The 288,358-nt window shown below is 42.4% G+C and overlaps 1 protein-coding gene across 5 annotated transcripts; it reads left to right on the top strand.

Annotated features, from left to right (window-relative positions):
- The first annotated feature begins 50,066 nt into the window (after positions 1 to 50,066).
- On the top strand, positions 50,067 to 280,452 carry LDLRAD3 (low density lipoprotein receptor class A domain containing 3). Of its 5 annotated transcripts, none has more exons than XM_054971891.1 (6): positions 50,067 to 50,253; positions 113,307 to 113,453; positions 151,158 to 151,283; positions 155,988 to 156,119; positions 274,997 to 275,342; positions 277,418 to 280,452. In XM_054971891.1, the coding sequence occupies exons 1-6, from the start codon at positions 50,220 to 50,222 to the stop codon at positions 277,674 to 277,676; spliced, it is 1,044 nt and encodes a 347-aa protein (XP_054827866.1). In that variant the 5' UTR covers positions 50,067 to 50,219; the 3' UTR covers positions 277,677 to 280,452. The 5 variants fall into 5 exon arrangements, with proteins under 5 accessions (XP_054827866.1, XP_054827865.1, XP_054827864.1 ...); XM_054971890.1 differs by having other exon boundaries at positions 277,415 to 280,452; XM_054971889.1 differs by having other exon boundaries at positions 155,985 to 156,119.
- The last annotated feature ends 7,906 nt before the right edge of the window (positions 280,453 to 288,358 follow it).

The following is a 288,358-nucleotide window of genomic DNA, read 5'->3' as shown; positions in this document are numbered from 1 at the left end:
GCAGTTTTCTTTAATAAATTCCTTTTCTTAATTTGGTGTGGAGTTATTGAGTGTTCAATCCAAATCCAGTTCTTTGGCCATTTTGTCACATGTTACCCTGTTAGTTTGTTTCTGGATTCAACCTACTAAGTGCTACCTTGCAGGGCTGACCTGTTTAAAACAACACTTCCAACTACTTTGTCAGATTGCACAGGGAAGCCATAGAAATTCATAAGCATAAACACAATTTCAATAGGGGAGGGCTGTGGTTATCGAAGGCTTGTGCTGCAGTGGAATTGTATGGTCTTGGCAGATTGGGCCCGTTGTGGGCGCCTGCAACATTTTGCCTCTAACTTTCAGTTAGGTCACAAGGTCTACAGGAAACCAACTCACACGGATCAGTACTTACACAAAAACTCCAATCACCACCCTCGACAGAAAAGAGGCATAATAAAAACATTAGTAGACGGTGCAAGACGGATAGGTGAACTGCACTTTCTCAACGAGAAAATTAATCATCTAAACCACGCACTTCAAGCAAATGGCTACCCCAGAAATGAAATCAGAAGAGCGATTAAACCAAGGACAAATCAAACAACTAAGGGAAAACAGTCTCCCACAGGAAAAGTGTTTTTGCCATATATCAAAGGAATCACTGATCAGATGGGAAAGCTTATGAAAAAACACAGCCTACAAACAGTATTCACACCCACCAGAAAAATATAACAGATGCTACGTTCAGCAAAAAACAGTAGAGACCCCCTCACCTCTGCAGGAGTATACCGTATACCCTGCAGCTGTGGACAAGTTTACATCAGGACCACAAAGCGTAGCATCCAGACAAGAATAAAAGAACATGAAAGACACTGCAGACTTGGCCATCCTGAAAAATCAGCAGTGGCTGAACATAGCCTAACTCAAACAGGACACGGTATCCTATTCCAGGATACTAAAATACTTGACAACACTTCCAACTACTTTGTCAGATTGCACAGGGAAGCCATTGAAATTCATAAGCATAAACACAATTTCAATAGGAAAGAAGAGACTGAATAGAGCATGGCTTCCAGCCCTGCAAAACACCAGGCTAATGAAATACTCCACATCCCACAATAGCCCTGCAGAGAAGATTAGCATATCAAGCACCAATCCATATGCAAAAGAACCTCCTCAGGATACAGTGACGCCTCCCTCCATTAGCATTCCACACCCTGGGAAACTCCTACAGGATGACTCAGCCCAAACCCACCTTCCTGAGTAGATATAAATTACCTGCCAACATCTTCTCCACACTGTGACACTGAGAGATCTCTGTCTTTTGGTGCTACACCTCTGAAGATGCCAGCCACAGCTGCTGGCGAAATGTCAGGAACTACAATGCCAAGACCACGGCTATACAACCCGGAAAATCCACAACAACCACTGCTTAAATTGGTTGAACTTCATTTCTAGAGTTTCTGGGCTCTTCCAAAATGTAGGATTGTTCATCCATATGTCATTGCTTACCTCAGTCACTTATAAACAAAAATGAAAACCATTGTTATAAGTTTGCATTCAGTTTTCCCTTTTGCACTGAGGTTTCAGTTTCCTAGCAACTACAATAAGAAGACCAAGCACAGAGATAAGCAAATCCAGCCGACAGATCCATGGAAAAACTTTCCCCACCACTAGTCTCATGGCAGTTGCCAGAGAAAGCTTAGGGGAAAGATTTGGCAAGTCTGATATGGCTTCTGAGCCCTTCATTGCATGCCTTTCTGTTCAAAGGATCTGACTGAATGATTGCTGCTCCCAGATTATGCAGCTTGAGATGCACCTCAATAAACAATGTTGTGCGCTCAGATACACAGTGTCAGATATGTGGCTCCATAAAACCTTCAAGATCTACTTAAGTCACTTCAGGGTCTACTTTGCCTAATGCTGTATTAGTGAAACTGTGATGATTCATACACTGTTAAGAGGGCTTGAAAAGAAAAGTTGATCTGTCCAACCACTTGTATTAAAGCTTATTATAGCAACTATTACTATGGATCAAAAACACATTCTTTTCTACGTTTCATAATAGCGGAAGAGTTCTCAAAAATAGAGGGGCTATGGCTATTTGCCCTCTTTTCTCTAGCACTTAGAGTTTCTTCCAGTGGTTCTGTGTAGTACCCTTAGTTACCTGGGAAATGTTTGTGTTACTTGGAAAGCTGATTGTCTTGGCAGTGAACCCCTTTCGGTGCTCACTGTGGACACAAAGGTTTTTTCCATAAACCACACTGAAGAGAGCTGAGGCCCGAAGACTGCTTCTTTTTCATATGGATAAAAGAAAAGACCTGGCTTTAGTCAGCTCTAAGCTTGGAAAAGACACCCCCAAAGTGGTGAGTCTGTGCAGTACAAGCAACTAGCAAATGCTCCAGATGGAGATCCAGAGAGATGTGACACTGAAGAGCGTGCTGACAGGATCTGAGTTCATACAGTGTTCATTCATACCATAGTGCACTCGAGCAGCTGGTATTGATATAGATAAGGAACAGACCAACCTATTTCATTTAGAAACAGAAGTCTGTATGGGCTTGTGCGCATTAGTAATTTTCCACATGTCGCTGCTGCTCTGACACACTTACACTTGTGCAGCTGATGTGCATTGACATCAGTTATTAGTTACCTGTGTTATTTCAAGTGCACTCTCTCCCTGTAAAAATGTGCATTTGTGCTATAGTCAGCAGAAGTTTTTTGTTTTTAGACACAGGGAAAGAATGAGCACCTAGGAGACAATGGTTAACAACATCACTCCCTCTAAATGAAATTCAGCTGCCGTGGAAAAATCTTACACATGGATACAGAATGTGTTTCTAATAAGGGAGCACTGAAGGATGCCAGTAACCATATTGCAAGCAATGCAAACCAGTGACATATCAGAGCAAATCAACTTTGCAGAGCAGAAAAAGACTAAGACATTAGAGTTTATTATCAAGCTTTAGTTCTCATACACATTATGGAGCACACAGGTTGACTCTGTGTTCTGTCTAACAGTCAGATGGGAGTTGTGGCCTGATTATCCTTGATTCCTAAATGCTTGGTGCCCAGTGCAGATCATGATTGTGACTTCAATGGGATAGCGAAGGAGTATCCTTACTGTGCCATTTTCTTAACCAGAAACAGTCTGGTGGCCACTATTTGGCTCACTGGGGAAACCCATCTGTATAGTCATGGATTTCAGGCCAGGCAAAAGGCCCAGGAGGGAAGTCTGAAGCCCCTTCTCCATGAGTGCCACAATCACAACCTAAACCAGGCACTGCACATGAAATGGGGGGTAGTATTCATATATAAGGTTGTGCCAATTTCCACCAATTTCCCCCTTGGGACTTGGCAGAGCGTTGAAAAAGGTGCTGGTAATCAATCTGGTGAGTACTATTGTAAATTGGTTTCTGGCCTGTACCACCTCAGACAGTAGGTGGGATCACCCATGAATTTTCCTTCATACCGCCCCCCCCCCCCGCCACACTCCTGGACATAAAAAACTAGCAAGCAATGCAAAGCTACAACCTTTCTCCATGACATCTAGCTTTCTGGGTGCAAGGATTTTTTTTTTTTTGGCATAGGAAATTGTAAGGTTGAATGATCAAGAATGGCAAAGCTCTCACACTTACATTAGAGAAAAGAGCACTGAATTCTCTTTTGTAAACGTATATGAGAATATGACAGAGTCAGATTTAGTCCCTTATTCAACTTGTTGAGTTCTTCCTTTTGATCATCACAATCTGGTGTTCAGACATGTGTTATAATGGATTTCCAACTGTGTAGTTCTACACTGAAGTGAAAGGTAGAATTTTCTTGTTAAAATAAACAGAGACCAGTTGGCAAAGTGCTGCATTACATGTTAATAGCAATCATCACATTGTCACGCTCTGCAGATAGAACTTGTGTGAATCTGGGAACTTATACATAAGAGAGACAGTGGGAAAACACCATTATTGCAGTCCTTCTGCTTACCATTGCTCAATTTCACTAACAGTTCTAACCACAAGTATTAACTTACTGGGAAGTTCCCAGTGGGCTGCTTCCCTAGAGGGCTGGTGGCAGGCAGGAGGAAACTGAGTGGCCATAGGGCCGCTGGCTTGGATGTGGACGAGGGACAACAAGGGTTATGGGCTTGCCTTTTATCACTATCACTGGCAGTGTCTGAGGGGAGTTGCTCCTGAGGTCCTGCTAGTGCTGCAAGAAATGCTCCACTCAGCTTCCTCCTCCTAGCTCATTTCAACCTCCCAATCTGTCCCTAATGAAGAAACTTTCGAGTCCCTGTAAAGCTGTGTTCAGATATTCAAACGAAAAATATTAAAGTCTGGTTTTTAAAAAAGAGAATTAATGTACTTAGCATAAAAGAAACAGAAAGATTGCACTTACCTGTAATTGTTGTTTATTGAGTTGTCTTCTGTGCAGGGGCACACATGGAAACTACGCACATGCAGGCCAGCCATGGAGAAGATTTCCAGAGCTTTCTAGAAGACTAGATTGTTGTGTGGTGCTTTCCTGCCAAAAACATCACATGACCAGTAGCAGGGCCCCTATTGCCTCAATATTCTCTCCATATTGTTGGAGATCCCCCAGAAACTAAGGTTCCAGAGAGTTCACAGCAGGGGCAGGAGGAAGGGATATGTACCTGCACAGAAGACCACTCAATGAACAACAGTTACAGGTAAGTGCAACCCTGTTTTAATTTTTTGTGCAGTCCTACATTAGATGAGTAGCAAACTCACTTACTGAAGGAGGTGGGCATGAAGCTCTCAAAGTAAGAGACTATAGAGAACCTCCTTTCCAACAGATGCTTAACGTCTTACTGACATTCACCCACAGATGCTTCTAAAGAAGCAGGGAGCTCTCTAAAAGTGTTCCTGCCAAAGTACAAGCAGGAATACAGCAAGGAAAAAACAGTTTTCAGTTGGGGAGAGCCATGCTAGGTAAAGGGAACTGAACAGTCATGCACTCAAGGGAGAGTGTGATAGCCTCTACCAACCCACAAAGAAAGGGCTACGTGAGGATACTGCCAGGTCTATCTTGGAACTGAAGAGGACCTATTGGTAATGGTATGTACAACTTGTGGCAGTGATTGTGTTCTGTTTACAAAAATTAATTAACAGACACTGATTTTGAAAAAGTTTTTGATTTATTGTATTCATTGTATATTTAATAGTTTTTTGTAGTTAGTACATCATGGTGCTATTTGCTTCCTTTTCTGTTCATATACTGTGACTCTCTCCATTTTTCTTTAGGTCTCTCTTGGAACCTGAATGACTAATACAATTGATAGCGTTGTGAGATATGAGGGTGGAAAGCCAACCCCTGGTAGGGAATCCTGGCTATGGCATTGGACACATTAATACTGTGAAACTATGTGAATAGAGAGACATAGGTTAGAAACCCACAGTGTCCTCATTCCACAGGTGGAAGTGCAGTACAGTCAAAACGAAGCACCAGGGAAGTGCAAAAAGTCAACTAGGGTTTACACCCCTACTTTAAAAGTCTTTGGAGATCTAATAAGGAAGAGGAAAGTTTAGAGTGTTTGAGTCCCAATTATAACCAATAGGACAAGAAGAAGGGTCCAAGTCCTCAGTAGAGACTTAGCCTCCGTAGAGACTTACCCACTTAGAGGTACAAGATATGGTAGTCAAGATAGCAGTAGTTGCCACTCAGAAAAAAACTGAGAGTACTGCTAAAAGTGCAGGGGGAAAAACTTACCAAAACTGCCAAAGCCATTAGCAGGAGTGAAAACAGCAGATCCACACCAGAATAATGAAAACTATGAAGCAGAGTTGATGGGGCCAAAGAAAGGACAGAGAGTATGCAGGAGTGCAAATATAGCAGATCCACACCAGAATAATGAAAACAGTGAAGCAGAGTTGATGGGGCCAAACAAAGAACAAGAGAGTATGTATCATCAATGAACCTTGTGCTGCTAGCTGAACCAATCTGAGCAGCAAAAAACAGCCAGCAGATAAAATATAAAAGCAGATTACCTTGCCAGTGGATTAGCAAGGGCATTCCCCAATGATGGGGGTCCTTGGCAGGAAAGGAGCAAACAAAAAGGCAAGCCATGGACCATCACAGTGTGCTGCAAGGCCAAATAGCCCACACCTCTAATCAGAGTATCTAGGAATTAGCTCCAGTTAGTTGAGGGAAGCATAATTGCAATGCACTGCAATGACATGGAGCAGTGAAACAAAAGTCAAAGAAAAGTAAGGTATGTCTAGTACTGTCAGTGAAAGTAGTAGTAGTATGTCAAAGTCATTTTGCAGAAGACCAGGAACCACCTGGAGGCACACACTCATAGTAGGGCCCCCACACTGAAGGAGCAGCCCCTGAGATGGCACTAAATCTCAAAGTCACAGCATCACAAGACTGCCCTGGGAAGAATCGAGCACTGAAAACATGAGAATGGTGCACATATGCTCTGTCTAGGAAAGAAGAAAACAAATTTGCATATCCCATGAAGTGTGAGTCTTAAACTGAAGACCACATTGTGCAACGTGACACAGACAGGTATATAAGAACACAGAACTGCAATTGTGAAAGTGAAAACACTGAACAATCTTAGTAAAATGTTGATCAACTAAGACTGAAAAAGCAAAAGAAACTCTTTTTCAACAAGTAGGACAAAAAAGAGGGTTTCCCTGGAAAGGGTCTGTAACCAACCATCAAATTACCAGAGGAAAAAACTATATTGCAGCCTCAAGTGGGACACCCCAGTTGTTGTGTATTTTATAAACATCAAAGGTGTTGGAATTCTGTCACTAGCAGTCTGCGCCTCAACAGCAGAAGCTCTCTCTGCAGGAAGAGTACAGATATGTGGAAATAAGCAGCCAAGCACAACAGTAAAGGCTGCAATACACAAAATCAGATGACCTGGACCTAAAATAGGCTTTTCCATTCTTCTCAACAAATAAGGAGCACTCAAAAATAACACCCTTTTTCAGTCTTAGGGAGTACTGAACTCAATAGTTCAATTAAATGAAGGACAGGGGATCTCCCCTGAGAGGAGAAGTGGGGAAGACCTTCGATCATTTGAGCCCAGAAAGCAACACAGATGTGAAAAAGGATTGTAGGGAAACTGTGAGTGGTGAACAAGGCAGCAGACTACTGAATTTGTACTTTCTTTTGTAGAGTAACTCATCACTGAGGAAAAACAAATGAATTTAAAGGATTCAACAGCAAACCAGTTCCTCCCCATGGAGTGTTATCTAGCTGCACTGAAGAATCACAGTAACAGCCATTACCTTTTTTTTAAAGTCCTAGCATGGACTAGGGCAGTCTAGCTCCAGATTCATCACATACACTACAATTACAGGTGGTGAAACTCACAGATATCTGAATGAGTAAACTGAACTCACAAAACCTCATAGCAAATTCTATCAAGATACAAACTGCTATTGGAGATGCTCAATGGCCTCAATTTATAGCACTCTGGCCAATACCCTTTATGCCCCAGAATATGGTTAAAACATGTTTCATGCTCCCTTCAAAGGGGATGGTAAAAGGATCACAATGACCTGTTAATTAGCATCTTAAAGGAAAAAATTGCAGCAGTGTGTGTGTGGGGGGGGGGGTTCTGCTTCCCACATATGCTAACACCTTAGAGCATTCACAGTTTACAGTGACTGAATTGGAGATGAAGTGGTATTTAATCTGATGATGATGACTACTAGAATGAAGTATAAATTTGCTAAAGGATTGAAGCAGGGGCCCTGACAGCAACCAATTTAATGAAAGCTTGTGTCAAGAACTTCTTGTCCTGGGACATCCTTTCTGAGAAAAAACATAACACGTCCTTTAAACAGATGGGTGTGGAGTTTATCTAAATCACTTGCTTCAGCTCCATTGGGGACTCATGGTAGCTATAACATTTTATCTTTCCATTCCATCCACATAACAACGCTGCAAAGCAGGATAGACTGATAGAATGCAACGTGCCCATGGTCACAGGCAAGCCTTTGAGGCAGAATGGCACTTTAATCTGGATTTCCAAGATCCTAGCCCAATGCTCTAAGCACTATTCAAAACTGGCTCTTGTTAGAAGTGGTGTCATACAGGAATGACCCCAGAGACAGGCTGAACACAATTACAACAAGAACTTTCTCCTATCCATGGCAAATGTAATGCTGTAAAGTCTGTTTCATGTTAGTCCCAGCATCCTAAAATCTGGAGCAGCTTTACTCATGTCTATATAAACTGGCTGAAGGACTGCTCGGGAAAATCTGAGCTAGGCCTTGGGTCCTTCCTTTGTTTTTGCTGAATAAAGTTAGTCTCTGCTCATGAAAAGAGACCCTCTGCATATTCCTCAATGACTGCTGAATCTTACAGCAAAGGGAACTGAGGACCCTGGGAATAGCCAGCACCATTCCCTGGTAGGAAAAAGAGAGTGTAGACATACATAGAAACAACAGGGAAAAAACTGCCTTCAGAAAGCATTGGTCTTAGAGGTGCAGGTTCATCATCTCTGTTAAAACAAAAGCATCTGAGGAGCCCCAATCTTTACACTGATGGTTCCAAGCTGCTCTATCACTGTATTAACTGTATAAACTCCTGCCTCCAGGGACTGTGCTTTGGAACTAAGGACAACTTGGCAGGAGGAGGGGTTCCTTGAGTCAGGCAGGCACATTCCCAAAGGCCTTGAGGAAAAGCCTCTCAGCCTCATATCCCAGGCCTCTGAACAGTTATATCTTCAGATTAGGGCTGTGCTATTCAGGTTTCGCTTCAGGTAAAGATACCCAAAGCGGACCCGATTCGGTTAGCTTTGGTATTCCCAAAGCGGGGTCAGCATGCTGGCCCCGTTTGGAATACCAAAGCAAAGAATGCTTTGGAAAGCTTCGGGGCTTGTTTAAAGTGCCCCGTCACTGCTTGCAAGTGGCCCTTTAAACATCAATCCCCCCACCTACCTTGCGGTGGCTCCAGGCCAGCTGCTCTGCAGCTGCGCCGCCGCCCAAACCTGCGGGGGTGGTGGGGAAGGCCAGATCCTTCTCCTCTGGCCCTTCCTGCCCATCAAATGGCTGCAGCGCACCAGTGCACCGGCGGCCATTTGAGGGGCAGGAAGGTCTTTCTCCACCTCCTCTGGACCTTCCTGCCCCTCAAATGGCCACCGTGCTGCTGGCGCACGGTGGCCATTTGAGGGGCAGGAAGGGCCGAAGGAGGTGGCTCCAGCCTTCCCCACCACCCCGCAGGCTCAGGTGGCGGCGCGACGGCAGAGGAGTCGGTTGCACAGCCTTGTGCTGCTGCTGCTGCTGCTGCCACCACGGTGGCGGCGGCCCACTGCCCAGCTGATAACCCTCCCACCACCAGGTAAGTGGGTGGGGGTTGGAGGGGTCTCCCCAGGATTGGGTGGGGGTGGAGGGGTCTCCCGAGGGGGGTGGGGGTAGAGGGGTTGCCCCAGGGAGGGTGGGTGGTGGTGGTGGAGAGTTCCCCCCTCGCTTCAGTATGCTCCGAATCTTCATGGAGCATACCGAAGCGATTTCCGGAACCCAAATCCGAAGTGGCTTGCCACTTTGGATTTGGGGGTATTCTGAATCAGTTCTCCCCACCCGTGCACAGCCCTGCTTCAGATGTCTTCTCTTAGAGCCCACCCAACCAAGAAGGATAGGGACCTTTATCCAGTCAAGCATGCAGGCAAAGCCTTTGGGAATGAGCCTTTGAACTGAGGTCTTTGTCAGACCATATTTCCAGGCATTTCCTCTAGGCACTGAGGGGGCAGATGCCTTTAATCAGGCTGGTATGCTCCTGCAGCCTTGAAGGAAAAGCCATTGTGAGGAGGCTCTGACAGGCTACACCTTTGGACTTAGTCCTTGGTTCTTAAGGGTGCCAAGGAAGTAATCAGGCTGGCAAGAAGCCACAGCCCGGGAGAAGAGCCATTGTAGGGAGGCTCTGACAGGCTACATTTCTGGATTTAGCCCTTGGTAATCAAGGATGCCAGGGACAGAGCAAGTGCCTTTAATCAGGCAGGCATTTTCTAGCATCTTGAAGAAGCCTTTCTTGAGCATAAGGATGAAGGGAAAGACAAACTTTTCTTCTTTAAATGTAAGTTGTATTCTTCACTAAAATGTCTACTGAGGGTTAAAAACTTTTAAAGGAAATAATTCTCCTCAGCCTCAAGAATGAGGTGAGGGAAAAGCAGAGAACAGCAACGGAAATCCTCTCTCAGTGGCGGCAAAAAGAGAACTGAGGGAATAGTGCCACTCTTTCTGGTCATGTGATGTTTTTTATAGGAAAGCACCAAAGGGAGGAGGGGTGCTCCTAGTCTTCTAGAAAGCTCTGGAAATCTTCTCTGTGGATAGCTTATGCATGCACAGTCCCAATGTGTGCCTGCATAGAAGCAACGAAAATGAACCTCAGGTTCCTATGTAATTATGTAAGCTTTTATATTGTGTTTTATGGCTAATAATAAGAATATGGAAAAGTTAATCATATGAAGCAAATCTTTTTTTTCCTTTGATGGTAGAACTGATTTAGTATTTAAGGACAAATCAGTGATTCCAACTTAACCTTTTTAGCAAGGCATTTGTCCCTTCCCATATGACTTTTTTCCTAAATGAACTAAGTAAATATTTTAAAAATGAAACCATGACAAATTGATGAAAATGGAGATCCTCTAGTTATGAGCTCTGATTCTGTTTATTTTTATTAATGACTTGGATAAGGGCATAATGAACGTGTTGATCAGATTTGAAAAAATGTGGAGAACTAGGGAGAGAAATACTTTGGACAATGATGAATATTAAAAGCAGGTGACCTCCAAGGACTTGAGGGTGCATCTAATTTCCCCCATTCCCACTATTAACACCTTCCCTTCCCTGAAAGTTCCCGTAGCCCATTTTCCTGCTTCCTTCTCATCTTCCCCATCAATAGGCAACCCACTTTTATCTGCCTCTCTGTCTTCAACTTTCTCTCCTTCTACCCCCTGATGGCCTCTACCTGAGGTAACTATGTCCCAGTTTTGCAGTGGCAGCAGCCAGGCCCAGTTCACCTACAAGGACTTGTGTGGGGTATCTCAATTTCCCCTGGATCCTTATCCTTACACTATTTCCTCTTTCCCTCCTCCTGTCAACCTCTTCATTTCCTCACCTTTTCCTGTTTACTCCACACCTTCCCTCCCACCAACCAGCCTTCCTTTTATCTGCATTCATCTCCAGCTATATTTATTACTTCATTTATATCCCACATTTCTCCATGGGGACCCAAAGCAGCTTCAATTTTATCATCACAACAACCCTGTGAGGTATATTAAGCTGAGAATGTATAAGTGGCCCAAGGTGCCCCAGTGAGTTTCCATGGCACAGTGACAATTCCAACCTTGGTCTTCCAGATACTAATCTGAAACTCTAACCACTATACAACATTGTTTTTGTGGTATGGCTGCCAAGGAATAGTAGCAAGCAGCCAAGCCTGGGTGAATCATGCAAGTCACATGGTAGTGAGTCTTCTGGTGGGCTTCAGGTCAAAATAGCCCTGGAAAGGGCTCTAACTTTCAATGGGCCTTCTGCTGACCAAGGCTTGAAGGCTAGCAATACTGTGGTGGCTGCCAGCAACAGCCACTCAGAAGACATTAATTTCTTAAAGTTATAGGTGCTGCTTCTATTATTTTGAGGGGATTTAATGCATTTTTTTTGCTTCAGATTTTTCTGCAAACATGGGACTCTTTCATGTTTGAAGAAAGATCTGTCTTCTGTTCATGTCTCATATCCATAGATTTGTACTTTGTTTCTGGTACTAATATTAGCCCTGTTTACAAGTTGGATTAAACAAATACACAATCTATGTGCAGTCTATACTTTTGTTCTTTGTATATGCATTCAGTAATTCTCATGTTACATCAATCACATGTACAGTTGAACATGTGATACAAAATGCAATTTGTCTAGTTACTGGACTGCAGTTTCATTCACAAAGTGAACACATGTTGGCTCTTTTTTACAAACAGATACATGCATGTAGATGCAAGGATATATGTGCATTCACTGTAACATGTGAACAAAGTACAAGATCAAAGGCATTATGCAATAGCGTTTAACTAAATGTAGATTCTGATTAATGTTAAAAGCTATTTGGTCAATGCAATAATCTGGCTATTAGGTTCTCTGTTGCTTTCTTGTGTCTTTTTTACAAGATGCTCTGAAGTCTACAGAATGCTGCATTAGGGCAGAGGACAGACATTGATGACCTGTTGTCCCTTTCAGCCCAAGATCTTATGAATCATTGATTCGGAAGATATGGCTAGGGTGTAACAAATCTTCTCTAAAGGCAGACAGCTCAACTAAGTGTATATTTGTGCTCTTTCTTATTCCTACAATTATTTCTGCCTGAAGTGTTTGTGTGAGCAACTCGAGCCCTTGATTCTCACAGTTTACTGCACAGTTTTTCTGTCCCATACTGTTCACATTATAGTATTGCAAAAGACTTCCCCTGCAGAGCTTGAAGTCTGAGAGTGCAGAAAAATGCCCTTGAAACTATTAATTGAAAAAGCATTGAAATAAAGGTTCTTTGTATTATTATTTCAACTCATAAAATTCCAGGAGAGATCCTGCTTATTTTTCTTAGTTTTTGTTTAATAGATTATTTGTATTTTAATAAAACGTTACCAAGACGTTAAAAAATGCATTTTAAAATGTCTTGCTTATTCATGTATAAAAACCAGACACAGTTTAGTAAATCTGAGAAACCTGTATATATTGACCCTGCTGCTTTGCGTAGTGGATGTAGCTTGTGACTCTGACCTCTGCTGAAGTACTCTTAAACAACATAATGTGATGGCAACCATCAATTGAGTTATACCAATAGACTGAAAGTTAGAGCACTGATGGGATTTAATTGTATCTTGTAACTGAACTAATACCCTGGATTCTCCAGAGTTAAACTTGATTAACTTGAGAGAGTTTCAGATTCCATTATGAACAGTGCTGGAACCAGTTTTCACTTGTCTCTTGACATGGCTTATATTTTAGAACAGTATTACAGTAACCCCACTGGAGTAGCCTCTTGGATTTTCATATCGGTCACAGACTTAAAAGTTCAAGTCCCAGTATTATTAAACCATTTTTTTGGTCAGAGTTCCTCACTCTTTTAAATAAAGAAAAAAGGTATTGAAGTGGTTTAGGTGTTCCTCATGGAGCTGCAACATCTAGGAAAGTTTTCTTAAGTTTGCAAGACCTACACAGTTAAGACACAGTTATTGTCAGGGAATCAAACTGTTATTTTGGTTTTCTGCAAGCACATTTATCGACAGAAAATTACTTCCCCTGACAAAATTCAGTGTTGTTTGGCATTTAGAATATAAGGCTATAATCTGAGAAACAATGGGTTTAAATCCCCATGCTGCAATGAATCTCTATGTGACCCTGGGGCATTTGCCCTCACTCAGCCTGACTTACCTCACAGGGTTGTTATGAGAAGAAAATGGAGAAAGAAGAACCATGTATACCACCATGAGCCACCTGGAGGAAAGACGAAAATGCACTAAATAATAAATATCAAATAATAATAAATATCAAATAATAATAATTACCTGTCATGGTCTACAATTCACTAATACTGGATATTGTATAACACATAATATTTTAAACAAGAAAGAGACTTGAAAGCTAACAGATTCATTGTAGATTATGCTTTTGAGGAAAGCTTACCAGTTACCACAATAAATGTGTTGGTCTTTGTGATGATACCAGCCTCTGTTGTTTTTATTACAATAGAATAACATGACTACCCCTCTGGAATGTGATGATTTAAATGCTGTGTCAATACAAAGCTCTAGTTGGCCTGATTTACTATAACAGAAACAAATTAACGTTGTGTGCAGATGCAAAGAATTGGAACTATGAAAACACACTACACCCTTACCAGTTATTAGTCTGGGTACCAACACTACAGCTGAATATATCTTTTTCAGTCTTCTGGGCTCTCTATTGTTTATCACAGTGGCTGTTAGGAGGAAGAGGATGAGATAGAAAAAAAACAAAGGGACCAAGAGATGAAAGGCGAATAATTGCATTGCACTGTGTAGCCAATCAAATCAAGGCAAATATTTCTGGTCCCTATTGCAAACACTAGAAACAGCCTAGGATAAAGAGACAGGCAAATGCAAGATCGTTGGCCTCACACTGAAAATGGTTGATCTCTTTGCAGAAAGTGAGAGTTAATGCTATCTTGATCAATGTCCTACTGTCAACCTTGGAATTTTGTTAATTGTCGTTTGCAATAAACAACCTAGAAAATCTGCTCAAGAACAAGACAGGTCAGAGAAAAGCAGCAGCAGTCAAAACTCAGTCAAACTGAAAGAGAAAGACCCCTGAAAATATATAAAAATTTATAGGTAAAATTAACATTTGAATATGTCACATTCAGAAAGTGTTCTTTCAGTTATATTATAATACTGATTATCCAAAATATAGATGTTTTAATTTGCAAAATGCTTTATTATGCTTGTCCTTAAAATACTAAGGTCGAAGACTCTTTTTAGTGATTCCCATGCTATTTCTTTTCTTAGCTTCCAATTAATTAGACTTTCCTGCATAAAATGTACAAGATCAGCATTCTTACTTGTTGGAATCCCTATTTTCTGACTGTTGCACAACTATAGAAAAGGAAGACATGGCTAAAGACTGACTATCCTACAGGATCAGCAATATGGATCCTTTGAAATCTTAAATATCTTTGTAGACCGATGATGCAATCCTGTTCAGAGTTACTCCTGTTAAAGCCTATTGAAATCAATGGACTTGTCTGGAATAATTGAACAGGATTTCAATCTGAGTCTGGGTCTCTAATGTGAGAGCTTTATTTGTGAATTTCTAATTCTACATATTTTGGTACTCTTTGGAATTTTGATTGGATTATAGTAAGATATAAATGATATTAATTAATGGGAAAGGGTCATATTAAAAGACACAGGGACTCTCTATAGGTCTGGCCTTTCATACAAGCGTACAAGATAGCCGTCTAAGACAATGCAATTCAAGGTTAGACTGCCTCGTAAGAAGCTGTGTCACAGGCTCTGCCCTTCTTCTAGCATGACTGGGTTATTGTGTGAACAGAGAATGCACAACAGAATTCCCCGTGCCATTGCAGGGGAACTGGGACGTTCATGAAAGTTTGCTTTTGTATATCTCAGATGCCAAAAACCCTTCAGTGATCCTTCACCACATTCTAGGCATCTACAAGTTTCTCCCACAAGCTCTACTACTTCTGTCAACATTTTGATACACAGATATACACAAAAGAATGCAAATCCCATCACTATCATGGTCTCCTCCCTTCTACGCATTCAGTCTTTGTTAAATCTTCCGCAGTATAGACTGTTCTCTTCATGGTGAAATGGAAAAGGAAGGGCTGCACCCAACAAAAAGGTGCAGCAACCAAATCCAGAGATGTAAAAAACAAATGTAATATGTTAAGTAAATGTGGGTATGTTTTAAGCTGTGGTTTTCTTTGAGGAGACTTGTATGGATAAAACAAATATTTAAACTGTCGTATGTATTCATTATAATGGCAAATCTAGCCTTCCCCCTTCTCTTGCTTCCTTTTTTCCTTCTCATTCACCTTTGTATGGCCTCCTGTCTTCACCTCCTTCACCGGCAGCCTCTCCCCTATGGCCCAGTTGCGTGGTGCTGATGAGCTGGGCCCAGATGCATGGTGGGGAACCTACAAAGACTTGCGAGGGGGGTACTTCATTTTTCCCTGTGTCCCCTTCTCTACATTATATCCCCTTTCCCTCGTCCTGGTAGCCTCTATATGCTCACCTTTCCCCTTTTCTCTTTCAAATCCACTGAACAACTTACCTCTTATCTGCCCATCTTCATCTATTTTTACTAATTTACTTCATTTATACATTTCTCCACAATGGGGAACCAAAGCAACTTACATCATTCTTGGCTCCATATTATCTTCACAACAACCCTGAGAGCTAGGTAAGGCTGGGAGTATAAGACTGGACCCAGTGAACTTCCACAGCAGAGTGATGATTCCAGCTTGGGTCTCCCACATCCTGCTCTGAAGCTCTAACCACTACACTACTCTGGCTTTTGAGGGGGTGTTGTTGAACAGTAGCAAGCAGCAAGGCCTAAGTGAGTCATGCAAGTCATGTGGTATTAAATCGCCCAGTGGTTGCTTCTGGGCCTGGCCCCAATGAGTCCTCCTTCAAAAGCCAAAATAGTATTATTCCTCTGGGAGGAAGGTGGGAGACCTGGCATTTACCTGAGGGCTGCCCTCACATGCACACAAAGCACATGCACATGCTCTCAGCCTGAATGATGATGTCATCATGCAGGCCACATGCCACCCCTGGGAGTGCTCCCAAGCTCTGCAGCAGGCTGAATCAGGCAGCTGCATAACATGGGAGCACTGCTGGGGCAGCGCAACAGGCATTAGAGTGCTCCTGCGCTCCGCAGTGGCCTGATTTGACCAAATCAGGCTGGATTCAGGCCAAATTGGGCCCAAATTGGGCCACTGCGGAGTTCGGGAGCCCTGCTGGGGTGGTGCAATGGGCACTGGAGTGCTTCTGTGCTCTGCAGTGGCCCAATTCAACTCGAATTGGGCTGGATTTGGGCAGAATCAAGCCAGGTTTGGGCTGAAATTGTCCTACTGTGGCATGCAGGAGTGTGATGCACTGCCCAGGAGTGTACCCTGAGAGGCATGTTCCCCCCTTTCCCCTGCCAGCCAGGTAAGCAGGGGAGAGGGGCGGGAGGTGGAAGTGGGGCATCCCCCACCCCCAACGTGGGACTAGCAACCCTTAGAATAAAAGATATTATAGTTGGTCTCTTAGTATTGAGGCATTTACCCTCTTTTTGGCACCACATGTAAACATCTGTAAAATGGATAACAACAGCTACGTAAAGAAAAAGTGTGCTGTTCTCACACTTTTTAACAACTGGGTTTCACATTCATATTGTTTACAACCAATGTATTTAATTACATAGGCAGCAGTTACGGATGCTTTACTATGGATCATGTGTTTTGCTTGTCAGACCTTGAATCCTTACAATGCAACTTGTACGGTGTTTCTTACAATATTAATTCTTCTTTACAACAAAAAATGACAAGTTATTAAAAAAAAAAGGTTCCAGGCATGTAGGATAAAATAAAACAGCCTAGCAAAAAAGAAAAAAAGATTTAAAAAGAAAGGTTAGTAAATAAGAAAGATTTGACATATGTAGGTAGAATTGGGAGTTTTACCAGAAATGCTCAGAGTACACAAGCAAACTCTATACATGCATATACTCCTACACTTTTGTCTTAGGGAATCTTTTGTCCATGCTTGAAATGAGTATGGACACTGGCAGAGACAATACTTAAATCTTAATTTTTATTAAACTTGTAAATTTAACAGAAGGAAAAGCAAGAAAAGCAGGTAGATTGAAAGAAAAACATAAAATACTAACAGCTCAATCCACCCTGTTCACAATATGCTGGGTTAGTCATTTTAAAACTCATTGGTAGGGAACTGTGGATATTCTGGAAAACTTATCAAAGGTTTCTGAATGGGAAGATCAATAATATTGAATGATAAAGATGGAAAAGTAAAGTTTTTTCTTAAAAAAAAACCCTGCTTGCTTATCTTATCCTACAATACACAGTACATAGACACAGAGGATGCTGAGTGCATCATAGCACACAGTTTGTAGAAGGCATTGATGAAGCTTGATGCTCCACTTGAATGGACAAGTGCACCCTACTTATCAACTTCTATGTGCTTCCCATCAGGAAAGTCACTGTGGAAGGAGTTTCCAAAGGAAAATTTGAAAGCCACTGTGAGAGATACCAAAACCGGGTGACTGCTTTTTCCAGACACACAAAAATATAGTTCACATCCTGTTCTTGCTCACTGGAAATAATATATGCAGCACCTGGATGGGCTGGATAAGAGCTATGAAACTTGATATCTTGTCAAGCACCTAAATGAAGGGTTTACTGGGATATTCCACTCCTGACAGCCACTGACAGCCAAGATAGACAAAGTTGATCTAGATATACAAATAGTCTTGTTCAGTTCAAGGCAGTTTCATACATTCTGCTTTTGAGTGCATGTACCAGTAAACTCACAAACTGATCATGTGGTCTGTAAATTCTTATACTATCCTCCCTGTAAGATGCCTGTTTATTTAAGAAAATTCCTCCTCAAAGTGCCTAGATATTTTGCTATAAGCCTCCCTGAGATGTTTGAAACTGCTGAAGCATTTTCTGTATTAAATAACACAACTCTAATATAGTTTTAACATCAAACATCCTTTGCAAACAATCGGGTATTTCACTATTTGCTAGGATAACATAAAGGAGTCCTGGGCCGTCGTCACATGGGCTTTTATTTAGCGCTAAAATGGCGCTATTTCCCGGCAAACACCCACCTTATTCCAACACTGTAGCGATTTTCTCTCTTCTGCTTTGTGCTTGATAGTCACGCTATTTTGTGCCTCAGTGTGAATGCCTCACATCGATGTATTTCGCCTTGCAACGTCCTATGCCCTCCCTTCAATCCCAGAATCCATTTCTTCCTGCGACTCCCCTTTTTTATTTTATGTCCTTATAATGCCATAACGACATAACACAATGCAAACTTTCTGCTGAAGTAAAAATGACTCAATCGCCATGGCAGAGTCTTCAGCGATGGGGATCACGTCAGACAGGGAGTTTTCTGCGGGCAAAGGGCTATTTATATAATTTCAAAGTTGGAAAAACAAAAGGGTCGTAATGTTTTGCTTTAACGGAATGTTTATATGCTGTTATTCCGTATAGTGGAATTAAACGCCAGAATAATTTAAAAAAAGGGGGAGGAGCTGCTTCTGCGCGGTTAGAGAGAACAGAACAGAGTGCTTCGGTGTGGACAGCTGGTGGCACGAAGAGCCGTTAGGTGACCCAAAGAAACGTTACTGTGCCGATAACAGGTAGGACGCTATACGCTGTAAATTTAACGGAAGAGATGCCCGTGTGACGACGGCCCTGGTGTTCTTAGACACATCACACCTGAATGTACATTAATAAACACTAATGAAGTCTTGGGGGACAGGCTTATCTGTTCCTAGCTTTTTCTCTAGAGCAGCCCGCTTGCCTACCACCTCAGTGGTGTGCTGGTGTTGCCAGTATTAATAAGCTGCCAGGAGCAGGCAAGATTCATAGAATGAGTTTTTATGGCTACAGGCCAAATCTCAGTGCCTGGTGTTTATCCCAGCTGGAGAGAATGGGAGTTACACCAGGGAAGATCTTTGGCTCATTGCTGCTTGTCATCAGTAGTTTACGTGCACATAAAAGATCTAAAATGGATTAAGGGGTTTTGAAGATATCTTTTGTAGTTTCTTTCATGTCTCTAGTGCTCAGGGATTATACAAATATTAACAGGACAAGGGGATTAAAACTATATTAAATGTGTGAGAAAAACAAGCATATTTTTTCCTGATGCCCAAACAATGCTCAATCTATTGTGTAGCAAGTCACCAATGCAAGCATAGATCATTTAAATGGGACACCAAGTTCTGTACGAGACAGACGCCAGTCAGTTTCAGGCCAGTTCAGAGCTGAATGTCACCATGAGTCAATCAAAGGTACGTCCAGTTTACATCAATCAACTCAAACAGCTGCTGAACAAGTTTGTAGCTGCCTGTTGGTCAAAAGTCAACTCACAGCTGAACAACTGAGAGTTGGTTTTCATCTCCAGGCACTTCTTTGCATCATATTCCTGTGCTACGATACAGCAAAGTTTGGGGGGAATCAGAAGCCAGTTTATGGGAGTCCGCTGGGAATGGGCTTCTGATCCTCCTCACGATAAGAGAAATAGCTAAAGAGTGAAGTTGGAGATCATCGACTTCTAATCTCCCCATTGTAAAAAAAGATCGGTTTCTCTTCCCTCTCTTCCAAGCTGCCAAGGAACAGAAGCAACATTTCTGATCTCCCCATTGTAAAAGGAAGTGGAGAGAGAGATTGTTTATTGCTTTTGTCTTCAGCCCAAGCCAACAGCCTAGAATGGGGGGAAGTGAATAGGCTTCTTCTTCCTCCTCTAGCCCAAACTGAGAGCTTGGGCTGTGGAGAACAGGAGCAGTTACCTTTTCTCTACTGCCCAAGCTAACAGATGGCTTGGGGTGGGGAAAATCAGCTGGGCTTCTTCACCCCCCCCCCCAAACCATATTTGCATCCCAGGAAGTTTGGAACACTACAACGTTTCCAGGATGATAGATCAGAACCTGACTACTAGTTGATCCCCATGATAATCTCTGAGTTGGCTCCTGATTCCCCTCCTTCTAAAAACCTTTACTACATAAAGAGCAAAATTTCCCCAGCAGGAGAGCAGAAGCCAATTCCTAGCCAATCCCTCATCAGCTGGGAGTCGGCTTCTGATGGCTGCAAGTAGCCTGTTCCTACAAACAGATGCAAATACACTGCGAACAGCAGAACAGCCTGTTGATTAATCAGCTGCCTGATAACTGCTGGCAAAGTGGATGGGAGCCAAACTGCCAGGTGTTTGAGCATCCTTAGTCACGACTCACAAGCAGGCAGGATCAGATTTCATGGCTAGTCAAATGATTTGTCTGATGCTGAGCTAGGAGCAACTGACCATGCCTGGGATTAGATTACATACACTGTCACTGCACCGTCTCTTTGCCCTGCCTCCCACTCTTTAGTGATTCTCTGCCTTTCCTGAAAACACCCCTGAGAACAGCAGTCTCCTTTCCCATTTCTAACCAATCTCCTGCTAATGCAGCCCATTTTGAAAGGCGTGCAGATTTGCAGAGCATAAAGCCTGCACTTTACTACTTGTCATCACTTTTTCCTGAGATCTCACTTTTGATAAAACTGTAAGAAATCAATCTGACACAAGGAGTGTCTCTCATGCAAAGTGGTGTTTGGCTGCACCAGTGAACACAAAAGTATCCTTTAGTATGCTGGGCAATGTGTCCATGCAAATGATAGCATTTACAACCTTACCTCCAGAATGAAACATTTTAGTGCTGGAGAAGTCTGAAGTATCTGAATGTTTTGCTCCTTTCCCATAATACTAGCCAAACTTCATACCTTTCTGCACATCATGCCTTGCTGTAAGAAGTGTTTTAAATGAGTGATTTAATTATGGGGTTATGGTTCGGATACCCTCAGTTGTTGACTGAATGTCTTTTCCTGCCTCATTTTAATCACTGATGAAATAGCAGAAATATCAATGTAAAAAAAATGCTGGTGTTTCTACAGATGTTTCCTAGGGAGGGTCTGAAAAATTGTATTAAGATTAGAGAACAGTTAAAGGCATCATCTGATAGAAAATGTTGGCCAGTGAAACCCCTCCCCTGTAGAAGTGCCAGTCCCAACTCAATTCCATTCCCACATAATGGGGAAGGTGATGCTCCTGTCTGGGGTTGAGCACCCCGAGCACCCCGGACTTAACACAGCCCCCTCACCTGAAAGCTGATGGAACATCAGCAGCAGGCACAGGAGGCCCCAGGGAGGGGGTGCAGCTCCAGACAGCAGCAAGGGAAGGGAAAAGGGAGCCAGAGAGAGAGACCAGCCAGGGGAGTGCCACCCAACCCCACCCCAAAGGGCAAGAGGTACCCACACCTGTCCAAGGTGCCAATGAGGGAATAGAGGTACTGGAAGCCCCTGCACAAGCCCTAGGGGGAACCAGCAACCCCAGACACCTAAGGGAGCCGGCTGAACTCCAGGAGACCAGCTCAGCGCTTGGTAAGCAAAGACAGAGGAGGCCATGGTGCATCACTTGGAAGGGCCCTGCCAGCCCTGTCCTGCAGGAAAGAATGAGGGAGAAGGGAAGAGGGAAAGGAGGCACACCTGAGGGAAGCCCCAGCTGGGATACATTCAGCCCCGCCCGGCAAGAGAAGAGAGAAATGCAAGGAGAAACTAGTGAAAGGGAAGAAACACTGAGGGGTGGACACAGCTGGGCAGCATCAGGAGAGGGAAGGAGCCTGGGAGGAAGAGCGGGGGGGGGGGGAGAAAACCCTATAAAAGCTGGCTTAGGAGCGAGCTTGTGGTGGGTTGTGAAGGAGGAGTGATGGAATGGAGTCAGTGTCAACAAAGGAGTAGGAGTATGCAAGGAGGAAAAGGAAGGGGGAAGGGGGAAGGGGGAAGGGGGAAGGGGGAAGGGGGAAGGGGGGAATGGAGAGTGATGGCTGGGTCAGGTTGAGAGGGCCAGTGAGTGGACTGAGAGGGAGTCAGGGTGATGTAGACCCCCCCTCCTACCACAGAGCCAGGTCCTGCAGTATCCCTGATGACCCACCAGAGTCAGAGTCAGCCAATGCAGCAGCGCCCAGGATGAGCCCTGACAGCTCCTTCCAATGTACTCACCCTCTTCTTCTCCCATAGAATTCAGCAGCTGCAATGGGGAAGACAGTTGATGGAAGCAACTCTTGTACTCTTGCTTCCTTGATCCCCATATACAATTTTTTTCCATACATTTTTCTGCTGCTTGTATTTCTTTTCAAGAGTCTTCACGGATTCAGTCCTTGCTGCCTTTTATCTCTGTTTTCTCACACTCCCTGGATTCTTCAAATGCAGATCTTCTTTCCAAACAGTATTTCTCAAACAAAATCTTTCCCCTCTTGCTCTTTTGCAATGCCCTTACTTGCATCTTTTCTTCATTTATTTAATAAACTGTTGAAAATATGTCCTTTTACTCTTTTGTCATAATCATTCCTGTTACTCTGATAATATTATCCCTCCTCCTTCCTCATCATTCCCTGTTGTGCATTGTGTTTTATTGAATCATAGGCCTTCAAGTAAAGTCCCAGACTAGTCTGATCCTCATATCTTGGAAACTAAGCCGGGTTGGATGGGAGAGACCACTGAAGGAGTCCAGGGTCACTAGGCATAAGCAGGCAACAGCAAACTAACTCTGAACGTTTCTTGCCTTGAAAACCCTGAATGGTTGCCATAAGTCAGCTGTTACTTGGCAGTATTTTCCATCACTACCAAGTAAGAGTAGTGTTTTTAATGTTTATATGGTGCCATTGTATAGCAATAGAAATTGTATAAGTAATATATGATGAAATGATGAGAAATCAATGGAAGACACTCACATTTATGGAAGAAGTAAATACAGCTCATCACACTGACAGACACTTGAGTAGTACATCAATAATAAAAAAACAAATATTTCAGGATACTCTCCGAACATCTTGATTCTTTTCTATATCAATCATATAAAGTACTATTTGCTAATAAAAAGTAATTGCTAGTAAAAGAATCACTGGAGAGAAATTCAGAGACAGACACTTCAACTGAATATAGCTATCTTGGATTGTAGTAACGATATGGATTCTGTAGCTCATCTCTGGTATGGTCAACAGGAACAAAAGGGAAAAAACTTACAATGTGGGAGAGTTCTAAAGGTCTTCCAACTGTCTCTAGACAATATAAAGCTGATCTAACTTCCTGCCAGTTCTAGTCATTTTCAGTTTGGCAAGTTTCATCTAAAGGAGAAGTTCTTCCAAGTCAATGAAAATTGGAAATCAATCCAGTTTTTCCCCTGAATTAAAAAAAAAATTAAATAGCAACATTGCAAAATGTGTGCCTTAAAGAAAAAAACACCTTACAACTGGGGTGAGGGGAGGGGGATGGATGCTAAGATACGGCTAACACAAGCATTCTACAGAGCAGCCTGAATCTCACGCGTTATTCTAAAGTTTTCACGTAAGCTTCCAGTCCTTTTTTGTCCATTCTTCTTTAGCATTTTTTAAAAAAATTTAAACAGCAACATTGCAACATTGCAACTTTGGTGCCATTAAAAAAGATTTTTAAAAAAACCTTGTAAGTTTTCTCAGCAATCAACTGAGGAAACTGCCAAGTCCTCAGCCAATCTGCTAACAAAACTAACGTGATCTCAGCTGATCAGCTAACAAAACTGGCCTGTCCTCAAAGCCCACAGCAGAAACAGGGCATTTATCTAGTGCAGAAATAAAAAACCAGACACCACTTTATTTTGACTCCCTCAAAGTATAGAATTAAAGAATAAAAGCTGCACAGGGCCAAAACCAATGAATAAAGCACTTAACACAGGATCTCATCTTTGGGAGAGGAACTTGAAGGAAGAACCACCATGCTGCAAGAGAAGTACTCTCCATATAAAGATGGCTTCTTTCTAGATCGATTGCCATTGTTCCAGGCAGTATAGGAAGTTATTCTGGGGATATGGTGATATAGGAGTAGCACAGGTGTGATGCAAGGGTAGTTGTCAGATTCCCTGAGGCTGGAAGGATTCAGAGTTGGAAGGTTCTCTGGAACAGCTGTCCTCACTAGGGAGCATATACTGCTCCCTAGCATATACTGGGGTTTGTGATGGGCTCATCATCCAAGAACGATGTACCTGATTCTAGTTGAAAGATGCTGATGTGGTGTGTGGAAATGAAACATGAGGTCTCGAAAGACATTGTGCTTCTCACTTTTGATGGGGTTCTCCTGACCGTTGCTGACTCCATCAAGAGCCTAGGGGTTATTCTGGATCTAGCATTACTGCCAGAGAAACAAATTAATACAGCCACCCAAAAACCCCCCACCTGGCCCTTCCTCGCATCTTTATTTAGCTGGGAAGATGGCCCCCTACTTTGATTTGCCTGATCTGGATACCTGGAACCATGTTACAATAACACTGAGACTAGGCTACTGTAATTCATTCCCTTCAAAATCATTAACAACTGCAGTTAATGCAGAACACCACAGAATCTGGAACTAGGCAGAGCACACACGTTACACCCATTCTGCAGCCATTTCATTGACTCTCCATTCATTACCTGGTTCAATGTAAGATACCAGCCATCACATACAAAACCCTTCATGGTGAATATGGGGTCCACTCTCATATTTGCAGGATTGCCTCTTCTCCTATGCCCCACCACAACAACTTAGCTAATCTATACGGGTGCTACCCTGCAAATGGGCAAGATTAACAACTGCCAGTACATGCATCTGATGAAGAGAACTGTGGTTCTTGAAAGCTTATGCTACAATAAAGTTGGTTTGTCTTAAAGGTGCTACTGGACTCTTTACTAACTGCCAGTACACAAGCATTCTCTGTAATGGCCTCCACCCTATAGAAAGGCCTGCCTGAGGAAGTCAGGCTCCCACACTTTTGGCCTTCAGCAAACTATGTAAAACAACTGTTCAGGAGGGAATTTTTAGAGAGGAATAGGGATGCATTCACAAAGATGTTTCAAGGGAGAAAATGGGACTGTACTATTGTTTTGTATTCTCTTTCGCGATATGTTCTTCTTGCTTTCACTGCATTGTTTCTACACAATACCATTTCTTGCATTGTTTAAAATGATGTTTAATACTTATGCTTTGTTTCTGCAAAGTATGTTCTACTAGTTATAGTCCTATTACAACGTTTATTAAATGTTTCCTTATCTTATTGATTTCACTGATGTACATTATATAATTTGCCTTGAGTTTCAATGAGGACAAAGTACATTTCCTACCATGTCTTATACTTATTAATAACCACTTTCATTGTTTGCTGCTATATATGTATGTCTCTGAAGGTTTTCAGAAACTAGAATAGAACTAATTATCCCTATGCTGAGCTTTCAGAGAAGGATTTTAATGACTGGTCATGCGCTTGGCCAAATGTATGTAGGTGACTATGTAAGAGCAGTGACTATTTATGATATTCCAGGCAACATGTAAAGAAAGGCAGAGAATGATACCCATATTTTATCCTCTACCCCTTTTCTGACCTTGTAAACACTTATCTTTAAATCCCAAGAGATCTCCTAGTTTTATCCTGAATGTCCAATTATTCTAATTATTGTGAATGAATTGTATTGTTTGTTTGGTCTATTTTTTTCTAGATATCTTGATGATGAAATTGAGCAAAAACTATTTGGGGCTTTTCTTGTCTTGAGACAGTTTATGATTCTGTGTTCAGGTGAAGAGTTCACATTCTAGTTCAGCAAGGAGTTATGAATAATGTGACACAAGTCACATCAAGGGTGTGTTACATCCAGGAAATCCTTTAAAGGATTTATCTTAAAAGAGAAGGGGATGTTCTAATGAAACTGCCATACTTCATTAACACATTTAATTGCTATGATTCATATGATCTGAAAATCTCTGATTGGTAGCTCTATTGACAAAACTTTCCAAAGCAGCTGAGATTTACATTTAGCAGCCATTGCCATGTGGATTTGATTCTGAGGCTGGAGCTAAAGAATGTCTCTAAAAAACCCTACAGAAGGCTGTAAAAGAAGGCACCTGGAAAATAACAAGGAGATATATTAATAATACAGAACACGCCCTTGACCTGAAACATGCATCCAAAAGAAGCAAGCAGAGGGATTTACATGATCATTGGCAAAGCAATCTCAAGCTATCTGCTGCCTCTGAAGAATAAATGGCATTGCTTCATATAAACCAGCCACAATCCTTAAAACTGTTCCATGCAAGTTCTACTAATTTCAATTGGCTTTGTGCCACCAGGATACTTTAGGCTCCCCCCCCCGCCCCCACCCGCCGCCCAGGATCTGGAATTCTAGAATGGCTTTGCAGTGGTATTTCATACCCATCAAAACAATAAGAAATCTTATTCCAGTACCGGTGTGGCTTATATATTTTAACTATGACATAAAGCTGGGCCTGATGGATGCCTTCATTATTTTTTCTCAAGGCTTGCTCATCTATTTTTATACTTTATACTTTATATTTTATACTCATATTGGTGAAATCTCAAACTAAACACAAAATATATTATTTGTATAGGCATTAGCATACAGGGGTTATTTGATTCTAATCAGTGACCCAGGTTGTGAATGTGATAGAATGCACCTTTCAAAGAGGTTAGGAAAGGTGAAATCTATGCCATCTCCTCTGGGTTCTTTTTAATATAAACAGCAGTGCAAAGGTCTTTTTGAATTACAGGCACACATACCCTGCTTTTGTAAGCCTTTGCCTTTTTGTAGAAAAAAAATCAAGAAGATCGTTTATAATATATTATTTCTTAAATTCTCTTGGCTTTATTATGTTCCCCTAACCATCAAACAAATATATTCTGTATGTGTTGCATGTACACACATGCAATGAGAAGAGCCCTAGGAAACCAAATGCTTGTTTGTACTGTTGATGATAAATAAATGTTCATCAATTTATTAATCTGTTTAATCAATTAACACATCAATCAGGTTAATAACCAGGTTTTCACTGACCAGTTTCACTTCTCTTCTCATTCCAGGCCACACTATTCTACCATCTCACTTCTGTTTCTACACTTCATCCATAAACATACAAGATGGTTCAGGGAACAGGATATCACAACATCTTGGGCTTTTTAACATGTGAGTAGGAAAATCTGTTCCTTCGAGATCAAAAAAATCTTGATCTGAGCATATTTTCATAACAACTAATCCTATAATCAAATGTGATGTTTGATCAGTTTCTGTCCAGCAGGAGTGAATTTTGCCATCTTCTGCTGATTGGAAATACAATTGCTGGAGCCACCCAGTAGACATGGAATCTGAAAGCAAAACTGAGAAGCAGGTAATGAGCAACAACATGAAGTAAACATAGAACAGAAGAGACTGGGAGCAAGAACATGGGTGGGAGATGAATGCTTGCTGTGGAGAAACAAGCAGAACATGTGGTAGTAAGGATGTGGCCAGGAAGCAGAAAATGGGGAAAGCAAATGCAGATGGTTATTTCATGAGGACTTGCTCAAGAGGGAGAAGAAGAAGCCTATTCACTTCCCCCCATTCTAGGCTGTTGGCTTGCGCTGAAGACAAAAGCAATAAACAATCTCTCTCTCCATTTCCTTTTACAATGGGGAGATCAGAAATGTTGCTTCTGTTCCTTGGCAGCTTGGAAGAGAGGGAAGAGAAACCGATCTTTTTTTACAATGGGGAGATTAGAAGTCGATGATCTCCAACTTCACTCTTTAGCTATTTCTCTTATCGTGAGGAGGATCAGAAGCCCATTCCCAGCTGACTCCCATAAACTGGCTTCTGATTCCCCCCAAACTTTGCTGTATCGTAGCACAGGACTATGATGCAAAGAAGTGCCTGGAGATGAAAACCAACTCTCAGTTGTTCAGCTGTGAGTTGACTTTTGACCAACAGGCAGCTACAAACTTGTTCAGCAGCTGTTTGAGTTGATTGATGTAAACTGGACGTACCTTTGATTGACTCATGGTGACATTCAGCTCTGAACTGGCCTGAAACTGACTGGCGTCTGTCTCGTACAGAACTTGGTGTCCCATTTAAATGATCTATGCTTGCATTGGTGACTTGCTACACAATAGATTGAGCATTGTTTGGGCATCAGGAAAAAATATGCTTGTTTTTCTCACACATTTAATATAGTTTTAATCCCCTTGTCCTGTTAATATTTGTACAATCCCTGAGCACTAGAGACATGAAAGAAACTACAAAAGATATCTTCAAAACCCCTTAATCCATTTTAGATCTTTTATGTGCACGTAAACTACTGATGACAAGCAGCAATGAGCCAAAGATCTTCCCTGGTGTAACTCCCATTCTCTCCAGCTGGGATAAACACCAGGCACTGAGATTTGGCCTGTAGCCATAAAAACTCATTCTATGAATCTTGCCTGCTCCTGGCAGCTTATTAATACTGGCAACACCAGCACACCACTGAGGTGGTAGGCAAGCGGGCTGCTCTAGAGAAAAAGCTAGGAACAGATAAGCCTGTCCCCCAAGACTTCATTAGTGTTTATTAATGTACATTCAGGTGTGATGTGTCTAAGAACACCAGGACTCCTTTATGTTATCCTAGCAAATAGTGAAATACCCGATTGTTTGCAAAGGATGTTTGATGTTAAAACTACATTAGAGTTGTGTTATTTAATACAGAAAATGCTTCAGCAGTTTCAAACATCTCAGGGAAGCTTATAGAAAAATATCTAGGTACTTTGAGGAGGAATTTTCTTAAATAAACAGGCATCTTACAGGGAGGACAGTACAAGAATTTACAGACCACATGATCAGTTTGTGAGTTTGCTGGTACCTGCACTCAAAAGCAGAATGTATGAAACTGCCTTGAACTGAACAAGACCAGGGCTCATTTCGAGGGGGCACGCACAGGAACGCAGTTCCGGCAGTTCCCCAAAGAGGTCACATATCAGGTGGCCCCTCTCATGGTCAGGTGGATCACTCTCCTGCTTATCAGCGGCCCGATCCTGACCATTTTGGGCCCCTTTTCAACCCCCTTTTGCCATTTTGGGCCCAATTTCGGCCATGAATGGCCAGGATTGGGTCCAAAACAGCCAGAATAGGTGATGCCAGGGGGTGTGGCATATGCAAATCAGTTATACTAATGACACTTTCAGTGATGGCAAGAGGTGCAGCATATGCTAATGAGTTCCTCCTGCTCTTTTTCTATGAATGACCCCTCAACAAGACTATTGGTATATCTAGATCAACTTTGTCTATCTTGACTGGCAGTGGCTGTCTTGTCTTCCCACACCTGCTACACAAGATCTTTTAACAGAAGATGCCAGAAACTGAATGTGGGATCTTGTGCATGCAAAGCAGATGCTCTGTGGCTGAGCCATGGCTTCTCTTCATGCTGAAACCATGTTGTTTGTAATAATGCAAAACAGGTATGATAATCCTCTTAGCTTCTGTAGGGCTGTAAAGTGCTTTTGAGTCACATAGGGAGCTAGATTCAGATCCACCCGCACCTTAAGGAACAATCTCATTTCCAGGGTATGAGTTTTTGAGAGTCAGAGCTCCCTTCATCAGATAGTTGAAGATGCTACTGGACACAAATCTTGCTCTTCTACTACAGAGCAACGCAATTACCAACCTGAAATTCTCTGCATAGGGAGGTGGTTATTATTGTGCTGTGGTGTTACATGCAGTTCTAAGGTAGTCAGGGTGTTTCACATATATTGATCATCCACACATAACCCTGTAGAGTTGGGAGCATAAATAGGTGGTAGGTGAGAGTTAGTTTTCCCCCACTGGGACCCAAAGCATCTTACATCACTTTTGTCTTCTCCATTTCATTCTCACAACTACCTTGTGAGGTGAGTTAGACTGAGACTGTGTGACTGGCCTATGTTTATCCAGCAAGCTTCCATGGCTGAATAGGGATTCAAACCTGCGTCTCCCAGATCCTACTTTGACATCCTATCCACTACACCACACTGGCTCTCTTTCTTATCCATACGAAATATTAAGGGACATTACTGCTGGTATAATTCCTATGAAGCCAATGGAACTACCTCCTAATGAATAATTTACTAAAGCTGAAATTCACACAAATGACTTACTCTGAAGAAATAGCCAGGCTGGAATCAGATGACATTGGCAGGATTGCTCTGTAGTAATTGTTATTGTTTTCTGTTCTCTCACAAATGCATACATAAGCACACACAACATCTCAAGACAATCATTATGGATTAATTTTTTATATTCTCATACTAGGAAGACCATCCTAATATTAGTTGGTGTATTAAAAATAGGGGCTTCAAGTGAGAATATAATAGCTAATTGGCAGTCAAAAATGTTTACTTAAGTTTCAATTTCAGTAACTCTTCTGGAAATCTCAATTCAGCAATCTCCAACGGAAAGTGATATAAACCTACAGGATTGCCAAGTCTCAAAACCAGTTTTTATCATTCAAAAGTATTGATTTGTCATATGCAATTTATATGTCACAATGTCTGGTAATGGACCTTTTGATGTAATCTTCTATATTCTCTAAAGGGGATATCTATTGATCTGGTCATTCATTCTATTGATTTTTCACTCTGCTGCCAGATGATCCTCTGTGATCACTTGTCTTCATTAGATTTGGGGCTGGGAAAAAGTTTCTCTTTTTACCTATTCCCATTACACTAATGGAAAGTATTGATATGGTAATTATCTAGGAAGTAAATTTTAGGAGTTTGCCAGTGATATAATCATCTTGCATTTTTTTGAGTTGAATATTATGATGATTCTGGAATAATTAGTAGTAAATATTGGTGTGTTGAGTAAAGGTGCACAATTAATGCAATTCATTTCAAAGGAACTAAAAGTGCTTACAGAACAATGCATTCTAAATGTTTTATATTTCTGATTAGTTCTTTAAACAATAAGAATACTTAGATACTTTAATAAGAATCATACTCAAGGGAGGATTATGCAAATCATTTGGATTTTGAAAATTTTAGTTAGAAGACTATAGAGCTGACACTGAGCTGTCATACCTACCCTCCAGACAAACAATGGCTTGGTTTATACTAGAGATGGGCATGAATCGGGAAAATTCCAAACTGTGTGGTTCGTGGTTCGTTGTGTTTCATGAACCACAAACTTTCACGAACTTGCCCCAGTTTGCAAACCAGTTTGTTCAGTTTGTGAAAACATCAGTTCCAGGTCTGCAGAAGATCTGCAGAGAGCCCATTCCCTCCCACCATTGCCTAGGAAACTGATTGATCGGCCTCAGGCTGTCTGCAGTGATGAACTGAAATACGAACCAAACAAACCTTGCTAAAATTTGTCATGGTTTGTGAGAAATGAGTTCCCATTAACTGCTGGTTTGCGAACCACGAACTGTCCTGGTTCATGACGAACTTTGGTTTGTATTTTGGTTCGTGCCCGCCTCTAGTTTATACATTTTCTGCAGTTCTAGGATGGATTGAAGAGCTGCCATTTCTACTAACATTATCAAGCTCTTTGTGACATGTGCAGTGTGGTGTCCCAAAGGATAACCAAGAACTCCATGGATACCAGTTACTGCAATGCTTTACCAAAGAGTGAGGGAGACCATGAGAAATAGATCTGAACCAGGCAGCTTCATAGAGGGCCCCATTACATGGTGTTATCTGCATGAGGGAAGAGGGCATGCTGACTGCAACATTATATGAAGATTTTTGTTAACCCCCACATTTGGGAATTAGAGCAACATAAAACCAAATTCTCAAAACCTCAGCTATCAGTAACATAAGAGCAGTATTGCTTCATGTCAAACAGGGTTTTTTAAACACTGCAAGTGAGTACATAGGTCACAGATAATTATTTATTTAGATATTTATACTCTTCAATATATGGATACAGAGACATAAGAAGTCATTAGGATTTCACTTAATCCCATAAAGCTCCAGATTCTAGCTTCTATCTACCTACCCCCATGGGCTTAGAAAAGCCAAGCTGCATCTACAGTTTTTAGCTGAACTATTTTAAAATTTTAGAGAACTGTTAAGCTAATACCAGTTAAGAGAAAGTTAAAAGAGGTCCATTAAAAACTGGTTATATACTAGCTTTAAAAATTCCATTTGAAAAGTTAATTGTAAAACAAAATATTATGAAATACAAGCAAAGAAATAAGCCGGCGTAAACACAGAGAAGCAAGGTTGTGATCTGTTGCTAGCTCTAACAATGCTTCCAGCTGGAATACAACACAACATCTTGCAGAATTACTTGAGAATTGAAATGTAACAGATTTATAGCTGATTTAAACATTATAGCCCCTATGTGGAGGTCACTTAAAGGCATTTACCCATGTCAGTGATCCATGTGGCAGGCATAACATTTCAAAACCTCCTAACCCAAGGATGGGTGGTGTGGTGTCTCCATGCTTGTTATGCATCAATGTAAGACAACTGATTTCAATTAGCTATGACTGATGGAAGCAATTAGGAAATTATCTTAGTAACACATTAGATGTATGATTGGCTAAACAAATTATCCATGTCAATGTATTTGATCATAAAATGAACTGTAATGGAGATGTTTGAATTTGGGATCATAATCTTCCGTTTTCCCCCATGAAAGCCAATTGGCCACTCTGATAAATATATAAACAAAAAACAGTCCCGTGGCACCTTAAAAGACTAATAAATCTATCATGACATAAGCTTCTGCAGATCACAGATCTTTTTCAAGATGAACCTTGTTTATTCTCAGATGTAGCTGCTTATCACTGCAAAGGGAAGATAAAAGATCCCAAAGTAAACAACACCAGTAAGAATCTAAGCCATGAGCCAAGAGAAAACAGAGAAGACCATGGTAGCTCCTGACAAGCAAGAGGATGTTTGTAGTGATTAGAGAGGAAATAAATGAAAAGATTGATCATTCCTTCCCTATAAACACATTTGTTTTTTTTCTTCTGGACCCCTGCACTTTCTCCTGAAAAGCCACTTCTTAAAGCCACCCTAGAAACTTAGTTTCAGGTGGGTAGCCGTGTTTGTCTGTAGTAGAAGTGCAAGATTTGGGTCTTTAAGGTGCTGCTGGACCCAAATCTTGTTCTTTAAAGTCAGTAAGGGTCTGTTTATAATATTTCTTGCAAGATTTCCACTCATTTTCATTTTCTACTGCAGAATTCCCTCCTTCATGCTATATTGTGAACTGTTCCTGAGGGTATCCAGAAGTGACTCTTCAGAGGCCCCTGGGTACTGTAGAAAGGCAGCAAAGATTACTTCTACGGACTCTGCTCCACTCACAGAAACATTGGCTCCAATCCAGTATTTCTCAATTTATTTACTTTTGATGACATCATAGCAAGTACAATCATGTTGAAAAATGAGAACAAGTAGTTCTTCTCTGTATTACTATAAACACTGTATCATAGATTCTCAGAAGAATCTATGTGGAAATTTAGTGTGTTTGATTTTTCCATTGGGGACAGAGTACATGAAAAGAAATTTCCTCATGTCTTTTCTTGCATAATTGAATTGATTATTGTTATGCTATCAACAAATAGACTCCATTGAATTTATTTATCACTATCAATACCTCAAATGTGCTGCTAAAAATTGCTTCACCTGCTATATCCTATGGACAAGATTTGGGATCTTGCTTGAAGTGATAACATACTTGTAGGAGAAAGTCTGTAAACTCAATATAATCATGTAGATACCTTCCTTTATTCCGCTTCAATATTCCCATCTCTCACTGCAGGACAGCTAAGGTGATTGCGTGTTGAATGTGAAGACAGTGCATGTAAGTGGCCTGTTCTTTCAATGATGATTCCATATTATGTGGATGTATTTTAACAAGCAGGGTCTTGAAAAACAGGGAGCATCTCATTTTCCTCTGTATCCCCTCCTCCATGATTTCCTTTTCCCTTTCCCTTGCAGCTAATTTCTCCCCTTTTTCTGCTTCTTTCTCTTCTTCCCACCCACTTCAACTTTCCCTACATCCCTTCCCCAGTTGCCTCTCCCTGGGAAAAAGTCTGGTCAAGTTATACAGTGGCCACTGCCAGGCTGGGCCCAATTTACATTAACCACTACCACCACTGGCTGGTGGTGTAGATAGTGAGTCTCTGGTGATTGTGCTGGGCCTTTCCTCCATTAAGCACAAGCAGGAGAGGGAGACGGGACTCTTTCAAAGGCTGTTGATTTCAAGTCCACTCCTGCCCACCCCCCTAGCTTTGCTTTACAAAAACCAAGGCTTGAAAGGCTCAGCAATACTGTTATCATTGCCTAGCAACTTGCAAAATAGCAACAGAGCTCAGTGGGCATTCTTTCTTAAAGCTAAAAGCATTATTTCTATTGTTTTGGAGAATTTTAATCCCCCAATGTATGTTTTTTAGATTTTTATGTAAACTTGGGACTTCAGGTTTGTAGAGAAAATTCCCGCTATTTGTCTCTAGCTACATTTTGCTGATCTATTATTCTACATTCTATGGTCCTGTTTAGAATAAGATATATGATATATGAATGAGTCCTGCTCCTGTTTCACACACTTCTGAACTAATGAGCACATGGAATCATCAATCACATTGTCTCCACCTTTCTCTAGAGAGCTCAGAATTGTGTATACCTGTCCTCTATTTTAGCTTCATAACAAGCCCGCGAGGTATATTGTTCAGAGAAAATGACTGGCCCAAGATCACTCTGTGAATTTCACTACTGAGTGGGGATTTGAACCTAGATCTCCTCAATCCCACTCCAACATACTAAGTTGTCTTTCATGTCAAATATGTTTATAAGAGGCTGAAGGTTTTTACTTAAGAAAATGCTGCAGTTAAGGAATGTTACCACTTCAACTACTAGTAAGAGAGTTAGTGGCGCCTTTCCTTCCTATAGCTTGTACAGGCAATTGACCCTTAATTCTGTATTATTCACATGGCATTGAAGAGGTATGAATTAACCTTTAAAACTGTTTTTTACATCCAATTTGGCTATCACAGAGATGGAACTATAAAATGTTTCTCCTTGTTCACCTTCCCATCAAAAGGTGTGAAGAGATGGAAGGCAGAATGCTTTTAAAGAGGAAGATTATTTTAAACAATAATTAGTAAGGGTGAATGTGATAATCATAAAGCTTCCATAATCAGTAGAGCTAAGCCTATAAGTCAACAGATCAGACCCCTTGTGGATTATCAGTCATATAAGCCACTCTGGGAGAAACATGAAGTAAGTAAGTAAGTAAGTAAGTAAGTAAGTAAGTAAGTAAGTAAGTAAGTAAGTAAATAAATAAAAATAAAGGATGACTTTGTATTACCAAGGAGGAAGGGCAAGTTATTTCGCTGGACTTGCAAAGCTGGATTTAATTAAAATATTTTTATTTCTGTATAAGAAGTATACAAAAGATGTTCAAGAAACACAGCAAGGCAAGCAGACCTGCTAACCCCATCATTCACATATCTGGAATAAAAAGACATTCTAGCTAATTATTTTATAAAAACACAAGAGTACAAAAATATCTATTCATTGTTGAATATATTTGCTTCACGGAGGCAACAGTGAGACTCTTGCATCTAATTTATTTTTTCCAAAAGGACAAAAAGAAATTCTGCTTCTACCCATCTGATTCTAAATCAGATGCCCAGGTTTGATATATTAATGCTTCCATAATACATCTGCATATAAATAGGATACAATATTACTCTTGTCATTAAAATGAAGCATTTATAAGTCCTCAAGAAAGTATCAGAGTAAAGGATTCTCACAAAGAAATGATAAGAACATTTCAAAAAGCAGAGTACATTATCACAATACTGTACAGCAACTGGTTTGGTACTGTAGCTTCAAAGTGTGTTGGAAATGCCTGCTGCAATCTCATAAAGAAGAGAGGTGGCTGAATGAATTTTCGAGTGGCTGGAGGTGGGTCTTCCGTGCCATGCATATTTCTTTGCCTTTTCCTATGACAAACATCAGAATAAATTGTGTAAAACAGAAAGTGATGAAAAATAAGATAAATTGTTTGAATGTTATATTAATTTATATAACTTTTACAGGTTTGGATCCTAAGTGTTCCTTGCATTAACAGGCGTTATCAGGGAAATTCTCTGATTTTGTCACACCTGTATTCTCCCCCCCTCCCCCCCACTGCTGCACATTTTTCTGCCTTCAGGAGCCACAATGGCAGGGGGAGGGGGGACAAAAAGCTGTTGCAGGAAAGAAAAGGGAAAGTCCTACTGCACAAGTGGAACTCTGCTAGCAATTCTCAAATCTGGACTATAGATTAAAATGTATCTCTTGTTTCTGCAGCATAGGGAATTCCTTAGATCAGAACTTTTAATGTGGATTGCATATACTGTAAAGCACTTTATCATGGATATAGCTAGAACTATAGGAGAAAAGTTGCTGGATTTGACCAAGAAAGTCACAGAAGATGCCTTTGCACAGAAATCCGGCTAGCCCAGCCCCATCGCTAGACATGCCATAAAGGCCGTCTAGAGGCCTATAGCAGAACAATCTTGAAGAGGAGTATGAAACAGAGGAGTAACAAAGTTGTATGGCCTTGTATAGATTAGAAGAACCACCTAATTCATATTAATATACACAACATATTAAAGCCCAAGTGCGGAGAGGGTCTGAGTATGACAGGAATGTCTAACTTCATAGAATTTGGAGATAGAACTCAAAGATGGCTGTATTGGTAGAAGGCCAAAAGGTAGTCATATGTATGAAACACTTGTAAACACTAATTTCACATAGACTTTGTTAAGATAAAAGCTAGCAAGAAGGAACAATTTCTGTACACTTTAAGACAACGTTTCAAATATGGATAACCTTGTCTGGCATTTGAAGCAGGACAGATAGTTGTTGTTAGGAGATGGTTCTGAACTATAGCTATGATGAGCTGAATTGATCGAGAGCTTCTTCCTAGAAGGGGCTTCTTGCCTGTGACCTGCTTATCTTTGGGTAAGATATTTTTTTGATCTCATGTAACTGCTCTTCTTTAATGATCTATGTAATTATAATGGATGGTATGATTTTCTATTGATTGAGCCAGTATTAAGAATGCTAAATAATCATGTTTTATTAATAAAGGCTTAGAATGGAAGTAGAGACTTTATAACAGTATTACTTCTTTACTACACTCATTAATGAACCTAAAATGTTATTTGTGGAGCACCTCCTGCCAGAAGCTAAATGATTTGACACAGGAAAGCTAACTAGATGCTCAGGGCTTCTTAAGTGTACACCTATTATCTCAATCAGGCCTGACCAGATTCATCCATAACAACTTTCCCATCCAGCCTCCCAGTGAGGCCCTCTTGGGGGAACTACAAGTGACAAGTGACAACTTGTAATTGACTACATATCAATTAAAAATGGAGTCAGCATACAGAGATTTAAAACTTGGGGAACCTGCCTCTTGTAGTTCCCCCCTCTGTCTCATCGCCATGCGACCCAGATGGAAGAGGTTGGAAAGTGTTTGCTTTTCCCCTCCAATGCCCCTGTGAGGCAGGACAGTGGAGTCTCTCTTCAGTCACTTGCCACCACACCTGGTGTCACCACCTTGTGGCAGACTGCACTTTTTAAAAGCTTAGAAGAGCTGTACAAGTCGCTGAAGGACTGTGAAGGGTTAATGCTTCACAGAAACAAAGAGCTTTGAGTTACAGGCTACTCCAAGATCCAGAGGAATTAGCCATGTTAGTCTGTAGTAGCAAAAGGGCAAAGAGTCCAGTAGCACCTTTAAGACGAACCAACTTTACTGTAGCATAAGCTTTCGAGAACCACAGTTCTCGAGAACTATGATTCTCAAAAGCTTATGCTGCAGTAAAATTGGTTCGTCTTAAAGGTGCTACTGGACTCTTTGCCCTTTTGCTACTCCAAGGAATCTGATAGAGTAGCATCAGCTGAACAGAGAAAGACTTCTGATCTGGATGCTGGAGAGTAGGGAGTCTGATTTCAGCCCTAGCTGAGAGAAGTTGAGTATGGAAAGTTTTGAGATTCAGCCTTAAGAGCAGTTTAATACAAACAGGAGAACTGGGAGAAAATTGACAAGGGAGTTTGGGAAGTAGATGCAGACTCCCATTCCAGGCCAAAGAAAGGGGATAGATCTTCAAGTGAGAGAAGAATTTCCCTACTCAGTCAAACAGGGAGTTAGCGCCAAAGAGTGAAGAGATCCCTGGTTTAGTGTGGTTAGAAATGGTTTTTGGAGACATTAAAAGTCAGTTAAAAACTCAAGATGAGTACCGTGTTTCAAGAGAAGGAGTTTGGGCATTGAAAAGAGGGTACCAGCCTTCTGGAAACCAAAACGAGTAAGAGAATACACAAAGAAAGTGTACTAGAATGATTGGGAAAACACTGGAACAAAAGCCTCTCTGCATAAAGATTGAAGTAACTGTGAAGTTCTTAACGAAACTCTCATTAGTCTGAAACAGACCTTAGGTCTGTGCATGTACTGATTTGACCTCAGAGTTATCTATATTGCATTACCTCAGAAATGTTCAACTGCTGATTGCACCTGACCTTTCCTCTCTATGTTAAATAAAATAGCTTGTTATTTTTCCATTTTAAAAGTGCCATTTAAGTTGTTTAAGTCAAAATGGGGGAATGTCATTACCCCCCCCCCCCGCTATGGATCTTCCCTTGTGCCAGAGCAGATGCCCATGGGGGGAACTAACCCCAAAGAATATTTAGTAGTGCTGGTGAGTGGTTGGAACATGCAAGAGGCACTAAGGCACTGCTTCACAACTAAAGTAACTTGTTTACTTCGAAGGCACAACTTTAGGGTAATACAGTACAGACTAGGGTGCAGGCTAAGGAAAATAAAAGTAATAAAGAAACGTTTCTAACTAAGAGGAACTTATTGTTGCTGGGCACCAGTCCCCACCCCCATATAAACTGGTATGCCTCTGCAGGTTCAAACAGTCAAACACACACTCGCATACAAAGGCATCCCCTTTTCAGGATCTCCCCCCATGTGTGTCCAGTATATGTTACCAATCTGAGTTTGGGTTTCAGAATCTCAACAGCCCCCCAAGCAAGGTTTCCCGTTAGCAAGGTGGCAGCATATCAAAGAGTCTGTTGTTTTCTCTTCTTGACTGTAATCCATAGAGAACAACAGGCGTATTCCAACCCAGGATTCAGCATATGTAACTCCATTTGGGCTCTTCATCACCATACATGTCAACTTCATCCTGCCCCCCCCCCACACACACTGATCGGCTTTGCCTTATTCACAACATACAGCTCATGGCTCTCTGTCACAATGGCTGATGACTGAGGAGGTATAAATTGTGCAAATCTGAATTGGTTAAGATATGATTAAGCTTTTTTTAATTCTCCCTCAATATTTCATTTGTTGTGCCAAAACTCTGATGGTGACTTCATGCACTGTTTACCATGCCTACGACATTTTTCTTCTGCTCTTTCTCTAAGGAGCTTATAATTCTTCTCTCCTCCATTTCCTTAATACTGCAATCTTGTAGTTAGGTTACACTGAGAGAGACTGACCGGCGGAAGAGCTTTATTGCTGATTTGAACATTTGAGCCATTATTCCACATTGCAGCAGCCACCTTCTCAAGCTGCTAATCCCGGTTGTCTGCTGAGTATCTGTGTGAAGAATAGATTTGCAAACATCTCTCCGTCACATGAATACATTACATTTTATGTGTCCCTATAAAACCATTTATGAGTATACCTTTAAAATGCAATGTATGAAAATAACTCTTAATGTCCTCTTAATTGGAGGAATGAATGCTTTCTTAGCCCATCAAAGTTCCCATTTGATCATCTTCATGCAGAATTTTGGATGACTAATTGAGAACATTTTTCTAAGAGGAGGACTCTAATATTACTGTTTGGAGCTGAATTTTACTGGAATGTTTGGATCAGCTTCTAACTGAAAGTGGTGGTAAAAGGTCAAAAACCTACGAAGTCATAATGAAGCTAAATTTTCACATGCAAATTATATACACCCATGGTTAATATGATAAATGTAAATGATAAGTCCATTTTATAGATGAACCACATTTATCATTTTTGGTGTGATACAATTAAACAAAGAATTATTATTTCAAATCCATCAATACCTCACAGCTAATCACTGTACCAATCTCAAAGTCTTGCCTAATGGCAGCCAGTCATTTATAATCAAAAAGAGTCCAGTAGCACCTTTAAGACTAACCAATTTTATTTTAGCATAAGCTTTCGAGAATCAAGTTCTCTTCGTCAGATGCCTGATACAGAGACTGGTCAAACACAGAAGAGCAAGAGAGGGAAGAGGCAATTAGGGGGGGAGGGGGAGGGAGCAACCAAAACATTCCTTTGCTAGTATATGTAAACATCTCCTTTGAAGCCAACTGATACACACACCAATAAAGTTTACCATCATTCCACTTAACTTAATTTCTCCATTTCCTTTTTGGTTTTTACATATTGCATTCTTTGCTGGGTTTTTTTCTCAGAAGTGGCAAAGGATAATACATATTTATATCAGCACATGCATATATATAAAGTACACCAAATTATCAGTAATAATAATCACCATTGTTCTTGCATTATTATATTGCATTCTGTGCTATAGGAATGTTTTGCCATTTAATAAAAAAGTAAAATATTTAATAAACAAAAAATATTAAAAATTTATCTGAGTTTTCTTCTATAGTTGAGGCAAGGTACCTATCAACACCCATTACTGGGGTTGGGGTGGGGCAATATCTGCTCTGTGCCACGCTTGTAGGCTTCCCAGATGCATTTAGTTGGCCTCTGTGGGCAACAAGAGTCCAGATAGGGTTGTTATTTCAAGGTTCAGAAATTCCTGAAGATCTGGGGGTGGAGCCTCAGGATGGCAGGGTTTCAGGAGGGTCCTCAGGGAGGTATAATGCTATACAGCCCACCCTCCAAAGCAGCCATTTTCTCTTGGGGAGCTGATCTCTGCAGTCTGGAGATCAGTTGTAATTCCAGCAGATCTCCAGGCCCCAGCTAGAGGTTGGCAACCCTAAGTGTCAGTTTGATTATACAGATTATACAGATTCTTGCTATGTTCTTAAAATGAGCAATCTCTAAAAACTGACGTGTTCTCATGGTGGCACTTTCTTTGTGGGGCACGTTATCTGTAGAGAGCTGCAACAGTCATTCTATTTAAGTTTTAGAGAAGATATTGTTTTTATTCCACCAAGTATTTGAATGTTAGAACTGCAGAGCTTTATTCACTGCTGCTTTTGTTGCAAAAAATTATTTTAGCTGTACTGTACTTTATGATGTTGACAAATTTGTATTTGTTACTTTCTTACATTGTTGCTCTAAATTGCGCACTGCCTAGGGGCTTTCAAGCCAAATAAGCAGAAGTCTGAAAATAAACAAATAAAATGAAACTGTAGACAAGAGGTTGATAAAAACAGTTTTGGCTGATGCATTTCAGCAGAGAATTTCCAATTATTGCATGAAAAAAGTATTACAACATTTCATGGGACTATATTATTAATCCAATGTGATTAACAATTTAATCCTTGGAGTATTTGCATGGGTAGAAATGAATATGTCTATACTGGCTGAACCTGAAGAGGCACTTTGCATATTAGCTGTGACTGAAGCAGGACTTGTTCCACACTGTGCTGTAAGTTCTAAAGTGTAAAAAGGGGAGTAGTGCATTTCACTTGCTGGAAGACAGGTGAGTTTTTCCAGCATCTGGAGCCCAATGGAAATATTCCCATTGTGCCCATTATAATTTGTGGTAGAAAATGAAAACATAATCCTGCCCATGCATTTGACCAAACTGTCACATGCAAAGCAACCTAAAATGATCTTTCAGAAATTGTACAGAAATTTAACAGAAATTCTGGGAACAAGGCTCAGTCCTTTCTGAGAGTTGCACAAGCAGAACGGGTTCTGTTCAAAAGGAAAGAGCAGTGGATTTTGCACAGACACAGTGAAGTCTTGTCTATATGAGGCACAAGGGCTTGTCCATAAAATAGATTGCTGCATTCCTGACTAGTCTTGTGTTAGGGTTTATGTTGCCTTGTATGTAATCTGTAATTGCTTCTGAAAAAATTGATTCCTATCTTTACTTAGTAGAGGACTGTTACATTTAAAAGAGCAGTCCACGAGCTTTGGCTTTTATACTGACAATGTCATGTTCAACTGTTAATCTGTTTATGGACTGTGCGCCAGTAATGACTTGGATCCTGCCTAGAATTTCCACAGGCACGAGGAAGGGGTGATTTTCACCCATTTCTCCCTTTTACAGCAACCCCAACTGACCCCTGAAATGTTGCTCTATAGGGTGGGGAATCCCTTCAGGAATAGATTGGGGGGATCCTTCAGTTATTTGGCTCCAGGTTGTGAAGGGCTTTAAGGTAAACACAAGCATCTTGAACTGGATTTTGAAACCAATAGGCAACCATCACAAGATATGCAAAATAGATCTAATATGACCCTGAAGTGCGCTCCTGATAACAGAAGAGCTGCCACATGAGCACCAACAAGGACTGCTCCATGGAGACTGCATCACAAGAGTCAGGTCTTGAGGTTACTGTTGCATGTATCAGCATGGCCACATCAGCAGTCTAAGGTAAAGCAGAACAGGTTCAGGTCAAATGTGGTTGGTAAAAAGTACTTTTGGCCACTGCAGAACCTATTTCTGCAATAAATGTGCTGAGTCCTAGAGTCCAAGCTATTTATGATATGTCCCAGAGAAATACAGGGTGTACAGCTCCCTCCAAAGCAGGTACTTGAGAAGTATCACTCCCATCCTGTCAGGATGCAATTTCAATGTATTCTCTGTTAGCCACTTGACCACAGACTGGCCCAAAGCAGAGACAGCAGCACTTGGTGGATTATTTAATTATATGTAAAGCTGGGTGTCATTAGCTTTACATATGTGTATGTATGTCAAAATATATAATTCTCAAATGTGGCCAAATCATAAAACCAGAGACTGGAGACATGAACAAACAGATCTTTCTACAAACCTGAAAAATTCCCCAGGTTTGTAGAAAAATTGAGGGGAAAACACAACAGGCTTAAAAAAAAATAGAGGCAGTATTTGTAGTTGTAAGAAACTAATGCCCTCAGTAATTGTTGCTAGGCAACCATAACAATATTGCCAGCCATGAAGCCTTGATTTCTGCCAGAAAAAGCAGCAGAGAGAGGTCAGGATTTTTTCCAGGGCTGCTTTGGCTACTGAGGGAGGACTCATTGGGGCCAGACCTTCAGCAAACACTGGGCAACTTTATGCCATACAACTTGCACAATTCATTCAGGCCTGGCTGGTTGCTACTGCTCAACAGCAGCACCCCATGAGAACACTGTGGTGTAGTGGTTAGAGAATTAGACTAAGATCTGCAAGATCCAGGTCTGAATCCCCACTGTGCTGCAGAAGCTCTAGTTACAGATTCTTAGCCTAGCCTAACACACAAGTTTGTTATGAGGATAAAATGGAGAGTGATGTAAGCTGCTTTGAGGTGTTGTTTGGACAAAGGCAGGATATAAATAAAGTAAATAAATAATATAGTAGCTTACGATAGGGGGCAGATTCTTTGCAGGTCCCTTGCCTGTGTGCGTGTGTATAATATACACTCGCAAGCACTTGAATATCAAAGACAGCATGGAACCCTCTGGCACTCCACATAGCTGATTCCTCATCTTCCACTACCACCTTCTGCATCCAGCTTATTTTTTTTTTAAAAAAGACAAACCACCTCAAGCCTCTATATCTGATCTCAAACACTTCTGCTTTAAAAGGCTGTTGCAAGGATTAATGAGATAATGAAGTGTTTTAACACTGGTAGGAGTTTTTCTTAATGCACTGTTGTGTATTTCTGCACACACACACAGAGCTAGGCAGGTAGCAAATCCAGTCAGCATCAGATTCCCAATGAAAGTTCTTATATTCCAAAGTGCTTCACTTTTGGCCAGCTCATAGTTCGCTGGCTCTTTCTTCCTTTCCTTCCTAACTAAAAGAACTTGCTTCAAGACTGTTTGTCTGCCCATTTCTGCTGGTTGGAGGTTTCTGCCTTCTCAAATTTTGAAAGGTACTACATGTCAAGACTGGAGTGGCCTTCCCAGCTAGGACAGAACAATTAACATTCTTTGGTTAAATTCCTATTCCTCATCAGGTGGAACTTTAAACCAGAATAGAGACTAACCTATTTGCAGTAACTGAGATAACTGAAGCACAGAACCTTTATTAGTACTATGTAGCAATGTATTTTAGTGAAAATATTTCTTCCTCTTCAAAGCAATGCAATTGGAATAGTTAGGGCAGTACATTATAACCTGTTTGGCAGAGAAAATACAGAGGAGAAAGACATGAAAATGACTCAGAAGATTCTTTTTAAAAATGCTATCATTAACATCTATTACATGAATGACCAGAAGGGGCCATGTTCGGTATCTTGTGGTATAGGACTCCTATTTCAGAATGCACTATGGCATATCATGGCATAGTATACTCCAGGGATCCCCAACCTTTTTGAGTATGCAGGCACTTTTGGAATTCTGCCACAGAATGGTAGGCACAACCACAAATTGGCTGCCACAAGAGGCAGAGCCAACCACAATACGTCAGGAATTGAGGTCATGCATAAATTGAAGTCTTCATAATTTCAGGCAGAAACTAAATAACAGGATGCTTTTAAAATTAATTGTATAAAATATTTTCTTGCATACACACAGCTTACCTTCAGTCATGCAGCGAAGATCCTAATGCTGTAGGAGCAGCTGTTGCTGAAGCAATTTTAAAAAATCTGCACAGTCAATTAGAAGCCTCCTGGGCAAAAGCCCCACTGGCCCCATCCATTTTCTAAAACTGCTTGTTGGGCATGAAGAAAGGAGTCAGCAGCAGCCACCATGGTGTCTATGGTATAACCCTACACCTGGGTATAGAAACCTTACTTTCTGATGCAAACATTTTACTACTTGTGCAGGTTAGCATTGTTTAATCACAGCGAATAGTATTAACTGTCATTTGTGGCCTAATGCCGAAGGCGTTGAGGAGGGCGGAGGCGCGACAAGGACACTCAGCACACTAAGTCACGTGGAGAGAAATTGGCCACAACTTTATTGAAAACAGAGAACAGGAGCATTGGCAGTCATGGGGATCGGATCCCCCCAAAAGCATCAGCTGACCCGCCTGCCAGCCGATGACCCCTCCCCCCCTCAGACCCGTGCTGAGGGGGGTGGACCAAGGAGTGGCATTCAAGGGGGGAGATCACATGGGTTTACACCCCTCCATGATCCCCCCTGCCACCTGGGAGTGAGTCCACCCTGACAGCCCCCGAGCTGGGCATGCACCTCCGTCCTCACTCCCAAGAACCCTTATGGGGATCCCCTTACTGGGAACCAGGGCAGGGCCCTGATTCCCCCAAAAGAGATCCGATCCAATGACCCGCTGCCAAAATCAGTTGTGACAACACAGCAAGCAATAAAACAAAGAGGGAGCGGAGGGTGGGATGTCACTGCCAAGACCCGAATGCGGAGGCGCAGGGCCGGTGGCTGTTTTTATGCTAAGCTGCCGGACCAAAGGGAAGACTTCCTTCCCCAGATCTGGCAGAAGCCCTGCCCTGCTGCGAGCCAGCCGGGCACCCTGATTGGCCGCTCGTCATTCAAACTCATTGGCTGCCGGCCCGCACGATGAATGCCGGGCCAGCCAACATGGCGGCTGCCGCGGCAGCCCTCCTCTCCTGCTCTGCGGCCGCAAACTGCTCGCCCGGTGAGTCAGGCGATCGCGCTTCATAAACAAAAATATATAATCATGACAACTATGGAACAAGATGAGGATGAAGCTGTTTTTTAAAGGGAAAAAAGTTTCCAGAGGAAACCATGTATCTTTCAGTATGGTGAAGGGACCCATTGGAAATCTGGAAAATGCCAAGTTACCACATAGGTACCCCCATGAGCTTCATTTGGTGTGATTTTTTTTCTTAAGTTGTACACAGGCATAACATAGCATTATGATGCTTCTGTTGAAGCTTTTAAAATAGATATAAGAATTAATAAAGAGTAAAAGCCCTCCCTTTTCAACTCTAGGCTTAATAAAATGATAGAGCTACCTGGTTCATAGGAGGAGGTTAGAAGGGAACTTTACCCCCAACTGACATCTATTACGAGGCCTCCTGATGGTTAAAATACCTTCATTATTTTTGGCACTAAGTCTCACTGGGAATAGCAATTTTCAGCTTCACACATTAATGGCATACACTTGGAAATTAATGACTGAGGGTTAAAGCTTCACGCCAGTTGTAACAAAAAAGCTAAGATATTAAAACAATAATGAAAACATTCATTCCTCCAAATTATATGAATTCCTTATCAATAAATCTCTAGAACACAAGCTTCTCAGTTGACTGTATTAAAAATGAGTTACAAGAACTCTGCTTGTACCCAGCAGTAGTTTTCTGAAGATTAGTTGATGACAGCTTTAAAAATCAGTTGGCAGCTTTAGGCTATTACACAAAGAATTGAATCTTGGCTGGAATGAAGCAACTCAATAGTTTCACGCTACATCTTATGAGGGCCCCACTGGGACCAAGGCTGTGTGCAGATGATAGCTTTTCAGAGAGTTTGTATGATGGAGCCATGTGTGGGACACACATTCATTTTGTACATCACATCAAAATGGGAGGAAAAAAGGTATTACCTGTTTAGTTAGACAAAATCAAAACAGGACAACACCCCACCACAACAAGATGAATAACTGTACCAGAGACAACAACAGTGCTGTAATTCTTCCTTAACATTTTTTAAAACCTATCATCTGCACACAGTATAAGAAACTATTATTCCTATGTCATGCTTTGGTTCACGAGTGATTATGTGGAAATACAGAATATATACACATTAGAGAAGGATTTGATTTCTAAGCATCTAATGTTAACAATCATGTGTCCAATAACAAAATACTAATCTATGAGATAAAAATAAGAATTGATAGGCACAAATATCAGTCTTGTAAGACCAAATTCAAAGATCTTAAATCAGATCTTTAATCCTTTATTTTTTCTTCTAAAATCTGGTGTAATCCAGGCCCGACTGAAACTGTAAGCTCAGAAGATCAGAATTTGGACCACAATATGCATATGCTGTGAAAATGGTGGTAGAGAGTGCTATCAAGTCATAGGTGACTTATGGCAAACCCTAGTCGGGTTTTCATGACTTTAAAAGGTGGTTTGCCATTGCCTGCCTCTGTAACCTTGGTCTTTGTTAGAGGTCTCCTGTCCAATTAAGAACCAAGGACAACCCTGCTTAGCTTCCGAGATCAAGGTTGCCTGGGCTATCCAAGCCAGGGCACTGTGAAAATACACGGCATGTATTAATAATAAGACTACTTTCAAATGCCTATAAATTCCCCAAGAGAATTTTGATTGATTAGCTATGATGAAAAATTCCACTACTGGTAGTCAACGCATGTTTCAGGAAGACAAATCAGAGATCAACAGATGAAAAACAAAAACAGATATCCTTTTCAAGATGTGGAAAAACTATAGGCCCTTTTGAAGTTTGAATATAGGGTGTGATTTGTACCATTATATGAATACCACCTAGTTCCTTCATATAATGTAGAAAGGTACAAAAACTAGGGAGTATTCTACATTCAGGTAAATTCCAAACTCAGAAGTCCTTCAGAATTCAGGGGGCTTTTTTCCCTACTAACCAAGTAGGCCTAGGATTGCAGCTTTGATATCTCCACAGGGAACAATCACAAACATCTCCTCAGATTATTATTCTGAACCAAAGAAAGTAGATGACTCTGCCGTGTGTCATCTCATGTTTGCCTATGCAAGAATTCTTATAACTCATGAAAAGGAACTCTGAAGTAAATACTGTTCCTAGAATTCAGCAATGTGTTTACTTACTGTATGTACGTGTGTGGTACACTCAAGTCATAGCTGATTTATGGCCACCCTTGGTGGGGTTTTCTTGGCAAGAGACTATCAGAGGTGGTTTGCCATTGCCTGCCTCTGCCCTGATCTTAGTTGGAGGTCTCCCATCCAATTGCTAACCAAGGCCGACCCTGCTTACTCTACACATCTGCATAATTCAGCACATTTTTCTGACCTAATCAAATGAGGTCACCCAGAAAACCTACCTATGTATAATGTATGTCTACACCATGTAATTAAATTGTCCTGTATAGGACGACCTGTACAGTGAGCCTGTACATACAAAAAGGTAATTTGGCCAGTAGAAGAGTCCTTGTATTGCCTCTAATGTGCTTGTATGGTAGAGGGCTGTTTAATCTTTAATTTGGAAATGTGTTTAATGAATATATTTAATTCAGAAAGGAATTTTCCCCAAGCCACACTGACGAGTGACTGCATAGCATCAGGATAGCAGAAAGGATGGGCAGACCTTGAGCTCTCTACCTTGCTAACTCTTTCATAGTTCCCCTCTGAAACCTGAGACTAGAAGACAGTGTAAAGTCCTAAAGCACAATCTCTTCCGTGTAGTTGTCTTGTTATTTGTTAGTACACAAATCTCTCTGCATCTCTTTCTTAGTGCACAAATCTCTCTGCTAATGCTTTCTACGTACCTCCACTATACTCTATCATAGGTTTCCCTTTATTTCTGATTCATCACCAAAGAAATCTCTGTCCTGACTTTTGCGTCTCTTCTCAATACCCATCCTGCAGATCTTTCTGTGCTCCCCCTTTTTTATGTTCTTGTTTTTCCGGTATCTGTTCTGTTCTGTTTCCTATGCTGCACTAACCATAGCATGCAGTAATTTCATCTTCACACACTTTCACAGAAGCAGGAAGTGTTGCATGGCTAGCTAGAAAAGAAAAAAACTGCTATCACCTCCATCTCATAACTTTGAATTCAAGTAAATAGAGAGCAATGTAGACAGTGATGCAGGCAATATTCTATCCAAAGCTTTACTTTTGACGAGCTTAGCCTGGACTTAGGCCTGGTTCAAAAAGAAAAGGTGGTGGAATGGACTGCCCCACTTCAGATTCAGGTGGTAAACCCGTTTGCATTTTTTTTAAAATCCATGCAACTAAAAAAATTGCACAGCAGTAAGAAAGCTTATCTTTGCTTTCAGTTTTCATTGGCAGGGAATCTGAACGTTCCAAATATTATTCTCCATGATCTTCTACCTGTATAAAATGGTGCAGTCCAACTCAGAATTCTACACCTCCATTCTGTGGTATATTTCAATCAGGCCCTTAAGGTTTCTATGATGAGACGCAGAAAGAGCTAATATAATGGATGTTTGAAAGTAAAGGGGCAAATGTATTGTCGGAGGCTTTCACGGCCGGAGAACGATGGCTGTTGTGGGTTTTCCGGGCTGTATTGCCATGGTCTTGGCATTGTAGTTCCTGACGTTTCGCCAGCAGCTGTGGCTGGCATCTTCAGAGGTGTAGCACCAAAAGACAGAGATCTCTCAGTGTCACCTAAAGGGGCAAATATTCATGGGACAATCAACCTCCTAACAAATTTGTCTGTTTTCTGAGGAATGCAATGAAACAGGCTAAATCTGTGCCTAGATTTCAAGGCCCACAATAACTCTGAAACATATGGTCTCTGAAAGCGGTATAACCCCTCTCCCCTCCGCTCCTATTAAAGTTTTTTTAGACGTCCCGTTAAGTTCCATGGAGCTCACTCCGAAGTAACTGTGCAAAATCTACTCTGATGCACGTTCGATTGACTTCAGTGAGATTAAAAGTCCAAATATGCATGCTTAGGATCACAGCCGGAGTCCTCTCCGACTTCAAAGGGGCACTTCCAAATAAGTGGCTATACCTTTCTAAAGGCAGCTTCCACACAAACTTGAACTCCTGCTCCTTCGCAACTGGACCCCTGTTGGAAGTGGGGTGTACTACAGACACGATGGCCCGGCTGGGCTTATGCTTGAAGAGGAGCAACGCTCAGAAAACTGAGGCGCCGCAGGTCAGGGCGGAGAATCAGCCGGAGATCAAGAACACCGCCGAGGCGGTGCAACTGCAACTCCGCTCACAGTGGTTGCCTTAGTCTGCGTGCGAAAGCCTGCAGACGGCTGGCTGGGCGTGAGGGTCCGGCTGGCTGGCTGGCTGGGAGGGAGCCTCCCCCTGCCCCTCCTCCTCCTCTGCCCGCCTGTTTCCCCGCACAGCAGCCTGGGCCTGGGCCGGGCTCAGGCCGAAACTCGCAGGCGGTCAGGAGAGCCCCCAAACTTTGCAGAGTGGCGGCGGCCGCGCTGGAGCAATGTGGCTGCTGTGGCTGCTCTTGGGCTCGGCGGGTGAGTGGGGGCGACGGGAGAAGAGGGAAGAGGGGAGCCACTCACGGCTGGAGAAGGGGAGGCGAGCGGGAGGACTCCTCTTGGCTGCCTGGGGGGAAGGGAAAGGACGCAGAACGCACGATGGGACGGACCTCTCGTGTTGTAGGGAGCTTCGGGAAGTGGCGGTACCTCGCGCCCCTTGTTTTGTATCCCCTCAGGCTGGGGGCGAGGCAGGGGGAGTGTTGCACAGACAGCGTATTTAGGTTACGAAGACTCAGGAGAAAGAGTCGTATGGGTTCGAAACACACGTGGGCTTCTCCAAAAAGGGACTGTTCTACCATAAGCGCATGGATGGACCCGAAGGGCATTTTCTTCTGTTCCTTTTGAGACCACCTTCGAATATTCCCCATATAAGTCTAAGAAGCGTAACACGAACGATTTCTTTTTGTGAGTGAGGGTGTTTCTCTTGCCTGGGAGGTGGGCTGGTTAGATGGCCATGCCAGCTCTGGTTGTGGGACTGTGTCTCGTGGTTTTGATACGTTATTAGATTCTTAATGGTTTCTATAGTCATTTTGAGAGATGGATTAAAATTCTCGTGCCCTCCAGCAGCTCAAGTTGTTTGCAAAACCTTCAGTCCGAGAAAGGAAGGAGAGGGTCAGCTTTGGTTTGTAATTTGATGGTGGAGTCCCATCTTTCTTGGACCGTTACTGTAATTTTAATTTCTGTTTTAATTTCATAAACTGGAAGGCTAGGCCAGCACCAGTTAATAAGAGTTTTATTTGGGATTTTTCTAAATTCCACTTTGCTCCTAATTCTGACATGAGAGAACATCCAGTTAGGCAGAACCCTTACTTAAACTTCAGTATGTCTTTGTTGATATATTAAAGATGTTTCTGATTAAAAGAAGTATATGGCATGTACCTGTCTATGAGAACTGCCCAACACCATTATAGCACAAAGTTGGAAGGACCTAAAATCTGCTAACATCACAATACAGGAACACTGTCTCCAAAATACTATCCAGACCTCAGAGTGCCGCAGATTTCTTGTACGGCATCTATCTCCAGATGACTCAAGTAAGCAAGTACAGTTTTTTAGAAAGGCGTCTTAATAGTGCTACAGGCCCCTGACATCTGAATAGATGGACTGTAGAAACCAGGATCAGTGCAGCTGGAATCTGGCTATAATCCAGGACCAAGTGCCATAGTACAATTCCTGTGGCAGGGAAAATTTTGAGTGCAAACTGACAGTGAACAAATTGCAAGAGAAATTATTCTAGTACAATTTTATTTAGAAAATACAAGTGGAGGACTTGTGGAGGGCATCTCATTTCCCCTTCCCCCACCATGTCTCTCTTCCCTATCCCCCCATAGCCTCTCCACTTTTCTTGCTTCTATCCTTCCCACCCACATTTGTTTGCCGCCTTACCTTTACCTTTCCCCCTCCCACCCAGTAGCCTCTCTCCTATGGCCCAGTTGTGCGGTGCCAGTTGAACCAGGACCATTTGTGTGGTGGGGAACCTGCAAGGACTTGACTTTTCCCTGTATCCACTTGCCCACATCATTTCCTCTTTCTCCCCTCCTGGCTGCCTCCATATGCTCACCTTTCCCTACATTCTTCTCTCCTTCAAACCTACTAAACAAGTTACCTTTATCTGCCCCTCAACTTCACATATATTTATTCATTTACTTCATTTCTATACTGCCTTTCTTCCCAGTGGGGACCCAAAGCAGCTTACATCATTCTCCTTGCCTCCATATTACTTTTACAGCAATCCTAACAGATAGGTTAGTCTAAGAGTGTGTGACTGGATCAAAGTCACCTGGTGAGCTTCACAGCTGAGTGGTGATTGGAGCCTGGGTCTCCCACTTTCTGTGCTGAAACTCTTAACTACTATACCATACTGGCTTTTGTGGGTGGCTGCTGTTGAATACCAGCAAGCAACCAGGCCTGGGTAAGTCATGTAAGTCATGTGGTATCACATCACCCAGTGATGTGGAATGATGATAGAAACGCCATTCCTGTCAAAGATGGAGTAAGAGCCCAAACCAGTAGCTTATTAATAAAGTTCCTTAATTCATGCAGTGAAGTCTTTTGAGAGTTATCTGGCAGATCCTTACATTACGTCTGGGCCTTGCCCCAGTGAATCCTCCCTCAAAGGCTAAAATAGCCCTGGAAAGGGTCCTGCCCCCTCATCCTGCCTTTTACCAATAGAAACTAAACCTGTAAACTGTTACGGTTGCCTAGCAACAGCCACTGAAGGCATCTGGTTAAAGCTACAGGAGATTTCCTTCCTTCCTTCCCTCCCTCCCTTTCATTTTTTCCTTCCTTCTTTCTTTCCATGTATTTGCTATTTTCAGTAAAATATTGGGGTTGCCAGTTCCAACTCAAAAAATACCTGGGGTCTTTGGGAGTGGAGCCAGAATACTTGGAGGTGGTGCCTTGCAAGGATGACATCACTTTTTGTGATGTCACTTCCAGGTCAAAGGTCAGGTGGTAGTCCTTCCCAAGCTCCACCCCTTCTGTGATGTCAGTTCCAGCATACTGTGCCAAAACCCCACCCCTTCCGGTGATGTCACTTTCAGGGCACCCCCAAACCTGCCTCTTCCTCTGAAGTCACTTCAATGCATCATGTCTTGTGGCTCTCAAACATCTCAGGTTTATTCTCTGTGGCTCTTACATTAAGCAAGTGTGGCCACCCCAGATATATAAGATAAAAGCATGAGGAATTGACTTTCCAAGTGTCTCAAATGATGATATGCAAGATTTGAGCCCAGTAGCACCTTAAAGATCAACAAGATTTTTAACTATAAGTTTTTGAGAGTCAAAGCTCCCCTTGTCAGATACAAGGAGGAATGGAGCTCCCTAAACCATTATATCTCAGCCAGAAGGTGGGATGGGTGTTTAATAAAGGATATCAGGATGCAAAAGGTTCGATGCATATTGATTAGATGGGAGGGGGTGTTGCAAAGAAGGGCATCAGGATGCAAAATTACAATTCAAAAGTAATGTTTGTCTTCCCAAACTCCACCCCATTTCACTGCCAGACTGAGTGTAAAAGCCATGAACAAACTATTTCAATGCAGTTTCTAAGTATTGGCTTATAAGAATGTTGGCAAAATTCTGTGTTCTTAGAATCTTCACCACACATCTATACTGCTTTTCACAAAAATCCAGCTTTTATTACAAATACAAGTTTCACAAATGCAAACCATTCTGCTTGCAGCTACATATACCACTTGTGGTTTCCCCTATGGGTACATTTAACAGCACTGAGCACTGATACTGGTGCTGGAAGTAAATTTCTTATCACTAGATACATCTTTTCCTCTTGGGTTTTCCATTTTCATTAAGGCTGACTGATTTGTCTCCAATCCATATTTGTACTTTATAACCCTGTAAGAGTGATACTTTACTACAGTAGATATTGGTGGAAGTTTCTGCAGGTGTACAAAGAATTTCATTGTATCAACTTTGCAACCAAAAACTTTGGTTGCAAAGCTCATCTGAAATTCATTCATATGTTGCACCATATAAGGAGTGCCTTTGCTTTACTTCAGTATCGTCTTTTGTTGCATTCTTTCAATGAACGGCATTAATAGAAATCTTTGTTTTCAGTTAACCTCATTGGTGCTGTACCTTTACAGAGGCCATATAATCTGGAAGCAGAATTGTAGTCAGGTAATTGTAGCCAGGTACTGGATGATAAAAAAATAATAATCATAACCTAGAGAAGTTTCTGCGGTTTAAATGTACCATAATCAAGAGATACTGCTCTTCTTTGGCTTAGAAGAAAATAAAGTTAAAAAACGTCATAAGAAGCAAAGTAAACAGTTGGAGACATGTATCATTTGAAACAGTCAGTATTGGAGTGCTTTGTGAAGTTCACATAGGCCATGAAATTGTGTAGCTGATGTGCAGAAATCTTCTGTTGTTTTTATGTTAGAAGTTCTTTTTAACATTTCAACTGCTCATCTAATGAAAACATGTATTTTCATTTATTTTTTCCCCAAATATGTAATGTCCTCGATGGGCAATGTAATCCTGAGGGCTAGTGTGGCTGGTCCATTGGACATTACCCATTGGGAAACAGCAGTGCTCACCCTCTGGAAGGCACATAGAAAGCATACAGGTGTCCATAGCAAACCCAGAAGAGTTAGCCGTGTTAGTCTCTAGTAGCAAAATAGAAAAGAGTCCAGTAGCACTCCGTGATGGGTTTGCATAGGATGCATAGGATGATGGGTTTGCATAGCAAACCCATTATCCATTGATCAGGCATCAGCAACCAATGACCCTCCTGCAAGTGGCACACACTGATGTAGCCGATCACCAGCTGCTGATCTGGCCACTGCCCCCCCCCAATGCCCCTCCCACCCCCCATGGAGAGTCAACAGATTGGGAAAGAAACCCAGGAAAAGTGCCACCCCAACAGAGGTAAGTAGTCTGAGAGGCCTCCTTCCCAGCCCATAGGGGTAGGGCACCCCTGAAGCAGACAGGATGTCCACTCCTTCCCTGACAAGGGCCCAACAGGCAGTAAAAATGTTGCCCTCAGGCAACCTTCCCTGCTCCAAAGCACACACATCCTTCCTCTGAAAAAGTTGAAACAGGAACATGATAAAGGGCAGTTGCATTGACCTCCCCCCCATACCAGTTTCCTAACCACTAGGTTAAGAGGGGACTTTCATTGGGGGCATGACAGAGGCACTAAATACCCCACCAAAGCCTGAACACCTGCATCTGCCACATGCGGCCAGGTCCTTGGAGTGCCAATTCCATGTTGGGAAATTCCTGGATATTTGGGGGGTATAGGTTGGGGAGGATGGGGTTTGGGGAGGGGAGGGACCTCAGTGGGATATAATGCTATAGAGTCCACCCTCCAAAGTGGCCATTTCTTCCAGGGGAACCTGTATCTGGAGATGAGATATCCTGGCTTGGAGGTTGGCAACCCTATGCTAGGCAGAGAGTATTGCACAGACAGACAAAGCTTAGTCCAGAGGTACTGGGATAGCATGGCCAGGGCTCCCAGTTTGGTTGCCACATGGGGAAAAGCTAGAGGCAGGCAAGAGCCCTGGAGTTGACATTTTGCTTCTGCAAATCTCGAAAGTGGGACATCCCATTTTGACTGGGATACTGCTCCATAACTCCTCTGCCCCCGCACCCATGGCAGCAGATCCCACACATCTGGCATGGATTTCCTGCCTCTCCACTGACAAGCTGCATGGCTTTTCAGATGACAGCAGTGCTGTGGAAGAGTATGGGACTCAGGGACCCCCCCATCTCACAGTAGCCAGACATTCCCTCTAGACCACCCACCAATTGATTTCTTGTGCATACTGCACACAGCAGCCAGCATAGTTTATGCATATGGGACGGAGGGGATCCCAGCTGTGTGTGGCAGCTGAACAAAAGAGAAATCCAGTAGCATCAGAAAGACCAACCACAGCCATCCTCCCATGGGCATCCCATGTGACAGAACCCACTCTCTTGGACATGTGAAGGGGCAGCTCAAGGGGAAGTCATAGATGGGGAGAGGAGGTTTGGCAGGGAGAGGAATGGAGCTACTTCCATCCAGTCACAAATAGCCTGAGACAGAGTTGTAAAACATCCCAGATCTTCTTAAACAGCAAATCATGAAGAGGCTTGATGAACTGGGTTGCCATCCATCTCCATCCAGTATGATACTTGTGCCTTTGCAAGCTGCTCTCAAGGGCCATGGCTGAGCCTTCCTTAATACAGCATGTGTCTGAGTGAGGCAGACTTCCAGGTCAAAAAACTGCCTGAGGCAGGATGTTTGTGTATTTTTTATGTTTTGTTTATGCCATATTCCCACCCTTGCATGGTTAGTGCATGGTTGTCCTTTTGGCTTGAGCCTCCAGACTTGGGGTACTTCTAAGGCAATGAGAAGCCAAATGGCAGGAGGAGGCTGAGTGGAGGTATCAAGAAAACAGCACTCAGAGCAGAGTGACTTCTTCTTGGCTCCCTTTGTCTGAGAGAAAGAAGCTGTTGAGCTGCTTCTGGGGCAAGGGTCAGGGAAAGCTGCTGTAGCCTCCATGACGTGACTGCAGGAGTTGCCAGGCAGCTGTACAGCCGTTGGGCTGCTGACAGACTCAGTGCTCTTATTGGTCCCCTTTGAGGTAGGGGGGCATAAGAAGTAGGGAATAGCAGTGACTGGGGGGGGGGGCGCTCTGACTCCCTGGAATCCACCCTCATGCGATTTTTGCCGAGGGCCCACTTCCGTTCATTAATGTAGAATTAACTCCAAAAGGAGATGCATTATTTTAGAAACTATTTGCTTAAATCATGCCGTTTCCGTATATCAGTAGGTGTTTGCTGGTGCTGCTGGTGCTGCAACAACATGTGTGTTTTATATTCACCATTCAAATTAATTAATTTCAGAATATGCTGGACATGATGGCACCTATTTCTATCATGCCACTCCCATATTCCCATCTCTCTGCTGTCTTCAGATTTGTCGTCAGTACTTGATCATAGGACAGCTCAGCGCTTGCCTGATAATTGTATGTATGATAATTATTTGTAGTTAGCATGATTTGTTTATGCAAACTTCTTCAGGTTTGAAGCTATGATTTGTAGATCACTATTGCCGTGACTTTAGGCTGCAAACATGGATGAGACTGGCTAAAAGTGCAGCTTCCATAATTCTATTCATTCAGCCATTTTTTAAAAGTAAAATGTTTAACATGGCCATATAATAAAGCCAGAAGTTTGCTGTTTTAATCACTACATCTGCTTTTCTGTTATGAAACACATTTTCCCTCATTTCATTCACATTGGGTTCATCTGGCATTCAATGCTTGTATCTTTTTAATTGGATCCCATCTGGCAGAAGGGACAATTTTCACTAATTTCCCCCCTTTTGCTGTAGACCCACACTTTGCTTTCTTGCTGTTCCTGAGGGTTTCCTTTGCTCCAAGACCAGTATCTTAGGGATTTCAGTGGGCTGCAATAGGAGGGGCATTGGCAAAACCAACAGAAAAACAATCTGTGGATTCAGTCCTTTCACATTATTTAGTAAACTTGTTTAAATTCATTCCTCTGAAGTCAAGTGACTTGCACTTGTTTTTTCATTATTATTATGGCTGACTTCTGAAGATAACAAGAACTGTAGAGCAGGATCAATAAAATGTTCTCAGAGTTACCTTCAAAATGCTTTTCTGCTGGGGAAGTGAAGAACTACTGGGAGCGTGTAGCTTCTCAGAAACCTTACATTTTCACTGTCAGTGATATCAGCTGTAATCCTGAGAACACTTGGCTGGAAGTAAACCCTACTGAATAAAACGGGACTTACTTTTGAATAGACCTGCTTGAGTTTGATCTATAACCAGTTCAACCCCTCAGATTCCTCATGGTATTGCTTGCCAATACATATCTTGATTCAAATATCTCCTGTCTCTGTGGCTTCCTGTCAAAAGGAGTGAGTAAATATAAGCAATGGTGTAAATTATTGTTATCAGTGATCAGTGTTAAAGCTAGTAAAATACATTTAGTGCTTGAGAAAAATTCTGTTGTTGGAAAAAGAGGATGAACATTTGCATCATTACATTCCATCATGATCTAGTGATTAATATGTTGTTTTCTGGCCGTGCTGATCTATGTGCAAGTAAGTTGAATGCTAAGACTATTGTAACGTGCTCTTTATAGGACTGCTGTTTCCAATTTTATCTTCTTTTCTTAACTACCTCACTTTACAAATCTCTGCCTATCAGCATAGCCCTTCATAAGATGCTGTTCTTTTTTCCAAAACTCCTACCCCCTTCTTCTCTCCTCAGCATCTCCAGTATATATCCCCTCTCAGTCACATTCTTTCATCCAGTCAGAACACTTCACTCCTCGCTCTTTCTCAGTCTGTCACTCAAATACACTCCACTGCTTACATACATACTCTCCTTCCAAAACAACCTCTTGTAATTGTAAATGTAAATTGGGTACATAGTTCTTGGTGGAGAGTTTACAGTACTCTCTGTCAAGAAGTATGCACCCAATTTACGTTTTTGCGCATTTTTTACATCTTATCTCATAAGTGCATTATAGGCCTGTTTTGAGAGCTCTACACTACTTGCCAGTTTGTTTTTGAGTTCAGGTTAAGGTGCTGGTTGTTTCCTTTATGGCCTAGCACCCACTTACTTATAGGACCATCTATCTCATTGTGTCAACCATTGGTAATGTAACCGGTAAGCCCCAGTTTTGTAGATCAGGGACTTGTTCTGTCCGTGTTCTACCAAAATCCCGTTTTTTTTAGAATTCGGGCTAACAGTGTCCATTATTATTTGTCCTTTGCTACAGTTTTAAGACTCTTTTTTTTTTACAGCAGAAAGTTTCCTCAAATATCTGCAGACTTTGTTGTAAAAATCTAGTCTTCTCAGACAAGGGCAATTGCTCCAAACATTATAATATGCCTGCTAGCCCTCCAGTTTTTCTTTGTAACAGTTTTGGAATGCCTGAATAATAATGATAACAGTGTGCTTATATACTGCTCTTCTAGAAGATTAGTGCCCCACTCTGAGTGATGATCTAAGTCAGCGTTGTTATTATCCTCACAATACAGCTGGGGAGCTGAGACTGGCTTACTCAAGGCCACCTTCTGAGCTCATGACAGTAGTGGGGTTCAAACTGGCAGTGTGCAAAGTGCTGATTTGCAGCCTAACCACTTAAACACTATGCTACAGCAACTCTTACTTTTTTCAAGATTTTTACTTGCCTGTTGCTGAAACATTCCTGCAGAGTTAGCAAAGTAGTTCTCATGACTAATAGCATCATGCTTTATGTAAACATCAGTTGCGATTATTCTATTATTTAGTCTTATTACTGTATGGATCATAACCATTTCACAGGCACATCTCCATTTTGTTATCAAAGTTACACTCACTAATTTAAACTTCCTTTTTGCTAACAAAGACTGTTAGCATGAGTGGGGAAACCGTTAATCTTAGGTGTTCTTCATCTGTGCTGTCCTTAAATTCACAATATGAAGTATTTCATACTTCGTCTTCAAGTATCCCAGTAATATAATTTTAATGACCTGGACTTTGTAAAGCACCTGTGCAAAATTTCTGGGTATTTCATTTTAAGTTTGAAGGAATATGCAAACATAATATGTGAAAATCAAAGATAGTGTATATATGTTTGAACACATTGTGTCAAATTGATCCTTTCTCTGTTTGCATATACATGTTTCATCATTTCATTGTTTCATATTTCACATATAAAAGCTTTTAAATCCTTTTTGTGAGACGATTGGTCCACAAAAAAAATTCTTCTAAATCCTGGGATGTGTCATTAGACCAAAGCTTGTATTTTTACAATTCTAGCCAACCAGTCTGGGTTCTTCTGTGGCTGCTCACATAGTGCTTAAGGATGAATCTTTGTCTATGCTACTTGTGAACTATATCATCTGCAGAGGCTTGGGTATATTGTCATATTATTGTTGATTAGATTTTATTACCTTTTCAGTTCTGTTCTCAGAAATGAACTTTCTCTTATTTTACCCAGAAATTTTACACAATGTGACACAGGCTGCTGCTCGGTTCATCATTTCAGAATCATTGTCAGAGCAGCAGACAGTAATTAGTTGCTAATATCAATTGTACCCCCTGCCCAATTAAGTGAGTAAATACAAAACAAATTATAGGTTTTTAAAGTTTACAGTTGGTTTTGACGTTATGTTATCCATATAGTCTTCCAAAGTAAACACCAAAGCAAACAACACAGAAATGTCTTGTTACTATTCTAGTATTCTATATGGCAAACCTTTTCTTATATATTTGTATGATTTTAATTAACACAAGTAATTTCTATAATTATAATTGTTCTGCAGGGAGGGGGAAGTATTGCAGATAGGGTTGCCAGCTCCAAGTTGGGAAATTCCTGGAGATTTGGGGGGTGAAGCCTGGAAAAGGCAGGATTTGGGGAGGAAAAGGACCTCAGCATGGTATAATTCCATAGAGTCACCCTCCAAAGCAGCCAATTTCTCCAGATTAATTGATCTCTGTGGCCTGGAGATTAGTTGTAATTCTGGGAGATCTCCAGCCACCACCTGGATACTGGCAACCCTAATTGCAGACCTTGATCTTAAGATCTCTTCTTTATATCCTTCGTAGAATACCATGTCGATCTGAACAGATAGTGGTGTTCTGCAGAGCTGGTATCAGGTTGTATCTTTCACCTTCTGGGAAGAAGAAAAGACAATTGCAGCCTTCTAATGAAAACATAGCATGTTCCAGTTGATCAGATGTCTGTGACATCAGATGAATTTAGATGTCCCTTGAAAGTCTGAGAGCAGAGGGAAAATGTGGAAGTATTAACAACACTGAAGATTAATTTTAGAAAAAGCATCAGATAGTGAGTCACTGGGGGTCAAATTGATGAGGACAAGAAATCGCATATGCAGTGTCTCTTCCTAGATCATTTTCCTGTAGTTGAATAATTCCTCTCTTTGTTGGATAAATTCAGCTATTTCTAAAATAGACAGACATTGCAGGTTGCTACTTTATTCCAAAACAAAACATGCAAAAAACCAAAAAGTGCCATGCCATATCATTTATTAGGCCCAACTAAAATAACAGAGTGCAAGCTTTTTCATCAGGCTAGAGGTTAAAAAAACAACAAAAAAGTGTCGTGTGGGAGGAGAGAAAACTGTACGCAATACAGTCAGTGGCGCAGACATGTATTGGAACATACTTATATTGGTGCAGATGCAGTCTAAAGAGGATCCTATCAGTTCAATTTTTTATTTAGTCAGAATCTACTTGTTAATGCCATCATTTTTTGGTTCCCAGGTCATCCTCAGGTTGCATCCTTCTGCTTGCTTTGTTTTAGGCTTATATATTCTTTACAGCTGCTGCACATAGTAGCTATTGAACCATTCTTGTGCAGTAGGTGGAAAACATTCTCTCCCCAGCATCTTTCAGAGTACAGTATTTGCTCAAGTGGACGTCGAGTTTTTTTCCACAGCTATGTTATCTGAAGGGGTGTGTGTCTTACATTGCATATAAGTTGCTGTTAAAACCACTTAATTTTTTAAGGTGGTAGTCTTACATTCAGGATTGTCTTCCTTTTGAGTAAATATGGTACCTCCCCCTCCCCCCCCCACCTCCCAATTGTAGTAGAAGGAATAAAGCTTCTTGTTTGTGTGGGAGTGTTTCACACAGAAGTCTTGATATAGTAAACAACTTATATTCCATCTCCTGATGGCAGTCAACATCTGTGTTGACCACCTTTACACACCAGTGAAGTAAATGCACAGTTGGTGCCAGTTATTATGTTTGATTTAGATACATATTGATATCTCATCATTCAAGATGAGGAGTTTCCAGGGCAGCTAACAAACAAAACGTCAGCCATAAAAGCAAAGAACTATCAATGAAATCTATCCAATAAATAGTAATAAAAGAGGAAGCAACAGTACAGAACAGATCAGACAAGAGCATAAAAAATTAACGTTTACTAGCATAGACCTTAGCCTGGTATCTAAAGGCCAGTAAGATAAGTGTCAGGTGACCATCTCCTAAGACACGTCTACAGAGAAGTCCATATGTATAGTGTGACACATCTCGTCTCTGAAGATGGGGAACCTGGAAAAATAACTCATTTGGAGATTGATGGTCCTTACTGTTGTTCGTTATTGCACTTTGCTCAGTGAATGTCCTAGCTGTTGATTATATTGTAATTCACTTGCACAGTGTAATCTGCCTTGGATCTCCATGGGAAAGGTGGACAATAAATGAATGAATGAATGAATGAATGAATGAAAGAAAGATCAAAACCAGCACTTTGAATTGTACCCAGAAAAATGGAAGTGTTTTTAATTTCAATATGGTATATGGTGAACAGTATTCCCCAGTTGGAAGTCTAGCTGTTTTCAATTAATTTTCAGAGGCCGGACCACTTACAACACACAGCAGCAGTCTAACCTGGATATTATCAAGGCATAACAGCCTTGCCTGGGTTATTCCAGGGAAGGCCTCGGTATCGCATATTGAATAAATCCTTGATGGGGTAAAAGCAGGCTTATATTGTAAACTTAACTTTTTCTATATGTCCCCTTTTTGTCTAGTTTCCCCAGATTTATCCTCTTATAAGTCAAATCCACAAATCATCAGTTCATTTTTTTCTGTTTCATGCAGAAAGTCAGTGAGGGCAAGATCACCAATGTCTTGATATTCTCATGGGTTTTAACATAGAGAACCAATTCAAATGCTTAGTTACTAGCATGACATGGATGTGTTTCTAATTTCATGTGAATACAAGTTGCTTGTTCGAAAGCTTTCCCTTCCACTTACACTTTCCACTTACACTTACACAGCACTTACACAATGCAGAATCTTACACATGAAAATAAAGGCTAGGCAAGCTTTGTTTCATATGGGGAGGATTTAGTGTGACAGGAGTTTTCAAACAAGTACCCCCCCCCCCATTATGAAACCTGAGAGTTCTTGGATATGTGTTTACCTAGTTTACATCTGAATATATGATTGGCTATGAATTTGTGATCCTAAGCATATTGATATGAAAGTTCTGTTGAAATCAAATGCCTTAAAATATGTATGCCCCCTTGGGGTGTTGTAGATCAGAGTTCAGACTTCTCCTTGTCCAGCAAAGAGACTAAAGACAGATAAGGAGGGGGCTGAACACCTGATACCACTACAGGCGGAGGCAGTTGAGACATCTTGAGGAAACCCCTTTCATGTGCAAAAGGAACTCTTAAGAATCCAAGTCAGCCCTCTCACCCTGGGATACAGCCCTGCCTTCTCATTTGGACCCCTGACACTCCCACCCCAGAGCCCACTGCAGCACCTGAGTGAAGCCTCTCTCTGACGAAACCAAGAACCACCCCAGCTCCATCAAAGTACTTGCCAATGCAGCACTTTTAAGAACATCTAGCCTGCTCCTGCAAGTGTGGGGCTTGCATCTGCACTTCCTTGGCAAGAGCATTTAAGGCCTCGGCTTACCCTCAGCCTTTGCTGGATCAATATCTAAGATATTACACTGTTAGCTCCAGCTCCAGTAACTTGGCTTCTTGATCTTCTCGAGCAGGACAGCTTGCTATTGGAACATAAATTTAGTTCATGAACCTGGTATCATGACAAGTATCATGACACTAAAAGGCCTTACATATCCTGCTGCATCTAGTAGCAAATTCACAAGAAGAAAATATTAGTCAGGATCAGGGATGGATGACGGTTGTATCTTGAGGAAAGAAGTAGGGTACTCTTCTCTGGATTTTGATCAGAAGACTGGAAGTGTATTTTACTGTGCAACCAGCCTATGTCAGCTTGGATCCATAATGGATCCATGGTTATGGTGATCATGTATTTGAATGTGGTAGAGGCTTAACAAAGCTTGGTTGTTTTTGCCAACTCTCCATCCCTGACAGGGAGGAGTGGGGCTCTTGATTATGATGTCACATCTTTGACCTCTTAAGGTGGGTTGAGGAGGGTTCATCATGCAATCTTTTCCAAAGTTGGCAAAATTGGAAGATGTCTCATTTTTCTCATCTTGAAAAAAACCCACTCTATTGTGTGAAGCTACAGATAGAAGTTTTACCACACTTTGATTAAAAATTAGGTAACATCAGGTGGAGGTATAATGCAAATAAAAATATTTTCTAGTCTAGATGTCAACTTTTGGATACTAGTGGCCTTCCCTGTAGTAGACTATAGTTTATCTGTACCTGCCTATTTTAAGCCAAGAGAATGGTCTGTCTCTTAATTCTGCTAATTCAAATGTTTTTTAATACTTGATATCCAGAGTGAGTATTAGTGTTCACAGACGTCCTACCTACTAAGACTGCCTGATTCCTGCCATTCATTTTGATTTTCCTCCAGGAATTAGCAGTGTACTGTTTTCACTTTTTATTTCCTTTTACCATCACAGGAAAATTCACCAAAGTTTTGTTAGTCACTGTTTCCTTGTACACTGAGAACAACAGAAGGGGATTTTACTCTGAAACAGCTTGTCCTGCAAAAGTTAAGCAAGTTCATAGCTTAAAAGAGTTTTGTCTGGAATTGTATCCACAACCTCATGTAGAGACAGGAGTAATGTTGTACATTTGCTCTTGCCTATAAATGAGATAGTGAAAAATGAGTAACACTTCCATTTAGCTTTTATAATGTAAGAAAAGAGAAGCATTAGTTGTAGATGAATAAGCATGTGCAGTGAGTCAGATATGGCTGCTGAAAATCTGTTTCTTTTAATGAGGTAACAATGGAGGTGTGTTCCATAGTAAACATAAAGCAGTATTAGGACATACTTGATTTATCTGCCTTGTTAAGGACAATGTTTTTTTCATGGTGGAAATTGCATACCTGAGCAGGTGTATCTGTGATAGCAGATAGAAAAGCTATGTGAAGACTTGAAATAATTAACTCCCACCCAAGCAGAACTGGATGTAGAGAGGTCTAAAACCCATGAAACAGTTTTCCCTGACTGCCACAAGACAGGGTTATGTATAAGGGGAGATGGAGGTAACCCACAGAAATGAGATATTTAGTTATCTAAGATAAAAAATTCAAAATATAGATCCCATGTCACAAAAGTATAATAATTAAATACCTTACAATTTGCTGACTTTTAATGGTCCCCAAAATTCAGTGGTTGAGACAGGACATCTCACACTACCTGATAAAAGGGCCTACACCTGCCTGAACTCTCAGGTGCCTATTGCTGATATATAGAATTAGCTTTATGAGGCAGGAATTCCAAATGAATTGATGTAATGGCGATACCAATTTGAAAAACGGAAACAAAAACTAAGGGAGAAAGAAAAAAGTTTACCTGCATGGGTCCTAAGTTGTGAGCCAGCATGAAACAATAAACTGTACAATGTATTACTCATGTGTCACAGAAGCAGATTTTGTTAGAACAGGAGGATTTAATGCTGTCCCTTTCCTCAGGTTTTAGAGGGGGACAAACCAGAAAGTTAGAAGGATAGAGAAGTCAGGACATCTGTTTAGTCCTTATTGCTCTGAACTATCCTTTGATGTATAGATTGCTCCTCTCAGGACTTCCTCTTTTTGACATCCTTCTCTTCTTCATTTCCTCACACAACTATCTCTTCTCTCCATTTTGCACCATGGATTCAGGACTTGTCCTGCAATCCATGTCCATCCTTAGACTAGATAGGTAGATAGGAATCTCTCTCTTTTCTAAACCTAAGCAAAGTGTAAGTTCATTATTTTCTCTCTCATACTCACACCAGCACTCTCTCTCTCTCTCTCTCTCTCTCTCTCTCTCTCTCTCTCACACACACACACACACACACACACACACACACACACACGCACACACATATACATATATACATACACATACACCTTTTAGTAGGTTCAGGATCTAGTTGTATTTTAATATTTTATTTTTATTTTATTTGCCACCGGTTTCTTAAATTAAGGAACTGCTTCTTCTTTTTTTTATTTCAGAAATATTTATAGGGGAGGGGAGGATGCACCGTAATGGCAAAAAGCACCTTAATGTTATTAGTATTATGATAAATTAAAGGAACAATCCTGAACATTTCTCAACATTTCTACCCACAAGTCCCATTTTATTCAATGATCCTTATTCTCAAGAAAGCATTATTAGGGTTACAGGCTTAAAAGTACTCATAATGTTCTGACACATATAAAGCATAGTTTTCATATGGCGTGTTCCTTATTTTGGAACTCTTGAGGTGGCAGCCTTAAGCTTATAATTTTAGTCTTTTTGAAGGATTAGTGAAGGGGTTTTTAAATTGTGTATTTTCTAAACTCAGTAAAATCTGGGTCTGCAGAATACATTTATTTAAAATGGCAAGGCCTTCCTTTGTGCCAGGTAAAATTAGTTTATTTAAAAATTTGTAGCTCTTTGATTTGTTGTCACTTAGGTACTCTGTTTCAATGGTGTCCTGTTTTCAGCTGAAGGAATGGTTTGTTAATAGGAAGTTGTGTGTTAAAGTTGAATTTGACAGCAGTTTAATCTCTGGTGAGAGACCTTCAGTTCCTATGAATTAAAAGTTTAGGATTACTAAATAAATAATATTTGCCTTGGCAAAATAGATGTGATAGTATATCTTGAATAGAGAAAGAAATATATTTCAATATATTGAAATGGGAGACAGGATTTTAAAATAGCTTATAAATGTTATAGCTCAGATGCCTACTGACCTTTTACTTAAATAGACCCTGGGAAACTTTACAGACTAGCATCATTTGTCATTTATACAAGTTGGATGGGCTATCGATCACGGTTGAAAAAAAGATACATACTTCTGCTATTCCTCCTTTCCAATGTAACAGGCTGTTCCTGTGGAATACTATTTTTTAATTGGCCCTGGATAAAACACTGTATATTAAGAGAGTTTTCCAAGCAGGTATTTTTGCTCAGTACACTTATGTGAGTCACTTTGAAATAGTTTATGTATCCAGCACAATCATTTGGGTAACTCTTCTGGTATTGTTCCACTTCATATGACATGTTGCATTGAATATGCTGCATTTCTGAATATTTCTCTCACGTTACCCCATGTTGAAAAGAACTATTCCATCAGGGTGAAATGTTCTAATCCAGAATGTTTTTCTGACAATGCTAAATTTCTGTGTAGAATGCTCAAAATGCAGCTACCCTTTTTACTTGTAGCTGGGAATAGCACAATTCAAGAAAAAAATCTTACGTTTTTGTGGAATGTGTAGGTCAGACCTTAAACATTTCATTACCTGTTTGAGATATTCTATTAAATCTGGAAAACAGATATAGGTGCATTCTTTCAGATGAGTTATAAATGCTGAATCCTTCAGATATTGCAACTAAAGATAACATTTCATTGCAAGGACAGCTTGCAGATGATGAGCTGACTTAACTGCCTATTACTGATCCAAAGAATGCACCACCAACAGCTGCCAGTTGACTAATAGAATCAGAGCTTGGATTACCATCCCTCGGTGCTACTGTATTAACCAGGTAGGCAACAGTAGCCATGTCTACATCAGGCAAGTGAGACTTCCAGACAAGAAGGCAACATCTGTAGTAAAAAAAGTAGAAGGGGAAGAAGGGAACTGTGATGATCTTTCCTCAAAGGCACAGCTTGGATTAATAATGTCTAATGTTGCATTGAAATTTAAAAGTCTTTACAAGAGAACATACCTTTACTTCAAATGTGTGTACTCCTCAGTTAAAAACTCCTCTTTGCTTACCTTTCCCCTTGCACATTCTTTACATGGTGTATACATGTATACTCCAGCACGAATATTATGCCAAAATGCTTTACACAATCCTGTAAAGTAGACCAGTATTATCTCCCTATTCTAGATGAATTGCTGAGGCTGATAAAGTAGCTATGTGAATTTTGTAACATAATGAATTAAGAACATAAGAATAGCTCTGCTGGATCAGAACAATGGTCCATCTAGTCCAGTATAGAGATGGGCACGAACAGGAAAAAATCTGAACATGATGTTCATTGTTCGTTGCCATCCACGAACAGGGACTCACGAACAACCAAGAACATGGCCCTGTTCATGAACATGTTCGTGGTTGGCTGTTCATGGGGGCCAGCAGGCTCTCCTCCAGCCATCATCCAAGTTTGGTCAAGATCCCTACTGCACCACTCCCAGAAACCTGACCTGAGCAGGTGCCAGGAAAGGTACCAATAATAAATAATAGCTTGGCTCCAGAGCCTGGCAGCAACCCTGGAACTTGAAGGGGTAGATCCCTATCCCAACACACACAAAGAAAATTCAAGCTCCAATGTACTCTCTCTATCAAAATGCCAACAGCAACTCTCTCCCTCTCCACTGTCTGCAAAGTCAGAGCTGGGAGCCCCCCTCCCCCCTGGTCTTTGCTCCCTTGTAACAAATTTGGAGCTCCACACTTGAAAGGAAGACATGCCTATCAAGCTAAATTGGGCTTAGATTGGGGTTTCCAGGGCAACAGCAGGAGTTCAGACAGAGTTCAGACAATCCCTGCCTAAGTTGCCAAGGAAATTGATTGCAGGTGCCAGACTGGCTTGATGAACAGCAACAAATGAGGCTTGCAACGACCACCTGTTTGTTTAGAATGGGGCCTCACAAACAGCTTGTTCTCGAACAGCAGATTGGGCTGTTCTGGCTTTTTTTTGTTCGTATTGCTGTTCATGCCCATCTCTGGTCCAGTATCTCACAGTGGCTCACTAGAAGGCTCACAGACACCAGGCTCAAGCTGTAATGCAGGGGGAAACTGCATTTGCCTCCCAGCCACTGGTGATCAGTTAGAGCCAGTGTAGTGTCATGTTGTGGAGTAATAGTTAAACTAGGATCTGGCAGACCCAGGCTACTATGGAAACTTGGCCTAACCTACTTTACAATTTCCCATTTCCAAACTGATTGTCAAAAGCATCTTACAGCCAGATATAACAGAGATGAAATAATTAGAAGTGAATTTACAGTAAAATATTCAGAAGCATGTTCTAAAAAGAGCACCCAATAATTAATGATATAAATAAAGACAATGTAACTATTGTTGGAGAGCAGAACAAATTTAACTAATGCCTGAAGAAAAAAAAGCAAAACATAAAGGCCTTTTCCCTAATGCCTAAAGAAGAACAGGGAAGGCACCAGGTGAGTCTCTGAAGAAGAGTGTCCTAGAGAAGACATGCCACCACTTAAAAGGCATTATTCCTAATCACCATCCACCTTCCCCTCAATTAGCAGAGAAAAACCTCTGAAGAGGATCTTAGTGCATGGGCAGGATTATATGAGAGAAGACTTCCCATCACGCGGTGTGTGTGATGACGTCATTTCTGATGTCATCACACAGGGAGGAACAGCAGAGAGAGCGGGTAGCTCTCTCTGTCTCTCTTGCCGCCGCGCCCCTTGTCCCTACAGGCATGGGCAGCACATGGGCAGCGGCAAGAGAGCTCTTGCGTGTGCCACGGCCACTGCTGCCCCTGTGCTGCCTGCGCCGGCAGGGACAAGGGGCACGGCGGTGGTTACGGCGAGAGGGAGAGCAGGCTGTGGCCACCGCAGCTCGCTCTCTTGCCGCCGCTGCCCCTGTGCTGCCCGCACTGGCAGGGACAAGGCGCGGTGGCGGTGGAGACGAGAAAGCAGGCCGTGGCCACCGCAGCTCGCTCTCTTGCTGCCGCTGCCACACCCCTTGACCCTGCTGGTGCCGGCTGCAGAGCGATGGTGGCTGTGGCGAGAAAGTGGGTGGTGGCAGCAGTGAGAGCAGCGTGCTCTTGCAACCGCCGCCTGCTTTCTCTATGCCACCGCCTGCTCTCATGGCGCGGGAGCTCGCCCTGCACCCAGGGGTGCGCCATGCCACCCGGGGAGGGGGGCCCCAGGGAGCACGCCCCCCCACCAGGTAAGCGGGCATGGGGGAGGGAGGGTAGGATCGGGAGATCCTCCGTCCCGAGCAGGGGGATGGGAACCCTAGTCTTGTACAGTATATATTTCATGAGGTATGTACCCTAAATATTAAATGGTAGTATTCCCTGAGAAATTTTGAACATCTTGAACTGTCTCCCCAGAGAGACTTGTTTGTCCCCTTCTGTTGCTGTCTTCTACTAATGGGTGAAGACTTGTTTCGTGTGGTGTTCCTCCTTCCTGCCCTATGTTTTAATTTTTGTATGGCTATTTTAGGTTAGGTTTTAATTGTTTTAGTGATGTGGGTTTTTTGGTTTTACTTGTTTTTAAGGTGTGGTTTTATTATGTATGTTTTGAATTTGTTAGCTGCCTTGGTAGCCCAGATGAGGGAAGAAAGGTAAGATTTAAGTTTTATAAATGAATCAATCAATAATTAGGATTGAATAATGTGGAACCAGTTGTAGGAGGAAAACTTGCTTATGATATCTAACGTTATTAAAGGAAACCAACAAATGATCTGCATTCAATTATTTCTGTTCACTGAAAATCAGTAACAGTCTTCTTAACCTAGCCCCTCCCAGCCTTTTAAATGGGCTTATACAGGGGATTAATGTGCCTGTAAAATTGGCATAATTGTGATGAGACTCCATCTGTTGTGGGGGGTGTCTTTCATCCATTAACACTGGAGTGTGTATTTTGCATGTGAGCAGTTTTGGTTAAAGCTGGTTTTGTATACTAAGATTTAAAAAATCACAAGAAAGAAAGGAACTATTGGTATGTGGCATGCTAATACTGTTTCTCTTGGAATGAAAAAATATGTGACACAAGCTACTCCAGAAGTGTTTCTTTGTGCTGCTTGTTACTTCCTGGAAATTTTGTAGTTTGTTTCTGTGAGAAATATGCATTATGAAGAAAAGGAAAAAAAATTAACATATACAGCTATCTCTTTTAAAACTCTGCTTGAACATAAAGTATTATTGCTTCAAAAAATGTATAAATGCAAGAAAGAAGTCACACCAGGATAAAAGCGGTGTAACCAGCGGGGGATTGTGGTCTTAAAAAGTCCTCAGATCATTGTTTGCTTAATTTACATTCCTCATGATTCCAGAGATCTCATGTTTGCTTTCTGTTGTTTTTCTGCAATGTTTGTTTATATAAGTTGTTGATTGATTTTTATCTCCCAGTGCAGAATTGTTTTCACCACCTTAAAAAAAAAGCAAACCTGCTTGATCATGATTCATAACTGTTAGCAAAGAGTTTTTGCTTAGAAGGTATTAGCTTTTAATCAGGATGTGTCGCTAGCAGTGTCTTCTGGAATTAGCATAGAATTTCATAGTTTGCTTAGTCTGAAGTTATTAAACTTGTACAGCTAGATAAGTAGAGCTCTTTTGAATAGTTTAGGAATCTGCTACCACAATACCCAAAAATAGTTATTAAAATCACTGTTTTCCAGTTTTAAAAAAACTATTCAGTTGCTGGAACAAGAAAAAAAATGTTAAGCAAAATTTCCTGAACAGGAAGTTCCATAACTGGGATACCATCACAGAGAAGACTCTAGATCTTGTAACTACCCACTACTAGACAGTTGGAAGTCTTCAATAGAGATGGGCACGAACTGCATTACGAACCTCAAAACCCCACGAAAATGGCGATCGTGCGATCATGGCCTGGTGGATCGTGATCGGCCACGGCCAACGAACCAGCGGTCAGGAGAGGTCCAGTTCGGGGCGTTTGGGCGCGGTTCGGGAAGCCAGACACTCAGGCGCCAGCAATCTATTCTCCTGGCAACGGAGCCAGGGGAATGCCTGAGCTCTGTCTGCCCTCCTTCTGTCGCCCTGGAAACCCAAATGGAAGCCCAGCTCTCCTTGATCAGCAGGGCTTCCTTCCAACCACGGAGCTGCAAAGCAGTTACAAGTTGGGAGAAGACACCCAGGGGAGGGAGGGGGAAGGGGGTGTTCTGTAGCCATGGGCACTCCAATCTCATCCCTGCAAACCCTGATAGGCAGCTCTGATGGCCAAACACAGACCTCCTGTGTTGCTGAATGGGACCCATGCTTATAAATAGGCATGGTCTTCCAAGCTGGGTTTCACTTTCTGAGAGCAGTGGAGTGGGACAGAGCTCTTGCTTGCCTCTTTGCTAGCCTTTGGAGAGACTGAGAGAGTACAATTGAGCTTGGCTTTGGTGGATAGGGATCTATCTCCTCTGGTTCCAGGGCTGCTCCGGGGCCAAGCTCAGTGGGCACCTCGGCTGAGGGCTCACATTAGTGCCTGATCTGTTCAGGTCTGTGGGAGTGGTGGGCTAGGGCTCTAGTCCCTTCTTCCCTCTGGTGCCAGGGCTGCTACAAACTTGCCTCCCTCTGTGACCCCCGCGTCAAGGCAGCATCGCCACGCAGGCGGGTCATATGAAGCACTGGAAAAAGGAGCTCCACAGAGCAGTGCTCCGTTTCCAGAGACAGAGGGCAGGAGAGAACGAACCGGGCCATGGCGAGGGGCAGGTGGTGGAGGAGGAGTGTGAGGGCAAGGTGCAGGAGGTGGGAAGAGAGCCATGCCAGGGAAGAGTCACCCCAACGGACACCTTCGATCTGTGGGCCTCATTGGTGGGCAGCGTGGTTGGCCGCAACACGACGGGCATGTCCCACTCAGTGGAGGACTCGGCGGGGTCCATGGTGCGCGAGTACCTTTCGGAGCCCACCGAGCCCCCCCATGCCAACCCGTTGCAGTATTGGGCGAGGAAATCGGACCGATGGCCGGAATTGTCCATCGTCGCCACCAACATCCTTTCCTGCCCTCCCACCAGTGTGCAGAGCGAGCGAGTTGTCTCCCACCTGGGAGACCTCCGTCCCCGCTGTGCACGTCTACACCTGGACCTGGTGGACATGTTGACGTTCATCAAGGTGAACCTCAACTTACTGGAGCACCCTCCCATGGACCTGGACCTACCCGAGGTCTAAGCCACCCTGGGGTGGTTGCCGGCCCAGCTCGTCCACAGCGGGCTCAAGCCTCCCTCAGTTCTCGGGGCTGCTTTCATGGCTGGTGACCCTTTTCCCTCCTCTCCCTGGCAAGTTCCCATTCCCTCTTCACACCTCTCCCTCTCTGGATCTGCTCAGATGCCTCCCAAGCCCTCTTTCCATCCCGTCCTTTCCGTGAAGGCAGGAAGGTGCCGTGCTGCCAGCTGATGCTGCTTCTGGCCAAGAGGAACAGCTCAGCTGCTGTTGCTGATGTGAGAGTGGCACTGTGCGGAACCCCCCCCCCCTTTCCATGGGCACCTGGTGTTCCCTCTGAGCAGGGGGGAGTGTGTCTCTCCCACCCTTTCCATGAGGGCAACGAGGTGGGTGTTGTCTTCTGCTGCCGCTTTGGACCACCAGGGGCGGCTCAGCAGCTCGCGCTGAGCTTGACAGGTTTGAGCTGCACAGTACCCCCCCCCCTTTGCATGGGCACCTGCTGTCCCCTCTGGGCAGGGGGGAATGGGTAATGCCACCACGACCCGTCACGTCCTTTCCGCAAAGGCAAGAAGGTGGTTGATGCTGGCTGCTGCCGAAGAGTTCCTCGGTGGGATGCTCGGAGGAGGACTCGCGGCTGTGGGTGGACCTTCACACTCCCCCTCCTAATGAAATGTCCTCTCCCTCCTGTCCTTTCCAGCAAGGCAGGAACGTTGGCGCTGTCAGCTGCTATCGGGTATGTCCTAAGCTGGAGCCTCAGGCGAGGACACCTAGTAGCTGGGGGATCAGGCTTCCCCCGTGCGAATGTCGCGTCCTCTCCCCCACCCCCGCTGGGAATACCAGTGCGTTCCACTATGGCGGGGTGGTTGCAGGGGACCTCCCCACTCCCCCCCCCGTGTGACACGTCCTCTCCCTCCCATCCTTTCTGGCGAGGCAGGAAGGTGTGTGCTGTCAGCTGCTGTTGGGTATGTCCTAAGCTGGAGCCTCAGGCGAGGACACCCAGTAGCTGGGGGATCGGGCTCCCCTGTATGAATGTTGCATCCTCTCCCCCCCCGCCGGGAATACCAGCGCATTCCACTTTGGCCTGGTGGGCGGGCACATGGGAGGTGCCGCCAGAGAGCAGCCAGACCCCCCGCCTCCTAAAGGGGAGGTGGCTCATCACTGCGTCCCCGTGCCCGCCAGGCTAGGTGGCCGCCAGCCTCAACCACATTCCTGCCCTCGCTGGGAATACCAAGGTGCTCCACTTTGGCCTGGTGGGCAGGCACATGGGGGGTGCCGCCAGCGAGCAGCCAGACCTCCCGCCTCCTCCCTGTGCCCACCAGGCCCGGCGGCCGCCAGCATCACCCATCGTTCCTGTATTGCTGGGAACAGTGGCGGGCCCCGCTTTGGCCTCCACAAACCACGGTTCAGTTCGGGAACAGGAGATGTTCGTTGCTGTTCGGGAATTCGTGATCGTGTTCTGCGCCGAACCACGATCCGCTGGTTCGTTAATTTTTTTTGGTTCGTGCCCATGTCTAGTCTTCAAGTCTCTTCAGACAATGAGTGTGCAGAGTAATAGCAGAATATATGAAAGGAAGTTTATTGCAAATATGTAAGATCCTCAGCCAAACAGGGTTTCTAGAGGCCCAAACCAGCACTTTGAACTGTGCCTAGAAACTAGCACAATCTTTTACAATACATATTAGTCTCTCCTAATTTAAATGGAAGCAATTGTGATATGGAGCTGTCAAGGAAGACTTCCAAAACTGCAATTGGTCCAGAACCGGAATCCAACACCATTCTGAATGAAAAGGAAATGGGTGCAGCTGGGGTTAAATGACTGGCTGGCTATTGGTGAAAAGCCACTGTGAGCAGAAGGAACAATTGGGCCCCAAGTGATATTGAAGTCTGTGAAGACTGCATAGACTTTAATAGTCACCACAGAAATTTCTGGTGCAGTTGTTCTTGGGGTAGATTTTGTTTGAGAACACCGTGGATCCTGGATTTTACTGGGATTCCTGAATATATCCAAAAAAATACTGATAGTATTTTTTGTGTACATTTTCATACTGGGTATACAGAATTGTACATCCTCAGCCAATACGTAAGAAATTATATCATGTTCCTGGGACATATTGCCAGTGAGAATGGACTGGAGCCCCAACCCCCCAAAATAGATGTGATTAAAAAAACTAGAAGATGCCAACAACAGTGGATGATGTGCAAAGATTCCTTAGGTTCCGCAGTTTCTACAGAAGATTTGTAAAAAATTTCTCAGACAAGCCATTGCCTCTGTACCAGCTAACAAAGGACAACTTTGTGTGAGAAGCAGAGCATCAGGCAGCATTTGAATCGCTGAAGGAGGATCTGCTCAATTATTAATTTTATTTATTTTGCCATTTTAATCCTAGTTTTAAATACTTTTTAAATATTCACATATTTTTATGGTTTTATGCTCACTGTCTTGGGAACCCTATTTGGAAGGAAAGGTGGCATAAAAACGTTTTAAAATAAATACTAATTAAATGGAAAAGTGAACTCTTCTTGTGATTCTCAGGATTGTTGGGTGTTGGGTTGCTTTAAGTAACTTTTGATATGTAGATTTCTGGATCCATAATTATTTATATAGAAGGATCCTAATGTTTCTTGAGGAATTATTTGTATAAAATAGGTGTATCAGTAAATCATAATCACATTCAAAGGTTTGCAAAAGTTAGGAAAAAGTGACTGAAGTCATCACATTCTGAAAATTATGTTTTTCAAAAACTTGTATTATTTTGGACAACTAGTGAGAAATGATAGAAAATCAGGTATGGGTTTACCCTTTCAAACATCAGGCTCATCCATATTCCTTTAGCAAGAACACTGCTTAGTTGAAGATTATAACAATAGCATCCTTCATCATTAAAAAGACTCTCTGTAAAAGCCATGTAGAGAGTCTGGTCAGATATTACTTCTCCAAAACCTTCATGTTGCACTTGCATTTTACTGATATGTTTGTAGCAGGAAAAAATATCCATGGAATGATTAATTCAGAGAGAAATTTTGTGGCACGTTTACTTCCTGAGTCAGAAATACCCATGTAGATTATTCAGTGTGAAGAATGTATAAGTCTGTCTCCACTGTGTATTATAAAGTATATCGCACCGGAACACAGGGAAATTAATTGCTTAAGAGGCTGGGAAGATGAGGGAAAAACCTATAATCGTTCATCACACTCTCTAGAGTTTGTGAGCATTATAAATCTAAGTTATACAAATTATATTTATTAAGTTCCACACATTCATCATGCTCCTTTTAAAAAAATAGGTCTCTGAATAATACAGATGGTCTCTAGTTTTTAAGCAGAGGTATATAAATCGAATGTTATGTTATTATTTACTGTACAGCATTCCTGGTAAGTGCTGCTGTATTCAATGGAAAATGCCAGGTATGGTTCTTACAACTCAGTCCTCATGAAGAATCCTCCAGTTACATTAATAGTTAAATTATTAATGTTGTGTCTTTAGCAGAGGAAGCATTTTGACTGTTGGATATCCTATTACCTTTGGCATGTTAATAGCCGGAATTATAGGAGACATGCTGTGTGAGGTGAGACCTCCTAATACGTACTGGTCTCTGATTCTTTGAGTATGTGGATATTCTTCGCCCTTGGTTCACTTATGGTTTATTTCCTGATGCCTAGATTTGTAGCTTATATTTTGGAAAAGAATAGAACAGATAGTAATATTGAGGTGATACAGTTCCTCAGTGTCCTGAAGTGAAAAATAGGGATGGTGCCCTGTGATTTTTCCTTCTAGAGACTGAGGTAAAGCATTGCCTTAACCTTAAAAGTAGGGTGCTTATATGTGTATCAAGATGTTGATCGCAACATCTATTTCCTGCTCTGTTAAGAAATAACCCTGACTGCTTCCATGTCCTCACCACAGCAACAAGTAAATAGCAAAAGGCAGGAATGATGTCTACATACCCTGTCCCCATACCATCTAAACCTGTTGCCACCCCTCCCCTGTCGCACTGGCACTTTGCACAGGGAACCTTTCACAGCTCAGACTCGTTGCTTAAAGTTCTTTACAGAGCTGGGAGGGGGGATGTGGAGCTTGGTTCTCCTTCACCGTGCTGATCACAGAGGAGCGTGCAGATGGACACCCCACCTGCAGCCACTCCAGTTTCCCCCATTTATTTTATTTATAATCCACTTTTCTTCCCAATGGAGACCCAAAGCAGTTTACAATACCAAAGTCTCCAACAAAAACAAACAGGAGCAAGAGGAGAAGGCTTCTCAGTGAAGAGCAAGGCTTCTTCTGCTTGAACAGCAAGTCTGATCCAGTAGACATTCTGTACTTGGACTTCCAAAAGGCTTTTCACAAGGTACCTCACTAAAGACTGCTGAATCTGTTTCGTGGTTATGGGATAAGAGGAGAGGTCCCCTTATGGATTAAAAATTGGTTCAAAGGGAAGCAGAGAGTAAGAATAAATGGACAGTTCTCATAGTGGAAGTAAGCAGTGAGGTCCCACAAGGATCAGTATTGGGACCTCTGATTTGGAATTGAGGGTGAGCAGTGCGGTTGCCAAGTTCACAGATGATACCAAGTTATTCAGGATGGTGAAGACCATAGTGGATTGGAGGATCTCTTTAAAGTGGGTGAGTAGGAATAACGTGGCATGAAGTTCAATGTTGTAAAAAATAAGGCACACAGACTGTCACAGGCTGCATGGAGTGCTAGGAGAGGGAGAGGGGGGGTTGGTTCCATTTACAGCCCCCCCCTTTGCTGCAAGCTGAGCCATTGCCTTCCTCTCGCTTGTCCTCTCTGACTTTGCTTACCTGCTTTCTCTTTGGGTTGATCATTGTGCCCAAGCTGCTGGAGCAGCCAGAAAGCAAGTGGTGGTGTGGCAGGGAGTGCCTCTTGATGCCCTGGAGCAGAGCCTGAGCAAAGAAGTGCAACTCCCTTCTACCACCCAAAAGTGCCTTGGACATGGCAGCATGTGCCTGCTTTGCTCCTGTGCCAGGCCAAGTGGGTGGCTGGGTGAGCCTCTTTTCAGGCTAGCTGCTCCGAGACTGTGACCCACCTCAAAGTGGTGCTCACTGCCAGCCAGCCTGGTGACTGGTTGGCCAAAGTGGTGTCATGGCTGCCTTCTGTACTCCACTTCTGGGTGCCTCTTTGGGGCTGGGCTGAGCCCTTTACCTGAAGCACACTGGTTACTGCAGCCATCTGTATCCCCTCATTATAGAATGTGTGCATCTGATAGAAGATGGCAGACTTGCAAGAGAGCATGACTTCTCATTTGCCAGATACTTTAAGGAATTTTAGGCCCTTTTGTACAAGACCTTTACAGATGAGCAGCTGTACTGATGCAGTTGTACCAATTCCATGCTAGTGGTGTACGGAAAGATAGACTACTGTAATGTTTTATCATGTAAATATCTTTGTGTTTTATTTCAGCTAATTAATGTGGGGTTCTGAATATATGTTTACTGTAGTTAAAAAACAATTAATTAAACAGGTCCGCCCCATCTCTCTCTTCAACTGGAAATGTATTAATTACCTTAAAAATTTTAATTCATTAAGCTGTTTTCCAGAAGGGGGGAAATGGAAACTTGTCTGTTTTGTAGACATGAATAAAATACAAATATACTTCAGGTTATAATATTATAACAATGTAAGGAATAGCTCAACACTTCTGCAGTTTCCTTAAACTCATAAATACTACATTATTTTTGTGTACATGTTGCTGATAGGAACTGAAATATAATAATGTTGGCACCGCACCATCTTTTTTTTTTTGCTCCCCCTCTAAAAATGGTTTCACTTTTGTTTGTGTCTTCATCTTAAAGATTATTACATAAGATGAAATGGCTACACTTACATCATGTTCTGCCTATGAACAAGCTGAAGAACAACCCTAACGATTAGGCTAGGATCAAAGCGGGGGGCGGGGGCATTTGGCCAGAGCCTCAAGCTCAAGCAGGGGTGTGGGCGCTCAGGGTTTGGCATTTGATAGCTTTTGCAAGTTGGTTTTTATGCATATCATGTGTTATCAACTTTTATTGTTGTTTTGGCTAGGAGCCTCAAAAGCTGGAAGTGGCCTAGGCCTCCCTGAACCTCGAGACAGCGTGGCAAGGATTGTTCAGTGTGTCATGGGAGAGCTGTAGTGAAGTGGTTGCATTTCATCATTTTCCTTAGGAGACTACTGAATTGTCTTACTAGTTTTCCTAGAGGCCTTTGTTCTGATTTGCAGCCTGAATCTATCTCTTTTGCACTTCGTTCCATTACTTCTTTCCTCTTCTAGCATTGCAAAATAGAGCTATCAGTTAAAATGACACAATTCAAGGCTCACTTTGTATATTGCAAACCATTACATTGCTTTCCTTCTAGTAGAAAGACAGTCTTAATATATTACATACTTGATTAGCATTTTGTTGTGGCCATATCTGTGAGTTGGAATTTGTCACTTGTGCCATACAATAAGATTGCCCCTCATTCCTTGCTAACTCTGCTGCAAGAAAATGCTGTGTATGACAGTACACATTTATTTCCCATCTGCATGGTATGAATATATGTTCTATTGTAATGGAGATATATATTTTCTTTCCACTAAGGTTTCTGTTGTGATGAATAAGTGGAGGAATAGATAAGGTGAAATTAAACTTCTGTGAAAAAATGTGGCTGACTTCAATATAATTCCTGCTGTGCATCTTCATAACAGTTTGCTTCCCATTGACAAAATGCAAATGCTGTTCATTGTTGTGTTATTGATTTGCTTTCAGAAAGCAGCTGATATCTAATCCAAGCAGGAAATAACTGAGTTGCCTTGTATTTTGCACATATTTTAAAATTTTATTGTTGAATAAAGCATATTAAAGAAACAAGGGAAATCTGCTGTTTTATAAAAGGTGACTGCAAATGCTGCTATTTTACGATATGTTGTTATGATTTAAAGTGATTATGCTATTATAGGATAAATAAAATATTACAAACTGTATTTTGCATCCATTTGAGTTGTTCTAAGGTATCCTTTAATGCTTGGGTCCGGGATAATTACCTGAATATAGTAATTAGGCCTGGGGTAGAGGGGATAACAACCTGATGTGGTTCTAATAGCTTATTCATTGTGTGTGCCATTAATAGTATCGATAAACATTATTCCTTTTGTGTTTTTCTCACTGTATTGGTGCCTAGTGGGCAGCCAGGCATTTAGCTACTGGGATGCTATGTTGCAGAGCTGGTAAGACTGTGCTGCTCTTTATTACAATGCTAGTCAAAATACGGAAAAGAAAAGGCAGTTTAGAACCCAGTGGGATGCATTTAGGATGCAGTAAATTCATTCTTTGTTGCAGTGTGGCAAAGCTAGCTGGGCTGCTGCTAAAGCACTCCTGTTACTTGTTGATTCCTTTGCCTCTTTTCCTTTTGTGAGTTGTGGACAAGTCCAGGTCTATCCAAATATAACCTCTGGTTATGGATGCATAGGATGTAGCCTTAAGCTAAGTTGCTGGGAATTGCGGAAGGGAATGAAAATGTTGTTAACTACCATCATCCAGTAGAGTTGCCAACAGGCCAGGAGAAAAGTCTCCTGATCCTTTAATAGAAAAATAATGCATAAGAATGGGCAGTTATGGCATGGAAGCATCATTTGCTAAATAACATCCCATTAAACCTCTATGAAAGGAACAGGGCATTTGTTCTCCAGTCAGTTGCAACCCTGGCATCGAAATCTAACCATCAGCATCAGGAAAGAAATGTTCATACATAGAAGCATGTCACAAGCTTGTTTACAAGTCTGTTGAAAAACCTCAGTATATGATTTGCAATGATGTTTTCAGTGTGGAGAGCGTGAAACTGAGGAAGTAAAGGGCAACTTAAGAATAAAATCACACAGAGTTCACAGGAAAAGAGAACCGAATTCTTTTTAAAAAGAGGCAGCGCTTTCTGAAATCTTGCCTTTTGGATTCAATGGGACACTGCTCAGACAAACAAGCTGTTCTTGAAGACTCCTGTCTCACTGATGTCCATATAGCTGAATGTAATGCACTTGTCTGGTAGAAGCAGCAAGGCTTGTCGTTGGGGAGGGCAAATAAGAAAGATAAACCTGATCTCAATTTCAAATGACACTGTCAGATGCTTAATCTTTGAGATGAATGAAGATGTTTTGCATGAAGTAGTTGTAGAAATGAAAGCATGCTCCTACTTTGTACTTTATTTGGATAAATCAATAGGCATTGCCTCTTGTGCACAATTGCTTGTGTAAGTTCAGTCACTGCGTGAATGAGGATTATTTTTTCTCTAAACTACTGCCCACAACTACCAATGGAGAAAATACATTTTGACACTGGAAAATTCATCACCCACAGGGAACTAGATAGCATGAAGTTAGCTGGCATGTGCACTGACAGGACATCATTTGATGGACCATTTGATGAATTCAGAATGTTCATAATGCGGGTTATCCTGCAACACAGTCACCCTCTGCATGCTTTTTAGTAGGCCTCAGCCATGAATACACTTCTGTCTGGTCTTACCTATGTATCTTCTGAGGTTGTTAAAGTTGTTAATCATATCCAACATGGTGCCAGTATGGAGACCCACTGTGGTGTAGTGGTTAGAGTGTTGGACTAGGGTTTGGAATACCTAGGTTCAAATTCCCACTCTATAAGAATAAGAAAAAGGAAGTGCTTTACATTTATACATTTGATTCACCACACACTGAAGTTCTCATCATATTGGACCCATGGTAGCCCCATGAACTCATTATATGCATTACTTAAAATATCCAGGTATTTAATCAAGGCTGAAGCCTTCCATGACTGCTCACACATAATCACCCCCATGCAGATGAGGTACCCCACTGACAAGGTGGTCCAGTTACAGTATATTTTCTTTCTCCGTTCCTTGACCCTTTTCCCATTCTTCTCCTCTTTATTTTCATCCTCTCTATGGCTGCTGTGGGGTGGACTCTATGTCATTCTCCCCTGATGATATCCCTCCTCTTCCTGCCTACCCAGCCTCCACTCCTAAATCTCCAGGAATTTCCCAACCTGCAGTTGGAAACATGAGACTTAGACACATATATTTACTTTGTTATATGGAACATGCTTCCAATTGTGGGGTTCTGCAGGGCGCAGTCTTATCTCCCATGTTATTCAACCTCTACGTAAAGTCTTTAGCAGAACTTATCCGCAGCTATGGAGTTAGATGTCATCAATATGCAGATGACATTCAACTCTATATCTCGCTATCCATGTCTCCACAAGATTCAGTAGAAATCTTGGATGGCTGCCTGACAGCTGTGGTGAAATGGCTGAAAATGAACAAATTGAAATTAAACCCAGACAAGATGGAAGTTATGCTTATTGGAAAGGCAGATATCTTAAAGGACATTGTACTCCCCACTTTCAATGGAGTTCGTATGACTTTTGCAGACTGGAGCCTAGGGATTATAGTGAATCCAGTGCTATTATTATAAAAAAAAAGTTAAGGCGGCTGCAAAAAATGCTTTCTACAACCTATCCCTAGCCTGGAAAATAGCTTCTTACCTCAACATGGCCAACCTGGCAACCTGGATCCATGCTATGGTAACATCAAGACTTGACTAATGTAATGCACTATGCATGTCAGATACACCCCAGTATATCTGCCATGTTTGGTTCTACACAGGGGTCATTTCGTAGAAAAAGAGCGACAGGAACTAATTAGCATAACTTATTAGCATATGCCATGCCCCTTGACAGCACTGGAAGTGTGTCATTAGCATAACTGATTTGCATATGCCACACCTCCTGACATCACCTATCCTGGCTGTTTTGGACCCAATCCTGGCTGTTCAGGGCTGAAATTGGGCCCAAAATGGCAAAAAGGGACTGAAAATGGCTGAAAAGGGGCCCAAAATGGTCAGAATTAGGCTGCTGCTGAGTGGGAGAGTGATCCATCACCTGTCAGAGGCCCAAAATGGCTGTTTTGGCCCCGATCCTGGCCATTTTGGGCCTGAATTGAGCCCCAAAGGGCTGAAAGGGGCCCAAAATGGCCAGGATCAGGCCTGAAATGGCCAGGATTTGGCTGCTGCCAGACGGGGGCAATCCAGGCCGAATCGGGCCCCAAATGACCGAAAATTGCCCTTTTGGCCCCATTTGGGCCTGGATCAGGACTGAAACAGCCGGGACCAGGTCGGTGCCGGGCAGGGGAGGCTTCTCCTGCCCGGCACTGACCCCATCCAGGCCATTTCAGCCCCAATCCATGCAAAAACGGGCCCAGAATGGCCAAAAATCAGGTGGGCAGGGCCACTTGACAAGTGACCTCTTTGGAGAATTGCTGGAATGGCATTCCGGTGTGCTCCCCCTCGAAATGAGCCCCGGTTCTATGCTTAATGCTCTGATCCTCTGAGAATGTGTAAAGGGAACTTAATTGCTACTTGGCTGTTAGCTACTTATCTTGCAGGTATTTTGCTTTCGATTTCCCAGCCCGCTTGAGAACGTGGCCTTGGAGCGCCAGCTGGAGCCAGTCCTCCCTGAGAACTGTGGTGAACTCATTCCTCCCCATTCTCTTCTCCCTCAGGCCTGGACCCTTCGCGCCAAAACCCTAACTGTCTCCCATTCCCAGGGGTGGGAACGTCCCCGTATATTTAACCCTGCTCACCCACCTTGCGTTACTTCTGCCAATGACCCTGTCTGAGTACCTTGATACTGACATATTTCTTCAATAAAGTAACTTTAAACTTTCACACCTGAGTGTCTGCAGTGAAATGCTGGAGGGATTTATCTGGCAAGACCTGACAATACATAGGTCTTGCATCTAAGCTAACTAGAAGACTCCACTTGGTGCATAATGCTGTGGTTCAGCTGTTATCTGGAGCTGTTACCAGAACTGCTCTTTTATTATAATGGGGAATTAGCTGTAGCAGTCTGTAACTATTAATATTAAGCGAGGATCATAACCTATGTTTACGGAGGTCCCGATCCCAGACACTCTAGTGAAAAAGAGGCAGACAACGAATAAGTTCCAAACACGTGTATTGAGTGTAGCGTAAGCCTAGCTTGCACAATCATACAAGGAACATACAAGGTCTAAGAAATACAGAGTAGGAAATACAGAGACGTTCGCATTAGCTGGTTCCCAACGATGATAGGGGGAATACTCACTTATCCTGGAGCGAAGCAGAGACGCAGCAGCGAGGGTGGCCCAATGCCAGCACTGGGACCACAGACGGACAGCAAGGAGGTCTGGATAGGGAATGGCCTGAGCACCGAGTGGTCTGAGAGACCAGCTTAAATACCCCAAAACGTACCCTGGGGCTGGTGCTGTACTTGGTGGTTCTCACAGTTTAAAACAAAGGGTCTAATGGGCTACTGAATGGCTTAGATGGGCCACTTTGGTAATCAGATTGTGATAAGTGACACCTCAGGAAGAGGGGACAAAAGAGGGAGGGGGAAATCCAAGTGGGCTGAAAGGATGTTCCAGCGGACAGGGCTGGTCCTGATGTCATCAGCTCTGGAATGCGGAGGCTTCTTTGAGATGCATTCTCTAAGTGCTTGGGATGGTCGGCACTTAGTTCCTTCTCCGGGGCGGCTCCTAAGATATGCAGAGCGGGGCGAGGGGCTCTCGCTGCGGACGTGGTGTGCCCGCTTCGCCGAAATGGCTTCCCAAAGCAGTCTTCTTCCCAGGGTCTTCTGGCTGCCTGAGAACATGGATGCCGGCTGGGCATGGCTGGGGCTGGATAGCAGGCTGCCCGATAGCGAGGGCAAGCTCGGGGACTGGCTCGCGGGAGGCTCCAGGCGGGAACTGACCAGGGAGCGCCTAGCCAGGCTCGCTGGAGGTTTCCCCGGCGGGCGCCCGGCTGCTAGCAGCGGCGTGGGCCCATATGAGGCAGGCTTCCATGAAGGCAGGGGGAACAACACTTTAAAACGCAGTCCAAAGCAGGGAACAGGCACGGTCCGTGGCAGATGGCAATGCAGGCACGGGGTACACTTGTAACACAGTCCAAACACACACTGGGAAATCCAGATACAGGTCTGGGCAGGGTTGCCCAGGAAAAGAGTCCTTTGTGCAGTTATCCAAACATGGAGTCAGTAAACTACACAGTCTATAACAGCAGCAAGGCAATTGACACGCAGGCAGGAAACTGACACGTGTATCAGAGCACACACGTGCAAAGCAGTCTTTGGTGCAGCAGTAAAACAGTAATGCAGGAAACTTTAACACAGTTCATGGCAGGCCTTAAAGCAGGGGAGGGGGCCTACTTGGCAACAATTCCCCCCCTCGGAGACCCCGTGACGTCAGGCGCGTGGGTCTCCGAACTTGACTTCAAAGGCGAGGTGGTCGGCAATGTCCGGTGGTCGAGCTTCGAGCGAAGAAGGAGTGGGAAGGGAAGGAGGGGGAGGCGTCACTCAAAAATTTAGTTTGGAGAACCACCTAACCGAATAAGTGCAATTTAGATCAGCCAATGGGCTGCAGGTCTCTGGGTTCACACCAGGGGGTGTGCTAAGTGCAATCGTCAGAATAAATAGCAGTAATTCATAGGTAATAGCAATTCATAGTGATACAGGCAGCAATGAGCAATTCATGCATATAAATAGCAATAATTCATAATTGTGTACATTGATTAATTCATGGATGAAGGTAATTCATACGGAATTCATGATGGGTTAAAAGCATTAAAAAAAAAAACCAGGAGCAATTAATATACATGGATCAATTCATGGATAGTTAAAATCATAAATAGATACATAGGATTAAAAGCAGGGACAATTAAAAGCAATTCATACAGGGTAAAGTGAAATGTGCAAGCATGGCATAATTCATCAAGGGTAGAGTAATTCATAAATGGCTAAAATCATAAATACATATATGTGATTAAAAGCAATAGTTCATGAAGTCAAAAGCAGCAAGAATAAAAGCAAGTGCGTGGAAACAATTCATGAGGGGTAGGCGGCGGAAGGGCTCATGGGGGCAGAAAAATACACTCTGCAATTAAAACCAAATCAATATGGCTGGATTAAAATCAAATTCATAGACTAGAACTGCCTCGGCGGAGGGAGTCAGGTTAAAAAGGCAATTCAAAAGGTTAAAATCAAATTCATAGGGATAAAGTTCATGGGCGCACTTGCAGTGGATAGAGGGAGGGACTAGTTCGGGGCTAAATTCATGGGAGTTTAAAATTCATAAAAGCAATGGAAAGAAATTCATAAAACCATAAAGTAACAAAGATCACAGACGGCTCAGTCCGCAGTACAGCTGCTGGACTGGGTTGCATATTTACAGAAACAAGCAAACTTAGTCCATGTGTTCCAAAACATACTTCCACCCCCCCTTGCTGTCTGCGTCAATCCGCAGAGCAGGGTCGGCGGGCGGCGAAAAGGGCTTCAGGCACACAGTTCTAGTCCTCATGGAGGTGGCGCTGCTGGCGGTCGTTTGGAGACGGGCCGTGGGCTGGGAGGCAGAGTAATATGTCCCCCCCTAGTCCACAAGAGGGCCTCGGAGCGGTGTCCGGCAGCAGAGCGTCCATGGGGCCGGTTCAGGATCCGTACATATAATAAAATCCAAGCATAGTTCATAATAACACAAGCAAACAAACAAGGGTTAAAGGAGAGCGCCAAGAACAACCCTTAAGGCAGAAGAAGGTCGGGGTTATAGTGATCCAAGCGGTAAGACAGCTGGAGTTGCTGGAGCTGTCGGCGGCTCCAACAGCCCAAATAAAGCAGTGAGGCACACAACAAAATTTGGAAGGCCAAAATAACGATGATCGGGTGCAAAGCCAAATTGTAAATTCCAGTGGCGGTGGGGCTCCAGCCAAAGAGGGTTTCCCACCACGAGTGCTCACCCGTGGTCTTGATTCGTTGGACCAGGTCCAGGATCTCCTTTCCGTTGTGGGACACAACCAAAGCAGTGGTGTCCCCGTCCCTCTGGATGCTCTGGAGGGTGCGGTGGAGCTGCGGGTGGGTCAGGAGCTCGTGGATTAGCTCCATACCGATGCCAAGGGGAATGGGCTTCACATAACGATAGATGGAGGGTGCCACCAGGATCTCTTCTTGGGTCCAGACCGGTACCGTGTAGGTGAAGTCGCAGGCTGCCACCGAAGACAGGTTGCAAAAGCAGCGATTGACTCCCGGGATCACGGGCTTCAGCTGGAACGAGTTCAGGACCACAAAATCGCAGGCCGTTCGCACGCAGGCACATCCTTTCCCAATGTAGACCACAGCGGAGCTGTTCTCCCGGACGACCTCAAAGGAGCACTCGTTGAGGGCGTCGACTTGCGGGGCTACACAGGGGTGATGAGGTGCAAAGGCTTGGTCCTGGCAAATGAAGCCGGTCTGGTCTCGATGCTGGCACCCTTGGAGGCTGACGAGCTGCCATCCGGTCGGGGTGAAGCGGGCCCAATGGTCGGGGTGTCTGGCGTAGAGGACTTCGGTGTCGCTGACTTGGAGTCCCAGAGGCACAACTGGATACACGTGGAATGACTCGTGCGCACTGGCCGTTAATAAAAATAATTTAAGCTCCTGGGTGGTCGGTGAGAATGAGGAATTTACGAGAGACCACCAGGATTCAAGCTCCAGTTCTATGGGTGACAATTTGGGCGTAATCAATCTTTTAATTTCCAGGGGCAAGTGCCCATCCGTGGCTTGCCGAATTAGCCCCATGGCCACAGCCTGATTTAATTGTTGGGCTTGCATACATGCCATGGCTATTGACATGTTGCGTTCCAAAGACTGTGTTCCTTTGAGCAGCAGAGAAAAATCTCTTTCAATTTGACTCTCCCAGTTAACTAAAATGGAGCTGATCTCGTGTTGCCCATTTGAAATGGAATTTAGGGACTGCACCACCGGTTTACCTAAGTCAGAGATGCTAGTCGTAACATGGGCAAACTTATTAGCGAGAGTCTCAATGTTGACCGAATCCATGATTGCTAAGCCTCCGGCTGCGGGAGCAGTCCAGTCGGCAATGCTTCGTCTGGCACGCGAGAGAGAGGGGGAGGGATCGATCCACAGTTGTAGCCATGCATTCCAACCCTTGCTACCGGCCTCCAGATAGGGAGCGCACTGCGGCAGCCTCTGGGTTACATTTAGCTCAGCTAAGTCTATGCGGATCTCTTTTAAAGACATTTGCGGGCGGACTAGAACTCTCTCTCGAATGTCAGTTTTCAAAACATGGGAGCCCACTATATGCGTGCCGCCTTGGCTTAATTGCTTATTGCTAACAATCAAAGGGTCAATTTGGATGGTGTGGGTCTCCTGGGTCCGGATCAGCAGGGAATAATTGCCTGGTTCGTGAGTCAAATTTACAAAGAGCAGCCCAAGCCGGTGAAATTTCTCTACTAGGGGCTTGGTTTGGCATTCGGGCGTCTGTTGAACCAGTATCCAATCGGGTGGGCCATGTTTGGCTAGGTCTTCCTCTTTTACAATCCAGGTCAGGTTCTCCCAGTGCTCTATAGCAAAGGAGAGAGCTGTGCCTGAAGGGGGCGTGATAGTGACTGATGCAGATTCAGTGGTAGTAGTGCCTAGTAGGATGGTCATTCTAAAGGGGTCTCCTGCCTTCCATACTGCGGCCGACACTAAAATAACTTCACAGTATGGTCCGAAAGCCTCAGTAACAAATGGCGAGGTTTCGAAGTTGACAGGGGTGGTATATCTGTCTACCACCGGGACTGCGGTGGGGGCTGGCCTTATACGGGGAAGAAACATACATGGAATCGGAGCAAGTAGTGACACTGTGTCAGTAGGTGAATAGCATACTAATTCTTGGGACATAGTTTTGACTCCCACACATAAAATAACAAGCTCTGGGGGTCGGATCCACTGCTCTTCACAGCTGCGGAAGTTTGTGCGATCCGTGGGGGTGGTCATATTGTTCTGCTGTACAACCTTGCAGACCATCATTTCATTTCCTGCCAGTGTATTGATACATCTCCAGTGGGGGTAGGGCATTAATTTGGACGGGCGTCCCTCTATTAGGGTGCCTGCCAGTACGAGCAAACACAGAGTAGCCAGGTGCCTCATCTCCTGGCCTTCTTTTTCCTTTTGTGGCGAAAATAGGCGAAAATATCCTGGGGAGACCTGCGGATATAAGTACAGGTCCCCTGAGTTTCTTGCAGCAAAATGAATGAAGTGAAGCAGGGAAAAAAAGAAAAGGGCGTTTTTCTGCCAGCACTGTTTATTAGGCGGGGTTCGAACGAGAAGTCCCGGAGCACTAAGCGAGCCTTCCAGCTTGTTGCTCTGGGGAACTCCTGTGCGGAGGCTTCTTTCTAAAGCGTGTATATTTCAGGGGGGACGTCTTTGCGTCGGGCAAGGGTCGGCTGTACGTCGGGCGGGATTATGCAAACTCGCCCCAGGGGTCCCTGGGTGCCTAGACTATGTGGCCTTCAGGTGCACCTTGCTCGGTGGCGGGCTGTTTCTATTTTGCGGGCTGAGAGCTATCGGTCCGGCTCGGCCTGGCCTTGCCGCTTTAAAAGGAAAAAAAACTAGAGAGCGGTATCCAGTAGCTATAAGGGTTGCTGCAGACGGGGGCCCTCGCTGTAATTTTCAAAAATAGGCCTTCGTCATATGTTTGCAGGACAAGCAATTTTTGGAGGGACTCCCTCGGGAGGCCCCGTTTTCTGGTTTAAAAAAGTACACCGGGCAAAAAGAAAAATATACTGAGCAAAAGAAAAATGCACTGAGCAAACAGAAAAACACACGGAGCAAGAAGCATACGGGTCTGGGGTGCTTTTAGGTTGCCCTTACTTGGGGTGTCTGGCAGGGCTTCATTATAACTTCAATATGTCTCCCCCCCTTCTTTTCCCTTGTACGGTACGGGCAAGGGAAAAGATTACGTGGGGCGGGCGGCTGCTGACGGAAAGGGCCGAAGTGGAGCCGAGGGCGCTCGGCGGCGTTTATCGAAAAGCGGCGGAGGCGGCCGAAATCTGCCGGCGCCACTGGGTCTGGGTTGTTCGGGGGTCATCTTGGCGCGGGGGATCCTGGCTATGTAAATGAGGCACGCTGCCCCTTGTGCGTGGCGAACGCACCTCAATAACACATTCCAGGGGTAACATATTTACAAAATACTGGCGGGTCTTTTACCTTTGCACTAAAGCGTACTGGATGGTGGCGCCGTATAGCAACTCACCATGACGAATATGAGCATTAGTAGAAGAGGGATGTTGGGCTATCTGGGGGTCCTTTTCCAGGGGAGGCACGGCCCTCAAAGCCAAAGCCGACCATCATGCGAAAGCGTGGGTCTGGCAGGTGAGACCCCGAATCTACGTAGATGCGGGATCTTCACCAGCACGGCGGGTGATATGTTTTCAAACAAAGAGATCACCTTTTTTGGTGGTCTCAACGTTGGAAGACTGCATTCACTTTTGGGCTAAAGCCTCTCCAAACACTTTCACACACAGCAAATCTCTTTTGCCTGTGCAATTTTTTCCGAACATGCGGCTTACAATCCAATTACGAATCACTCTCGGTGGTGGTCCTATTTGGCTTTGGTTGCCGTGTCTTCCCCAAGGGTCCCAACTGTGGGGCCCGCCTAATGAAGTTAAAGAATAGAACTGGAAAAACTTTTGACATTCACACCTATATCTACATATTCTACTGTTTCTTTTATACTAAGGCTAAAAAGGTCTGGTCTAAGGGGACACAGGGTATCTCTGGCCCAGGGTGAAGGGATATCTGGCGAATCACTGGGCAGAGGGGGGCTGGGCTGGTGGCGGCTCCCCCAGGGTCATACACAGGAGGGGCGGTTTGCAGCGGCTTCCCTTTCCATTCTTTTAACTGAGAGGCGTGAAAGTATTTTAACCAAGTGCCTCCTGTCTTTCTCTGGATAGCTACCTGATAGACGGCTGGGGAGACTCTTTTCGTGATGGGGACTGGGCCCTGCCATTTGGCTGCTAGTGAATGCGCCTTTTGTGAGAACTTCCTGTACAGAACGAGCTGTCCTTCCTCCCACTGCCTGGGGTTCCTGACCCATCCTAATTTGCGGTCCATATCTTTCTGAGCGGTGCCCAACTTCTGGGCCACTTGCATGTGGACAGCGTGTATGGATGAGAGCAGATCCTGGACCCAGGCGTCATTAATCACTACGGGCTGCATATCAGAAGGGAGCTGCGTATCCAGCCAGAAGGCTTCCGGGAGCTGCATTCTTCGCCCTGTCATTACCATATGGGGGGTGAGCCCGTGAACTGCGGTGGTGCCTCTGATGGCCATTAGGATTATGGGGAGTTTTTCATCCCAGTCTCTCCCGGAGGAGCGAACCATTTTGCGGAGAGCCTCCTTGAGGGTCCGGTTGGTTCTTTCTATGGCGCCCGAGGCTTGAGGGTGGCCGGCTATGTGGAAGCGCTGCTGGATGCCTAGCGCCTTGCAAAGCTCCTGGGTGACTTCTCCGATGAAGTGTGAGCCTAAATCAGAGTCCATGACTCTCACGATGCCCCATCTTGAAAAGACATTGTTGAACAATAGTTTGGCTGTGGTGGCTGCATTGTTGCGCTTGCACGGAAACGCTTCGACCCATTTGCTAAAGGGGTCTATGACAGTGAGACAGTAGCGATTGCCGCGTGGAGTGGGGGGAAGGGGGCCGATAAAGTCAATCTGTATGCGAGCCCAGGGTCCGTTAATTCTCTGATGCTGGAGGGGGGCTCTAGGTCCGGTGGGGTCTGCATTGACCATAGCGCAGGACAGACAGTTGTCTACCCATTGCGCTACTTCGGTGCGCATGCCAGGCCACCATCCAACCTCTTTCACCCTTTCCAGAGTCAGGTCCTTGCCTCGGTGTCCCTGCTCGTGGACAAACTGAATCAGGTCGGCCCTGACTTCCAGTGGCACTACCCAGTGGCGTTCGCCGGCTGCATCTACTGCCCAAACTATGCCTTCCTCCTCTCGGATCATTAGTCTTCCTGTCTGATCTCTTCCTGCGGTTAGGAGGTCAGCTACCTCTGGGTCAGATAGCTGTAGTTGCGCTAGGTCTAGTGTTCCCGTAGTTCCCTGAGCCTGGCTGCGGGCTTGTGCTCGAGTGGTGACAGGGTGTAAGGGGCAATCGGTAGCTGGTTCCAGTAGGGGAGCATTTTCAGTGGCGGCTGCCTTGGCTGCGAGGTCTGCCTGGTCATTCCAATAAGCGGTCTCTGAGTTTGTCTTCTGGTGTCCCTTGACATGGGTAACCTGCGTTGGGCCTGAGCGGGACTGAAGGAGTGCTGCTACTTGCTGCCATAGCTGTAGGTGGGCTACGGGTTTCCCATCACTAGCTCTCCACCCCTGATTCTGCCATACCGGGAGCCAGACCGTGGCGGCTTTGGCCGTCCAATCCGAGTCTGTGTAAATGGCCAGCGGGCTTTCTGGGGGCTCAAACTCAAGCACTGCCAGAAGCGCTTGCACCTCAGCCGCTTGGCTGGAATGGGGGCGGGCTGGACCTTTGAGAGTATGGGCGTCGCTCACTCGCACGGCGCCGTAGCCTGTCCGGGGGGAGCCTCCAACGTGGAAGGAGGAGCCGTCACAGAACCAGCATGTGAAGCCGTTCTGTCGGGCTTCCTCTAGCGGGACTCCCCAAGTGACTGGCCAAACAACCTGCGGTGGCGGGTCCAGGGGGCACTCGTGCTTGGTCCCAGTTACTAACAGGCCATAGGGGGCTGGTGGCTCGGTGGCTTCCTTTTTAAATTCTACTCCGCGGTTGACTAGGGCCAGGGTCCACTGCGCTATGCGGGCGTTTGAGACTTGCCCGTCTTGTATCTTTCCAGACAGAATATATTTGAGAGGCGTGTGAGTGGTTTGAACTATTGTGCGTGACCCTCCTATGATAAATTCCCAATGGGTCAGACTCCAAACTAGAGCGAGGCAAGTCTTTTCGCATGGGCTAAACTTGGTCTCTACTGAAGTTAGATTGCGAGAGGCATAGGCTACTACTCTAGCGGTTCCCGCTTGCTGCTGGGTGAGCGTGGCTCCTATGCTCTTGTCTGATACTGCTAACTGAATAAAGAATGGCTGGGTGACATCCGGATGGGCTAGGGCCGGGGCTGCGGCCAGACTGCGCTTCAGCTCGGCTAAGGCTGTCTGTTGCTCCGGTCCCCACTCCCAGGGGGTGTTCTTCTTGAGGAGAGCATAAAGGGGGCGAGCCTTGTCTGCAAAGGACTCGATGAAGTCTCGGGAAAAGTTAAAAGTTCCTAGAAGGGCTCTGAGGGAGGGGACATCGGTGGGTGCAGGCAGCTTGGAAATGACCTCCATTCGCTGGGCGTCCGGGGTGCGACCCTCGGGTCCCAGGGTCAGACCCAGGTACTTGACGCTGGTCTGAACCAATTGGGCCTTTTCCCTGCTTGCCTTGAACCCAGTCTCGCGGAGGAGTTCCAGGACTTCCCTGGTGATTTGGCGGGCTAATTCTTCCGTGGGGGCGTGGACTAAAATGTCATCCACGTAGCTCAGTACGTGAGGCCTCGAGGAGGGTTGGAGGCGTTCCCACATCTGAACTACATGGGCATGACAAATGCTGGGGCTGGAGTGGAATCCCTGGGGTGTCCGTTTGAATGCGTATTGCTGGCCGCGGAAAGTGAACGCGAACTTGTACCAGCAAGACTCATGCAACCGGATGGAGTGGAAAGCGTTGGCCAGGTCTATGACCGAGTAGAACTGGGACCCAGCGGCAATGGCCGTTAGGATCTCATTGTACTTGGCCACAACCGGGGCAACTGGAGGGGTGGTGGCATTCAGGGCACGGAAGTCGACCGTCATTCTCCAGGTCACTCCATCTGCTTTTAGAACTGGCCACAATGGGGCGTTGCAGATGGACTGCATCGGGAGTATGACGTCCCACTCAAGGAGTCCTTCTATAGTTTTGGCTATCCCTGCCTCAGCTTCCGCTGGGTACTTGTACTGTCGTTGGGGAGGGGGGTCCTTTCCTTCAATCAGGACGCAGGCGCCCTTCACTATCCCACACTCGGCCTTGTCTGTCACCCACACTTCGGGAAAGTCCTGAACCCAGGGATCTCCTGTGATGGGGGCGAGAGGAAGGGGGGCCTTAAGGGCTGCGCACCGATGGATTGCATTGACGAAGTCTGGGCCTCCTGGGATGCGCCACAGGAGCCCATTTGCTAGGTCAATGGTCAGTCCCTCGGCACGGAAAAATGGCATGCCCAAAAGTCCATCATCTTCCCCCCGGTTTGCGCATGCCGAAATCCTGGTGGCCAGGTTCCCAACGGAGAGGGGGATATCCTGCCAGACCTGGGATTCCTGCATGCCGCCTCCAAAAACGGCGAGTTGCATGGTTGTGGGGGTCTGGGTGCCCTTCGTGACTAAGGTGGGCCGGAGTATATTAAGTGAAGCTCCGGTATCTATGAGGAGAGTGGCAGGCTTCTTCTTTTCCCCGGGAGTCCCGATCCCTGCCTTCACTGTCGGTCTCCCCCATGTGTCCGGCTTTAGTTTGGCAACTATGCCCACGGAGGGAGACTGGGACTCGGGGCAACCCTATTCTGATCCTGCACACTGGTCGGTGGAAGCGGCGCTTCCTCTAAAGGGGTTGTTGGGGCTCGGTCGTTCCCGGACCGCAGCTATCGGGGGACTCGAGAAGGGAGGGTCTGGCGGTAAAGGGGGCGCTGACGGAGGTACTGGGGGCTGTTGCTGGTCTTCCCACTCCATGATCGCCTTCATTAGAACGGACGTGGGCTTCCCATCGAATAGCTTCATGTTCGCTCCAATGTTTTTGAGGCGCATCCATAGTTCCCAACGGAGGGAGTCCCTGGACTGGGGCGTGCTGCCGCGGTCCCGGTAGCCCTCGTGGTCGCCCTGCGATGCTCCCCAAGCGTTAGACTGATCTGGAGGCGGGTAGACCTGATGATTGTACGGGTGTGATGCTCGCGAGTGAGAAGGGGCTAGGGGCGCCTCCTGTAATCGGGGCTCGTGGGGTCCCTGCTGGGAGGAAGAGCCGTAACTCGGGGTGGGCGCAAAGGAAACTCCCGGGCGGTAGTCCCTTGGTCCTCTTCCCCGGTTAAAGCTACTGCTCCTTCCCCTCAGGATCCCTCCCCTTGCCTCCGGGTACGGGCTGCGTCCCTGCGGTCGGTATTGAGAGTGGGGGCCATGATTGGCATAGGTGACTGCACTTATCGGCTCGCTCTCCTTTCTACGAGAGGCCGGGGACTTCACATGGCGGATGGCGCCGGTCTCTCGCAACAGGCCAGCAATGCTCCTGATGCGGGATTCCAGCTCTCCCCATGTAATGCTCCCGGGCTCTACTCCTGCTAGGGCCAGGCGGGTGGTGCTGTTGAGTCCATCTATGACTGCCCTCCTAAATTCTAAGTCGTCGAAGTCCGGCATGTCGCTCAAGTCTAAATCCACCTCGTCTGCTAGTTCGGCTAGGAGCTGTTTCCTGGCTAAATATGCCTCTGGATCCTCTCCGGGTTTTTGAGACTCTGCAATATACAGGGCTTTTAAACTCTTGGTGGGCCACAGGAAGGCGCACAACTCTTTCATGGCACCATACTGACTGCGAGTGGCTAGTCTCCGGTTAGAAATATATGCGTTGAGAGAGGTGACTATTTCGGGGCTGGCACAATGGCGAGCCAGCTGAGCTACATCGGAGCCACTGGCGGAGGGTTGGGACATGGTCACGTGAGCAAACCATTGTATAGCTGAGTCTCGGTTCAGGGGTCCCATTCGATCCGCTATGGCTTGGAGCTCATCGGGCCTCCAATTGCGGGTCTCTTTAACTATTCGGTCTGTCTTCCTGCCATCCTCGTCTGTGGAGACAATTTCTTTGGTAGCTATCGGATGGAGGGGCTGTGGAGCTTCCTCGGGCTGGGACGAAGGAGGTGACCAACTGTCGGTACTACCTTCGGGGAGGGCCAAGAGGGCTGCGGGATGCACGGCGGAGATTACGGCCTGCTGCATCCCCAGGTGCTGCTTTAGGGCCTCTAGCTCCCTCTTACAGGCGGAGTGGTCCGCAGAAGCTACCTTGGAGTGATTGTGCTCTGCCATGAACTGGGCGGCATGGGTTAGCTTAGCGATTCTTTCCTGTCCCTCGATTACTGCATGCTCAGCCATATCGGCACGAGCGGAGGCCGCTTCAGCCTTGTGCTGGGCGTCCTGAAGGGCAGTGGTTAATCCTTGTTTTTCCAATATGAAATTGACGCATTCAGCGCGCCACTCAACTGCTTTCTCCTCATGGTCTCTCTCCTGCTCGGCTAGTTTGGCCCTGAGACTCTGGATTTCTAGGTGCAGGGCGTCCTGTTCTCGCTTTGCTTTTTCCTCTAGCTCCTTCCTTTCTTTGTCTTGGGTCAATCTGAGCCTCTCTATTTCCTGCTCACTATCTTCCTGCGCAATATGTAATTTATTTATCAGGGACACGCTGTCCTGTAAGGCAGTAAAAAGTGCCCAAGCTCCGTATCTGTCCTTCTTGCTCGACTTGGGCTTCTCTTTCTCACAAAAATCTTGGAAGGCACTTCTGACTATCTGGAGCGGGTCAGGTCCCTTGAAGGAACCGGCTTCCCAAGGGCAATCTCCCTTCTTAACTAGCCACTTCTCCAGGCGGGGCACGGTGGGGTTTGCCCGATACATTTTTACTTTCGTTTACGGCTGATCTCGGGGGAGGTTACAGAGTGGATCAGCGATACCAGGGGTGGGGCGATTAAAGCTGCTCAAGGGTTTTAACAACTTCTTCCTCTCTATGTCCCTTTTGGGAGGTTTATCCTTCCCTCAGGTCCTCAAGGATTTTTAACTGGGTTCTACACAGGTTTTTACCAGGGGTGGTTTTAAGATCCTACTTTTAGGGTTAAAGGGTATTTTAAGGGTCCTACACTCGGTTCTTCTCCACCGGGGGAGAAGGGAAAATTCCTATTCCCGTTTCAAGCTTGCTTACAAGCCACGGGACCAGGAAAAGTTTACTGGCTCAGAGGGTGCTCTCAAGCTCTCTAAGCCCAAGAATCAACACGCTCAGTGCTCCCAAGCCTCTGCTCAGAAGCCAAAGCTCAGGGGTTTTCCAAGCCTATGTGCTCAGAAAACCAAAAAAGTGTTCCCAAGCCTCTGCTCGGAAACTGCAACTAAGGGGTCTCCCAAGCCTCTGCTCAGGCAACCAGAAATGCTCCCAAGCCTCTGCTCAGAAGCCAAAATGCTCTCAAGCTCTCTGCCCAAGAACTATACTCAAAAGTGTCCCCAGGCCTCGTACTCAGAGACAAACGATTAAACTGTCTCCAAGCCTCGACCAAAAGACTAAATGTGCTCAAGGACTGCCTCTGCAAGTCCCCAAGCAAAAGTGCCCAGGAGTAAAGCTACAATACTCCCAAGCGGAAAAAGCGCTCAAGAGTTCTAACAACTCCCAAGCAAAAGTGTGCCCAAGAGTCCCACTGACTCCCAAGCGAGGTGCGCCTACGAGTCTGACCTAAAACTCGCAAGCGGAAAAGCGCCCAAGAGTCTACCTTAAAACTCTTAAGCACGGTGCGGCCGGCTGCCGCGGGGCTTCAGGAACATGGCTTTAGATTCCCAAAGCTAACTGACTGAACAACCAAACGGACTAACAATCCCTTCACGTTTCCTCCGGAGCGGGGATTGAAGCCTAAGTGCTGGCAGGAACGGGGTTTGGACGGGCTTAGGAGAGACGGGGGAGGGCGGAAAAGAATTTTATATGTGCTGCTTCAGGAAGTATATATGCGTATATATCTAGAGCCTACTTCTGGGATCCCACCCACATAGACGCGTTTAGGCGGCCCGGAAGGTGGCCAGGAACTTCACCAGTTCAGAGGTCCTCACCCACAGTACACCGGTTATAACGGCTGGAGGGCCTCGCGGTGCACCACAAAAGGCAAGTAGTCCAAAGCTGGCTGAAGGAGGAAATGGGGAAAAGCCAACCCACAAGATAGAAATGCTCGCTAGAGCCACACACAATCACACTTTTAATTCCCTGAGCTAAATTGCGCTCTTTACACTGAGGTCTGGAAAATTTTCCTCTAAGTCAGTTCGCTGAAGACACGCGTGTCGACTCACGTGTATTCACACGAACCGGGTTATGCCCGCATTCTCCACCAGTAAACTGTTACCAGAACTGCTCTTTTATTATAATGGGGAATTAGCTGTAGCAGTCTGTAACTATTAATATTAAGCGAGGATCATAACCTATGTTTACGGAGGTCCCGATCCCAGACACTCTAGTGAAAAAGAGGCAGACAACGAATAAGTTCCAAACACGTGTATTGAGTGTAGCGTAAGCCTAGCTTGCACAATCATACAAGGAACATACAAGGTCTAAGAAATACAGAGTAGGAAATACAGAGACGTTCGCATTAGCTGGTTCCCAACGATGATAGGGGGAATACTCACTTATCCTGGAGCGAAGCAGAGACGCAGCAGCGAGGGTGGCCCAATGCCAGCACTGGGACCACAGACGGACAGCAAGGAGGTCTGGATAGGGAATGGCCTGAGCACCGAGTGGTCTGAGAGACCAGCTTAAATACCCCAAAACGTACCCTGGGGCTGGTGCTGTACTTGGTGGTTCTCACAGTTTAAAACAAAGGGTCTAATGGGCTACTGAATGGCTTAGATGGGCCACTTTGGTAATCAGATTGTGATAAGTGACACCTCAGGAAGAGGGGACAAAAGAGGGAGGGGGAAATCCAAGTGGGCTGAAAGGATGTTCCAGCGGACAGGGCTGGTCCTGATGTCATCAGCTCTGGAATGCGGAGGCTTCTTTGAGATGCATTCTCTAAGTGCTTGGGATGGTCGGCACTTAGTTCCTTCTCCGGGGCGGCTCCTAAGATATGCAGAGCGGGGCGAGGGGCTCTCGCTGCGGACGTGGTGTGCCCGCTTCGCCGAAATGGCTTCCCAAAGCAGTCTTCTTCCCAGGGTCTTCTGGCTGCCTGAGAACATGGATGCCGGCTGGGCATGGCTGGGGCTGGATAGCAGGCTGCCCGATAGCGAGGGCAAGCTCGGGGACTGGCTCGCGGGAGGCTCCAGGCGGGAACTGACCAGGGAGCGCCTAGCCAGGCTCGCTGGAGGTTTCCCCGGCGGGCGCCCGGCTGCTAGCAGCGGCGTGGGCCCATATGAGGCAGGCTTCCATGGAGGCAGGGGGAACAACACTTTAAAACGCAGTCCAAAGCAGGGAACAGGCACGGTCCGTGGCAGATGGCAATGCAGGCACGGGGTACACTTGTAACACAGTCCAAACACACACTGGGAAATCCAGATACAGGTCTGGGCAGGGTTGCCCAGGAAAAGAGTCCTTTGTGCAGTTATCCAAACATGGAGTCAGTAAACTACACAGTCTATAACAGCAGCAAGGCAATTGACACGCAGGCAGGAAACTGACACGTGTATCAGAGCACACACGTGCAAAGCAGTCTTTGGTGCAGCAGTAAAACAGTAATGCAGGAAACTTTAACACAGTTCATGGCAGGCCTTAAAGCAGGGGAGGGGGCCTACTTGGCAACAGAGCGAGCAGCTCGCATCCTGCAGTCACTCCATTGGCTACCGATTAGTTACTGTGCTCAGTTCAAGGTATTGGTTATCACTTACAAAGCTCTTTATGGCCTTGGTCCAGCATACCTATGAGACCACCTCTCTCCATATGCTCTTCCATGGCAGCCTCGCTCTTCCGAACAAGGTCTCCTGCAGGTGCCACCCTGCACATCAGCGAAATTGACAGCAAACACACTTTCTCTGTGGTGGCCCCCACCATGTGGAATGTCCTGCTTGGAGAGCCCCCGCTCTCTTGGCTTTCTGCAAATGATGCAAAACCAAATTATTCAAAAAGGCTTTTTACTCAAATAGGAGGGGTGTATTGTAAGGAGGGGATCTTAGATGATCCACTAATGAATTAGCAACCAGAGATCTCACCAGTATGTTGTATTGGATTCCTACTAATGCTATGTCTTTGTGAACTTGTATCTATTTACTCTATGGCATTGTTTATGGAAGTGTTCCTGATATTGAATGTACTAACCTCATACTATGTAATCCGCCTTGAATCTCAGTGAGAAAGGCAGACTATAAATGACATAAAAAAATAAATAAAACAAATCTACATAACATGAGCTTGCAGATTCACAGTGTCATCCCAAACAGAGTTACACTTGTTTAAGTACATTGAAGAAAGCCCAACAGAAATCTGTTTTGAATTAAGCTCTATTTTTGTTGCAAATAATTGCTAAACCAGCTGATTAGTATGTAAGATTGTCAAGGAAATATATTCATTTAAAAATGGGAAAAAAAAGAAAAACCTTGACTGGAATCACCGCAATTCCTACAAATGCTTTCACATTTCTTTAATGAAATAGTAGCAATTTGTTAGTCTGTTCAACAGTAGTACAGAATAGTATATTTTTATGGATTCCATTAATGTAAGATCTCATTAATGAACTACTATAGAAAATTATATGCTAGAGACAATAATTTGGTGACACTTTAATTTTGATTGTTTCTTAACACGAGCTTTGATAGGTAAAAGTTCATTTCCAATCAGAAAGCAGTTTTTCTTGAACAAGCAGCAGAATAGAGTATAATTCAAGTGACCAAATATATTTTATTTGTGTAGTCTTCTAGTTAACACCTGTCACATTATAGCTCTGGGGTTTGATTTCAGCACAGTTCAATTTTAAGTAATTGCTACATCTGCCAGTGAAATCGATGGCTTTACACTAGAACTTGAGGGAATGAGTTCATAAAGAGTGTGCTTTGACAAAGTCACGGCCATAGATAGTCATTGCATTGTTCATGTATGTGGTATGATAAGTAAAAGATATATTTTCTCTCTACAGCTTATTTTTCTTACTCTTCAGGTAGCTGATTTGTACTGATTCCTTTATGGATCAGATGTGGATGCTTTAAAACAATGAAATTGCAGTCAGGAATAGAATATTAATAAGAATCTCATATTTTGAAGGGCTCTCAGTAGTTGTAATGGGTATTTCAGTGTCATTCAGAATTCAGTTTCTAATTTTGGATCGTTAATGGTATATTCTCTATTTAGGAGTCTTACAATGTTTCTTTCATTTATCACAAATAACTTCTTTAAAAACTCTTAAAGTTATTATGAAACAAATTTTCTTTCAGCATTGTACTTGCTGGATATTTAACTTCACAGGCTCCATATGTTTGCTTTTAGTGCTTTTATAGCTTGAAATTACAGCACTGCAATAATGTAGGCTCAACAGTGTTTAACCAATCCATTTCAATTTCAAGCTGTGTTTGCTAGGGAAACATGGGGCAAGTATCTCTTGTGTATAAATCGTATATCATATTTTCCTCTTAATCGGCCCAGACTGTTGTTGACATGTTGAAGCACTTACTATGTTCTGACATGTATGTTTATTTTAAAATGCAGAGTTCATAGATTTGCTAAAAATATCAGAAAAATAAAAAATGCTCTAAAATATTCCTCTTCCAGCCCTTCAGGAGTCAGGTGTATGATATCCTGGGTATAACCAAAATGGTGAGATGGTGTGACGGTTAGAGTAGGTTTTTTGTGTGTCATTCTGCCCTCAGAGCACTCAGATGGCAGCTTGCACATTGCAGCATTGGTTTGAAGAACATCTGCCATCCGCTCTCCAGTCATCTTTGGAGGCCCTGCCATTTGAGGCTATATGGCTGGTAGCCTGAGAAAGGGACTTCTTGGTCATGGTACCAAAATTTTGAAACACCCTCCACAGGAAAATGTATCTGTCATCCTCTTATTGTTACCTTCTGCCAGCTGGTGAAGGTTTTCTGATCTGTTTGGCATAATAACTGTTATCCTCCCTGATTTATGGTGTTTTTTGTGTGTGTCTATAAGTTTTTAATTTAATCATTGTTTTATTAAACTATTGTATTGTTTTATTGAATTATTGTATATATAATAAATAATTGTGCCATCAAGCTACAACTGACTTATGGCGACCCCTCTTAGTTTTCAAGGTAAGATATGAGCAGAGGAGGTTTGCAATTGCCTTCCTCAGTGTAGAAACCATGGTCTTTCTGGGTGGTCTCCCATTCAAGTACTAACCGTGGCTGCTGCTGCTTTGATTTTGATATTAAATTGATTGTGCTAGTATTTACTGTATTTTAAATGTTTTAATGGTTAACAAGCAGCAGAATAGAGTATAACTGATGATGTATGCAGCCTTGGGGACCTTATTGAAAGGCAGCATATGGAAGTTTTAAATAAAATAAATAAAACAATACCCCCCCTCCCATTTCACCATTTTGGGGTTGGTACATTCCATTAATGGCACTTTCTGCTTATGCAAAATGAAGCCAAGCTGACCATTGTTTCTTTTCCATTTGCTGAGAAGTAAGCCCCTTCCCGGCCAGATGAGCAGCGGCTTGGCCGGGGGCCGCAGTTGCCACCCCGGAAGAAGAGAAGGCAATTAGTGCCTCTCCCGGGTATCCGGGGATTGCTGGGGTAGGCGGAGCAAAGGGCATATAAGCCTGTTCTGCCCCCTCTCTTTTGCAGAGTCTGTGGGTTGCCCTCCTGCTGTACGGCGAGGTGCTGCAGGCTTTGAGGGGGAAGCACTTGCCTGGCCACTGGGTACAGCCATTCATTTGAATGGCTCACCTCTGGGGCAGTAGGGGCTCACCCAGACAGTCAAGGCAGAGGTCTGGAGTGACCCCAGGGCTTGACCTGTACCGCTAGTTAATTAGATCCCTTGCCGTAGTGACAGGTTATGTTTATTTATTTATTTATTTTATTCTATTTATATTCCACCCTCCCGGCATCAGCAGGCTCAGGTCAGATTACAATTTATACAATAATATAAAATATATGTACCTTTGAAAACCAATAAAACTCATTAAATATTTAAAATGCACAAACAAGCAATACAGCAGCAGATTTTAAAAAGACATGTTGCAGCAGATTTCTCCAGCAACCACCACCCAACCACCTCCAAGAATATATGGCAAAGGCTAGGTGGTAGATACCCTTTGTAGGGGCACAGCTATCTCTAAGTGGCCGGCAGGGAGACCCAGGGCATCACTCCTGTCTTACAGGCCTGGCGGAAGGATAGCAAATCTGGCTGGGCCCTGACCTCTTTAGACAGAGTGTTCCACCAGGTTGGAACCAGGACCAAGAAGGCCCTGGTTCTGGTCGATGCTAAACGGGCCTCCCTGGGACCAGGAGCCAGTAACAGCTGTTTATTGTGGGATCGAAGTGTCCTCCGGGGCTCATATGGGGAGAGGCGGTCCCATAGATACGCCGGTCCCAGTCTGCATAGGGCTTTATAGGTTAGTACCAGAACCTTGAATCCGATCTGGTACTCCACCAGTAACCAATGCAGCTGGCGCAGTACCAGTGTTGTGTGTGCAGTGCAAGGCACTCTGGTGTTGACCTGTGTTGCTGCATTTTGGACCAGTTGCAACTGCCAGATCAGGTTCAAGGGAAGCCCTGCGTAGAGTGCGTTACAGGAGTCTAGCCTAGAGGTGACCATTGCCTGGACCACTGTAGTTAAGTCGCGAGTCAAGAGATAGGGGGAGTGTTTCCTGGTCCGTTGAAGATGGAAGAATGATGACCTGGCAACCGCCATGATCTGGGCCTCCATTTTCAAGGAGGCACCCAGAATCACCCCCAGGCTCCTAACTCTCAGGGCTGGTGTAAGCACTGCCCCATCGAGTACAGGGAGCCGGAGTCCCAAATTCATGTTCCCACGACTCAAGTACAGAATCTCCGTCTTCGAAGGGTTTAACTTCAGCTGACTCTGCCACAGCCATCCAGCCACGGCTTCAAAGGCATGCTCCAGGGCATCTGGGGCCAATCCAGGCTGGCTGTCCATCAGCAGATATAGCTGGGTGTCATCAGCGTACTGATGACACCCAAGCCCAAAACTTCGCACCAGCTGGGCGAGGGGGCACATGTAGATGTTGAACAGTAGCGGAGAGAATATAGCCCCCTGCGGTACACCACATACTAGTGGATGGTGGGATGACAACCCAAGCACCACCCTCTGTCCCCGACCATGGAGAAAGGAGACAAGCCACTGTAGTGCCGTCCCCTGTTGTATTCAATAAAGTGGCCCAATTTTACTCCCAAGCCTGGTGTCTTCCTTTTATTTTGACTGGGGAGGGGGGGATGAGTTGGCTGTTCTAAACAGTTATCGTTTGTCTTCCTGCACCTGGCTGTGTCTTCATTAAAGTTGATATTAGTTTTTCCATTATTAAAACCACCTTGTAAAGTTTTTTGTTGTTTTTAACTTGTCTTGGACCTTTATTACAGCTCCTCTTGACATTATGTTAAATTTTTACCTCAGGAGGGCTCTGGTCACAACCAACACATTTTCTTCTCACACTCACAGCTTCAGATGTTCTGTTTTAACTCAAGCCTCTTACCTCAAGAACACCTTCCCTTTGGAGTTTGAATCCCACTGTTAACACCACATGGCTTTTTGCCCCTTTTGTGTGACATATATGTTGCTGCCTCTGTGATTCCCTCGGTGTTCCTGAAAGGTTTTTGCTGCCACCAAAGGCTTTTGTCTTAAATCGTTTCAGTTTAACTATATTAGGTGAAAGGCTTCGTTATAGATGTATAACAGAACAGAGTCAGCATGTGGAGGGTGGCTGTGAGGTAATAAAAGATCCTGTATTCCAGATGAAACTGGTGTGTTGCTTAGCCAGAAATATATTTATAAGCACATATGCATGATAGTTGCAGAGTATTTGTAAACATTGGTTTCAAAATAATTATATATCCTTAAAGGTATATTCACAAACGCAGTCACAAATACTCATTTTCCACACAGATCTCTATTAACAGAATTAACACTCTTCTAGTCCTCACAGACATAGATTCTCATAGGCTTTTCCACACAGATTGCCTGACCAAACTAGACAGAATCAGACTCAGTCTTCCCCATGGTTTGCCTAACCTAGACAGAATAACCTCTCTCTGAGATATAGTTTAGTTTATTAGGTGTTTAGTTTATTTTATTAGGTATTTAACCATAAGTGGGCTCATGACGGGATACAACAGTCATAAAATACAATTGCATAACAAATTTTACAATAAAATTCAGCAATTAAAATCATATATATACAGAAACCTCCGATGGTTGGCTACACATTCCTGCCCCCAGCATACAAAGAGGAGACAGACAGACACACGAGCTGTACTCGAATACTGGAGACCAGTGGGAGGCTCAATGATGGTCCTGACACTGGCCTCAACCGTAAGCCTGGTGGAACATCTCCGTCTTGCAGACCCGCCGAAATGATACAAGATCCTGGTGGGCCCGAGTGTCCTCAGACAGAGAGTTCCACCAGGTTGGAGCCAGGACTGAAAAGGCCCTGGCCCTGGTTGAGGCCAAACAAGACTCCCTAGAGCTAGGGATCACCAGTAAGTTCTTACCTGCTGAACGAAGCACTCTCCAGGGCACATACGGGGAGAGACAGTCCCTCAGGTATGCTGGTCCCAATCCATTTAGGGCTTTAAAGGGCTTTATACACAGACTGACTAAAAATTTTCTCTCAGTTGCCACTTAGGCTGTGTTCATTCAAAAAGTAGAACACTCAGACTTCCACACATAATAAGTGAACTAGACAGAGTCACTAAACTAGACAGAACAACTTCTCTCTGAGCACTCTGACTAAAATCTGCAATTCACTCTGCCCTTAGGGTACAGCCACCATCCAATCAAAGCACACTCCACTCACCCATCCACATCCCCTTCAGAAGCTTGTACTTCTAACCACTGTAACAAATATTCTAAAAACCCACATTAACCAGAAATAAAATGCCAACATGAAAAAACATTACAATCCTATATTCTTTTACAACCAAATAGATAGAAAAAGTTTTCCTCATTGTCCTTAGAAGAAAATTCACTAGATCCTTAGTCAAGTATGCTGCTGTTTGGACCTATAGGGAAAATGTTAAGGAGACTAAGAACCTTAAGTTTAGAAGAAGTATGTTAATGATAGGGTAATTTGGAGGTCATTAGTTCATAGAGTTGCCATTAAGTGGGACGTAACTTGACAGCATGTAACACACTGTACATAAATGTCAAACATAACCAATCAATGAAAGTCAACATCCACAGTTGATATGTATACACACCAAACACCTAAATAAGAGAGGTTTTTATCTGGCACCTAAAACTAGAAAGGCTGGGTACCTTATAAGCAGCTATGGATAGAATTTCAATTTGAGACTGCAGAAAAAAAGACTATTTCTCTGTTAACCACCCACCAGAATAGGCCTTCTATACAAGATGTTAGATGCCAGCAGGCTCATGGGAATAAGCAGACCTTTAAGTATTTGGTTTCAAATCCTTTAAGCCTTTAAAGTGAATAGCCAGAACTTTGAATTATCTCTCTAGTACTGAAAAAAAGCTACACCTGCTTCCTGTTCACTTCTAGATATAAGTTCCCGTTGCTGCATTTTGCACCAATTATGTTTCCAAATGGTGTTTAAAGGATTCCCCATATAAAATACTCAGCACAGTATATCCAGTTTGAATGTGATTAGAATATGAATGAATTGGCCAAATCACTTCTCTTAAGGAAAGGCTTCAGCTGGCGCTCTAACCAAAGTTTGCCAGGGGAGAAGAGAGGCGTTTCCATCTATAAGTATCAATCTACTAATGGGTTGGATCCAGACTAAGTTTTCAGTGTCGGTGGGACTTTCCTCTCTCTTCCTCTCCTGCTGCAGCCCCTTGATCTGTCTGAAATACTGTTCCTGGGTGTGGGACAGCAGGAAGGGGGAACCGGCAGAAATTACTCGACCTCTAAAGAAGTGATCTTTGGACTATCTCCTTCAACTCTTGGAACTGAGGAGCCATTATCTGTTCCTTGGAACCAAGTCGTTCAACTAGATATAATAGACCAAGCAAGGATTGAACATTGGTGGGGTAGGCTGTACTGCTCCCAGTAATTTTTTGTGACCTGAGGCTGTAGACATCAGATTCATCCCAGAAACTGCAGTTTACCTGCCAAACTAGTTGTGTGTAAGTCCTGGTGGATATGAGCTATTTCATCAATAAAATAACTGACAGATTAGTTATGGCAAGCCATAGAATTATCCAAAGTTACTGGGAATTGAACCTGGGGCTGTTGCATGCCTACCACTGATCCATGGATCACAGCAACTGGATAAGAGATTGAGAAACTTCTAGTTTTCAGTTGTTTTTCATACAAAACTTATTTTTCATAAATGTCTTAGCTACATGTCTTCACTTGTTTGTATTAATTTATAATGCTGGTTAGAAGAATTCTATTGCCAATAAAATGTTAGGGGCTATATTTGCTAAATGAACAAATAAACATAGTCAGATTTAACAGGAAAAAACAAACTGTGTAAAGATAATTTAGAGTATAAACACTTTTTTCCAGGCATTACAAGCATCACTTAACAACCAAACACCCATGAATGCCAGTGTTTACCCTGGTTTTGCGTGTCAGTGTACACATGAGTGATGGTTCATAGAGAAAATAATGCTTATCTCAATATCTTGTATGGGTATCGCATATTTGAATGTTCCCTGACTACCTGCATGTTAAAAGCTAAAACGTTTTTTTTTGCTATGATACTGAAAAATGCGGGACAGCTTGACCATGCTTTCCCCCCGTATATTAGGTCAAAGATGAGTAAAATGAAGAGCCACGATTCTGGACTACTCCAACATAGCAGTCTTAGCAGTAGAAAAGAGAAAGAGTCCAGTAGCACCTATAAGACTAATAAAATTTGTGGTAGGGTATGAGCTTTCGTGAGCCACAGCTCAGTTCTTCAGATACGGTATCTGCTACAGAGAAACTACTACGGCTACCCATCCTGAACAAGAGCAGTCTTAGGCAGGGTTACATCTTTAAGTCTGTTGAAGTCAATGAGCTTAGAAGTGTGTAACATCATGACTTGAAAAGATGTCAACTTTTTATTTCATTTTAGGCTACTTCCACAGGTTTCCCCCCTGCATGGAACAAAGAGCTCCCAAATTAAATTGGAGCATCCACATTATGTGCTACACGTTTTGAGGCATAGGCTTCCTGGGGTTTTCTGCTTTAAACTGGATCAAAGACCTAATTTGAAGAGGAAACTGCCAGGTAGTTGTGGCTGAAGCATCGATCTGGGTGATTCACCTTTTGCCACAAGGGTGTGGGGCTAAGCTTTGCTTCAAAATGGTGGAGCTATGCTCCCCATTTCCTTCTCACCTTTTTGGCCTTTATAAAGAGCCTCCCCCACACCTTTCCTGTGCTGGTTTACAGTGCAGCTCAGCTGGGAAAGAGGGGGAGGGGATTTCTGGGCCACACTGTGACATTCTGGTCACCGTAAAATCTGTGCTTTAGTACAGACACAACAGAAGTGGAAGAAAGGGTGGTGGCAGCAACAAGTGGCATGGGAATGGGTTGTGGGGACACCATTCCCACCAGTGTGCCATACCACTTGCTGCTGAGGTGAGAGCATTTTTTTCACCCTATGCAGATACAGCCTTGTTTATAAAAAATCTTGCATTTCTACATTTAGGGGTAATTTCAAAGGTACAAATCCCTTCTTTGCCAAAAGGGCTAAACATGCAAACTAGAATTAGAATAGCTTTGCATATATGCAGTCTGCTTATGCTGAGAAGCTACAAGCAGCTGTGTTGTTGTAGGAGTTGACCTGGATAGCCCAGGTAAGCTCAATCTCAAAGCTAAACTGGCTTGGCCTTGGTAAGTAATTGGATTGGAGACATCTGAAAAAGACCATGAGGCAGGCAATGGCAAACCACCTCTGTTAGTCTCTTGTCTTGAAAACTCGAGCACTGGTCACTGTAGATCAGCTATGACTTGATGGCACTTTCCACCCCAGAGAGAGGAGGGGGGAAGGGCTTTACAGTCAGACATCATGATTTACATGTCATAAAGCTCCATTACCTCTCATTTTAAGCACTGGGAGGCATACACTTGATTGGCAGTTTACATCCAACTTTTAATGCTCCAGCTTTAGCAGGAACAACCAGTTCCTTAAGCAGTTCTCACACAGGAAGAACCAGTGACTTGGGACGGGAGGTCATATTTGAATAAGGAACTAGGGCTTCATTTATCCTTGCTCCTGGGGAGATTATACTTTATGAGATGCTTTAGCATTGTATCCAGCTCATTTTGTGTTTTTGCACAAAATGTTCTGGAGTGTCATGTGTTTGTTTGAAATGTATTCTTCCTTGAAAATGCTATGAAACAAAGCCTTGGGATGGACATGATGCTAAGGCACCCTGAAGGCAGAGCTGTTTGAATTCCAGCGGTCTAACGCTTATTTTGGGGACCAGAAATGTGCAGATTTCAATTCTGTATTCAAGCTTCTTTTATACTTCTCTGTTGAATGAGGAACTGAGAATCAACATCATGAAATAAACTGCATGTGCAAGCTGTTTTTAATCCAGTCTCTGTCTCTTTAAACAAACACACATGGCTCATATTACTAACCTTTGCAGACTATGTCACACCCAACAATGACTCAAGCTGTAGAAAACACATAGGAGCAGATGGCGAAGCTAAGGCAATTATATGCTGATTCCACTATAGCGAGTTCATTTTAGGCGCCAAGGCAATGCAAATTAAGTTTAGGAGCAGAGTCTTTAGGAACAGGTATCATAGATTTCCAAAGGTAAATATGCTGACTGAACTGAATACTTGTCATGAAATTTGTGTATTTGAGTGGAGGGATGGGATACTTTCACTGATTTGTCTAACAAACCGCCGTGCCTGATCATAACCCAAGGGGCCTTTGCCTGACTTTGGTATACTCTTACCAAACCTGCAAATAAACTGTTATTTATTTATTATTTAAAGCATTTGTATGCTGCTTTTCTATCCAAATAGGATCCTCAAGACAATGAACATTAAAAAATTTAAAATGAACATTTTAAAACCATTTAAATTTCACTCTAAAACCACATTTAAACAGTATAAAAGCAATTCAATGAAAACACAAAGAACAGGGAGGAGGGTCAATAACAGTTGTAACCTCAGATAGCCCATTGGTGGCACAGGGGTTAGGGGAAATGGTGGTCGTGTGAGCCTGAAGCAAGAAAGGTTCGGGGGAGCTGCCATGGGGATGCTCTGTTGCTGTGAATGCCTCTTCATGGAGAATTGGCACTTTGTAGGAACAGCATCTAAATATTTTCCATAAAGATGTTCTGCTTTTTTCTTGTCAGAAATAGGTCGATAGGTGAAAGCTTACCCACCAATGCTCTGCTTGGTTGAGAGACATGGATGTATAGAGGATTGGTTTTTTCTGTGTGACTTAGTTGGATCCATTAATTTTTATTTTTTTTAAAAAAAAATGGGTTACATGTAACCCTTGTGGTTGGTTCTTTTAGTGTTAGTGACGAGTATTCTTTTTTGGAGAACTCCCGTTATACAAGCAAGAAATGTTTGGGCTTCCTGGTCCCCTTTGCCATTTTGGCTTTACTGGAAATTGATATTGGTTTGATGCCACCTACAGTCGTCATGCAAACTTTGTTTTGCAAATGGCATATGTTCCCTCTTTTCTCTTGGCCATTAAAGAGGTCCTGTGAGCTTTGGCTGTATTTATTTTTGTCTCTGTTGAAGCAGAAGCAACAGCTGCTGTGCAGAGAGCTAAAACTTGAGGCTGGGGATTTTACGAAGAATCTCCGTGAAGGCTATCCATGTTGTATTTGGTGGGATTGAGCCAGCACAGTACTTTGTGGATTGCTGATTCTTGTATCTTATCCAGATTTTATAAAGAGAGCTTGTTGGTATGTTGGAGCATACACTGTTCCATTCAGAAAGATACTGATTTGGTGTGTGGAATGTGTGCTTCAAATCCCTGGAGTAAACTCTGAAATGCAGCCATCTCAGAGGTGGGTTATGATAAACATTTAGCACTTTCTGACTGAGAGTTAAAAAATTATGTAAGGTACTATCCTGAAAAGGCTGCACAGTTAAATGTAGTTGAAATGGCCTGGAAGATAATTAACGCTCAGTCCCTGTGCGCTGCTGTAGGATTGCTCTGGCAGAACAATTGCCCCTGAACATGAGCAAAGACTTGACACTGAAAAAGTACAAGACCAGCCTGTATTATTGGGTTGGAATCTCAGGGTATGGTTAGAGGGCAAATCACACAGTGACTTTGGGGAAGCTGAGCAGGTTTGGATCTTGTTAGTGCCTGGATATGAGACCTGGGAACCCCAAGTAAGCCTCCTTCAGTTCCATAATGGGAAAAAAGGTGGGAGATAAAATGGAACGGATAAAGCTAAAGAACCGTGAATGAAAGCAAAATGTTTGCTAGTGCTGTCTGCAGTTGCTTGCTGGAGAGTCACACAATGTAGTTGCTAGTTTCTGCTTGTGCAAGCTATTGTGCAAACTCTCGGCACAAGTAGAAGTCTCGATTTAGTTTCACTTATTTGAGCAGCAGCATTGTGCTGTGAAGTGTAAGAGCACCTTTTGTACCTAATCCCTTCAAGCCTTTCTAGATAATCTTGCCTTCTGGATTAATCTAAATTTGTATGGAGGAGGAAGCCACACTGCAGTTTCTCTTCTCTTTCCCCCAACCTTTGATTTTATCTGAATTCTGTCACAGTGGATGTCACATGTTCTAGAGTATAAGTGGAATGTGCTTTATTATTTTAACTTCTGTCATGTTTCTCAACAAAAAAGTTCTGAAGTACCCCTAAAAGGAAAGTCAGTCATGCATTTTCTACATAAACAGACTGATACAAGTCAGTCACGAGTGCCCCATTTCTGGGGTTTGTTTGAAGAAGGGAGTTGCTTATCAAAGTAGGAATCCTTTCAGCATGATGATATATTTGATGCCTGGAAAGATCACAAGGAATGCTGTCCTGTCCCAAATGTCCATATACCCTGGTTTGGGAAGAGTCACAACACTGTCTGGAGACCTTCCAAACAAGTAGATGCATTCACGAAGGAGTGCTTTAATATCGGCCAGGGGGTTACCAGATGTGCCCCTCCTTCCACTGAAGAGGAACTGGGTAGTGCAAACATTCTCCTGTGGCTCATTTAAATAGAAATATTTATATGTAAGCATATTTAGGTTAGTTGAAGGTAATAGCATTAAATGTCCTTAAATCTAAGTCCTTAAGCAAAATTGTAATGTGAACTTTAAAAAAAAATTATTGGAAGCCACATAGGATTTTACAATGCATTCATGGAGAATATGCCAGGATGTGTAAAGATTCATGAAGAGTGGTATGAATATTGGTTGTATTCAATCTCAGCAAGGAAGTAGCCATTCATATTTTAAAGGTGGGGTAAAAATGTTTTAATAAATAATAAGTAAGAAGGAACTAAACAACAGCCTGATTATTCTATGTTCAAGTTTTATTACACTACCACATCATTGCTACAAAAAAGATGTCAAGAGTTTACATTTCTTTGAGTTTTATTGGCTCCAAAGCATATGTTACTTGGCGTATATTTTTCATTCTTTGTTTGTATGTCCCTTAAGATACTCAGGCCAAGGCTTTGTAGAAAGAAATTCAGTGGCTCTCCAGTTCAGACATCTATCATGCTTTTGTTGCATTAGGCTGGAACTGGAGCTATCAGTTCTATCAGAAAATGCAAATTATGTTGATTTCAGTTCTGTTTCTAAAACTAAGCATTGTAGCATCTGTAGTTGGCTTTGGTGCCTCCCATATAGCCATCAAGCCATTTAATTAGCAGCAATAGAGAGCAATGGAAGCATTAAAATTTATCAGAGTTATGAGGAGTTCCAGATACTCCTCTGTAGCTGTTCTTTCCTTTGTTTACTGTAACTTGCCCAGAAACTGGTGCAGAATGTGAACCAGTCACTAAAATAGTATCTCTTAGGCAAAACATACTCTAGACTTCTGGATAAAATATGGCAGCAGAGAGGGGAGCCACTGCTGAAGATGGTGCCAGTTTTTAATGTTTTTCTAAATGATAAGAATTTTTTCCTCCTTCCCTTTTCTTAACTATAGTTCGTTTTCTCTGTAAGTCATTTGGATTCTTGACAAATGTGCTTTAATTTTGGGCTTCACTTTCTTGAGAGAAAAGACTAAATTATAATGTTATATAATTATATAATTTTTTGTTTCATTTTATGCATTTATGAGTGGTGACCTGAACACTTGATTGTTTGATGCAAGTTCAGTGCTCTGCCCTAGTGAAGTTGCTGCAGTTTGCACTCTGTGTGCTTGGACTGCAACGGACTGCAACCCTCAATTACTTGTATAAAAGTGCATGAAAAATTGAGTTGTGTTTGAAGTAGTGTAGACAGAAGATACCTTTGCACATGCAACAAGGATCCATGATTTCCACAATTTTTCCTTAAACTGCAGCTCTGAATGCTGCATCCATGCCCTCAGAATCTCTCTACACAAGACATCTGACACATGAAGCTCATGTGCTGGGAGATGCAATGTTAGCCGGGAAGGATAGTATTTAAAAAACAGAGCAGGCAGCAGGGCAAAGGCTTTGCTATGCACTGGAGCTGTGTGAAGGGGCTGTGAAATTCCAGAAGGGAAACTTCAGCCCATTATAACCTCTCCTGGTCCAAGCCCAGCTAAGGAAGGCAGCTTCAGCTCATTTATCTTCCTTGCTGCCCTCTGGTTGCGATACCACATAGTTTTAGATTGGAGAGGTGAAATTGACAGAGCTTTGAGGGAGGCAAAGATAAAATTAACAAACCCTCTGAGGAATGATCTCCGCTAGCACTATCTTTTAAAACTACCCTTCCCTGCTAACATTGTGTCTCCCTACACTTTACAAACATGCACCAAGGCATCTTGTGTAGAGAGATTCTGAGAAGCAGGGTTTGGGTGGCTCAAGAAGGAAGAGGGATGTGAGAAAGGACCGTCTTCAACAGATTGAACCAAGTCAAACTGATGCTTTTGTAGGTGTAAATTTTCCATTAATCGTTGGCTCCTTTGTCTTGTACTTTGCTTTCCCTGTATTATCACTTCAGATTCAGATGTAACTAGTTTCAGCATGTATAAATACAATGTACATTATCTGTTCTTGTTGCAGAAAGCCAACTTTTGCCTTGGAATAACTTCACCAATGAATGCAATATCCCTGGAAACTTCATGTGCAGCAATGGACGTTGCATCCCAGGAGCCTGGCAGTGTGATGGGCTGCCGGATTGCTTTGATGAAAGTGATGAGAAGGAATGTCGTGAGTGTCTTCTGCTTGCTTGCGTATTTTAATAGTAAGATTCACCAATGTAAAATCAGCTGTTTTCAGTGACAAGTATTGTATTGTCTCTAATTGGTTTGTCTACCCACAACAACAACAACAACAACAACAGCCACCTCCAACTAGATCACATTTCCATTTTTTTTAGTTATCCTGTTTGTATCCTACCCTTTCTTTAAGAAATTCGGAGTATCATAAATGTAGTCCTCATGTTATCCTAATATCTCTGCAAGATAGGTTAGAATATGTGATGGTGGCTTGCTGAAGAGCGTTGTGAGTTTCAAAGCTGAGCATTCAAAGCAGAGATGAGTGGATGCATTTGGTGTTCTATTCTGTCTTTTGTTTTAACTTGAACAATTACTAAACATTAATTTTAATTCATAGAATCATAGAGTTGGAAGGGGTCTTACAGACAATCTAGTCCAACCCCCTACCCAATGCAGGAACAGCCTAAAGCATCTCTGACAAGTATTCACCCAGCTGTTCCTTGAAGACTGCCAATGAGGGGGAATCCACTACATCCCTAGGCAGCTGATTCCACTGCTGAATTCAGTTTGCATCTTTCCCCCATTTCTTATTAATGATGCTTACAAATACATATGAGCACAACACCTGCAAAAAGGAGTCTTGATAAGATCATATGAGGGGTTTTTTTTTGCATAGTAGTTTAAAAATTTTGCACAACTGCATTGATTAAATCACAATACTAAAAGAACTATTGTATAGTTTCAGTCACTGATTATATACATTGGTTTATATGGACAGCCTGTAAAAGGGGGATGGGAATGCAAAGAAAGCAGTATAATGAAGAGTGCATTCGGAGTGAACTGAGAAAATGAAGGAAGGAAGAATGAAGTATCACTATCATATTGCTACTCTTCAAAGAAGATCAGATGATTTAAAAAACCCTAAACCATTGAGAATATATATAGTCTATGAAGGTAAATCTTTATAGCTCAATAAGACTTTTTGACTGAAGCATGGACTGCAGTGTCTTGTTGTGTGTATTCTTTGCCCCATACTCTGTGCACTATTTAGCTTGACTTTGTAAAAGGAAAGTGGGGGTCCAGAGCCTTCATGTGCCTTGCAAAGACTTTTGGACTTCTGTAATGGGTATTTAGACATTAAATTCTGTGGCACAGAGACCATTTAATGTTTCAGTTGCTTAGAACAGTTTGGCTCTGACCACATGAAAATAAGAATTAACATTAACAGTGAAGTGTTACTGGAACTGCTCTGTTAATAGGATGGGGAGTTAGCTTAGCAGTCCAGAACTAAAACAGCGCGGATCTAGCCAGCTATACCAAGGTCCATTTTCGGAGATCCCCGTAACAAAGAGGCAGACTACAAGTATTCCATCAATAACGTGTATTTTCTAATAGTGTGGCGTATGCCTGAAATTACACACACATCCAAGATTACATACAAGATCTAAGAAATACAGAGTATGAAAATTAGAGACCTGAGCAAGAACCCCACGATGACAAGGGCATACTCACAAGCAGTAGGCATGTCAGAGATATAGACGTGACATGATCCAGCGCCCGCACTGGAATCACGGAGAGACAGCAAGGAAGTGGGATGGGGCTGGCGCACATGCACCCTCAGGTTTGAGGGGCTAGCTTATATACTTTCAAAGCACCCAGGGGCTGGCGCCCCTGTCAGTGGTTCTCACGACTTAAATCAAAGGATTTGAGGCCATCAGAACAGCCTTTATTGGACCATGTTTGAAATCTGATTGATCTGTAATGACACCCTTTTGGGAGAGGGGATGGGGAGGAGGAAGGGGAACTGGGCCGTTTACTCGTTCCCAGCGCACATCCTGGTGCCTTCAAGTCCGGAGTGCAAAGGTTGCTTTGATGTGCGCTTGTTGATTGCCCTGGCTGACTGATGATCAATCTTCATTCTGGATAGGTGTTAAGAAATGCGGAGGAGAGTGGGATTCTCTTGCTGCGTACGTGGTCCGCTCGCTCCTTCGCAATGGCTTCCCCAAAGCAGGCTGTTCCCCTCGGCTTCTTGGCTGTTGGCTAGGGCTTACCAGCAGATTGTCTGGCAGTGAGAGCAACCAGCCCACGGCAGGCTTCCGGCAGGAGCTGGCCAGGGGATGCCTGGTCAGACCTGCTGAAGACCTTTCCTGGCTGGCATCTGGCTGCTGGCAGCGTAGCTGGAGCCCAGAGTGAGGCAAGCTCTCATGGCAGGCAAGGGAGCAGCGTTTAAGACACAGTCCGTGGTTGGCAACAGGGCAGCATCACACAGGAGAGTCCAGATATAAGCTTGAGCAGGGCAGTGCCACGTAAGAGTTCTGAGAGCAATTGTCCAGGAACTGTCAGTCTGTTGTAGCATCAGATATGAAACTGACACGTGTATTAGAGGCACACAGGCACGGCAATCTTTTAGTGTAGAACTCAGACCCAGTTCATGGCTGGCCTCTGGAGGGAGGGGGGGCTGCTCGGTAACAGAAGAGTGCACTGCATTTCATTTTTGGTTCACAATTATATCTTAAATTAGCTGTCTGGGATTGTAATTACAGGTCCTGAAATGCTCATCTTAGCTAAGATTAGGTGCAATATAACATTTTTTCCATCCACAGAAAGCAAGACCAAAATGCCTTCCTTACATTTAATTGAATAAAATTGTGTTTATGTATAAGTGAGGTGGAGAGAGATTTTCTTTCCAACGCAATTTTGTCATTCTCCTCTTTGCAGGCCATTTGCTGAGCACAAATATAGGGTTAAATTCCTTTAGGATTTCTGTTTTGCTATTCAGGGGCCACATACACTATTCAGGGTGGCTATTCAGTAGCCACATATGCCATTCGGGCTATTCTGTTATCTTTGAGAATAAGCTGGATCTAGCAAGATTCTGGTGGTAATGAATAGAGTAACTGCCATTAAAAGAAAAATAGCTATAAAACCACAGTTCATAGCACTGTTTCTTTAGATGGTTTGGGTTAAGATTATCAGTTGATGTGACTGCAGAAACTGTTCTTTTTTCTGAGCAGGATTAGATTTTTCCGAGCAGGATTATATTATTAAAATATTTTAGGTAGGTCATTTTTATTTCACCCAAGTGGAGATAATCATCCAGTTCTTTCCTCTTACCATACCTCTGTCTGCTACCTTAACTGGTTTCATGAATAAATTTTAAACTGACAGAGAAAGAAGAACCTGGGAGCAGGTGATTCATTTCCTGCACTGCCCTGTAGTTGACAGGTAAGCTAAGAGAAAGCAAAAGAAGCAGAACTGATAGGACTTGAATTTCAAATAACACTCAAGGATTGTAAGTTTTTATTTCATTTCATTTATATCCACTATAAAATAGCAAGTTTTTTGGCTTATCAAATGATACAATAAAAACAAAATACAAAAAAGCGCAGCAGATCCCAGATGACCAAATGCATTTTATGAGGCAAGGATTAGAGTATCGAACACAGAGGATAAAAAGTGCCATGGCTGCCACTGTGTTTCCCCCCCTGCCAAAATCAGTGCCAGATTCATGTGCAGTCCCAGACTGTGGACTTGATCTTGGAGGAAGAGTGATTCCAATAATTACGTTAATAATCTACTAGTTATAAGGAACAGCTACCACTTTGGTCTTGTCTGAGTTAAGTTTTACTATATCTCATTCTACCCATTTCTGCTTTCAGGCAATTGCTCAATACCTGCACTACGACATCTGCTTCTGGTATAAAGAAAGCGAGAGCTAGAAGTTGTCAGCACATTGATTATTCTGTGCTGAAAACCCTCTATGTCCTATAGAAATATTTAGTACTGAGGGAAAGCTAGAACTTGGGATACCCACAGGATAACTCTTGTGGTGTGTAAAGAGTCACCCAACTCCATTTCTAAGTGCTATGAATAGAAGGAATTGGACATTCATTAAACAGGGGGGGGGGTCTCATTTTTCTATTATATTACACAAATAGTCCAGTAAGCTTTGGTGATTAGGAGTATGAAGAGAACCCCAGAAGAATCAACATTACCTTGTTCTCCCTGTTTATTCCCAGAATAAGATAATCAACCATGGTCTCAGTCCATGCCCTAGCATGAAGCTTCAGTGCAAAGATGAAGAAAATCAGCTTTATCTGAAACCTTTTGAAAGTGTCTTTTTAATGGCATTCAGTACAAAAGCTAGTCAATATCTAATGTTTAACATCAGTTTTGGATCTGGATAAATCATTTATATACTGTTTCCCTAAGCTACAGCCTTTTACCTGGAAGAATTAGTCCAAAATAGCTGTCTTCATCTAGTTCATTATTCACAATCACTACATTTACAATAACTTTTCTATGTGTGAGAGAGAGACAGCCTAGTCCTCATGAAGTGCTCTTGAACATAGCTACCAATGTATGCAGCTTGGGATGGATAAGGGCTAATAAGTGATGGCCTGGGGCGCCTTTCACCAGCTTTGAATGGTGAGCAACTACAGCCTTTCCTACGCAGTAAAAATCTTGCTACTATGGTGCATGCCTGGTAACATCTAGATTATATTATTGCTTCCCTTGAAGACCGTATTGACCTTTAAAGCCCTAAACGGCTTGGGGCCAGCATACTTGAAGGACCACCCGTATGAACCTACCCATCCACTCTGGACATTTTAAGAGGCCCTGCTTCAGCTGCTCACGCCATCTGAGGCTAGATGGGTGGCAACTTGAGAAACAGCCTTCTCAGTCATCACACTTCCTTTCCAGGAAGATTTCTCTCCTTGTTTGTGTGTCTTTATGTGTTCGTATGCTTTATTTAATTGTTTTAAATTGCACACTCATACACGTACACATATGCATTGTAAATATTTTTTTAATGTTTGAAACATTTCAGTGTTTTAATGTTTGCTGCCTTGGGGACCTTGAAGTGGGTGGAAAGGCAGCATAGAAATGTTTTAAATTTAAAAAAATTGGGTCACAATTATACACTGATACTACCTACATTTACAGCACAATCCTAAACAGAGTTACTCCAGTCTAAGACCATTGAAATCAACAGGCTTAGACTGAAGTAACTCTGCTTAGGATTGCACTGTAAGTGTAGGTTAGTCTGACAGGAAAGGAGTAGCAGGCAATCAATTATAACGTTAAGAGGAGAGGCTTTAAAAGATGACTTTTTCTGAATATTGTAAAGAAGATTTGGTTGTTTATTGTTCAGAAATGGTAACTTTGGAACGGTAAAAGTTTGTTTCCAGGTCTCCAGCCCTGGAGCACTTGTATATTTACCATTGATTCTCAATCTTACTGGGAGTTGGATCTTGCTACCATATTTAATTTCCTTCTGTTCTCTGTGTGCTGTGTTTATTTCTCCTCCTTTCTTCACAAACGTGATCTTCTTCTGTGTAAAATAATCTAATAATACACAAGCATTTAAAGTGGCTTTTGTCAGCTAATGAGCAACAGCTATTTAGAGAGATGGTGGGCTGTTGCTTTTGTCAGCTAACAAGCAGCAGATGGTGCAGTTTCAAAGTATGGCACATCATCTGAGTTTACTGCCTGACATGACAGGAGCCCAAATTAAATCTGGACCAAATATCCAGGCACTTCATAGTATAAACCCCTGCTTCCCCCACAAAAAACACTTCTTTTTCTGCCAGTTCTGCATGCTTTCAGAAATGTGTCTGTAAACCAACAGTGACACCCAGTGACCAGCTGCTGTGTTTTTTAATGACCATTGTATTTAAAAGTTACACCATCAAAGCAGCAATGTCTGAATCAGGTTGTGTTAAAGAGCTTCCTCCTAACACATCTTGTGGGTCTTTAATGTACAAATATGTAAATATCTTTGTTGTTAACTTATTCGGGGGACTGATAATCAAACTCGATTTAATGCAGTATTGCCAGTAATATGTTTCCTTAAATGCTCAAGTTAAAATATATTATTCTTGTTGATGCATGATGCACCTGATTGCTTAGATAGGGATGGAAGCACATGTGCTGTGAATGTGAATTGTCATTCCTCAGTCACTGTAATCTTTGAACTATATTTATTTCTTGTTATTGTATATCCTCTACAACTATTGCAATAATCATTCTTAATATATTCATAGTTTTAGCTGTGGCACTGTACTTTTTCTGGGTAGGTGTGGAAGCATATGTGCCATGTACCACAACCAGAACAGCAAGGCTTTTCTGTAAGCCTGTACAGTTCTATATTGCAGCCCTGTGGAGGAGAAAAGGAAGAGTCTTGCCAGCCATGTTCAATATCTGTGCTTTCCTGGGGCACACATTACAGAAAACTTGAAAATCCAGATTTTTTCCCTCATTGCTGGAAATTGTTGCAATTTGGAATACAAAGAAAACAGATCACTGGAACAAACAGATGTCATTCTGAGCATGTGGAGTTCACATGCCAAGTCAGACTAATGATACATCTTGATCTGTGTAAATCTAGCAGTTTACAAAAGATAAGTTGGCCAGTCAAGAAGAGGGGGAAAAATAACACAAATAAGTGGATCTTGGTTTTTCAATTAATTAATTTACATGGGTGTCATTCCCCATTTGCGGAAACTGCCTGAGTTAGTTGAAGATTTGAAGACAGCTCCCAAGCATTTGCAGAATTTAAGGGCTCATCATGGATGACATGAGGCAACATTTAAAACACAGGCAGCACTTAATCCCTAACTCACAAGCAAGATGTCCACTCAGTGCTTAATGCCAGCAGGAGCCATTTCTGGAGAAAGATCCGATAGTTGGTATTCATTAACGGAGTCATAGGAAAGGCAGGCTCAGGTATGCACACCCAGCCAGGGGTTCACTCCTGTCTGCTTTGTTGGGAAATCAGTGCCACAAGTACCTGCTTTGGAGGTGCTCGTGTTGATTCTGACATGGATGTTTGATCTGCTAGCGTTTGTAAACAGGAATCCAAGGGAAAAGGAGGGAGAATGCTAAAGGAGGGAGTGTGACACTTCCTCCAAGAGCATACAGAACAATCCAATTACTGCAATTAAGGAGTGTGGGTAAGCAGTCTGTCTGTTGCAGGTGCTAACTGTCTTAGAATCCCTGTCATTGCCCTTGCACACCCAGGATTGCTAGAAATCTGAAATCGGTTTTAGCATGGAGTTTCGACAAAAGTTGGATGCAGAATTTAGGGAGGGGAGTCACTGGTCCTTTTGACCCAGTGACCATTAAAAACTTCATGTGTAGTGCCCAATAAGGCCTAAAGGGACTATTACTTAATTCATTACCACACCACAGCAAGTGCCACCCAGATGGTTCAGAACTGTGTGCTTGGTATATTGAGCTCCTGGATCTCAGGGAATAAGGGAAACGGGTAGTCTGGAGAAGCAGATATTACCATTACCATTACTATTATTAATTACATTTCTAGTCCACCATCCCTGCAAGCAGGTTCAGGGCGGGTTACAATGGTACATAAAATACAAAAGATAAAACATTTTTAGCACAATAAAATCAAAGTCTCAGTAAGCATAATTTCAGAAACCCAAGATGGAGCCCCCCTTCATACTTCCCCACCCACCATACAGAGAGGGAAGAGAAGGAGGTGTGAGTTGGTATCCTACTGTACGCGTGTGTATGAACTCTCACTCAGAATTTGCTTGTATGTGTAGGCATGACAGCAAAGCTGGTAGTGCAAGAATTGATAACTAGGAACATAGGGGTTTTTTTTCCTGCTGAGAAGAAGAGTAAAGAACCCAGGTCAGTTGGACATACCATCAGTAGCAAGGTTGAGCTGTGCCTCAGCTGTGCTTAGCTCATCCCATAATCCAGACCTTAAAGTTATAATGCTGCCTGCTGAGGAGATGAGACATGAATTCAGACTTATCAGATACATTATCTGTGCCACATCTGAACATTTGGAATTCACTGCTAGTGAACATAGTGATGGCCATGAGCATAGATGGCTTCAAGGGAATTGTATCCATCAGTGAGAGCCAGTTTGGTGTAGTGATTAAGAGCGCGGGACTCTAATCTGGAGAACCTGGTTTGATTCCCCATTCCTTCACTTAAGCCAGCTGGGTGACCTTCGGTCAGTTACAGCTTCTAGGAGCTCTCTCAGCCCCACCCACCTCACAGGGTGTTTGTTGTTGTGGGGATAATAATAACATACTTTGTAAACCGCTCTGAGTGCGTTTGTCAGTCCCTGGCAGTTAGGTCCCTCAAGCCCTCCACAGTTAACACACAGGTGTTCCAGTTGAAGCAGCTTTATTGAGATCCATTCAGTACAGGTACCTTGAAAATATATGGCTGGCTACTAAAAAAAGATACAAGAACCCATAAGAACATAAGAAGAGCCTACTGGATCAGACCAGTGGTCCATCTCATCCAGCATTTAATCCGGCAAACAAGAAAAAAAGCTTCTTCTATCCACTTTCTCCACCATGTGCATAATTTTATAAACCTTTTTTTATGTTTGCCCTTAGCCATCTTTTTTCTAATTGAAAAATGCCAGACATTTTATATATATTTGGTAGTTTAACCCCACTTTTCTCCACTGATTGTAGACTCAAAATGGATCACAATATGAAAAAGCAACACACCATAAATACAACAAATGTACTTGGCAACAACAAACTAATCCATAGGAGATGTACAGGGAACAGAGCAGATGGTGAAAGCGCTGCCTTTGATGACAACAGGCTCTCCAGGCACTTCTTTACTTCCAGGAGGCAGCTCCCTTTAAGCTTCTAGGGATGGAGGGGAGCAGAGCAGAGCAGAGCAGGTAAACGCTCTGCCCCTGATGTCAGCAGTCCCTCCCCAGGCACTAGACCCTCCCCAGGCTTTCCTCACAGGAAGGTGCTCCAATCCCCTAATCATCTTGGTTTTCATCCTCTCTCCTTTTTTCCAGTTCTGCAATGTACTTTTTGAGATACAGTGACCAGAACTGCACACAGTATTCCAAATGAGGCTACGCCATAACTTTATATTAGGGCATTACAATATTGGCCATTTTATTTTCAGTATCTTTCCAAATAATTCACAGCATAGAGCTTATCTTTTTTTTCTGCTGTCACACACGTTAAGCTTTCTGCAACAACTCCAAGATCTCTTTCGCTCTCAGTCTCAGCCATCAGCATATATTTAGAGTTTTTTGTTACAATATGCATCACCTTACAATTACCCATGTTGAACTTCATTTGCCACATAGTTGCACCTTCACTCAATTTAGAGAGATCCCCTGTAAGTCCTCACAATCTACCTTGGTTTTCACCACCCTGAATAATTTGGCATCATCTGCAAACTTGCCTGTTACACTTCTCAGCCCTAATTTCAAATAATCAATGAACAACTCAGGGCCAAGCTACAAGTGATGAATGACACTTGAACAGCAAGTGTATTTCTCCCTGTTCACTTGCCCTCCACTCAATCCACTTGCCATTCAAGTGTCATTTGTCACTTGTAGCTTGGCCCTCAGTATACCAGTTGGTATACCAATACTGATCCTAGTGGAGCCCCAGTGCTCACTTTCCTCCACTTATACATTTTGCTTCCATTTAACCAATTTTTAATCCATGAGAGGATTCATCCCCTTATCCCATGATTGCTAAGCTTTTTCAGGAGTCTTTGGTGAGATACTTGCCAAAAGCCTTTTGGAAGTCCCAGTGATATCTGCTGGATTGTGCTTATCCACATGCTTGTTAAACTGCTCAAAGAACTCCAAGAGGTTGGAAGGCAGGACTTCTTTCCCTTTGTAGAAGCCATATTGATTTTTCCTTGATGTGCTTATTAATTCTCTCTTTAACAACAGTTTCTCCTAATTTACCTGGAACAGATGTTAGGCTAACTAACCTGTAATTTCCTAGATCCCCTCTGTACCCTTTTTTAAAAATTAGGCGATATTGGCAAAGCGCAAAGACTGATTTTAGCAATAAATTAAGTACTTAATAGTAGATCAACAACTCTTAAAATGGTTAGAGATGGACGAGAAGCAAAAATAAAAGGTGACAAAATAGAGTCAGAATTCCATAGGAGTCAGGCTGTCAATGAAAAATTGAAACTACAGCTAGGGATGCTAAAAGATTCAACACCAAAATACAATGTCTGACTAGGATAAAATACTGCGGGCTGACTTCTCTCCTTGGAACACTGTCTGAAAACATTTTCACTTCTAGTCCATTTCCATTGACTGCCAGGAGCCACTTTTAAAGAAAGACAGGAGAGTTCAGCAGTGTCTCTATATATTTATGAATACATTATGTGTACTATATAATTATAAATGTGGAGGGGGGATTTTGCCTGAGAAGTGCATGTTAGGACTGTTCATTGGGCTATGTCTGCTTTCTGTTCCTCTTGAATACTAACTAGGTGCACTTACACACAACAAATGGCAATTTTCCAAAACAAATTAACATTGGTCTACGTAGGGGATGCCCCATTGTCTTTCTCAGTGGCATTATAAAAGCTGGAGCCATGCATGCTTTTTATTCTGTAATACCAAGATTTAAGACTGCTTCCTGTAAAAAGACTGAATTGATGTGATTCTCATGTCCTCGATACAGGAATTTGCTTATAAATTATGGCTTTCTTTTGTGGTTGAATATCATTCAAGCAGGTACTAAGATATGACATTCTTCTCCACAGATCTACTTGATTCAGTGATGGACGCATTAGCTTATGGCATGGCAATGGATTGCCCTTCAGGAAGCAGTTAGCTTTCTAGTTGTCCTTCTCAGATGAGATCACCAGAAGGGAACTAGTGAGTTTTAAGGACTCAATGAATATCATTTTCTATCACTGAAATTTTAATACTATGCCTCTCCATATAAATATCTATGAGGCATATTACACAATAAACAAATATAAATAACTGTATTTATTTATTTAGAAAATTTCTGTGCTGCCTCTCCAAAGAATGAACCTGCCTGGGGCAGTTTACAAAATAGAACATAATAAAAATGTTTTTATTACCCTAAAAGTTGTTCATTAAAACTCAGAATTAAAAAAATCCAACCAGAGCATAAAAATGTGAAACAGGATAAGCAGACTATAAAAATAGTGTTAGAAGGACAAATAATTAATTAAAAGCTTGGCTGAGCAGAAATGCTTTGGCCTGATAGCTAAGAGAAAGCAATGTAAGTTCCAGCCAAGCCTCAAGGGGAAGAGCATTCCACAGGTGAGCTGCCAGTGCTGAAAAAGTCCTGTTGCTGGGTGCCTCCCATCTAAGGTTGCTGACTCCAGGTTAGGAAATTCTTGGTGGTGGAGCCTGAGGTGGGCAGGGTTTGGGAAAGGGAGTGGTTTCATCAGGATATAATGCAATAGAGTCCACCCTAAAAAGTAGCTGTTTTCTCCTGTGGGAACTGATCTCTGCAGTCTGGAAATCAGTTGTAATTCTGGAAAGTCTCTGGGACCCACCAGGCATTTGCTAACCCAATTCCCACCTCAACCCTGAAGGCAGAGACCAGGGCTTGTGAAAAAGATGTTTGTTGCTGAGCTGAATGGTGTGGCAACAGGCAGTCCTTTGAGGGTAAAACAGTTTTAAAAACCATCTCTGATTCTGGCTTAGGGTTTCCAGCTCTGAGAGGAAATTCTTGGAGATTTGGGAGTGAAGCGTGAGTAGGATGGGGTTTAGAGAGGGAGCTCAGCAAGGATGTGATACCATAGAGCAGGGGTGGGCAATTGTTTTGACTCGGGGGCCCCCTTGTGGGAGCAGAGGTTAGCGGAGGGCCGCACCTTTTAAAGTGATTGCATTCATTAGTTAACTTTGCATTTCAGAAAAGGTATGAATTGTATCATAAAAATCAATAAATATAAATTAAATAAAATAGTGGTAGTTTTATTCAATTTATTTATTGTGCTAATTTCATATCATCTATAGCTGCAAGATACATTTAATTTTAGAATCAGTTTAATGAGACAAATGTACCCTATCACACTTTTCTACTGTCTTGGCGGGCCACAAAAAACTCTGTAGCGGGCCGCATGTGGCCCGCGGGCCGCAATTTGCCCACCCCTGCCATAGAGTCTACCCTCCAAATCAGCCATTTTCTCCAGGGGAACCAATGTCTGTAGCCCGGAGATCAGCTGTAATTCCAGAAGATCTCCAGGACCCACCTGGAGCTTGGCAACTTTAGAAAGTGTTCTACAAACTCTAGAGTGACAGTGCTATTCCAGGATGTAATGAAGTTTATACAGACCCACCCCCTTTCTCAACTCATATGTCTTGTAAGATTTAATACATCTGTGCAGCACTGCATAGGCTGGGAGTATAGCCTGATGACCTTCCTGCTCCTGTCTAGACACATCACAAACCCTGGGATCTTGTGTTCCCCAAGGTAAACAAGTCTACTGTCATTGGGGAGAGGGGAGAGTAATTTTGCCATTGTATGAAATCTCACTGAAATAGAGACAGTTAGTTTTGTTTAAACTGCTATAAATATATTTTATTTTGAAAGTCTCTCCCCCTCTTTTTCTCTGTGAGTGTGCGCACATGAGAGAGAGAGAGAGAGAGAGAGATCAACCTGGGCATCTTGTACCAATGTTCCTCAATTTTAAAAGAATACGATGGAACAAAGGAGTTTCCCAAATTATATCAGTACTCTTCGATGTCACCTCTTGAACAGCTGGCAGTTGATACAGCTCCTACTGGCAGGAGGAAACACAAGCAGTTGTTGTTCCTCTGGCCAGTGGCTGGAACTGATTTGTACATCCTTTCACAACTGACAGCATGGAAAAGGGCATCAGGTGTTACTCTTTGTTCAGCACTGTGAAGGTGAAATAGGTCGGTGGTATGTGGGAACTGGAATATGGCCTTGGGGCATAAAAAAAGTTTAGTTAACCCTGTTGGCAGCTTGTTTTTAGTGGTTCTTTTAAAGAAATAAAATAATCTTGAAGAAAAATACTATGAGAAAGGAATCACTTGCCACAACTAAATCATTAAGTTTGGAAATGCAGGACATTGAAGTAGATTTATTATTATTCCTTTTCTCTGTTGCTTAAAAAACAGACTAGGACTATAGCATTTTCCTGTGCAGAGGTCATAAAATGTGTTATAGCACATATTTAGAATGCAGAAGGCTCAAAGCACAATAACTTTAGTCTCAAGTAATGGTCCTAGCAAAGAGCTTTGCCAAAGGGCCAAACTAGCTATGTCCTGGAGTTCTGGGTCTATCTAGTACATTTTTATTCAGCTTTTTCTCCAGAGAGCTTGGAGCAGCATACATGGCTCCCTTATCTTCCATTTTATCATCACAATAACTTTGTGAGGTCGGTTAGACTGAGAGAAAGTGATTGACTCAAAGACACTCAGCAAGTTTTATTTTTATTTTTTTAATAAAATTTTATTGGCAATTCTTCCCAGCCATGATAAGTTCAGTTTGTTCCATTTTATTAAGTCTCTCTCTATTTGTATCCACAATTTCTCATAGCTATTTTTAAACAAATCTATATTTTTCGCCATCAGTTCTATGCCAAGATATTTTACTTTATTGGTCACCTCACAGTCTGTTATCTCCATTAGCTCTTGCTGTTTCTGTTTGGTCATGTTCTTACATAAAATCTTTGACTTCTTTTTGTTCACATAAAATCCAGCCAGATCTCCAAACACTTTTATTTTCTCTATTACCTTTGGCATATTTTGAATTGGATCCTCTACTATTAACATTATGTCATCCGCAAAAGCTCTGACCTTGTAGGAAAACTCTTTTATTTTCATACCTCGGATTGTGTCATCCTAACGTATTTGGATCATCAATATTTCCAAAATCAGAATGAACAGCAATGGAGACAAAGGGCAACCCTGTCTGGTTCCTTTGTTAATTTTCAATTTCTTTGTCAAGTCCTCATTCACTATGCTTGCTGCACTCTGGTCTCTATAAATTTCCTTGACCGCTTGGATGAACTTTTCTCCCATTTGCAGCTTTTCCATAGTAGCAAACATAAAGTCCCAGTTCAGATTGTCAAATGCTTTTTCCGCATCTACAAAGAAAAAACCAACTTCTCTATCACAGTGCTTATCATAGTATTCAATAGCGTTTATCACTGTCCTCAAATTATCTTTAATTTGTCTGTTAGGTAAAAATCCCGCCTGTTCTTCGGCAATGAATTCCGACAACCATCCTTTCAACCTCTCTGCCAACACCTTTGCAAATATTTTATAGTCATTATTCAACAACGAGATTGGTCTGCAAATTTTAACATTGGTCAGATCTTGACCTTCCTTCAGAATCAGCGATATATTGGCTTCATTCCGTGAATCAGGAATCCTTTGATCCTGCATCACTCCATTCATTGCCTCTTTCAGGAAAGGCGCCAGTTCATTAGCCATCACTTTATAAAACTTTGCCGTTAGTCCATTTGGTCCTGGCGCCTTTCCTATTTTTGTTGATTGTATTGCTTCCTTTATTTCTTCTTCCGTCACTTCCTTGTTTAATTTCTCTTTCCATTTTTCAGGAATTGTCGGAATTTCTCTTTCCATTTTTCAGGAATTCTCTAGATATTCCGCTATTGAATCTTTGCTCACTTCTTTTTTTTGGTACAGTTTTGCATAAAACTTGGAAAAGGCTCTACTAATAGCCGCTTGGTCCATTAACACCTTGTCGTCTTCTAAAATTTTGGTTATAGTTTTCTTCTCCTTCCTTTTTTTTAATTGCCACGCCAAATATTTTCAGATCTCTTTTCCTCCTTTTTCCTCCTAGTTCTTGCATTCAAGTCTATTAGTATGCCTCTTATCACCGCTTTATATGTGTCCCATACTTTATTGGTCGGCACTTCTTTGTTCAGGTTATATTGTATGAAAAATTTGGTCTCCCTTCGCAACAACACAATATTTTCTTCTATTTGTAACAAGTCCTCATTTATTCTCCATCCTTTTCTTTTATTATTTTTCCCAAATCTCCACATGATTGGATTATGATCTGTGCCTGTCTTTGGCATTATCTCCGCCTCTCTGGTCCATAATGTCAGTTCTTTAGAGGCCCAGATCATATCTATTCTTGATAGTGTAGAATGTCTTGCAGAGTAAAATGTATATTGTCTACTTTTAGGGTATTGTCTCCTCCACACATCTTCTAAACTTTCTTGTTCCTTAAGCAGAAAAAACGCCTTTGGTAATAATCCTCTTTTTTTGTGAGCAGCTTTAGACTGCTTATCCTCTTCCAGGTTTGTAACTCCATTGAAGTCACCCGCCAAGATTATGTGATCATAGGTCAATTCGTCTAGTTGTTTCTCTAAGTCATTAAAAATTTTTTCTTTTGCACCGTTAGGTGCATAGATCCCAATCATCTGTATTTTCTTAGAGTTCCAAATAATTTCCACTGCTAAATATCTGGCTTCTGCATCTTTTAAAACTAGTCTGGGCTGCAATTCATCTTTTATGTACAATACAACTCCCCTCTTTTTCTTTTTAGAGGTGGCAACAAATTCTTTTCCCAATTTAACAAATTTCAAATATTTTTCGCCTTGCTTTCTAATATGTGTCTCTTGCAGACAAACTATATTACATTTTTGTTTTGATAGCCAGTGGAAAGTAGCTTTACGTTTACAAGGTGAATTTAGTCCATTAACATTCCAAGATATAACTTTACACTCCATGATCACTTTCTTATAGTTTTTGGTAAGTCCTTTTCATTTTCCCTAATAAAAGTCTCCATCTCGTGGCCAGATCTGATGCTCTTTCTGACTCCACCAAACTCAAATGTCAGTCCTTCTGGTATTTCCCATCTGTATCTAATTTTCAGCTCCTTTTAACATCTGAACCAGTTCTCTATACTTCTTCCGCTCGAATAACACTGATCTGGGCAACTCTTTCATGATTCTCACCACTTTTCCATCGACTTCTAATGGATCTTGAAACTGTTTGCTCACAATTAGTTCTCTTGTGTTTCTAGTCGTAAATTGAACAATCATATCCCTTGGTAACTTCCTCTGAGCTGCAAATCTAGAATTGATTCTATACACCACGTCCAAGAAAGCTGCAATCTCTTCCTCTTCTTTCCCCAGGTATTCTGCCAAAATTTCTGTAATCTGGTTTTGGGCTGATTTTCCCTCTACTTCAGGGATCGCACAAAATCTAAGTTGCTTTTCCATCTGTTTACATTCTGCAACGGCCATTCTGTCTCTCATTCCTCTCATTTCAGTCTTTTGCACGTCTGTTAAAGTTTCCACCGTTTCCTCTACTGCGTTAACTCTCTGCTGTGTAGCTTGTAGGTCATTTTGTATTTTATCCATACCTTTTGTCAGTTCTGCCATCTCCAATTTAAGCATCTCTTTAAAGTCTTTTAGTTCTTTCACCATCTCTAGCATCATGTCCTTAAGCTCTTTATTTCCCTCTGAGACTTTTTAATCCAAATTTTCCATCGTAGTTTGCCACTCTTTCTTCGACATCGTGGGGCTAGCTCTGCTTCGCTCCCATGAGTCTGCCCTTTTCCTTAACTCCGTGACGCTATTTTAATACTTTATTTTATTTTTAAAAGTCCAATTCCAGTTTGTTTTTGTCAGACGCTATTTTAAACTGTCCAAAATGTCGGGCGTTTTTTCTCTATGGTTTTGTGCTGAAGCGCTCGCCCTCACCTTCTTTAAAGATGGCCTACTTCCGTTTTCGTTGAAGTTGCCAGTTGCCCTCTTTCAAAATGGCGTCGCCCTACTTCCGGCGTTTGAGAAAAGGGGCCCTTCTCTCCCGTCTCTTTATGGTTCTGACGTACTTCCTGTTCCTCTATGTTGCACAGCAGTTCTCGCGATTTTTAAGCTTTCTCAAAGTCCGCTATCTCTTCCCCGCCACAGGTATGTAAACAATATTCCAATTTCCACGCTAACTTCTCCTTGCAAAGTTACTTTTTCAAATTTTTTCTTGCCGGAATCTTCCCCCTTATATAACTAGTCTGTTGCAGTTCTTAAATCCACTTTAACCTCTTCTTTCTTTTTAAAATCTGTCCCGTACTGAGAGAGAGCAATCTTTACCTCCTTTAGCATTTTTCTTGGGTTGTAGTCGCTGCTTCTGTTATCTAATCGAATCCAGCCCCTTTGCTGTTTTGTTGAAGCTTGGGCATGTAGGTCTTATGCCAGAATTTGACTCCAGAGCCACTGCAGAGATCTTGGCAACCTTTCTTCAGGTGGGACCTCAAGGGTGGGTGGGAGTTCGTTGTGTAGAACCCCTCCCTCACCCGAGATCAATGCGCCCTCAGGTTCTCAAGCGTTCTCGCCTGTTCTCCGCCTGAGAACAGGTGGCTGCGGGCAATTTGTGCCCCTCCAGCCTTCCAAACAGTGGTACGGACAGCTCAGCTCTTAGAGCTGCGTTAGACCTTCATGGATCCCAAACTGGAAGTCGACACTCAGCAAGTTTTATGACATTGGGAATTTGAACCCACTTCTCCCATTTGCTAGACCCAGCACTCTTAACTACTGGATCACAGTGGTTCTGTAGGTGTCATTTAAACTAAAAGCACCTTGATAGACTGCCAGTCTCATTAAGGAAGTAAGCCTTGTATGTGGATGCTTCACTGCAGTGCTACGAAAGCCGCTTCCAAAGGGTGTGTACTTAAGTGGAAGAACAGCAGAGGGATGATACTGATTATACTAATCTCACCCTATGTAATCCACCTTGAGTCTCAATGAGAAAGGCAGACTATAAATACAACATACATACATACATACATACATACATACATACATACATACATACATACATACATACATACATATGAGGAAGAGGGGGCGCAGCTGCTGAATGCTGTTCTCTGCTCAAAGTTGTTTCTCTGCTCAAAATTACTGATCCAGCTGCTTAGCTGCCCCCACCAAGAAAAGATGTAGGCACACCCTGATCTGTTCTTTCTTCAGTAGAACAGTGGGGAAGGGCTGATTACAAGCAGGAAAGGGGAAAGGGTTTGAGCAGACCTGCTCCCTGCTGTTTTTCTGCTTGACCACACAGCTTTCCGAGATGGCTTCTGATTTTCCATCGGAAGAAAGATGCACATGATTACCTGTTGCATCTAGTGGTCCTTAGTGTCCAATTGCCTATTCATTTTGTGTTGTTGTTTTCCAATATTTCTATCCTCTCTTTTGTTATACTTGCTAAAATACTTGTGGAATGAGAACAATTGGACACTGGAATAAATGAGTCGGGGGGGGGGGGAATCACACCTACTTCTTGAGAGTTTTTTTTTAATTAATTGACTGCATGAGAACATGCTAGCTACTTGGTTTTTTTAAAGTTTTATATTTTGTTTGAGAAAAAAAAACAGTAAATAGTAAAGACAGTAAATGCATAAAACAGCATAAGCAAAATATAGAACAGTACACAAAGACAATGCCTTGATCTGGATAGCCCAGGTGATCTCAGAAGCTAAGCAGGGTTGGCCTTGGTTAGTAATTGGATGGGAGATCTCCAGTGAAGACCAGGGTTGCAGAGGCAGACAATGGCAAACCACCTCTGTTAGTTTCTTGCCATGAAAACCCCACCAGGGGTCACCAAAAGTCAACTCTGACTTGAGGGCACTCTCCACTACCACCACACACAAAGACAATAGAGACAGAATATATAACAGCATATTATACTACAAAATATTCGTCCTCTCCATCCCCACTCAGCATTTTATATTCAAAATTTTAAAATGTTAATTTTACAGTTGATCTACTCCCATAATAGCTAGTCTTAGTTTTTCTCAATTTTCAACTACATAGTCAAAGAAGTCTCCATTTTTTTTGAAATTCTAAGATTGGTCGATTATGTATATAAGAAGTTAATTTGTCCATAGACACATTTTCATATAATTTGTTCATTCACTCAGGCACATCTGTCTTCCATTTTGCTGCATATACTACTCTCACTGCCGTCACCATATATTTAAAAAGTTCGTTGTGTGCTTTTGTAATATTACTAGGTAAAATATTTAATAACATATTTTTAGAGTTCAGCTCAAAGTGAAACTTTAATATCTTCTGCAACTCTTCATGTTTTTTTGTCCAATATCTTCCTGCCTTCTTACATGTCTACCACGTATGATAGAATGTTGCATCCTTACAATGACAGTTCCAACACCTTCCGCTATCATCTTTGTTAGCTTTTGCAATGTCCTTAGGGTAACATACCATCTAAAAAACATTTTATACCAATTCTCTCTTAACATTTGACGATTTGTAAATTTAATTTCTTTAGACCATAAGTTTTCTCATTGCTCATAGAAATATTCTCTCCAAAATTTTGCATTCACTTTATCATACATTTTTTGACTTGTTCCAATTCTGTGGCATATTGCAGTAGAATTTTGTATATTTTTCCTAAGAGGTGTTTTGACTGTCCACTAATTAGTGGTTTGAACATTGTTTTCTCTCTTAATTGACAAACTTCTTCGGATAGTTGTTCTTTAAGTTTGGATCCATGAATCTCCAATGAGGGGCACGGTCTCCAACAAACAATCCACACGAAAAGGACAAGCCACACAGACCATGTATCACAAAATATAGACTTTTATATAAGCTTGAACTGTATAATTCATTTACAGGCACAGATTCTTCAAACCGCAGCAATAAGCCTGCTGTAAGGAATCAAACCGCCTTGGGAGCGTCCTAAAATGGAAACAACTCCCGGTGGGAGAATGGCAACGGGTTTGCCAGCTACGTTGGTACCCCGTTTCGCTGCACCACGCTTCTTCAAAAGCCTTCACAGTTTGCCTGAAAACATATGCAGTACAATAAATATTCATTGCTTAATATACAATGTATCCTTCATAAATAAACTTTTGAAAAAACAGCTGCTCCTACGGTTACATATTTACCAATTTACGGTTGCCAACCACGAGACTAATCATAGGTCAGTTCATTCAAAAACTTTCATAGACTTCCATTTCAAAAGACATTTTTCTCAGTTTGTAGCCCCCGGTTAGCATCAGCGTTTAAATACAACACGTCTGCTGAATCCTCTGCCAGACGTCAAAAAGTTTAAAGAGACATCTACCCCTTAACAGGAAAACCAAAGTTTTTAACAAAACTCCCTCCATATCAAGGTACCGAATAACAAATTCTCTTATATCCAGTATCTACAGTTTACAACGAACCATTTCATAAGCATAGTCAAGGAGTAGAAATCCAAAAACAAGTATAATCAAGGTATGGTATATTCCTTTTACCATCTAGTTTGTGTCCTGAATACTGTTCAAAATGTTTAAATTTTGTAATTGGTATCTCAACTCCTTGATTATACTGAGGGATTATTATATGGAGGGAGTTTTGTTATAAATTTTGGTTTTCCTGTTAAGGGGTAGATGTCTCTTTAAACTTTTTGACGTCTGGCAGATGATTCAACAGACATGTTGTATTTAAACGCTGATGCTAACCGGGGGCTACAAACTGAGGAAATCCCTCAAAATATGGGTGCCATCTTGCTTTTGAATAGTTTTTAATGATTTCTTAATCGATAAGTAGTTGTGAATTCCTTCCATGATATCTATTGTCTCGAACTTCATCCGTCTTCTGTTTGAATTTATAATCCAATCTGATATCCAAACTAATGCAGCCGCTTGACAGTACAGTTTGATATTTGGTACTGCCATCCCACCTTGACTTTTTTCATCTTGTAATATTTTAAATCTTATTCTTGGTTTCTTCCCATTCCATACAAAATGATTTACCCTTTTCTGCCACTTTTTAAAACGCTTCATCTATGTGGATTGGCAACATTTGGAACAAATATTGGAACAAAACATATTCTAGCTACTTAAAACTCAGGTTCATAGAATGTTGCTGAGTGACCATGGGCCAGTCACACACTCTCAGCCTAACCTAACATGATGGTTCTTATATTTTTTGTGATTAAGGGCCAAATTTTATGTAGTGGGTTGAGTGCTGGACTCAGATCTAGGACACCCAGGTCTGAATCCCCACACTGCCATGGAAACTCACTGAGTAACCTTGGGTCAGTTACACACTCTCAGCCTAACATGTCGTTGTGAGAATAAAGCAGAGGAGGAGAGACGGATATAAGATGCTTTGGGTCCGTATTAGGAAGCAAGATGGGTATAAAAGAAGTAAATAAGGAAGCTGAGTGCTCCCCTCATCTCCCCTCCTTTTTCTTTAGCCAGCTGTTTCTTGTGTAGCTTGCTTTGGAAAGTGGGCTAAAATATTATTTCCCTATTACCCTCACTATGAGGACGTATTTGATGTTCCTTGGATAATCTGACTAAATGAGCAAGAACTTTATGGGCTTTCTTTCCCATAGCAATTGTGTTGCTGTTTCACATTACAGGATGCTTTCTAAAGCTGCTTGATCTTCTAGGCTGTCTGAGGCACCAGATAAATCATGTCATTTCGTGCTGATTCAACTTCAGAATAATGCTTTGCAGTGGAACTGTTGGGAGTTGGGCAGATAAATGGTTAAAGATTAGATTATGACAGTGAAGCATTGCAGTTCTCTTTATGTGTGGTCCAGAACCTGTTCATTGTGGTTGCTACAGTATAATAGGCACCAAGGTTGTAATCAGCCAAATTTATCATAATTATTTGTCCATACAACTGAGAGCTGTGAACTTGGTGCAGCCTCTGCTTGTTCTGTGTGGTTCTTACTCAAGGATATCCTGAGGCAATAGTCTTGAGTGAAAAGGTCCTGATGACTTTAATGCTTACTGGTTTATTTATAACAGTGATTAAATACATGATGTCTGGCCTAACACATGTTTTGGAGAAAATCTGTAGTAGATAGCACAGCAGAAAAAAATATTTCAGCATCACATTCCTAGGTATCCATCACATCAGTAGGCCTAATAGCTAGTAAATTGGTTTAATTTCCCTTACCCATCCTAATTGGAGTCGTTTTTGAAACAGAGGTTTTTCTCCTGTCTAATATTAAGAATTCGATATCTGTCTATTCAAGGCCTTTTCAGTTGATTGGTCAAATATTGATTGAATATTTTTCAAATGTTATATAGCAGTAACTTTAATAGAACAACAAAGAGATTCTTTAGTCATTAAGAGAGTAGGTACTTTTGCTTATTATAGAAACAGATTACCTAACTAGTCTTGTGAAGCAATAGAATGACTTTTTTAAATGGTAATTATTATAACTGGTGTGTGTGAGGTTTCTGTAAACGAGAATGGATTCACTGAACAATTCTATTTGGATTTTATCCTAGGTCTCTATTTTCAGCCTATAAAAACATTTTAAAATGAAATTAAAATAAAAGGAAATTAACAGCATGTATTTTTAAAAAATAAAATCAGATCTTTTGGAGATGTCTTTAGTTATAGCAGGTGATCACTTGCAGAAATTTTGAGGTTCTGACAGGTTTGTCCTGCCTGTTCAGCTAATGTCTAAACAGCCTCTCTTGCTAACATAGGACACCATAATAAACAATTTTAAGAGGTAAGCTGCCACCTAGATAGGCTGTATTCAGACATCACAATAAACCATGATTTGTTTAAAATGCAGTGTATTGCACAAACTCCAGTTAATCTAGTGGACATAAGTAACAGACCACAGTTTGTTGGTTGTTGTGGTAACAGACCACAGTTTGCTTATAAATCCCAGTTAGTCTGCTGCTACTTTTCAGCCTCTAAACCAAATCTGATGCTGTCTCAGACTTCCTTAAGTAGCCTGATTAATAGCAAAATTGTTGTTACTGATTTGGCCCCAATATACTAGCAGGGAAAGGGTTCAGAAACTGTTAAGACAGTTAGCTTTCTCAGGGATCTTTGGGTTGTTCTCAACCAGTTTCTCCATTTCTGTTTTGCCACTTTAGTTTGTACTTTTTATTTTAAAATAAATTTTAATAATTTTAACAACCTTTTCTCTGTTACTACTTCACCACATTCCCTAACTTTTCTTTCCTCTCAGAAATAAAATTAATGGTAGTGGTGGTGGGTGCTGAGGATTGTGGCCAGGTCATTTATTTAGTCATTCACCTGGGATGTGAGGGAAGCAGGGGAAATATTTATTTAGGAAATTTTCATGTAACCTCTCCAGAGATTTTCTCTAGGCAAGTTACAAATAAAATCCATCATAAATTATCAATAAAAAACAAGCCATTACAAAAGCATTTTTAAAGGGAACACTCTTTATTTATTTGATGGTACTTCTTTTGTGTATAGCAATTTATATCATGTGTGTTGGCAAATTGAATAAACATGATTAAATTAATTCTTGTTTCTCCGCACTGCCTTTCTGGAGCCACATAGTCCCAATGCCTAGTGGAGTTATCACTAGCAGGGAAGGTTTTTCAGAAAGGAGTAGCAGGGGGAGAGGGTGTATCTTGGGAAACTGAGTGGTTATCAGTTGTTGTTTTTTTTGCTGCTCTGTGAAGCTAACTCTGTATACAGGAGTCTGTGGGGGGCAGTGCTATTCACATAACAGGTATTTCATGTGATTTAGAACCCTGGTTTGACATCCACTGTGGAGGAGAGATGGGGGCAGCCTGCATTGGAACATCACAATAAACTGAAGTTTAATGAAACTATGATTTATTGTGATGCCTCAGTGTAGCCCGTCCAGTTACCGCCCAGTGTCGAACCTCCCGTTCCTGGGCAAGGTGATTGAGTGGGCGGTGGCGGTACAACTGCAGGAATTCCTGAATGATGCTCTAGTCCTGGACCCATTCCAGTCTGGCTTCCGTCCTGGCCATGGGACGGAGACAGCCTTGGTTGCCCTCACAGACGACCTTTGCAGGCATCTGGATCGAGGCGGGTCAGCGCTGCTTGTGTTACTTGATCTCACAGCAGCATTTGACACGGTTGACTATGATTTGTTGGCCAGCCGCCTTGCCAACGTGGGGATTAGGGGGACAGCCTTACAGTGGCTGGTCTCCTTTCTCCAGGGTCGGGGACAGAGGGTGGCGCTCGGGGGAGATCTATCGCCCCGTCACCCTTTGGTGTGCGGGGTTCCCCAAGGGGCGATACTCTCTCCAATGTTATTTAACATCTATATGCGCCCCCTCGCCCAGTTGGTGCGGAGGTTTGGGCTGGGTTGTCATCAATACGCGGTTGACACCCAACTTTTTCTGTTGATGGACGGCCGGCCAGACACGGCCCCAGACAATCTGGCCAGAGCTTTGGAGGCTGTGACAGCATGGTTGAAACAGAGCAGGCTGAAATTGAACCCAGTGAAGACGGAGGTCCTGCAGCTGGGATGGGGGCTGCCAGATGTTGGGATCCAGCTCCCTGCCCTGGATGGGACACCACTGGCAACTTTGCCAGTGGTAAAGAGTCTGGGTGTGCTCCTGGATGCCTCCCTATCGATGGAGGCCCAGGTCACAGTGGTTGCCAAGTCTGCATTTTTCCATCTTCGTCAGATCAGGCAACTTGCCCCCTACCTGACGCCACAGGACCTGGCTACAGTGATCCATGCAACGGTCACTTCCAGGCTAGATTACTGTAACTCACTCTATGCTGGGCTACCCCTGGGCCTGATCCGGAAACTACAACTGGTACAGAATACGGCGGCACGGGTCCTGACTGGTATACCTTACCAGTCACACATCACACCTGTCCTGCACCAGCTGCACTGGCTTCCAGTTGAATTCCGAATCAGGTTCAAAGTGTTGGTTCTTACCTTTAAAGCCCTGAGTGGGTTGGGACCGGCATATCTTCGGGACCGCCTCTCCCTGTGCGTTCCCTGGAGATCGCTTCGATCAGCGAATAAATATTTACTTGTGGTCCCCGGCCCTAAAGAAGCCCGCCTCGCTTCAACCAGGGACAGGGCCTTTTCAGTCCTGGCCCCAGCCTGGTGGAACGCTCTGTCAATGGAAACCCGGGCCCAGCGGGACATATTATCCTTCCGCCGGGCCTGTAAGACAGAGCTGTTCCGCCAGGCGTTTGGTAATTGAAGGGGGTGGTGCCATGTCGGCCTCCCACCTTTGGGGTGGGGAAGGTTCTCCCCACCACTGCACCTTGTTAATTTGTTTTATTATTTGTATATTGATTTTAGTTTTTGTTTTTATCGATTTTAACTGTTCACCGCCCAGAGCCCCTGGGGATGGGCGGTATATAAATTGAAAAAATAAAATAAATAAAAAATAAATAGCCATACTTGTATTTTTAGTTTGTGGGAATATTTAAGCATGATCAAATAAGGGCCAAAGGAAATGTCTGTAATTGACTACCCTATCTGTAATTGTATCTGTATGCACTTTATCTCATGTGTCTGCCTTATTGTACTTAAAAAAAATTGTAGCTGGAAATCCCATAAAACAAATGAAAAGGCAAATTTTTCATATGGCCTAAACTGTAGTAATATGCCCCACTGTAACTGAGGCAACAGTCAAGTGTTTGCATTTTCTCTAATACAGCAGCCACTACTCAGTTGTAACAGACTACTTTTTTATAGAGAAATTTACCCCCTGGTGGAAGATGACTTGAACAAGCTCTCATAAAATAAACCACAGATGGAACAAATCATTGCATCATTTGGTTGTGTTTAAAATGACTTGGTTATTGTTGTCTTTAGGAGAAAAAGAATTATAGGGGGGAATGCAGCCTTAGATAATAGTGCCTGAGAGGGAGATAAAATGAGGATTCAGGCACTGATGCTCTGGTTTTGCTCCATGGCCCAAATACCTGCTGTCCCATTCTCAAATTGGAATTTTTTACTCTTTTTGTCCCCACCCTTGCATTTGAGGAACATGAGCCATTTTTCTTTCTCCATACACAGCACAGACTAGCTGTGAGAAGCTCTGAATTCTCTTTCTTTTCGTCTCCTGTCATCTCTGTTGTATCTGAATTACAAGGAAATATCCAGTGTGCCATGAACTTTCAAATGGTACTTTACTATTGTATAATGGTTGGGTGAGGACAGAGTATCATGCCTGAGAGGTACTGATTACACTGTCTGTTTATATTACTATTGTATGAGTACATGAGAAATCTACAGCTTCATCCTAAGCAGAGTTACATCCTTTGATACCTGTTGTTTTATTTTATTATTTATTTTATTAATTTGATATTTAGCCCACCATTCCCGCAAGTGGGCTCAGGGAGGGTTGCAGTAATATAATTAATACAAAGATTAAAACATCTAAATAAGTTAAAAACCAAAACAACAGTGCGTATAAGTCAGGGTCTCAAGATGGTGGCCCCCTCCATTCTCCCCAGCCACAATATAAACAAAGGGGGGTGGGGGCACAGCTAGTATCATTTCTGTGAATTCTGCATATGGGGGGTAGATGGTTTTATAGCCCCCCCGGCAGGAGGATGGTACAGGAACTTCAAAGCAACCTAAAACTGGCCTCAGCCGTATGCCTAGTAGAACATCTCTATCTTACAGGCCTGCCAAAAAGAGATAAGATCTTGATGGGCCCTGGTGTCCTCCGACAGATTGGATTATGGGAATCAAACCTGCCTCTGCTTCCACAGGAAGCTCATTATACGGAGCAGAGAATATATACTATCTGTCACCATATGGAGAATGTTGGTTTAGAGCCAGTACTACTGAAATATCTCCTTGTTGTTGGTGGGACGCTGTTGTACGATGGCAGTGGATGTAGGGAGGGTGGCTGGGAGGGAGCCAGGGATCCCAGTTCTCTGGAGTTGTGGGAGATATAGCAGTGGGAGGCGGTTTAAATTGAGAAAGTCATGGAGATATGGAGAGACTCGGTACCTTTCTAACCTACGTCTCATCCTAAAACACGTAGGTGTTGGAGCTAGGAAATTAAACCCCCTCTTTTACACTGATGTTGTGCAATGCCAGGTCCATAAATAATAAGACCAGAACTCTGCAGGACATTTTTGCAGCAGCTAATATGGTCCTGCTGTGCATGACCGAGACCTGGGTGAGGGAAGGTGAAACGGTTGCTCTAGGAGAACTGACCCCCCCCCCCCAGGGTACTCGGTCCTTCATCAGTCTCGACCGGAGGGAGGGGTGGCAATCCTCATTCGAGAGGCTTTCTCCTTCAGGCCACTCTCTGCCCCTATGATTGCTGGCATTGATTGTGTGGGTCTAGTGTGGAGTGCCAAGGAAAGTTTGGCTATCTGCTTGGTGTACCGACCACCCAGCGCACCAGCAAATACCCTGTCGCACCTGTTGGAGGTGGTGGCAGGCTGATTTTGCTGGGAGACTTCAATGTCCAGGCTGTGGACCTGGTGTTGGCCATCGCAGCCTTAGGACTTTCCCAGTTTGTATCGGCCCCTACACTTAAAGCAGGCCACATGCTAGATTTGATCTTCAGGGCAGATTGGATGTGGTTCTGGATACGATAGACTCAGTGCCATAGTCATACCACTCAGTCCTGAAGGCTCGTTTGGATGTATCACCACACACACACCCACGAGGGCAGTGAGCAAATTTATGCTTGCCTGCGGAGACTTATAGATCCAATTGGTTTCCAGAATGCTCTGCGGGAACTGATGCTCCATGGCGGTTCGTTGGATGAGCTGGTAGAGGACTGGCAAGACCGGCTCTCCGAAGCCATCGATGATATCGTGCCCTGTCACTCTCTTTGCCCCCGTAATCGCCGAGTCCCTTGGTATACGGAGGAGCTGAGGCAGAAAAAACAAGAGCATTCGATATGGTCGATTACGATCTCTCGACCCACCGCCTCGCCGAGGATACAGGGGACAGCACTACAGTGGCTTGTCTCTTTTCTTCATGGTCAAAGACAGAGGGTGGCGCTGGGGGAGAAATTGTCCCACTTTAGGTGTCCTAAATTGTCCTCTCACTACCTGCAAGGGGCAGTACTCTCCCCACTATTGTTTAACAGATCCATCTGGCTCCAACCTGGCTCCAACCTGGTGGAACGCTCTGTCTAATGAGACCAGAGCCTGGCAAGATCTGTTATCATTCTGTCGGGCCTGTAAGACAGAACTGTTCCGCCAGGCGTATGGTTTATGCTGGGTTGGGCCCCTGCCAGCCAAATAGGGTAGAACGGAGCCCTCCCTATCAGAACATCTACCTCCAAAGACACTTTTAAATGCTTAATTATCTTTAGTGATGGTGGAAATGATTTAACTGAATTATTTTAGTGCTGCACTGTATTTGTATTTTAAAATATTTATATTGTATTCATTATGTTTTAACTGGAAATTTTAATGTGCGTGAATGTAATCCTCCCTGAGTCTGCCAATGCGGGAAGGGCAGAACAGAAATTGAAACAAACAAACAAATAAATAAGAGAGTTCCATCAGGTTGGGGCCCTGGTTGAGGCCAGCTGGGCCTCCTTGGGGCCAGGGACCACCAGCAGATTTTTATTAGCTGATCTCAGTGCTCTCCAATGAACATACGAGGAGAGGCAGTCCCTCAGGCCCTTATAAGGGTATAACTGGACTTATAAGGGTATAAGTGTGCTTAGGATGGCACTGCTAGCTAACACATTGTAGTGGGGAACATCATGTAATATATTTTATTAGGACCAAAATATCACAAAACAGTGTGTAAACTTTTGAGTTCTATAGAACTTTTCATCAGGCTGGAGGATCAGTACAAAAAAGGAGAAGGGAATGAAAAATGAAATTGTTTCAGGGCATGGTGCGAAAGCACAAAGCCTCAAATATAGTCTTAAAATGGGGGATTGAATGCACAGCTGACTAAATTGGATTAGTTTAGCTGGTTTTTGGAGCAAGTTAAGTTTTCATGTTGCACCAAGTTTGGAACAAAAGATATTATTATTATTTTTATTATTAATTATATTTATATCCCACCCTCCCTGCAAGCAGGCTCAGGGCAGGTTACGACAGAAGATAAAATATACAAGATAAAATCACAATAAATTAACACAGCTTTCTAATAAAACACCTGCTCACTGTATAAAAACCATGTAACATCTGATTGAGGTGGAAGGGAGGCTTAACCATGCGTGGTTGCTCATATATGGGGGGTAGATAGTCAATACCCCCTACAGACATAGAGGAGACTGAGAGAGAGGCTTGTTTGGTGGAAACCCTGATGGCCTCAACCATATGCCTGGCGGAATATCTCCATCTTACTGGCCCACTTGAAGTAGACAAGATCTTGGCGGGCCTGGGTGTCCTCAGACAGAGAGTTCCACCAGGTCGGGGCCAGGACCAAAAAGACCCTGGCCCTGGTTGAGGCCAATTGAGCCTCCCTGGGGCCAGGGACCACCAGATGCACTCTCTGTTTGAGAATCTGAATGGCAGCAGTTGGTCAAATGTCTCACCAAGTCTAAACAGGTTTTTAACATGTAGAAAACTCCAGAAAAATATTGTAGTCCCCATATTAGCAACACTGGAGATCAGCTTAAAGTGTTGTCAGTTGAAGAGTCAATGGAAGCCAGACTTTGTAATAATACCGTAATGGATTGAGGGCCAGCAGGGACCTTAAGCAACATCCCATCTGAACATCTTCCAGTTGAAGCCTCCTTTTTTTATCTTTGAGAGTGAGATTGAGGTAGCTTTATTATTAACTAAACCTACTTGTTTGCCATGGCAATGAAATAATATTTATTACTTAAATTTCTAGCACATAGAATAGATATTTCAGTGCCCACTATAGCTTTCTGTGTTTGCTTCCAGTGCTTAGAAACAAGAGATTGAGGGCAAGAGGAAGAGCTGAAGCTTCAGAGGACTACATCTTGTAGGAGAAGTTACATGTTCATCAACGGTCTTCCTGTGCAGTCCCACATGGGACTGCACATGCACAGGCCTGCTGATTTTGGAGAATTCCATAGCCCAAAAACACTAGGGCGCGCCCTCGCCTCTCAGCGCGCATGCGTGGTCATCTTTCCCGCCGAAAACGGTCCATATGAGGCAGGGCGCCCCGACATACCCTCTTTTGCTGCTGGTGAGAGAGATTCATAGCTCTTCTGCTCATTGGCAATCCTTCAACTATGTCGGAAACAGCCCTTTTCAAACAGTGTGTCTCCTGTGATAGATGACTTAGTCAGATGGCCATTCGAGCTGCCTTTACTTTCTGGGTGAGACCCACAACATGTAGATGTGTAAGCATTGTCGAGCCTTCACTTTGAAGGCCAGATCTGAGTGGGCGGGTAGACTGCAGGCTTCCTTGTGGAAACGCGCAATGTAGGTGACTGACCCACTGGCTACGGCACGATCTTCTGCCTTGCCCAGTTCTACTACCCAACCTGGCCCCGCTTCTACCGACTTGAAGATGCCACACTCCCACTCTTCTCTGCATTCGGAGCCCAGGCCACCACTGCACTTGACCCTGACATCGGTCTGAAGTACCTTGGAACCGACACCTACCATCTCGGGTACAAGGCCATCAGGTTCGAAGACTCCTCGGAGTCTAACACCCTCAATGTCAACTGCAGTCGCCTCTTCCCCTCGAGTCCATCGGGATGACGCTCCTGTGTGGGCCTCAAGTGCCAAGACTTCCCAAAGTGGAACGCCATTGACTCCAGTCATCTCGGATCGACCTTCTCCACACCAGCTTGGAGACTCTGCTTCGGTTCTGGCATCCTCGGATCCGACATCGGTTCCAGAACTGACACGATCGGACCTAGGGAAGAGGAAAACAAGAGGAAGCATCAATCATCAAAACATGATAAAGCTATCCTAGAAAGTTTCCTCTTGGCTCCGAACCCTCCAGAGCGCTCAGAGGATGTTGGTTCCGAACCCACCGGGAATAAACATAAAGGGGCAGAGGCTCACCCATTGCCCCACAGTGCCCCTCACTCAAGGAGCAGCCATGAGGAGGATGTCATTCTGGTGGATAAACCTCCCACCCCATCGGGGCATCTTAGATCACTGTCCCAGGATTCTTGGTCCTCTTGCTCGTCTCGGGAGCGCAGGCGGTGTTCCAGACACAGAATGAGTCCCTACTCTTATAGAGGCTATTCGAGGGAGCATCACCTACCTACTATAGAGAAGACTCCTGTCATTCGGATCTCCCCTCCAGAAGGGTATCCAGATCTCCTTCTTTAAGGGCCCATTCCTATGCAGGCTCCCAATGTACCCCACGTCCCTCAGAACCTGATGTGGATGCTGGTACGGAATGTTACATATCCAACGACTCTCCCCTATCAGACTCTCCGAAGGGGGAGATTGGCCCCTTGGAGGATGCATCCCCTACCGATGACTTTAGAGACTATAATGAGCTTTTACAATGCATATCTAAGGCTCTGGAGATTGTTGTGACTTCCGCTGAACCATTGTTTACAGATAAGATCCTGCAGCACATATACTCAGGTTCTACCCCTGTCATCTCCTTCCCTGTGATAGAAGGTTTTGTCAAGTTGCTGAAGGACCTGAATCTGAAGCCAGCTTCTGCTCCTGCTACAAACAGGAAGGTTGAGAACCTTTACCGTGTGAAGGATGACCTCTGTCCTTTTCTTTTGGTCCACCCTCTGCCTTCATCCCTAGTGACAGAGGAGATGCAGGCTAAGCCTAAACAAGGGTCTCTCTCGGTCTCCTCTGATAAGGAGAGTAGAAGTTTGGATGCTATGGGACGCACATTTTATATGTCTGCAGCCTTTGGAGTGAAGATCCAAGGTTGATCCAGTCCTAGCCCCCTCGTCAGAGCATTCACCTGATAAGGCAGTCCTAGCATCGGAACAAGCATTGCCTACTGATAATTTTCGGGCTTACACTGATTTACTTCTGCACAGGGCCAAGGCGCTTGAAATGGATATTTCCTCTGCTGAACCTAGGTCCAAGGATAAAATATTACAGCATATTTATTCGGGGTCTGCGACCAATGTTGCCTTCCCCATCATTGAAGGCTTCATTGAAATTACGACCAGTATGAATCTGAGGCCAGCATCTACGCCAGCAACTAACAAGAAGTTCGAAAGTCTATACAAGACAAGAGATTAATTCTGTCCCTATTTATCTCTGCATCCTCTGCCTTCCTCCTTGGTGACCGAGGAAATGCAGACTAAGACAAGGCAGGGATCCCATTCTATCCCCTCGGATAAGGAAGGGAAGAGATTGGATTCAATGGGCAGAAAAATCTATACTTCCGCCACATTCAACATCAAGATTGCTAATTACTCAGCTATGATGGCAGCATACCAACTACTGCTCTGGAACAAGGCTGCAACTTTCATCCCAACGTTACCTGAGGACCAACGGGTTTACCTCAAAGTGATTCAAGAGGAGGCAGTTCATTTGGCTCGACGGCAGATTAACGCCAGTCATAATCATCATCTAGAGCATTTCTGTCTGCCGTTGTTCTATGTAGATGTGCATGGCTGCGGGCCACGGCCTTACCCACAGAGACTAGGAACAAAGTGGAAGACCTCTCTTTTGAGGGGAAGACTTTTCAGAAAAGATAGATGAATACTTATTGCAAAAAAAGAAAGGATAGGCATACAGCTCAGTCTTATGAGGTATTCCCACAACAACAGCCATCGACTGGGAGAAGCCAGTACAAATATTTCTCCAGAAGCTGCTCACAGCGTTTCCACCCTTATTAAGAGTATGCTTATCAGCCTCAATGCTCCTACCAGAGCCCTCAATCTTCTTTCTCAAGGAGAAAGTAGAATCATAGAAATAAGCAAGGCTCTCAACAGCAGCATTCCAAAGAGCAGCCCCATGCTCAGAAGCAATTCTGACTATTGCAGGGCCCAGATTCCAAATTTGGGATAGGTTAAGGTCTTTTTATACAGAGTAGCTTAAAGTTACCTCTGACAGTTGAGTTCTTGACATTGTTCGTTTTGGATATAAAATTGAGTTCTAAACTTACCCTACGACTTCCTAATTTTACTGACTCAGTGTCTCATTTGGGTGTGCATGCAGAACTAGAAGCCCTTTTGGAAAAAGGGGCAATTGAGGAGGTAACAGATCAGTCTGAAAAATGGGGATTTTACTCCAGGCTGTTTGTGGTGGAGAAGAAGGATGAGGGTTTAAAGGCCATCCTAGATCTCCGGGATTTGAACAAGTCAGTAGTGACACGTAAATTCTGCATGACCACTTTGCAGATGGTTATCACACTAATCGCCCCGCAATCATGGACCTCAAAGACGCATACTTCCATATTTCTATTTCCCCAGAACATAAAATAATTTTGTGATTCACTTATAATAGGTGCATATTCCAGTACTACATTCTCACCTTTGGACTATTGACTGCACCTAGAGTTTTAATAAATGTGTTGCAGTCGTTGTAGCCTACCTTAGAGCCAGAGATTGTTGCATCTATCCCTATTTAGATGATTGGTTCATCACTGGTCATTCTGCTGAGGATGTAGCTAGACAGGTCTCAATCATACTGTCCACTTATTTAGACCTTGGTCTCTTTTTGAACCAAAAGAAGTCAAAATTGACACCTTCTAGAGAAGTACAGTTTATAGGGGCTGTCCTAGACAGGGTCCAGAACAAAGATTTCTTATCTGTGGAAAGAATACAAAACATTAAGGGATTGACGGACAAGTTTAAACATTGTAGATTCCAATCTGCCAAGGCTATCCAGACCCTGCTGGGCTTTTTGGCTTCCACCACTGCGGTGGTGGCACTTGCTAGGTTACATATGCGACCCCTAAAACTCTGGTTTAATTCGGTATCCCAAGCAGAGGGGTGCGGAGGATAAGAAATTTAGCATCCCCAGAGGGATCTTGCAATCCTTCGATTGGTGGCTGAATGAGGCTAATCTTGAGGGAATTCTCTTCAGTCACCTGAATACTGACATCACCATCACTACTGATGCATCCAACCTTGGTTGGGGAGTGCACTGTAATGGGTCATACGCAGATGGGTTGTGGGATATGACTGAAAAGAAATCTCATATCAATCTGTTGGAACTGAGAGCAGTTTTGTATATATTAGCTTCATTTGCAGGTGCAGTAAGAGGCAAGACCATCTTGATACTCACAGACAACACGACCACCATGTTTTATTTAAACAAACAGGAGGGCACAGCATCAAAGACTCTACAGAGAAGCCATAAAGATTTGGACTTGGGCTGTGGATCATGTGGTGTGGCTTCAAGCGGTGCACATAACAGGTGTAAACAATACCCTAGCGGACCACCTAAGCAGACTGAGGGGAGACAACCACGAATAGTCCTTAAAAGATTCTACATTTAGAGCACATTTTCATCGGGTGGGGTCTTCCGGAAATAGATTTATTCGCTTCAAGAGGAAAATCAAAAAAACGCTTGCTTCTGTTCTGAGGTGGTATAGGCCTCGGATCATTAGGAGACGCCTTCCAATTTCCATGGTCCGCCCATCTTTACTACATGTTTCCACCCATCCCTCTACTAACCAAAGTAGTCAGCAAAATCCAGGCAAAAAACCCGTCAGCAATCATAATAGCTCTGCGCTGACCGAGACAACCTTGGTTTCACGGACTGATGAGGTTGCAGACTTGAATATACCACCTACCAAAGAAGCCAGATCTGTTGTCCTGGAGAGGGGTGTTACACCACAGCATAGACAAACTCAGACTGACAGCATGGTTGATGCTTGAATAAACACCTTCTCAGATGATGTGACTCATGTACTGCAGAATGCTAGGCGGTTATCTACCCGCCAGTTGTACAGTCTGAAATTGGAAAAGTTCAGAATTTGGACTCAGGAGAAGAGGTTGGACCCTCTTGATTGTTCCCTTCCTGAGATATTAGACTTTCAATTACACCTCAAGGAGAAGGGTTTATCCAATTCTTCTGTTAAAGTTTATCTAGCGGCAATATCCGCCTATAGATAACAATTTTCTCTCATTATGTTTCTAAATTATTTCTGAGAGTTTTGAATAATTTATTTTCACCAGTTACAACTATAGTCCCACAGTGGTCTTTGCCCCTGGTTCTGACTAAACTCATGGCCAAACCTTTTGAATCCCTAGCTACGTGCCATTTAAGGCTATTATCAGTGAAAGTGGCCCTCTTAGTGGCAGTCACCTCAGCCAGACGAATCGGGGAATTGGCTGCTTTATGCAGTGAATTCCCCTATTTAAAGATACGCTCAGAAAAGGTGGTACTCAAGACAAAAGTTAACTTCCTGCCAAAAGTAGTTTCTAAGTTCCACTTGTCGCAGGAAATAGTGTTGCCTGTATTCTTCCGCAATCAGTCCACCAAGGCGGAAAAGGCCTTCATATTCTGGGTGTTAGGAGGGCATTATTGTTTTATTTAGATCATGCTAAACCTTTCAGGTTGGATTCTCAACTTTTTGTTTGTTTTTTGGGCCCAAAGAAAGGGAAGATAGTCCTCAGACTTTAACTAGGTGGATGGTCCAAGCTATATTACTGTGTTGCAACGCAGCTAACTTACCTTGTCCATTGGAGGTCCACGCTTACTCCACCAGGTCTCAGGCTTCTTCTGCAGCATTGATGAGAGGTGTCCCAGTTCAAGACATCTGTAAAGCTGCGATGTGGGCATTGGCTGACACCTTCATCAAGCATTATGCTCTCAACATCCTGGACAGGAAGGAGACACCCATGGGCACAGCAGTTCTCCAGTCTAACTTCCTCTAATGAGACATCAGTTCCACCACCCAGGTAATTAAGCTTGTTAATCTCCCATGTGGGACTGCACAGGAAGACTGACAATGAAAAACAGTGTTTCATTTACCTGTAACTGTTGTTCATCTAGGTCTTCCGTGCAGGCACACATACCCTCCCTCCTTCCCCAATAATGCTCTTCTGTCTTACCTGAGAGTATGGCGGTGAAAGAAGACTGAGGGTAAGCAGGGGCGCTCTGCCTCTTAGAGGGTTGCTTTAGGTGGGAAAGCAGCCGCATATGTATGCTTGGAGGCGAGGGTGCCCCCTAATGGTTTTAAGCTAGAAAATCTCTGAAATAGGCAGGCCTGCGCACGCCCAGTCCCATGTGTGCCAGCACGGAAGACCTAGATGAACAACAGTTACAGGTAAATGCAACCCTGTTTTTTCATATCAAACAGAATACTGATAAATGGAAATACTTTACATATCTTTTCAGTCACTTACAGTACTGTCCTAAGCAAAGTTACTCCCTTCTGAACCATTGACTTCAGAAGGGTGAAACTGTGCTTAGGATGGCACTGCATATGTGAACTGGTCTTCTGATGTGAGCCCTGACCTGGATAGCCTAGGCGAGCCCAATCCCTTCAAATTTTGAAAGCTAAGCAGGGCTTGCCATGTTAGTAATTGGATGGGAGACCCCTATTGAAGACCAAGGTTATAGAAGCAGGTAATGGCAAACCACCTCTTTTAGTTTTTTGCCTTGAAAACCCCAGCAGGAGTCGCCATATGTCAGCTATGACTTGACAGCACTTTCTGATGTGAAGTTGTGTTGCATGAACTACTGTATGAGGCAAATGCACTGAGAATATTACTTTGTCGCATTCTAGAGTTTTTAGAATATGAGATCTGCCTTAGAGAAATGGGTTCCTTTCTGACTGATCCATGGAAGACGCTGTGGAATAAATATTTCTTTTGTTGTCAGTAATGGCTGACCTATGTACAAATGAGATTGTAATGTCATATGTTTGCTTACCCAATTCTGATTCCTTTAATCAATTACAAACTACATTTCTAGCATGCAACAGGAATGCAATTCTAAATTAATGTCTGCCTGTGACTCTAGGAAAAAAGCTGCCAGAGAAGCTAGAGGCTGTGCACAGTAGATTTTGATAGGGGAAATATATATATGTATTTAAAATATTTCTTTCCTGCTCTTTTAGTGCATAAGGTGACTTAGAGCAACTCTCAGTTCTGAAACAGTTAACTTTCCTAGGACTAACCAGTATTCAGAGACAGCATGACTGTACTCACTGATAGACATATACTCCAACCCCATTAGCTAAGATAGCATAATTTGAAACACATTCTAATAACTACTGACAATTTGATTGCCTTTTTTTAACATGCCACTTATCTTGCCAAAGGGATCCCCAGTGGTCCACAAAAATAGCAGAATATACAGTAAAACAATAATGAACAAATCACATCTTGGTCCTGATGGAAGAGGTTTTCCACATAGGCTAAAAACACTGAACGCTCTCAACCACTCAGCCTATGAAGTTCAGCTAATCTTTTTATCAGCATTTCTTCACAGGTGTTGTTGAAGGTATAGCTCAAAAGGTTAATTCCCTTTGATGTCTCCCTTTGAGGAGACATCTCAGCACTGATGGACTAAAAGGCCTTCAGGCCTAGAAGCAGCTGCTCTAGGGAATCCAGTTGTAGTCCTTGTGATCCATGTTTGCTCTTTTTGTGCCCACATGTCTGCTGTGTGCTGCCTGTCTCTCTCTCTCAATGTCAGGGAAAAGAGTGCCTTTAGATAGTACTTGCTTGACCCCGAGACCTGACAATATCCTGACTGCCACTGCAATAACTGCTGCAGTTCTTTGGAATTATTATTACATAGCTGTAAGGCTATGGAATAATAAAGTGATTAACTATCAATGTTTTGTCTTTTAAAGAGTAAATTCTGGGAAGGCGTGTATTTTGTTAGTGATGTTTCATTAGTATACATTGTTCAAAGATCAATGTATACTAACAATGTTGTTCTGATTGGTCTGTAATAGACGGGTTTCAGGTGTTCTTCTTTGCTTTATTCTTGCTATTTTTTCTAATCCTAGTTATGAACTTTCTAATGCAACACCTAACTGAGTCTTCCAGTTTACAGTTGACAGGGAGGGTGAAAGGGTGAGAACCTTTATCAATTACTCATCTCCTTGCTTTCTTTTTTGTAGTAAAAGCTCAGAACCAATTCAAACATTGTTTCTTGGGAATAGTTTGGGTTAAAAGGTGAACTAGAACACAACATAAATTTGAAATGGCCAGTGCACCAGAAGTTGCAGTTTCCAGCCTTCAGCCTGGCTTTGTTTTAAAACTATGTGTCAAACAAACAGGTAGAAGTGAATTCGTGCATGTGCTTTACTATCTCGCTGTTTAATAGAGCAGTGGAAGCGTTTGAGAGCTTTATACCTCCTTTAGTTACGTCTTTCATGATGGAAATATCTCCCTAATTCTAGCTGTTTTATTTTCTTTTCCTACTGCAGCAAAAGCCAAATCTAAATGTGGCTCCACCTTCTTTCCCTGTGCAAGTGGAATTCACTGCATCATTGGTCGCTTTCGATGCAATGGGTTTGAAGACTGTCCTGATGGTAGCGATGAAGAAAACTGCAGTAAGTATTGGTCTTCCTTAGAGGAGTGCTTCCTCTTTTTTTAAAAAAAACACAGCTTGTCACTAGCAAAATTCTGATTACCCAAGTTCAGGTAAACTAGTTCCAGTGAGAAGAAAGTGTTTTATGTTAAGTTGAAATCTGCTGCCTGCAAACTTGGATTTTTTTCAGCTGACTTTCCTTCTCTGTGTCGTGGAGGAAGTATCATCTTTCTCATCTTGGGCTACAGCTACTTTTTAAAGGTAGCTTAATAGATCTTCTAGAGCTGTGACCAAAGTAGAGGAACATTACAAACGTAAGGAAAGTTTATAATGACAGTTATTAGCAGGAATCGAAAAAACTCCCAGTTGGTCCATAAATCTATATTTGCCAGAAGAAACTATAATGTTGTTTCTCAATGACCTTTAAAGGTCAGAAGGAGGGTAAACACACCCACGTTGTAAGATAACAAAAGAGTAAAGATTTATGTTAAGATTTTTCTTAGCTACTTGTATGTTGACAACTCTTTGAAAACACCTGTACATCTTTTATTGATGTACACCATATCTCAATAAACTATTAAGTTTCTCTTGCCCTTTATCATGTAGAAACTTGGTTAAGAGGACTCAATTAGAGTGGGAAAAGTCTATTTAAAGTCTGTTACATTTATTTGTGGCTTTTAGGTTATGCTTGAATAAGCAAGACTAAAAATTTTTTGGCAAGACTGTTTACGGTTATGTGATTCTTTCAGAAATGGATAACAAAAATATACTTTGATATAGGCTAGGAATTTAAAGAATATATTATTTATGAGATGCAGTGCAATATATATTAAATAAATAAACGTGGATTCAGGAAAGCTAATTTTCTCAACAGTGCCTTGAAGCCTTTTCCTGTATAAGTTTCACTGAGCTAAGTGGGGATTTCTCCCAGGTTAAGTGTGTATAGGATTTCATCCTGTGTATGAAGATATACCATGGGAAAGTTCAGTGTAGTTATAAAATTAAACAGAATATCCAAAATGTATTGCTACTTTTCTGAAAACTCCAGGAATGTTTATTTTCTGATTTCTTTTTTTTTTAAAAAAAAAACAGGTTTCTTCAGTAGATAAAATGGAAAATAAAGCAATGAAATGATAGTGAGGTTTCTATATGATGTAAAATGGGTTTTCTTCTGTATTTCTTTAAAAAATATATTTGGATGTCTCTGTTGTGAAAGTAATCCACTGCAGAGCACATTCCTTTGGTGTTAGGCACTTCTGCTCACGCAAGACAAATGTGAAAGTGCCTAGTATTCGAGAAATACAGTCTGCAGCAGAGGTCTACAGTAATGAAGAGAGGTACCAGCAGAAAAGTTTAGGATCCAGCAATGGGTTTCTGCTGTATACCAAACCTTGCAGCTCCATCACAGACTGTGCATATTTGTAATTTTTGTTGTAATGGAACTAACACATTTATACTTTTGAGATTTCGTAAGTATACCAAACAGTACAATTGTATACCAGATACATAGAATCATAGATTTATAGGGTTGGAAGGGATCTCCAGGGTCTTCTTCAGGGTTCGAAGGGATCTCTAAAGTGCAGGAAATTCACAACTACCCCTCCACACACCCCCAGTGACCTCTGCTTCATGCCCATAATCAAATATTTCAGTTTTCCACAAATATCCCAATCTTTTTTCCCCTGAACAAAATGAAGACAGTTGCTTGGGTGTCTCTCACACACCTCAACATTGCTTGAAATTTTACATCTTTTGCTACCTCACTGCAACATGTGAGAACTAGCTTCAGCCTCTCTCCTGTTTGACATTTTCTTTTGCAAAGGATTTTTACTCCCTGCTTTGGTCTATCACTTGCATTTCCATGCATCTGGAAAGTGCAGAGTGAGCGCTTTTATAAGAAGATTGTGTGAGCAGCAAATTTCCAGCTTCTGCACTCTGGATTATACGCATCTAGTATTTAGCATTTTGTTTCTTTATGGAGATTCTATACTTGCGTTCTTTAAAGGGCCTTTCTGTTGGTTGGCTTAAAAACAGCAGAAAGCCACAAAGTCTGAGCACTGTAGTCCCTGTTGTAATTGTAACCAAGAAATTTTGTAAAGCAGATCATGCTGCTAAAAGACACTGGCAACCCAGTTTCCTTAAATATTTTAAATTTAAAGTTGGAATAATATGCTCCATTTCATACATTTCATTAAGAGTACCAAGAGAAAGTTTAGAGAAAAGTGAAGCAGGATAAAGATTCAATAGGACACTGAAAGGCAATGAAAGTGCATACATGTAATATATAAGACCGTTTCACAAAAAAAAACAAAGCTGTAGTGGCTTTTTGAATTGCTACTGCATGGAGATTCCTGAATGTACCAAGACTTTTTCTGTACAATGATTTACCATGTGGAGTGGGTGATCTTTGTATAAACCTTTGGAGGCAAGCACTGGATCCAAATAGAAAAACCCCTGCACAAGTTTCTTGGTTGAAGTAACCACAATACTACCAATTATTTCTGTGAATGAGCTTTTGTATCTGATTGCAGATTATTACAACTGGTTTATATGTGTAAAAAGCTCTCATGTGAGTAAACCAGTTACACCTACTCTGGCTGCAGTAGTTGGTTGGAGCAATGTCAGTACAATATATTTATTGCTTGCTTTTCTCCCCAGTGGGACCTGAAACAGCTTACAACAAATTAAAATACAATCAGATACAATAAAAGAAGTACACCTTATATTTACAAATCATGACAGCAAGAGCAAACTGTATCCTGTTGTCCAGGCCACAGGGTAGGAAGGAACCACCGAGTCATGGGCCAAGAGCCCTTTAGCTGCTGCCCTTCATCTCACACCCAGCAGCTCACATCTCCTGGTGACTCCCAGGATATATACTTGAGGCAGAAAGAGCAAACAAACGTTCAGCTAAGATGTTGCAGCTGGCAGCAGTGTTCCTGTCCTCCCTGCAGCTGCATTGCTCAAATGTGAGGCTAGTTTATATTTTTTACTTCCTTCCAATATTAGAAACTTAATGTAAGCCTGCTGGCATTGGAGAGATGCATTGACTGCTATGGCACCTTAGTTATTTACCACAATAAGCCAGATGCCACATCACTTTCCTTGAAGCAGCTACAGGCTGATATAGTTGCTTTTCTGACCCACAAAGTGGCGGTATGACTGCAAAATTGCATGAACAAAGCCAGTTTTCTCCCTAAATTTCTCCTTTTGAACCAGGTGATACTGAGTAAAGAAAAGGAAGTGACACCATTCTGATGAATGTCCAATCTACAAAATTTCCTTCCACACTCATTTTGTTTATAAGAGCCAGACTGGTGTAGTGGTTAGGTTGTCAGTCTAGGATCTAGGACTGCCAGATTGGAATCCCCACTCTGCCATGGAACCTCGCTGGGTGACCTTGGGCCCATCATACACTCTCAGCCTGACCTACCTCACAGAGTTGTTGTGAGGAAAAAATGGAGGAGAGGAGTGTATTGTAAGCTGCTTTGGATCCCCACTGTGGAGAAAAACAGGATATAAATGAAGTAAAATAAAAAGAAATTTATTTATTATCTACTTTATTTGTAATTTGTCTTCCTCACTGACACTTAAGGTGGATTACAGAGTGTAAGTTAATGCAATCAACAGGATGTCATCTAATAAGCACTGTAATGTTACTAAGATTACAGCAGTCTGAAACACAACATAAAGTATTAGATATATGTTAAACAATGCAGAAAATGGTATTACATAAACTAGTATAAAAACAGAGCAGTGAGAGTAAGATAATACATACAGCAAACCTGTGTGGTACAATTCACAGTCCCTTTTTATCAGATGCTTTCCTAGGCCATTTTGTTACAATATAGCCCAAGTACCTTTATGAAAGTGGTCTTCTGAACAATTCTGATTTACAGTTTGTGGAATGACAGAAGCACGGGATCCTTCCTGACCACCTCAGGCTGACCATTCCACAAGCTGGGGGTCACAACAGAGAACGCACAGGTATGGGCACCTTGCCCATTGGTAGGGTGTCACCAGCAGAAGGTCCTGCTCAGATGAGTGAAGCAGACACCATGGAAACTGGGCCGTCTTTTACCTGTTCTTTTGCCTGGGCCTACGTTGCCAGCTACAGCCTCATTAGGTTTTTTAAAATTGGCCCAGATCTGTGGCAAAACCTCAGGTTGCCACTTTCTGAACCTACTAAAATAGTCACTCTGCAGATTATATCCTGAAGGAGTGTCATGTTTGGGGCTTGCAGTATGACTCTCTCTGTGTGCTTTACTTTCTGAACTCCTCCAGAGTGACACTGAAGGAGATGTGGAAGTATGAAAGACAGGCATGATAATGGGGTGAAAATTAGGTAGGCAAAGTTTTTGTATTTAAAAGGATGTAGAAGAAATTCCTGAAGAAAGTGATGGAGATACCACAGTGTGATTCTTTGATTGTATAGCTTAAAAAGGAAAGAAGTTGAGCTTACTTGCATAAGCATTGTGGAAGCATCTTAAAGAAAGAAAGAATAACTCGGAAGGCTATAGATGAGCTATTTCTCCACCCTATGGAGCAGTGAATGCGTTGAAAGGTGCCACTTCCCAGGCAGCAATACCAGGTGTGTGAATGTGTGGTCCTGTGAAGACAGCAGACTGGCCATATGAAATTTGTAGACATCTGCCCTAGAGAATGAAGACTGTTGGTATGAAACCTTGAGTTTGAACAAAATCTCACCTTTTTGTTTTCACAGCAGCAAATCCCTTGCTGTGCTCTACTGCCCGATTTCACTGTAGGAATGGCCTGTGCATTGATAAAAGCTTTGTGTGTGACAATCAGAATAACTGCCAAGATAATAGTGATGAAGAAAGTTGTGAAAACCTTCAAGGTAGGTGCAAACTTTTTTAAAAAAATGATATTCATAGAAAAGTAAATTACCTCAAATACGATTCTTGAACATTTTGTCACTTCTTCCATTGCACAAGGAGAAATATCAGAGCTTTATCATCTTCCCATCTTCGGAAAATAGAGGTAGCTGAATAAAAATGTCTGCACTCTTTATGGCTACAGAGCAACTCTTATTTCTCCAGAAATAATGAGGCACTTCTTCTGTAGCATTTTCCTTTGAATGTTACGAAGTCTTGTAGGCACTGCATAGAAGCATTGTTGAACTGAGCCTGTGAACATCCTTGTGATGTTTGCTAAGCATTACCTGCATTTTAGGAATAAGTGAGCACACAAACAGTACATCTCAGTCTAATAACCAAGTACATGATTCCCCCCTCACCAGAAACATGGCAACTGCTTCCTTCATAGTATTGATCTCATACTAGGGCTGTCCCCAACATCACCCTAGACAATAACTGAAGGTTTGGGGGCTTTCGATAGCATAGAGGCTGAGTCACTTCTTATTTAAAAATGTTAAATGCAAGTTCTGAAGTTCGAGCAGGCTGGGGAAAGGCATATCCTCCAAAGAGTTTTTTTTTTAATTTTCTTGATGAGGTATTTCTTGGGTAGAAGGGAATAGTTTTACACTAAAGTGTCAACATTGAGTAGGTACAATGCTCACCATTTCAAAATACCTCATCCCTGTTTTCCTCCAATGAATGTTTATCTTATGTAACTGATGCATGTGTGGTGCCTTAAAATGTGCACATCCAATCACTGAAGGTCTGATTGAACTTTTTAGAGAAGGCTTTGCAATTTAGCAGGTACCATATTTACTCGAAAGGTAGAAAACCTTGAATGTGAAAGAACCCCCTCTTTTTTTAAAAAAAGTCTTTCAGTTCAGTGGCACCTTAGAAACCAACAAGATTTTCAGAGTGTAAGCTCTCAAGAGTGGGAGCTCCCTTCTTCAGACACATTTCTCGAAAGCTTATACTCTGAAAATCTTGTTGGTCTCTAAGGTGTCACTGGACTATCAACACAGCTACCCACCTAATCTATCCCCTTAAAAAAAAAGGTTGTACATAAAAGTAGGTGACATTGAATTTAAAATGATCCCTCTTAAAAATGTAGCAGTATAAACAGAGGTTTTTAAAAAAACAAATAGTAATCAGTATATGCTAAACAATATAAACTACAGAAGAAAAGTATTAGTTTCACTTTTTGCACGTATTTGCATTGTAACTGTTCATAAGTAGTATTGGATCACACAGTTTCAATTTTAAAATAGTAAGAGACTGGTGAGTTGAACTATTAGATAAACACAGATAAATTTACCAACTAGCAGGGCAACCTTAAACAAAATTATACCCTTCTAAATCCATTGGAATCAATAGGCTTAGAAGTATGCAATTTAGGGCCCTTTCATATTTCCTTTGCAATTTGGTTGTTATCAACTGTTGTCCTGACTTTATGTAGGGCCCACTCTTTCAGACAGCATATACATCCATTTGTGAACTGTATGTGAATCACTGTAGCCATTTCAAACTGTGTTGCTTTTCTGGTGCCAGAAGTGGCAATCCCCTCTCCCCTGGAGCACCTCAGCATTTGCAATTAAAAAAAAAAGAGGCACAAAAATATTGCTATAACACTGTAGCACTGTAATGATAGGTGTAGCAGGTTCTCAGAATTCCCAGCTTTCATTTAAAAAAAAACAGCAAGTCTCTAGTCCCTTCCCTTGTGGAGAAATAAAGAAAACGGTGCATCTCTGCAAAGGAAGATGCTAGAGACTTGCTGTTTTTTCAAATGCAACCTGGGAATTCAGAGAACATGCTTCACCTATCATTACAATGCTGTAGAGCTAGAGTGCTAATCATTATCTATTTTAAAAAAAGAATACACAGGAAGTGGACGGGAAAATAAAAAGGTGGTGCAGGCTAAAGTTCAGCCAACATTTCAAACAGTGAACTCCAGAGGATCAGAAATGCACAGAACACTTCAGAACAGGAGAAAATGTTTGTTTTTTTAATGGCTCAACCCTGCATTGCAAACAAGACACCGGTGGCTTTGTCTGAAAAGGAAAAAAAATCCATTAGCACCGGCAGCCAAACCAGGTGTCTAAAATGGCACCAAAAATCCACCAATAACCAGGAGCCAGAACAGTTTATAAAAGCTGTATGAAAAGGGCCTTAAAAGAATGTTAAACTAATGCCCCTCTCATTTCACTATGCTTTTTGTAAACTAGGAAGTCACACTTTCCCCTACAGAAGATATTATATCTCTACTCCAGCAGGGCTGTTTAAAATTAACTACTTGCCTTATCCTTCCTGTCAAAAAAAGTCCACAAACATGTAACAGCTATAGCTAATGTTCTGCTAAACTGCTGTAAAACCCCAGGGCTTTTTTGAGTTTTGCTCTCCTGGGGAAAAAAGCCAACTACTAAGCTACTCTGTCCTGAAGCATGGGGGAAGAAGCAAAAGCTGGTTTGGAGTACTGTTCTGAGCCAGAAATGGGAATTAGTAGAGAAGTACATCCACCACGTTCCTGCTACTTCTTACTGTTTACCAAGCAAGAAGCTGCAGTTTCTAAAGCTAGCCGTAAGTCCACCCCATTGCTCTCTAGCCCTGAAACCTGAAGCAGCTTGAAAGGCAGTATCCACCAGGCATTGAGTCGCTGTCACTACCACTCTTTTCTGCTGGTGAGTGAACGAGTTGGCAGGCTTTCTCCAAAGCTCTCCTGATCTCCCTGCCTGTGCAATCACCACTCACACTCAGTGTATCTGTATAGCTAAGTGGAAGATGATCCCTTGCCTTTTTAGAAAGTCAAAAAGGTAAAAAAAAATACATCATCTTCCTTACAAGTAAATATTGTACTTACTGAGGGGCAAAAACCTTAGAAAACCGTTTTGCTGGTTGGTTAATTCAACAGAAATAGACAAGTGAGAATATGAGGGAAGGGCTAATTTTACATCTGCAGAAGCACTTAAAGAATCTTTCAGTTCCATCTTAGAGAGAAGCTTTTACTTTGGCTATTTAATTGTTATTTCATTGGTATCAGAAGAATAATTTGAATTATATATTTTCAGGTTTGAAATCGAAGTCTTATTTTATAGCTTAATATTAACTTGATTCCATGGAACACATGGTTGATTAGACCAAAGTCCCAGTGAAACCTATAGTTGAGGCTATAAAATACTATCAAATGTATAGAAGGGGCTGTAAAATCCCCTGTAAGTTGAGGCTCTTGGAATTTCAAAATATTTGGATCCATTCGTAAGGTCAATGTTGTAGCTAACAGTCACATTATTCGCATGAATGTTGTGTTGGATATAATGGTGGAAATCACATCGAGGTTAGATTACTGTATTTTATCATCCCTATGCTGAAAGATCTGTACTGCCTCCTGACCTGTTTCTGGGCACAATTCAAACTGTTGATTTGTAACTTCAAGGGTCTAAATGGCTGGGAGCTGGTGTAATTGAAGGACCACCTCCTCCCATGCTGTCTAGTTCACTAGTTAAAATCCTCTCCTAAGCCTTGCTCTCTGTGCAGAGGTGAGACAGGTGGTAACCAGTGACCAGACTTTCTCAGTGGCAGCACCTTGCCTTTGGAATGCCCTTCCTCTTGAGTATCACCTGGTGCTTGCTTTTCTTTCTCTTAGGTACCAAGCCAACACAATTCTATTTAGCCAGGCTTTTAACGGAGTCACGTTATGGTTTGTCTAGCCTGATGATATTTTGTAAATATTTTAAGCTAATGAGTGGTGATTTTATTGCTTCTTTTTATGCTTTTGGCTGTATGATTTTAGTGTGTTTTTTTATCCTGTGAGATGTCTCTAGCAGCTCTCTGAAAAAGTGGCATATACATTTTCCAGTTAAATAAATAATATCAGTATCTCAGGTTACTGCTTTCTGAGTTTGATTCCAAGCCTAAATGTGCATGAGCCATAAACAGCCTTGAAATAATTTTGAATTTTGTATTGTTTTATTTTGTCTCCTTATTTCTTAGTTACTAGCGTTTATTAAGTTTTTAAACTTTAAAATAAGGAAGGCTAGGAACATGATGTAGCAGGGTTTCGTAAGATTCTTACAGCGCAATCTTAAAAAGAATTACTCCAGCCTAAACCCATTGAAATCATGAGTCATGTGATAAGATAAATAACTGCAGACAGAGTTTTCTATGTGTTGATATTGCTGAGACACCCGTGAACCAAACATAATATCTTGGATCTGCATGTTGTCTTACAGATTGGATGGAAATAAACTACTTATGCAGCTTATTCCCATGGGTAGTAGACACCATCCTAGATGTGTGTTAGCATGGATGTGATCCACTTTCCAGTTCAAGTCCAAATAAATTCTGAAGTAGCCTTTCTAATTCTTACTACAAAGCTGCTTGCTCCTTAAATTCTGCATCCAGCACAGTTCTAAGATTTCTGTTACTAAGAGTCTCTTACACGAAACATACAAGAATGCTCAAGTGTAGAGAGAGACAGTTATCCAGGAAGTGTTGTTTAATTTCACTACTCTAAAGAGAAGCAAAGATCCTCCTCAGAGGGTTTGTTAATTTTGGGGAGGCAAAGAGGAAATTAACAAACCCTCTGAAGAGTGACCTTTAAGCTATGCTTCCTGGCTAGCATTTTGTCTCCCTACACTTGAGCATTCTTGTGTAAGATGTCAAGATACCTTTGCAAGCTTAGGCTTCTCAGAAATATCAACATATAAAACAACTCTGTATGCATATAGTTATTTTACTGCATGTATACCCAACTGATGAGGACCCACCACGTATATGCCCTACTTCTACGTGGGTCAAACACTGAGATCGGTGTAGAGTTGAAACTATGAATACAGTTTTTTATGGTATAACACAAATATCTGGGCTGAGAAATTAGCTGATCTCAAGATGGAAGCTAAATGTGTAACCTAGCCTCTAGAAGCGGGAAAAGATGCTGGTTCAGGCTCCTGGGAATAATTGCAAATAAGATAACAGTGGGAAGGTGTCCAGACAGTCATAGGGTGTGTTTGGAGGGTGTCTTGGCATGATTAAAATAATGCAGCTTTGGCAGGCAATTTAAATAGTCTAAATTGGATCATAATGACAGTCATTTCACAACGGGAAATTTTTTTTTTGGCAAATACTAATGTGATAGATTCTGGCTATGGTTAAAGACATACAAATGAATTATAGGCAGCTCTTGATTAACAATCTGGTGAATAGACGCTGAGTGAAGAGAAGCTTCTATCTAGAGCAACTATTTTACTCCAGTCACTGGGATGAATTATGCTTGGTTCCACTTCTGCTGGCTTTCTGCATTTTTGCCTTACCAACGGCCCTGATGTAATACACAGAAAGAAGCTGTTCCCAGTACCAAGATGTGGGGGGAACCATATACACAATGGAAGTACAGGGCTTGCCCAAGCATTTTTGGCACACGAGACAAACTTTGGCCTTCTGCTGCTGCTGTTCTTCACTTAGGGGCCATGATGCCATGGTGACTAAATAAGTCCTCCAAAGGTCAAGGAGCACCAGGAGGAATTTCATCTTGCCTAGAAAGTCTTCTGACTTTTGGAGTTTTTCTGGTTAAAATTGTTGACCCAGCATTAAATGATGGGGAGGTAGCAGGCATGTATATTGCACACTTGCACACACATACACACCCAAATCTTTCCAGAGCAGTATTCCACGTGGAAGGACTGATCTGATCAGATTTATTTCTTTCTGCTTGTCTTCCTGTGATTTCTCCTTTTTACTTTCCATTCATCTCTAATAGTTTTAGTCAGAAAGGGAGACTGGCAGCCAGCAACCTGTTTAGTCTACCACTTTTACTAGTAAAAAAATAGGGGGAAAAGAGGGTCATTCTCCTTCTTCTTTCCTACTTGTGAAGGAGAAAACAACATCTAGCCCTCCCTTTCTGTGTGCTTTTACACCCAGTGCAAGGACAGGCCAGCAGCTGATGGTCTTAAACAGGGAGTCCCAGGCTGTTGCAAGGTAGATTGTGAGGAGGATTTGCCTGCCCCTCATTGAAACTGTAAGGCACAGGAAAACATAGCAGGACTCAAAAGGTAATAATTTATTGGCTTTGACACTAAAGTAGGAATGGTTTTTTTTTAAATTGCTGTGCTGAATGAGTTAGCAATGGTGCACTATTCTACTTGCATGCCATGCCAGGATACCATACCAGAGCTGCTTTCCCAGGAAGTTTCCTGCCATTGTGTGTGTATGTCAACATTTGCCTTCTTTGGGGTCCATTGTTATATGAGTTTTCATGCGCTTTAGGAGAACCTCATTGGATTAATGGGTTTTTGGATGATGCAGTTTTTGATTAAGTGAGAATTGAGCCTCGTTTCCCCAACTCCCCCCTTGAAAAGAACAGTGTGTGCAAGCGCAACACTCGCCTTGATATGTGCCTTCCTAAGCATTCCTCAGGGAATGCAACCCTGTTGCTGCGTGCACTCACTGGGTTGATGGTTTAGAGGGAGGACTATGTTCTGTGTGATTTTGGTCTTGTTACATGCAAAAACAGCTGCCCCAGAGCATCATTTCCCTACTCCCTCCCTTGAAAAGAACCATGTGCATTTGCACATGTTCAGCCAACATGTGAGCTATGGGCTGAAACTCATGAAAACAAACACACACACACACCCAACTGATCAGATCTGAGCTGGCACCATCCCCAGCACACAAACCAGTAATGGAAGGGAATTATTTTGGAACCCTTGGAACTGAAACTGAAATCAACATTTTCTCAGTGCACACTCCTACTCTGTCATATAATTATGACTTAGTTTTATGAGTAGAAAACTTAGTGGAACTAATTCTTTGGGAAGATGCTTTTCTTCCAACAGCTTAATATTCTTGTAAGAGAAAAATGTAGTTCATACTAAATAATCATGTCATTAATTTTGTTCTTTCTTCTTCTCAATAATGGTTACTGACTCATAAAAGTTTTTCAGGTTTTCATTTTGTCAGGTACAGTTTACCATATGCAAAACAAAGTTGATAACCTTTCATTTTATTGAACTACTGAGACTTAATACAGTTCCATATGCTTTTGTAGTTTTCCAGGAAAATATGCCTGAGAAAACCATAAATGCATTGTTTTGGGTATTTTATTTTATTGAGGTGGATTGGTATTATAAAGCCATTTATAAGTAATATCAATCCTACCCATTTTCTCTTATAACTATATGTATGTTACCTTATAAAACAGAAGTTGTGAGTGACTGATACACATAGTACAGAGATTAATAGTCCAGACATGCAAGAATACTTGGGGAGGTGGGATTTTAGGGGCCTTTGCAAAAGTATATGGGCTATGTGGGAAAATATACACAAACTAGAGAATATTTTGAGTTTTGCCAGAGAATCAAAATTAAGAAGGTATGGGTAAAAACAAACCTAATTTTTCAGTAGCTCCTGCTCTTGAAGCTGGTGGTACTTGCTGGTTTTGATTTAAAACAAACCACGGTGACAGTGTAACTATTATTTCTTTTATCAATGTCTAAACCAGTGTTTGCGGGTCCAGCATCAAAGGGGTGAGGGGGTGAGGCAAGGTGACAAAAACACAAGAGATCACATGATGGCCTGAAAAAGACCACAACTTTATCGGTTACAGCTTATGAAGCCTTATTGCATCTTGGCACATGGATCAAAGTGTCAGCTGACTTGCCTGCCAGCTGATGACCCCTTTGCCTCCTCAGCCTGCCTGCTGAGTGGAGGGAACTGTGGGATGACAGGAAGTGGGATTCCAAATGGGTGAAAATCTCTGCATGCATCCCCTGCTACCTGGGAGTGAGCATGCCCTGACAGATCCTGAGCTGGGCTTGTCCTTGCCATGCTTCACCCTTAAGGGGATCCCCAGTTATGGAGAAACTGTGATTACAAGATATTTACCGCCCACTCCCAAAATGATCCATGGCCAGTGCCAAATCCATCACAAGAGGTGGCTGATACCTCACCCAATTCCTGCCAAAACTCCTAAAGCTGCAACCAGCACCATAGCCATCCCAGATACTGTATAACCAGATGTCCCGAGCTAAGCTGGGCAGGTGTACCCCATCAGGACAGTACAATGCCTCTAGCCATAAGGAAATATCTGGGTGGTGGATGACGCAGCCCTGGCTGTGGAAGAAGAGCCAACACTGTCCGTGTCCCTGCACACTCTTCCTCAGTGCAAGCTCCTTGGTGGGTGCCTGCCCTTGTTGCCTTCTTGGGGAGGCATGGTTGAATAATGGTGTCCAGAATCCTAATGAATAGCCAAAGGGCTACGATAAGTGCCTCCCACAGCTCCTAAGTGGCTCCTTGTAAGGAGGGAGCTGCTTCTGCCTCCAGTGGTTTCACCCAAAAGAGGGGAGGACAAAGGCAACCAATGCCACCCCTCATTTTTTTTATTATTGATGAATATATATTGAGGGAGTAGCTGGGCAGAGCCCTAAAATGGCCACTTTTCCTCTTCTGAGAACGCTCCTTGTCCAGCTCTTGGTGTGGCCATGTCAGGATGTCTCCTGTCATACTCTGCAAGGCCTTTTTTTGATTCTGTGTGATTCTGATGCTAGAAGTTGTTCCCTGGAATGTGACTGCCTGCTCTTATCTCTTCCTCAACCTGCAGTTTCTGTTTCACCCAGGAAGGCCTTGGATTTTCTCACATCTCATCTTTCCTGTGTTCTGCTGTTCATCTATTAAACTTAGCAAACTGTTCTCAGAAGGGGGGTTGGGCTGGGGCTGGGCTTAGATTCCTATATACTTTGTGCTTGTACAACTACCCGGAATTTACTGCTCTAACGGTTGCTTGTATCTTTAAGACTTTGAGAGAGATAGAAAAGTCTCTCTCTCTCTCTCTCTCTTTTTTTAAAAGAATTTTTATTGGATGGGTTTACAAATATAAACATATAAATCATTATCATTTTCCACCCCATTGCATTTTCCCCATCCTTTCCCCCCCTTTTCTAGTGACTCTCAACAGTTTTCCATCCCCAACTTAATCTAAAGAATATATCATATAAATTCTTAAATTCTATAATAGTATATATAATATATATCTATATTAACTTGTATTAACTATCTTAATATAATACTTATCTAAATTAAGAGTATTAAAATTATATAAGTATATAATAAATACATATATATATATATATGTAATATACTATTCCTTAAATACCTGTTATCTATATTGTAAATCTATTACTTCTATTACATCCCTAAAATATCATATATACTCCCTATTACCCATACAACCTTGTTATTCAATCTTATACTTTCCCATATGAATATATTATCTTACTCTTAACTTTATAATACTATAACTCTATACCTCTATACTAATCCAGTAAAATATAATAATATACCCCCTTTTAACCTTAAGTAAGTTTCTATCTCCCCCTTAGCAACTATCCAAAGACCACAATTTCCCCTTCATGTCCCACTTTTTCTCCACATATTTCTTAAATTTTTCCCAACTTGATGTATATTCCAATACTTCTTGTTCTTTCAATTTCCTGGTTAACTTGTCCATTTCTGCCATATTCAGAACTTTCAAAATCCAGTCTTCCATAGATGGTATCTCCTGAGTCTTCCACAACTGTGCATAACACATTCTGGCCGCCGTAATCATATAAAATACCATAACTCTGTCCCATTTTATCAAAATCTTCTAGGTTCATGCATAATAACAATAATTCCGGGGTTTTATTTATATTCCTTTGTTAAATATCCGACATAACCTTTACTATATCCCCCCAGAACTGTTTTGCCTTATCACAAGTCCACCACATATGATAGAATGAACCTTCATGCTGTTTACATTTCCAACATTTGTCAGACATCTGACTATTACCATTGGCCAACTTCTTAGGCGTTAAATACCATCTATACATCATTTTATAAACATTCTCATGCACCGTGGTACATGCTGAAATTTTAACTACATTTTTCCATACCTTTTCCCAAGCTTCCATTGAAATTTCCCTATTACAATTTATTGCCCATTTAACCATCTGAACTTTAACGACCTCCTCCTCTGTGAACCATTTCAATAATATCTTATATATTTTGGAAATCATTTTCTCCCCCCCCCCCCGAAGCAAACAATTCTCGATTTCAGAGTTTTGTAGTCTAAAACCATTTTTCCTTTTATCTTTCTCATATAAATCTTTTATCTGCATATATTGAAACCATCCATATTGGAATGGCAATTCATCATTACCTTTAAGCAAATAATTGTTCTGCTTTATCTCAAGAATTTCTTTATATGTCAACCAGTCTTCTCCTGCATATTCTGTTCTTGGATTTACTACTTCCGCCGGGATAACCCACATTGGTATAGTCTCTTCCATATATTTTTTGTATTTGGTCCATACTGCAAACAAGCTTCTTCTTACATAATGATGTAAAAACATAGAGTCTGCTTTTACTTTGTCATACCATAGATATGCATGCCATCCAAATAGTTTATTATATCCTTCCAATGCTAATAATTTCAAATGCTTCAATGTCAACCATTCCCTTAGCCAGTCCAAACATACCGCGTCATGGTATAATTTAAAATTTGGTAATTGTAGACCTCCTCTTTCTTTTGCATCATACAGTACTTTCATTTTAACTCTAGGTTTCTTGCCAGCCCAAACAAAGTTTAACATCGTTCTCTGCCACTTTTCAAATTGTTTACTGTCTTTAACAATAGGTATTGTCTGTAGTAGAAACCTCATTCTTGGAAAAACATTCATCTTGATTACTGCAATCCGACCTAACCATGACAAATTCATTTTATTCCATTGTATCATATCTTTGTCTATTTGTTGCTATAACTTGTCATAGTTATTCTTATATAAATCAATATTTTTCGCTGTCACTTCCACTCCCAAGTATTTAACTTTGTTCACTACTTCACATTCCACCTTATCCATCAACTCCTTTTGTTGTTGTTTAGTCATATTTTTGCAAATTACAAATCCCGCTAAATCTCCAAAGTCTTTCATTGTCTTCATCAATTTAGGCATGCACTCTATTGGATCCTCCACTATCATCATTATATCATCAGCAAAAGCTCTCACTTTATATTCAAATCCTTTTGTCCTCAGTCCTCTTATTGAATTATCTTCTCTTATTTGCCTAAGTAAAATCTCCAGTACCGTTACAAACAGAAGTGGGGAAAGCGGACACCCTTGTCTTGTTCCTTTTCTTATTGCCAACTTTTTTGTCACATCCGAATTAACAATTATATTTGCAGATTGGTTTTTATATATTGCCTTTATTGCTTGTATAAATTTCTCTCCCAACTGCATCTTCTCCATTGTTGCAAACATAAAATCCCAGTTCAAATTGTCAAACGCTTTCTCCGCATCCACAAAGAAAAAAACCAACCTGCTTCCCTGGATTTTTATCATAATACTCAATGGCATTCAGCAACACTCGTAAGTTATTTTTTATTTGCCTTTCCGGTAAAAAGCCAGCTTGGTCTTCATCTATAAATTCCACTAACCAGACCTTAAGTCTTTCCGCTAATATCTTAGCAAATATTTTATAGTCATTATTAGTTAGAGATATTGGTCTATAATTCTTAACATTACTTAGGTCTAATGTCTCCTTCGGTATCAATGTAATATTAGCCTCATTCCATGTATCTGGCATCTCTGCCCCCTCCAATATCTCATTCATCAATTTTTGCATCAGTTGTTTCAAATCCTCCACCATCACTTTATAAAATTTTGCTGTAATTCCATCCGGTCCCAACCGATGTAGTAGCTTGTATTGCTTGTACCACTTCCATTGTTGTTATCTCAGCACCAAGCTTCTCTTGCAACTTCTCCGGCACCTTAGGTAAATCAATCATGTCAAAATAGTCTCTTATCTTTTCATAGTCCACTGTTTTTTTCTGGTATAGTTTGGCATAATATTTTTAGAATGATCTCTCATTCAGTCCTTGATCATATAATTCCTTCCCCTCTTCCATAATTTTACTTATTGTTCTTTTTTCTCTCTTTTTCTTCAATTGCCACGCCAAATATCTCCCTGGTTTATTAGCTCCTTCAAATGATTTTTGCTTCATTTTCTTCAACTCCCACCCCACTTCTTTATTTTCCATAACCCTTATTTGTTCTTGCAATAACTTTATTTCATACAACAACTTCTTTTTACCTGGCCTCTTTTTCAATTGCTGTTCTATTTGAATAATTTTTTCCTGAATCTCTTTTAACTTCATTTCTTTTTTCTTTTTATCTCTACCATTTAAATCCATCAACACACCTCTAATTACTGCTTTATATGTGTCCCAAACCTTATGTATTGACACACCTTTATCAACATTACACTGAATAAAAAACTTCATTTCTTTTTTTAGCACCTTCACACATTCTGGGTCCCCCAAAAGATCCTCATTAATTCTCCATCTCCGTTTCTTATTTCTCATTCCAAATCTCCACATCACAGGATTATGATTTGAGCTAATTTTTGGTAAAATATCAGTCTCTTTGGTAAATACTGCCAGTTCTTTAGACGCCCAGATCATATCTATTCTAGAAAAGGATTGATGGCTAGTTGAGAAAAAAGTATATTGCTTCAATTTAGGATTATATTTTCTCCAAATATCTTCTACATTTTCTTGTTCCTGGATTTCAAAAAATGACTTTGGTAGTTTTCCTGCCCTTACTTTACTTGATGATGAACTTTTATCCAACTGCAAATCTATCACTCCATTGAAATCTCCAGCTATAATTACTTGATCATAAGCCCATTGTTCCATTTGTTCTCGTAAATCTTTAAAAAATATATCCTTAGAGCCATTCGGTGCGTTTAATCCAAGTATCAAAATTTTTTTCGCATTACATAAAAATTCCACAGCCAGGTATCTTCCATTTTTATCAGACACTATTAATTTGGGTTGCAATTCTTCCTTAATATATATAACAATTCCCCTTTTCTTTTGCTTTGTTGCTGAAACAAATTGTTTTCCTAACTTCTTATTAAATATTTAGCATCTTGATCTCTAATATGAGTCTCTTGCAAGAAAATCATATTACTTCTTTGTTTAGATAACCAATGTAACACAGCTTTTCATTTAGAGGGTGAATTGAGTCCATTAATATTCCATGAAATTAATTTGTACTCCATAATTATAATCTGGTTGAGCTAGGAAAGTCTTTTCCATTCTCCATCAGAAAGACATCCATTGCATATTTTGACTTAATCACTTGTCTCCCTGATTGGAATTCAAAAGTCACTCCTTCCGGCAACTCCCATCTATATCTAATTTCAGCTGCCTTCAGCTTTTGTATCAAATCTCTATATTTTTTCCGATCCTGGAGTACTTTTCTTGGTACTTCTTTCATAATTCGAACCCGTGTCCCAGCTATTTCCAGTGGAGTTTCAAAGTGCCTTCTAATAATTTCCTCCTTCATTCTCCTTGTGGTCAATTGGACAATAATATCTCTTGGTAAATTCTTTTGTTCTGCATACTTTGAGTTGACTCTGTACACGATGTCCAAGTGTGTCATCATTTCCTCCTCTGTTTGTCCCCAAAATTTTGCCAATATTTCAGCTACTTGTTTCAGAGCAGATCCGTCCATTTTTTCCGGCACAGCCCTCATACGAATTTGTCTGTCCATCGCTTTACATTCCATCATCACAATTCTTTCGCCCATACCCATAGACTCTGTCTGTATAGCCTCTGTTTTTTTCTCCCCATCCTGCACCATCTGTTGCGTTTCTTGCACCTTTTGTTGGGTGTTCTGTAAATCTGTTTTTATTGCCTCCATCTCTTTTTCAACCTCCGTTATTTCCGACTTAATCACTTCTTTTATTTCCGTCATTAAAGTTTCCTGTAATTGTTGTACCATTTCCCGAATCTCTTTATTTCCCTCCTTTATTTTCCTATCCAAATTCTCGATGGCAGCCTGCCAATCCTTTTCTTCTTTGGAAGCCATTGGGCTTGCCTTGGGTCCCCACGAATCAGCTCTCTTTCTTAACTCCGTCTTCTTTTTAATTCAAGTCTCTATTCTTATATATCAAAATTTTAAACGTCTGCCCTCTGTTAAAATGGCGGTTGAGGCTTCCCTTACCCTTAAAATGTCGGGCAATATTTCTCTATGATATGAAATGTCGGGCGATCTTTCTCTATGTTAATGATGTCACTACAGTGATCTTCCCTTACTTTCAATGGTGGGCCCTTCCGCTTCCTCTCCCTTACTTTCAATGGTGGGCGCTTCACCCCCTCTTCCAACGTTGTTTTCCTTCTGGCTCTTCCGGTTCTTCCTGACCTCTCCCTCGCCGCTCTGTCCCTGTCTCCTCTCCGTCTATTATCCTCCACTTCCTGTCTCGCGGCGCGTCTTCCGATTCCCACGATCCGCCCTCCGCATCGCTATCTCCCCAACCACAGGTATGCAAAACAATATTCTTTCTTTGCTCTTTTTAGCCTTTTCTCACTCTCAAACCTCAAATTAAACTGCTCAGTTCTTTAGTAGGCTTTTTCAGCTTAATATCTCAGTCTTTCATTCTTTTAAAAAATCGGTCTTTGCTCAGTAAAACAGTCCGTTGGGGGAGATAGTAATCTTAGCTTAGCACAAACTTCTTGGGTTGTCTCACTGCTTCAAACGTCCAATTCTGTCCAATTCCGTTCCCAAGGCTTGGGGAACAACGAGCCTATGCCAATTAATGACTCCAAAAGCTGCTACAGAGATTTTAGCCGCCCTTCTCTGAGGAGGGTCTCAAGGCTTGAGAGGAAAGCCCTTTATTCAGATCCTCCTACCCGCAGAGACCCTTCACTCTCAGGGCTTCAAGCGTTCCAGCCTGATTTCTGACTGAAATCAGGAGGCTGTGGGCGATCAGTATGCCCCACCAGCCAGAAAAACAGCACCTCGGATGATCCGGAGCTCCGGATCACTTCGGTCTCGCCATTACCCCAAACCGGAAGTCCCAGAAAAGTCTCTCAATAAGCTGGCTCAGGTGGTCTCAAGTTTGACTGTTAAAGAAAAGTGCTCCAAGCCAAAAACAGCACTGTTTCCAGCCTCAAATGATTACCAGCCATGGTGAGCTGTCCTCCCCCAGCTACAGATTGCTCTTTTCCACAGCAGAAGTTACTGAATGTGAACGGTGCCAAGTGTCGGAGTTCTCATCGCTTAATCTTACAGCCACACAAGGTTTGTTTGTTAATATGCCCCTATAAAGGCTTTTTACCTTCCTGGAAATCTAAATGGCAGGTCAGCAGGCACTTGAGGGATGTGCTTAAAGGCTGAAGACAACCCCTGGATCTCAACTTGGTGGAAGTACTAGACTCTCCTTACCAGCCTCAAAGAGTCATGCTTTCATTTGAAAGCTCCATTTTTCCATCATTGATTTTAGCCCAGAAATCTAGCTTGCGGCTTAAGGGGATTTTTCCAACAAGAGCATTTATCAACACAGAAATTACTCCCCTCTTTCCAAAATCTGAGCAGCCAACAATACATAAACTGTCAGATAATACCTCAGAAGAAAGGCCAATGGAGGTCCAACAGGTCTCAAGAGGTTTTGACGAGGCTTCTGAACAACCCACAGTGGATGAGGTATTAGAATAGCTTCTGCCTGAAGCAGAGGTCTCCCAACTTGAGTCCTCTCAACTTGACAACTCAATAGAAACAGACCTCATAAGCTCCTTCAAAAGCCTCTCTCAAGAGGCCCAACTGAAGATCACAAATAGGTTGGAGGACCTGAGAATGAAATTGTTGAAAACAAAAGCTCCCTTGCCATCACAAGTTGTTCCGGCAACCACACTGGGCAAAAGGAACTCTGTAACAACTGTTCTACCGGACAATTTCTTCTTAACATCTGAAATACCAGTTGGCAGGGAGATCTTTCTCGAGATAGAACCAACTGTGAGTCAACAGGAGGCCTGCCTAGGAGAGCACCAGACCTCAGTAGCGAACAACAAGCCTGAGATCCCCAAGGCTTCTCCACCAATGGTGACGACCAGAAACAATGGGTGCATCTTTCTGGATAAGGAGGGGGTTTTGGACACATTATTGCCAGTAGCATGACTAAATTATCCAGTCCCCTACAATGTACAGGGCACACCCATTAGTAGCCAGGTAGATAAAAAAGCCCTTTACAAGGTACAGGGTTTGCCTACCAATAGGCAAGGCCTCTTATTATTCTCATGGAATCTAAGGGGGTGGCGGTGTAGAATGAGGGGGGGCAGTGCAATTGATTTTATTCGCAAATCTGATATATTCTTTGGGCAGGAAACTTGGTGTACGGAGGAGCTCTCACTGAATGGCTATAAACCATTTGTTTTATCAGCTGAGGCTCTCCCACATGGGAGAGCCAAAGGTGGGCTCTGCATTTTAATCTCCACCTCATTGAAAACGATAGTGGAGCTCCCACATTATGAGCAGTTCGCGATGGCTCTGCTACTTCAGTTTCAGGATATGTACTTGCTAATTGTTAATGTCTACTCGCCCCCTGCTAGAACAAAAGAGCAAACCCAGGCAATTCTGCTTGGGTTTGAATCTTATTTAAAGCATTTAATATCGACTTATCCTGCAGCTCACATTATTGTGGGAGGTGATTTCAATGCTCGGATTGGTTCTGAGCATCATAGCTCACATAATGACATCAGTTACGGCCCACCTAAAGTTAATGGTACAGCTGTACTTTTAAAAAGGCTCTCAAAGGACTCAAAGGTTAATTTTGCAGGTCAACTGTTAAGTCAAATAATAAGCAGAACAAATCTCTTTGTACTGAATGGGGCCCTCCCAAATGACTACCCCACTGAGTTCACATACTGGTCAGGTGTTAGGATGAGCACTATCGACTATATTATGGTGTCTGAAGATATGATCCAATACACAGAGTCTTTTGAGGTGGCTCCATTCTGTGACAGCGATCATCTCCCCCTTGTGCTGAAAATAGACGTGCAAAAGGCTGATTTCTGTGTGGATAGACCCACTGACCCCTATGTTGGCACCATAGAAAGTGTCAAATATTGTCGGCCCAGATGGAAACCCCTATTGGAAAAAACTCTGGCCAAAACCCTGCAGTCAGAGGCAACAAAAGCCATTTCTTACAGACTAGCGGCAGCAGATAATATAGATTCCTGCCTTGGAGAATACGAACTGATCCTGGAGGAGCTCCAAAGGGTTTTGCAATCTTCCAGAGCTGGGCCCCCAGGACCTGGACCAGACAACCATAGATCTTGGTTTGATAAAGAGTGCATAAATGCAAAGAAATCCCTCAATATGAATTACGCCAGATATAGGGCCAATTCAGAGGCAGTATCCCTACTGGCTCTGAAATGGCAAAAAGCCCAGTACAAGTCCCTTATTAAGAGGAAATAACAGGAAGCGATCCAATCAGCCTGGGAAGAACTCAGAAAGGCAGTAAAGGAGAAGAACTCAGTCTTATTTTGGAGATTGGTCTCAGATCTTCCAGGCAGTCCTCCAACTATAATAAATAACTCCATCTTACCTGGCATTTGGGAGAACTACTATAAAAGCCTATATGGGGACACAATTACCAAAAAATCTATTTCTGATTATTTGAATAGCCTACCATATTGGACTCCAGTGAAGCCCAAGGAGGTGCTACAGCTTATCCGTACTTTGAAGTCCGGGAAGGCCCCTGGCATAGATCTAATCCCCCCGGAGCTGATAAAACAGAATGCAGTATGGTGGGCTCCTGTCTTGGCCTCACTATTCACTCAAATTGATCAATCTGGGAAAATTCCTAAGGACTGGGGGGTTGCTGTCATAATCCCTTTGTACAAAAAAGGTAACAAAGATGACCTGAATAACTATAGGCCAATCAGTTTGCTTAGTATAGTTAGCAAACTCTATGCAAGACATCTTTTATGGAAATTTAGAGATTGGCTGGAAGACGAATCTTATTTAGCAGAAGAACAGGCTGGTTTCAGGGAGGGTCGCTCCACCTTAGATCAGTGTATGTTGCTAGACCATCTGATTGCAAAATACTCTTCCAACTCAAGTGTGTCACTCTTTGCTGCCTTTCTGGACCTGAAATCAGCTTTTGATTCCGTTTCAAGAGCTATATTATGGGATAAACTAAGATCCACAAGCATAGACAAACGTTTACTGTTTCTAATTCAGGCTCTGTACAATCATACATCCATAAGTGCACCTCCCAAGGTCACCTTACAGACTCCATCAGAACCAACAAGGGGGTCAAACAAGGATGCCTTCTTGCTCCCCTCCTTTTCAATTTTTACATCAATGATTTGGTTACACACATAAATAGACCTGAGTTCCATCCCCCTAGGTTAGGCGACAAACACATAGGGGTGCTTCTTTATGCTGATGATGCTGTTCTGCTCTCAAGGACTCCAGTTGGTCTTAGGAGAGCTATGGGCTCTTTTGCCCAGTACTGTCAACAAAACAACTTAGAGGTCAACTAATCCAAAACAAAAGTTACGGCCTTTGCAAAAAACAAGACCCCAAAAATTTATCACTGGTCTTTAAATTCCATTCCTATCGAACAAGTTTCATATTTCAAGTACTTAGGTGTCTTTTTCCAGGCTAATAGCCAAAGAGCGGCTGATATAAATTCTGTCATCTTAGATGCCAAAAGAAGCTCAGGGGCAATTCAAAAATTCTATTGGTATAAAGGGGGTAAATGCCTGACTGCGGCCCTCAGACTATTCGAGGCTAAATCCCTCTCTCAGCTTACCTATGGAGCCCCAATAAATGTCACCTCAAATTTAAAGAAGCTGGACACAGTTCAATCTAAATTCCTGAGAAGTCTTACAAGTGCCCCATGGTGTCCCAAATGCACTTATCAGAATTGAAACTGGCATGATTACAGTAGAGGCAAGGTTGTGGATTGCAGTAACCCTGTACTGGCTAAAATTAGTTTTCTGTCCCAAAGGGCTCACAAGTCTAATAATGTTGGATCCCTTTGCCCCCCTCCCCCCATGGCTCAGGGCGCTGGATAAGAAGTTACTTTCATACGGTCTTTCTAAACAATCCCTGTGCTCTATGGGTTACGAAAAAGCTAAAGATATAGTAAAACAGAGGATATTAGATATTGTAAGGCAACATGATATAATCAGAATAGAGAAATGGCGAGATCTTTTGGAGCCCCCCAATAGGGTAATACCTATGCCTTATCTCCTCATCCTATCAAATCAGGAGTACAGACGAATTTTCACACTAATGCGACTGGATGTTTTTCCCTCGGCTGTCCTCGAAGGGAAGTTTTAAAAAATCCCTTAGGAAAGGATTTGTCCCTGCTGTGAGGAAGGGATAGAATCATTAGAACACATTATATTTGATTGCAAGGCGTATAACAATCTTCGCAAATCTCTTCCTCTTTTTTCAACTTTGCCCCTTACCCGTAGCCAAAGGATATGCACTCTGAGGGGTTTCTTTTCAGATAGACATCCTAAGATCACATTTCAGGTGGCCAGATTTGGTTGGATTGCTTCAAGGATCAGGAAATCCTTAGTGTCTAAGTGAATGATTTTATTGTACCACTGAGAATTTTAAAGTTTATACTATTGTATGATGAATGATTTTACCCAGGTATTGTGAATGGTTTTATTGATGTTTTATTTTCTTCTGTGGTACCTTTTATTGGTGTTTTTGTAAATTGCTGGTCATTGACCGTGGAAAATAAACTACTACTACTACTACTACTACTTTGTGCTTGTAGAGAACCGCCATTCCTAGCAGAATGGCAGAGTCCAGTAGCACCTTTAAGATGAACCAATTTTACTGTAGCATAAGCTTTTGAGAACCACAGTTCACTTCATCTGATGCATCTGACTAGTAGCTTATCAAATAAAATTCTTTAACTCATGCAGTTCCTGAGAGTGACTTGGCAAGACCTCCCTGGCCACTCTGAATGCCACCCAACCCTCTGCTCCTCTTTTGGAATGAGGTGGCTCACATGCATCAGCTTCTCTACCTACTATTGCAGCTCTCTGCTGCTACTGCAGCTCTGTTGCTACCGCTGCTGCACTGCTCCGACCACCACTACTGCTTTTGCTGCTGATGCCACTTTTGCTGCCACCACTGCCTCATCTCTCAGCTCCACCAGCTTTGCTCTGCTGTCTCAGAATTCACTTGAGGCTGGTCAAGGACTGAGTCCTGGAGGGCCCAGTTGGCTCCCAAAATATAACCAGAAAGCAGACGGAAGTGAAGCCTGTGCTCTCATGGTCCACTTACCGATACCAGCACCTAAAGCTGTGCCAACAAGCTCCCAATTGGCTGGCTGGGCCTTTTGAATTTTAAGCTGCATGTGCAGCCCTGCAGAGGGTGCTGGGAGCCACTGGGCCAGAACTAATTACATCTAGTTAACATCAAGATGTTTCAATGATTTGACTGTTTAATGTAGTGAATGCCTCAGATATAGCAGTTAGCTCTTCCTGCTGGCCAAGTGATTTATGCTGTCATCTAACCCTTGCTTTGAGGATCAGAAGAATAATAATTTAAACATAGATTAATCACCTATATATTGCTACTATGATAATGGCATCTATAGGTCAATGAGGAGTTATTTATGTTTCCACTGTAGGTTATTTTCAGCTTAGTAAGATCAATGGGAAGGAGCATGAAATGGAAGAAATGGGTAGACCCCCCACACCAAAGGTTGCCAGCCCTAGGTTGAGGGGCATTATACCCTGCTGGCATTATACCCTGCGGAGGTCTCTCCCTTCTCCAAACTCTGCCCTCTCCAATCTTCACCTCCAAAATCTCCAGGAATTTCCCAACCTGGAGCTGGCAACCCTACCCCCACCTCACACCCCCACACAAGCCTTTCATACTCCTGCCACCCAAGCAGGTTAAGGCTGGGAGTCCCCCACCAGATGCCACCTGTCTAGCCTCCACTACAGCAGGCAGAGAGCCCTGAGCCAAATCCTCACAGGATCCCTCCTCTCCTCTTCCAGAGGCTCCACCAGACAGGCAGCCATTTCCCTGTATGTGCCTCACCTTGCCTAGCTACAGCCCAGGGCTATTGGGGGAAAGGGAACTTAGAGGTTACTCTCCCTATATATACACTGCCACCATTAAATGCACTAGGCCCTTTCCACATGACCAGAGCGAGTGTGTCTTATTTCCCCCTCAGCTAACAACTTCAGGCCAGCCAGGAATAAACCAAACAAATATAAACTTTATATAAGAAAGAACATAGGAGTGAATGGATTTTAAATTAAACAGGAAAGGTTTCAAAATAAAAGAACAGATTAACAGTCAGTTAACTTCCTACTGCCTCTCTGAGCAGCGTCTCAAACCCTTCTCTCCCTCAGTCTCTCAAAAGCCCACTTTTCCCTCCAATGGACATTAACTCTGATTGGACCAGCATTCTCCAGTGGTCTGGATTGGGCAGTCAAGACCTCTGGGTAGCTCCTCCTCCGTCTCTTACGCAGGGCCAGACAGATCTGTGATCCTCGGGGGAGGGGCTCCCAGGCTGCTTCAGTTTTTTCCGGCCCTGCTCTGCAGGCAGACATAGATGTCTTTGCTCCGTGGGAGCAGCGATCCTATAAGAAAAGAAAGAAGGAAGAGATGCAGGCTCGCTGGGGAAAGGAAGGAAGTATTCCTCCAACCCCTCCCCCCCCATTCTGAGTGCAAGGATTGTCGGCTTGAACACCGCGGGAGTGAGCAGCAGAGCCGATGATCCTAGTAAGCTAGGACCCGGCTTCTGCAGAGGTGCCACTTTGCAAAAGCGGCTCGCAATGCTGCAAAAAAGCCGCGGGAAGAGGAAGGATCCCGGCGCGGCTTCTGAGCGGCGTCGGCCTCGTAATTCGCGTCTTACTCGTGAGTATTCCTATGGTCCCCGTGGAGAGGCCTCGGAACCTCGAGGAAGTGGGGGGGGAGGGGGAATCTTCCCTTAGGCCCTTTAGGGCTTGGGGACAGAGATGACTATAGATCATGCGGTGGAACATTAAAAAAAAAAACGGCCTGAGGATTTCTTTTCCCCCGAGTTTCCTCTTCCTAAGCTTGGAGCCAGTTAATCGTGGCCTGATTGCTCGGGCCCTAACGGTTCAAGCAGTTTATCTTGTAGCCTTTGGAAGCTGAGAAGGGTCAACGCTTGCTTATTTTGGTCCCCTAATTCCTGCAGATCAGGGGATGTGGGGTGATTAGGCTCTGGCTGCATAGTAATGCTCGCCTACGCTTCTCTTCCATTTAGGCGGGAAGATTTGGCAGGAATGATGTCACAGGCCAGTGCAACAGAGCAGAATGTGGCTGAATCTGCTTTAAGCAGCATGGAGTCCCCAAAGTTACCAAGGCAGCTACACCCCTCTCAAGGGGAAAGCCTGGGAGGCAGTGACCCTGATCTTGCAGGCCCAGAAGCAAAGGCAAACATCTTAGCCTGGCTGCAAGCTGAGATTAAAAAAGGAATAGACGATGCAGTCAAGAACCTGAAACCAGCCTCCCATAAGAAAGGCAGGCAGCCAAGTACCTCCAAAGGGAAAAGGCGGGCAGAACCCTCTACCCTAGTTAAAGCCAAAAAGAGAAAGCTGACGGAGTGGATGGATGAAGAATCCAGTGATTCACATGATTTCCTGGGAGATTCAGAATCATCCCACAGGTCCTCAGGGAGTGAAGAAGGGGAGTTATCTGAGGAGGAAGAGGTGGATACTAGCCAAATGCAATCTAGGCTTTTCCCACCTGATATGTATTCTAAGTTGCTTTCAAAAGTATTAAGAACTTTGGAGATATCACAGTCTATTGCAGGTAAAGGGGAGACAGAATCCTCCTACCCCCAAGATCTAGAGAGAGCTTTACCAAAGATGGGACCTAAACACTCAGGCGTGCCCTTACCCGCTATTTTCCACGATGTCTTGAAAATGGAATGGGATAATCCAGCTAAACCTAAGCTGTATCAATCAGTTTTTCACAAATTCTATTCCTGGAACCCAGAGGACGCCAGAAAGATCAAGCTGCCGATCGTGGATGATCCAGTCACCAGTCTAGCAACAACTTCGGTCCTACCCATGGATGCTGAGGGCATGCCTAAGGACCCATCAGACAAAAAGATCGAACAGGCCCTGCGCAGGGACTTTAAGGCATCAGCAGCGTCCCTAAGATCCTCAGCAACAGGGTCCTTGTTTGCTAGGGCAGCCTATACCTGGGCCTCAGATCTGGCAGCGGCAGGCAGAGAAATCCCCAAAGAAATAAAAAATGAAGTGAAAAAAATAGCTCTAGCAGCAGCATTTGCAGCAGACGCCACCCTGGACTCATTCCAGATGTCTTCTAGGGCCATGGGTTTCAACGTGGTGGCCCGAAGAAACACATGGCTGAGAAGCTGGGATGTGGACCAACAAGCTCGTAGCAGGGTGTCAGCGATTCCGTACTCAGGCTCCAAACTCTTCGGTGAAGCCTTGGACAAATATTTGGCGGAAAACGCCGAGAAGAAGAAGGTGCTCCCATCCAAGAGAAGAGACAAAAGGTATAAAGGAAGACATTCCTTTCGAGACTTCAGAAGAACATCCAGACCTAACCCCGAAAGACCTTTCAGGAACAGGTGGCAAACCAAACCGAGATCTGATGCCAGGCCATTTGCCTTTAGAAAGTCAGCCATCCAATCCAAAGGGCAGAAAAAGAACAATCAAGCATGACTATCCGTGTCAGGGGAAGGTGAGCCAAATTGGGGGCCGTCTTCAAGCCTTCACACCCCAATGGAGACGAACTGTATCTGACAGATGGGTACTGGAGACGGTATCCAAGGGCTATTCCTTGGAATTCGAGAACGTGCCAACCAGACGCTTCATTCAAGTGTTTCGCAACCAGTCACGACTGAAACATCAAAAAATAAAGGAGGCCATCAAGCACCTGTTGCAGATCGAGGCGATAGAACCAGTACCAACACAATTCAAGAGACAAGGGGTGTATTCGATTTTCTTCATCGTCCCGAAGAAGAATGAGGAGGTCAGGGCCATTCTAGATCTCAAGTGGTTGAACCTTCACATAAAGGACAGGAAGTTCAAGATGGAAACAATGAAGTCCACCACCGGAGCCATACTGCAGGGAGATTTCCTGGCATCCATCGATCTGTCAGAGGCCTACTTACACATCCCTATACGACCATCTCACAGGAGATATTTGTGTTTCACCTACAACGGGGAGCACTACCAATACAGGGCTCTCCCCTTCGGCCTGAAATCCGCGCCAAGGGTGTTCACCAAGGTGCTGGTAATGCTGGTGGCCTCCCTCAGAGTCCAGGGCATAGCTCTGTCCCCTTACCTCGACGACATCCTGATAAAGGCGCCGTCCCTACAATTAGCACAGACAGCGGTCTTGAAGACCTTAGTTTGTCTGGAGGATCACGGCTCCATTGTAAACCGGCAGAAGAGCATACTGCTCCCTACTCAGAAGATCGTCCACCTGGGAGTTACAGTGGACACAATATTGGACAAAGCCTTTGTATCTCCGGAGAGACAGCAGAAAATCCTGTCCTTGATCAAGGTGGTGCAAGCGGGCAAACCAGTGGAGATAATGCAGCTGGCCAAGCTGCAAGGCATGATGGTGTCCTGCCAGGACACACTGCAGTGGGCCAGATTCCACACCAGGCCACTGAAAAGGTTCCTGCGTTCATACCAACGTGTGATTTGCCACAAATGGCACAGACTGGTGCAGATTCCTCAGTCATTGTCCAGGGAATTGGACTGGTGGCTGGATGCGAGCAGATTTGCGGAAGGATCTCCACTCAGGGAGCCGGGCAGAATACCCATGACAACGGACGCAAGTCTGTTAGGCTGGGGAGCCGACATAAAGGGCAGAGTGGCACAAGGAGAGTGGCTTCCCAAGGAGAAAGAAGCAAGCATAAATCTTCTGGAGCTCAAAGCCATAAGGAACGGGCTGTTGGAGTTCTAAAACGATCTACAGGGCAGTCATGTGATGGTACTCACCGACAACATGACAGCAAAAGCCTACATAAACTGGCAGGGAGGCACCGAGTCCAAGCTTCTGACCCAGGAGGCGGAAAAGATTTTCTTCTGGGCGGAAAGGAGCGTACAATCGATAAGAGCCTGTCATATCGTAGGACAGCAGAACACCATGGTGGACTGGCTAAGTCAGAACAGACTTGACCAATCGGAATGGACTCTGAACAAACAAGTATTTGCGCTGATTTGCCAAAGGTTCGGCACCCCAGGAGTGGACCTCTTTGCTTCTGTGGAGAACAGACAGGTACCTCAGTTCTTCTCGAGGTACAGTGGACCAGAGGCGATGGGAGTCGATGCACTGACTCAGGAGTGGCCGAAATGCCTTCTTTACACCTTTCCCCCACCGAAGATAATACACAGAGTGCTTCAGAGGGTCCTCGATCAGAAGGCAGATATCATCCTGATTACACCGTTCTGGCCGCGGAGGCCATGGTTCCAGGACCTCAAGAGGATGGCTTGGGGGCAACCGTGGCCTCTGCCGTGCGGGAGGATCTTCTGACACAGGGAAAGATCCGGCACCCAGATCCTACATCTCTAAGGCTGACGGCTTGGAGATTGAACATGGCCAACTTCGGGACTTAAGCTATTCAGAAAAGGTGATTTCCACAATGTTGGCCTCAAGGAAAGGATCCACTAACAAAAGCTATAGTAAAACATGGCAAGTTTTCAATGAATGGTGCATCAAGAATGGTAAAGACCTGATGTTGGCGCCAGTGAGACAGGTCCTCCTGTTCCTGCAAGACGGTTTGGACAAAGGGCTCAGTACCAGTACGTTGAAGCGACAGGTGGCAGCGATCTCGGCAATCAGGGGGACCGGATCTGGGACATCTATAACTGCGCACCCCCACGTCAAGAGGTTCCTGAGAGGGACCACACTGCTGAATCCGCCTCAAGTGCATAGTTTTCCTACATGGAATCTGAACTTGGTGTTGAACGCACTCACTAGGGAGCCCTTTGAACCAATGGCAACTTTTCCCCTGAAGAATCTGACCCTTAAGACGGTCTTTCTAGTGGGTTTGACCTCAGCTAGGAGGGTGTCAGAAATAGGGGCTCTTTCGGTAAACAGGGATCTGTGTATTTTCCATCAAGATAAGGTAGTGTTAAGAACGGACCCTGCCTCTATACCAAAGGTAAACTCCTCTTTCCATAGAGGGGAGGACATCGTTTTGCCCTCCTTTTGTACTAACCCCAAGCACGGTAAAGAAAAGGAGTGGCATAGGCTAGGCGTGAGAAGGGCCCTGAGCTTCTATATAGATAGAACTAAGCAGATTCATAAAGGAGAACGCATGTTTGTTTCATATAGACGGAACTCCATGGGAGAAAGAGTAACGACATCTACGCTTAGCAGGTGGATCAGGGAGTGCATTGGGTTAGCATACAAAGCCAGAAACCTTTTGCCCCCGGAAGGCATCACTGCCCATTCCCTTAGAGGGACGGCCACCTCAGCAGCATATAGATCTTTCCCATCATTGGAGAAGATCTGTAAAGCTGCAACCTGGAAGTCAGTTCACACCTTTACCAAACACTATAGAATAGATCAGATTGCGTCTTCCGACGCAGCCTTCGGCAGGAGGGTGCTACAGCACATCCTAAACTCCTAAGTTTCCCGCCCACTGGAACACTGCTATGCATATATACCAGAGGTCTTGACTGCCCCACTCCGGACCACTGGAGAATGGAAGATTTTATTCACTTACCGTGAAGCTTCCTTTCTCGGTGGTCCAGGAGTGGGGCAGTCACAATCCCACCCAACGAGGAAAGGGGTTAGATAAAGCAGTCATATAAGATACGAGGACGGGCGGAGCAAGTTGTCAACTTGGTCTAGGTTACTCACTGTGAGCGTGGTCTACACGGTTATGTTCTTGAATAGTTCACCAGTTGTTGTTATAGTTTTCCTGAAGCAGGTCGGTGGCAGCCTGGGAACGAACTTGTGGGGAGTTGACGAGGGCTTGAAAAGGAACTGAAGCAGCCTGGGAGCCCCTCCCCCGAGGATCGCAGATCTGTCCGGCCCTGCGTAAGAGATGGAGGAGGAGCTACCCAGAGGTCTTGACTGCCCCACTCCTGCACCACCGAGAAAGGAAGCTTCACGGTAAGTGAATAAAATCTTCCATTCCACCTGCTCCCATTGGCTGTCTCTCAGGAGAGGCAGAGCTGAAGCCAGTCCTGTCTGCCACAGTAGGGTTGCCATTGTAGATTTAAATCAGCATTCTCTCCAAGGTTGAGATGACTTCCTTCTTTCCATATTGATTGAATAAAGTATCTCAAGGCAGCATGAGTTGTCATAGGAATCTGTTCTTCGAAGTCATGGTTGGATTGTGGTAGTGGGGGGAACTATGTTTCATAACAAAATTATATTCTGTTTGTTTAGCAGAAAATTTCTAGGGAGAATCTGAGTACAACTTTACATTGAGGCACCTGTGGCTGCAAATGGAACTTTATTATTTGCTACAATATGCATGTTCCTTTACACATGGAGAGTAGTTGAGAGCACATGAATGAGCATCATGATTTCTTGGAATTACTTTTGGAACTCTTGGAAATACTTATGGAACAAAATGATTGTTTTTCTGCAATACAGAAAAGAACCTAAAGTTGAAAAGAACCTAAAGATCCTCTAGTCCAAGTTTTCCTTCAGGCAGAACATTTCAAGAATCATCGTGTTTTAACAGCACTCATTATCACAAGAGTCTGAAGAATTCTTTATTAACTAGGGGAAATTTAAATTGTATTTTGAAAAGAAGTGGGATGTCAAAGGGAAATTATGTATATTGGAGAATTTTTAAAGGGGGGGTAAAGTGATCTTTACGGAGGGAACATATATTTGTGAGTTTAAGATAAGAGAATGGTATTAAGAAATAACATTTTATTTTAAATAATATAATAATATATAGTAGATATAATTAGATAAGGGGTTGGAAAACTGTTGGAAGTCTACAAAGAAAAAGGGGGAGGAGTGGGTGGGGGAAACTAGGATATGGGGGATAATAGATTATGTATGAAATGACTTATGTATTAACTCACCCAATAAAAATTTATTATAAAAAAAATTAACAGCACTCATTATCAGTTCCTGTAGGTGGTAGCACCACAAATTTTGTTTTTCTTCTCCTCTTCCCAAGCATGTATACACATTGGGCTAACTGATGTTCTAATATTGTGACAGGAGCATTTAACACAGCAAAGTTTAATGTTATCCAGAAATACAGTCCTTTTTAAAAAACCTGTGCGGCATTTTAAGCACCCCTGAAAATGTTTACCCTGCTACATATTTTTAATATTGAAGAGGAGATTTTTAAAAAACAAACTATTCAAAAATGATATATCCTAGAATCTAACTTTCAGAAAGTGTCCTTAAAACCAATTACATAACCTATTGTTTGTTTCTGCTTCATCCTTTCATCCTTTTTCATTTAGTCACAGCTTCTGCATCCTATTTGCCATTCGGGGGCGGGGTGGTGGTGGTATTTTTCTTGTACGTAGAATGCAACATTGTTTATTCAACTTATCCAAGTATTTTATTCTGTCTGTAGCCTGTCTTTCTTCTTAAAAGTTTGCTTTTAAAAATCTAATAATAGACTTCAAATAAAGATCACAACAGATCCTAGCTAGTACTGAATCAATCTCATCTTTCCCTAGTGGTCTTCATGTGCTTGTTAAAAGCCCTTTTTTCCTTTAACCCCTTTGGCTATTGTGAACTCATTTTCTTTTTATTGCTGTGCTTATCTCTTTCTTAACTGCCTGTGAATGATGCTTATAAAGTGCCAGAACATGGTAACATCCCCACAATGCTGTTACTAGTTTAATGATAGCATTGTTGCCCAGTTACAGACTGGGTGGCCTGCAAAGCTCATTAATTGTTAGAGTATTTTGTTACCATCTATTGAAGACATTCTCTTTTGATTAGCATTGTCTCTTTACACAGAATTTCTGCAGAAGAGGGCAGAAGAAGTTATTATTAACCCTGTTAGGTCCTGCTGAGACACCATCCTGGCCTTCAGAGTGCATCTTCTTTCAGCCATTTTCCAGTTTCTTGTGGTGGAGAAAAATGGGATTCATTAAAAACCACGCATTTGTATTGTCAGCAGTTTTCTAAGGCTCATGTTAACAGAAATGATTATTGCAGAGTCCTACGTCTTGTTTTGTTATCCATTCAGGCAAGTCCTTTGATATTTTCTTTCAAACCCAATTTCACAGGTGTGCCGAAGATGTTTTGGTGTTTGGTTTTTCACTGTGTGTGGCCCCTGTCACCCTCAGGTGTCAAAATACTTAGTTCTTCCTGAACATGCTCTGATGTAAAGGCTTCAAGATAATAATGAAATTAATATAAAGTATTAGAGTTTTAAATGAAGACATATTCCTTTCTGTCTTAACCCTCCCATCAAATCTATTGGTTTTAAACTGTCATGTTTTAACTGTGATGAGTAAATTGCCTTGGGCCACAGATAAAGGTGAAATATAAAGTTTTAATAAATAAAGTCAATTTTAAAAAGCATGCCCTTCTTCCGGGAGACACTGATAACTCCTGTCATTAAGAGCAACCATTAAAATGACATTTGTGTTTATCCAGGACTTTTTTTTCAGCCAGAACGCGGGGGAATGACATTCCAGCACCTTTTGAAAATGATCACGTGACCGGCGGCCCCACCTCCTTGATCTCCAGACAGTGGGGAGTTTATATCGCTTTCCGTGCCACTCCAGCTGGAGCAAGGGACACCAGTCACCTGGAGCAAGGGGGGAATTTAGATCACCCTTGGCACCGCTCACAAGCAGCACAGAAGACAATTTAAACTTTAAAAAATTCCCCCCTTGCTCCAGCAGACTTTAGATCCCCCCTTGAGGGAGCTCTCCTGGAAGTGACATCATCCAGGCAGTCCCTGGAGCGTGTGTGTACAAAGCGCATGCACATGTGGTACCAAGGGCATTGAAAAGGCAACTGCTGGGCAGGGGCAGGGCAGAGCAGAGTCACCTGGGCTCAGGAGCACATGGTCTGCAGCTGCTAGAGGAGGTAAGGGCTTTTTGCCTTTCTTGGCTGTGGTGGGTTAAGCTGAGAAGCTAAGGGTGGTCCTCTCTAGCTTTGGGGCTTTTTGTGTGTAGTTTTGTGTTGATTTGAGTGTAGTTTTGAGGCTGAGTGTGTTTGGGCTTGATTGTGTTTGAGGGTGAGTGTGTTTGTAAGGCTGCTGGGGGGTTGCTGGAGTACAAGCCACACACCCCCTTTGTGCTCACCTCCTGTGCTTAGCAGGAAGTGACCTTTTGCATTGAAAAGGCAACTGCTGGGCAGGGGCAGGGCAGAGCAGAGTCACCTGGGCTCAGGAGCACATGGTCTGCAGCTGCTAGAGGAGGTAAGGGCTTTTTGCCTTTCTTGGCTGTGGTGGGTTAAGCTGAGAAGCTAAGGGTGGTCCTCTCTAGCTTTGGGGCTTTTTGTGTGTAGTTTTGTGTTGATTTGAGTGTAGTTTTGAGGCTGAGTGTGTTTGGGCTTGATTGTGTTTGAGGGTGAGTGTGTTTGTAAGGCTGCTGGGGGTTGCTGGAGTACAAGCCACACACCCCCTTTGTGCTCACCTCCCGTGCTTAGCAGGAAGTGACCTTTTGCATTGAAAAGGCAACTGCTGGGCAGGGGCGCGAGCCTTTGGCGCGAGCCGAAGGGCGAGAGCTAAAGGGCTCTTGGCCTGTGGCTCTTAGCCGGGGGATCATAGCCGTTTTCTTTCCTCTTAGTGTGTTATTCCTAAAACAGAATAATGAAGTCAGAATGCCAGCAGGGGGTTGGGGGCTTTCCAGTGTATTGCACTGAGTGTCACATGTATGACTATCTGCCTTCTGGTCAGAAGTCCTGGATGTGTGCTCGCTGCAAGGAGCTCCTGGTTCTCAGGGAACGAGTACGTACCCTTGAGGCCAAGGTGGCTGACCTGGAGAAGCGGAGACAGTTAGATAGGCACGAGGACAAGATTCTCAGGGACAGGACAGATGTGTCCCACTCTAAAAATGGCAGCGTTCTTGTTGTCAAGGAGAATGAGGATCTTGTGGAATCAGGGCACCGTATTGAGGATAAGGGGAACATGCCCTCAGAAGGGACCTCTTCTTCAGTTGGTGAGCAGGTTTCCTTTCGCATCAAGGAACCATCCCTGGGTGGGGCGGGAGGGAGGCTCTTGGTAGTTGGTGATTCGATCCTTAGACAAGTAGATAGCTGGGTGGCACAACCGCGTTCTGACCGTATGGTGACTTGCCTGCCTGGTGCGAAGGTAGCGGACATTACGCGTGTTATAGATAGGCTGGTAGATAGTGCTGGGGAAGAGTCAGCGGTCGTGGTCCATGTTGGAACCAACGATGTTGGGAAATGCAGTCGTGAGGTCTTGGAACAAAAATTTAGGCTGTTAGGCAGGAGACTCAAGGCCAGGACCTCCAAGGTAGCCTTCTCAGAAGTGCTACCTGTTCCACGCGCAGGGCCAGAGAGACAAACGCAGATCAGGAGTCTCAATGCGTGGATGAGACGATGGTGTAGGGAGGAAGGGTTCAAGTTTGTTAGGCACTGGGATTCTTTTTGGGACAAGCGGGAGCTGTACAAGAGAGACGGTCTCCACTTGTCCCGAGAAGGAACCCGGCTGCTGGCACTTAAAATCAAAAAGGTGGCAGAGCAGTTTTTAAACTAAATGCTAGGGGAAAGCCGACAAGAGATAAAGTGTCTCTGGTTCAGGATGGTTCATCTCAGAGAGATGAAGGGCTAGGTATAACACTTCTACAGGGAGATAGATTAGAGTTGTCAACTGAGATGGAGACAAACAGTGCAGATGACCTAACTACGTCTCGAGGCAAAGTGTGCCGGGGAAGTTACAGGTGTTTATATACAAATGCTAGAAGTGTCCGAGGTAAAATTGGGGAGCTGGAATGTTTAGTGTTGGGCGAATCCATAGACATTGTGGGCATATCAGAAACTTGGTGGGATGAGGAAAATCAGTGGGACACGGTGATTCCTGGATATAAATTATATCGGAAGGATAGGGAGGGAAGGGTTGGTGGTGGGGTGGCTCTATATGTCAGAGAAGGTATACATTCCAGTAAGATTGAGAAGGTAACTGAATTAGATTCGCTTCTGGAAATGCTATGGGTTGAAATTACGGGCCCAAATGGAAACTTAACTGTGGGAGTTTGTTATCGCCCTCCAGATCAGAAAATAGAGGAGGATTATAAAATGATGACAGGATTAAAGATGGCTGCTAAACAAAAAAACTGTGTTGTAATGGGTGATTTTAACTACCCACACATTGACTGGGCCAATGGGTGTTCGAATCGGGGGAGAGAAAGTGAGTTTCTAGACTGTCTCAATGACTGTGCTATGGAACAGATGGTTACAGAACCTACTAGGGGAGAGGTGATCCTGGATTTGGTCCTCAGTAATGCTGAAGACCTGGTGAGAGATGTAAATGTGATTGCACCACTTGGGAACAGTGACCATAATGTTATTGAGTACAACATATGTATAAATAGGAAATTGCCAAATAAGACCAACACAGCCATGTTTAACTTCAAAAGGGGTAACTTTTCTGAGATGAGGGGGTACGTGAAGAAGAAACTGAAAGGGAAAGTAAAAAAGGTCAAAACACTTGGGGAATCTTGGAGACTATTTAAAACTACAATCCTGGAAGCTCAAATTAAATATATACCGCTGGTTAGGAAAGGCACAAATAGGTTTAGGAAAAGGCCAGCATGGTTAACAAGCAATGTAATAGAAGCTGTAAAAGGTAAAAAGGATTCTTTTAGGCAGTGGAAAACTAGTCGGAGTGAGGTTGATAAAAAGGAGCATAAGCTGTGGCAAAAAAAGTGCAAGTCTGTGATCAGACAGGCAAAAAGGGAATATGAGGAGCATATTGCAAAGAACATAAAGAAAAACAATAAACAATTCTTTAAATATATTAGAAGTAGGAAACCAGCTAGGGAGGCCGTGGGGCCCTTGGATGACCAAGGCGTAAAAGGATTACTAAAGGGTGATAGGGAAATGGCCGAGAAGCTGAATGCGTTCTTTGCTTCTGTCTTCACTGTGGAAGATAAGAAGTGCATGCCCACTCCGGAAGCACTGACTTTGGGAGGGGTTTTGAAAGACCTGAGTCACATTGAGGTGACGAGAGAGGAGGTTATGCGACTGCTAGATAATTTAAAAACTGATAAATCACCGGGCCCAGATGGCATACATCCAAGAGTTCTGAAAGAACTCAAGTGTGAACTTGTAGATCTCCTCACAAAAATATGTAATCTGTCATTAAACTCTGCATCTGTTCCTGAGGACTGGAAGGTAGCTAATGTTGTCCCCATCTTTAAAAAAGGTTCCAGGGGAGATCCGGGAAATTACAGGCCAGTCAGCCTGACGTCAATACCGGGTAAGTTGGTGGAAACTATTATCAAAAATAAAATTAGTGGGCACATTGATGACCAAAAGCTGATGAGGAAAACTCAGCATGGGTTCTGTAAGGGAAGATCTTGTCTCACCAATCTGTTAGAGTTCTTTGAGGGAGTGAACAAACAAGTGGACAAGGGAGACCCGATAGATATTGTTTATCTTGACTTCCAGAAAGCTTTTGACAAAGTTCCTCATCAAAGGCTCCTAAGTAAGCTCAGTAGCTATGGGATAAAGGGCCAAGTCCTCTTGTGGATCGAAAACTGGCTAATTAATAGGAAACAGAGAGTGAGCATAAACGGGCACTTCTCACAGTGGAGGGTGGTGAGCAGTGGGGTGCCACAGGGGTCGGTATTGGGTCCAATGCTTTTTAACTTGTTTATTAATGATTTGGAATTGGGATTAAGCAGTGAAGTGGCTAAATTTGCAGATGACACGAAATTGTTCAGGGTGGTGAAAGCCAGAGAGGATTGTGAGGCACTCCAAAGGGATCTGTCGAGGCTAGAAGAGTGGGCATCCATGTGGCAAATGAGGTTCAATGTAGCCAAGTGCAAAGTAATGCACATTGGAACCAAAAATCCAAAATATAAATACAAGTTGATGGGGTCTGAACTGGCGGAGACTGACCAAGAGAGAGATCTTGGAGTCATGATAGATAACTCACTAAAAACGTCAGCACAGTGTGCGACTGCCATAAAAAAAGCTAATGCTATGCTAGGGGTTATTAGGAAAGGGATTGAAAACAAATCAGCCGGTATCATAATGCCTCTGTATAAATCGATGGTGAGGCCTCATTTGGAGTACTGTGTACAGTTCTGGTCGCCACACCTTAAAAAAGATATCATAGCACTGGAAAAAGTACAGAGAAGGGCAACTAAAATGATTAAAGGGTTGGAACACTTTCCCTGTGAGGAAAGATTGAGGCGCTTGGGGCTCTTTAGCCTGGAGAAAAGACGACTGAGGGGAGACATGATAGAGGTTTACAAGATAATGCACGGGTTAGAGAAAAGACGACTGAGGGGAGACATGATAGAGGTTTACAAGATAATGCACGGGTTAGAGAAGGTCGAGAAAGATGTGTTTTTCTCCCTTTCTCACAATACAAGAACTCGTGGGCACTCTATGAAATTATTGAGCAGTCGGGTTAGAACAGATAGAAGAAAATACTACTTTACACAAAGGGTGATAAACACATGGAATTCGTTGCCACAGGAGGTGGTGGCAGCTACAAGCATTGCCAGCTTCAAGAGGGGACTGGACAAATATATGGAGCAGAGGTCCATCAGTGGCTATTAGCCACAGGAGATAGATGGTATTCTCTTTGTGGGGAGGTGGTGCTCTGTTGTCTTGGTGCTGGAAGGAAGGCAGTGGGAGGGCTTCTGGTGTCCTGGCCTCACTGACAGTCCTTTAGATGGCACTGGATTTCTAGCCACTGTGTGTGACAGAATGTTGGACTGGATGGGCCACTGGCCTGATCCAACATGGCTTTGCTTATCTCCCACCAGGAGTTGCCAGGAGTTGCCACCTATGCTGGCAACCCACTGAGTTCCACCACCTCTTTTCCCCGAAAAAATCCCTGTATCAATTCCATGTGAACAATGTGGTGATACCCTTAGGAGATGCTAGCCCAATCCCTCTCTTCAATTCCTCCTTTCATTGCACAAGTGATTTAAAAACACAGTTTAATCCTGGATTAGAATTCTTAGTCGGAGAGAGCTCTGTTTCCAGTCAAAACCAGGATATCTTCACTAGTACATCGCACACAAGAGGAGATGGAGGGATGAGAGCAGACATACATGACAGCAGGCCAAGATAGTTCCCAGCACACTATGTCTGAATGCAGCTGATGTCTTAATGATTGTGATGTAAGGAGGCAGGTTGTGATACAAGTTAAACTATTGATTTTTCAAAATTGATAATGGGTATTGTACTTGAAAGGTGTTAGAAACCAAAGTCTTCTATTTCTCTTTTCCATTTACCAAGAGTAGGCCTACACAGAGTGAGTGCACCGCAGTGTTAACAGATTATAAGACATGGAGGATGGTTTCTAGTTCTGGATCCAAGAAAAGATTTGGAAACCTCATCATTTGAAGATAGGTATTTGATTATCCCTTGTTTGTCTCACAGTTTGGCTGCAAACTGCAACCAACACCATTAAATGCCCAACGTTTGCTATTGAAATACCAAATACGTTGCACGTGTGCTTTCTCACACTGCTCAGAGTCTTGAAGTGAGGAAGGTGAATGGTCTGTTACTCTGCTCTCAGATATCTCTGTTCAAGCCTTGCCATAAGATGCATGCCTTTCTCTCTCTGGTGTGTATCAGTTATGTGTATCAGTTGGATTTATGCATTCTTGGTCCGCCTGGACTTTGATCAAGTAAGTTCTGAGCATATGCCGGCATGGCAAATGCTGCCAACTGATGAATGCCACCAACAGCACTTGCAGTCTAACTTAATTAATTTTAAATGATGCCTTGCTGCCCATGATGTTCCTTGGACACATATAGTCCAAGCACACATCAACAATAGCTACCATGAGTTGCCATGCTGAATGATGCCACTGTTAACAACACGAGAAGGCTCTCCTGATAAATGCAAGCAGATCCCCGAGAAACAAAATCAGGAGTACAAAGTGAATCAACCTCTAAATGTATGATTTTTTACATTTACTCTTAAAGTGACTAAGTGCTTCTACAAAGTGCTATGGAATTATGGAACAATAATAAATATAATTTCATCATGATTTCATAAGAATATATATATATATATATATATATATATATATATATATATATATATATAGCGTCCATTCACAAATACAAACAACTGATAGCTCACGGTAGCTGAATGATGCCACTGGGCAGATACAAAACTGCTCAAAAAGCGGTTTGAATTGCGAACAAATCATCAGGGCCATCATATGAGGTACTCAACTTCACAGAAAACAAACATTATATGTGTGAATTTTAGATGCCTGATTTGCAAATATTAAATTATCCCTCGATAGTACAAAAAAAATAGCTGACCCTTGGTAAGAGAACCAGGAGAGCCCCCACTATGCACATCTAAGGTCTATGTAAACATTTTTTCACCTGTATGAAACGGTTGAAGCCTTCCTTGGTAATGCATTTATTATAGCAACCAGTGTATGAGACTTAAACATTTATAGAACTGGGGTAAAAAAATTAAAGGGCATATTTTTAAAAACCTGAATGATTTTTTGATTGTACAGTTGTGACCTGTGCTCTTTGAGGTCTTAATAGAACTAGGTAGTAAGCTATGTCAGACTGTAGTAACTTACTAGGATCTAGTGAACTGAATAAAGCCTATTGAAGACTATACATTTCTTTTTCGTTCACCTTTTGCAACACCCATTTCCTCCTCATTTCATAAATTATCAAAGTGAATGGCTCATTCCAAAGATGTGACAGGCTTGTTAAAAGAAATGAACCAATCTTTAGGATCTCCTGATCTTGCTGTGCAGTGGATTATAGAAATGTATGCCACATGGAGCAGGCATGTCTTAATTTACAATGAAATACTCCAGTATCTCATTTCTAAAATGCAAAGTGCTTCCAGCATATTCTGCCTCATGTTGAGGCTATATCCAGGCCTCTTTACACGTGGCAGATTGAAATGTCCTTAAGCTCACAGGGCTGCAATATCACTTAGACTTCCTGATTCTTTACAGCCCAGTTCTGGCTGTGTGAGTTTCTTTTTATTGAGTCTGTCTTTGGCTCATTATTTACGTAGGCTGTAAACTGAAGCTTAACTTGCAATTACTGTACATCAGCTTAGTCCAAATGCAGCCTACATCTGGAACTTAATAGTCAAAGACAGACTAAATAAAAAGCAAAGAAATTCTTAAGAACAGATACAAATAAAACGGCATTGAATGCTTAATTAAATAAAGCCTGTGCTTGTGGATATTTTAGTAGCCACATATAGCAGGGTTATAGCATCTGGTGTTCAGAAGTAGCTTCTTGGAAGTATTATCAGCTGGAAATCATTTTTCCTGATAACTTATTTTCTTGACCATTCCACACAAAAAATGTATTTAAGCAGACTTTTTAAATAAGGAGATTTATCCTTCTAGGGAATATTTCTACAAGATGCAATACAGACACTGTAATTGTTGAAGGCTTTCACGGCCGGAGAACATTGGTTGTTGTAGAACTTCCAGGCTGTATGGCCGTGGGACTACAATGCCGAGACCACGGCCATACAGCCCTGAAAATCTACAACAACCAACAGACACTGTAATAAAGGCATTTAAAATGACTCTTATACTGAGTTAATAAATAACATTGCACATTATACAACTAAACCAGCCTATAGTTGGAGTACTCAGAAATAACCAGTTCTTTTTGAAAATGGACCAATCTTGCTTGATTAGAATAGTGAAAAATTTGAGTGTGTAATTTTGCTTGCTTAATGTAGGTGAACTTTGGGTGGTGAATGAGTATCCATCATGGCCTAAAATATCTTAAGTGAAACTGATGGTGTTTCATATGAAATCATTTAGTCTTTTCTCTTATTGTAAACTATTCTGACCCTCATACAGATTCCTTTTCTAGGTGTCAGGAACTGACAAAGCAAGGATTCCCTTTCCTGTTTACTTTTTGGGAAGTTGATGTGGCTTTACTTTTCCTACATTTATTTCCCCACAGCCTCAACTGTCTCTAAAATACAAGTGGTATAGCTATGTTTGGCTGGATTTGGCAAATCCCTCTAGCATCTGTTGAGTTAGGACCATACTAGGAAAGACAGTGTCCCTAAGTCCAGCCTGGGAATGTGCTACCATTTTGTAGCAGTAAGTTCCCGTTGAGGAATGTCTTTTAACAGTGCTGTGGGTAGCTGATTCTGGTCAAGACTGCTGTGTCATGAAGAGAGATACCATTCCCCTGGTACCATTTTTTTCAATCCAAATCAGCGCCATTTGCCCATACACCACTGCAGTGCCATTTTGGGGTCAGAAAAATGGTTCAGGGGAGAAGGCAGGAGCCCCTCTTTTCCCAGACACCATGGTAATCTTGACTGGAATTGAGCCTCCATGGCAGGAGTTCCATGATGGGAACTCACTGCTACAAAATGGTGGTATGTCCCTCTAGGGACACTGTCTTGTCTATTTTGGCCTTTATGATGTATGTTGCGCTAAAACTGAATCTCTGCAGAGTCTGCTCTGCTCACATGCCCAGAATCCCTCTGACATTCAAAAAACCTTAAGCGAGTCATATAATATTGAACTTTGTGCATTCGTTGCTATTATGGGCTGCAATCCCCAGTTAATGGTGGAATGGATAATGTAATGACACTGGGATTTAGAAATTCTGAAGGATCTGACAGTATGTTGGCCATTGTCCATATCTGAGCAATGCTGTAGGTTTGAATGATGGCTTAATGGATATCAGGTGGGAAATTCAGCCTGTGTACTTCCATCTGAATAAATAAGAAATGGATACCATCAAACCATTTGTCAGCACAGTATCTACATTTTGATCTGATTGGTCTTGAATCTGATTGGTTCAGTCTGAAGTTAAATTACTGTTTTTATGAATATTTCATACACTTAGATTTGTTGACCTCACAAACGCCAGTTTCTTCACTCTGGGGTATGATAAAGTTGCAGCCAACCCATGTCTCTAGCTTCAAGATCCTTAACAAGGCTTCTCTTCCTAAGCTCCCCACTTCTCTCTCAGAGTATCGGCACTGCCAGCAAACAATTGTGAGAGGTTTGGGCTGAGCCTGAAGATTTGGGCTCAGGCTCCGTTCTCTTCTCGTTTCTTAAAAAACATAGTAATGCTTTTTGATCTCTCTCTCCTTTTCTGCCTTGGCTAAATGTAGACTGAATGGTTCACAGAGATCAGATTGACAGTTCACAGAGATCAGACTGACTGCATTTAAAATGGAAAGAAGTTTAATAAGTAAATTAAAAGCACATACTGCATAGATAAATTCAATAGACTGAGTAAGTGTGAAAAAAATGGGAGTAAACACATATCTTCTATCACTAGCATATACTCATCTCCATTTTGTGATCTGAATAAAGGTCCAGTTGGCCAAGATACATACCACAAAACCAGCCACCACAACTAACGTGGTCTGCATCCCAGAGAGGAAAATTGCAAAAAACTACTAATATTCTCCTAAGTGAACCCTTTGGGAGTGGAAAGCTTCCATAACAGCTGCCTGCAAGCTAATTATGATCTCGTATGGGAATGTCAATGAAGATTTTTCATTGCAATGGATTTCACATAATAGAAAATGTAAGTGGATTTTTATATGTACAATATATTAAACTAATTTGTGCTTATGCAGTTCTGGTCATTGTGCACTGATGGGAATGAGTACTTTTTGGCACTCAATGTAAAGTAACAATAAGTATTTTTCATGAAAACTTGCTTTCAATATGGGGAATAATAATATGAGTCCACTGCTTAAATGCTGTAGTTTCCTCCTTTAGGAAGCACACCACTTGTCTGTCTGTCTGTCTGTCTGCCTGCCTGCCCTTCTGTCTGTCTGTGTAGTACTGCTCATATGGCTATTGCTTAAGTAGAAATTAAAATGGGCAGAACCTTACTTGATATCATTAATCTGATATTTAATTATTGTCCCTATATATTTTGCCACAGAAAGAGTGATGGAATCATTTGTATCCGATAATAACCATGCCACCTGTGTTCTCATATTAGATAGTTCCACATTTTTAACTAGAGGGATGATTAAGCTAGCCCTCAACTTGTTAAATATGGGAAACTCTATAATCATATGTTCAATGGTTTCAGTTTTATCATATGGGCATCTTAACTGTTTGACATTATTACTGGAAAAAGAATAGAAATTGAGATTATTCATCCGTGTACTTTTGGGCTTAAATGCGGTTGAGAAGTTTACCTTGACTTCTGTGAGCTTACAAGTGTATAATTCTGCTTAGGATGTCACAGTCTCCTGTAAGATTAATCAATTTAAACCCTTTTTGATAGATTAAAAGGCTGTTCCTGATTGCTCAGAAAGAACATTTTTTAAAAAGTTTATACCAAAATTTTTAAAAAACCCAAAACTGTGAATGGCAGGCACCATTTCAGGTGTTCTCCCTTTCTTGCATACAGGAATAATACCTTTTCTGTGATGGTATCTACTGTGCAAACCATGCATGCATCTAAAAACAATGAATGTATGCATACGTAATTGAATTATAAATTAGATAAATTTTACAGTACAATCCTAAACAGATTTACATCCTTCTAATTCCTTTGAAGTCAGTGGATGTAAAAGAATGTAATTCTGCTTATGATTGCACTGTTAATCATCTAAGATTTCTTTAGTAGGATATTTAGTATTTACTATGCACAGCTTTATGTTTTCTGAAGAGATGATCTTGATTAAAGGTTCTTTTCACATAATTGTAGCCTCTGGAAACACAACTTCATGTCAACAGCTTCTGTTTACATTATTCAAAAGACTGCCCTTTGTTCATGCTGGATCATTTGCCTTATTTTTTATTTATTTTAATTATTTAAAATATTCATATTCTGTACTGTCTAGAATCTGCCAAGGCATCTAAGGTATTATTGCTGAAATATCATAAGGTAATATGATTACTAAAGTGCTGCTTTACAAATACACAAAATAGAAGCAAACTGTAATACATTTTACATGGTTTATATTTTGTTGAGTCTTTTGCAACCTAAAGGCAAGAGGAGTATGAACCATACTAGTGGGTCACTGGGTAACATCTGACAGACCACCCAGTGGCTGCTTGTTTTCTTACAAAGTATGCCAGACTGAGTTGGGCTGTCTGTATCTGTCCAGATACTTCTTATACCCTTATGTGAGAATAGATATTCAAAATCACTTCACATACTAGCTGTGCCTGAACTGTTGTGTGTTCTGTTTTCCCAAGTGTGCACTCTTGCTTTGTAACTTAAACCACTTCAGTAGACCAGAGGGATTCTCTCTTCTTTTAAGGTAAAGCTTGTAAGACTTAAATCAGCCCACCCCTGTCGCAACTAAATTTCTAAAATAACCATTGCATCATAGTAGAAAATACATTTCAGACTTCTGTAATGAGACTAATTTTGACTTGATGTAAAACAGATAACTCTAGCCGGAGAGATACAACTGCAGTTACTGTTTCACAAGGCCTGGTGCAAGTGGCTGATTTTTCTTGCAAATTTGGGCTCCGAACTTAGCCCTCAGTTTTTTAAGTATTCACTTCAGAACTGCAGCTCTCCTCTGGCTTCTGTAATATTCTAGAATATGGTAAACACTTCTCCAGCTGAGCCCTTGACCTAGTTAGGGTGATTGAATATCCTGCATACTCACTGGAGCTTTGCTAGGACTGTGGGCAGAATACTGGTGATCATAGTGGGAACAGGTAGCCAAAGGCTGGGAAGTGGGCTGCAGAGAGTGCAAAAGAGAGCTAAAGTGTCTTGTCAGTTAAAAGTGACTGTAGTCCTTGAATGTCTCCAGGAGGCAACATACAGTGAGTTCCAGATGCCAGATGGTGGACTCTGATGGACTCCCCAAGATCAGGCTGCTAGTAGAGAGAGGATTTCAAGGGCTCTGATCTAATTATGGCGGCTCATTTTACTGTGGTATTCTTTTCGCATGAGAGGGAGTTATGAAAAACACTGAGTCATGGTAAGTTGGTGTAGACTTTTCTCCAGAAGATGAAGTGCTCACAAAGCATCTACATTTCTGAAGTAAATTGAAAGGAGAAAAGTGAGCTTATAAATACTTAAATAAAAATTTTGAGATTTGACAGCAGATCTTCTAGCTTCTCTTCAGAGACAGTTATTCAATGTGTCTTGGAATGCACGTGATTCATGAAACCATTTCCTCAAAACCATGTCTTAATTACTACTACTATTTGGACTGGGGATATACTGGAAAAAGAATTGGAGTGGATCTTTGTGCATGTTTCCCATCACTCAGGAACCTGTTGTTTGTCCTAGAAATCCCCTCTGAGGATGTATCACTTGGTGGAGACTACTGGGAGGAGTGGCAAGCAAGTGAAATCATCTCATTCAGAAGGGAGATAAACTGTTTTGACCGATTTGGCCATATATTGTGTGTGTTGTTTTTACCTTGTTGATAGACTTATATTATTTTAGGTGCTTGCAACTTGTTGCTACATTAGCCACCTTGTGTTTAAGGATATAAGGCAGGATATAAATATTTTAAGTAAATAAATATGTCTTCCTTTTGTGCTGGTGTAGAAAGTAATTTTGCTCAATTCATCATCCTCGTAGCTATTTGTATTGTGGTGCTTACTGTTCCCCTGATGCTTAGAGAGAATTTTTGTTCCAAGAGCAGGCTGCTGAGAGATGGGGAAAGGTCCTCTCCACCAACTTGTTTTACTGGATCCGGGCCAAGACTTGCTACTCAAGTCTTCCTAGATAGATTGACTGGTGGAATCAACTCTTAAGGTCTTATATTTTGATTTTTTTTAATGGACAGCACTTACTGTGCACTTCCCAAGCATGCTGACATACATATTAGTCAAGATAATATCTTTATATAAATTATCTTCTAGTGGTGATGGAGTGTACAAGAGTTTTTTTTTTAAAGTATGGTATAATTCAAAATCCTGCACTGTTATATCCTAGTGGAAAGATGTCTAGTAAGTGGTGTTGACATAGCTAAATTGTATATCTCAAAACTTTTAAAAAATAAAATGGACTTAATAATGGGAATCCTTGCAGGAATTAACTTGATATGCAGGTTTGTTATATGAGCTACCTGCTGAGATTGAGATCTTTGTCAGTATGGTCTGTGGCTAACAAATCCACATGGTGCTGCAGGCTTCCCCCTAGAAGCAAGCTAGCGCTCTGCAGGAAAGAATCTCGTAATAGAGGCTGTAAAGTCATTAACTTTCCCCACATACTTCCAGTCATTTATCAAATCAACTGGCACCAAAGCTATGAACATGAAAGGGTAAAAGTATGAACTTCTTGGTTTACTGCTTGTTATTTCCCTTTTCCATCTCTCCCAAGCTACAGAAGATGAAAGTATGATGCATGGTGATTTTGTCTATTTGGTGGCCTCTATAAGGCATTTTCTACCAAATGCTGGTAATGTGTAGAATGCTTAACTATTCCTCCAGCTATATTAGTATATCTGCACAGAACAGTATTTATTTTTACTCTGAGTGGCTGGTGAGAAACTTTTTTTTTGTTTCTGCCATAGGAGTTAATTGAACAACAGAATGAGATTAATGCATGCTAGATGTTTTCTGGTCAGGCTAAAGAGTGGAGACCACAGGTTTGGTGCTGGCCATTATTTTTCATGCTAAGAAAACACCTATCTTCCACTTTCCAGGATAAATAATTTGATCAACTGGGAACACAATGGTGAAGTAGTATCCTGTCCTTCCTTAAAAGGAGGTTAAATTGTGTTTTCTACTTGAAGGTGCGGGGACAAAGCTGCCATGGCCAAGGAGAATTCCCAAATGCAAGCTGAGCTCATCCCAGAGACAGCCCAACAGAACCAAACTGAATACGAGAATGGAATCCTCTCAGAACCAATTGAATCATACCAGAGAATCACATCCATTCCACTCAAACCAAGCTGAAGCAAGGGACACTATTAAAACTTAGTCCAATCGAAGCAAACTGAAGCAAGAGAATAGAATCTTTGCCCCCCAAAGTGAAGCAAGGCAACCAATATCAACCCAGAGAATCATATCCATTCCACGCAAACCAAACAGAAGCAAGGGACACTGCTACAACTTAGCTAGACAGAATTAGTGTCATTCACAGCAGCCAGGCACTGGGTTCAGCCAGTGGGGGAACACTACAGAAGAGAACCATGCAGTACCCAGCCACAAGCACAAGGTGTTCCCTTGCAAGGCGTTCCCTTGCTGGGTAGCTCCAGCAAGGGAACGCCCTTAGGGAATAATGGTGCATCTCCTTTGGGGCCCATCTTTATGAAACTTGTGGGAGGGGTCTTTAGGACAGTCAGGAGTTTGGTTGAAAAATGACACACACACACACACACACACACACACACACACACACACACCCCTCTCTGCAAAAAAGGCAGAAACTCTTGTTTCTTTGCTTTCTTTGCAGGGAAACGGCAAAGGAACAGCTAAACCTTGTTCACTGAATTTTACAGAGTATGTTTGTTTTAAAAATATGGAATACTAAATCTAGTTCGGTATTCCCTGTTATGATCCAGAATACCAAGATTTCATTGAATCAGCCAAAATTGAGTATTTTAATCTGAATATGGAACTGAATTGCACACCCCTAATTTGTCCATTGTAGAGCTGGAAGCTCAAAATACAGTTTTTGAATTCTAAACTAAGTGAATGAAAATTCTGATTTGGCATGGTGCCTGAACTGAGATTCTCCTAACAGCAGATTTGGAAAGACAGATTGCAGTCCCAAGGACACTTTTTTAGGAGTAAATCACCATAAGTAACATGGAAGTAACATGGAAGAACTGAGTAGATCTACTTAGGAGTGATCCTCTAGTTATTAGCTTCCTGGTTACTTCTAGGCCTCTTTGCTCCTGAACAAAAGTGCTATGTAGTAGAAATTATGACCAGCTCTCAGGAGTTTGAGGTAGAATATTTATGGACTAGCAACCAAACCCATTGTGAAAAATACGGGCTCTAGAAAACGGCCTCCGGAGGGCCTCGCCACCACACCAGGCCTTCCCAGACCTCCGGAGAGCTATACCAGGCCTTCCCTCCAGAGGGCCACAGTATGGTGCCAGGCCTTCCCACCACATGCTGGGTCTCTGGAGGGCTACACTGGGCCTTCCCACTGCCACAGTGCTGGTCCTTGCTGCAACTTCCTCGGGGCCTCTGGAGGGCTGCAGCGCAACACCAGGCCTTCCTGCCGCTGTGCCGAGCCTTCCTGGGCCTCCTTAGGCTTGAGGAGGTTGCCACAGTGGCGGGAAGGCAAGCTGTGTTGCTGCCAACTCACTTCTTATCCCCATGGAGTGCACCTGTGCGAGGATAAAAAGTGAGTTGTCAGCAACACAACTTGCCTTTTGTATATTGGGATACCTTATATTCATAAGCAATAGAGTTTCCAAGCACAATTGTTTACGTTGGCTGTTTATCCTAGTTAGGTGAGCCATGTGGTACTAATATTTTAGCCATGGCTTAGCCATTCTGTTTTCCCTGTTGGTGTTTCTTCTTTTCTAGGCTTATCATGTGATCTTGTATGTTACTTTGATTTACTGAAGGTGTCATTAATAATTCTGCTTATGGTTCTCAATATGTAGTTAACACAGAAGGAACCATTTCCTGAACTGTTTTGGCTTGTACATTGTGTTTGGCAATTGTACTTTCCTGTAGTTAAAGAGAGCACTATGAAGTGGAGGGAAATGCTGGGAAAATACTTAACAGATTTTGACTTCTGTTTAAACAGCCTGAATGGGTTGCCAATTTAACAATCAAGGTCTGGTATATAATTTGAATTTTTCACCTTAAGCATGCTCTCATTGGATTTTCCTATTCCATCTCAGTGCATGAGTGAAGGCTTTTTCTTTTAAATAAAGTGAAAGTTTAAAATGATTTCCCTTCTAGCTCTTTCTTAGTCGCATGCAACCTTATGTTCTATTCCTGGTTTTATCCCAGAAAGGATAAAACCAACCTTACAACATAAAAGTTGCCAGGCTTGTCAAATGATGACCAAGCTCTTTTCATTAACTTCCTTTGCAATCTGTGATCTCTTTTTAACCCTGTGAAGATGTTCATGGCCTGTACAAGTGAAAGGTTGGTAGGACAGGGATCAAGCTACCAAGCCCTGCTCCTGAACTCCACATATTCACAGCCCCAGTTGCATAAGGCCCTGAGTGTGTACATTCCTTACCACAATCTATACCTTTCAAAAAATTAATGATACATTAATGATAATGTAAAGGAAGCCTAAATGTGCTCAGGTGTTTGAGTGTAGATGCCAGTGGATCTTTGAATATGTGGAGGTTACAAACAGAACCATTGGCCACAGTCCCCCCTCCTTAAGTAAACTGAAACGTTTCATTACCACCTGCACACAGCTACTGTCTTCTTAGGCAGTGCTGGATCCTGAAGGAGTTGATTGCCTTGCAGTCTGTCATTTTTGTAGTTGTATTTTTCCCCACGTATTTGGCCTCCATATTTCTGTGGAAGATGTAATCTGATCCCATCAAGGTCAGACAGTTGTAATCTCGTTAATAAATCTCCTTTTCAACCTGTTTCTCTTTTTTTGAAGAACACTGAACAAGAGTAGAAACTGTGAGCCTGGAAGTCTCTAACCAAATGTGAATTCTTTGTGTGGTCAAAGACAAGTCATTATTTCTGCCTTATCGCCTCCATATGCTATAGAGGGGTAATAGCATTGACCAGCCTTGTAGAGATTTCTTAAGGACTATTAAATTTGTTTAATAGTCTGTTTTTCTCACTTGAGACTCAATGTGGATTACACAGTGTAAGTCAATAAGAACAACCGCTAGGACATTCATGAAAATATTCAATGAACAAATACAATAGGGGTTGCAAAACATAAGCAATTAAATATGACATCTTTAATGACACAGAAACTACCCAATGGGAACAGCCAGTACCGAGTAGAACCGTGTATATACCCTGTCCCTATCCAAGGCATCTCTCTCAGCAAATTCTTACAGCACAGCCCAATTATCTGGGCAAAAAGCCTTCCTGAATAATTCAGTTTTGCATAGTTTGCAGAAGGACAAGAGAGCGGAAGCTTTCCTGACATCCTCAGGAAGGCCATTTCATATGGTAGGATCTACCTCAGAGAAAGCAGGTGTATGGGCAGCTATTTTTTTGCCCAACTACTGGGTGGTATCTGAAGAAGGCTTTATTCAGATGAGAGAAGCTGACGTGGCAGAGCATAGAGATAGAGGCACTCCTGCATATATGAAAGGCCAAAGTCATGAAGGGCTTTGTGTGTGATAGTTAGGGGTATATAAAAAAAATCTTTGGGTTTCCCACTTCGGCAAATCCGAAGCAGAAAAAAGAGTCGGAAATAAGGGAGTCCCAAAATGGCAAGCCACTTAGGGAATCCCTTGTTTGACCTACTTTGGTGTGCTCCATAAAGATTCAGAGCACACCGACAAACTACCCTCCCTGCTGCTTATTTCACCCAATGGGAGGGGGATGAGGAATCAGCTGCTTGGTGGGGTTTGCGGCAGGCCCTTTAAACTCCATCTGAGTCCCAGGTACAATTCAAGCAGTGGCAAAAATGGCCCTTTAAATTCCACCTGGGTTGCAGAGGAAGCCCCCCCCCCGGCGACCCAGGTGGAGCGCAGAAGGGCCCTTTGGCCACCATTTGCAATGCAAGCGATAGCAAAAACGACCCTTTAAACTCCATCTGGGTCGTGGGGGAAACCCCCCCCCACAACCCAGGTGGAGCTCAGAAGGGCCCTTTAGCTGCCACTTGCAATACAAGTGGCAGTGAAATGGCCCTTTAAACACCATCTGGTTCACGGGGGGGATCCCCCTACAACCCAGATGGAGATTAAAGGGCCTTTTCACTGCAACTGTCAGCGCAGCAACATGGAAAGGGGCATTAAAACCCTCTGTCCCAAAGCTTCCCAAAGTGATACAAATCACTTCTAGAAGCTTAGATTTGGGGGTTCCAAATCGGGCCCAGGATGCTGGGCCTGATCCAAAAATCTCTAATCTTTGTGAATTGGGTCCGATTCAGGTGTTTTACCCAAATCAGAAACCCAATTCGCATATCCCTAGTGATAGTCAAAACCTTGAATTGAGTCCAATAACTGAAGAGTAGCCAGTGGAGTGACTGTAGAATGGGAGTAATATACATACTCCACCTAGCTCCTGATAGTTAATGAGCTGCAACATTCTTTATCGGCTGGAGTCTCTAATTTGACTTTGAAGGGAAAATTATGTAGCACGCATTACAGTAGTCTAGTCTTGATATTACTGTGATGTAAATCCAGGTGTGGAGAGTATCCTGTTAGCATCGTCCTGTTGGGCATCATTCAGCATTGGTTCCTAGTTTTGCTTAAATGTGTGCTGCATCCCCTTTACAGGCAGCAGCTACTTCACCACTAGTGGGCAAAGGTAACTGTCTAGAAACTATTTTGATCACTATTGCTTTATATTGGTTGGAAGGAAATTCCAAACCTATCTGTGTGCTTTAATAGAATAACTCTTAAACCCTTTGGATCTTTGATCAAAATCTTTTATCATAGTCCTCAGTGTAAAAATCAAAGTTTGTGAACACTTGTCCTGTGTGGGGATAGCATTTCCCTTAGACACAATTTTATTTTGTTTAATAAAACATTCATAACCTGCTTTTCCCATAACTTAAGGCAACTAACTCATTCACATAACCCCCCTCCCCCAATCTGAAAGCATGGGTTTAGAAACAGTTTTCTGTAATATTAGACCTACTTTACTTAAAAGTATTGGATAGTTATTTAATCTTTAACTGAGATTGATACATCCTTTCTTAAAAGACAGCGGGCCTTAATCATTTGCAATATATTTGAAATCCAGCATGATTTTTGAAGTACAGGTTGGATAGTCTTAATGTTCATTCACATTCTTTCTCATATTCTCTCAATCATGCAGCGTGATTCAGTTTCCTTTGTGGGAAGTTTTATCTGGTTCCTTTGAATGGCACAAATGGAAAGTGAAAGACCACCAATAGTATTTCTAAATAATTTTTGTCACATTAACTGATTTGCTTCACTATAACATCTGCTTTTAGTCACTTAAATCGGAACTGTATCTGAAAACTGATTGATATGTTGATTACTTTAAGTTGGTGGATGTGGCATTTAATCCCCATATTAACAGATAGATCATTCTCCAGTATTCATGTCAGCCCCAGCTACTGCCCCCTGCCATTGCTCACCCGGCTGGCAGGAGCGGAGAAAGGTGTGGGAAAGATTGCCAGAGCATGCAGTGAAATTCTGCATGCTCGGTCCACAGGGCTTCTGATGACATCACTTCCAATTCAAACTGGAAGCAACAGGGTTTCAGTGGAGCCAGTTCTTTAGGAATTGGCCAAAACATAGTGAAAATGCTGTTTTGAGACCTTGTTGCTTTCAGTTTGAGCCACAAGTGACATCATCAGAAGCCCTGCAGCATGTGCATGCATACACGCAAGAAGAACCAACGCCTGCCTAACACCCCTTTGTTCCCTGGTTTGAAGGAAGGGGGCCCTGGCAGCCCTGATACAAAATTTCTAACATGCCTTTTCATTCTACAATTCTAGAATCTAAGGGCCCATCCTAAATATCATTTTAGGCTGCAGCTGTGTTCACTATGTTTGAGGTAAAGTTTTAAACAAGCCTGCCTTTTTGTGTATCCCTTGTAAATACGTTTCCTCACATAGTGTTAGGGCCCCATGAAGGTTCTGCCTGAAGTTTTGAACACATTCACTTGCTGTAGGATGAGATAGAACAGGGACCATGAAGTTCTGAATTATCTTCCCACAACTTTAATAGCCAATGCTAGCAAATTTTCCATGGAGATTTGGCACACTTTTCTCCTCCCTTTCCCCCAGAACTCACGTGGAGGATAGCTGGAGAAAAGCCAGTGAAATTATTTCTTGCAGAGACTTTAAAGCTCCCCAGAGCCACTAGGTCTGTGGAAAAGTGATCTTTGCCTAATACCTAAAGTGTGTAAAATGCTTTTTAGGCCAGTTCCCTCTGAGGTCTACTGATGCTTCCTTCCTTTTCATCACTTATTTCCCTGTACATTTTGTCTTTTATGCACATGTTAACACCTTGCATTGCTGTTTTTTCTTTTTTTCATTTTGGCAAGTGCCGAGTTCTACTCTTAAAAACTCAGTTTCTGTGACTGAAATCATGCATACAAAACAAGCTCCATTCTATCAATTTGTGTAATTTTACTCTTGTTGTATGGACATAGACACCCATAAATGCATGCCTAGAAATATGCCATGGATGAGGGTTAGAGTGCATGTTTTGTATGCAAAAAAATCCCATATTTTCTCCCTGGCATCTTCAGTTAAAGGATCTCAGCAGGTATTGAGAGTAGAGATGGGCATGAACAGCAATATGAACCAAAAAAAGCCATGAGCAGCCCAGTCTGCTGTTCGAGAACAAGCTGTTCGTGAGGCCCCATTCTAAATGAACAGGTGGTCGTTGCGAGCCTCGTTCATTGCTGTTCATCAAGCCAGACAGTCTGGCACCTGCAATCAATTCCCTTGGCAACATAGGCAGGGATTGTCTGAACTCTGTCTGAACTCCTGCTGATGCCCTGGAAATCCCAATCTAAGCCCAGTTTATCTCGATAGGCAGGTCTTCCTTCCAATTGTGGAGCTCCAAATTTGTTACAAGAGAGCAAAGACCATGGGGGAGGGGGGCTCCCAGCTCTGGCTAGTCTTTGCAGACAGTGGAGAGGGAGAGACAGCTGCTGTTGGCATTTTGATAGAGAGACAGGGAGAGTGCATTGGAGCTTGAATTTGTGTGTGGTGGGATAGGGATCTACCCCTTCAGGTTCCAGGGCTGCTGCCAGGCTCTGGGGCCAAGCTATTGTTTACTATTGGTACCTTTCCTGCTGCCTGCTCAAGTAGGGTTTCTGGGAGTGGTGCAGTAGGGATCTTGATCAAACTTGGATGATGGCTGGAGGAGAGCCTGTTGGCCCCTAGAACAAAAATAGTAAAAGATGGATGAGTAATAGAGTATTAGAGTCTAAGCTAATATTAGAGTTAGGATGATGGTGGAAAGCAAAGAACATAGGTGATTGGAAAGTAAAATGAATACAATGTTATATCTTTTAATATCTTGATTGCTAATATATATTATTATGTCAGTATTATTTTATGTAGGATATGTGGTTTAATTGAGGCATCCAAAGGGAAATTGATATTATAGAGTATTTTTAGTAGAGATTAAATAAGCTTAGAGAAAAGAGTATTAAATGTGTGTATAATAGGATATATGAGATATTATGTAATTAAATAATAAGATAGACAGGGTTGGAAAACTGTTGGAAGTCAACAAAAAGGGGGGAGGAAAGGGAGGGGGTTAGAAAAAGATCTATAAGGGGGTAATGTATGTTTTGAATAATATTATAATCTAATCCAATAAAAAAAATTTGGAAAAAAAAACGAACATCATGTTTTTGTTGTTGTTGTTCATGCCCATCTCTAATTGAGAGCAGCTTTTCACTCCTCAACAATGTGTAGACCTCTACCAGGCAGAGTAGTTAAGTGCAGTAAGTTGTGCAGACATGTACATCCTAAATAAAGAGGATATGTCTATTAGGACTATAATCCTTGTGAAAGGAAAGAAGGATTGAGGATAGACACCCTTTCAAATACACTGGTTTCTGAGCGATTAGAAGTTTGGCTAGAATTATATTCCTTTTTGCTGATTAGAGTTCCCAGATCATTCACATAAGTTCAAACGGAAATAACTTTTTCTATGGTATTTATTGAAAAGCTTTTCATTTTCCCTCTCAGGTTTAGTGCCTTGAAGTAGCTGTGTCTTGTTAGGTGGATTTCATTTATGGAATGATGGAGGTCTCTTGTGGATTGAGGAATGGTGTTATGATCTTCACTTTCTTTGGGGTGGATTTTGCTTTAATCTTTCCCTTCACACCCTCTGGGTAGTTAGCTGCCACCAGGAATATATAATTCCAAAATGTTTTATTTAAATTTTCCCTTTTGTAACGTGTTTGAGCATCAGGCTCCTTCGTGGTTCTATGTGGCCCTGAGGATAGGAATGGGAGATAACTCTGGGATATAACAAAACAAAATAAAAGTTTATTTTTTTAAGAAGCGTATCGGTTACATAAAAGTCGTTCTTAGTTCTCCTAGTTGCTTCATCCAACTCATTCACACAGATCTCTTGTAAGGCTTCACACACAGTTAGCCTCTTTCTCTAGGCTCTATATTTCCCTCACAGAGAACTCCTCAGACAGCACACAGCTAGCCTGTTTTCTTCTCTCTCTCAATTCTTTCTCTCTCAGGCGCACACACAGTTTGCCTGCTTCAAATAGAATGAATATATAGTCTCACAGACACATTCAGTTCAGGCTTCCACTCAGGTTGCCTTTCCCTCACAAATACATGAACACACTCAGGCTGCACACAGCTCGCCTCTCTTGCCCTAACTGAATCTTTTTTCTCTCCCCCAATAACTGAAAACCGCCTTCACTCCGCCCACTCTCTGTCATCAACCAATCCTATCACTCACTCATCTCTCTCTTTCACCCCCACTCTTCACCTATCTCACCAAACATTTAAAGACACAAGCACCCATTTCTTGAAATCATTACAAATGATTTAATGGCTGAAAAGTTCTTGAGGGCTGATGAATGGTAGGGTTGTTTTATTCTTGATAGTATTCAACTCTTTTTCTCCGCTTTTCTGTTTAATTAGTAGCACTATTCCTGGTCACTTGCAGTGATCCAATGGCTTTGAAAACTGGTTCTCACTAATAAAGAGAGCTTCATTTGTCAGTCTCCTCTGATGACCTGTATATTATTGGTGATATGTGAAAGTACACGAGCTCATGGCTCCTCTTCTGTAAACTAGCAAATCGCACAGAGGGATTTGTGATCCTTCAGTTCACAAGAGACTTCTATCACCAATTGTGGATTAAAAATGCAGTTAACTATTATTACATCACCATTACAATTGATATTCTCAAGTAATGAAGATTAATTTGTTATTAATGGTCCTTGTATTTGCTGAAAAAGTATCTTGATTGACTGAGCTGTTGTAAACAATTATCAAAATAATGGATTCTCAGGATGGCTTAAAACAATTGTTACCATAAAACTCAGGCAGCAGCAACAGAATTAGTAGTAGTAGTAGTGTGCTTATATACCACACTTCTAGACAGATTAGTGCTCCATTCAGAGCAGTGAACAAACTCAGTGTTATTATTATCTTCACAATAACAGCTGGGTAACGGGCTGAGAGGAGTGGTTTACCCAAGGCCACCTACTGAGTTCATGTCATGGCAGTAGTGGGATTTGAATCAGCACAGTGCAGATCCGCAACTCAACCACTTAACCACTATGCTACAGCAGCCAATATGGCAATCCCTAATGAGAATAATTTACACTATACTTATTGAAATACATGAGACCACACATACTAGTCATCTGTTGCATGACAAGACATTTACTCTATTTCTGGATAGAACAAGGTGACGTAAGCCTTTAAAACATATTGTATTTATTATTAAAAGGTTTATGATCAGTTTTCCCTTGCATATTAGGTCCTGGTCTGGAAACACTGCCCTCTAGATGCTGTGTGAATGCTTGCCTTGTAACAGGATGGGGGGGGGCAGATCAAGGAATGGTAAACTTCAAGAGAAGGAGAAGAAGCTAAGGCTTTGGGCCCCAACCTTTTGGGCACCAGGGACTGGTTTAATGGAAGACAGTTTCTCCATGGACCGGGGGGTGGGGGGAATGGTTTTGGGATGATACAATTGTGCACTTTATTTCTATTATTACATTATAGTATATAATAAAATAATTATACAACTCACCACAATGCAGAATCAGTGGGAGCCCTGAACTTGTTTTCCTGCAACCCGGCACACAAAGGCGTGAGGACAGGGCAGCAGCAGCAGCTCCAGCAAGCACAGCCAAACCAACTACAGCACGAGGCACCAACTGTGCGTGTGCCAGCTCGGAGCGGGAGAAGAGACCCAGAGACACGATGGGAGTCAGCTGGGGCATGTTCACAGTATGCTGCTGCCTCCACTGGGGGGAGCAATACGAGTGTCCAGGGCCAGAAAGCAGCTGGCAAAAGTAAGTGATATTTCTAATGAAAAGTGCAGGGCCAGCCAGGCGAGGCGCAGGCGAGGCCGCCCCTCCCAAGATGACGACTGCCTACCTCGCCTGCTCCCTGGAGCCGGCTCTGCACTCGCCCACCACTCACCTCCTGTGCGGCCCGGTCGCTAACAGGCCACGGACTGGTACCGGTCCACAGACTGGGGGTTGGGAACCCCTGAGCTAAGGCATTTTCTCCTGAGGGAGTGGAGAATTTCTTTGGAAGGAGAAGTTCCTCGAGGAAAAGCCTGTGGAACAGTAGGAAGAGCAGTTGGAAGAAGAGTGGCTATCAACTATCATTTGCCTTTTGTTCTGCAGTGTTGAAAAGTTTTATCCTGCTGTAGCTGTGAGGGAAAGTGGCATCTCAGAGTCTGTGGAAAAGAGACTTGTCACCAAGCATCCAGCAAAAACTGTTTGTAGCTTGTTTGGTTTAATCCAGCGTCTGTTGCAGTTTAGTCTATAAGCTAAAGAGACTTTGTCCTCTCTTTGGGACAACTCAATATATTTTATTATTAACATTTTATTAAACACTTTCAGTTCTATAGCCCTTGTTTTTTTCTCATCTTTAAGCTATTCATTGAGGTGCTGTTCAGTTTTGAACGGTGCATCCACAATTTTGTGAGCGCTAACCCGGCCCTTTTCATGCTAAAAGGGTTACAATAGGATTGATTCAGACTGTATTTTCATAGCAGATTATGCATCTCTGCATTGTTGAAAATGACCGTACTTGGCAATGCTAGTACGCAACAAGTCTCTACGATGAAGTATGCCCAAATTTTCTTAAAGGAACTTTATTTTTGTGGTGCTGGTTTAGTGCACATCAATTCTCTGTTTCTGAATTGAACATCTGAAGAAAGGATGGAACTTGATGCTAGTAGAGAGTAGAGAGTGGCTGTCAACTGAATAGAGAGACAAAGAAAGACAGGCCAGAAGGGTGAAAGAGATATTTGGTAGACAAAGCATGAAGTGTGATTTGTTTGTTTACAAGAAAGACTAGAATAACAATGCGTAATACCAGCCATTCCAGGGACAACGTATTAGTCTTTTTAAGCAAACTGAGATAGATGATCTCCTACACCCCAAATCGTGTTATATTTCATGTCCTGAGATATCAGCTACTTTGAGAGTTTGTTAAATATTTAATAATTGGCTCATGGATATGTTGATATTTACCAGAGATCAGGCTGTAGATGTTTAGTCAGCAGATGATACTCTGAAGAGAAGAATTGCTTTAATACATACTGGTGGGCCTTTATTGATCTAGATTCACTAGATAGCTGACTTGTTCAATGCATCACAGGCACCAAAGAAATTTGCTGACCAGTAATAATTTTTCTGTATGATTAATAAACCAGAGCACTATACTGCCAAATGTATTCTTTTCAGTGTTGTTTTTGGAATACCAGCAGCTGACATAATTAGTAGAAACAGTGTATAGATACTATCGATTCTTAGGGTGAAGGTATAATAATGTAACGAAGTCTCAGGAGGAGGATTGGCAGCTACAAGACCACATCCAACCCTCTTAGAATTGGCACCTTGAGTTCCCTCTCACCCTCTTCTGCTTTCCCCAAAAAGGTGTTAGGGAAAATGAGAGGGAGAAGGATGGACATGTGATTGATAACTAAGAAAAGGGTCAACAGATGTTAGGCACTGGCCTTTTTGCCACTTTCTACTCTGCTTGCATGTGTAAACATACTACACAAATTCGTCACATAGTTAAGATATATACATGATTTTCTTCAGTGTTGAGAAACCTTCGAAACACATGTAATCTTTGCTGACCTATGAGGACTAGAAAATCCTTACCACAATTCCTGTTGAGCCACTTGGGCCAAATCCACACTTCCCTACCTTCTGCTTTTCATGTGCATTAATCTCGCTGGATTCTATCCCGCAATGTCCCAGTCTGTGTTCACATCCCTTCTCTTACTGCCGCTGCCTCACGCTATACTTCGTCCACATCCCTGGTAGAATCGCGCAATACGGGGTGGGTTTAGATCCGACGTCGCCGATGATGACATCACGTTCATTTTTTTCCATTTTTTCATCAGTTTTCCACTATAGCGTTTTTTTGCTAAATTGCTATGGCAAGGCCACACCCCTATGATGCCTGTGATTGATTAATGTTATTCTATGCCTTCTTCTTTGAAATCCATTGTACCATTATTCTGGCGGGCTAATTTGAACTGATATTTAAGGTGGGGATGATCCAAACTCTCCAAACGGGCAGACTAATTATTTGACACTTGAATGTAATGTTAGAATGACGGATTTCCGCTATAACGGTAATTTCAACAGTTAAAAAAATTTAATTTTAACAGCCACCGATATTTCCGACTGTTCGGTATCCTAAAAATGATACGGAAATGGAAATGACGCCACCCCTTGATGTCTCAGCGGCGATTTTGGAGCACCCCAATTAAGATTTATGGCCGGGATTATGCAACATTGCTGGGAAAGTCCCCTTTTTTTTAAAAAAAGGGAAAGGGCGGGCAGGCAGGCATGCTGCGGAGAGAGTGGAAAAGCTTGATAATTGCACGGCAAAGAGGGATGGTGTTCCGGAAAGGATGCAAACACGGAAGTGGGGTGGTTTGAAGGGGGCAGTCTCCTTGTGAAACACTTCTATTTGTACACATCCATGGTGAGAACAGCACAAGAGAAGCATTTGAACGCATGACAAATTCGTCTGAGACGCAATTCAAAAGATGCGAGAGAATGGCGGGATTGAGGTAAGAGTATGTGAACAGCCTTCTGAAAAGTGAATAATGGGCGGGAAAAAAGCAGAAAACTTGAGACGTGTGGATTCGGCCTCGGTCTCCCTCCATATAGTGTTACATCACTTCATTTATTTAGGCCTTACTGTTAAGCTGTTCATGCTTCAAAAGATGTCACAGTTGCTTCACTTTAGAACCATCTAAAGTCTTTACTGTACTTCCCTCAGAATTCTGCCTTTTTTTTTTAACAAACTTTATTTTAATTAACAGTTCAGTACAACAACATGTAACAGGTCAACATACAAACATAAAACATCTTTCACATAGGAATTGAAACGTGATACAGTATCAATAATATTGAATGGTTACTTAACTTATGGTGCTAAGTAACTTTACATTATTTAGGGTAATTAGTAAAAAAAAGATGACATGTTTAGGAGGAAGTATGTCGTTAACAATTAAGAATTCAAAAAATGGGAACCATTTAGTTACAAATTTAGTTTCTTTGGGGCAAAGTTGTGTTTGACTAATAAGTTCTGAGATCTTATCCTGAGTGTAATAGTCCCATAATTTAACTAACCAATTATCAACAGTGGGAATTTTAGGAGATTTCCAGTGGGATGCTAATAATGACTTGGCTGCCATCAAAAAATTGCAGATTAACTCTTTCTTTATATTAGGGATGTTTGTGGCCTCCCATTGATTTAAAAAAATTAATTTTGGATCTAGAGGGATTAAATATCCTGTGATCTCTTGTATACTTTGAAGAATTCCCTTCCAAAATTTCTCAACGTAAGGGCAGGCCCACCAGCAGTGTGCAAAGGTACCAATTTCACCACACCCTTTCCAACAAAGTGAAGAACGCTTTGGATAAATTGATGAAAGTTTTGGGGGGGTTAAATAACAATGTGGAGAATTTTGTAGGATTGAATTTTAACTGGAATAATATGGGATTGCAATATATTGGAAGACCAAATTGTTTTCCATGGATCTACAGTAATTTCAATATTGCAGTCCAACTGCCAGTTCTGCTGGCATTTTAAAGGTTTAATTTCAAATGTATTCAGGAGAACTTTATACAGTTTAGATATTAGTCCTTTTTGATTAAGATTGGTTTGGCCCAAAATAATTTCAAAATCTGTCTGAGGTGTATTGATAATTTGTGTTATTTTAATTTGATTCATCATGTGTGCCAATTGGAAATACGTAAACCATTGTAGTTTGTGCTGTAACTTTTGTTCTAATTCCGACTTGTCTAGTATACCTTTAGTAGAGGAAATATCAATTAGCCGGGTCAAATCATTTTGTAGCCAAATTTTTGCAAAAGCTTTGGATTGCCCAGGCAGGAACCAATTTTGACCTAGAAAAAAAGAGTATCTTGAGATGTTGGGCAAAATCTTTTTCTTATATTGATTCCAGATTGTCAGCATGGCAGAATAGAAGGGATTAGTTATGACTTCTGATAATTGATTTTCTTTACCATTCCAAATTGAGCTTTGAATTATTGGTAATTCTTTGTTGGGGTTTATAGATTTAATCCAGTCTGAGGAGTCTGCAAATTTTAAAATGTGTACAATATTTAATAACCTAATGGAGATTTGATAAGTATTCAAATCTGGATAATTGAATCCTCCGTTCGTATATTTTAATCTGAGAATATTAAAGGCTATCCTAGGTTTCTTCCCATTCCATAAAAAATTATTTAATATACTCTGCCAATTTTTAATTATTTTTTGAGGGATCAATAATGGGATTGCACGAAAAAAACAGTAGTTTAGGTAGTACAAAAGTTTTACTAGTATTGTATCTTTCAAACCATGAGGGGTTGAGTTTGTTCCATTTGTCTAAGTTTTCTTTGATTTTATTAAAAGCAACAGTATGATTGAATTTCAGCAAATTTTTCAGGTCAGTGGGGATATTGATACCTAGGTAAGTTATTTGGTCAGACGACCATTGATACTTACAGTTCTTTTTGATCCAATTAGATGTATTGGTTTGCATATATATTGGTAGTAGCTGAGATTTGGTATAATTAACTGTTAAACCTGAAATTTGGCTAAATTCTTCTAATGTTTTTTGGAGTGGCTTTAATGAATTGATTGGGTCTGTTAGGTAAATAAGCAGGTCATCAGCAAATAGACAATTTGAAATTATTTAGGGCTGTTGTTATTCCTTTAATATCAATATTGTCTCTAATTTTTTCTGCTAGATGCTCAATAGAGAGGGCAGATAAAATAGGGGATAATGGACACCCCTGTCTTGTGCCTCTTTGAATAGAGATTCTATTAGAAATAGCTCCGTTAATTCTAATTTGAGCTGTTGGATGGGAGTATATAGTTTCTATTAGCCTCAGAAATTTAATACCAAAATTCATCTGTTGCAAAGTTAATTTGAGATATTGTAGTTCAATTGAATCAAAGGCCTTTTCTATGTCTAGAGACAAAAGACCGGATTCTATTTTATTTGTTTTGCAATATGAGATCAAATTTAGAGTTTTGTATATGTTATTCATCATGTCCCTATTTGGAATGAAACTGGACTGGTCAGGGTGAACGTACTGTGAAATAAATGAATTGATCCTTTTGGTGATAATTGTGGTAAAGATTTTATAGTCCTGGTTTAGGAGCGATATAGGTCTGTATGATTTTGGGTTACTGCTGTCTTTGTTTTGTTTTGGAATGACTGTTATGTTTGCATTTGACCAGGATGGTGGCATTATTCCGTGGTCTAAAATTGTGTTGCATGCCTCTGATAGGGGTTTGCTTAGTTTCATTGCAAATGTTTTATAATATTCAGCAGGGTATCCATCCGGACCAGGCGTTTTGTTATTTTATAATAATTTTATTGTTTCTAATACTTCTTGCTGTGTGATTGGTTTATCCAGTAGATTCTTGTGATTATCCTCAAGTTTTCTTAAATTTTTGCATGATTGTAAAAAAATATGTGATCTAAATTCGGGGATTTAGATGAGTACAATTGGAAATAATAGGTTTCGAAGATTTTTAAAATTTCCTTTGTTGTAGTATATTTCAACCCTTTGTTGTCAATTACTTTACTGATATGGTTTAACATTTTTTCCCCTTTATTTTGTGAGCTAGAAGACGTAAAGATTTAGGTGAGTTGATCCAATAGTTCTGCTTAATAAATTGAAGGGTTTTTTGAATTTTATTGATTTCTAGTGTTACTAATAATTTGTGTTGAGATAGGAGTTTCTTATAGATTTTTTTACTGCATGTTTTTTTATGGGCATCCTCTAAGAGTTTGATATTGTTTTGTAAATCTTGTTTCATAGCGTTCATTTGTTTGTTAATGTGAACCGAGAGTGAGATTAAGTGTCCTCTGGTTACAGTCTTGATCGTATCCCATAGGATATTTGGGGTAACATCTCCAGTATCATTATCTATTATGGCTGCATCTATAAATTTATTTATTTCAGCAATTGCAATTGGATTTGAAAGCAGGGACTTATTTAACGACCAAGATTTAATTTGTGGGGAAGATTGATTTATAGATAGTTCACACTGGACCCAAGCAAGATTGGATAGGTTAATATTACCTATTTCAGAATTGAGTAATTTGTTGGATAAAAAATTTGAAGTTAGTAAATTATCAATTCTAGTGTAGATGTTATACTTAGGGGAAAAATAGGTGAGTTTTTTTCTGTACTATGCTGAAATCTCCATATATCTATAAGATTATTATTCTCAAGAATCTGTGCTAATTTTGTAATTGACTTATTATTTTTGGATTTTTTTTCCTTTTTAAGTTTGGTTCTATCTAACTTGTGGTCTACAACATAATTTAAATCTCCTCCCAAGATCTGGATACCTTCTTGATATTAATAAAATTTATCCAAAGCGTTTCCTATAAAAGAAATTTGGTCTTGGTTAGGTGCATACAATGAACCAAAAGTAAATAATTGAGTTTCAGTTAAACCTTTAACAAAAATAAATCTTCCTTGGGGATCTCTGATAATATATTTTAATTGAAAAGGTAATCTGTTTGATATCAAAACTGACACCCCTCTCGCTTTCAAGGTGCCAAAAGCATGGTATTGCTGCCGATAGTATTTGGCGTTTAGATCTTGTGAGCCACTAGAAGTAAAATGGGTTTCTTGTAGAAATATGATATCTGAACCCGTCTTATTTAAAGCATTGATAACTCTTTTTCTTTTGATCGATTTCCTAGTCCACAAACATTGTAAAAAACAACTTTAATACTCGATGACATCATATAGTATACTAAGGTCTAGAAAACAGTAGCTGAACACTTAAATTTAAGTTTTGACAACTTAGCAATAGATAATTGTTCAGTGAAGGTACTTCAAGGTCTAATTAATTTGTTGTTGTTGTTGTTGTTGTTGTTTTTAACTAGTAGTTTTTAATGTGTCCACAATAGCAATACTTATAACAACAAAATTTACAAGTATTATAGCTCTAAAACCAATATATTTGATCGACACAAATTCAACAATATAACCACTGAAATATGTGTTTGTAAATTTAACTTCAGGTATAAAGAGTTATTTTATTGGCAAGCAATTAAATATTTAAAGAATGTTTACCCTGAAACTTTATTAATTATTTGAAACCAATCAATATTTATTCAATGACCTTACTAAAGTTTACACAGACTATTTCTTTTTGTTCTTTCTCTTCCTCCCTCCCTTTTTAATTTTTTTTTTAAATTAGTATTATTAATTTATATATATATATATAAATAAATTAATTAAAATTAATTAATTTCCGCCTCCCTTTTTTAAAGTTTTTTTTAAAAAATTTTTTTAAATGTTTTCCAAATTATACTCTACATAACAGCTAATTATTAAACTTCTAAAAGACAGTTAAAACTCTTTTTCAGTATTTCCAGTCCTGTTACTATAATCTTCTATACCTTATAACTAACTTACTGATTCAACAGCTAATTAGACAATATTTTTTAATTATTATTCCTAACTATCCTTCTTAATGTATTAATGTCTATATTTATAGCACTCAAAACAATATGTATATTTATGTATATATACCTGTGTAAATATGAAATATCACTTAACAAAACTAAAAATATCAAAAAAGTATCTAAATAATGCTCTCTTGGGCTAGTGTATTATTTCATACACTAGCAATAGGTAAAATACCTAATCCTAAGGAACAACTAAAGAAAGGAGCAACACCAGAGGAACTAAACCATACTCCCTACCCCCCCCCCCCGCCGGATATAATGGCCTTTTTTTTTTAGCAAGGATTAACATTACCCTTCCACAATAGTAATGAATATAAGTTGATTAAATGTTTTTAACTGGGATTTTACTCCCTTTTTGCTGTGAAGGTGACATCAAAAGTTTTCTTTTATAGCTTGGTTTGTTGATCTCCATCGGGGATTCCAGCTCTAAGGTCTGTAGGAGGTGCTCTGCTTCTTCTGGATCTAAGGCCACTATCTGTTTTCCATTGTGGATTACTGAAAGCTTGATGTAATTCAGCCATTTATAACGGATATTGGCTTTTCTTAATGCCAGAGTTGCAGATCTCAGTTCCTTTCTTTTAAATAACACTTCATTAGGCAGGTCAGAGAAAATATATACTGGCATATCATTTAGGAGTAGTGGACCATGTGCTCTGGCCAGTTCTACGAGATGCCTTTTGATATTGAGATCTTCTGTCTCTATAAGGATATCTCTTGGTGTATTCTTTGTTTTAGCTACTTTCTCAGATCCGATGCGAAAAGCTTTCACAATCAATGGCTTCTCAGTGTTCTGCAAGTTCAATTGTTTTGCCACCCAGCCTGTTAAAGTAGGAATTAAATCCTCTTTCTTTAAGTGTGATTCATCTACCCCTCTCAGTTTTAAATTCTTTTTCCTCAAAGCCACTTCCAAGTTAGTTATTCTTGTGTGAAATGAGTCAGAGGACTCTTGTAAGTCGCGAATGTCCCACTGCGATATAATTGCCATGTCTAATGCATTATCAACTTTTGCATTTGTTTTGGTTATTTCAAGCTTTATTTCAGCAAGTTGATTTAATAGAGGCTGAATTAAATCAGACATCTGTTTTGCCAAAGCCTGTTGTAATTTTGTAAATTGCAAATCTAGGGGTAGAGATTGATTATTTACTGCTGTGTCAGCTTTTGGAGCTCCATCGGCCACCTTACCGTCTTTGAAGCTGCGACTTTGCTGCACAACGGAGTCTGCTTCCAGAGAGCGGATCTGTGGGCTTTTGACTGTTCTGGTTGGAGATTTTTTTCCCCTTGATCCTTGCCTCCTCATTCCTTTTTTCACAAAAAAACGCTTTGTTTAGCTTAGTTCCAGGTTGGGGGCAATCGGAGCTCCTGCAGTGTGCGTCCATCTACTTGAAGATCGACGCCACGCCCCCCAGAATTCTGCCTTTTTGTATAGATAAATTCTAAGGTAGTGTGCTGGTGATAACAGTGGCACTTAAGGTGTGTTCGCATTATAACAGATGTAACAGGTCTGACACTTCCAGGGCAAATTCTGTTTTGTGAGGAGTGAGTTGTATTGTGGATTCCCAACCATACTGAACTAGCAGGCACTTTGGAAATTTTGAGAAACAGTAGTAGGCAATAGGTATGTGCAATTCAGATTCAGAAATCGGCAAAATACCAGATTTTACCCAGTTCAGTAAAAAATACTGGATTTTACCCAATTTTGTAAAATTCGGTATTGCCAAATTCAATCCAGTATTGCTGGAATGAATTCAAGTTTACCAGATTTATTCAGTAAATAAACAGTGGCAATGCACTGTTGCTTGCTGTTCCTTTGCTAAGAAACAGCAAGAAACCGTGTTTTACAAAGTTTGTGCCTTTTTTTACCTGACTGGAGGGGGAGGAGGGAGTTTGAGTGAGTCAGAGGCAGAAGGGGAAAGGGGAGGGTGAATAACGAAGAGAAGGGGAGTATGAGCCAATCGTTGCAGCAGCTTTCCTTCTCTGGGCCCATAAAATTCTTGAGAATTTTAAAAAACTGCTTCAAGTTCAATAGAAACAAATGGAGTGGCTGGTGCACTTTTGGGGGGGCAGTAAGGTGGACCCCCCTGGGGTGCAATCTCCCTAAAACTTTGAGAGGGTTGAGAGGACAGGTAGGAGTTGGGCCCCTGCAAATATGGTGCATTTTTCTTGCAACATGCCACCCCCAGCCCCCTAGAAAGCCCCCCTAGTTTTTCCCATAGGGAATAATGGAAATTAAAGGTGGCTGGGGGCATAAAATGACCCCCTGGTGTCCAGTCTTCCTGAAACTTGGGTGAGCTTGGGGGGCAATAAGGTGGACCCCCGGGCTGCAATCTCCCTAAAACTTGGGGAGGCTTGAAAGGACAGGTAGGAGTTGGGCCCCTCCAAATTTGGTGCATTTTGCTTGCAAAGTGCCACCTCCAGCCTAGAAAGTCCCCCCTCCCATTTTTCCCATAGGGAATAGGAGGTGACTGCAGCACCTTCTATGGCCCCCGTAGTCAAATCTTAATGAAAAGTGGGGGGTAGTTAGAGAACAGGTAGGCATAGGTACCCTGCAAAGTTGGTAAAATTTGGCCTTAAAATGACCCCACCAGGCCCCTGGAAAGCCCCAAATCGTGTTTCCCATTGGAAACAATGGCTGAATTTTACTGAATTTACTTCCTATTGCTGAGCCAAACGGGGGAATAAATTTGGCATTTGGGGAATTTCACCTTTTTTTCCCGATTCGGCTTTACCGAGCCAAATCAGCTGAATATTTTTGCTGTGCACACCTCTAGTGGGCACAACCACAAAATGACAGTCATAGGAATGAGCCGGAAGAACTGTTAGCTGAAACCAGAGACACTATCAAAGAAGAATGTGCAAAAGAAATGAGAAGCCTCAATAGATGATTGATGAAATTGCTAGTGAAGTAAGAATCCAGCATGTCTATTCTGCCCATTGTTCTGAACATGTAAACCAAGAAGCTTCATTGGCAGATTACAACATGAGATTGCTAAACTTGAGTTTCTTTTACAAGGTCAGAACATGGAACCCCCAGGGCTAAATAGAGACATGGGATTCCTACCTCAGTACAGATGCTAATCTCTGGTCTAATCTGGCTGCATCCTGACTTCCTTCTTTGCTTCACCCCACCCATCCATAGGCAGAGACCTCCACTATTTGTATCTAAAGAAAGGAGTTTTGACTTTCAAAGCTTATACCCTGAAAATCTTGTTGATCTCTAAAGTGCCACTGCTTTGCTTCCTATGTAGCCAAAAGAAAAAGTTGCCAGGCCCAAATGTGTATAAAGGCCTGTGTCTAAGGTCAAACTGAGTTGGCAAAGCTAAGAAACCAGCAATAAAATCATGTGCCACTGTTGTTACTCTGTAATTCTAAAATAGGAGTGAATATATGTTGGTGTAGTCAAAAGAGAAAAGAGTCTGGACATGTTTAGGCAATTTTGTTTTTCTAAATATATAGTCAAAGTATGAAAAATACCTTCAGTTTTGGAATTGTGGAAGAAATTGTGCCAAGTGTTATTGGATATTACTGCATAAAAATCAGTCATGTGATAAATAAAACTTATTCCACTAGTGATCTGAGGGGTACTTCTTTGTCTAGAATTTCTTATCGAGTCAAATAACAGTCACTGAAGACAAGAGATAAAAGCTTGTTAGTAACCACTCCATTCCCAAACTTAAGCCTGATTGTATTAACAAGTTGAATATAGGATGTATAGGCTAAGGCAGACTATGTGGGCAGAGGACTGTGTCTGCTGTTTGAAATCTAAATAATATATGTAGAAGCCTAGATATTACCTGGAAAGGCTGACAATCCCAGCTGAGCTGAAAGAGAGTCACATCTTTTACACTTTAGCTGCAAGCTCTTAGCATAGTGGTCTTTAAGAAAGATAAATGTTCTGTTCTGCTTGACCATCTTTTTCCTTTCCAAGTTCCTCCCATTCTTAAAGCATGGTTTGCAGTTTGTAAAAGGAAAATGCTTTTGGGATAAATTGCCTGTGCAAAGTATGAGCAGCAAAAATAAGAAGTGAAAAACACACTTCAATAATCGAATTAAGAGCTTTTAAGAGGTTTGCAGTTTGAATTCAGGTAACACAACCCATAAATATTTGATTTTGTTGATGTTATTTGTCCTGTGCATCATTTAGATTTGATTTCCTGTCTTTTGTGCAATGTTGCTTAACGTTTATTACTTGCATGTTTTTTTAAGAACATTGTATTTATACAGATTACTTCTTTGATGCTACAGAGTTGTGGTGAGCTATAAGGAATGATGGAGGTGTCATTCAAGTAATTTCAAGTTTGAGGGGAAAGGTGTAATTATAGGAAACAAGGACAGGACAGGGTGAGAAAAGACTGTTGGAACCAGCAGTAATCACCCAACACTGTTCTAGTGGGAAACAATACAAACCATGCCAGTGGCAAGCATGATTTGCTCTTGTACAATTTATACTAACAATTCTGGAATTGCAGAAGTTATTAAAGCTTTGAGACGAAGAAAAAAAACATGAACAGAAGAAGAAAACAGACCACGTTATGTACCCAACAACAATTTTAATAAGCACAGGAATGGAACTTCAGTGAGTCTCCACTTCTACACCAATGTGCTAGGAGATTAGGAAAGGGAAAGGGAAATGCATCTTCAAATCAGCCTAAAACCTACTTTTCTTTGGCTACTACTATTTTGGGAAGTGGAAATCACATAGTGTCACTCACATGTTACTGCAACCAGAGCAAGACTTGGGATCAAAAGCAGCCCTGGACAGGACCCACCCCCATAACCCTGCCTCACTAATGGAGAGGAGAGGGAAGAAGGAAGAGGCCCGACCCTCAATGGAGGAAGAGAGAAGAAAGCTTCTCTCCACTGCATTGTATGGGGTGAGGGCTGCTGGCTCGTGACAGCAGTTCCAGCACACTTGCCTTGTGCAGGCTGTGGGCTGCTGGATCATGTGAGAAGAAAGCTCCTGGCTTATGGTGGCAGCAGATCTTGCCTCCTTGAAGGGCCACCAACTTACAGCACCAGAGGCTCCCACCCACATCATGCAAGGTCACCCTGGAATGTTGACCAGGTACCCCCCACCCCTATGATGGGAGATGGCCTGCCTACAACTCTTTGTTCCTGCTGCCACTTGGAGTGGTGGTGGGAGAAAAAATTAAAAATTACCAGTGAAACACAGTTTCTCCCAGAAGTGATATCACACAGCATGTGATGCTGGTGCTCCCCTCATGGCCTTGCCCCCCCATCTACCAGTTTCCAGCCATCAGCCAGCAACCCTATTCCCTGGAGCTGGGCCAATCCACCCTGATTTCCACAAAGACCTTGCATTATTTGTGTCAGCAATAGTGCAAGTGGTAGAAATGTACTCCAATTTAATGTCAAAGTTAAGGTGACATTTAATACAGATGGACGGGCTGGCAGAACACCTGAATCAGACAGTGAAGGAAGCTCTTAGGAAGTTGGCCCATGACAGGCCCCACCAGTGGGATCTGTACATCGACCCCCTGTTGTTTGCCCTGAGAGAGGCCTCCACAGGGTTTAGCTCATTCGAACTGCTCCATGGGTTCAAGCCCCAGGGAATGCTCTCGTTGGAAGAACATTGGGGACCCCAGCCAGCCGACCCTGCCCCGCCAGTTGAGAAGCATGTCCGGCAGCTGCAGGAACGGATGAGGCAGGCCCAATGAAAGGCCACCCGCCGCCTGACCCATGTCCAGGAGCAGCAGAAAGCCACCTATGACCAGGGCACTCGAATGAGGACCTTCCACACAGTGGAAGGAGTCCTCATCCACCACACGGCGTTCCCATGAGAGGATGGGGATCCCTGGCAGGGCCCCTATACAGTAACAAAGGTGCTCAGCCCCACCACATATGAGGTACAGTGCAGTACCTGCCGGCGAGACAAGAAGACCCTGCATGTGAACATGCTGAAGCAATGGTCTGCGCATCCAGGGGAGGAATGTTAGCTGGCCGAGGACCCCCTGGAGCTGCCGGCCAGTGAGCTACCATGAACGGCAGAGGCCCTGGAGTTCGAGGAACTGCGGGTGGGGCCCCAACTGGATGCAACTCAGCAGGCCCAGCTTCGAACTCTCTGGGGCCTTTCATAGCAGCCAGGGGTCACCAACCTGGTACAGCCCACCATCCCTACCGAACCCAGGCAAGCCGCACAGGCAGCGTGGCGGCCCATCTCCTGCAAGAGCTGCAATACTTCAGCTTTGCTGGTTCCTGGGACTCCTGGGGTATTACAAGCACTTCATTCCCCACTTCGCTACCTGAGCAGCCCCGCTGATGGATTGTTTAAAGAAGGGCACCCCCAACTGCCTCGAATGGACCTTGGCTAGGGAAGCAGCCTTTGCTGACCTGTGCACTGCGCTCTCCCATGCAACGGCCTTGTAGAACCCGGATTTCGAGTGGCCCTTCATCCTAGCTACCAACATGTCAGCCACAGGCCTTGGGGCTGTCCTGTTCCAGGAGCGCAATGGGACAGAGGTTTCAATCCCGTTCCTGAGCTGAAAGCTACTGCCTGCAGAGCAACAGTATGCAGTGGTCGAGAGGGAGGCCCTGGCGGTAAAGTGGGCCATAGGAGCCCTACAATATTATTTGGCCAACAACCCTTTTGTGTTGGTGACAGACCACACGTCCCTCCAGTGGATGCACTGCATGAAGGAGCATAACTCCAGGGTCCTCTCCCTCCTCCCGTACCAATTCACAATCAGATACCACAAGAGAGCCAGCCACCTCAATGGCTGGCAGGTGGAGCCAGGAAGGAGTGAAGAGATATAAGGGAAGTCCACCCACAGAGTGGGTGGGTTGTAGAGTGGAGTAGAAAGAGAGTGTGTGAGAGAGCAGCTGAGAGAAGGGGGGGGAAGAAGAGGAGGAATAAGTCTGGAGGTTGGAAGAGGCCAGTTGGCATGGAAAACAGCCGGGATTATGTCAGATTGAATGGACCTGTGAGTGGGCTTCCACAGAGCGGGATCATGCAGAGTCTCTGATGGTACCCTAAGGCTGAAATCAGGTATGTCGGTACCTCACAGGGCGACGCCCATGGCCGAACCTGACAGTCAGGACTTAGAGCAAAAAAAATTCCCCCTATTAAAAGTCTGAGATCATAAAAACATCTTAATTTGGTGCTCAACATGCTCTGAGTGGGAGAGCTTCTCTTAGATGGGATGCTCCTACCCACTGACAAGGCATCTGTCTTCGGTTGTCAGTTTTCTCATCTCTGTGACCAAACACACCAGAGCAGGGTTTGGGAAGAAGATTTTAACTGATGGGCAGGATAATGGTCTTAGACTGGAATAATTCTATTTAGAATTGCATTGTTAGTGATTTAAAGGTGAGAAAGAACATTTTGAATTATGAAAATAGCTAGACAGTCAGTGCCTATCTTTTCAGTACTGCGGTGAAAACCCCTAAAACAGTTTTGTCTGCAGAATTCTGTACTTGATCAAGTTTCAGAACAATCTTCAAGGCAGCCCCCCCAAAAGTGCTGTGCAATAATCCTTTTTAATGTGATCAGAGCATGAATTACTATGACCAAATGTTTGCTTTTCAAGGAACAGCTACTGATGGAATAACTCATCTCTCCTTCCTCCAACAATAGATTATAATCAAGAATTTATTCCAGGGATGCTGCAGACTTCTTTAAAAAATATAGTCTGCATTCAGTTACCTTTTTTGAAGATCCAGAGGAGTTAGCCGTGTTAGTCTGTAGTAGCAAAATCAAAAAGAGTCCAGTAGCACCTTTAAGACTAACCAATTTTATTTTATTGTAGCATAAGCTTTCGAGAATCAAGTTCTCTTCATCAGATGCCTTTTTTGAAGAAGGCTACTTTTTTTTTACTTTGTCACAAGCCAGAGTCTCTCTCTTTTTGGTCTCATTTTTTTTTACTTTATTGTTTACTATCAGTACACTATTATCATTTAAAAGGTCACTAATGTGGCTAGCTTTAAAGTAAAAACAAAACTATACTTAAACCCTCTTCTCCTGCCGCCGCCGCCGCCACCAAGAAGTGATAATTAGGCATTTATATACAACTGCTGGGAAAGAACCATCAAGTTCGGAGACAGCAGGAAGTAATTTAATCAGGCTGCAAGCAGAAGAGATGGATTTTTTTAAAAAAGGACAGCTGCTCTGGGAAGCTTCAGTAGTATTTTGAATGTTCATGTGGGACAATCTGGCAAATGCAATTGCATTTAAAGTCAAAAAGATTAGCCTACATGAAATCTTTATAAAGATGGAAAAAATGAGACAAAAAATACCAGGAATACCACAAGTTGATCACAAGGTCATATTGATGATTTATAAAAACTGGCAATTTCAGATTAAAAGGCTAATATAGAACTAGCCTCATTCTTTTGAACTTATTTTAAAGTAGCTATTCTGTTATTAAAGTTTTCCTCAAGTTAAAGTAATTAACAGTGCAATCCTAAGGTATGTTAGGCTGAGTGTGTGTGACTGGCCCGGGGTAACCCCGCAAGAACTAGCCTTTGGAGCCAGAAGCAGCATAGGTCCAAACACTAGTTCTGACACCCCAAAATAACCCGCGAAGCACCCAGATTCACAGATTCTGTTGTCCTACATATAAACTTTAGATCAGCATCTTCCTCAGCTTAATATTAACTTTATTGCTTTTTGAAAACTCCTATCTTGAAAGCTATTAGGTCCTTCTCATTTTTAAAAACATAATTATATTTTAATCACTAATACGGTGTTTTATCTGGTTCTGGTTAATTCCTGAAAAGTTGTCAGGAGCTATAAACTTTAAACAAATATTACAGGGCCCCTTATCTATATTTGCTTTGATCCACAGTATAGTAATTTGCATGTCAGTGGCAAAATGGTTGTTTGGGCTGTTAGTTACCACTACTAACATCAAGAGCTTGACAGCAGGGCTGGATCGAGGGGGGGCAGGGGGAGTCTGCCCCCGGCATTGCCAGGGAGGGGGCGCCAGGAGCAGCTGCCAGAGCGTGCAGGCGGCAGTGCGGGCAGCCTCGCAGACCCCCGCGCTGCCTTTTGCCCCACGGGATGGAGCCCCACGGGATGGAGCAGTCAGCTTTCCGCCCGCTCCCTGTCCTGCAGGGCAGGCAAAAGGCAGTGCGGCCCCCCGTGCCATTCGCCTGCCCCACAGGATCAGGGGCAGCCGGCTGCCCCCGGTCCTGCAGGGCAGGCGAATGGCACGGGCGGCCTCGTAACCCCCTGTGCTGCCTTTTGCCCATCTCGCGGGACGGGGTGGCCGGCTTGCCCCGCACCCCCTGTCCTGCAAGACAGGCAAAAGGCAGTGCGGGGGGCTGCGAGGCCGCCCATGCCATTCGCCTGCGGGGAGGCGAATGGCACGGGCGGCTTCCCAGCCTTGCGCGCTGCCACTCCGCCCTGCGTGATGGCGTCATCGAAATGACATCATCACGCAGCGCTGGGAGCGCGCGTGCAAGCAGTGCATGCACGTGAAGGGTCGCACTAGGGTGGCCCTGGGCGCCGGCAACCCTAGATCCAGCCCTGCTTGACAGCAGACAAGGATGAATTGAATTCTTAATTTTTTCTTTTGACTTTATGAGGAAGAAAAAAATGAACATCAGGACTTTTTTTTACATACATATTTGAATAAAATAAAAGACTTTTAATTTCATTTATACCCCGCATGTCTCCCCAATGGAGACCCAAAGCAGCTTACATCATTCTCCTGGAGGTTTGGGGGGTGGAGCCTAGGCAGAGCGGGGTTTGGGGTTGAGAGATCTCAACAGAGTGTAATGCCGCAGAATCCACTCTCCAAATAGTCTTTTTCTCCAGGGAAACTGATCTCTGTCGTCTGGAGATCAGTTGAAATTCCAGGAGATCTCCATGTCCCACCAGGAGGTTCGCAAGCCTATGAGAGTGTGTGAGTGGCCCAAGGTCACCAAGCAAGGTATAATGTATGGGGAGCTTTGAGTGGAGAGAGGCTCCTGACTGCTACACTGGGATTGGCTGGGCTTACGGAACCAGCCAATCAGGACTCTCCAACAAACTAAAGTATCAACGAATCAGGGCTCTGAGTGCTGGGGTGTTCCTATTGGTTGTTATAAAGTTGGGGGTGTGGTCTGACGTTTGGAATGTGTGGATAGTTGCGGCTTGCCGCGTGTTCTTTTCAGTTGATGTTCTTCCTCAATAAAGAGCTATGCTGAAATCACTTCAGCATCTGAACTCACTACATAATACAAGGTTTGATGGCAGAGTGGGGATTTGAACCTGGTCTGTCAGATGCTGTTCCCTTACTCTAACCACTATACCATATTGGCTCCTGATAATATATTTAAAATAGATATTGGGTTAACAACATGCTTAATGTTATGCACTGTGATCTCAGCTGGGAAGTTTCAGAGAACAAATTGGTTAGTGTTTCTGTACAGACTTTTGACTGCAGCTGTGATAATCCTCATATATGGCATTCCATTGATAAATAAACAAGAACCAGTTGGCGTGTGCCTGTGCATTTTTAAAGTGATTCTGAAACAGATATTGAAAGGGTGTTGTTTTATATACATCAGAAGAGGTACAGATGTGTGCAACTGTACCGATAGTTTTAAAGGGAGATTAGACAGATTCGTGGAGGATAGTCTATCAGCAGCTACTACATCCACATTCAGAGGCAGTCAATCTATGAATACCAGGGCCAGGAGGCAACATCAGGAGAAAGCCTTGCCCTCTTATGTTCTGTTGTTGGCCAGAATAACTGGTTGGCCACTGTGTGAGACAGGATGCTGGACTAGATGGATTACTGGTCTGATCCAGCAGGACTCTTTTACCTTCTTATGTGGCAAATCTGGTACCTCCCTAGATTTTGCCAAGGCTTGTCAATATCAGAACTTTCTTTACATTTACAGTTGAACGAAATAAAATATTTTTAGTTATTTCATTTATACCCCACCTTTATCTCCAGTGAGTCTCCTGACTGGGCTGTATAGTAATATGATGGAGTAAGACTTATTTTGGGATTCAGAGGGCATGTAGCTATTCCAGTTGCTTATTTGCATCTCATCCATATGCAAGCTTTTTTGGAGGCAGCCCAAACAGGAGCACTTTGCTCCAGAACCAATGTTTGAATTGGCACCAGTGCATGTCTTCTTGTAGGGGACAGTCTCTGGAGTGCAGGGCTGTAAGGTTTGGGGTAGTCCCAAGATTGTTTGGGGGTACAGCTTCCGCCCTTTTCTGCCTGTGCATTTGTCCAGTGAGCACCCTACCTTGAAGCAGTAAAGACAAGAACTGGGCTTTGTAGCAGGACCTAGCATAGGTCCACTTGAAGGGCAGAGTTCTCTGAACATTGTATGTGCTCCTGCAAGCTTTATTTTACAGTACAGAGCTTTTCAGTTTTCCTCAATATTTGTGCTTGTATTTATGAATAAATCAGCTTTGTGCATACAGTCGATAGTGGGGAACCAGTTTGGTGCAGTGGTTAAGAGCTGCAGGACTCTAATCTGGAGAGCCCGGTTTGATTCCTCACTCCTCCACTTGAAGCCAGCTGGGCGACTTTGGGTCAGTTACAGCTTCTAGGAGCTCTCTTAGCCCCACCCACCTCACAGGGTGATTGTCATGAGAATAATAACACTCTTTGTAAACCACTCTGAGTGGCCATTAAGTTGTCCTGAAGGGCAGTATATAAATCGAATGTTGTTGTTGTTATTACAAGTTGCAGGGTAAAATAACTATAGATATTTTTGAATTCTTTGGGGGTCATATCTGACCTCAAGGTTGTAACTGCTCCTGAAGGAGGGATTATGTGCAAATAGCTTTTTGCTGCTCCCTGATGGTTTTCTTCTTTTGTTTCTAAAATGTTCCTGCTTGCTGTCATGTCAGCTGGGAACATCCAGCTATGCCTTCCAGTATTGGATGCAGGTAATTGGTGTAGGAGCAGGTTCAGGTCTCTATACATGGGTGAAGATTTCTTCTTCTAGTGGTGATGTTCCCAAGTGGCTAACCTTCTGTCAAGCAAGGAAAATGGATCTAGAAATCGAGCAGAGGATTTCTGCAGCTTTTCCTTTCCTGTTCAATGAAATGGTTTTGGTTTGGAAAAAAAAACTAGCCAACATGTCCATCAGTACTAAAGCTTGCATCAGCAGGCATGCAGCTGTCATCCTCAGGAATTTGAAGGAATGTGTCTTTTTGAATCTAAATGAAGGTTTACATAATCCTCAGAGACATATCCATTTTGAAAAGGCATTCTCACAGATAGCTAAAGTATATGCTATTTTTGGTTATGCCGTTTTAGTCCAAATAAGCAAACATTTCTGCATGTCATCATCTGTTCTTTTTCAATCTATTTAATTTAGAATGATCTTGTTTACTTCAAGTTTTACTCTAATAATTGGGCTGCTAATATTCTCCTTATATATCATGATTTTTAGGCTGCATTCAAAAGTTCAATTTAACTATTGTTAGATATAAAATATGCAGAAATGCAGCTTATACATGTACTTGGTTGCTGCTTTCCCCCCCCCTTTCATACAGAGAATAATGTTGGAATCACAGGTAAGACTAACTCTAGTCACCCATGTCACACAAATGCAGGCACGCAGCTTAACTGTAGTTAGTTTTCCTTCCACTACCCAGGATCCTATGCTATAATTTGTTAGGAATCCTGATTTATGGGGTGAAAACTAACTCAGATTATTCCGCATGACTGTATTTGTATGTCACAGGTAAGCGACGCTAGACTTAAACTACCATTCTTTCATTGCACTCTGATCATATTTTTATTTGTGCATTTTTTTATTGAACTGTGAGTGTACAGTACAAATACTGAACCAGTGTGTGGGATCAGTGAAGTAGTGTGGGAGAGCAAACAAATAAACTTAATGCAGACAAGATGAAGTGACATTTATTAGGAATCGTACTGACGTTCGAATTTGTTATACAGCTTGTACTAGATGAGGTAGTACTCCCAATGAAAGGTTAAGCATGCAGTTATTGACACCTGGAAAAACAAATGGAGTTTTTTTCTAGAAGACGTTGAACAGATATACTGGGAAGAAAATTGAATAGGTAGGATGCAAGATCAAAAAAAGAAATATTGGAAAGGTTTGAAGAAATATTTTTCTGTATTTTTCATGTTTAATCTCTCTATATAAAGACAAGTGTCCTGACTGACTGATCAACACCCAGCCCAAACCCCTGGACCTAGAAATATGAAATTTGGAGAGAACATTCCTTTCATGATGTAAACACCCACTAAGAAGGAATTTTAAGAAATTCGCCCCATAAGGAGGTTAAAAGGGGCAAAATGTGTTTTCCCAAAGGGATGCAGCTTCCCTGTGTGGCTGGTAGCCTGCTGACTGCTTGTGCCTTTGCCCACTGCCAGCTTGGCCACTCTTCCCTGATTGGGCCAGCCTTTCAAGGTTATTTGCATATGCAGTCTGATTAGTCCTCTCCCCCACCCCATATTCTAAACAGTATCCAGTTGCTATTTGGAGTCATTGAATGTGTCCTAGGTAAAATGCACCTCCCAGTCTTCCCCTAAAAATTCACTAGGGTTGCCAATCTCCCTGTGGGGCCTGGTTGTCCTGTGTGGCTGGCAGGCTCCTGCTTGCTTGCACCCCCCTCTCTGATTGGTCAGCTGTGGAACTTCGTGTTCTTAGGTAAAAATCAGGTCAAGGAAATTGCCGACAGTTGAAGAAACAGGTAACTGTTGAAGAAAGGTGGCTTCTCATATTTATAGATTTTTAAAATCTTCTTCTTACAATAGCTAGAGTCCCACTTAATGAGGGTTCACATTCTTGGATAACTAATTAATTCCAACACCATACAGTTATCTATACTTGAATATTATCTTAAAATATATAAAAATAGTTCGTTCTAGCTACCTTTTATCTTAACAGACAGAGCAATTCTAAGACCCACTGGGGTGTGGACCCATTGGCATTTGTATGGGATCTGTGGGATCAGGATTGGTTGTGCCAGTCCAATCCCAGAGGGCTTTTAGCAGAGAAATACGTTGACAGGCAAGCCTGGCCAAGTACAGCCAGCAGAGCATGCTCTCTTCTTTCCACAGAAACTCCGGCAACATCCACCAATTGCATGACAGCTGCTGTTGACAGTTCCATGAGTGGCAGAAAAAGGCAGAGCCAATCAGGTGGACAGGGTTTAAAGACTCCGCAACCACAACCCCTCAGCAGAGGCACCTGGCTCTAGATGCCTCTTTCTAGCTCAGAGGGAACACATTTCAAAGCAGTAGACAGGGTGCCCACCCAACTGCTGGCAAGGACTAGACTGGCAGCCAGAGCACCACCTACTTGCAAAAGCCCCCCTTCCCCACTATGAGCCACGCACACTCCTCTCCCAGGAAAGTAAAATCCAGAAAGGCAAAAGTACCAAGAAGTACTAGACCAGGCTTGAATCCACAGACCCCAACACTCAGGACCAGCCACTTAGCCACAAAGCCAGGAGAGGAGATTCCCAAGAGACATGCTAGGAGGCACTAGATGCCCCTCTACAACTCTGACATCACTACTAGCCATATGGGACCAGACAGAGAATATCATGCAAATCAACATGGCTCAATGGAAAGGTGCTGAGAGAGTGTGTCTGGGGCTTGGGGTGTGAATCCACTTGGAGGGGTGGTCTGACTGCATCCCCTCTGTTGCAAACAGCAAAAGAGGGACAGAATGGGCTAGCTGATGAGGCAGCCCAGAGATCCATGATTTTGGTTGGCACATCACTCCACAAATCTCCCTCTGCCACATCCTTGCCAGCAGCCTTGCATAGGCCTCGGATCCCCTCCCATATGCTAACCATTTGCATGGCTTATCAAACACCAGCTGTGATGGGACAATGTGGTACCCCTTTAAAATCCCCCCCCAGAGCAGTTACACGCGGACAACACTCCAAGTCCCATCCTGCTCCTGCAGTGTGTCTGAGGGGGAAGAAGGGGGGATGGGAAGCTAAGTGTGGCTTCAGCCACCAATGTATCACTGGACTGCTGCTCTGTTTTGCAGCAGAACAAAACAGAGGTCCACTGGCACCTGTGGAGCCACCCCATCATTAACCAGGCAGTTTATATAGGGGGAGCTTGATTAAGTCCTGGGGAGGGGGCTTGGCTGCTACCAGGGTGCAAGTGGATTGGTCATGGCTTTTGTCCACATCCTGTCTTCCTCGAGGCCATTTGGGCAGGGCTGTGAATGGGGAGGCAATCAACTGTTCCCATACTTGGGCAACTGTGGCTTACACCACCTTTTTCATGGTGTAACTTTCTGCTGCTGTTTGGGCTGTTCACCAGACTGGAGCAGCGTAGGGAGCCAAATTACTTCTGCCCTGCCCCTGGCTTGCCCAATCCCTCACTGGTGTAGGGGATTGTGCTCCAGATCCTCTAAGCAGCACCAGTAAGCAGCGGTGGTGTAACTCAGATTTATGACGGCATAAGTGCAAGATATGTTGGCATTGGGGCTAATTGGCTCCTTGATCATTTTCGGCGTATTCACTTAGGATTGTGCTGAAAGTCTATTTAAAAATATTGATTACAAGTTTCTCATACGAATGTATTTTTGGTCCTCCTTAACCAATACACCCCATCTTTGAAATGTATATCTTTCCTTCTGTGAAGTTGGACATTCTTGCCATTCTCAGATGCTTCTTGCACATAGGCCTCAACACATAATATCCATTGATATGAGTTAGTCTCTAATCTACAAAAGTCCATTTTATTTTGTTAATCCTTTGTTTCTCACCCCTCTCCAAGGGTCTCTAGGCTCCTATAAGATATTTAAGATATACTTGTCCTTCTCCTTAATTTGAATTTTTCAATTGACTGGTGTGTGAGTTGGGCATGTGGCTGAATGTCAATGCAGAAAGATTTGTTGTTTTATTATTTATTTATTTATTTATTTACTTTATTTATACCCCAAATTTGTCCCCATGAGAACCTACAGAGGCTTACATTGTTCTCCTCTTCTCCATTTATCCTCACAACAACTCTGAGGTAGATTAGGTTAAGAGGGTGTGACTGGTCCAAGGTCACCCAGCGAGCTTCCATGGCAGAGTGAGAATGCAAACCTGGGCCCTTCAGATCCAAATCGAACAGTTTTAATTTTTATATATATATATATATATATATATTATTTGCTGTAGCTTAATAGGTGTGAAGAGATATCAGCCCTTCCTTTGCATTTCATTTTAGTTTTCCTAAGCATGGAAAAATCTTGAATAATCAGATTTTAGAAATAACCCTCCATGAAATAATGTTTTACTTCATGATTGAAATTTTTACTTTCTAAGTACATTGTAGACATATAAGTCCACATTTGGGACCTCTGAGAGTAAAAGGGCCTAAGAAAGCACTGTTGCATTCACTGCTTATTGCATTGTTAACAATAACTAGTATTTGGAATGAGGAAGGCTTCAACAAAGCAATGTTAATTCAGCATTGCCCAAAGACTGTTACCCAAGAACAATGATAAAATTCACAGTTCTCAAAAACAGGAGAGTTGATGCTAGAAACTTAAGATCTGCTATGTTTGTGAAGGCCTGTGACCTATACCGCTTTTCATTGGTTCCTTTTAGCATGCTAGACCTTCTGCAGAGCATAATTTTTGTACTTATTATCGTTTATGTGGCTATTTTGTATTCTTTATAATGTACTTGCTCACCATTCCTCCTTTATTTCTTCTTAAAATTGCCATCCATGCCTGAAATAGTACTTAAGATTTCTTTATCACCTGATCTTGGATCAGGGGCAGGAGGTAGGAGACCCAGCGCTTACCTTCCTGGTGCTTCAGGATGCTTCTCACAGGTGTGGCCCCTCACTAATGCAATGACATCACTTCCAGGAAGTGACATCATCGTGCAAGGCAGGGGAGCACGCGCATGCTTCACAGCGGGGGTGGTCTCAGGCCAGCATGATGAAGTAAGTGACATTGCGCCAGCCCCGGGAGCGTGCCTGGGAGGCCCATTCCCTGAAACCCCCCAGGTAAGCGGTGGCAGGGGGGGAAGTGAGAGCAGGAGATCCCCCACCCCTGCCAGCATTAGCATCTGGAATGAAAAAAGAGCCATGATCTCAAAGGCAGAATATAAACTTATTTTCTCTTTCTACAATATGTAGAATCTCTTCCTTTAAAGAAAGAGAGTGTAGGAAAAAGCTGGAGTGAAACTGTTCGTGTAATGTGTCGGAAGATTTATTAAGATTTGATGCCCATATATTTACGACATGAAAACCTAAGCTATCTACATTTTCGATAAGTAGAATTAAACTTTTGATCATAAGATATCCAGGATATTATCCTAACTTGGGAAGAAAAAGGAGATTGGATCTCTTGAATTTTATAGAAGCATTGACTGAACATAATCTATTTACTGACTTTTGAAGCACTTTGCACATTTCAGAGTTTTTGAAACTTTTTAGTATTTAATTTGTTATTTTTCTGGCCACAAAATGTATCATGCCATCTGTTGAAATATATGCAACTTGATATGACAGCTTTGAAATGATTAGTAACCTCAATCTCTAAAAGCCTTTGCCAGTGGGAAAAAAGAATCTTTGCAGTCTGAGTGATTCACTGTTCTACCAGCACTGTACTGTTCCAGCAGCAAGCTGACTATATTAATATCTACCAGACAAGAATGTATGCCTATAGTTTTAAGAGAAGTGCATCTTGGGAGTTGTAGTGCCTTACCCTACAGGTTCACTTCCTGGGGCATTCAAAGCCCGCCAAACCTTGTTAAGGCCATTTCCTCTTTTGTTCATTCACACCTCAGCAGGGAGAGGAGCAAGTCATCTCTCTTTTTTCACCACATTCATTGGGTCTACAAAGCTCCATCAAGTGCCTTTATGCATGAAAGATGCAGTCTCTCCTTTCGTTATTTAGAAGAATTGTGAGTAGAGATTCCTTACGTGTATGAAGAAGTTAAATAAAACCATTTAAGTTTGTAACCCGTGCATGTGCGTTGACACTTGACGAAAAAGGGTTGGGATTCCCTCCTTGTGTCGGAATAAGCACCAATCTTTGGGATCCTCTAGTCTATGTGAGTGCATATCTTTTTTTAAAAAAAATTGCTTCAGCATCTGGGAACGAATCAAAAGAGTACCTCTGGTACATCACCTGTTTTTCTTCTCCCCGGCTTTCTTTGTGCCATCTCACATATAAGACTGCTGCAGGAAGATCTGTGCCAACTGATCTGATGATCAAGGCATTTGCGTGTAAAATCTGAATAATTAGCTCATCTATACAATTCTTTAATAATTGCAGGGTTCTATCCTGGGAGCCATTTAAGTAATATAGAACCCTGCTTGCTTGCTTGCTTGCTTGCTTGCTTGCTTTCCTTCCTTCCAGATACCAAGAGATTTTTCTTGAACAAATATGTAGACTGCAACATTTCTGCAATTCTGTAACATCCTTTAAAGCAAATGATTGTCAAGCTGAAAAACGTCAAAGCAGATAGGGTCAGAAAAATTAAGTCTAAGTGCATAACTTTCTCAACAAAAAAGGCCAAGTAGAAAGAACAGGGGTTGGGACCATTATTGAGTTTTGTTATAGTCTCTGAACAATAAACCACCTATCCATTTCCACACTTGTGCACAGTGAATGAGCTTTTAAAATAATTTTGATTAGTCACCTGAAAGCATTTTCTTGCTCAGTTCACCTGATGTTTAGACAGCAGAGTGAGAATCACAGTGGAGAATGCAGTCTTGTTTTGGTTACCTTGTTGAGGGAAGAAACCTTTTCAGATATTTCAAGAAGCCTAATTCATGGAACTGTATCAGTTGTTAATGGCTGAAGAATCCTAGGTCCTTGTTAAGTCCTTGGAGAAATTACGTAAAACTTCTGGACAAATGGTAATATTTCAGCTTCACATTGGTCTTCCTTTGAGGTTCATTTGTTGGAAAATGGTAACTTTTAAATCAGTAGTAGTGTCATAGGAAATTTAAATTTTTGATGTAATAAGCTCTTTGTATAGACTACTTTTAAAGATCTACAGCTAGAGAATCTTGCTAGCAGACTATGGGAAGGCTAGTTTCAAAGAACCAGAGGAGTTAGCCGCGTTAGTCTGTAGTAGCAAAATCTACTGGACTCTTTTTGATTTAGTTTCAAAGAAAGAACTCTCAGGTCATCTGACTGTAGGCCCTTGTAAGCAATGGCTGGGCTTCCCAGTGAGGTGGCAAGTGATTGAGAGGAGAACTGCAAAGGCTATCTAGAGGCTGTTGTTTTTATTTTTGTCTACAGGCCACATTTTTATCAGACCTGGAAATATGTGAGATGAATCTTCCTTAAGCTTTTAGTATCTGCCACATTTGTTTTCTCTCTCCGTAACCACTCTTCAGTTAATGAGTCCCAACTCTCCTGACCTGGCCTGGAACAAAGCAATCAGCTTCTTTCCAGTTAGACAGATGTGTTTTGACATGCTCAGTCGACTTTTGCAGACACATTTATCAAACCATGGCTTATTTATCTTACCCCCACTCCCATGTATCACTCATTAAATTGAAAACTATTTTACAGAGAACAGGCTACAAGGTCAGGATCAGACAGTAATTTTTTTTTTAAATCATGTGGCTTTGAAAATGAAACCCATTGTTGCAAAAATCGCCAGGACCTGGACTGTGGCATTGGAATGTTAACTTTTGTTCTATCATCTAGTTATCAATGAAACAAAGTTTCCATGTACTAGTAGAAAGTGAAATAGAGTAGGGGATTGGGGGAAAGGAGCAATACAAAGAAACGTCCTTTAAATAGAAAATGTTCTTGGAGAGCAGTATAATACGAATTATATGAACTAAATGCTTACAGATATATTTGCATCTGAAATTTGGGAGGAGGTTGGGGTCATGCAGGCAAAAATTCAATTTGTTGCTTTTGTTACAGTAGAGCTCACTGCCAAAGAGGCCAGTGACTGTTCAGTTTCATATGGCTTGTCTTATCTGCACAGGATAGTGTACTGTTTTGGTAAAAAAAACGAGCAGAGGTACTGCTGTGTGCTCACTTATCCCCTGTGGTCACATCCTTTTCTTTTGGATCCCAGCCATAGAAGCTAAACAAAGATTGTAAAGGATTTGATGGCATTGATTTAGGTTCAGCTACAGCTATTTTGGTAGGCTTTTTATCCCTATTTGGTTATGTGTGTTCATGTTCAAGCATTCAGAATGCAGCTGCTTGACTAATCAGGAAGAATTGCATTTGTTTTTATTTGCTGTATTAATGAAAATGCCTCCCACTGGGCTAGTAATTTGCTAAGCAGCACATATTTCATTAACATTATCTTTTAAAAACCAGTAGGATCATAAACTTAAAATTGTTTTAGCCTTAATGATTTCAAAATTTAATAGGTACAGTACACTACAGTACAGTAGAAGCCAGGGGCAGAACAATAAGCATGGGTATAAAAAATGTGTACTTCTAAAATATAATTCTTGAATGGGAAGAGACTGGGGTGGGCAGGGGGTCCCTCGCTCCCAGCCTCTGCCCCCCCCTCCCAGTACTCACCCAGCCAGCCAGGGGAAAGAGCCCCAGGGAATGGACCTGAGAGGCAAAAAACCTCCTGGGCCAGCACACAATGGGCACACTCCCCACAGGCATGCCAGGAACGCACTTCAGAAGCACACAAGGAACAAAAAAATTACGTACTGGGTCCCTCCCACTGGGAGGATAAGGGGACCTCAGCAACCCTACAAGAGACAATACGTTGTGCCTGTACCAGCAAAGTAGTTGGAATCATACCAAAGATTTTGTGTAAATAAAATTCATGTTTTGACATTTTGCAATGATTTTGAAAATGGGTAACAGGTTGTATAGGTATTATGACAAATGTTAGTTGAGAAGGTTTCTTCCAACTATGGTAACTTTATCTTCAATGAGAAAAAAATGAGAATCCTCCTCATCTGTCAATCAGAAATAAACATCAGTTGAAAGCCTGAGGCATCTCATGTATTTTTAAACTGCAGGTTTTATATTTGGGGGCTTAATATTGGATTTGTTTGCTTGTGAAGGAATTTGGGAATCCTTACAGTGACAGGTGGTTTCTTGTTGAGGAGGTTTTATCATTGTGCATTCAGTTGGATCATATAACAGAGACATTGTTGGATGCAAAGAACTGTTTAAAAGAGCATGCTTTGGGGCAGCAGTAGGGGGAGGGTGTTTGGAAACATCTTTATTTCCAGCAGAGAAAATGTGCTCTGTAAACATCACCACATAAAATACGTGATATTTTTCACCATTCCTCATACCTTAGCAAAAAGCAGCAGTACATGACTGATCTTAATTTTACTGCAAGTTCTTTTTTATTTTACAGGCGACATTTTCTCTCAATTTCTATTTACAGATTCCCATTAAAAAGAGACGTATTTATTCATCTTGTCTCTACAACCACAGCATTGTTCTACTAAAAACATTTCTAGAAAATTCAGTACTCTTTTTCTGTTAATGTTTCAGATTTCAAGTTGAATCAGTATTCCGTTTAATAACAACACGTTTTAAAAGCCTCAGTCTAGTCTGAACATAGCCACTGAGTCTTATATTTATATTGATCTTTGACAGTACTTTCCAACTCACAGATTACAGGAACAATAAAACTGGTTTATCTTGGTAAATAAAATCAGTTATAGAACATTAAATGGCAAATGTTATGATAAATGAGATCAGCAGAATGCCAAGCAACTGATGAAAGGTTACGTTATAGGGTGTTTGATCTTAATGCTTTCACAGCTTTGGCCTCTGGGTGACTATGGAGAATATGCTAAAGGGAAGTGTCTTTCTAAGGGAGCCAGATTTATATTCAGGAATTTTTAACCCCTGTTTTAACCCCTGTGGCATAGAAAAATGGGAAATGGTTTGTATGTTAAGAGGCAGTGGTTTTAAAGATACATCCCTTTGCCTGTGTTTCAGAAGTAAGGACCCTTGGCAATGCAGTGCAGTATTTATGCAAACTTTAATACACAATGATTTATTGTAGAACTTTTATCAGGTGATATAATTCATGAGAAGTCTTTGTTAATTCCATTAAGTGGAAGGGAGGGGGAATATAAATTGTGAGGGAAGAGAGGAAGCTATCAGATTTCAAGCAAGATTTATTTTCCAGATGATTTCCTCAGCTTGCATAATGTCTTAAAATTTGTTTAGTAGAGGAAATTATTTGGCCTATGAGTGCCTTTTTGGTGAATATGACACTTTCACAGATAATGGGGTGTGAAAACAGGAAAGCAAATGGATACATTTTTATTTACAAAATGTACATGTGTTCTCCAAAAATCTGTTTCTACCAACAGGTGGAAATAATGGGAGAAATATTTGGTAGATATAGGAGAGAGAGAATGAAGAAAAGGAGTACTAGACCTGTGGCTTAAATGGAAGGACAGGAAAAGTAGCTTTGGCTTTCTGAACACTTGTATCAATTTGACTTCCCTGCCTAGCATCTAATAGATAGGGCTTCACTGAATGTTTTACTTGTTTCAGTTACAGGGGGAAAGTAGGGCATTGGTGGGTTAGTTTCTGAACCTCCCTTGCTGCCCAGACACTGCTTATGTAGTCTGGATTTGGCTGGGCTTCAGCACCATTTTTTTTCTTCAAAAAATGAGATGGTGGGGCAATAGTGATGTAGCCTATCAAGTAAATATAGTGAATGTGATGATATAATGATAATACATTGGCTTCATGACAATTTAAATAAAAGTATTGAATTTGAGAGTTAGGATCATTTTCCCTAGATGAGTATTACCCTAATTATAGCTGGGAAAACTTTAATCCTTGTTTCCCATTAAAGACTGTCCAAGAAAGGTTTTTTTGTCACTGTGAAAATTTATTACCAAAAGCCCATTACACTTCAGTTCAACCCTGTTTAAGATTTCTTCTGATATTTCAGGCCAACAGGAGACACTTTTCCTGCCATGATTTTTCTGTATGCCTGTTTTAGTATCTTCTACACACTGCACCAGGATGATACCCAAACAAGCCTAGTATCAACAGAAATCATGACCCAAGTGAGCCAGGGATCCTTTAGACATTTAGACATTAGAGGAGTTTTGCTGATATTAACCCTCCTGTTCTCAGTGAGAGAGGTAGAGGGTGCAACATATGTCCCAGTTTCTTGGAAATGCCCTTTACATTCCTGTTTAAGATTCAGAAGTATATTCAGATAGTTGTAACTAAAATGGGCAAGGAGAAAAAAGAAAAATACTGTTCAAATATGTATTAGTATATTGTATTCTCACAGTATTTGTAGGCATAATAATTTACTTCAGTCATAATGAACTTTTGAAGGAAGGTGGTGACCATGGCTTGGATCTCATGGTAAAAGCTTGCTAATGGAAGGCATTTTTGTCAGTGGAATAGGACTTTCTCAACTCTCTGCTCCGGCTGCAGCCTGAAATGTCCCCCAAAATTCTGTTGCTGAGGAACAAGGAACTATCAGGGACAGCATGAGGTGGGAATTAAATCTGCAACTAGATGAGGAAATTGACAGAAATTACCCCTCCATTCCATTCAGTGAAATTTATCACAGAATGCAAGCCCATAGATAACCTTGTTACTCTACATGAAAAGTAAGAAAATCAAGTTATTTTAACACTGTAAAATTAGTTGTCTGAATAGAGCCTGTGAGACTACACAAGAGCCAATATTATCCAGTAGCTAAAATTTTGAGCTTGGATCTGTGAGGCATGAGTTTGGATAGCACACCTACTATGCCTCCAAAGTGACTTGAAATTCAGAGCTGTCATGAGTGTGAATACTAAGTACTTCGTGAATGAAAAGAGATACTGTAGTAGTACTAACAGTAGTAACAGTAACCTCTTCCTGCTGCTGCTGCATCATCCAACACAGTTGACAAAGAACAAATTGTACATTGAGATAACCCAGTGTCTGTTACTTCTGGGAATAATCAGTGTACTCTAATCATAAAAGAAAACATACAGTATTGCTGACTACACAGGGCCCTTCCTCTGGTTTTGTTCTCTCAGGCATGATTTTCAATCTGTGGGACTAGATTTATTGACAAACTCCCCATAGGAACCACTAGATAAAAGTTGTCGGTAAAAAAAACTGTTGTTGTTATTATATTCTCTGAGTTTTGTCTAGACAGAATGAAACGCCCCAGGATATTTCTAAAAATACAGTGACAGGTGGCTATTTGGGGGGGGGGGAGAAGGGGGGTATGGTAGGAAATGATGCAACTGAGTTCTTTCATATACATGGAAATACTTTTTTTTAAAAGGACATACAACTGTTTCTGCCAGAATACAGCTAGCCGTTATGTTTAAGTAAGTGAACAAACAGTGACTGCATTTCAGGATGTTACAATTTGAAAGCCATTTCTGAAAATGGACCCATTTGCATTGAATTCAGGAGATTATTTTAAAATAAGTTGTGTTCACTTTGAACATTAACATTCCATGTTCCCCTTCTTCACAATGGGTTGTAGTGACTGCTGTGCCAATAGTGGACTTTAAATTTGGTGGTTCCTGGACTTGTATAAACAATTTAGACCCAATATTTGGTTCTTTCCCCTAAATCAGCATGACTTACGACAGGTGTGATCATTATTGTCGCTGCTGTGGTGGTGGAGAGTGCCCTCAAGTCATCACTGACTTATGGCGACCCCTGGTGCGTTTTTCATGGCAAAAGACTAGCAAAGGTGGCCATTGTCTCTCTCTGCAACCCTGGTCTTTGTTGAAGGTCTCCCATCCAATTACTAACCAAGGCCGACCCTGCTTAGCTTCTGAGATCTGATGAGATCCAGGTCAGGGTGTCACTTGCTGCTAAGAAATACAAAATAGAAAAGAAGCTTTGCTGATAGTGATGATGGTAGATCTTTAAATATTGCCACACACTGAGGGATCCAAATGAGAATAAACAGCATTGCACTTACTTTTGACTGTTGTTGTTCATCGAGTGGTTTCTGTGCAGGCACATGTTCGGACTTTGCACATGCAGGCCAGCCATGGAGAAGATTTCTAGAGATTTCTAGAAAACTAGGATTACCCCTCCTCCCTTTGGTGCTTTCCCACCAAAAACATAGCATAACCAGGAGGAGGAGCACTCTTCCCACATTTTTCTCCATGCTGCTGGAGACCCCCCAGAATCTAAGGTGCCAAAGAGTTTACAACAGGGCAAGAAGGAGGGATGTGTACCTGCACAGAAGACCACTTGACGAACAACAGTGACAGGTAAGTGCAACCCTGTTTTCATCTTCGTGGCTTTTGTGCAGTCCCACATTGGGAGAGCAGGAAGCTCACTTACTGAAGAAGGTAGGTGTGAAGCTCTCAAAGTATGAGCCTATGAAGAACCACCTTCCCAACATGTGCTTAGTGTCTCATTGATATTCTCCCAGAGCTGGAGATCTTTAAAAGTGTCTCTGCCAAAGTACAAGCAGGAATGCAGCAAAAAACAACAACAGTACTCTGGTGAGGAGATCCATGCTTGGAAATGGGCAGTCATGCACTCAAGGGAGAATGTGATAGCCTCTACCAACCAATAAAAGAAGGGTTGTGTGAGGATACTACCAGTTCTTTCTTGGAGCCTGAATGACTAATACTGTTGTGAGACATGAGGGATGAAAGCCAACTTTTGGTAGGGAATCCTGGCCAGGGGTTTGGACACATTAACATTGTGAAACTATGTGAATAGAGAGACATAGGTTAGAAACCCACAGTGTCCTCATTCCACAGGTGGAAGTGCAGTACACTAAAAATGAAGCACCAGGGAAGAGCAAAATGTTAACAAAGGGTTACACCTCTACTTTAAATGTCTTTGGAGATCCAGTAAGGCAGAGGAAAGTTTAGAGTGTTTGAGTTCCAAACATAATCAATAGCACAAGAAGAAGGGTCCAAGTTCTGCTATAGCCTCAGTAAAGACTTACCCACTTAGAGGTGCAAGATATGGTAGTCAAGGAGCAGCAGTGGCCACTCAGAAAAAAAAACAGAGAGTACTGCTATGGTGCAGGAAAAAGAGCTGACCCAAACTGCCAAAGCCATTAGTGGGAGTGAAAACAGCAGATCCACACCAGAATAATGAAAACAGTGAAGCAGAGTTGATGGGGCCAAAGAAACGACAGAGAGTATGCACCATCAATGAACTTGTGCTGCTAGCAGAACAATCAGCACAGCAAAAAACAGCCAGGAGATAAAACATAAAAGCAGATTACCTTGCCAGTGAATTAGCAAGGGCATTCCCCAATGACAGCAGTCCTTGACAGGAAAGGAGCAAACAAAAGGGCAAGCCATGGACCATCACAGTGTGTTGCAAGGCCAAATAGCCCACATCACCAATCAGTGTATCTAGGAATTGGTGCCAGTCAGTTGAGGAAATATTATTGCAATGCATTGCAATGACATGGAGCATTTACAGTAAAACAAAATACAAAAGTAAGGTGTGTCTAGTACTCTTGGTGAAAGTAGTAGTAATACGACAAAGTCATTTTGCAAAGACAAGGACCCACCTGGAGGCAAACCATTTTAGTAGGGCCCCCACACCACAGGAGCAGCCCCTGAAATGGCACTAAATCTTGGAGTCACAACATCAGTTGAGAGCCAGTTTGGTGTAGTGATTAAGAGCAGCGGGACTCTAATCTGGAGAACCAGATTTGATTCCCCTCTCCTCCACTTGAAGTCAGCTGGGTGACCTTGGGTCAGTCACGGCTATCCGGAGCTCTCTGAGATCCACCCACCTCACAGGGAGATTGTTGCGGGGATAATAATAACATACTTTGTAAACCACTCTGAGTGGCGTTAAATTGTCCTGAAGGGTGGTATATAATTTGAATGTTGTTGTTGTCACAAGCAGGGCCGGCGTGCCCATTGAGGCCAGGTAGGCGGTGGCCTCAGGCGCGGGGTGCCGGAGGGGGCGCCGGAGGAGGCGTGGGGGGTGGGAGCACATGCCACAAAGCAGCAGCCTCCTATCCCTCCCGCCCCGTGCTGCTGCCGCCGCCAGCACAAGCCCCCGGCCGGGCGCAGCCACCGCGGGCAGGCATCTGCGGCAGCACAGGCAACTGAGGGGGAGAGCTCAGAGGCTGCCCGCTGCAGCGATCGGGCTGGCGGTGGTGCGCACGCTCCCATGATGATGTCACGCAGGACGTCATCACGCAGGCCGGTGTGTGCGCATGGCCGGCTGGCCGTGAGCACAGCAAACCCTTGCGCCGCCCCTGGTCACAAGAGTGTCCTGGGAAGAACAGAGCACTGAAAGCATGAGAATGGTGTACATATGTTCTGTCTAGGAGAGAATAAAACAAATTTGGGAAACCCATGAAGTATGAAACTTAAACTGAAGACCACATTCTGCCAAGGTAACACATACAGGTATATAAGAACTGCAATTGTGAAAGTGAAACAATGAACCATCTTAGTAAAATGTGGATTGACTGAGACTGAAAATGCAAAGGAAACTATTTTTCAGGTAGTACAACAAAAAAATGGGGGTACCCCGCAAAGGGTCTTTAGCCATCCAGAGGAAAAAACTATATTGCAGCCTCAAGTGGGATACCCTAGTTGTTGTGCATTTTATAAACATCCAAGGTGTTGGAATTCTGCCACTAGCATTGCTTTGTGTATTGCAGTCTTTACAGTTGCACAGCTGTAAAGACTGCAGTACACAAAATTAGATGACCTAGACCTAAAATAGGCTTTTCTATCCTCATTAACAAAGAAGAAGCACGTAGAAATACCACCCTTTTTTCAAATTCAGGGAGTACTGAACTGAATCGTTCAATTAAATGGAGGACAGGTGACCTCCCCTAAGAGAAGAGGTGGGGAAGACCTTGGATCGTTTGAGCCCAGAAAGCAACACAGATGAGAAAAAGGATTGTAGGGAAACTGGAGTGTGAACAAGGCAGCAGACCATTGAATTTTTACTTTTTCTTGTAGAATAAATCATCGATAAAGATAGACAAATGAATTTAAAAGATTCGACAGCAAGCCTGTTCCTCCCCATGAAGTGTTGTCTAGCTGTACTGAAGAATTCAGAGTCTTTGTGCAAAGTCACAGTAACAGCCATTACCTTTTTTTTTTAAAGTCCTAGCATGGACTAGGGCAGTCCAGATCTTGATTCATCACATACACTACAGTTACAGGTGGTGAAACTAGGGTTTCCAGTCCCCTGGTGGGGGTGGGGGATCCCCCACTCCCATCCCCTGTCCCCACTTACCTGGCCGGCAGGGGAGGAACAGGCCTCACAGGTGTGCTCTCGGGCAGAGCAGTGCGCTCTCACGGACTCGAAACGGCCCAGATTGGGCCTGAATTAGCCCAGATCGGGCTGCTGTGGCATGGGGAAGTGCTCCCCCACATGGCAGCGGCCCGGTCCAGGCTGATTCGGGCCCAATCTGGTCCATTTCATGCCAGATTCAACCGAATTTGAGCCCAAAACAGCCTGGATTGGGCTACTGCCAGGCAGTGGAGTGGTCCCCCATTTGTCAGTGGCCTTTTCCAGGCCAATTTGGGCCTTATCTGGGCCGAATTCAGCCCAAATTGGGTCCTCTGTGGAGCACAGGAGCGCTTCCAATGTGGCCACGGCCTGCATGATGATATCACTTCCCAGAAGTGATGTCATTACACAGGCATGGGTGCATACGCATGCATGACTGAGCAACCCAGAAGGTAGGTGCTGGGGCTCCCACCTCCCATTGGGAGTATAGGGGGACCTGGCAACCCTAGCTGAAACACACAGCTATCTGAAGGAGGAAACTGAACTCACAAAAGCGCATCGCAAATAAATGTTAGTCCTTAGGGAGCCACTGAGCTTTTATCTTATTCTACTAAGATGCAATCAGCTACTGGAGATGTTCAGTGGCCTTAATTTATAACACTTGGCGAATATCCTTTATGCTCCAGGATGGGATTAAAATGTGCTTTATGCTCCTTTCAAAAGATATGGTAAAAGGGTCATAATGATTTTTTGATTAGCAGCTTAAAAGAAAAATTGCAGCAGGGGAATTCTGCTTCTCATGTAGGCTAACAACTTACAGCATTCACAGTTTACAGTGACTGAATTAGAGATGAAGTGCTATTTAATCTGCAGGTCATCAACAGCAATAATGATGACCACTGGAATGAATTATAAATTTATTAAAGGATTGCAGCAGGGGCCCTGACAGCAGCTAATTCAATGAAAGTTATGCATCAAGGACTTCTTATCCTGGGAAACCCTTTCTGAGTAGAAACATAAGACGTCCTTTCCCTGTGGCAGCAAAAAGAGAACTGAGGAAATAATACCCCTCCTCCCGGTCATGTGATGTTTTTGGTGGGAAGGTACCAAAGGGAGGAAGGGCACTCCTAGTCTTCTTGAATGCTCTGGAAATCTTCTCTGTGGCTGGCCTGCATGTGCTCAGTCCCAGTGTGTGCCTGCACAGAAGCCACAAAGATGAATCTAGTCTTGTTTTCAGTTGAGTTAGAGAGTTAAACTAGCTATAGTCTACAAATAGGACTTACTTTTAAGGAGATCTCTTTAGGGTTTCTCCCCTAGAGAGAGAAAAAACATTCTCTATAAAGATTATGAGTTGGATCTCTGAAAATGGAAAAATGGGACAGGGCTGGCTTCAGCACTTGGGAAGTTGGGGCTTCTGCCAAGGCCAGTAACTTCTGCTGGGGGCCATGGCTTCTGCTGGGCTGGCATCAGCACTGCACATCAGCTTCTGCTGGGGCCCACTGCTGCTGACTCCCTACTCACACATCACCTCTAATGTCTTCTCTCACACTTTTCCAGTGCCTGCTTGTGAGTACTGTGTCACCTCTGCTTCCAGCTGCTTATGTTGCCCAGTGCTTCTGGAGAAGGGCTTGTGTGTGGTGCATTGTAAGATTTTATGTATAAATTCGGGGTGTGCACTGGGGAAAAATTCGCTTCAGGTTTACCTGAACAGGGAAACTGATCCGGAATAACCCGAATCCCAAAATCAGCAAGCCGCTTCGAAGTTCGGATCTTTAAATCACTTTGGTATGCTCTGTAAAGATTCGGAGCATACTGAAGTGAGAGGGGAAGCTTTGCCCCAGTGTCCCCACCTACCCACACCCCACTTAGCCCCCCCACTTTACCTCCACTCCACTTACCTCACTGGGATGCCCAGCTGGGTGGTGGGAGGGCACACTGCCACCGCCTCCATGCCGGCCAGCTGGGCAGCGGGGAAGGCTGGAGCTGGCTTCTCTGCAGCCCGCGCCACCTCCTCTGCCACCACAATGGCCAGCAGAGCAGCTGGGAAGGCTGGAGCCAGCTCCTCTGCAGCCCATATCACCTCTTACTTCGCTGCAGCAGCCAGCAGGGCGGTGGGGAAGGCTCGGATCAGCTGCTTGGCGAGAATCTCCCTGCCAAACAGCTGATCCGTGGGTTTAAATGCCCCTTTCCGTACTGTTTCGCTGTGGCACGGAAAGGGACATTTAAATCCCCACTGGCTGGATCAGCTACTTGGTGGGAATCTTCCCATCCAAGCAGCTGATCTTGGGGTTTAAATGCCCCTTTCCATGCTGCTGCAAAGTGGCATGGAAAGGGGCATTTAAACCTCTGACCTGAAGCTTCCCGAAGTGATACAAATCACTTTGCAAAGCTTTGATTCAGGGTTTCCGAATTGTGCCCAATGATTCGGGAAACCCCGAATCATTGTGAATTGGGTCCAATTCAGGTACTTTACTCAAATTGGAAACCCAAATCGCACACCCCTAGTATAAATAAATATTTGTTGACAAAGTGCTGTTTTCATAATCTAAAAGTATGAAAGACCACCAGTAAAGGTTATATAGTCCGTTGTTTATGTGCATTGTAAGTGCATTGCACGCGCATTTTAAAAGTCTTCTAGTCCTAATGGGTCTGTCTTATGAATGGATTGTGGTGATGTCACAGTTTTTGGGATTCCCCCCCCCCTTGTTGTAAACACTGAAGGTTAACCATAATTTGTAGTGGAGAGATCCATAGCACACTGCGTGTTCTGATTCTCTAATAAGAAATACACACTTGGAGAGGTTACCAATTTTCCATTCTAGCTGCAAAACTGCATCCAACATTCAAGGGGCCCCGAACTTCAAGTGCAGGGGGAAGAGTACAAAAAAAGGCTGGCGAGCTAGAACGAAACATCTGTCTGTGCACAATCAAAACATTAAGTGCCTTAAGTGTCTTCATCAGAGCCACCACAATAATTTAGCTACAGGTCTGTCAAAATAATAAGACTTTTAAATGATGTCAGTCAAGGAACAGGGTGTTGGAAATCGAAAGGGCATGTAACAGCTTGACTACTGAAAATGTTATGTGTGAGGGGTTGAAGTTTACAACTCAACATGAATCTGACTGCTGGAAAAGATTTACTATTCACTATATTTAGGGACAAACCACCATGTATGACTTGCAAGGAGAAAAAAACAAATTTCAAATAAGCATGAAAGGACAAAGTACAAAATTAACTAACTTACAATTAATTTTGGTAGTAATTATGTAAAAAAATTCAGGCATGTGTAGAAGACTGTGACATAATTAGTTGTGGGACTTTTTTACTGCTGTAATTATACTGATGAATATGCATGAGGCAGTTTGAGAAGGCAAGCACAGCAAGCAATTGTATTTAATTAAACTTTTAGCTGGTTTGGCTATGGAAACTGGTTTTTGTTTTAATCCTCTCAAAACTATTATAAATTTCATAGCAAAATAAGCAGTATGTCAGAATATGAAAATGATATTTCCTGTTCCAGTTTTCCTTGGTAGAGACTTGCAGGTCCATATATTGTTTCCTAAAGCTAGGCAGCTATTACACTTTAATGCACCATATTTCTCCACATAGTATTCTCAAAGTGAACTTTTTAAACATTTAAGCTCTTTAGAAATGCAAGTGTCAAAGTTTGTGTGAGGGTGAAATGCAGCTAACAATTCTGTTTCTAATCCTTATAGTCCTTAATAACAAAGAGAAGCCAACAAAGGTTAGCTGGAATTGCACCTTAGTTTTCTGAAGTGCATTGGTGGGACTTTTATCTATAGACCTATATGATTTTTACTTCAATAAAGTACCATTGTCAAGTGAAGAGAACAAAATTGCTTCCTTCCACCCCTCTTTCAAACCAGCTTTTCAAATATTGACACGTACATTTTATAGTCACCCAAATAGTCAAATTTTAGACAGTGAAATAGGCTGGATTCAGTTGAGCCAGTGGGGTGAAGGGGAGAGTGTGACAGATTAGGATCTGTGAAAATTGAGTTCAAATGTCATGCTGCCGTGAAACTAAATGGGTGACTTCAGACCAGTCACTCTCTTTCTGCCCAAGTTATTCTATGTGATTGTTGTAAAAATATGTGTTGCACTCTGTGGGTGCCCTTTCAAGGAGAGTTGATTCACCAAGCGGAACATATGAAGAACTCATGAAGCTTCCTTATACTGAGTCAAACCTTTGGTCCATCAAAATCAGTATTGTCTACTACACAGCCTGGCAGTTTCAGATAGAGATCTTTCACATCACCTCCTATTTGATCCTTAACTGGAGGTGCCAGGGGATCGAATCTGAAACCTTCTGCATGCTAAGCACATGCTCTACCACACTGAGCCATAGCCTCACCCAGGTTATTGAGAGGATAATATGGGGAAAGAAAAAACAGGCATGCTCCCCTGAGTTCCTTGGGGGAAGGGTGGGATAAAAATCACTTGGACATCAAAAGAGCCCTCCAGACCAGTAGCCCATCCAGTCCAACATTCTGTCTCATTCAGTATCCAAACTGTCGCCCTGCAGTACCAGCAAACAGGGCATTTTCTGATGCTGCCTAGCATTGGTATTCATGGGTTTGCTGTTTCTGAATATGAAGTTTCCCTTTGCTCGCCATGGCTAGTAGTCATTGATAGACTTATTCTAGAGATAGAAGTTGCTTTTATAGCATCATTTACTTTTGTTCCCCTCATCTGGGTAATTAAAATGTTGTAATGGTTGATCTTTATTTTTCTCTCCAGAGATCCTTGCATATGAATAAATCCAGAACAAACTAGTGAGTAAAGAATCACCCATGTTCATATGTGGTGTGGCAATAGCTGTTTGCATGAGCTGTGACCAGACTGTGACAAGCAGAGTACATATTATAGCTATGGGAGCACCCTATTATGTAAAAGTCAGTACTTTCAGCTTTTTTAGTACTACAAGAACACATCATGCAACTGTCTTTGTTTATAGTACCAGTATCTTGCAGTCCACACAAGCAGCATGTATTATGGCAGAGCAAATGAACAAAGAATGTTGTTTTTTATCATGGGGGTTAATTGTATTATATACAGTGTGTAAGAGAAAAGTGGCAGTTCCTTCTTGGATCCCTGGGGGTGGGGGCAGTTGTTTCCCCTAAAGTGTCAAAGAACAAAATTCAAAGACTGGCAAGTGAATCCTCACTGGCCAGGGTAGAGTGCTAGTACCAGCCCCTTATTCTAACTCCCAGCTTAAGACCAAGAGGCAAGCCTCAAGCCCTCTGGGTATTAGCAAACAGAAATCAACCTTGCAAGGTAGTCATGTTGCAGGCTGAGTTCAGAAAACAATTACTTGAGTAGCTTATGGCAAATTGACCAAGGTACTGAATTCAGATTGAAGCTGTAACAACACAATAACTCCACCCAAATTTATTAAAGGAAGTGCAAAATGCAAATAAAAAGCATAGAAGTGGGTGATCAGAAGAAGCAAAAGCTTACATACAATTAAAAAACCTATTCTAGATGTTACCTTTCAAACAGATCTCAGAATCCAAAAAGGAGCTTTAGGCTCTTAGATCCAAAAGTCCAGAGAACAAAGGCAAGATGAACACTAGCTACAGGACTCCCCCCAGTGGCATAGAGTTCAGAAGTAAGAGTTTGATCCTTCAGGCATAAGTGTTCCAAGAAGGACAAACTTTTTAAAGGCCAACTGCCTGTATCAGGCCCAAACAACTTAGCCGTTCAGAAAGGCTATGATGACAAACTCTGCAATCGCTTGCATTCACAGGTGGGGGAAGAATTAATCACTCCACTCCCATAATGCCATGTGTTAATGAGATGGAATGCTAAAGCTAGCCTCTCTAAAGCAATGTCCTTGGGGGTTGTAGGATTTAGCACCTGCAGGCGCCAAAGACCACTTATCTGGCTGGGAACTGACAGTACCATCCAGCCTCGGTCTCGCAAAAGAAAACTTTGTCCTTCCCCAGGGCCCATCTGTATCTTAGCTAAGCCAAAAGCCTGAACCAAAGTGTGTTTCTTGACATGGTGTTTCTTGACATGGTGCAATCCCAAGAACACTTTCCTGGCAGCAACGGTCTGTTTAGGATTGCTCTCATAATCTCTTAACTAGGATTTAGCAATGAATTTAAACCTTAAGTGAATAGCAACTGATGCTTCAGAATCCAATCCACCAAATAATCTTGTTAGGCAATCTTCCTGAATTTAAATCCACTTCTGAAATTAGAAGTGACTGTGATCACAGCAGTGTTTATTTATTAATTTATTTTATTTATGCCCCTCCTTCTCCCCAAAGAGTACCCAAAGGAGTAATTAGTGGGTTTGCACTCACTCTCTGGAAAAGTCAATAATGCTAGGAAAAGTGGAAGGCAATAGGAAAAGAGGAAGACCCAAAACGAGATGGCTTGACTCAATAAAAAAAGCCATGTCCACCAGTTTGCAAGATCTAAGCAAGTCTGTTAACGACAGGATGTTTTGGAGGTCTTTCATTCAAAGGGTCACCATAGTCAGAGGCGATTTGATGGTACATAACACACACACACACACACACATTTTGCCATTTAATTAGGTGTGTTTTACTTGGGGAAAGGAACACAAACTATGCAAATGTATTTTAGAATCTACAATACAATCCTAAGAAGAGGTACACCCTTCTAAATCCATTGAGGTCAATAGATTTAGAAGGGTGTGACTCTGTTTTAGGATTCCAGTGATAATTTATTTCCATTGAGAATATAAGAGCTCTGCTTGATTGGATCAAAGATCCAGTCCAGCATTCTATTTCCAACTGTATCTAATTAATCAAAGTCAAAACTGAAGCCATTTCCCCACATTCTGTAGTAAGAACAAATGTGATATATTCACTTCCACCATGCTGTTGTTATCAGCAATAGCTTTTTTTTTAAAGAAACTTCCTGCTAAGTGAGGCAGTTCTCTGCATTCTGTAATTAAAGCAATCTTTTACTTAATTTATTTATGGGAAAACTTGCTGAAGTGAGACTGAATCTTCTTGCAGTGTGTATATCAAAAGGGGAATAAGAGTCTGGATAGAGTCCCAGGTATTGTAATACCTTGATTTACTGCCAGATATGCTTCACTGAATCTACCTCCAAAAGAAATCCAAGTTATCTTTAAACATAATTTCAAAAAGGTGAGCATTTTTACGCGCTCATGATTTGCTTGTTAAGTTTTAGAACGTATGCAGTCCCATATTGTGTATAAGTAGCCTAATGAAACTGGTATTTTGATAAAATAATATTTTCTATCAACAGTATTACCCCTTGCCAGTTAAATAGGTGCTCTGGCCTGGATGGTGAACAGTTAAATAGATAAAATTCAAATGGGTCCTAACCTAGAGGCTTCTTTTATTTTGCCAGGGTGAAGAACTAAAAATGTGTGTCATTTTCACTTGTGTATTTAACTAGCCAAATAAGGCTCTATTAGAGAAAATTAGAGAAAATTGTCTTTGCTATCAGAATATAATTAACTGAATTTGAACACACACACACATACCAGAGACAAGTTAATGACATTTTTACTCTGTTTCTAGCCAGACATTCATAAAGCATTCATGCTGATACAGTAGGGGATGTTCTCTGTGCTTTATTGAGTGGGATGTATCTAGATTTCCTCTGTGGGTGACTTTGATAATCTAACATTCAGTGTCATGTGCACATGTTGCAGGAAACATTTTTTAAAATCAGAAGTATGTGTATAGATTTATCTTTCAAAAATTATAGTAACAATTGGTGAATCATAATAGATCAGCTGTTAGAGGGTGAGAGTGAGGTCCCACCACTGCCTTTGCATCCTGCCAACCATGAGATTGAGGCGTTCCACTTGTTAACTAACTTCCTAGGATTGTCTGGACAAAATGGAGAACAAATGAAGTAAAAAAATTAAAAACATTCCATTTTGAACAAGCACCCCTCTCCCAAGCCCATTGCATTAAGTGGTCATCTGGATTGCCCACTCCTAAACTTTACATTGATCCACATGCATTTATGGGAAACGTAAGTGCACATAAACCAACTGACCTTGAATGACCAGTTGGTCAGAAAAAATGTGTCATGCTGGCTAAATTGTCTTATATTTATATTATTATGATATTATATAATATATTAACTGGCTAAAACTGATCGTGCTACACATATATTTGCTGCATTAAAGATTCTGTTGTTCCTTAAAGAACTGTTACCTGTTAAACTGCATACATAAAATGGAAAACTAGGTCCAGACTTAGCCATTGCAATAATTAAAGTGGGCTTTGCATACTGATGCTTTACAAATTATTCCATTTTTAATGGTTGTAAAATCAAGGTTTCAACAGCAGATGCACATTTTGTACTCAAACCATCTGTCATACAAAAAAGAGCCAAACTGAGGCCAAAGGAAACGAGGTTGAAATATGTACATTATACCTAGCCCTTTGAAATAAAACAGCATTGTGTTTTGACCAGGACAGCTGTTAGTTCTTTATGTAGTGGCAGACATTTGTTTGGATCCCAAAGCATATCCTACAAATCTAGTGAGGACAATGTAAATTTGTGACCTCTTGAAAGAGGCATCACAATCATGTTTGATGATCAGCCAAACAATTGCAAAGCTAATTAGTCAAAGTTTTCTTTTCCTCCACTACTGTGTCTTCATTTAGTTCGATTGGGCATGGCTATTTTCATAAGCACTTTAGAAAAGCAGACTTTCTGGAAAGTTTGCTGAGTAAATAGGATGTTTGCTAAGTCAATCTCAGTATGTTCTGATGCAGAATGTTGCATTCACTTGTCCAGGCTATTTTAGTCATAGCTGGTGTGACCATTTAGGGAGCAAGATTACCTGATATAGCAATGCTAAGTCTTGAGATGTTTGGATGCTGTTTCTAGCTATCCACAACACTTTTAATCCCATGAGTAGACTAACTGTATCTTATATATTCCAAAACCTCTTTAATTCTTCTGCATACAGGAGAGTCCTTAGCATAGAATCCTCATTTACCAGGACTATATTATAGAGAGAATATTTAGGTAGAGCTCTGGGTGGCTTGCATTTTGAAAAGTATCTTCCACTTTTATAAAGACGCCCATGGTAATGTGTAAAATTGTTGCTGAAAACCACACAGATTTTTCCCCCTACTCAGTCAGTTAAGATGTTTGGCTGGGGACTGCTTTGATTCTGCCTTTGGAAGGCATGAAATTTCTCTTTTATGCTGAAATACTTGTTAGCTAGCTGCTGTACTTAATTTAGGGCCAGAAAATGGATATAAAAATCCAAAGTTTGGCTGGCTTTAGACGCTGCTATCTTCTGGTTACAGAATACCTCTGCTGTTCAATCACTGCATTACAATAACATTGTAAAGCCTTATGCATTGTGCCTATTTTGCCCCAGTGGTTTTGGAAGGTCTATATCCTAGTAGCTGTTGTTACTACTTGTTGCTTTTAAGTGGATGTGATCTGCTAATGCACCAGGCTGTGCTGATTATTTAGCATAGTAGAACTTCCAAAAAAGATAACATTCCACATCCTTGTATATGTTAATTTATACTAACTCTTTTACTTGGGAAGTTGTTTTTTCAAAATGCTTTGAAGTTCTATCGTTATAGTCAGGAAGTTCCGGAGTGTTGTAGCTTAAACAACTTCTGAGTTTTAGTTGCTGCAGGTGTGTTTCCATGCTGTATTACCAGGTACATGAGAACTGTCAACTCTGTACAAGAATTGTTAGTTTTTTAAAGATATATGATATTTGGGGCTGTCACGCATGAACATATGAAAAAAGTTACTGTTGAAATGTATTTTTTATGTATTTTCCTAATTCAGGGTTCTTCAGTGTAGTATCAGCTTGGGCAGCATGGTAGCAGTTCTTGATTGGAGGGCGACTAATTCACAAAAGTGCAAGTAAGGACTTAGCAAAATGAGATTAACGATTAAATCGCCAGTTCTTTAAATGTCCATTTATAACAGCATTGGGGGAGGAGAAGGTGGTGTTGCGACCTTCTTTATTTTTCAGTTAGATTTTACCCTCTTCTTACACCCTCTGGATAGATTGCTGCCACCAGAAATTATATTCCAAAATAGTTAATTTAAATTTCCATTTTAATAACATGCCCAAGCGTCAGGCTGTTTCATGGGACTATGTCGCCCTGAGGAAAGGAATGGGATATAGGAATAACATATACTCTGGGATGGAAAAAAAAAACCAAAATAAACTTTTATTTTTACAAGAAGCTTATTGGTTTCACACTCTTCCTTAAGCTTGATGGTTTCAAAGATAGTTGTCAGTTCTTAAAGTTCCTTTACATAGGTTCAGTCACACAGCTATACATAAACTTTTCTCTCAGGCGCACACATAGTTTGCCTGCTTCAGATAGATCAATCACTCACTCAAATGGACATAAACTTCCTCTCAGGCACACACACAGTTTGTCTGTCTAAACCAGAATCAATATTTCTCTCAGAAATATATAGACACCCTCAGGCTGCACACAGCTTGCCTGTCTAAACCAGAAAGCTGGATGAATCTTTTTGTCCACACAGTAACTAAAAACTGTAGTTCACTCCACCCACACTCTGTCATCAACCAGTCATCTCATTCACTCATCCCATTCTTTCACCCCAACTCTTCATCTGTACCATACCAAGCATTTAAAGACAAGCACACACTTAAAATCATTACAGGTGGTTTCATACTTTATCTGTTTTCCTCATAAAAAGACCATTTTGTTATGCTCTTGGATTCATTTTGCACCCTAATTCGTTACAAATGTAGAGTCAAATCAACCATTAAGTGTCCTCCAGCTTGGTGTTAATAAAAGCCATATTCTCTTTCCAAGCTACAGCTTCTGACAGAAGGGGGACATATTCTGAATCATGACCCCAACCACTGGTTTTTCCATGTATCTTACATAAGAGAATGATTGTAGCAAGTCTGTCCATAGAAAATTCCAAAAACAGTGGAAAATGTAACCTGCTTGCTTATTAATAGAGATGGGCACGAACCACATTACGAACCTCAAAAAACCATGAAAATGGTGATCACGCTATCGTCACCTGGCGGATCGTGATTGGCCACGGCCAACGAACCAGCGGTTGGGAGAGGCTTGGTTCAGGGCGTTCTGGTGCAGTTCAGGAAGCCAGACACTCAGGCGCCAGCAATCTATTCCCCTGGCAACGAAGCCAGGGGAATGCCTGAGCTCTGTCTGCCCTCCTTCTGTCGCCCTGGAAACCCAAATGGAAGCCCAGCTTTCCTTGATCAGCAGGGCTTCCTTCCAACCACGCAGCTGCAAAGCAGTTACAAGTTGGGAGAAGACACCCAGGGGAGGGAGGGGGAAGGGGGTGTTCTGTAGCCATGGGCACTCCAATCTCATCCCTGCAAACCCTGATAGGCAGTTCTGACGGCCAAACACAAACCTGTGTTGCTGAATGGGACCCATGCTTTTAAATAGCCATGGTCTCCCAGGCTGGGTTTCACTTTCTGCGAGCAGTGGAGTGGGGCAGAGCTCTTGCTTGCCACTTTGGCCTCCACGAACCACGATCCAGTTCGGTTCGGCAACGGGAGATGTTCGTTGCATTTCGGGAATTCGGGATCGTGGTCTGCACCGAACCACAATCCGCTGGTTCGTTAATTTTTTTTGGTTCGTGCCCATGTCTATTTATTAATAAGAAAAATTGTTTCCAGTTACAGCCAGCATTTTGCTTCCTTGAATACAATTCTGTATCTATATAATCTCAACTTCTTTTACATCAACCCGTTGTTCCAATCTGGTAGGAATTTTTCCACCTCTGATCCCATCCTAAATTAATGTTTATGTATCCATATATTATATGACCATAAAACATCTGGCACATTTTGAAAGAAATTGCTTCTTCTCCTCTTAAATCCCCTATCATTTTACAGAGATCAGTATTGTTAACAAATAGCCAGGCATATATTAATTATTGCATTGCTGATACTCATTTGCTTGCAAGGCCATGTATTCATAAATATCAAATTATCTTGATTCAGCCTAATGATGAAGTCAATAATAAATCCTGCCTGCATAAAGGAGGAGAGCAGTAACAGTGTAGTATTCCACCTGATGAATATGGAATCTCATCTATATTTCAAGGGATCTTTGAACTTTTAAGCTACAAGGAGTCTCTGATGCTTATTCAGCATCTCCAAGAGATTTAAGCTAATCACCATCACTTATTTTTTATGGAAATCTGTGCTTGATGGTCTTTTTTTGCTTCTGATTGATTGTAATATGTGATTTTTTTTTACCACTAATGCCTGCATAGTGGGTCAGCAAAGCTACAACACATTGGTACCTTACTTATAAATGAAGATGCATACAATAAACTAGAGTATGGAAGACACTATGATCAATCATGGGTCTCCCAGTTTGGACATTACCTTCTATCACATGGCAAAGGGTTGCGCTTTAGTGGAGATGTGAACCTGAGATCCATTTGATTTTGCTACACAGACATGAAGTTAGTACAGTTCTTAGTTTTAGGCACCCTGTACATAAACAGAATAATTATGATCAGGGACTGGAAACGTCCAAGTGTGTACTGTATGACCTAATGGGTCTTGTTTATGCCTACTTTCTGTACTGATTTTCTATCCTTGGTCACAGGAGAATGTAAGATTCTAAATCATCACAACACTATCTTTTGGAGAATGAAACCATATGGACTGTTTATCTGATTACTCCTCCCTAGAGTATTTCTTGAAAGGAATGGCATTCATAAAAGTAATTCTCTAAAGTAGATCAATGTTGTGCTAGCAGTTTTTCAGAACAGCACTTCCTGCAAAAATTGTCTATGAATGACTGCACTACATTTAAAAGTGGATTAAAATACACGTTACAGTATAGCTAAATCACTCTGGCTAGCAGTATTTCTTGACAACTGCAGCTGACTCTGCAAGCTCATTAAATTCTTGGATTGTAACTTTGAGCCTCATTATCACCATGTCTTTCCTTCTATACAAGCCAATAGCCTGTACCGCTTACACAGTATCTTGCTATTAGTTAATTTCTTATTTATAGATACCAGTTGTGCCAGTATCCACAGTGTGCTAGATATTGGACAATATATGGATGACGTATATCTTCTGCCAATAGGGTTCACAATATAAGGGCAGAGTTATATGTTAGCTCTGCAAATATATGTTCCCAATCCCACACATGATACTATGAATGCATGTATTAGAGTATTTGTAGGGAAGGAAATACGGCCTATAGGAGAAGTGCTTAATCTTTCTATCCCTCTGGCTTTACCTCACCTGGCTTCTTCCCCTACCAGCCACCTAGAGGTCTCGGGTCCCCTGGTAGGGACCTGAGACCCTCCGCCCCCTGCAACCACTCACCTGGCCAGTGGGTGGAGTGGCAGGAGAACAGGCCTCCTGGGCCAATCTGGGCTTAAATTGGCCTGCTGTGAAGTGTGTGCACAAAGTGTGCATGCAAGGAGGAAAAAAAGGTGAGTGCTGGCTCCCCCCTGCCCACTGAGAGGGTAAGTGCACTTGGCAACCCTACAGCCACCAGACTCTAGCTAGTGAAAAAGGGCTAAAAACAAGTGGGCAGGAATTTGTAGGGGGAATCAGTGGGCATAGGAAAAGGTCAGTACCAGTTTGCAACTGTGAATTATCCCTTTCAAATGCCTCCACCCAAACCCACGCTATCATTACAAGTTTAAAAAAAAACTTGGGAAGCCCAATGTTTGTTTTTTGACTTGTCGCCTGTTCTTTAGTAGCATTTAGACATCTCCTGCAAACATGGTGGCAAAATGTGTCAGCACCCTTATTAGGGAACACTGTCATTTATTATGTAATTGCAACCCTGTGATGCAACTGAATAGAGTATTGCTTGGAAGAATCAGATACACATCTCTCATCTTTATGGCATTTTCTGGTTGGCCAACCCATGCAGAATCTAGATTAACTTCAGCCCATGACAATACATGTACATGGCCAGCTCAGCATGAACCATTGAAGATTGGCCTTTTCTTAGCAACTGTCACAAACTGAGATGGGCTTTCTCTGTGGTGTCCCCTATCCTGTGGGATGACCTGCCTGAGGAAGTCAGAAGAGCCCCCACTCTCCTAGCTTTTCGTAAACGATGCAAACCCGAACTATTCAAAAAGTCTTTTTACTCAAATGGGGGGGGGGGCTGTATTGTAGGGAAGATGCTTTGCTAATGAGTTAGGACCACAGACTTCATCACTATATTGCCTTACATATTATCTGCTGCTTTAAATATGTATTCTTATATACTACCAGTGCTCCATGTTGTCTAATGTTAGTCCTAGAATTGATTACGTTCTGCTTCAGTATTTTTTCTGTTCTGTATTGGATTCTTGCTAATACTACGTCTTTTAAACTTGTATCCATTTACCTTGTGGTATTGTTTATGAAATGTCCTTGATACTGTATTGAAATGTACTTGATACTGATTGTACTAATCTCATACTGTGTAATCTGCCTTGAGTCTCAGGGCCAAGCTACAAGTGACGAATGACACTTGAACAGCAAGTGGATTGAGTGGAGCGCAAGTGAACAGGGAGAAATACACTTGCCGTTCAAGTGTCATTCGTCACTTGTAGCTTCGCCCTCTGTGAGAAAGGTGGACTATAAATGACATAAATAAAATGCTTGTGTGAATTGTCCCAGAGGCACCTCTGCCCTAGTCTATCTGACAAGACCTTTTATGCTGATGAATCACATAATCATGTTGGTGTCTTGTAAACCATGTGAGTGGCTTATGTTATGTAAATTCTTTCCTTTTATAGACCTAGGATTAATTTTAGAATTGCAGCTAAGTACTGGTGTGTTCTGTGCTTATTTTCTCACTTTGTTCATATACCTACTTTATTCCTTTATACCTACACTAAAAATGTGGCAAAAAAGATGCTCAACATAATTATCGGGCACCTGAGAAAATAAAAGAGGGTGAAAGTGATAAATCAGTGTGTAATTTTCTTACGATAATAAGCAAAAGTTGACAAGGGCTGTTCCACTGACCTTGCTGTTTGAAAACACTGTCAAAATTGGAGGACTAGAATGGTGAAGCTTGAGAAATTCATTTGGATTTTTTAGGTCTCTCAAAATGTCACACTGTGGTGTAGCAGTTAGAGTGTCAGACTAGGATCTAGAAGACACAGGCCATGAAGGTTACTGAGTCACACTCACTCAGCTAACCTACCTCACTGGGTTGTTTTGAGGATAAAATGAGGAAGGGGGAATTGAGAAAGCTGATCTGCATTCCTTGAGAAAGAGTGGGATAGAAATGATAGATACACATTAACTGATGGTTAAATGGGATCTTCATATATACAAAGATAGTCTACATCTGAATGTTGAGTGCTGGGAAAAAACAGAGGACCATTGCCTTTAAACCCTGCTTGTGATTATCCCGAGCCTTGTTATTAAGATGAGGGAAGGGGTTTCCTCCTCCCTCCCAGTCGTTTTCTTCCAGTAGGCTGCCACCACCCAAACTGAACAGAGTTGATCCTTCACCAGTTGTTTGGGAAGCTGGTGAGCCTGAGAGTGTGTACAGATTTCTAGTGAATTACTCAAGCAGAAGGCTCATAGGTGAGGACACATTGACACAGCTTAACTTAAGAAAGAGCTTTATTGGTTTATAGAAGAATATAAAAGATATAGAAAAAGAGAGAGACCACACAATATATAGGAAGTTACCATAAGCTAGGTTTGCAGCTAATACAAAAGAAATAAAAAGCAAGAGGCTAATCTGTAACTATACCTTGAGCACTACCAAACAGTCCTGAACACTCCTACTGGGATGACTGTTCATCCTTGTGGGGGTACGGCAGGGCTTTTTTTCAGCTGGAACGTGGTGGAACAGAGTCCCGGCACCGCTTGAAAATGGTCACATGTGGCGCAGAGGGCAATCTAAACTCCCCTCTGTCTGGAGATCAGGGGGTGGGGCCACCGGCCATGTAACCATTTTCAAGAGGGTGATTTAAACTTTAAAAAACTCCCCCCTTGTTCCAGCTAACCCAAAGTAATGTCCTTGTGTGGTCCTGAGTTCCACCACTGAGTTCCACCACCTCTTTTCCCAGAAAAAAAGCCCTGGGGTACGGTATAGAGACATGCCAGCTTCTAGCACCTTCCTAGCTCCATTCCTAGGACAACAGCCTCCTTCATCACCTCTCCCAAGATGACAGAGGATTTTTTATCAGCTAAACAAATCTTCCAAAGAAATATCTGTCACAAAATTGAAACCAATGATTTTTTTTCCTGGCAGCTGTATAGCCCTCTCTTCCATGCTTTCCCAGGGCACATTTATAAAGGTGAACAGTTTAACATAGGAAAGGGACCTATAGATATAGGCTCTTATCATGACACATGTACTTTGTCACTATTGGAAATGCTAGACTAATTGGCCCCAGGGCTGATCCAGCAAAGCAACTATTTACATTCTGTAAGCTGCCATTTACATTTACATTCCTGGTTGCCATGGCAGCCCCAGTCTGAAGGGAAACTCCTACATCCCTTCATTCCATTGCACGTATTGTTAGGCTGACGTTACAAAGACATTCTCTCTCTTACGGAAACTCTAGTGATCAATATAAAGAAACTGTGGAGAAGACACTGCCAGAGTTCTACAATCTGAATCTGAATGGGGCTTTGAAGGGAGCTTTCCTTCATGCACCCCATCTGGTGCTTGTTTTATATTCTCTGTGGTCTTTTCTTCCCACGAACATGCGTATCCCAATGAAGTATGAAGGAAGATGCTATTAAGAAGCCTCAGAAGCCAGAGTACCACTGTGATCTGATCTAAGATTTAAAAAGAGCTTCAGTACAAAAAAATGTGCACTAAATTTTCATCATCTCCTACAACCTTCGAAGCAGCACCCACAACTTTTGAACATACTGGAATTTAAAGGTGGTGTTAAAGTGGTACCTTTTGTTGAAGAGGAACCATTACTTTTACTCATTAAAACCTCAGATGTCTGTTCCATTTATGTATTTCAAAAGCTTTCCTCCTGATGAAGTGTGAAGAATTGGAGCTGGTGAAGAGGCTTGAGAGAGAAAAAATAATGGCCTCTCCAGTTTCACTGTCTAATAGCCTTAATGCCATTGGTCCTAGACCTTTTTAATAATTTGAGATAGTGTCATTTGTTCATGGTTAATAAAACAGCCCAATGATTACACCCTGTAATGTTTCCCATTACTAGCCTTTTGTTCAGTTGTAACAATTCTCAGGGCTGTTTTTCATACTTTCAGCCTCAAAGCTTCTAGTCTGCACACTCAGCATTTTTGCTGATAATGAGGCTTAATAGGCATAAGTAGCATTGATGAACTATCTCTGCCTAGTGCCATTAAAATACACAGATCCTGCTGACAAAACCAGAGAAGAATGGGAACAGCATGCATCTAAGTTAATTTAAGCTTCTCTATTTTGTTGTAATAGAACAGACAGAGCATTATAAATCTCCATGTTATACCTGGCTCTTCACAGAAAAATACTCCATCTATAGGAAACTCAATTCAGTGGCTTCATCTGTGTTGTATAAATATTTGCAGGAAGTTATTAGAGCAGAACTAAAGAGCTATATATTTCTCTGAAACTGTAAACTGAACACTCAGACAAAAAGCTGACAGAACCTTTTATTTCTGTCCCCTGGTACAGTATGTTAGATCCAGTTACCACCAGTCTGTGAGGATAGCCAGTCAGCATGCAAGAACATCTTTCTGTCTGCAGCTCTGCCCACCCAGAAATAAAGAAGGGTGGTGCAAGTAGCAGAGGGCTTCCTTCATCACTTGGATGTCTATGCAAGACATCCGTTGGTCTTCCTTGCTGCTGGCAAAGCACCCATCAGTTGTATAAACCACAGATGAGGAGGCAGTCCTGAATTTCAAAAACATTATTATAGCAAATATTGAAACATACATACATTTATTACAGTCATTTTTATTGATATGGTGTAATGATTAGGGCAATGTTGATTTTTTTCAGCCATCATAAACATGCTAATAGAAAGGTGGGGTATAAATTAAGTTATGAAACTAACTTATGCATAGAGTACACACAGCCTAACAACAAGTTTGGGGTGTAAGACTAGACTCTTGGCTTTAGAGGTGCTCAGTTCCATCAGAATTGATAGTAATGGTCACAGCTTCAGCAGTATCCTTAGTGCTGTATTAATAGTTCTTTAATTAGTTTAACAAAATCTTGTTTTGTACAACAGAGATGAAGCTGCTAAACTGAGTATTTTATAGATGGTGTACCCTGATCAGGATGCCCTGACCAGGCTACCCTCAGTGGTCATTGTGTTAGCAGTCAGACTCCTCTCTCATAATAGAAGGGCAGTTTATGGATAAGGAATATCATACACCCCTTTTGCCAGCAAGCAAGGCAGCTTGGATACCAGGTGACCAGGAGACTAGAAAGTTGTGAAGACATGAGTCATAGGGGATGACTGACTAAATGGCCCCCACACCTTGGAGGGCAGCAGAGATAATGAAGCGTCCTGAGACACTTCTCTGATTAATCCCATCAACACTTCCCTCCACCTTTCCTTTCCCACTTACTGAATCAAGGCTATTAAATGCATCTGATAGAATCCCTATCCGGTAGTTACCAAGTCACCATTTTACCTATAGCCCAACCCAAGATAATCATATCACGCCTTTCCCAACTTATTGTCCTACCTCCAGACAAGCTATTGTTTTGGAGGCAACATGCCAGTCTTTCTCCAGGAGACATTTTGCACTATAACTAGAATGCCCAGCCATATGCCCAGTGTGTGTGTCTTGGGGCCATGCACATGCCCTCAAGGTTGCTTGAGCCTCTTTTTAGCCATGAAGCACAGAAAAAGGTCTCATTCTTGATATGGCCTCATCTGTGGGTACTTAAATTCAAAGATTGGAGCCAAAAGTAGACAGGACAAATGTGAGGCTCTCTTCTGCTCTATTCCTGCCTTAATGGGTCCAGCTGTAGTATCATCAACCAGGCAGGTCCCAGCTGAGTGACCCCAGGGGCGGCGCAAGGATTTTCGGCGCTTGCTGATTGACAGGCTTCACAGGAGCGTGTGTGCCGCCACCGGCCCAATCGCTGTGGCAGGTGGCTCTGATGGTGCGCAGGTGGCCTCCGAGTTCTCCCACTCGGTTGCCTGTGCTGCTGCAGATGCCTGCCCGCAGCGGCTGCACCCAGCCGGGGGCGTGTGCTGCTGATAGCAGCGGGGCAGGAGGGATAGGAGGCTGCAGCTCTGTGGCACACGCTCCTGCCCCCCGCGCCTCCTCTGGCTCTCCCTCCGGCACCCCGCGCCTGAGGCCACTGCCTACCTGGCCTCAATGGGCGCACCGGCCCTGAGTGACCCATATCTCAGGAAAAGAGCATGAGGTGGGCTAATGTCACCCAGGTATCCCTCACTGCTCTCTTGGCTATGCTCTGATCTCACTCTGTGCTGTCCTCAAAACTCCTTCCTACCCACCCTTGCTTGGGGGTGGACTTCCCTTTTATCCCTTCACCATTCCCAGGCTCCACCTCCTAGTCTCACCCCCAACAACCTAGATGCTGCCCTGGCTGCCTTGGCAGTGGCAGCCCGAAGCAATGGACAGGCCGAAGCAATGGGCTGCCCTGGAGCCTTGGTGAGGAAGCTGGCGGTAGCTATAACCTAGGGACTACTACCTCGCCTGCCTCCTGCTGCGTCTTGCATTTGGGGATTTCTCAGTGTTCCTGGCCCTTGTAAGTGCCTCTATTGCCTATCCCATCATCACTTGGGTGAGTGCTAAGGGCAGCAGGGCAGGATGGAGGGGTTAAGTCTTGTTTTGGAGATGTACAGTCCTGGGAGGGTTCCCAAGTCTGGTCCAGACACCGGACAACAGATCTTTCTACAATCCTGAGAAAAAACTCTTGAGTTTGCAGCCGTAAGTTGGCTCTGACTTGTATGACAGAAAGCACTTTATAGAAGGTTTCCTCAGTGCTCAGAGAGCTGGAAGGGAAAACAGTTACCTGGAGCTTGATTGACAGGCTTGATTGACAGGCTTCTCCTTTCTCTCCAATTGGCCAACTTTCAGGATGATATTTTGAGCAGTGATTTGTGTGTGAGTCTGACAGGGAAGGTCAGACATGTTCCCCTCTGGCATGAGGGAAAAGAAATCTTTTGCCATAACTATAACATCATTTTCCTGAGGAAGAATTCTAGTTGAAAATTCCAAATATAAAAGCCAGCACAAGCTGAAACCTGTTTACACAATAGAACTGAGGATGTGTTTTTGGCACACCCCCATTCAAGCCCCGAAGAAGGATTTCATCTTTTTATTTATTTATTTATCTTTATAATCTGCTCTCCCCACAAGTAGGCTCAGAGTGGAGCACAATGTATGTCATAATATTAGGATAAAGCATGGTAGCATAAAAACAAGATAAAACCTATAATACAGATTACTTTAAAACAGCAGCGCACATAATCGTACAACTCATTGGAACAGAAGATGATTAATTCTAAAGTGTCTAAAGAGGTTTGGCTCTGAGGAGGACCCCGGGTCTGTTGTAATGGGAAAATAGTTTTGAACTAACATCAGGAAACCTGAGTTGTAAAAGGGAACCCTGTGAAGAAACATTATTGCTGTAACCAAAGTGTCAGTCCCTGGCAATTAGGTCCCCAAGTTCTCCACAGTTAACACGCAGATGTTCCAGTTGAAGTAACTTTATTAGAGATCCATTCAGTACAAGGTGCATAGACAGTGAAATTGGCAGAAGTGCTGTGGGTAGGACTAGCACTGTTAATTATAGGGAATATTCCTGCCTTTGGGATAAGGACCATTAACAGGGGGGCGGTTGGGGTGAGACAATATTTTAGAGCAGGCAGTGAGAAAGATGAATTTATCTTTGGTTCTCAAGAAGAGCACACCATGAGCCAGTTTTGGCTGGCAGTCAAGGACACTGGCTCAGAGGAGCGAGAAAGAGCAAGTAAAGTTTTCAAGATAACCTACTGGCATTGAGCAATAAAGAACTCTCCACACTCTCAGAAGCCAGAGGCAGAACCCATATACATTCATGGCAGATATGCAGGAGGCATATATGACATATTGCCCTCCCAAAGAATGTCCTCCCATCTTCACAAAGGACCTGGCTTATTTGGATAAGTCTTATGAAATTTACGTATCAGTCTGGGAGCATTTACATCTGAGGCTTTTACCCACTCCTTTTGACCCTTATCAAAGTGCTCCCAGCGAATTAAGTAAAACAATTCTCCCCGCTTTAACTTAGAGTCCAGAATATCTTTCACTTCATAGTGCAGTTGTCCATCCACTATGAGAGGGGGAGGAGTTCCTCAATCCAGATGCTGTTTGTCAGGAGGGGGCGCTTTCTTCAGCAGGCTGAAATGGAATACAGGGTGGACATTTTTAAAGTTCTTGCGTAGTTTCACCTCTACCTTGACTTCAGTTATTATTCTTTTGACTTGAAATGGTCCCAGAAATTTCCACCCCAATTTTCTGCTGGGTTGCTCCCCCTTTAGATTTTTAGTGGAAACATACATAGTTCCTAGTTTGTGGTTTCCATGGGATTGATCTTTTTTTATCAGCCTGCCTTTTGTAATTCTCTTTGGCTTTTTTTAAAGTCTTTTTAATTACTTCCCATTGAGATTTTACTGTAGACCACCACTCTTTTAGGTCCCCTGGTGCGTCGTTGCCTGGGGTCTTTACAAATGGCATTGCTGTGCCCTCATAACCATATGCTACCATAAAGGGGGAGGCTCCTGTGGAGCTATGTACCGTGTTGTTGTAACAATATTCAGCAAAACTTAGAAAATCAGTCCAGTTGTCTTGTTGGTAGTTAATGTAGCACCTCAAAAATTGTTCTAATACTTGATTAACTCTTTTGGTTTGCCCATCGGTCTCGGGATGATGGATGGAGCTAAGCCCTTGTTCAATTCCAGCCAGTTTCAATAGCTCCTGCCAAAAGTTGGCAACAAACTGGACTCCGCGGTTTGATATCACCTTGTCCGGAAACGAGTGCAGCCTGACTACCTGTTGCATGAAAAGATTGGCTAATTCCTTGGCAGTTGGGATTTTAGAGCACGGAATGAAATGGGCTTGCTTAGAAAATAAATCAACCACCACCAGAATTACAGTCTTCCCTTTGGAGAGGGGGAGGTTAGTTATAAAGTCCATTGAGATAACCAACCATGGGCTAGGGGAGGGTCCAGGGGCTGGAGGAGACCTGGTGGCTTTCCCCACCTGATTTTCCCCATCAGACACACCTGGCAAGTAGATACGTATTGAGAGATGTCTTTTCTCATGTTTGGCCACCAAAATTGTCTTTGTATTAAATGCAATGTCTTTAAATAGCTGAAGTGGCCAGCTAGCTTAGAATCGTGGCAGTGTTTCAGCACCTCCCCCCTCAAACTAGCTGGTACATACAGTCAGCCGTGATGGTACCATCTGTCTCCCTCTCCCTTTTGCAGTTCGTTCTTGGGCAAGGCATCTCCTCCTTTTCTGCTTCATGCTTCACTTTCTCCTCTCAGTCCAGAACTGAAGGTTTGTCTGGCTTTGCCTTGCTTCAGGTGGTTACTGCACACACACACACCCAACTGGGCCGGAGAGAACATTGTGTCTAATATGTCTTCTCTCTGGCTTTCATGTTGGGGCATGTGCAAAAGGCATGCCAGGAAGTTAGATTTGCCAGGGAGGTGCTTCAGCATGAAATTAAATTTGGAAAAGAACTCCACCCACCAGACGTGCTTAGTGCCTAATTTTCGCAGGGTGTGCAACGCTTCTAAATTTTTATGATCAGTCCAGATTTCAAATGGCACCTTCACCCCCTTCAGCCAATGTCTCCAAGTACATAACGCCAGTTTAACTGCCGAAGCTTCTTTGTCCCACACCAACCAGTGCCATTCGGCTCCAAGAATTTTTTTGATACATAGGCACAGGGGTGCAGCTTCCCCTCCTCCTCTGCTTGTAAGCTAACTCCCCCCCCCCATGGCAACATTGCTAGCATCTACCTGTACAACGAACTTTCGATTCTCATCAGGATGGCATAGGGCAGGTTCTGAAGTGAACAAAGACTTTAAATGCTCAAAAGCCTTTTGGCACTCTGTAGTCCAATTTAATTTAGCACTGGGCTTCACCCCTTGTGGTCCTTTCCCCTTGGTTTTCAACAAATCTGTTAAGGGTAAGGAGATTTGAGCAAAGTTTTTAATAAATGGTCTATAGAAGTTGGCAAACCCCAGGAACGATTGTAATTGTCTCCTGGTCGTCCCACCCCACCACCGCTTGAATTTTCGCAGAGTCCATTTTTAACCCTTACTTTGATATTCTGTATCCCAAGAAATCCAACTCCTCTTCATGGAATTCACATTTAGACAATTTCACCGGCGGGTGGTTGTCCCATAGAGTCTTTAGTTCCTGACATGCTAGTTTTATATGGGACTCATAATCTTTCGAATAAATCAACACATCATCAAGATAAACAACCACACCATTATACAAATGTTGGTGTAAGACTTCATTAATTAGATTCATAAACACCCCTGGAGCCCCTTGTAATCCGAAAGGCATTACTTTGTATTCAAATTGACCCAACAGGGTGTTAAAAGCTGTCTTCCATTCATCCCTCTCCTTTATTCTCATTGGGAAATAAGCGTCTCGTAAATCCAATTTCGAAAAGATTTTCCCTTGAGACACCATTCCCAACAGGTCTCTAATCAGGGGGATGGAGTATGCATTGGACATCGACACAGCATTAATTCCTCTATAGTCAGTACATAGTCTTAGTCCCCCATCCTTTTTTTTCGGAATAGTACCAGTGCAGCATGTGGGGAGCTAGCCGGGCGGATGAATCCTCTGGCCAGATTTTTGTCAATGAATTTTCACAATTCCTCCCGCTCCCCTGGGCTCATCGAGTAAAGTTTCCCCTTTGGCAGTTTCTGACCTGGGATTATCTCTATGGCACAGTCTGTAGCCCTATGCAGGGGGAGTTCGTCAGCTTCTTCCTCTTCAAACACATGGCTCAAATCCTGGTATTCTGGGGGAATTTGTTCAACCTCCTCCTGGGTTAGTAGAGCAATATCTAAAGGTGGGGAGCATTAGGACCCTACTCTGGGTTCCATACATGACTTCGACAATCCCGCTCCCCACAAAACATAATTCTCCGGTTTTCCAGTTCATGTATGGGTCATGGTTCCATACCCACCTTATTCCCAACACCAACACGAATTTGGTGGCGTCAGTCACTACTAAAGTTCTGGCTTCCCAATGGCTCCCCATTCCCACTGGGACCATCTCAGTTTCTATATTGGCTGGGGTTCCTTTCATTCATCTGTTCAAACATAACGGAGTGGTTTAATTTACACACATTCAGCCCCAATCCTGTGACTAAAGCTGGGGCAATCAAATCTCAAGTGCATCCAGAGTCAATTAAGGCTTGCACTCTAATGTGGGTTTCCCGCTGGGGGTTAACTAGTCACAGGCATGTAAAGTAAGGCCCCTTTCGGTCTCACCTCAGGCGGAGGCTGCTCCGGCGTGACCTCTCGCCAGGGCCTCCTCACAACATGTTGCTGCCGTTTCCTGCTGGCTGGTTGGGTTTTCCTCCTCTTCCAAAGGTTCCTCACTCAACCCCTCCATAGTGTTGAGGCCAGTTGCCACTTCACTTCTCTTCTTTGGAGCTTTTTTTGGCGGCTTGATAGCCTGTGGGGCAGTCAGTTTCCCTGAGTGGCTCTTGTCCATCCACCCCTTCCTGCTCCCTGGACATTCAGCGGCAAAATGGCCAACTCCTCCGCACTGTAGACATAATCCCTTTCTCATGCAGGTAGCCCGTTCCAAGTCTATGGAGCTTTAGTCAAAGGTCTTCTTCTCTTTCCTCCTTGATCCTAGGGGGGTTCTCTTGGCAGCTGACTGGTGCTGCATCTTTATGAGCTTCACCACCTGGTCTTGGTTTTCAACCTCGCAGGCAAGTTGGATCCATCCCAACAGGGTAGCAGAATCATCTTGTATCAAGGCTTCAGCCACCAGGTCTGGGTTCAGGCCGGCCCAGAAAAATTCGATGTTGACTCGTTCTGACAAGTCCTGTGCCTTCGCAGTGTACTGCCTGAATTCTGCAGCTTATTCGCAACTGAGCAGTTTCCTTGCCTCATCCGCTTCAGTTGTGTCTGGCCTCGTTCCCCTTCCAGTAGGTCCTCAAACTAGGCCCTCAACACTCGCACAAATGCTTCAAGGCTATGAAACTCTGGGGCCCCAGCTTCATATAGGGTGATATACCACTTAGCTGCTGAACCATCCAGACAGGATCCCAAGTGACTTACCCAGCTGGGGTTGTTCACGAAGGTGTAGCCCCACTCTCGGAAAAATATTGCTTGCACAATAAAATATCCCAGTCCTTTGGGGTCCCTGTCAAAACGGGCTTCTAATTTCTGTAGTCCATGCTGGGGCACTATCGCGAGGGGGCCTCCTGGGGCAGCTGGCATCCCTATTGGTGGCAAAACTTTGAAAGGTTGGACCAGTGACATAGGTTATAGCAGTACTCCCTTCGATACCCCCCAGCTTGGTGGGATAATTGGCCCCCCTGGTCCCACTGGTGGCACCAGGCGGCACCATGGTGGTAGAGCGGGGGAAAGTGGAGCCGGCAGCATGGGTTTTAGTTGTGCTTTGATTGGTACACCTCCGTGCAGTGAAGGATACCCAGGAAATCCTATTGGCAGTGCTGGTGCTCTGGGCTGCAACGGGGCTAACGGTCCCCCTCTTGGTTGCGGAAGGACCGTTGGTCTCCCCAGTGGTCCAACCAGACTTCTCTGCAGAGGTACGGGGGGAGGAGGGTGCTGGGGTCTGAGTAGTCCATCTCCTTGGTCCCTCCCAATTCCAGCTTCATCAGGCCCTGGGCCCTGAGGCACTGCCACCTTGGACATACAGTGAATCATGTCTTGTAGTCCTCTCACCACTTGCGCCAAATCCCTTTTCAGTTCATTCATCTCCCCCCCCCCACACTGCTCAGTCAGTCTCTGGGGGATGTGTCGCCGTTGTGCTAGTTTCATGCCCATTCTGGGGTTCTACTGGGGCGTCGTAAGGATTCGGACAGGCTTCCTCCTGGTTCACCCCCATCGCTCGGTAGTAGGCGTCCATCTCCAACATCCTGAGACTGACAGAGCAAAGCCAATGCCCGAACTTCTCTTTCCGGGTTCACTGAGCCTCCTCCACCTCTGCCTGGTCTCGGGGTCCTATGAGGTCTCCTAGGATCCCTTTATTTCCAGCTGCAGTCCACTTAATGTGTTTGGTCAATGTTTCCAGGAGCTCTTCCATGGTCTGCTAGCCGGTTGGTATCTGGGGCGCACCTTCCCTTGGGGTGGTTATCGGCCGGGTCGCATAATCCATTCCCCCCTCCGGGATCACCCCTAACTCCTAACCAGTGATGCTAAGGCTGGGCGCTATTCCAATTGGGGTTCCCCCAGTCGCCCCATTTCCATAGGTCTGTTCTGACTCTAAGTTGAGTAACTCCCTCTGGGGATTTCATGGTCCCCTGGTCGGTCTCATACGGCATCACGCCAGTAGCTTGACTTCGGGTCCAGAGGAGAAAAGGACTTCTGCCAAAATGTCAGTCCCTGGCAGTTAGGTCCCCAAGTTCTCCACAGTTAACACACAGATGTTCCAGTTGAAGTAACTTTATTAAAGATCCATTCAGTACAAGATGCATAGACAGTGAAATTGGCAGAAGTGACGTGGGTAGGGCTAGCACTGTTAGTTATAGGGAATATTCCTGCCTTTGAGATGACCGTTAACATGGGGGGGGGGTTGAGACAATATTTTAGAGCACCAGGACTACCAGAGAGAAAACTCTCGGTAGATTTCTCCCGAGAGTTTTCTCTCTGGTAGTCCTGGTGGTATATTACGGGAGAAGCCATTGTTTTTTAAATATTTTAGAGCAGGCAGTGAGAAAGATGAATTTATCTTTGGTTCTCAAGAAGAGCTCTCCATGTGCCAACTTCGATTGGCAGTCAGGGACACTGACTCAGCGGAGCGAGAAAAAGAAAGTAACATTTGCAAGATAACCTACTGGTAATGAGCAGAAAAGAACTTCCCACACTCTCAGAAGCCAAAGGCAGAACCCTTATACATTCATGGCAGATATGCAGGAGGCATATATGACACAAAGTATTAAACAAAATAATCTCTCACTAATGATTAAGAACATAGAAAGTAAGATTCAAGAAAACTATTTTGCCTGTGACTTAAAGAGTATTCTGTTCTACCAACAAATTTTACCTCAGCACTTTTATTTCCTGACTGTCCTTATTCCATCCCTGCCTGTTCAATAAAGCTGATGTTTCTTTTGAACATTATACAGTCTCCATTGCCATTTCCAACCCAGAGGGAGAGGGTTCCTGCTTTTCTCACATCAAGTTTCTGCGCTAGGCTAAAAAAAGCCAAAATTATAACTGCTTATCAAGGTGGGACACAAAAAAACTTTAAAACCACAAATAGAGACACTCTACTTGGGGCTGCTCAGCCAAAGCAAGCAACCTTGGATTTTGGTGGGAAAATCTGCTGCGGGGAAGGGGTGGGGTCTGTCATGACAGCAGTTTCTACCACCACCAGCATGCAAACGTATTATTCATTGCCTGTTATCAGAAGTAGGACAGTCCACAATTGACGACAAGGTGGCATACGTGAATCTTCAGGCGTTAAGATTAGCTCTAGGAAAGGATTTGGAATGGAATAATTTAGTATAGCATAAAAAATGTGCCATAGCAATTTTGGAATGAATGTTAGGATGGAAACAGACAATTCCGTAGGCACCCCACTAGGTCACAGCTGAGAAAGTGAGACAGACTTTCCTTCATTCAAATGGAGCTGCCTGAAACTCAACAAAATATAATTTCGTCAAAGTGATCTCAAAGTGAACTCTTAGATATCTTGTAACACTGTCACTGTTTGGTTTGAACTGTGATTGGATACTCATTTTCGGTTTGTCAATAGAGGCTTCTAGTTAGGAAACCAAAATTTTAGAGGGAGACAGAGCTATGAAAAGAGAAATGGAACAGCAGGACTTGAGTCAAGTGGCACCTTAGAGACCAACAAGATTTTCAGGGTACAAGCTTTTGAGAGTCAAAACTCCTCTCTTCAGAGATAGACAGAGACACATTTCTTTGGCCTGAGATAACACCACCGTATGACTGATTTTCCTTAAATTATAGTCACCTTCTAGCAAGTGAACCATTATTTAAACAGATAAGTCTAAAATTTTAATAATAGAATCCTTTTAAATCCATTATATTTGGCTGGGGAATTTTTAAAGTTTTCCTGAAATGTACTATTTGCAGCAAATGAAATAGGGGAGCTGCAGTACTGAAATTTAAAACCGAGAAGGAAATCGGATTTTGGCTTCTGGATATTTGGATAACAAATTATTTGTTGAATCCCAGGAAACCACTTTCAGTCTTCACAAAATTACAGAAATGTTTGAATGTTTCATTCTTTTGTTACTAGCTGATTTCACTGGCACGGAATGCTATAAAAAGAAAATGGTAGCCCAATATTTTTCTGTCTTGAAGCAAAAAGAGAGAGTGAACTGAATCTTTCATCATTATATCTGTTTTCATTCACGGAGGTGATATGCTGTGTGGTCAAAGCCATTTATAAGCACCAGCTTGTAAACAACATTTTCCCCAGTTGCCCATGACAAGAAAAATGTCCTCAGCCAATTAAATGGAAATTTTATAGAATTTTTTTCCAGCTACAAACCAGCAATATAGGCTGAATGTTTTTGTAGTCATACCTTTTGGACTAGTATTCCACTGAGATTCAGACAGACTGAATTCTGCCTTGCCACATGGATTGTGCATGTGACTCCCCCCTCCTGCTATTTACCAAAAGTTAAAAAATGATACAAAGCCCAAGAAATCATCTTGTCTTCCCTGCTGAACTTTGTTTCCCTCTGCAGCCTTTGAACAAATCTGTGCAAGGCAGAACCATCCAATGCAGACTGGATGGAATGTGCAATTTCTATCCACTCATCTCCAGTTTATGTGCATATGTTCTTGATTAGCTAATTTTCCATACTTCCTGAAGAGTGAGCGGATTCAGTGGAAAGTCAGTCAGGCCGCTCTACATTACCAGAGAATACGTGAGGGAAATGTCAGCTCTTCTGAGGAGACTTACCTTCCTTTTATCTTTTTCTATGCTTTGCAGAATCTGGTAGTGACCAGGATTATGTGACCACAGAACCTCAGCTGCTCTACTATCCCAGTATTACCTATGCAATAATTGGTAGCTCTGCCATATTTGTGCTGGTAGTGGCCCTGCTTGCCTTGGTGTTGCACCACCAGCGAAAACGCAACAACCTCATGACATTGCCTGTGCACCGACTGCAGCACCCTGTCCTTCTATCCCGGCTAGTTGTCCTTGATCATCCTCATCACTGCAATGTAACCTATAATGTCAACAATGGGGTTCAGTACATGTCCAACCAAGCCTACCCGAGGCCACCAGATCTAGACTCTCCACCATCTTATTCAGAAGCTGTGCTAGACCAAAGGTATGTGCAAGTGCCATGTATCCCAATACTGTCCAAATAAACTAGCTGCCACAACTGTGGTGCATTATAACTATTGCCATTGGAATACAAGTTGTCACTTCTTTTATGGTGTTATTTATGGCAGTTTGAAGTGTATTTGAAAAACTGCCTTGTCTCTATGGAAATATACAATGGAGCTGAAAGTCTAATATTTAGGGGGTTCACTTATTAATATTAATTGTAATTAAGTTAGGTGCCTTTCCAGGTGAATAGTGTTATATTCACAGTAGTCCATGTCAACTTTAATAATGTGATCTTTCCCCACAGATTGGAAAATGGCAGTGATGTTACTGCAATTTTATTTTATGGGGTTTTTAAAAATGAAGATATATACTCTTAATACTCAATAGAAAAAGTGTGAATTCTTTAAAGAATTCAAAAAGCTCTAGACAACAACAAGCAAAGTATAAAGTCTTGACACTCTGTTGTCAAGAAGGCAGGCAAGGAGAGCAATCTTGGGAGGGCTCAGTCTTTAATGGAGTAAAAATCGAAGAATAAACTTGAAAAAAAATCACACACGTGAGTATGGGGATAAAGAGCTGCCATTTGCCATTCATGGCATCACTGCCAGTCCAATATGTACCCATGACATTTGCAAAAGCACACACTACACAGCGCTCACAGTCTCCAATTGAGGGAAAGAAAGCTACATTTCCCTGCAACCAAGCATGCACATTTCAACCCATGTTACCCTAGAGAAGATGTCTGAATTCACTGCAGCTGATTAATAAACAAGGTCATTTATTTTGCAATATAAAAATGTATAGGCCTGTGGGATTTCTAGTGGTTGTGGGTAATGGTTAATTAGTGACTTCATGTATTCATGCTAGAATGAAACCAACTTTCTCAGATTTTACAATTGGCACTTGGAACGTGATCACATGTCCATTTATCAGTCATGGGTCCAATAAAAATATTACTTTCCTATTCCTGCGCCTTCCCAGTTCCTGTACAACAAGTTGTAACAGCTACATAGCTACAACTGCAGTGTTTAGAAACAAGAAGGCAATTCACTAATTTGTCTTTGTTATGAAAACCGACATTGCTTTCAGTTGCGATTGTGGAGATGAGACAGCAGCAGACAGCAGCTTTTGTAATGCTGACAGATTTCCAGCATGCCTTGGAGTCAGTCCAGCAGTCCAGTTTTTCATCACTGCTGTTCAGAGGCTAAGAAGAATAACTTGCATCCTGAACGATTCTGTAGCCCGGTATCAGCTTCTGTAAAATGTGCAGTTAACTTAACCTTTTCATATTTTAGGCCAAGATCTTAAATATATCTTGCCCTGGAAATCCCAAGCATGTTAAAAGCTGGTACAACCTTATCTTTGAACAGGATTCACTCAGTCGTTCTTCCACAGAGTCAGACCATCTTCCTCCTGTCTTCACAATATATTTAACAGAGAGATCAGTTTGGTCAGATTTATCAGATTTCTGTCTTGCTACTTCACCCATGCTTGAGGCAAGTTGCCCTATGCAGAGCTGGTTTCTGCTGCAAAATGAGAAAACCGCTTTTCTTTAGGGTTGATTCTGGACTGGTGGTTTGTTTGTTTATACACAACACAGAATAAAAAAGGTGCCCAGCTGCATCAGACCAGTGTTCCTCCAGTCCAGCTTCCTTTCTCACACACTGGCCAACCAGTTGCCATAGAGGGCCAAGATCAGGGTACAGAGGCCAAGTCCTCCTCCTGGTGTTCTCTCAGCGCTGGTGCTCAAAGGCTTACTACAGTGGCTCTGTCATTCTAGTAAAGAATGTTTGTGTGTACCCTTGGTTACTTTAAATTTAGAAACTTGTTCTGTGTTTACCCAAAAGGAATATCATAGCTTTTCCCCAAGTGTGCTGTCAGGAAAAAAGGAGGGGGGTCATCTTACATTCACATACAAGTTATAGTTACATACAGTAATTTTGTGTATAACATTTTTATGGAGGTCATCTTATATTCAGGATCATCTTCTTTTTGGGTAACTGCAGTATGTCCAAGTACCAGTTTCTGTTTGTGTACTGAGTGACATGTTATCTTATTTATATGTTGCAGCAGACCTCCATGGTTCGATCTTCCTCCACCTCCATACTCCTCAGAATCAGAATCTCAGAATCAAATAGATCTCCCTCCTTATCGATCAAGGACTGGAAGTGTGGTGAGCACAGATGCTCCAGTGGCAAGAAATCCATTGAATGCAGAAAGCAGTCGAACCAGAAGCACCATTAACAGTTCGGACTATCACAGTGTGCTGCATGAAATTCCAACTGAGCACAGTGACTCTTTAATCAGTTCCCTTTCTACTGAGGATCTATAAGCAGTTATTTATGAAGTTCTTATGGATGGATCTGTGCTAAGAAGTTAAATGTCCAGAAGTGTTTGGGCTCATTCTTCATGACTTCTGCAGTACATTTGTGCAACATCTCCAGTGCAGAAATGAACTGGAGCTGTGGAAGCTTCCATCCAATTACTCCCACTAATTTCAAAGGATTTTGAAGAGAGATGCCAGTGTATTGAGCCTAAAGGGACTCAGCTATGTTACATTTTAAGCATGCTGTATTTTGCAGCAGTTCTTGAAATTCAGTTCAGATTCAGTTTGACTGTCTGTAACATGTTAATCTTCTAAAGTATTTACTGTGTGTGTATGTCTGGATATACACATATGTAACTACACCTCTGTATTTGGAAACATCCTGATGCTGTTTTACAATATGTATTTATGTCTGTGTAAGTATGTATATAATATAGTAGTATGTGAAGCTTGCATTAATTGCATAGATCCATTTTCCTGGTTGCTACTGGAAATGCCCCTCCCTCAACTCCAATCCTGAAGAAGAAACAGAACTTTTATGGCAGAACATTCTGGTCTAGTTTGATTTGTGCTGGAATGCTGATCTCTGTTACAAGGTAACATTAATGCCCCAAGTTTTGTGACAGCTGTAGTGTAAAAATGTCCTATTTTCATATTTATCTAGTGCATTAAGAGTTGTGTGTGTACCAGATTTCTGCCCAATGCAGGATGAGCCTAAAGCATCCCTGACAAATATTCATCCAGCCTCTTTCTTGAAAACTGCCAGTGAAGGAGAGCTCACCATCTCCCTAGGCAGCTGACTCCACCTTTGAATTACTTTGACCGTGAAAGTTTTTCCTAATATCCATCCAGTACCTTTCTGCATGTAATTTAAGCCCATTGCTTCGAGTTCTCTGTTGTCAACTGGAACAGCTCCTTGCCCTCCTCCAAATGACAGCCTTTCAAATATTTAAAGAGAGCGATCATGTCCCCCCTCAATCTCCTTTTCTCCAAACTAAACATTCCCAAGGCCCTCAGCTTTTCCTTGTAGGGCTGAGTCTCCAGACCCCTGATCATTCTCGTCACTCTCTTCTGCACCTTCTCACTTTTCTCCACTGCCCATCCAGCTACTATCATGGAGGTCAGCCCTGAGATCCTCAAGCCTCAGAATGGGAAGAGGATGCTGCTGCTGCACCACCTCTCTCTCTCTCTCTCCCCCCTCCCTCTGGACTTATGATCTTGCAGCTCTAGTTTCCTCTGCTCCAGCTTCCTCTGCTGCTCTAGATTCCTCCCTGGCTTGTTGTGGGATCTGCCTTTTATGGGCTGGGTTTGGCCCCACCTCGTCCCAGTGTTCACCAACTTCCTGCTTCCCCCATGGTCTTTCCTATCAGAGAAGGGAAGAGCAGCCTCCTTCTCCTTTGATCTCCTCCTGGCTACCCCAGGAGGCCTGCTAGATAAAGCCTCCCCACAAAGAGACCAGGGCCTGCCTCCCACAGACCCATCCTTTCCATGAGACTGCTGATGCCACCAGCTCTCCCTTTTTTTTGCTGGCCGCCTCCTCCTGGAAGGGTGGTGCCATTGTGCCTATAGCCCATCCCCCCACCCCCTGCAGGGCAGGCCTTTGGGTTCCTGCTGTACCTCAGCTTGCTTTAGTGAGCATAGAGCTGGAACTTCCATGGCCTCTAGTGGCCACTCTCACACCACACAGGGCTCCCAGGGCTGGGGATAGGGTGGAGAGGAGTCCATGAATGGGCCCATCTCTGGACACAGATGGCATGGAAACAGTGTTCAAATTATAGGGAGAAAGGTAGGGGTCTCTTGATAAAATTCACAACCCGTGCCTCTTTATCCTGTTTGGTCCCAAGCCACATATACTTATCCACTACAGGATGCTATAAAAACTATTTATATCATTCTGGGATAATTAAGAGCAAGCTTTATGAGAACATAGGAACAGCAATCAGGAAAGTGCTTAGAGAAAGTAAAAAAGGATTCTTGTGCCAATAGAGACTAATTTCTGTTCCAGCACAAGCTTTTGTAGAGTTGAGTCCACTCATCAGATCTGATGATGTATGTTCTAGTCCATGAAATGTTACGCTAACATAAACAGTTGCTATTCATTAAAGTGCCAGTAGACTAACATGGCTGTCCCTTTGAAAGGGCTTAAAAATCTTATGCCCCCTTCAGTTCAGACTACAGACTTTACCAAGACCAACAACCATCTACTCCTGTTTAAACTGTGTTGCGTTCATTTTTTCGTTCCTGTTTCTCCCCCCCCCCCCAACCTCCCCCCAAACTTGCAGCAATGTTCCTCTCTCTTTGTTTTCATTGTGCTTATGAATTGAGTGTTCTTGTAATACCTCTCCAATGCTGGGATCACCCAACAGACTCTCTCAGGGAAGGAATGTCAACTGACATATGGAATGGATGGAGCAAGAAGACAGTTATTCCTCTCACTAATCAAACGCCCCATGGCCAAAGAAATCTCTTCACCTGTAGTCTAATGTTCACAGTGGGAGGAAAATTATATTCACAGTGCCGTCCTCTTGATCATGACTGGAACCTATTCTCCTGCCATTTTTGATATATATTTTCATTGTTTTCAATCTCCAGACTGGATCTTTATAAAGCCGAGACCAGCTTGGGCTCAATGTACCTATATAGAAGTCCACCACCTCTTTTCCTTCAACCTAAACAGACATACCTCAATCGTCTTCTGTGTGGTTCCTGATGGTCATTTGAGTTTTCTCATTCAAGGTTATTTTAGATCCTGACATCACCAATAAAGGGGAGCTTTAAAGCAGTTATTGAATGAGGCACTTCCTATGTGAGTGGAAAATTCCTTCAGCCAGTGTATTCTACCTGGGATGATAACATTGGTAGACTTGGAGAGATTAAACAAAGCAATGCAGAGGCGGAGACCAGACCAACTTGTTCAACCAGATAAAGCCAGAGGGACATGGTCAAGTGATTCAAGGTTATGGAGCACTTGAACAGAGGCAGGAGGTTAAGCCATGCCCCTTCATAAAACGTAACTAAGGACCATCACAAGAGCTGGAACTGTTTCCCTTCTCCCCATAATTGGAGCACTGCAAAGAAATACCTTAACTGGTTTTGGGAAGGACACTTCTTGAGCTATTCAAAACTCTCCCTCCCTCTTAGACCCTTATAGTAATTCCTGTATTTTGACTGTGTATATATCATATTTCAGCTACTTTGCTAATAAGGGAATGGTGGTACATTTTGAGTTCCCTGTTTAGAGATAAGGATGGACAAATGATCCTTCTTCAAATGTCATCAAAATGTTTCAGGCTCCAAGTGTGCCAAAACTCAGATTTTTGCGTGGCCTGGAAATGCCATAATCATTCAGGATAATTTTTGACTCTTCCTTTTTGAGAGAGAGAAGGATAGATGTCCAGTGTTAAGATTTCTAAAAAAAAAAAAAAAAAAAACCAGAGTGCCTTCAATTGTGTATGTACCAAATTTCAGGGCACTAAATCTTTGTGAAGTACCCTGACAATTTTTATATCCCTACACATGAGTAACTCAATCAATGCAACCATGTTTTATATACGGTTTCATAGGACTAGGTATTTTTGTAGTATTTCCAGTAATGTTTTTAGAGAAAATTATCAGTCAGTGCAGTTTTAAGCAGAATTACCGCTCTGAGTCCACTGAAGTCCTTAGAAGTGTGTAACTCTGTTTAGTATTACACTGAATACCCTGCAAAACATGTTTACTCTTTATGTAGCGTTTGCTCTGATTGTGGCTGTTTCACACTTTACACTGCAAGCTCTTTGACCATATGTGCATGAGCAGTAGCAGCCATAAACAGGAAGTGTGAAGAGAATCATACGTTACAATAAATCTGTACATACCCTGCAAATCTACTTTTGATTTACATTGTTTACCACTGAGAACTCTGGTGTATATGTTGGATAAAGGTTGTGTGTTGTAAGTTGGCTGTGTGTTGTAAGTTATAGTACTAAGTACCTAGGCATCATTCAGATAATTTCACTGGTTGAGGTCTAAGGCCCTATGTTTAAAGGCTTTAAATGAATGCAGAATTTGCTCTTTGAATAACTGTCCTGTCTACATAACACATCTCTTTAGGCTGTGTATATATACTTTTGCGTTGAGATGCTATTTAGATTTGGACTCTTAAAATAAATGCATTTTTAATTGCATATTTGCACTTTTTCCACTTCCATCTAAGGATGCATTCACCTTGATTACTAGAGAGGAAACTTTTTAAAAAGAAATGAATAAGGTATAAATAAATTAGTATAAAAGCATGCCTTTCTACCTCATTGTCAGAAATCCTGATAAGACAACATGTTAGAGCTTCATGTCTCAGTAGTATACACATTTAGTAGATATTTAAAATATTGTTCAAATGAACATTTTCATATATTTCATGCGTTTTAATGTGGAAACATAAAGCCCTGAAGGGGCTGTACATTTTGAGAAGAGCTGAGAATCTGAGCATTTCATAACAGGATTTAACGCAAACCTCCGATTAAAATTGTTTGAACCTCATTTTAAATACTGAAATGTAAACTGTATTTTTCATTTTCTAGCAACTCATTATTCTTTCTGCTTAAATACTATAGTTGTTCACAAAGGCTAAGATCCAAAGAGCTGCTTTAGGTATAGCATACTGGCTTGGGCAGACAAACCTATAGTGATTTTTTAATAAAATTTGAACCACAGATAGCTACACAATATTACAAAGTATTTTGAAAGTCCTCCCTTTTCGAAAGAGAACTGCTATATAGCACAGGGGATTATTCCTCAAGAAAGACAAGTCTACAGCCTCCTGTAGGCATGCAGAAATTCAGGCCCATTTTATTTGTCTATAGCAAGACAGTTTCTAGCAGTGTTTAAATATTTACAGGTAGTAGTTTTGGAAAATGAATGACAATTGTGCATTTTATAGGGAAATTCAATTTTTCTTTTACAATGCAGTGCATTTCTTTAATTGTTTATACCATAAAGCTGTAAATAACTTGACCCTAAAAATGCTTTCAAGCAATACTAAACATTTGTGTTAAGTATATCTGAGAGTTCTAAATGAATTCTCATTGGTCCATTGTAAACATTATGTTTAACAATAGTTAACACTAATCATGGCTTTTTGTCTTAACAAGTCATGCTTAGTGTTAACTATTGTAAAGATACCAAATATATAATGATCCATGGTTTAGCTTGCTGAGCTAAGCCTTGTCCCTGGAGGATGCATATAGGAAGCTATTAGTAAGACTAGCTTATCATCAGATTAGTTTATCAACTAGCTTCAAACCATGGTGGTACATCCTGGTTTGTAACCTACCCTTAATCATGGGTTATTCTTTCATACTTAGTTCATAGCATTGCTCATGTTTTAACCATTGCTAAGTATATTTACATAGGGCCATGTGATCACACTGTTACTTTTGTCAATTAGTTCATACACTTCAGTGGTTCAAATAAGCTTGGCCACTGTTAAATTCAGGACTTTGAGAACAAGACACTGATCTCAATGAAGTTCTAGTGTCTATTTACTGGTATCAGCACCTGATCTTGTAAGCAAGACCTATAACCCTATTACCTGCAATCTTGAATGTCTAAATATTAACTTATCATCCCCCCAACATTGAATAAAAGGCCTAATTGTCACCTCAGAACATGATGGTTCTTGAGTTTTATATAAGGGCCAAATTTGGTGTAGTGGTTTGAGTGCTGGAGTAAGATCTAGATCCACTGCCATGGAAGCTCACTGGTAACCTTGGGCCAGTTGCACACTCTCAGCCTAACCTACCTCACAGGGTTGTTGTGAGAATAAAATGGAAAAGAGGAGAGTGATGTAAGCCACTTTGGGTGAAGTTAAATAAATAAATAATAAATACATACATTTGAAGTACAACTAATATTATTGTATCTACTAAAAGATATGGCTGAAACATTTCAGTGTGTCATCATCTTAGCTGCCTCTCAATATAAAGCAATTACTTCTTGGTCTGAAAACTCAATCTAAACCACAAGGATATGAGCAAGTGGTCTCCTTCAGCTCAACAAACAGGGTCTGTGGACCAGAGCATCACATATCAAAACAAAATCCTTCTGGCCTCTCGTCTCTGCTTGACATTAAATCGTGTTACAGGCCTATGAAATTTATGCGTGCCATGTTAGGAAAAAACAGTGTGATATATTGGTTCTCAATCACAAAAAATCTGTTTTATGTAAAGTCACCAAAACTTACCAACAACATTTGTGTATTTAATGTGTGTAAAGTGCCGTCAAGACATAGCCAACTTACAGTGACCCTGCTGGGAGTTTCAAGACAAGATACTCATGGAGGTGGTTTGCCATTACCTGCCTCTGCATAGCAATGCTGGTCTTCCTTGATGGTTTCCCATCCAAGTACTGATTAGTGCCAACCCTATTTAGCATCCAAGATCTGATGAGATCGGGCTAGCCTGGGCCATGCAGGACGGGATGTGTATTTAATAGTGTTACTAACATCAAGGTAGGGCCTGGAGTTCTCCTGGAATGACAACTGATCTCCAGACTACAGTGATCTGTTCCCCTGAAGGAAATGGTGGTATACTGTCAATCATATTTTTATCCTTCCCTTCCTTCACAGAATAGTGTACATGGTTCTGCTTTCATCAAGTCAATTTGTAAAACAGTTTAAAAGCTGAAAGAACATACAGTTTAAATAAACCTTTGCTCGAAGCTGGCAGTAAATAATACCTGCTTCTTAGTTCGTTATTTGGTAGTTTTATGTTATGCAATAGAAAGCATTGGTGGTTGGTTACCTTTGCTATATAGAGAAAGAGTGTGTGGGAGAGAGACAGACAGACAGAGAAATATCCCCTTGAGAATACATAGGAAAAATAGAACAAAACATTTTTGTTAAAAATGCTGATATATTTAAAAGCAAAAACCAAGGCAAGATCCTGTTACAAGCACTGTCTAGTGGGTGTCTATGACATTAATACTTGTAATTTTCATGGGAAAACACAGGGAATACCCATCAAAACCCTTCAAAGACTGTTATGTGACAAATATGCTTCACAAACAAAAGGACAGCAGTAATAGACGTTTTGTCCAATATTTCTGATCACAAAGAATAGTAAAGTACCCAAGAAGACACTAGTTGGTTGCCATTTTCATGTAAAAAAATAAGGGATAATAGGGAATAATTTTTCATCCCTCATAACTGCATTTAGTACCACGAATGTTGCAAAACGTTGATTTGCCAACAGCTCTTTATGCTAGGATTATGCAATCTAGGCAGAAGAATAAGAGGTGTGACATCTGTGCATCACCCCCAAACTGCCTCAGTTTCTGGAAAGTTTCCAGACACAGCAACTTACTGTTCAACAGTTCACAAAAAACTTTTTTCAAGGAAAGCCAGAGATACTTCTAGGCAGGCTTATAACAAATAACAGAATATGGACATGACTGTGCTACTGCCCTGTTTCCTTTTCATTTGATCATATGCTGAATGTATCCAGTTCTCTTTCGAGCACAAACTGTCTCCGTTGCAGTTTCTTATATAAACTAAGCACTTTTAAACTGTAGTTTCTAATAAGACAGCAATCTGGATACTACATTTACCAGAAAATACACAATTGGAGGGTTTTTATATTTATTTTTAAATATCTTATAACAACAGACATAAAATCCAAGAATCTGATACAAATGATTTAAGAGAGATAGCCAATATTTTAAAAAGAAAGTTGCTTTCTTGTCATCCCTCAAGCAAACATGTAATCTTAACCTAAATGATTTTACCAGATATCCGTTCTTCTGTGCTTCTCTTCCATTTTGCTACAGCCATTCGGAGACATCAAAGTGCTTTTTAAAAGGTATCCACATTCAAAAAGCAAATTGCGTTTTGAGGGTGGTATTACAAAAAAAACCTCATATAAAATATTTCAAGGATTGTTTCAGCTATTCCTAAAGACTATGGCCATTATATACATTATAATTCTATGCTGTATGTAGATTGCCTGTTGGCAGTCTCAGAAGCTTTCTGCTCAATGCCAATGCATATACCTAAAGAAGCCCCATTCTTCAAGAATGTAGTATAACAAAATCCCAAAGTCCCACCACCCATTGGTGGACAACTTTTGATAGTATCCCATTTTTTTTATCTAAATATGTTTCCTGGTAGCTTTAAAACCAATGCAGATATAAGAATGGTTTATATAGCATTATTACAACCGTTTGTTGTGCAGAAATACAGATGGTTAGGTCCTTGAACTGGTTTTTCTATAGAGAAATCCAGGGTATCAATGTTAAACATTTTCATACCTGGGGCAGAAATGTGATCCAATACACTGTGAGAAGGGAATTATGCCATCTGCCCTTCATAAATGGTTCCCCTAGCTAGCATTGCATATGAGCAGGCTTGTCTGTTGTTCTTGGAGAACTCACCAAACACTATAAAGCTGATGTCTTGCCAGAAAGATGGCCAATTTATGGTGATCACATTGCTATAGAGACCATCACGGCAGTAATCCTCCATGCACAATAATTACCACATGACTACTGTATTATCTGTGCACTGCCTCACCAAACACACAGTACTATGAGATATACTTATTAACACTGTATGAGAACAAAACTATACATTTTTAAATGACTGGAGTATGTCTGCACAATGTAGGATTGTCTCTTTCCACTACTGTTGAACCTTAGCCAGCCTTTGTGTAACTGGAATGGCTTCCTTCTCAATCTTCTTGCTCTCTTCTCAGCGTGAGGCTGGGCAAGATAGTGAAATTGTTAGAATGGCCAGAGGAAAACCAGCTGACTGTGGAGACAAGGGAGTAAAACTGTGGTCACTGTGACCAGCTTGTTTTTTGTTTTTGTTTTTTGGTGTGGTGGTTTTACTCTGTCTTCTCTGCAGTCGGCCTGTTCTTCTCACAACAGTTGCCCCAGTGCTGAGATGAGAGTATAGAGGCTGCTGATAAAGCAGCGAAGGCTGATGGACAGGACTGGCCCTTCCATCCCTGAAATGAGGCCCAAAGCTCAGGAAGGCGTATGGCTTACCTATCGCCCAGCCCCTCCAGCAGTGGCTATTTTAAGGTAGAACCGTTTGCCAACAGCAAACCCTCCTGGGCAATGACCCTGCTCACTTTCCTGAAATATGGTAAGGGTGCCACACTGGGAAAGAGCCACTAGTATTCTGTCAAAGAGCCATAAGCAGCTTCCAAGCCACTGTGTAAATATCTGCATCCCAGTAAAAACATGCTGTGAATTAAAAAAACAGCTGCTTATGAAAATGTAGCAGTTCTCAATGACTGAGAGCTCATTGGTGATTCAATTTCTTTTATCCAGCTTTTTATTTATTCATTTTAATGGTAAGTTCACCATTGTGTATCAATGATCTTTGTGTCTAGAAAGCTGTTTGCAATCAATAGAATCTTTGAGGCTAGATTACCTGTCAGTCAAGAGACCCAGAAGCTCCATAGCTTTGATGTTCTGGATTCCCTGGAAAAATGGTTTATTGATTACTAGTAAATCAAGAGAGAGCTTCCGTAAGGAAAATTTACAACTCTTTATTAAGTATTCCCTTTGAAATGAAAGAGCAAGATTCTTTTAAACTGTATCTCAGTGATGCATCAACATTAGAGGAAGTAATATCCATTTATCCTGAGATTAATGACTCAAGATAATGTATATAGATTCACTGAAGTGCAAACTTGGACAGACCACTTTTGAGGAGAAAAGAAATATATATAGTTATGTGTCACTCAAACTGTTCTTTAAACTGTCATCGTTTAACCCATTATCAAAGGGTTAAAAATGTCCCTTACGTTCTAGTGGCGCCATTCAATTTTTATAATGTAGCAAGTAGGGACAATTAACAAAGTGTAAATGACATTTTTTCTGAATAGTATCTCTTCATGGTGCAGGTAAAAGGTTGTATTGATTGGATATTGTCTGTCCATCTATCACTCATGTACATGCATGCAACACATTCACAGGCATGTCAGGGTGAGCATGGTATTCTTCCACACTGCCATGCAATTGTTGTATCTGCCATTTCTTTTTATGAGGGAACATCTAAACAAAAACAACCAGCAGTAAAGTTAAAGAAAAGCCTTAGCTTTGATTTGGTTGACTCTAGACCCACCTTAATATTGTGGTCTTCCAGGTAGAGGTATGTTTACAATAGAGTAATTCTCGACATTTAAAACTGGGCACATAGTAACAGAAGATGAAGAAAACAAAGGAAATATATATTGGATCCATGGTCCAGAAGAAGACGAAGAAGAAGAAGAAGAAGAAGAAGAAGAAGAAGAGTCACAATGTTTTGCATTTACATTGGTGGGGTGCTAATTTGACTATTTTTTTTTACTAAGAAGTAAAGGATACAGAATAGAGGGGATGGGGAAAAGAAATTCATGTTATACAACTCTAATACACTGCACCGTTCAATCTAGTATATTTCTTGTTACATCAATGTATTCTACAGATCAGCAATTTGTTTAGAAATTTTTCTATTCATTTTAGATAATGTCCATAAAAGTCATCATCTTAACTAGAAGCTAGGTTTCTTCAGACTTCTTTTGTATCCAGCTGTAAAATGGCTCCCAAATATCATTATGTATTGTGTTGTCCACATCTTTCAATAAACTCGACAATTTATCCATTACAGCTGTTTCAAGAGTTCTTTCTATCAGATTTTCTTGCGTTGGGATGTCTGTCGTTTT

The sequence above is a fragment of the Eublepharis macularius genome, chromosome 2, assembly GCF_028583425.1.
Source record: "Eublepharis macularius isolate TG4126 chromosome 2, MPM_Emac_v1.0, whole genome shotgun sequence".
Lineage (NCBI taxonomy): Eukaryota > Metazoa > Chordata > Lepidosauria > Squamata > Eublepharidae > Eublepharis > Eublepharis macularius.
This window is presented reverse-complemented; position numbering and strand designations above follow the sequence as displayed.

Coding starts and splice junctions, on each gene's coding strand:
- LDLRAD3 (XM_054971888.1), top strand. CDS start 50,220: ATGTGGCTGCTGTGGCTGCTCTTGGGCTCGGCGG. Junction 113,454..151,157: donor AAGTGATGAGAAGGAATGTC/GTGAGTGTCTTC, acceptor TTCCTACTGCAG/CAAAAGCCAAATCTAAATGT. Junction 275,343..277,414: donor GAAGCTGTGCTAGACCAAAG/GTATGTGCAAGT, acceptor TATATGTTGCAG/CAGACCTCCATGGTTCGATC.